At 38.0% G+C, this 288,358-nt stretch overlaps 2 protein-coding genes across 2 annotated transcripts; both read left to right on the top strand.

Moving 5' to 3' along the window:
• The first annotated feature begins 98,255 nt into the window (after nucleotides 1–98,255).
• Nucleotides 98,256–255,634, top strand: LOC140226669 (uncharacterized). The gene is made up of 15 exons (XM_072307109.1): nucleotides 98,256–98,432; nucleotides 104,032–104,117; nucleotides 120,056–120,352; nucleotides 135,830–137,399; nucleotides 141,296–141,475; nucleotides 177,585–177,752; nucleotides 205,938–206,045; nucleotides 220,646–220,693; nucleotides 225,597–225,958; nucleotides 226,560–226,677; nucleotides 239,097–239,225; nucleotides 253,557–253,715; nucleotides 254,220–254,771; nucleotides 255,039–255,194; nucleotides 255,281–255,634. The coding sequence occupies exons 1-15, from the start codon at nucleotides 98,256–98,258 to the stop codon at nucleotides 255,632–255,634; spliced, it is 4,464 nt and encodes a 1,487-aa protein (XP_072163210.1).
• On the top strand, nucleotides 122,868–126,000 carry LOC140226487 (uncharacterized). Its single transcript, XM_072306952.1, is given in 2 exon segments — nucleotides 122,868–123,192; nucleotides 123,637–126,000. Coding segments are annotated over 2 exon segments (2,619 nt in total). The 5' UTR covers nucleotides 122,868–122,937.
• Nucleotides 255,635–288,358: the final 32,724 nt, after the last annotated feature.

The following is a 288,358-nucleotide window of genomic DNA, read 5'->3' as shown; positions in this document are numbered from 1 at the left end:
TGCTTAGTGAAGAGTGACTGAAATGTCAGGTGGTCACTGATATGCGTGTGGGTATATTAGCACAATATATAAAAAATAAAAACATCATACAGTTGATATTAGTGCGCTAATTATCGCAATTCTTACTGCACAATTTAAATTGTTATTTTTCTTTGTTTTTAATGTGCTCATTCAACCATTAAATTACGTGAATTGTGTGTAAAAAACTGTTTAACACACGAATTCAATCTCAGTTGACAGCAATTAAAACGAGAAACATGTAAAATCGGCCATTTTGGTAATTTTCACCCCGTGTTCACTCAACCGTGAAATTTTTGTGCACAAGTCACATGGTACGATAAGAGGCACATAAATTATACGTTGCATGCCTTTTTATCCTGGAAAATTAAAATTTGTTCCAATATCACCAAATCAAAGTTGCAAAATTGGGCTTGTGAACTTCAAAAAATTGACCATTTTGACTTTAAGTCATGCTCACTCAAGCATGACCAAGTGATATCCGCTGAATTTCACATGAAAGGGAGCCGACAAATACAGCTACATAATCATGTATTTAGATTTCCTGAAAGTTTCCTGATTCATAAATTACAGACGTTTGTTTTAGGGGGAACTTACTTTTTGTTTAGTGCTTATAAGACGATAAACATCAGACAGATCAAGAGAAGAAATCTCAATTGACAGACGACTTTATTGACCCGAATGAGGGCATTAAAAGATATATAATTCATTTCATGAATTCGATGACTGAAACTCAACGGCAGTTACCTCAAGGAAATCTTACCACGATCAGTACTGTATATGACAAACTGACAGACATTCAATGTGAACATTGGTGGTATGCTGGCTATACAGTCCTGGATCTGATGTTCAAGACTCGTGCTGTGCCTCACGATATGAAGACATTCCATGTATTTCATGCTATTATCACGTGTAATTATATGTACCATGTAGATTTTCTTCCACCTTATCTTATCATTGCAACACGTGATTTTGCAACATTACAGTTTAAACATTTGTAAAAGATTTTAATCATGTCAAGAAATTATGTGCTCAATAATATCTTATTTGTTGTAAGTGGTGGCTGGTTCTGAAATTATTCAACGCGAGACAAATCTTGATTTTGTGTTCGATTTTTTTTTTTTTTTCTGCCGCGATCATATTGGATATGATCGCACATTGCCATCTGTGAGCTTCATTTCACGCAGACGTAGAGTTGACCTCTAAGTTTAGGGAAATTACCGGAACGTTTTACCTTATCTGTCTACATAAAAACATTGCCCCCCGGATTCTATACTGTACTATTCATTTATGATTGATAAAGTGCATTTGTTAATGTGCCAATGAATTCAAATGTACGAATAACTAACATTGACTAACCGTCAGAGAAGAGGTTATCCTTTAAAACAGCAAAGAGACAGAGTAAATGAGAATGTATATCAAAATGTAAATTCTATCGAATTTGAGTGACCTGACAAGCGGAGAATTTTTCTATTTTCTGCCTTGAGCCTTTTCTGTTCCTTCCTGCAAAGAAATATCCCCAATGGAATTGTGAGTAGTAAGCCTTGGCTTTGCTCTAGTATTTGTCAATTACATAATATGTTGTTCTCAGTGTGATGCAGGTTTGCGTGCAATCGGAAAATGAACTTAAAGTAGTGCTTTTTTAGATCGTGTAATGAGCTTTCATGGGAAATTGGTTACAATCGGTCTTTCCTAATAATTTCATATTCAATCTTTTTCAGTTTCGTGCACCTATGCAGAATATAATCTGCATTCATTTTTTTTTACATGTTAAGATGCGCAGAAATGATTCAGTTTCAAACAAAGTTAGGTGCTGACAGATCTGTAGGAGACAATGAACATGTCAAAACTCCGGCTTGAATTTGAGTATGTGTAGTCAATGTTGAGCGTAGGAGAGTGAGTTTATCATAATAGAGTTCTTCTTTCTATCTTAGATTCATTAAATGCTGCTGGGCTGATTATAAGTGAGACATTATGAAATAAGTAAATTGTTTGTGATGAGTGTAGGCTGCGTATGACGTGTCATGATGATTATCAGGATGTACTGCTATAGATAGTAAGCTTTGGACAGAAAACTTTCAGTCTTTCGTTATCGTGTACATCATGTACACACTACATGTCAACCTGGCAGCTTTTAAAGTGTATTACGTGATAGCTTTTACTGTGTATGTTTAGTCCATAGAAATGATTGATATTTTATAAAATGTATTGATTACGATGAATGGAATAATGACACCACTTATACACGTATGTTGTTTCGTCCAGCATGGCTTTCTTATGTTGAAAAGTCGTTATGTGATTAGAGTTGATAGAGAGAATTGACTTCGCAAAATCATTGTGGCTTCAATGTAAGAACAGCAATTCCTAACTCCTAGGTTTAGCTGTATTCTGGTGTCAATGCGACAAAATGTCATTTGTTAAGTAGTGATTTAGAAAGAATACAGGTAGTCATCCTGTGTCACAACAATCATTACTGCGTTACATGGATGGATGAATGGGTGGATGGATGGATGGATGGATGGATGGATAGGTGGATGGGGATAGTTGACAATTGCTCATGTATTTACTGACGAAACTTCATTTCACTGCTTACGATATTACTTACTCTGTTACTCCCTTTCTCTTGACAAGTACAGAGTGTGTGATATGTTATGCTGGAGTCATTTTACGGTAAAAGTCCATACCCTTCTATAACAGTTATATACAATGTATGATTAACTGACATGGCGGTACACCTACACTGTATTATAGTCTTGAAGAGCCACTCATAGTCATTTGAAGGAAAAGATGATACGAATTTCTATAGATAGATTTTGACATATTCCTATCTTTCTTGTGTAATATAATAATAATAATAATAATAATAATAATAATAATGTCTTATTTAACCAGGGTAGCCTCTTCAGTGTTGCCACTGCTCTACCAGAGGGCCCTGCCATTATTATTACCCCAGCGTTGCCAGGTGCCCACTTATACACCTGGGTCGAGAGGGACATTGTGGGTAAAAACATCTTGTCCAAGGACGTAAGCACTGGGCGGGATTCGAACTCGGGTCCTCCGATTGGGAGTCGAGAGTCTTATCCACTATGCCACAGCGCCCCCACAAATAAAGACTATGTAGATGTAAAAAGTGGTCTTGACAACATTGCTGTATTTGTTTCGAATCTCTCCTTGTGCCTTGTATATAGATTTTATGCAAATAGAAAACAATGTATTTTATAAGGTGAATTGTTTAACGTGAACGAAATTTACATTTTACTATTTACATTCCTTTTGTCACGAATTGCAAGTACAGAACCAGTTAGTTCTCATCGGATACGCTGTGTGTATATACCTGACGTATCTACTGTAGGCTTATTCATGTCCTCTTTTTAGCTTATATTGCTGGCGTAAATATAATTTGCTTTCGACTTGTGTCACAAAACCTCTATTTGAAGACAGGAGGGAAGTGTGGTGATATGTATGAAAATGAATAGTATAACAGTAGGTAGCTCTAATGTAGTAGAGTTTATCGTAGCTAAATGGAAACATCAAATGAAGGTATATTGTTATTTTGATTTTAGGCCAGTGTATAAATTTAGAATCTGGTAATCCGACATTTTCGTTTGTACTTATTTACCGTTATGAAGTATATTTTGTCAGTCACGAAGACTGTAGAATGGAACGTGTCGCAGGAAATAGATAATTATTCGAATCTGAAAGGCATTGTGATTTAGTAAAGACTGATGTTGATTTTATGTGATGAATGTTAGAGTAAGGCATTTTCTCTTACTCATATTCACTATGATAGTTATTTGTTTTGAGTAGATTGATTACTTTACTCATGTGCTGCAATGACGACAGAGATATGATGCTCGGGACATCAATACAGTGTCTTTTTATCAAGAGTCAAATAATGTTGAAGTTTAGATACGAGCATTATGATATGTTATAATGTTACATTATGATCTGAAATGCTTGTGTGAAATAACGGGTTTCCTGTCATTTTCTTGTAAAAATAATTATCAAGAGATGTACATAATATCAGTGTTATTGCAGCGATTTTTTGTCTGCTATTTCTTTATCTGCTATGTAACAAAGGTTTCCACTTATGTCAAACAATGCAGTTTATTAGATGAATTGTTTATGACTGCATCTGGAAACTTGTAAGCTGCAGACTTTTATGAAACTCCAAACAAAAGTGAACAAATACTGAATGATTATGACCAAAGGATTTTGACTCATAAAGTTCATGCTCGTTTTGCTTGACGTGATTCCAACTTGAAAACAAAAACAATGTGATATCAAATGATATCAGTCTACCTCGGAGAAAAGTAAACTTCAAAAATGTACCTTTATATGTAGTGACCAATCATTTAAAAGGTATAATATTTTGTACTTTATGGCACAGACCGTACTTTAAAATCTTCAAAAATGGACATATCGGTTTTTGCGAACAAACAGTTCATATATATATATATACATTTTTCAGAAGTTGTAAGAACCAAACTATTCTACTGTCATATATCACGATCGTGGAGAAATATTTGAAATACCCATTGTACATATTCATATCTGTTTTTTTTTTTCTTCCTTGATATTGCTTGCGTCAATGTTGTTTCCTTTACAGCTTGTATCACTACCCCTCTCTTTGAAGACATGAGGGAATTGTGATAGATAATGTATAAAAATGAAGTGTATATAGGCAGCACTAAAGTATTAGTGTTCATTGTAACTAAATGGAAGCATCAAAAGAAGATATATTGTTGTTTTAATTTTAGGCCAGAGTATGAATTTAACATCTGGTGATCCGACATTTTCGTTTACATAGTTATTTGTCGTTATGAAGTGAATTTTGCTAGTCAGGAAGACTGTAGAATGGAATGTGTGACAGGAATTAGATATTTAAAATCTGAAAGGCATTGTGAGTTGGAAAGACTGATGCTGATTTTAAGTGATGAAAGTTAGAGTAAGCATTTTTCTCATATGTGTGATGAAAGTTAGAGTAAGCAATTTTTTCTTACTCATATTCATTATGATAATTATTTGTTTTGAGTAGAATGATTACTTTACTCATGTGCTGCAATGGCGACAGAGATAGATGCTCAGGACATCAATATAATGTCTTCTTATCGAGAGTGAAATATTACTTTGTCTGCTATGTAACAATTGTTTCCACAACTGTTCAACAATGCAGTTCATGAAGTGAATTGTTATGACTGCAAATTGTAACTTATAAGCTACAGACTTTTGTGAAACTCCATGCAGAAGTGAGCAAATACTGAATGGTTGTGACCAAATAGATTTGACATTCTTTATTGTATACGCTAGGAAACGTATGTAAACACGTAGTTTTTTTCGGTCTCATAAGGTTCATGTTTGACATGATTCCTGAAGACACGAACAATGTGATATCAAATGATATCAGACTTCAGTGATTACATCTCAGAGAAAATTATAGTCGAAATGTACACATATTTTACCAGATGTAAGTACCGAACCATTTTTACATGTTTACATGTAGCATAATGATTATGCATTTGTATATCACATTTCAGTGAGTATATCCTAGAGAAAGGTGAACTCGAAATATTTATAGGCCTACACAGTTTTGACAAGATGTAAGTGCCGAATCATTTTTACCTGTGTTATGTAGTATTTGCATTTTGTATAAGTGTCATATTACCATGTGTAAATACCTGGGGAACCCACTGTACGCCTGTCAATATCTATTTTTGTTTTCTTGACATTGCTTGCATTAATGTAGCTTGCATTTCAACTTGTATCACCCCCTCTCGTTGAAGACACGAGGAAAGTGTGATGAAAGAGAATGCATGAAAATGAAGTTTATGACTAGAGGCATTTCTAAAGAAGAGTTCATTGATGCGTGAAAAGATAATGTTGTTCTTTTGATATAGTTGCCCAGAGAATACATGTAAAGTCTGGTTTTCCTGGTATTTCCGTTTATAATCATTTAACGTTATGAAATGGTATTTGTGATTCATTTGAAGCCTGTAGAAAGGAATGAGTAGCAAAAGAGAGATGTTCCAAATCTGAAAGGTCTTCGGATGAGGATAGAGTAATGCTGACTTTATCTGAGAAATAGGAGTATGTAATGTTTTGTGTATTTTCGTCGTGTAATTTTATCATAATAATTCTAATTATCACAATAAATTTCATGGAAAAATGACGGATAGATGTACACAATGCCATTGTGATGTTTTTTTTTAGTTTGATGTTGCCATGTAATCTTACATGCTCGGAATACCTCTTTGGGATGGTTATTACAGGCCTTGGATTTTCATGAAAATCCATGAAAGGTCAACAAATGCTAAATAATTATGACATAAGGAAGCTCACATTATTTTACGATCTGAAACATATGCAAACAAGTATATGGCTTGTTTACTCACATTAGCTTAAGGTAGATATAGTGCCTATTGCAGGGTTCGATATTAAAACAAAAATAAATCGATAAGTCATATCAATCATCAATGATTATTCGTCATTAAAAGGTGAATTTGTAACTTGTTTTCATTAGTTGTACATATTTATTGTTCATGTGTTTGACATATGTAGTTGATGCACTATTTTCCATGTTGTTAATGTTATATCTTTTTGTGTGGATAATATCTGAAATATTCACTCCATGCCCTTACTGACATTGCCTGGGATCGAATGCATAATGTGACTTAAACGTCAATGGCTTCTTCTCTCTAAGAAGGCAACTGGCGAGTGTAATAATAAGAAATGTAGGAAAACCTACTGTATGTGAAACCAAAAAAAAAAAAAAAAAAAAGAGAAATGCAGTTCTTTTGATACTTGGCTACAATTTGACATAGCCATCTCTAGAGTGATTTCAAGATACTTTAAAGGCACTTTTGTTTGTAATCAATTGACAATATAAAGCGCATTATGTTTGGTGATTTGAGAGATAAAGAATGGTATAGGTGTCAGAACAAAAACGATGCCAGCTTCAACGGTCTGTGGATTAGTAAAGACTAATACTGACTTCGCCTGGTGGAAGTCGGAGTAAGAAATAGTTTGGTTTCTTATTTTTTAGTGTGTTGGTATAGTTTGTGCAGTGTCTCCTATTGTGGGCGTGGAATTTGATTGGGTTTAGTTTATCTATAGAGATAAATTTAGAAAGTAGCTGTAAATAGAGAAGAAACAAGGCGATCTATTTTTGAGCTGGAATGTTGTGATTTTACGTCTTGTTGCACTTGAAAAGTATAGACAATATTTCACATACACACACACACACACTAAAAGTGTGCCAAAGCTTATGTGTGTGTGTATAAATACAATGATCATATTGACAGAAAGGTAGCATGTTACTGAAACACTTGGATATACACATAGAGCATAAAGTGTTTACAAGAGTTTCACAACTGTATGAATATACACAATCATGCTTATAAATGTGTACACACTGATCATAGCCTGGAAAGTTGGAAAGAGATAATACTTTCCCTTCGGAATACTGATTTTTTTCTATGTACAAAAAGGGAGAAATAATGTATTTCACTAATCTGATATCGTGACATGAAAATATGATATTCGGGAACTCATTACGAAAACTTCATCTCAGAAAGAGAAAATAGAATCTTTGATCGGGGTAGACATTTTCTTATTTTGTATGTTATGTTTAAAAAAAAAAATACCACAGTTCTAAAAGTTGCGAAGCACGGTTGTTGTGTTCTGATTAAGAGAAAAATGACACATTTCGCTGATGTGATAGTGAGTCTTAAGAAACTTGAGAAAGCAATGCGTAGATTTATCTCAGACCTAGAGGAAAAGAAACACCGCAACATTTACATTTTCAGCAATGTGAATATTCCATGAAGCTTGAGGAGCGCGTTATATGTTTATTTGTGTTTATGATAATTTATTAATATTTCAGATGCAAGCGACGTACAATAAACCTGTTTGGAATGACACAGGTGTGATACTTTTGAAGTCGTTACTTTAATTTTTTTTTTTCTGATCAGGCGTATAGGATTGTATTGAGGAGGGAATAGAAGCCATCAAACATTTATATCATGTTCAAGCATGGAATAATTCAGAAATGCGTCAGGCAAGCTGCATATATTTTGTATATTGTATTGATCTTCCATTTTTAAAGAAAAAAAACGTTCTACGGCAACTACGATGATTGTATTGAACGCATTTTGTGGACTTGAAGTCAAAAGTAAAGTTTTTTTTTTCTAGAATAGAATAGAAAGTTCCAACATTTATATATATTCAAGAATATAGCAAATCGAATTTGCAACATGCTTCTTATTAAGGACATTGATATTCCGTTTAAAAAGATGCAGACGATATATTTTAACTTCTGGGATGTATTTTAATGATTTATGATAATAAGAAAATACTTACTTAGGTTCTTTGTCTAGAGTGTAGAAGCGCTTTGAGATTATAATACGTTCGATATATGTTTGTATGTACATTAATATACCCCTATTCAAGAGTAGAGATATTTGATGTATATTATACACTATAGATGCACCTTTCACTAGGGGTTTTCCAAATTCATTTAGCTCACTGTTGTAGACACGAGTGGTGCCGTTAATCATTTTAGTATTATCTCTGTCTGATATACATGTAGAATGTTATATACTGTGAATGAATGATATGGATGTTGACTTGATAAGATATGTGTTTATAATATACTTGTCAGTCAGCTTTCTATTCTGTTGTGACGATTACGATACAGTTGATTTAATCTCATTGGTTATCTGATGGAAGGGCAGGTTGGTGTTCTTATACTTTCCTAAAGTGATGACTGTGAATTGTTTATTTAGTGCCCTATTGTTATTACATGGATAGACATAGGAACAGATAATTTGAAGCCAAGGAAAAACTGGCTGGATTCCATTTCATGAATTTCAATCACACGTGATATGACAATTGATATCAACCTGGGTTTTTTTTGTTTTTTTTTAAGGATATATCACTATGAAATTTATATGAATAGAACGCTTTGTTTACCACAATACTGTAACAGAAGAATGCTGATTTATGTTGTTATATCGATTACTGTGGTGGAGTGTATGGGTGCAGATGACAAATTCAGTGCGTTTAAAGCTCATTTATCGTTAAGATTTGATGTTGCCTAATCGCATTAGGAAGAGCATAGCTGGTATATCAAAGTTACATACAAAGAGCATAACTTGTCTTCCTTGGTTTGGATATTCACAAATTTCAGACTTGGTTCAGTTCACCTGGAATACTGCCATTAAAAATGCACTTTCATTATCGAATTTGTGTCCTGTTTATGTGAGTTTATCACTGAGTACCAGTGTGTTTATTTCTTTTTTATCAGATGTTAAACATAACTTTATGAATTCTTTACAAAGCATGTGTCAATATAAGATAGAAGTGTTTTGCTCGAGTGTAACATGACACACGACCTTTAAATTTTACTTTCCAAGAAAAGGCACATTAAATGTTAAAAAGTTCATATCAATTTCAAGAGAGTTTTCTTCATATTATATGATATTATGCGATCTCTTATTTTGTTTCTTTTTTTTTACATTATTGCCGTGAATGGTTTCGGTTTTATATGAACATTTAGTACATTGTAAAAGAATACAAAATAAACAAGTATGTTACAATAATATGTGCATATCCACGTGTGTGTTTTCTTTGACTTGCGTATGTTTGGTTCTGAATTTTCTGTTTTGCTTTGTACTTATCAATAGTAAAATCAATATGAATGTATATATATATATATATATATATATATATATATATATATATCGTCACTTGGGCGACAAGACCTCGTATCTACAAAATGTCAAATGTTCAGGAAAGCAAAAAAAAAAAAAAAAAAACATGGCGGCCAAAACACTGTGGCGAAGGGAAAAGCCTTTCCTTTGACATGCCGTGGTGGCTTCATTTTTGGAGTAAGACAGTTAGGATTTGGACAGGACATCAGTCAATGCATTATTTGACCATTAATCCAAAACAAAGTCATTTTCCCCAAAATTGCAGATACAAGGTCTTGTCACCCAACCAGCGATATATATATATATATATATATATATATATATATATATATATATAATTATATATATATATATATATATACAGATGAAGAGTTTGTTTGCAAAAACCGATAAGTCCATATTTGCCAAATGGAGATATTTGCGATTAAAGGTCAAGAAAAATAAAGAGAATAATAAGAAAAATGTTGCTTCTTCTGACCATAACTTCAAAAATATACCTTTTTATGTAGTGACCAAAATATCATTTAAAAGGTATTATTTTGTACTTTATAACAGAGATCGTACTTCAAAATCTTCAAAAATGGACTTATCGGTTTTTGCAAACAAACCCTTCATATATATATATATATATATATATATATATATGGGTGAAAACGTTGAACGATGTACAATTGGCCATTTTCGGGCTTTTCGATATTCAAACCCTTGTAAAATTGTCACCTGGGGTGTTTTTCATGGTTTTAGGTATCATTTGGTAGGGGAGGGTTGTACCTTTCAGAAAATATATACTTTGTAGTGTTCTTACTGCATTTTCTTTAAAAAATAATGCCTTGAAGCTGAAAAAATTGACAAAAATGCATATTTTGGGAAAAAATCCCAGAATCACACGTCGTAATTTTTGTTCTAATGCAATTCTACAGCTTTGTTTTTCCTTGTGAGTAAGCCCACACACTTCAACTATTTAATCAAGTACTTCTGCCATGAACGTGTGTATTATTTATCTTATCAGGAAACGTTGAATTCACTTATGTCTGAAAAAGAACGTCTCTGAATGAATTATCTTTTCCTCGACGCCAAAAATTCAGGATGACTATGAAAACATGTAAGGCCATATTTATTCAGCGTCTTATCCATACTACCATTCCATCAAAATTTGTGAGTGAGTTGTGTGAAATAATCGTGTGGTGGCTCATTAAAGAAAATTATACTGAATAACCATCAGAGATGTTCAGTTGTTTAATGGTGTCATTAATGAAAGTGGATTATGCTTGATATAAAAAGTGGTTATCAGTATGTCAGTGTGAGCCAGGCGACTATGATGATTGGCAACTTTAGTAGCATACTGTCCACAAAAATGAGTTTTGGTTGAAAGCCCGAATTGGCGAATGTCTCTGATCAAAACGAATGTCCCTGATTGAAAGTCTCTGAAGGGATATTCCCTCATCTGAAACTTTCGCACTGCATGATACTCTATTTGCGTGCTTATTTTACGCACTGACGAGCCATCCTGGAATCGAGTCAGCACAGTTCAACGACAGATATGCCCACAAATCTTGAAAATGTGAGTAATAACAAAAACTTTCCTGGTGTTTTGGCCGATTTATTAGAATTATTATTCCGTAGATTTGCCAATCAGTATCATTTGTGAAATTATGTATTTTGATCTTTGGATTAGAGGTAAATTAAAAAAGGATAGACAGTAAATATGTAAGAATCTGCACGAAAATCAAAGACCGCACGTCTCTGAGCAAAATGAAAAACGTCTCTGAAAATTACTGTTTCATGAAATAAAGACATCCACTAAACAAATTATGAGAACATTAAAGTAAATTTATGTCTGGATGGGCTCAGATATTATAATAGGAACAAGTAGAACCAAGTTAACTTGCACGGGCGTGTTGTAATATTAAGAAAAATGAAGCTTCCTGAAAGATGTTGAAAATATGTAAAAGAGTTTCAAATTTAAGATTTTCTGTTGATTGAGCGAGTGTAAACACATTGCCAGGACAGAAAGTATGTTATATGACTAGTAATAGGTCAATAGTTTATGGTTATTATGTAGTAGTCACTTTATTTTACGTATTTTTTTGTGAGAGAGGCAGAAATGTAAGAAAAAACAGGTTTAGGTCAGAGACGTTCTCTGAACAAATAGGATCTGCTCTCAAACCAATATCAATGACCCACCATGGCGAATTGGTGCCTATGTTTGTAGCACATTGGTTCTTCAATCCAAATATAATGCCAATATCTTGTAAAAATCAAACCCATTAAGTACTGATAAGCAAAGATGTTTACGTCAGAGATGTTACATTGAACGTTTTACACATTTTCAACTACTACAATAAGGAGTAGATCTTTCATTATTCCACAGTATATGGCCCTCGTATACATACACCGTTCTAGGTAATTTACGCAATCTAAAAACAATGTTGATTTTATAATTTTGATCAGAGACGTTCATTTGTGCGTATATTGTTCTTCCAGTGCATGATAAATTTATTTTAATATCATTTTAACTCTATCTTTTTTTCTTACAGCAAGATGGGAAGACCGGGTGGATTTTAAATGCTCCGAATATTAGAATTTCGTCCTGCTCAGGATCTTTAGCCACAGTCATGTTCATGGAGCCTACAAGTTCCAGACAACGGCCGTGGTACTGGCAAGACCGGACGGACATTTTGGAGGAGCCATCTGTTTACAAAATAATGACTATCCCAACCCCTGTTTCAGGTAGCAAGCGACGCAGTCGGTACCATGTACTGATTGAGGACATGGAATACCAAGTGGAGGGGAAATACAATTCAATGTTATGATGCGGACTCTGTTTTTAATGCACATCACTACTTTTGCTTTTGAGGCCGTAAAATCTGAGGCTTACACGCTAAGAAATAAATTTTCAAATTTGCACCTAATTTGTAACAATAGCAGCACACTTGTGGTGCATACTTGCACCCTTAATTAACTGCCTTTTTGAAGTTTTGCTCATTTCTGCAAACACGTTCTCGTACAGTTGATAAGAATATGCAAATGAGTGAGCTAACCATGTCATAACCTCACAATTTTCCATTGATCGTGTACAAAAAATAACGAAAACTCAATTTTTCTGTCTTTGAAATCTGAAACATGATACTATTCCTGGTTGATTACCTTCAGAATAGTAATCAGTTAGATATACCCGGATTAAAGCCTCGGGCATAATTATGTTTGAATGAAAAACTGAAAATTTCAAAAGTTTATGTGCAAACATTATATAAATGGCAAGTTGTGAGGGAATGACAAGCTCAATTTGCCATTAGCATATTCATAATGACTGTTCAAAAACTTTTTCCTGAAAAATTACCGAAACTTCAAAACGTCATAACTTCATTATTTTTTTCTTGAGCCCGTAAGATTTTATTCTTTCTTATCAGCGGCTAGCTCATATTTGGGCTGAATTTCCCCTGCAATGACTCCTTTTCTCTTAGAAGTAAGGTGAGATGTTCTAGTGGTATTATTTTTGAGGTTTGTAAGCCAAATACATGAGAAAAGGAAAAATACTAACATTTATGATGAAACAAGTAAATGTCAATATAGAATGTCCGTTTACTTAGTTTCCTCTACAACACTATACTTACGTATCGCCTTCGAGCAGAAAGAAGGATTGATAATCCCCTACCGATGTGACAGGTAAAATGTGATATTGTAATGTTATCATTGTCAACCTCTTGAAAGAGGTTTTCAGTTCATTTTTGGTCAAACGTTTGCTGTACCACACCGTTGACATTCTTTTGAGTTTGGCGTTTACAATTTATATCTGCCATAGTATGCAAAAAAGCACAGCGGAATTATTGATGCTTCTAGGATGAGTATAGCTTAATCACAGCTTTCTGAGACGGCATCATAACAGTGGCCCAGGTACGGTCCCTAATAAAAATCCGAACTGGCCGGACATACACATACAATCATATTTGAGGTATAGTCGTCAAATTAAAATAGTATTAGTAAATTCGTGTTTACCTTTGTTATAGATTTGGACTACATTTGAAAGAAAACATATACAATATTGCACTGCAAAAAGTCCGGTGTTAAATAGTGAACACCGAGCTGGTGTTAAATTTTCGGTGCTCATTTACGGTGTTAAATTAACACCCCCGGGTGTCATTTCCAAATTTTAAACTGTTTTTTTGAAGAGTTTCTTAGTAACTGCACTTCTTGTTGATTTTTAATTTAAACAAGACGATCAAGAATTTTACATTAAAATACTAGATTTTTGAAAAAATGTGAAAATAATTTTACACCAAAGTAACACCAGCTGGTGTGGTCCCTTATTGAAGCTGGACGGGTGTTAAACCATTGATATCAACACCAACAAGTATCAAATCAACACCATGTGGTGTCATTTTTAAATTAACACCAGTACAGTGTCAAAATAACACCTGGTACAGTGTCAAATTAACACCACGAAGTGTCAGGTGAACACTTTTCAACACCATCACAGTGCATTTTTAACACCTGTGGGTGTGGACCTTTATTGAAGTTTGATCGGTGTTAGATTTAACACCCGTGGTGTTAAATCTAACACTCATGTTTTTACAGTGTGATAGCATGTGGGCACACCTTCGCATACACCGGAAGGTGAAATACAAAGTAGCGGTCATCACAAACAAAAACAATTCTTGACATATGCCTCGGTAAATGATTTCTCAATGAATGTGGAATGTTGAGTTACGAGCATCTTTTGAAATAGGGAGTTTGGTGTTTAATTCTAGTGATAACTTACAGCCGAAACGTCCCTGATGAAAAAGCAAATATCTCTGATATAAACAAATAATTTAGGTAAGGTAGTCAAAATTGCAAGTATTTCATGTAATTTTTATTTGTCTGTCATTCAAAAGTGTTGTAAGATATGAATAATATAACAAGGACAGGTTTGTTGTTGATTTTTGGTGTAGAAATCGAAATTCCTCTTACAATTTGGAGGTTTGTAGTTACAATCGGTTATTATGAAAAATAATCCAAGTTGAAATTACCATTCTGAATTGTTCACAAAAGATAAACATGTGTTTAATAAAAGAATAATGTTGTTTGTTCACAAACCTCGTAATTATGGATCAAAGGACATCGTTTTTATTGTCTATGTCTGAGGAACGTCTATGAGTGAAACCTGAACGTCTCTGATCAAAACATGGCTTACTTTCAGCATCTGTAAAGGGCTTTTATGGGGATTTGACCAAACGAAATGCACTAAATTCATTATTAGTATCTAGTGAACATTAACATTTAAACAAATGAGACCCCTGCTATATGTTTTGTTCAAATGAAATAAAAGTGAAGATAAGAATATAAAAATCTCTGCTTAAATGACAAAAACTCCACTTTTACTTTAACTTCCATGTGTATTAGCTTTTGTAAACTTCACAGGAGGTAAACAATATTCTAGGAACAAATTAACACAGTCTTCAAAAGCATGAAAAAGATGAAAATATATTCATTTGAATGTTTTTCTACCCTTCATTTGAATTTTCACTAAAACAATGTTTATTTTAGTCAGGGACGTTCGCCAATATGTCACAGTTCTATCTAATCTTGAATTAAAACAACACCCTTGGAGATATCCCAGTATAATCGGGTTTCCAAGAAAGCTGATATCAATGACATTTGACTGAGATATATTTATATCAGTGAGAGACGTTTTTGAATTTTTACCCCTGATTTGCCCAATTGTACATCGTTCAACGTTCTCACCCATATATATATAGTTATATAGTTATATATGTGACCCTGCATCTCAAAACAAACAAAAAGTCGCCAGACATAAATTTTTTGTTATGACCATATTCTGAAAGAACAAACTTTAAGCTTTAAAATGATGTATAACTCAAATCAAATGGACTCTCCTAACCTATCTAAATATTGGAAAGAAAGCACAAACTCAGGAAAAGTTGGAACTGAGAAAAGAGGTTCTGAAGTACAGTGTCTATTCAAGCGCTTAATCTTTACCAAACCATGCTGACTGTGCGATGAATGGGGCAAAAAACAGGAAGTAAACCACGAGAGTAACAACAATGAAGGGATTATCAGATTAAACTAAAATTAAGCATGCCTCATTAACACATTCTGTCCATAATTAATGCCAACTTTCAAAGCAGTAGCACTATCCTTTCAAAAGTTATTAGAGTTGATAGTGAAGAGTGTGGACAAAGTTTTTCAGAAATGAAAGAGGGATTCTAAAGACACACCTAATCACACTATTCTACCAAAAATGTTCGAGATAAACTGCTAAAAAAACACACTTTCCAGCCCGTTTTATGATACCAGATTTTAGCATACTGTAAAAGAAGACCCGTTGTTTCAGAAAATATGAAAAAGTCAAGTTCGGCTAGGTTGACCCATTTCACTTATTTTCAGTCCTCACGCAAAATCAGTGTGTGCGACTTTATGTTCGTTTTGAGGTGCACGGTCACATATATAAACACACACAAATTTAATATAATCATATGATGTCTATATTGTCTAAAAAAATCGAGTGAAAATTTTCACTCTAAAAAGAGTGAATACAAAAAAGAGTGAATTTCGAGTGAAATTGGAGTGAATTTTGAGTGAAAATGCTCATTTTCACTCATTTTGGAGTGACGTCAGGGATCACTCCAAAATCTTCGAGTGATCCCTGACGTCACTCCAAAATGATTGAAAATGAGCATTTTCACTCAAAATTCACTCTTTTTATGTATTCACTTTTTTTAGAGTGAAAGTTTTCACTATATTTTTTTGTGAGAGTATGCATGATACCATACATATGTTATATATATATATATATATATATATACATAATCTATATAGACTTATATATATATATATATATATATATATATATTACATATACAAATCTTGAATTGCAATACGAATGATACTTAGCTGACTCATGTTGACAAAAGCAAAAGAAATCTCTCTGAGACTTAAACAAGAAGATCGATTATGGAAAGGAATTAAATATTATTTTCTATCTATAAATAACACCTCATTTAGCTCAAAAACCTAAGTCTTTGGTTACAAACAAATCAAACAGAAACTTATGACCTAGGAAAAGTGAGTGTTCAACCTAGATAGCTGTCAATAGGCATATGCCAAGAAATCATTTTAGGTAACATAAAATCTCGCAATAAAAAAAAAGAAGAGAGAAATAAATAAATCAATAGGACATTGAATTTTCGAATCAGAGACGAAGGGCTCTGTATTGAAATAAAAAATATGGTCCATTAAAAATGCAATAAGCCAATGTACCTCAGCCTACCCATTAACCTCTAGACCTTTTTAGCCTTATCCATAACCCTGTCCCTCAACCCCTGTGACCCAAACCTTAACCCTATCTCTAACCCTTAGACTAATCCTATATGACCCTGACCCTAACCCTAGACATCAACCCACTGCCCTTAAACTCTATAATTTAAATCTTATTTATACCCTTCGGGCCTTACCCTACCCTACCCCTCAAACCCTAATCTAACATTTTATATCCTAACCCTACCCTACCCCTCATCCCCTGGTCCTCGCCCGTAAACGTTATTCTATTAAAACCCAATCTAACAATATAACCCGTTCCATACGGGAACCTGGTTGCCTGTGTATTAAGTCTATGGGGATTTTAGAATTCAGTATCGAACTGCTGCATGATAGCTTCAAATCTATCAACAACAAAAGATATATATATATATATATATATATATATATATATATATATATATATGTAAATCATTTGATCTGTTCGGTCGTATTATATGTCGGTCCCCTACCTATAGATATTGCTTGACAATAGGAAAGTAATAGCGCTCTGACCTTGCTTTGGCTCGCCAGTTGATAATCCCTGAGTGTCAACTCAGAAGGTCGTATAATCATCTTACCCACGTCGATTCATCAGTAAACCGGCATGATTCAGCCATTTAATTATTTGGTAGTTCAACTTAGATATATGTTTAGCGAACCTGTTTTCATTAATTGGGATTTATTTTTATGCGCGCTTGCACAGTGCAACCTCTCACGCTCGTACGGCCAAGTGGATTCTGGGGCTCAACATATGGTAACTAGCGAATCATAATAAATGGAAAAAGTTCAGCAAAAAACTCTATACACTCAGCCAAAAAAAAAAAAAAAAAATCCAGTTTAAATTTGTCGTAGAAATCTTGATAACAATTATTGTGTCATTTACCATATCAAAGATTACTTGATTGGCTATCAACCTGGTAGGTTTATACGAAGCAAAATACAATGCATGAGTTAACACATTCGTTTTCTTCCTCCAAGGTACATAATAGAAAAATACAGATGTTGACATATTGAAATCAATATGCGAATGCCCTTCAAGATAACAATGACAACAAAGTTTCAACGTAATGCAATGAGAAACATGCATAAAACAGCAGGAAAAAATGCGGTATATAGTTGTGGTTAAGATAGGGGATTCAGTTTTTTTACTTTTTTTTTTGCGAGATAATTAGAAACCACTAATGAAAATTAATATGAAAGAGCATAAATATTCTTATCAAATTCATTGTTTATTATTATAAAAAGAAAATTGCCTTTGGAAAGGCTGAGACACCAAAAGAGAGAGTAAAACAAAATAACATGTGGGTCTCTTTTTATTAGGACGACATTTAAAAAAAAAAAAATCTCTGAAGTTTCTCATTATCTCACGTTGAGAAAGTTAGAAACTTGAATCCCATCTCAAGCAAAGCTATAAGCCTAGCATCCATTTAACAACAATACGATAAACAAGTTCAAGTTTGTAATACATTAAATCTATTGTCCATATTTTTCATGTAGTAAATCACACACATAAGAAAGATTGTATGTATTATATCATAATAATGTCAGTGGCAAGTGGGAACGTGCATTTTTTTTTTGATAAATCATGAAAGTTTGTTGAATTCAACCTCTTTATATTATACTGTATCGCTGTCTTGCACTGACGTCAAGAACTGTTCTAGTCTTCTCATACAGCGATTCTTCACGGAAAGTTTACAAATCAAAAGTTTTGTTTAGTATTACTCTTTTATGTTGCAAGATGTCTGGATTCACGTTGGCACTATGTAAACAGCAGTAGAGAAACCCGTACAACTAATTTGTTCGTGATATTTATTGGACAATATTGAAACAAGAAGTACAATAAATGTTTTTATTGAAAGGTAGTTATTGTCCAGTTATGGCCCCAGTCAGTGATCAAAGTGCTGAAATGCACGTCGTGGTAAGTTTCATACAGCCACGGTGATTCGCCTAGAATGCATTACTTTTCGTAACTTGACTTCTAATTTACGGAGGCAACGCATTCCTTTCTTTTTTGTTAAAAATGACAAGCTCAAGGCTCGTAAAATGATAACATGTACATGACAATACTGCCTGTAAGCGCAGAGGGCGCTCTCCGTATTAATTGTTCCATCGTGACTGTTAATGAGTCTCTATTAGGACAAAGAGAAAGAGAAGGGAAAAGAGTGGAAGATATCAGTGAATTTCCTACCTAATAACTGAGACGATAGAAAGTCATCATCAGTCTGGATGTCCATTTCTTTCCGAACAAACTCAACTCTTCTATGACACCACTTTACCAATAGATAAGTCTTTGCACGGTGCTTTATATTTCTGTCACCGAGCCATGCGACTTAAATCGAGTTTTATGTAACAGATATCGTGGGAAATGACAAAGGATCATCCTATACCATTGTGTTACTAACGGGCATTGCTGTACGTGTAACAATACCGCACTACCTTGGTATGTAGTTAATATATGAATTGTAATTCCATATTATCTAAACAAGATCGATGAATATCATTCTGTGTTTAGTAACCATTAATTTTCACCTCATAAAGTCAGTTTTCTTCAAGCAGGTGAAATGCACAGATTCCCAGCACAGAAGGGATCTACCCCCCCCCCCCTCAAAAAAAAAGTAGAAGAAGAAGGAGTGGCTTGATTTTCTTCAATTGGCATAAATTGCTTCTAAAGATTGTTGGATGTAAACTTGAACATTAACCCTATACGTAGACCGGGATTTTTTTTTTTTTTTTTTGAAGTTCTGTGGTCGGGAAAGGGTTGAACAACGCCCTCCCCCCCCCCCCCCCCGATCTCTGCCGCCGATAAAGCATCGCCATGAAAATTGGCACGTACATTTCCTCTGGCGTAATCTACGAAATCATTAAAAGAAGAAATGTATTTTTCATTTCTTTCATCTTATATCAACAAGTAATACTAATATGATTATGCGTATTATCATACAATTTGCTTTAAATAAAACAAAATAAATCCTTATTTTGGTTATAATGTTCTATGACATTCCTAACAATGTACTTGAAAAATAAATTGAATCAAAAATAATTCTTAAGAATTGCATTGTTTTATCAATTTCTGTTGTATTTCTTTGTTTTTGACGATTTATTTTTGCCATTTTTGTCAATATCAACATTGATGACAAAACCCATTTCAATCATAATCATGCTAAAATCAATTGAGTTCAGCGAATGAAAGCGAAATTACTTATCTTTTTGAATAAGGTGAGAAAACTCAATTTTCATAGACTTTGTACAGAAAAGCACGTTTTGGGCCAGTCTTAAAAGGCATCGTATAGTTTTGGTTGAGGCCTAATTTCAAATTTCTAACATTTTTTGGTGAGATAATGAGAAACCTCTTGTAAAATATGAAAGAGCATGTAATTCCACACGGAATTCAACGTTTATTTGATGAAAATTGGGTTTGAAATGGCTGAGATACCCAAAACAAAGCGATTCTAATAAGTGTGGGACCCACACATTTTTTTACAATCGCTTTGTTTTACTTTGTTTTTGGAAGTTTCAGTAATGCCAAACCAGATTTTCATCAAATAAACTTTGAATTCCTCTCCAAATGATATGCTCTGTACTAGTTCTAAGTGTTTTCTTGTTATCTCGCAAAATGTTAAAAGCCCAATCCCTTCATCTCCACCAATACTGTACCATCCCTTTAATCTGACAAGCATGTACAAAAAAAAAAAAAAAATGTGCAGCGTCATAACGGTATTCCCATTTTTTGCGAAAATGGTGTCATAAGATGTGCGAGACTTGAAAGTAAAACAATAAAAATAAATCGGAATGGTCGTAGCAGTTTAAGGGTTTTAAAAGAGTGATTAATGATTTCACACAACAAGGAGTTTGTGATGTTCCTGATGTGGAAATCAAAATTAAGAAGTCCATTACTGATGATCAATCAATGATAAGTTTAAAGACGTCAGAATGATATAGAAGTATGTATACCAGAATCGTGTCTATTATCCATGTTCCATAAACTACGAGTAGATTTAAGCTATATCATAAGCTTCCGATTGACTATCGGACAATTTTTACAAGTTCTTTCTTTTGAAATGTAATTTGAACCCTAGCATCATACTTATAAATGACCGACTTCAATATAAAGGCTTTATAGTTTCTGAATTTACCTAAAGAACTACGATTTGTATCATATTGCACGAAAAGGGGGAGAGTTTATTGTGCATGAGGGCATGAAACATCAGGTTCCCAAATTCATTTTTTCTGAGTTAAGTGAGATTACGTTAGGCCCTAAAATCAAAATATCCGTGGTGGTTAAAAACAATCTCGGTATAACCCTTGTTTAAACGATATACGTAAAGTTTTGATTAGTCGTTGCAGAAACAGGACAATGAACTATTTGTTACAGTCCAATAATAAGGAAGACAGAGAATCACAATCATTCTCTTATGTTGATTTAAATATTTCAATTTAGGTCTAACTGTTGAAAGAATGAACCAGAGCCTATAGCATTCAAAGGATATGAGCAGAAGATGCCGTCGCCTCACAACTTATATTCTCTCATTACATACTGCATATAAAGTACAGTCAATCGTGACGAATGCTAGAAATGTAATTCCCGTTCATTCCTATACAACTTTACACACTTTTGATGCCAGCAACATAAATTTCCGTTTCATTAATTTTATGGAAAGTGAAATTCGGTACATATAAATCCTTTTTTTTTTTTTTTTTTTTTTTGAGGCGATGAAGTTACCGTTCCACAAGACAAAGCGAAAATTGACATGCAGCTTCGATTCAGAATATGACAGCATTTGCACAGAAAATTGACGTCACTCCTTTTGCCACATTCAGGTCTTTGCACAGGCATAACATTTTCTTCTTCTTCTTCTTCTTCTTTTTCTTCTTCTTCTTCTTTTTCGTCTCAATAAACATCATGTTCATTCATCACATGTGATATATCGTTGTCTGGTTATCTAATACATTGAATTGGATTTAATCAAATTGAATACTAGTACTACATTGACAGTTCAAACTACAAAGTGAGATAGAAGAGACTTGGGAGACTAAAATAGATATGCAAGAGTATAGAAGATTAAAAAAGGTTGTTTAAGTAGAGGTATTTCAATCGTAGCTTATTATAAATAAACAAACGATTTGATTGTCTTAAAAATGCAGATGTATAATGGTTAAAAGCTTATAGAGTTCATTTGATTGTGGTTAGTTTGGTTTTTTTTTTCTGTCACAATTTAACCTAAAAAGAAAGAACTCGTGAAAAAAAAAAACACCAAACTTTAAAGGAAAGTTGCAAGTACAGAAACACAGAGATTCAGAGTGAACCAAAATCGACTTTGAATATAGAATACTTGCTTCCCATCCGAAATGAATTAAGTGATCACATTAGCTGGCAAGGGCCTCCAATTGTGACTGCACTGTACAATTTATGTTTTTACCACCAAAGGGACAAAACTTTTGTGGTGCCGTTTTGTTTGTTAGGGATATATAAGTGTATCAAAGCAATTCCAAATGAGTAGCTTAGTCATGAAAAATGTAGTCTTTAATTAATGCCTTCTGGGCTTTAATAATCAGCCCGCGCGTCTGAACCAAGACTATGCACAGAACGATAAAGCACGGTCTCTACGGAGCGCGCTGTCTGAACGCGGTGTATCCCTCTGTGGAGTGATAGTCTACGCTCAAGGCAGCCGCGGCCATATCCAAATGCTATTCTGCATGGTACCTCTCTTTATGTAGGAAAAAGTGTATGGAATGGGAGACGGTACCGCAAAACGGTATTTTCTTATTATTCATTGCCATTCATTTTCTCGCTAAAATACCCATGAAAATTTATGTTTACAATAAAGTGCTACATTCCACTGTGCATACTTTCATATCTTTTGCCGAGCAAGAGCTAACATTTTAAGGTTGTTTTCATACAGTTCTGGATGAGTGACTATCGTATCAATGATTATTCAAGACATAGCTTTATCAAGGCTTACACATTATTCTAATAAGATAAGTGATATTAAATTGAGTATATGAATATAAGAACGACCCAAGTCCAATTTTTGGCCAAATTTAGTTTGACATGGGAAATTGTAGCTTATGCATGGACTCATCTTGTGTATAAATGATAAATCCTAATTACCCCCGGAAGTGCCTGAAATAAATGAGTTAAATCTTATATGAATGTAAACATGAAGGACTTGGGTCGTTCTTACATTCATATTATAGCGCCCTCTCTCGTCCTTCTCTCATCTCTATAGCAGAATATCATGTATATGAATCAAAGAACGACCCAAGTCCATATGAATCAAAGAACGACCCAAGTCCATCACACAAAATGGCCTCTCCACAATTAATGTAAATGTTAATTGTCATAATAATATATGTTCTAAATTGTATATACAATGTTGCCTTCCCATCACAGTTAAATGGAATATTATTGGACAAATAAAAAAAAAAATATGAAGTTTTTTTAAGTTTACTTGAAATGGTCATCCATGGACTTGGGTCGTTCTTATATTCATATACTCAATTTTCTGTTTCAAAGAACAATGAAAATTGGAATTATGGAGTAATCACAATAAAGATGGCAGTTCAAAATGACAAGATTATACAGAGCGGGAGTATTGATGTAAATTCCATTATATATATATATATATATATATATATATATATATATATATATATATAGTTATATTACAGCGTCAAACAAGGTATTTGCAGATCTTGATACCATGCAGCAAATGACCGCGGTCGTACCCTAAGGGTTGTATACAGCAAGGGAATAGGAGGGGTTTGCCCACTCCCATTCCTAGACTTTTACCCCAAAACCAGACTTTTTTTTTTTACTTGGACATCACATTTTCAATTGATTTATCAGATATCTGGACATCGAGTAAGTCATTCAAAAATTAAAGAAATTATCCTCTCTCTTTTTTTTTTTTTTTTTGGGGGGGGGAGGGGTTGTTGATTGTGCTTCTCGCAACTTGGTTATTCTTGCATGACGCATGGAAAGAAGCAAAGTAATTTCGATTTAGCAATTCTATTTGTTTCTCGGTATCTACCTGGATTTTTTTTTTTTATACCTTGTGTCAGAGGGGATCGTTATAATAATTCTTCCCTGTTCCAGGCTTATACAACTCCACCAAAATGCAATTGCTCTGAAAATTCTGACAAATACTCTGCAACAAAGACTAATTTGCTCCGTCGACATAGCTTTATTTGCATTTGCGGACATTTGCTACTCCCCAGCAATATATCGAGGCTTGCTGACTTTCTGAAGTTGCATGGCGGTGACCAATAAAAACAAAACAGAAGTACAAAGCCGCCCCAAAACTCTCTTTTGTCGATTAACGCCCATGATTATAGTACATTTGCGTGCCTATTTTGTGTTTGCTCATTAGTTTGTTTGAATTAGAATTAATGTTCGTTTTTTGTATATCTTTTGGTATGATTATCATGACACTATCTATCCTATTTCCTGTCACTTTATCCTAAGTGTCGAAGTAAATTTGCTCTAAAGAGTGTTTCGTATATTTAGTAACATCAACTCACCCGTTTTGCAGAATTATTAGTATCAAGATTGATGTTTTGCTAGCTCTCGATGCGCTCTTAATGTTGCTGAATATGTAGATATCTCCCCATTGGCGTGTGGGTACTTGGGAGTTGTTTGTTGAGGTGTCTATGTCAAAATGATATCTAAATGACGAGTTTGTTTGCAAAAACCGATAGGTCCATATTTGCCAAATGGAGATATTTGCGATTAAAGGTCAAGAAAAATAAAGAGAATAATAAGAAAATGTGTGCTTCTTTTGACCATAACTTCAAAAGTTTACCTTAGTATGTAGTGACAAATATATCGTTCAAACGGTATTATTTTGTACTTTATAACAGAGACCGTACTTCAAAATCTTCAAAAATGGACTTATCGGTTTTTGCGAACAAACTCTTCAAATGTTGGTGATGATAGTGGCTCTGATTATTTGATTACGAATATAGTAATCACGATTTTAACAAAAGGTGACAGATACAATTTCGCCATTGATAATGTCGTTTGAAATGCCGGTGTGTGTGTTTTTTTTTTTTCACTCTTTCCCCCTAAATATTTCCCAAAGTGTTGATCGCATAGTTGAATAACAACTCTAAGAACACGAAGAATGCAACAGCTCGCGTGTGTGGAATAGGGATGCCCTCGCATTTGTTAAATGTGACAGTGGATGAATTGTTATTATCTAAAAAATAGCAAATATTTCGAGAGGGAGGTGCTCCGCTGATACTGAAAATTAAATTTTGCTCACTATAAGTTTGATATCTAGTCTGATCACCTCCAAATTTGATGTCGTTTCCCGAAACTTATTACGCATATCATACGTTGTATAAGATAATTATGTTTAATTAGTGTTAAAGTATTTTGGTTTCCATGGCAACAAATAAACACAAGCAAATTCCGTTTCACATTTTAACCCCTTTTTAGTTTCTTTTTACTTATCAGTATATGTATTCACAACATAAATTAATAACATTTTATACTTTTAAAGGAAATAATACATATTATGCTTGAAAAAGCTACAGCGTCCTCTTGTGTTTTGTCTTGATTTTTTTCTGCGGTGAGCACCATTTTCTTAAGATTTTGACCTGTGAATGCTCCGAAAAGGTTGAAATGAAGTTCAAATGTGTCTTAATATGTCTAGATAGAAATCGACAGCAAAACTAGTTGCAATTTCGCCTTAACTGCCCGACATATCTCTTAAAATTAGTTAATTTAATATTATTTAATGGAATTCTCTTTGTTTTCTTTGTATTTTGACAAATTGCTCCCCCTTTGTGGTTTCCAAGAAAAGTTTTGATGGTGCCATTTTGTAGAGTATGTCTTGATTTACACTTGTGCCACATTTCAGAGCAATTGATTAAAAATATTGAAATCATAGAGGAAGCGGATTGTGCCCTCCATGGTTTACCAAGCTTAAAAAAGGTATTTGTAGTTATGAGGGCCGACGGCTGATACTGAGACTAAGCTACTTCTCTGGAATTGCTATCATAACAAACTATCATCTACAGATACATACCATTTCAAAATGCATAAGCAGAATTTGTCCCTTTAAGTGGTACCAATATCGTAAAAATCTGGTCTTGGCCCATGGACTAAGTCGACTGGTGCGTGCAGGCGGGGTGCGCTATGCCCATCCGCTTCTCCTGGCATCCTGGTCACTGATTGGTCGGTGAGGAAACCGCCGACGCTGTGCTTGAATGAGCATTTCGGGAGTTGCTAGGGCTTGCCTTCTATTGTCCGGAGGTAAAAACTGACTTGCGTGTCCCTTGATCGCGATTGCGTCGCAAGGAAAACTTTTAGGGTGCTTTTCTCGAAACAGTGATTTCCCAGACGTCTCGACATGCTCTCTTTTAAACATCGATATCTCCGCAGCCAATTATTTTTATAAGATGTGTTATATATCAATTTAAAGCAGAAAGATTAGGAAATTATGCCATGCAATTTTCAAATAATTGACCTCCCCCGACTTTAGGATCATTTTGTTGTAGCGGGTCACATTTAGTTTTGTTAATGAATAGTGCATTACCTAGATTAAAAAAAAAAAAAATCCTGAAAAAAAAAAATAATAATAAATTTAAGGATATCCGTTGTGGAGATGCAGTCACATCCACTCTTTACTTGCAGAAAAATCTTCCTCGTGAATTCAATCAAGACATTCACTTTCGTCCTCAAGCTGTACCAAGGATGTAACTAGGATTTTTTTTTTCAATGGGGGGGGGGGGTCAAACTTGGAAATATTGAACTTTTCCGAGGGAGTTGAGCAACCAAACGGGATGGGTCTCACTCTTGGATTGGTATATTTTCTTACGTAAAATAAATAAATAAAAATCATCCTTAATAGTTCGGTTTGACACATGTATCAGCCATAAAGAAAAACCTCTGATCATCTTAGTGCCTTTAAAAGCCCTATTGGATTGTTCTTATACTTATGCGTATCTAGGGGAAACGACGCCCGGGGCAATTCCGCCCCTAATTTCTGAAAAAGTGTTCAACCCCAACTCCATCCTGGTGAGGACTTAAAAAAAATTGACTTGATATGCTTTTTCAAACACTTTAAAGGGGTCTTTTGAGGGTGATTTGGTTGTCATACATTTTGATACATTCTGGCGAGCGAGCGCAGGGAACGAGCCGAAAATTTGTGCATTTCAGCTTACAAAACATGGAATTCTTGTCATTTTTTTGTTATTTAATCTTACAATTCTAATTAAGATATAGTGACGGCCTTAAACCTGGCTATTGCAATTTTTGCATTTTTAACTCTCTATGTGCCACGTTCGCACGTCCGACTCAGTCTACGGCATGCCAGCGTCGCATATTCCGCTCAAATGCACAAGCCCGCCAAAACCGATCGATAAATAGCCAAATGCCACAGTACAAGGAAAGCGTTTCTCGCGATTCCGTTCCTCAGTTCCTCTTGTCTGAAGCTTATGCACATGTAATGGGTTGATTGACTACCAAGCAGTGTTTCATACTGGATTTGCGAGTAAATTCTAAGCTTCTGTCACTGCTTTGTGTGCAATAGTCGCACATTTACAGTAATGTAGCTACTGGGCACTTGGAAGAAAAGCAATTTTATAGATTTGCCAAAGAATTTACATCAATGCAATGCATGGTATTTTCTCTACAAGTTTGCTCGCTTCGTCTACAAAGCAACATGAATCTTTAGAAGTTATATAGATTTGAGAAACAGCATGTTTTCTCAATGCATGATTACGTTGGTGTCTCAGAATAATGTGGCACACAGGGGGTTTACACCATGTGGCACATGAAGAGTTAAAGGGTTTTGAGATGTCCAAGATGACCGCCAAAATAACTGGCAGAAATTGCAATGTGAATGTTTGGTCTTAATGGTAAAAATTTGAAAATAAATTGATGGTCGACAAATTGCCCTGCATCGAAGTAACCATCTCGACGGAAGAATTTCATGAATTTGAAAACTTTATGGTCTTACCCCATTTCAAGGGTGCTGAAGGTCTTTGGTAGTTTTGAGATATATACAAATGTTCGATATAAATGGAAATTCCTTAATATTTTCATATAAATGGTGAAATATTGTGTTCTAACGTGAAGCGGGCGATTAAACGCAGGGTGAAAAGCAATAACTCACATTCTTTCATTAAATTCAGTTGAGTGAATTCGTCAAATCAGCCAAAAATTAATGGCATCCACAATGACTGTCACGATTGTATTATAACATACTGAGATAATCCGATATGTCTCAGTGGAACTTTAGCACGTACTGGGAGAAATTATATTGACATCATAATATGAAACGCACAAACGCAATGATACGACTGAAAATTTCTTTATGCGCAATAGTAATATGTGTGGCGCTCCGACAAAATGAGTCATAAGTCGCACGGGGAGTTTTCCCGTAATGAGCCGAAAATGAAGGGGAAGCACTGTTCGGGTCGAAATTTTTTTATGACGGATTTTGATTCCTTGATGTTTTATCTATTTGTACAGAAAATTTCAGCGTGTAAAAATGAGTACAAGTGTCCCAAATCACAGTTTTTCTGAGACAATTTTTTTCGGTTACATTTTTTTCGAACGCTCGCCTTTGCGTTGCGTTTCGCACCTATTGTTCTTGCCCGATCGAGACTCCGCCTCCGTTGCTAGGGCGTATGCTAATGAAGCATTGCTCTTGACCCCATTGAAGACAAAACAAAGCATGGTGCGCGCGGCGGCGTCGGCGGCCAAGCGGCGAGGGCTTTAGAATTACGCAATAATAGTGAGCTGACCAAGGCTATCGATTACATGACCAGCGAGTTGCGTTTGATACATGCACCACATTTCATGAAGTGGTGATTGATGTGACGCACAAATCGCGCTGAAAAATTAATTCCAACGAACGATCACGCAAAATTTATGAGTACTTTATCAATGAGCTAATACATGATCACATATCGAGCTTGAAACCTCTTTATGCGTGTGTGTACTTTTACAGCGGTTATTAGCCTCATTAATGAATTCATTCGAATAATTATAACTTACATTCCCTGGTATGTGACTTGCTGTTTAAAGTTCATCTTTGGAGATGTAGTAGGGCCTAAGTTGTCAATTATTCTCGTTTTTATAAAGTCGACAATTCGTGTGATAATTAGCCAAATGTATTTAATGCGTACTATTATTTCCCTGGTTAATAAAACTTATTTCCCTATTTCTTATGATGGTTTGGGCCGCGACGGCATGGAGAGAAATCGGAAGACAAACATTATTAATGCCCAAATAGCTCATGTTCCCTTTGGAGGATATTCTGACTCTTGTCATCTGTGTATTTTTTAGAAGTAGGACCTATTTGAGAAAGTGACAGAAAGCTGTGTCGCTACTCAAAAGTGTGCTTCTTCATTGTGTTTTGTTTTTTAATCAGAATGTTTGTAATCTGTTTGTCGTGTATTGCGTGATGTAGCTGACATGTGAGAGGTCAAGTCTGCAAAGAATTTGGCTAACAGCTTTGCGAAGTAGCAGCGCTAATTGCCTATTGAATTGCGTATTCTGAGGAATTCCGAATGAAAGAACTCGGACGACACTGTTCACGCCTTGTATCCGAGTAAACCCCGCATCAACGAAGCCTTGAACAATGAAAGGTAAACTTCCTTCACGCTATCAAGGGGTGGATAATCACGCAACCAGTATTCTTTCTTCGCCATTGATAGCAGAATCAGTGACGTAATGGAGCAACAGTGTTGGAGGATCGACATTATGTCTGCTAATTTGTAAAAGAATTTTTCAGTCCCCTTTTGTGTTCAGAACCACAGTCAGGGACGCTAACTTACTTTATCTCCTACAAGCTATCGTTACTATCTTAACACGTGAATTTTATGAAAGGTTAAAAGTGATCCCGGAATCAGTTCTTCTGCGTGACACCAGGCTTTTATAATAGCATTGCAAGTTTAAATCGTTTACCTGTATAGAAAGGGCGGGAATACACACTTATCGCAATCATCCGGATTTGAGAGTGATACACTCTACTATTTTTCTTCATCTTTCCCCCGACAAAGACCATGGTAATTCAAAACAAACAAACAAGCAAACAAATCAACAAGCAGTTGCATTATATCAGTACGTACAGAATTTTTGTGTTTCATAATGTATAGGTTATCTCTTGATGTATAGTAGGCATTTGTTGTCGTTTTTACAGCGTTTCCTAATAAATGCCTTAGCGAAAACCCAACACAACTTTTATCAAGGAGGGAAGAGAACTTAGATTTAAATAACATAGTTTACAGAAATCAGACATAAGGCAACCATACACATCCGCATGGCCGATTGTAATCTCTTACTTTGACTATTAAACATGATCGCCTGCATTTACGTGCTTTTTCTAATTTCTTGAACTTTGCCTCATTTTCTCTCTTTTTTTTTAACAATTGCTCGCAACATTTAAAAATCGTAACACAGTCTGCTATCCCACAATATAATGTTCCATTTGATTCGTCACTTATTGTTGGTGGGGTGACGCCAAATGTTGGAATCTCGAGCGATGATACATGGCATTTTGTTTGTTGGTTTTCGTCTCATCGCTCAAAAGAATTTTGACTACGATTACAGAGGTATCATCTACAAGACTTAACTGATGGTTTACAGAAGTGATCATCAATTCAGTAAGGATTAGTCAAGTTATGAATTCACTTTACCCATCATGTCTAATCGAACTACGACATTGTTGGTGTAACCGCACCTTTTTATTCTCATAGTTCAAACTAATTCTTGACATAATCAAAACAAATAATTCTTTATATAATTTCTCAAACTACTCAAAAGATGGCCTAAGTCAAAACTTTCTACAAAGATGGCATACCTCAATCTTTACTGGCCTAAACAAGTTTTCTAGAGCTATCAGTTCCCCCTATGACGATGACTTCGATTGCGTTTTGAACTTGTACCGAACTACTTTCAAAACAGCTACCTTTATAGTTCGATCAATGAACCAGTCTTTTGAATTCATAACCAACATTCGTAATCGTAACCATACAGTAACATAATACTGTCAATAAAAGTTGGAAAATGTAAATGCTATAATAATAGCGCAAAATAAATCAGTAACGATTATCTTCACACATTCTTATTCCTAAGTGATGTCGCTACGAAAATGACACATGGTTTGACTACTGCTTCAAGCAAATAAAAGTAAAAAGAAATGGGATATACTTCTAATGATAGTACCACGCCGTACAATGCATTCCACTGTATTTGGTAACGTTTGGTTACGTTTCTGTGCGCTTTACGTACCAAGGCAGATTGATGCTATTAACATGCTAACACACCACGCATTCAAAATGTTTTATGAAATACACCGTTTACAAGGTAATGTTTTAGTATACGGTTTGAAACTTTGAATTTGCGAGTCCTTTATAAAGTTATAAGGGTTATTACATTATCAAGCAAAAATTAAAGTATTTAGGGATTCGGATTTGCGCAGAAGACTAACAATGCTATATATGGCGATCGTTCGCAACAGAGACAATCCGCTTCAATAGATATACAATGTAATTCTGTTGTCATAAATTGAAAGAGAAACGAAAAGAAGTCAACTTTTTAACTTCATTTAGCTTTCTCACCAATTGAACTTGATTTGATCTGCCATGCATGATATCGCTGTGTGTTCTATTAATTCTATTAAATTATTTAATTGGCGTGCTTGTTTTTTATGCAGAATATTACAGGTAAGTATAATTCATTGAAGTTCTTAATGTTTGTACATATGGCGGGTTGGTTGTTTTGTATTTTCATTGTTATAATATATCACGTGTCCATTATCTGATTCTGACCACGAAAATATGGCGACTGTTTAAATGCGGTGTATGTACTGGAAAACTAATGTCTCCTGCCAGTATAGACAAACTAATTTCTAGTCTATCCCCGCTTGAAATGGAAATGAAATAAAAAAAAAAGAACCCGAAGTTCGACTTTCAGCAGATTTCAACCGTTATGTATAGTGCCTGATACATGTAATGTAACAGACGCGAAAGCAGTCTTTGATGCTCTGCAACATTACGATCATGTGCGTAATTTGAGGGTTTTAGTACACACAAAGAACACGATCTCAAAAGACGACTATCGTTAATTAACTTCATTGACTTTTTCTACCGATGCTGTCTTTTGAACCCCCGCCTACAAAAGGTTCTCAGGTTCTATTTAGGTATTGATACTTGCGAAACGCATCCTCTTTAGTTTCCATTGACAACAACATGGGAGGAGAATGGAAGCGATCTACGTCCTCACTAAAAGACGCTTCTCATAATACGCATTGCGTGCCTTTTTTTCTTTCTACTGTTTCCTATTGTTTGTGAGTTAAAAAACTTGCGTACCGACTCATTCATGCGGCGGCAGCGGCACGGACACAAACGCACCGAAGTTTACATTCGGGCTGCCGTATTGGTCAGAATCGTTAATGATAGACCTGTCCTGCGATTGGTTAATTATCTTACACACCCAAGCTATCGCCTTATACGGTAGTGCGTGCGATGGAGCGTAAACGCCGTCGCTAAGCAGGACTGTTGTATTGTTTCGTCCCGTGAAAGAAAGAGGTTGTGAGCTTGAACATAGCCTGAACTTTGAGAGCGATTTTCTCCGTTATTTAGAAAATGGACTGACATCATAAGCGTAGTTAATATTCGTTTTTATGATCTATAGGGATGTCGAAATGAGTTGTATTACATATCAGTGTAAAGCTTAGAGTCTGTAGAATTCACATATAGGCATAACTACGATTTCATTTTTTGCGACTTTTGACTCATTCCGACGGAGCGCATCACATATGCAATAATGCTTGTGGTCGCCAATGATATGGCTCCAAAGAAGTTAATTGTTTTCGGTTAAGAGTTTTCGGTAAAGAGTTGAATTGAATTATGGCCTGCTGGTATTTGGGGTTGAAACTTGTCTTGCATTGTTATGAAACTTGACACATATTCTAATTACGTCATTAGAAGTGGTTGCATCCAGGATCACTATAGTAGATACCAATATAAGGGTAATTTCAAAAGCACTCTGCGTGATTTTATATTCATAAATACTGGATTATCAACTATTACCTTATATGTTGTCGTTTGTTCGTTCTTTATTCATATTTTTATGTTAACGGTGCGTTGCCTGTGATTTTATTTATCCCAGTATGTATGTTTTTTGTACAGTATGCATGATGTTATATGATATTGCCAAAACAAAATGAAGCATAACTATAAAAATGTCCAACTCGTGTCTTCAACAATGTCATCAAGACCACCAATATAAACCAAATAACCACTTGTTCATGGGTTAAGAGATTAAAACTGTTCATGGTTTAAGACAGGTTATGTTGGGTAATCTCAGTAAACTTCATTACACCACTACCACAATATGGTTGAAATGGGCATGTCTTGTCTACTGATTGTTAGTGTTTAAAACTTATCCATGATATGTTCAGGAAACGCTGTAATCTGTAGTCTTGCAGGGTTCACTGCTGGCACACTTGTATCATACTAGCTCCCAGATATCCGGTAGAGCTGGTTTCAAAGTTCAAACTGGGATAAAAGAACTACAATGTGCGTTCGTTTATCAGCAGAGTACAGTTTGGTATAGATTTTGCCATTGACAAAAACCTGAATTATTCAGCACAAATACTAGGGTAAACCCATCAATTGTTTTCAGTTTATCACCATTTGTTAGAAGGAAATACATGAGAATTTCCACTTTTAGAGGACATTTTGGTGCCCACCTTGAATATCTCCAAACTCTCAACGATGCAAGAGGTGCATCATCCATATCGGAATTCGGCACCGTTAAAATAGGGTAGAATCATCAATTATTCTCAGTTTTGAACCATTGAAAAGGAGATTTATGGGAACCTCCAGTTTAAATTTGCTGCCATTTTGGCGGCCATTTTGCCAGCCATCTTGAATATGTCAAAATCCTCAATGATGAAAGAGTTGCATCATCAAGATTTGGATTCACCATCCTCGAAATAAGGTCGAAGTATCAATAGTTTTCAATTTTTCACTATTGGCGGCAATTTTGGCGGCTATTTTTGAGGCCATCTTGAATATCTCAAAATCTCTATGTTATTGTCACTGTTTTGTGTGCGGAATTTATGGCTTTACAGTAATGTAGCTACTGGTTATTTCAGAGAAAAACAATCAACGATTTCTAATACAATTTTCATCAAAGCATAGCTTGGCATTTTTGGAAAAAAAAACAATCTTTACAGCAGTAACGAATATTTGAAATGCAGAATGTTTTCTCAAAGTACGACTATGTTGTTGACTCAGAATAGTGTGGCACGCAGGGGGTATCCACCCTGGTTATTAAAAAAAAATGGGAGAATACAATGTACAACATCAATTCAAAAATCACAAAATCACACATAAAGCCCGTCACATACTTGCACAATGTCATTGTGTGGTAATTCATTCAATAACAGGAGAATACTTGCACAGCATCAATCCAACAATACAATGAATACGGAAGTGACACATACCAATAATTATGCACAATGTCGGAGGAAAAACAAAAGAAAGAGCACGGAAGTATATCACACATTGCCGGCAAAAAAAAAAAAAAAAAAAAAAAAACAGTGAGACAAAGATTGTTGCATGTCCCACCAATAGAGTTGTTGTAGCCGACATATATTGAGCTAGACAATCAATATTAAAATCAGGACATGGAGTTATCTCGCTTTTAATATTATGTACTTTGAAATGTGATAGTCTCAATAGTCTCATAAATTTCCCCAATTTCAAAGAAGGGTTGAATCCATGCCAAATTCCTTGATCGATCTCAATATAGTACCAACATCTGAACATCCTGTTCTCACATCACGGACCTAGGTATTTTTTTTTTCACATTTCATATCCTGAAACCATAACACAGGGCAGTGTTTGTCGCCATGTTAAGTACTTAACAGTGATTACAACTTAGTTTAGAGAAGAGAGATAAGTGAGCATGGCTTTCAAGCATTTGAGATTATATATAAGGATACAATACCTCCTTCATTTGTGTAGTCCACCATTATCCTTGAGGTCTGATATGTGAAGAATTTATAAGAGGTTTCGTTGTGATGAACAATACTCCGGGTACTTGTAATGACATTAAGCAAAGCTCTGTATAAGTTAAGAACTAAAATGAGTGTGACAAAATTACTTTTGAGGAGGTGACATTGTGGAACAGCAAACTCTTCTTCACAAGGGAAAAAATGTAATTAGCCTTACCAAATGGAAAAATTTATCCACATAACCAAGACTTTTATGCCCGAATTCACGAAGGCGGTTAGATTCAAATCATGTTTTATGTAAACTTCTTCTGCGTAAATATGATTGACAGATTGCATACAGCTACAGATGTCCAATTACAAACACACGTCGATACACATATGTCAAAGGTACTCTTATTTCACGTTTATTTTAACTATGGTCTAAATGGTCCATATGGTCAATAAAGATATGATTATTTTCACTTTGATATGCTAAAATAAATCCATTTTAGCATAATTGTGCTTGAAATGAATTCTGTCATGAATTTTGCGAAAAAAATGATAAAACAAGAGGTCGGAAAACAAAGAAATATATAAGAAATTCTTAAAATAATAAATACATAGGAAATTCATTTTGATACCATTTTTTTTCAACGTCAATGTTAGGAATGCTACAAAGAATGCTATAAGCAAAAATTAGGATTATATGAGCTTTACTCTCTGATTTAGAGCAAAATTTATGATTTTATTCATATATTAGCACAATTAATTATTATGCTGAAAATTTTCATTTCGTTTTTTTTTTATATTTTGATATATTACGCCACTGGTAATGAATGTGCCAATTTTGATGGCGATTTTGCGATCGACAATGACATCACGGGGGGGGGGGGGAGAATCCCCCCCCCTTCCCGGCCATAGAACACCCGAAAAATCCCGACTTGGTTAGTGTTAAGCACATGATATATAGATATAACTTTGACAAATATTTCAGTTTACTACAGACCTGTATGTTGATATACAGGGGTGTTTCGTTACAGTGAGGTCAGGAATGATGAGAATTTGCATAAGATTAACTCTTTATTTGCCATGGCGGAAACCCCCTGTGTGCCACGTTATTCTGAGACACGAAGGTAGTCATGCTTTGAGAAAGAACTCTCTATATAACTTCTACAAATTTCTGGACATAATAGTGAGCAAAGTTGAAGAGGAATGTCAAGCTACCAAGAGGTACATTGCCACATTCCAACTAATACTTGTACGAGGGATTTGAAATCAACTTCACTTTGCCCTGTTGTTTCACGAATATGAATGAGGTGAGTTTGAACTGTATTCAGTTTATGTTGTATTCATTAACTGAAACTTTGGTGGTATTGTTGAGTCAAAAACTCTGAATATAGCAATTCCTGATGGCAAATCATAATGTTCATTTCGTCATTATTGCATTGCATATAACCCTCTTAGAACAGGAACATGTTAATAAAGTGGACACTTATCAGTGCATACCCAGTGTACAGATAAAAGGATTGTAATATGAATAGGTAAATTAGCCAAATCCAATGACATTGTGATAACGAGATTCCAATCCTGAGTATTTCAAGGTTTAATCAGTTTTCACTTGCATCTGAACTCCAAGGCTTGTATCACAAAATGAAAATAACAAAAAATAGGCAGGAAACAACAACAACAACAATGAAAGAATTTGGGCTTTCAATCTTTTGATAGTTTGTGACACAACACTTTAGATATAGACTTAGTATATACAAAATGTACATTATGGATAATAGTATTTGTACCACTCAAGAAACTTGTGCATGAGGTCCATCATCTTTATAATCTTGAGATATGTAAGTTGCAAGTCATACCTTGCCTGTAGGTGATCATCAGATTGCGGATTTGCAATTATCTCTGTCTGTACTTGACCCAAGGTTTTCTGGACTTGCAAAAATGTGTTCACCTGCACAGAATAGGTATTTAACAGAATAGGTATTTCTGTAGATATTAGCACACATAAATTCCACTTTTGACATGATCTACTCATAGCCCCATTTCACAGCAAGATATGATTTTTTTTTTTTGTTACATACATACAAGGAACGTTGGCCACAGCGACCTTTGTAAGGTATTGTAAGGCTGAATTGATTCTTACACACACATTTTATGCAAGTGCTTTATGAAGGTGGAGCTGTAGATGCAGTTTACAATGTGTAGAGTATGGCATGTCCGTTCTATCAATTATCATATTGCATACTAACACTGGTCTAGGTGACTCATGTCTCAGAACGTGGCACTGCGCCAGTAAAAAGTGCACTGCATCATATTTCCACTTTAAACAACCAAACACGCTTCTTCCTTTTGGCAATGAATCATCTGTTAGCTATAAAAACTGAAACTCTGTCAAATGATATCAGCACATTTTAAGCGGGTTTGTATTACAAACAGGAAACAACGACATGTCTGCTTGGCACTAAGGACTTAACCCGTCAGGAATACTCTCCGGCTGGGATAAATGTGAAATGCACGTTATAGGAAAATCAGTCCATCTTCAACTGGTTAAATGGATGGTACAGTGTTGGTGGAGATTAGAATTGGGCTTTTAAGTTTTTGCGAGATACCAAGAAAACACTTATGATATGGTAATGAGCATACCATTTTAAGATGAATTGAACGTTTATTTGATGAAAATCGGATATGGAATGACTGAAAAAACAACAACAACAACAAAACAAAGTGTTTGTTATAAAGTGTGGGTCCAACACTTTTTTGGAATCGCTCTTTCTTGGATATCTCAGCCATTTCAAAACTAATTTTCATCAAATTAGCGTTTAATTCCTCAAAGAATTACACGCTCTTTCATATTTCATAAGAGGTTTCTCATTATCTCGCCAAAAGAGGTTAGAAACCTGAATTTAGTCTCAACGAAAAACTGTATACGGCCCATTTAACAGAGACATAATACCATAATGTATGTATATGTACGAAATCACATCACAGATCCCCAAACATGGTTGAATTGGTTGATTTATCGAAGGCCTCGAAGATGGCACTGTGAATCAAGTGGATTTGGGGTTTGGGATATTTTTTTGGATGGAGTTATCACTTTGTATCTCAACTGAAGTTTGAAAGCTAGGAATTGAGTAGGAGCTCTTCAGAGTTCTTTGGATTAGTATTTCTTTCCTACCTCAGCTTAATTTTCTCAGAATTCCACCGATGAAGAATGTGGAACTGTGTGCCTTTACTTTGATACTTTGAAGAGACCCTCAACTTAGATGACCCTTTTCTCAAAAAGTGGCATTGTTTCACGTTTATTTTCGATCATCATTCATTGTAATTTGCTGATTAGGAACATGTTTGTATCATCCGTGTGTAATTTATCATCTTCAAAGCTGGGAACTTCCTCTTTCAGAATTTTGATCTTCACAAATCAATTTAACTCTTAATGTGTCACGTTCGCACGTCCGACTCAGTCGACGGCGTGCTAACTTCGCATATTCTGCTCAACAAACAAAGCCGCCAAAAGCGATCGATAAATCGCTAATCACTGCTAATCCCGCGGCACAATGAAAGCGTTTCTCGTGCTTTTGTTCCTCTCGTATACGGCTTGCATTCTATGTGGTGATTGACTATCAAGCGGTGTTTCCAACTAGATTCGCTCATACATTCTAAATTTCTGTCACGGCTTTATGTGCAAAAGTCATGTATTTACAGTAATGTATCAACTGGCCATTCAAAAGAAAAATTGAAAATAGATTCGTCATACAATTTATATCGAAACAAAGCTTGGCATTCCTCTTTAACTTTGACTACTATTATGCCCATCTTAACAGAAATTTGTAGAAGTTATACAAATTGGAAAAACAGAATAACGTGGCACACAGGGGGTTTCCACCATGGCACATAAAGAGTTAACTTTGTAGCCACTTTTTTTGTTGGTTTTGTGATGCTGGGTCACATATCATACATAGTTCAACTGTCTTTGTTTATGTGCATGTGTTAAATTAAAGAAGGAAGTCAGTACAACAAAGATGCTGCTTGCCTTCACCATACAATGCAGTTGAAGTGTTGGGTGGAGCAAACTTGAATTGATTTAGAAGTGAAACCTGAAACTTGTCTCCTTCACAACTTGTCTCTGACACACACGTATCAACACAATATATTTCGCACGGATTATGAATTACATTCCTTGTATCTGTTTCTATTTTTGACACAGGAGTGGTGTCAGTTGATTTTTATCTCCTGCGTAGATCGTGTGCATTCACAACAGGAATCTTAGCGACCATTACACATTTTGCAATCAAGTACTATGCATATCACATGATGTTCAAAACTCCAGATTTGTATAACATGCTCCAACTATTATGGGGGGGGGGGTAATATCATATGGCCACTGCTCCGCACCCCTGCATACGAGGGAGCTTTTTTCATTACTCTAGAATTGAAATGAAAATATCTCGAACACATTTTGATACTTGTCAAATATGGAGGCAAACTGAGTGGGAGGGGGATTTATTGTAAATAGGAAGAGGATATGACCCTCCCACATGACATTATGAAGCTTTGGAGCTAACCTTTGAATTGAAGTGACTGATCTGGTGAACACTTTTTGATGCAAATATCAAAAAATTGCCTTCTTCAAAAGAATACTAGAAGTGTACAGAAGGGACTCTATTGAACGGGGGAGGGCGTGGGAGGGAGTATTTCCCTCCAACACGACGGAGATTTTGTATTTTTAGATTTGACATTTAACAATCTGGTGCACACTTTGGATGGTACCCTCCCCCAAAAGACAGAATTGAAATTAAGCAATCTAGTGAATCCTTCAGGTAGCATAAAAAAAAAATCAAACCAAGAAGTCGGAAAAATAAATATCAAGGGACATTGGGAAAGCTTAAATCGTGCTGTTTGCACTTCTTGTTCTGCGTGGGAGGGGAGAACCCTCATATGCTACATGATATAGGAATTTGGGATTTTCAGAAGTGAAATTCGGCGATCTGATGCAAACATTGGGTGATAAATTTAGACAATTTTCTATCAAAAAAACCAAGCCATTTTCCCTATCTAAAGAGAAAAGTGGAAGCACCCCAAACTTTTATTTTTCATAGGGTACTACACCTCCCTGCTCCGAGAAGTCAGTATACTGCAGCACCCCCATAGCCGCAGTACCCCCAGCACCCCCGGCTCCCAGGGGCTTGGGTGGCCTCCTGACTACTCATAGCTGGGCCAAGCATGACTTAAATGTGTCTTCTAACCTTTAACATATCTTATAGTCATATTCTCAAGTTCTCATTCACTGATTATTTTTTTTTGATGAATTCAAAGCGCCAGGCAAAGCAAATCAGATATTTCAATCATGTAAACTGATAGTATTTACCTTAGCTGAAAATAAAAGACAGGTTGCCATGCAGAAACCTGACTGTAACACAAATAACTATAAGCTCTCACTTTGTAGGCCTTTGCTCTATTTATTATAACGTGGCTGAATGTGGCTTTGCTAGAGCCTTTTTTGACCAACCGAATACCTGGCAAAAATAAAGAAAAAACATATGTCCATTTGCTACTGTTTTCATTAACAAGAAGGCAACAGATATGCATGAGAACACATCTGTGGACAAAATCATTTGTCTATAAGTAAGTCAGCAACAATATTGCCTACATCCAGGCATCCAACTGTGAATCATTTTTTTTTTGCCTTGTTATTATGTTTATTTGTTGAAAAAAAAAGAGTCATTAACAGCCAATACACACAAGTACCTCAAGAAACACATAACATGGCAAAATATCTCAAGTAGTTAAGATGCCTAGGAATCATAATGTCTCGCCATATGCTAGAGCCAGTGTTCCGTTCATCATTGGTGGCCACTGTCGCTTCATCCTCATCGATCGGGATGTCCATTGTAATCAGCATCAAGGAAGTCATTCAAAGCACTGGCAACCTGTCTTTTATTTTCACCTAAGGTAAATACTATCAGTTAACATGATTTCACAATCTCTGCAAGTCCTCGCTTTTCTTGAGTCACTGTACCTTCTGTACAGACTGCATGGTGTTCAGTGCAAAGTGTCATTAGGTGATCAAAGTAGTTTGTGTGTCGTTGTTGTTGTTGTTTGAACGTTTGGAATGTATGGGATTACAGTGTGCTGCTATGAGTATACAACAAAACTGTAAGTCTGGTCCATTGTTCATGATTATGATTATAGGATACAGTACTTTAAACTTGTGAAGGCAGCATGCATTGAAAGATTTCACATTTTGATGTGTGTGTGTGTGTGTGTGTGTTTTTAGTGCATTTGTGTGTTTATGGGTGTGTTGATGTAGGCGTCTGTGCGTGTGTGGGTGTGTGTGGCAACTGTGATGTAAATTTATCCAGTTCTGTAGCATTTACCTGGATTCCACATGACTGAGATTCTCTAATAACTATATGTTATTACACATCTCAAAAGCATTTCTTCCAAAAGGCTCTAAATCCATGAGTTCTTGCAAAAAGCGCTAAATAAAAAAAAAGAATAAATAGATAAAAAGCAAAATACACAAACATAAATGGTGTGTGCAAGACTTGTTAATGTGATTGTTTTTGTATTACCTACTGTGGTAACTCTTTCACTAGGAGTAGAGCCTAATGAATAATCAAGATGAAATATGGAAAATCAAAAAAGAACAATTTACTGGAAAATAGGCGGAATGGATTTAGCGACTTTTCGAAGCAAGCTCTTTATATCTCGAGGATCTCTAACACATCTCCCAATATCACTTCCTAACTTCATTTTCAACATTTGGCTAAAACCCTAATGTTGAAACCTTAACCCTTGCTCTCAGACTATTCTCTTGCTGATGCATCACTGTCTTCCATGACAGCGCACAACTGTACAACCAGGTTGCCGTGTCGTTCGATGTAATCGCTTGGGACAACCCAAACACCAAAGGAGGGGTAATCATCACGGTCTTGAGGTCATTCGTCAAGGAGTCCTACTTCTCATAGTACCTGACATATTCCATGGACATCCAACCCTGTGAAAGATGAACAGAATTATAAGCTCACAGTTTAACACTAGTAACATATCAGGTGTGTCTACAGCCTGCAGATATATCAAGCTGTTATCAAAGTTTTACTGCCGCTCTAAGTACAAATTACCAGAGTGTACTACAAGTCTAAAGCATCTGCTCAAAGTTTATTGTTGTTAACCCGTTCCATACGGGAACCTGGTGGTTTGTGTATAAGTCTATGGAGATTTCAGATATCATTTTGGAACAGGTTAATAGAAACAACTATTGAACATCCTACCAAAAGTGCGCATCAAATCTGTAAATTGTAAGCCTGAAAATTTCGAAAATCTCCCTCGTAATCGTTTTTGAGGATATCCCCGCCCCTCGCTAGCCCCGCTCTCCTGCACATAATCTTTCAGGTTTTTCCCCTTTATGTAAACAGTTCCACGCCCCTGGGGTGATTGTATAATTTAATTCATTCACGACAATTGATAAATGCCATAGAAATAAGAATCTATCTTATACATATTCTTTATGGAGAAATGAATGTCTATATTACCATTTTGTTTATTACACCTAATTTCATTTTTGTTGGTATAATACACATCGTGTGCGTGTGCGTATCATGGGCTTGTACGCATGCTAGTATGTGATGACTACTGCCGATCTCCCCCCTCCTCGGTATGGATTTAAGGTGGTTGTGGTGTGTGTGTGTTTGTGTGCGTGTGTGTGTGTGTGAGAGAGAGAGAGAGTAAATGGAGAGGAGTGTTTGGTTTGTGATGATTTGCATCTGTTGCATCAAAACTGATTGCTTTTATTAATGTAACATGTAGCAACAATGCAACATTAACTTTGTATTATGCAGGAACAACAAAAGGATCCTAAAGTCGCTGACGGGTGAGCCGAGAAAATCGAGTTTGAAGTCAGATCATTTAAATCCGTCAAAACTTTCGGATTTCTGGTTTCGACACAATTTTGAAGTCTAATCTATATTCTGTCATCTGCATAAATGTTGAAGCTAAATCATTTTTTAAAGACAAGGAAATAGCATTTTCCCTGAAAATGATTTTCCAACTTTCAGCGGAACACACACGTTTTCAAAGTTTTGGATTTAGCGCAGCAGCTAGACTCCGCCCGTTACAGCCCCTTTTACACTTTCACGGATTGCTTCACGGATGACCACGGATCGTCATCCGTGGTGTTCCGGCATGCAAAATATCGATTTTCCTCTCAATGCCGGTGTGAATACGATCCCAACTGGGTGTCTACACGGACAAGTACGGAGGCTACACGGACAAGTACGGTGCCTACACGGACAAGTACGGTGCCTACACGGACAGACAAGGAACGAACGCGGACAACAGCAGAAACGATACGTAGCTAACACGGCCATATCAAGGAAGAGCACGGATGCAACTGGGTTCCTTTGCGGTCTTTACACGGATATTCCTAAAATGTTGACAGATGATATTTTCTTTTGCCTTTGATGCTTTATCATTCTCGGGCAACGTGCCTCCAGAGCTAAGTATAACAAGCACACCAGAAAATCTACAGCAGCCTACATTACGCCTCGGCTTGTCGAGGTCAGGCAAAACTCTTTGTTTCAAACTCTCATTTTGCGGGAACATCATCATATAAACAAAGCAAAGCAAAAGAAAACAAAAGAACACACAAATAAAAACAACCCACACTGAAGCTTTTAAGGCGTCCATTACGAACAGTATGAGAGGTTGCTGGCTGTACTGATGGGGGAAGATATGAGCAAATTTAATGGACTTCATGAGTTTGGATTGGCAAATTACACGATTTTTTTTTTTTTTTTTTCATCCCGGATGGAGCCGATGCTAATACGGACGTCCCGATGTCTTCACGGATTGCCCCGGAATGAGTACGGAGGTAAGACGGAATAGCCGGTGCCTACAAGGAAGGAATACGGAAGCAACACGGAGTAGACGGTGCCTACAAGGAAGAGTTCGTTTTGATTTTCATCCGTGATGTCCGGGATGAAAAATTAAGTAAGCTTAATTTTCTCCGCGGACATGCCGGATGATCAAGGGTAATGCCGGACGACTTCACGGAGTCAACACGGTCATGCCGGAAACAGTACGGATGATCCCAGATCGACGATCCGTGGTCATCCGTGATGCGATCCGTGAAAGTGTAAAAGGGGCTGTAGCAACGAGGGAGTGATCTCATTTTGTCAGTGCGTGTTATCCTGGTTTCTGATTGGGCGTGCGTAAACAACTGGCACTATTAGCTTGAATGAACATCGACGACGTTGCGAGGAGCGTTTTGCTACTGTGCATACAATTTACTAGTAGTAAAGAATAAAGTAGCATACCGTACGTTCTAGTGACCCCGCTCTTTTTTTTAAATCTATTTCATTATTTTATTATTATTATTATTATTATTTTGCTGACGGCGGCAAAGTTGTTCAAATAGCCAAGCGTCTATGTGCTCGTGCGTCTTCTATATTCAACCCTCGTTGGTTTCATATTGCCAACTGGGAATCCCCATCATTAATGCGCTTTGGGGACCGACTTCGTCATTGTACTTCGCGTTTGTACTTCGCCTTCGTCCTTCATCGGCATTGGCATGCTTGTCGTTGCAGCAACACTTTGTTCCCACACTCCGATAAATGCATTGTGACATGGTTTTGTGGATTCTGTTCAGCGTTTGTACTCTATAATCACTCATTCACTTTAACCAACTGGTATTATCATATCGTGTGCAAATATACACAGTCATGGATGAAAATCGCCGTTCCTCAAGTTTACCCTGATACTTGTAGTATTCACAACTGGACAGCTGCTATCTACCTTTCAAAAATAAAAGATAACTGGTAAGTAGGCAATCTACGTGTACTTGGGACATAGCATGAAAAGCAAATGTTCTTGGTACTTACAATTGTCCTTTTTTATTTATTTATTATTGTTATTGTTATCTTTTAGAAGCTATGCGGACTGAAACCAAGGGTTAGGAATTGGGGGTATCTCTGTTTTCAGTGTTAAAGGTGAACTGTTGCTGAAAAGTAATATTGTATGTTCTCATTTTGGGCATTGCATCGGAGAGGGGTTGGGCTGATTGACTCTTTCAGAGACAGGCGTTTTCTCAAAATGGCTACTCTGTGTGACGAAATTTAACTCTCCCATATGTTTTTCACCCACGCCGATGAAAATCGGCAGGGGGTTATGTAAAGGGTTCCGTATGTTTGTTTGTGTACAAGATAACAGGAGAACGAGTAAACGGATTTGCACGAAATGTTCAAGGAATGTTTGGATAATAACAGGAAAGAATCGATTAGATTTTGGTGATAATCGGTTGACCCTTGCAAATTCTGTGTGACCTTGAAGTTTTGACCCCATGGTATAGTGACCACTCCGAAAATTTCCCGTTTCTCACTTTGCGATTTTCCGCTACCATACAAAAACATGAACTCCCAAACGATCCGACTTCGCTGCTCAAATGTTCGTAAGAATTCCGAAATTTATGTTTAGGCCTATTTGAGGGACTATGTCCTTCTGGATTTATGAAAGTTCGCTCTCCGTCGTCACAAACTGGCCCGTATTTTGATGATTTTTCAAATTAACATTGATTGTTTTTTTTTTTTTTTTTTTTTTTCGTTGGAGGAGCATTTGCTCGGTCCCAGTCACACTGCACGATATGCGCGCTCAATGTCAATGCGTGTGCAAGGCCGCTGAAAATGCATCGCGCTCTACCCTGTTGGTGCAAAATTGCATCGGGGATGTTGCGGCGCTCGTTGGTGACCGAATACTGGTGCAGTAGACATTTGCATTCAACCCTTGCATTGAGCAATTACCGTAGACACTAATCATAGGGGTATAATTGCCTAGGGGGTACGTACATTTTGTTTTTGTTTTGCGCTTTTGTGGATACCATCAAAGATCGTACACTCATACGACTTTGATACCATCACACTTTCGGCTTGCTATCAGCAAAATATCCCGCAAGAAAACGGCGTATTTCTCGATTTTTAGCGCTTTTTCGGCGACCCGTCGCGTAGACATTACTCTCAAAACTGGACTTCATTCGCGCGCGCTTAGAAAAGTTTCGATTCTGCACTTTTGACGGTGGAATTGGGGGTTTTCGATGGATTTTTGGAGGAGAATAAAGGACTCTGCTGTTGTAAATGAGTATTCCCGTAAGTGAAATGATGTGATTTGCGTGTGATGTGACTGTAGAGCCAAAGATCGCACACTTAAGTGTACGATCTTTGGTAGAACTCACTGACTGGTGATAAAGGACACTTGCAATTAAGTGACCGAATTCTGGGAGATGACCCAATGCACAGTATGTTTACCCCGACTTTGTACAACCAGGCGTGGGTCTGCCGCCTTTGACGGCCCCTCTCTATTTTTTCCCCTCCACTCAGCATTACAACGCTGCAGCCTGCATGGCTGCAAATGCATTACGGTATACACGACTGTAGAGTGGCTGTTTGATAGTGAGATGTACGCTAGCTGAGAGACTGGAAATGAAGTCTAGAACGACGGGTATGCCTTCCCAAAAACACGGAACACAAACACTCCAGCAGGTCGTTATTACGGCTCCATAGTAGTATGGCATACCTACAAATTACCAAGGAAAGAAGCTTGCCTCCTTACCATATAGTTTCTTCCTATAATATTTTTTTTTGATGGCTCTAGACATGTTTCCAGAGTTGGCAACGAACATTTCAGCTTTTGTTTTTGAGGCATATGTAAAGAATGAATTGCATGAATGTAAAGGTTAAATTTTGAATAAGATTAAGCTTTCAAATGTTAATATCTGAGATCATATTTTCCTCACTTAATTGTCATCGTGATTTCAGCCAAATCGACTGTTTTTTTTTTTTTTGTAAACATGGAAGTATCAGCAATCCATTTTTTGTTGCAGCTGTTGTTGAAGCCCATTAGATTTATGTAATTGCATTTGGGGGGATTTTCCTTTAGAGATATTGTACACATAGAATGCCGTTTATTGTATGCAATCATAATGTTTATAGAGAGTTTCATTGCAAAACGACCTAATTCCACTTCAGCTAATTTTAAGTAACCGGTGGTCTTTTTTGTTGTTTCATAAATGCATCTATTCAAGAAGTTTTTTTATTATGTTTCAGAACAATCACAGTAGGTAACAAAATCAACGATTTCCGAAATGTCCTAAATTTGGTAAGATTTTTTTAAAATATTGATTATTTGTCTTATTCCAAATGTGCCCTCCTCGTTCAGCATTTGGTTAGTAGAACGCTACGTGATGATCGAATCTTGTCTTAAAGAAGTATTGCAAAACATTTGCAATTTCAAACTGTTTCAAATTTTTCGAACTCTCTAGATCTAGTATAAGCTATTTTGCTTCGCCACGTAATTATGGGGGTCATCCCACAAGACCGAAACCCACGAGTCACGCGGTCCAGGAGATCGACATCAAAAATAGGTCCATGAGTCATACAACTCATGAGTTATACGGCTCACGAGTCATACAGCCAATGAGTTCGACACTACGCACAACAGGCTCACGAGACCAAAAGAACGCAAAAGAGGCTTACGAAACCGACACTAGGCAAGGAAAGCCCACGAGACCCACACTAGGCATAAAAGGCTGTTGCGACACGGATTGTCGCCCCTACAAGGATTGTCGCCCCCGTCACGGATTGTCGTCTGGCGACAATCCGTGACGCTTGTGCAGTTCCCAGTTTTTGACTTCGATGGCGACAATTCATGATGGCAAAAACATTTGTTGCGACACGGATTGTCGCCCCGTCACGGATTGTCGCCCCGGGCTCGGGGTGGTTGCTCCGGTGTTAAGCTTTGGTGGGATGGGTATGACTGGTAAGTTATGCGTATGTGTGTGTGTGTGTGTGTGTGTGTGTGTATTGTGAGCTGCATGTTATGTGCTGTGTATGATTTGTAGGTGCGTACAATAAGTGACTTGCGTATGAGTTTCCGTATTGTTGTGTGTGTGTGTGTGTGTGTGTGTGTGTGTGTGTTTGGAGTATAATAATACAATATGTAGAAACTGTGCATGTGTGGTGGTTTATAGTGGTAGTGGTTTGTTTGTGTGTTTACGTGTGCCTGTATGCGTACGTGTGTATGTGGTATATAGTGGCGTATGTGTATATCAAAGGGTTTGTGATGGTGCGTGTTTGTGGGCGCAGTTTTGTGCCTGCATGAGTATCTGAGGAGTTTGGTGTTCGTGGGCTACGTAAGCCCTACGTATGTGTGTTGTGTGTGAGCGTTCGTGTGTCTACGTAAGGCCCCAGTCACATAATGCTCTGCGTCCGGAGTTGCGTCCAAAAAAGTCATTTTTCCTGCGGACTCTCGCGGATCCCTTGCCGTCACAATAATTAAAAAAAAAAAAAATACGGAAAAACGCAGGCAATACGGACAGATACGACCAGATGCGGACACCTGCGTTCACTTGCGGATAATCTTACGAATTGACACCTCATTTGTTTTTTTCGAACTTCCGAATAATTCTGAATACTTGCGGAGAGTTACGCATAGTTACAGATTGTTATGAATAATAATGGACAATGTGGTTTTCTCTGACGATCCCTGCTCAGTTAGTGTATTATGACAAAATGGTTATCACAAATCGGACTGTCTTATATTGTGCACTAGGGAAAAACAGACATTTTGTCACGTACAAGTTGTGAAGACTTTTCGCATTTCTTTAATTTGTTTTACAGCAATAGAGGAAAAAATGAAATTTTGAACTCAAGTTTGAATTGTTTTGTGCAACTCAGATATGAATATATTCATCATCAATGTCCAGTATACATAGCATAATTATACCACAAATAAAATATGATATAGATCGATAAGTTAAACAAGAGAGTAAGAACAAATAAATTACACTCATGGAATAGACAAACTCTGCTTTAGCTGTAATTGTGCATCGACAGTCATTACTTCCTGCGTTATGTTAAGGAGACTGATATAATAAAGTTAACCTAATGCTTGATAAGTTTCCAGATAAAAAAAAGATTAACATGTGGACTTTAGAACACCCCTCCTTTTCCAAAATATAAAACAGAAAATGTTATACACATTCCATGGAATGCAAAGCGGTTACAGGGGATGGCTGGTACCTGATCAGTGGGAATGCTGGGGGATGATTGTTCCAGTCCTTGTGGGATTCATTTAAGAGTACATTATACTAGGTGTTTCAAAAAAACATTTCCCACTTTTGATTCTTAATAATTCATAAACTATATATCCGATAACACTGTCATTAATATGAGTGATAGCTGAATAGTGTACAATTTTTTTTGAAGGTAATCTAAATATGGAAGCATACATCAGTTTCATGAAATCCATGATTACTTTCACAGTTAGGTTTCAGATTTTGCTCTATTTTCAACCCTCTGTACAAAACTTTCACTTTGCACAGGGGTCAATGGGTGTGTATGGGAGTGTGTGGTTAACACCCTGGCAATAGTCCTGAACAATGGCCAGGGTTTGAATGATTCATTATTTATTCATGAGAAATTCCACTATCACAACTAGTCTTTATTCAGCCTATGGCAGTATCTGTGTAAAGTCAAACACCTGCCGATACTGTCGTTGAGTGGCGACCGTGCTCTCCCCACTTCTGATTTAGTGACATGGTGAAGCAAAATTTGAAAATGATTGCCAGCTGGAAGGAAATGTGTTTGCGAGCACAATGCAAGCATGTGCTATTTTTTTCCATGTGCATGCATTTATTCCTTTACCATGCATGAATTCAGACTAGCCGTGCCCAGGGCAATCCACATGAATTATTGATCAAGCATTCATGTGCCTGGGAGCGCGAGACTGACGCCCAGTCAACAGGTGGTTCAGGCATGTCCATTGTTCAGGGCCATTGTCAGCACACACTCACATACATACACATCATTGGTTCCTGTGCATTTTTGTACAGAGGGTTAAAATTTGACCAAAATCTGAAAACTTACTTCAAAATCAATCTTAGATTTCACGAAACTGATTCATGCTTTCACATCCAAATTACCTTCAACAAAATTGTACACTATTCAGCTATTACTCATATCAATGACAGTTTTATCGGATGAATAGTTTTTGCACTATTAATGATCAAAAGTGGGAAATGTTTTTTGAAACACCTAGTATAACTCTTGAGTGAAAATTATTTTCTTCAGAATGGCCTTATATTCAAGTGATGTGCAGTCCAATGTTTCCAGGTTGGCATGCCTGTACATTGACGGGGCGATCGTTAAAGGTCCGTTAACTATCGCCCCGACACTGTTCAGGCATGCACATTACTTGAATATGAGACCATTCTGAAGCAAATAATTTTCACACAACAATAGATATCCAATGTACTCTTAAGTGAATCTCACAAGGATTGGGACAATCATCCCCCAGCATTCCCACTGATTCCCACTCATCAGTTACTGGTCATTCCCTTGAAGACTTTATGACATACAGTCGTTCTCATTTTATATAGTTTATCGATGCCCAACATCCTCCCCGGCCAGAAAAATAGATAATATGCTGTATCCCCATTCCCTACCCAAAATATTGACCTTTTTTCGAATAACATACATTCAGAGAGTGCAAGAAAAATAAGTTCAGCACCAAGGGTCAACAATGTCATCTGTATACGGGTGCCACCTAAAATGCCCATGTGATTTGTGGGAGAAAATCCATAACTTGACCATGCAGCCGTTCTGCCACTCCACCGCTACGACTGAAGTGCAGTATTCCTTCAGATACAATGCGCTGCAGCTTAGCAACACGGATGGTATACTAGTAGTTTACCATGAGTCTCTATTCCCATGGGAGAGGAAAATGGAAAACGCCAAAGGACGCAATTGTCCGCAGCATCCGTAAATGTCCGTAAGCGGTCGTAAGTGTTGTGATACGTTAACTTACGGTTAATTTCGGATACTTACGGTGGACGGGAATAAACGCAAATGGACGGGAGCTTATTTGCGGATGGTCTGCGTCTAAGCTGCGGATCGTTACGTTCAGTTACGGAAAGTTACGTTTAGTTACGGTTACTTGCGTAAGTCTGCACCCGTGGAGTCCCTCTGCGAAATTTTGAACATTTCAAAATTTTGCAGGCTGGGCCCCGTCATTTTGCGTTTCTTTACGGATTAGCTACGGACAGTTACGTCTACATACAACCCTGCGGATGCCTGCGTCCACTCATCCGTATCTATCCGCGGCGGACGTAACCCATCGTGAGACACTGTGTGACTGGGGCATAAGGCCCCAGTCACATAATGCTCTGCGTCCGGCGTTACATCCAAATAAGTCATTTTTTCTGCGGACACCCGCGGATCCCTTGCTTTCACCAGAGAATTTTTACAAAACATACGGGAAAATATATGCGGGCGATACGGAGAGATACGACCAAATGCGAATACTTGCATCCACTTGCGGATATTCTTACAAATTGGCACGTAATTTTGTTCTTTCAACTTGCATAACTTCCGAATAGTTCGGAACACTTGCTGAGAGTTGCGACTATTTACGGAGAGTTGCGGATATGTTCGGATAGTTACAGATTGTTATAATAGTTATGTACAATATGACGATCCCTGCCAAGTAAATGCATTATGACAGCAAATCTATCACATATTGGACTGTTTTACATTGTACACTGGGGAAAACTGAAATTGAATTTACGTACAAGTTGTGAAAAGTTTTCGCATTTCTTTAATTTGCTTTACAGTAATGAAAGATATATGAAATTTTGAACTTGGAGTTTGAATTTTATTTGTGCAGCTCAAATATGGATAAACATCATAAATGTGAAGACTACATAACATAATCATACCACGAATAGAATACAATCTAGATCAATAAGTTAAACAGAGTAAGAAAATATTACTTACAGTCATGGAATAGACAAACTGTGGTTACGCTGTCATTGTTCAGCGATGTTCATGACTTTCTGGGTTATGTTAAAGAGATTGTTATAATAAATCAATGCCTATTACATTTCCAGGAAAAAAGAATAGGATATTCGGACACCCCTTCCACACCCAAATACAATATAAAAAATTGTGATATCCATGGAGCGTAAAGTGGGTAAGACTATAGGGAAATACTAAATTCGTTCTCATTTTATATAGTTTATCGCTGCCCCACACCTTCCCGGCCAGAAAAGTGAAAAAAAAAATGCTGTCACCTCATCCCCAACCCAAAAATTGCCTTCCGAGTTTCGAAAAATATACATTCAAATAGTAAAAGGAAAAAATGTTCAGCACCAATTGTCAAGCGATGTCATGCGTATATGTTCAATTATGGGCAGGAGCGGCGCAGCCGTGGGGGCCGTGGGGGCTCGGGCCCCCACACTTTTTGTGCACCATACAAAGGAATACATAAGGTGTCATCACTTTGGGCCCCCACACTTTTTTAAACCCGGAAGTACGTAAGTGGCACTAAAATAGAAATAGATAGAGATTTTGAAGTATGGCGGCGGTAAGGTTAAGTGTTTTCTCTGAAGACCTTTTTTTTTTTATAACACCCGGAAATGGGATGGGAGAGAATGAGCTGAGGCCCTTTTTTTTTTTTTGCTTGTCAGCTGAAGAAACCCGGAAGTGGACGGGGAGAGATGATCTGAGGACCCTTTGTTTTTTTACCTTTGTTTTTTTTTTTTTTTTTTTTTTTTTTTTTCTTTTTTTTTTTTTTTTGCTTGTCAGCTGAAGAAACCCGGAAGTGGACGGGGACGGGGAAAGATGAGCTGATGACCTTTTTATGAATTTCTTTTTTTGCTTGTTAGCTCATGAAACCCGGAAAAGGGCCCCACACTTTTGAAAACGCTGCGCCGGCCCTGATGGGGGCCACCTAAAATGACCATTTGTGGGAGAAATTTCGTAACTTGACTTTGCGGTTCTGCCTCTCCACCGCTCCGAGTGTGTTGTAGCATTCCTTCAGGTAAATGCGCTGCAGCTTGGCAACACGAGTTGTGTGGCTTCCCACGCGTCTCTGTGTTCCCATGCGAGTGGAAAACAGAAAACGTCGAAGGACGTAATCGTCTACAGCATCCCCTGTACAATTCCCTGTACCTAGAGGTTCGTTGATCCAAAAATGAAATTCGGAATAACGAACCTTCGAATAAACAACCTCGGACTAAAGAGCCTTCAGAATAACGAACTTTTGCAATAACGAAATGTAACCCCCTCCCCACATACACAAACACACCAGAACCGATACCACATTCCTTCCTGATGAAACGACTTCCCAATGTTGATAAAGAAGACATAATGGACCGTATGCAGAAAAGCAGCATCCGCCTGCACGCAAGCATCACTCCGAATTCATAAGCAAATCCGCCAAACAAATTCCGCTAAGTCAAAGCTGCTGATAAAATCAATATCAACGTTTATGCCAGCAACAGCTTACTAGGTATACCTACCCACGCGGAGCTAAAAACAACATACGCAAAAAGCTGACGTAATAAACACATTCTTCCATCATACACACACACACACACACACAAACACACACACACACACAAACGGACACTAAATTATCATGTGCGCGCGCACATGCACAATTCCTTAAAACCTCACCATGACTTTTTACATGCCATGTTTGCATGGATGTAGCCATGTAAGTTATGTGTTAGTATTTCAATGACTATGTCCAGAACGATATTACCCAGCAAAATGTGCTTCGAGGGCGGGCGACAATCAGTGCCGCCAACTCCGTCAAGGATTGTCGCCCCCGAGCCGGGGGCGACAATCCGTGTAGGGGCGACAATCCGTGTCGCAACAAAGGCTCACGAGACCGACAGGGTGAACAACACCATCTACATGTCAATTACAAATATGTTCCTGTACAGGGTGTTCCATTAAGGGGAAAATTACATACTGGCGGATGCAATTTCGTCACGCTGTCTAGCGAGATATTGTAACTAATTGAACAGCACCATCTACATATCAACGACATAAGGTTTTGTATTTCTACATGTGTGGCTTTTATGGGGCAGTTCTGTCACGCTACGGGGAACGACATTGTTACCATGTTTTTCTTTGTTTTAATAAAATTGTCCTCTTCATGAGACCCCCCCCCCCCTAAAAAATCAACCAAACAAACAAACAAACAAACAAATGTATAAAAAAATAAAAGAAGAAAAGAAGGTGTATGACTTAATCTAAGATGTCATTGTGCTAATTTCAAAAAGCTTTCCTAATTTCTAGCTACACAGTAGACAGGATCTAAGTTTTTCTTTTGCCCTTTTCTTTCTCGCTGCAAAAGTTAAGTAGGCCTTATTAGATATCCCATCTGCTTGCCTAGAGTTCAATTTGTATTTTTTTTCTAATAATCTAATAATGTATAAGATTCAACGGATGTAAACGTGTTATATCGCAGCGATTCACCTCGATCTGTGGCTTTTGTTTGAAAAAAAAAAAAACATACTCTTGTCAAAACGGTACATTCTTCATGCAAAAAAATAGTTGTTTTCATTGATGTGTCTTCTTTTTTTTCGTTCGTATTTTATTTTGTCTCTCAAATCAAATGAAACAAAAAAAATGAATGATATCAATGTGACAAATTCAAACCAAACATAACCAAATGACAAAGGAGAAATGCAAAACAAAAGTGCAGTTGAATACTACATGCATAACATTTTTTTTCTTTGTAAAACATTGATAGTTACATACGATACAAATAAGGCAGTATATTTGATAAGATAAGAAAGCACGAGACCGTCAGCATAAGCATAGCTTGACTGGGCTGAGGGCATCATTTGGAAAAATAACTCAGGTTTACCTCTCACAGAAAGTACAGAGTTCTTCTTTTGTTTTTTGTTCTACATTACAATAGTATGCTTTAGGCCGAAAAGGAAGATGTGAGTGCTCTGCGAGTGCAATGTTTGATTTGTGCCATTTATAATATATAATCATTCTTAAGTATATCGATACAAAATACTAATAATTTCAAAAACGAAATCATATCAAATTATCATACTTTATTTTACTAAATATATTGAGTTGAACTTACTGAACTTACTGAAGGGCCGCATCCGTCTTGGTAGTGTACCAATGTAGTGCGGCTAGGGTGAGGAGAGCTTTTCGCCCTTAGTAACCCATTGATAATCTTAATTCTGTTTTGAAGCTGTTTATTGATGTTGCGTGGACTGCTGCTGGGGGGAGATTGTTCCAGTCTTGAATTACCCTTTGACTGAACGTATATTTCGTAGCGTCAACTCTCATGTGTTGCTTCTGGATTTTGAGTTGGTGTCCTCTTGTGCTCTAGTGTGTTGCTAGTTGGAAGATCTCTGTTGGGTTGATTCTATCAATCTTGTTGAATATTCTGTAGGTTTGGATTAAGTCTGCTCTTTTGTGTCTATCTTCTAGTGTAGTAAGGTGGAGTTTCTGGAGTCTTTCTTCGTACGGAAGGTGTCTTATGCTTGGGATGAGTTTGGTGGTTCTTCTCTGCACTCCTTCCAACAGTTTGATGTCTTTTTTTAGATGTGGTCTCCACACTTGGATACAGTAGTCAAGATGGGGCCTGATCAGTGACTTGTACAGTTGCATGATTATTTCAGAACTTCTGTATTTGAAGGAGCGTTTGACCATGCCAAGCGTTTGGTTTGCTTTCTTGGTTGCTTCTGCACATTGTTTTGCAACTTTTAAGTCATCTCTTATCCAAACCCCCAGGTCCTTTTCTTCTGTTACACTGTTCAGTGTTTTTCCATTGATTTGGTACTCTTGTTGGGGATTGTTACGACCAATATGCATTACAGAACACTTGAAGAGTTTGTTTGCAAAAACCGATAAGTCCATATTTGTCAAATGGAGATATTTGCGATTAAAGGTCAAGAAAAACAAAGAGAATAATAAGAAAAATTTTGCTTCTTTTGACCATAACTTCAAAAATATACCTTTATATGTAGTGACCAATATATCATTTAAAAGGTATTATTTTGTACTTTATGAGAGCGACCGTACTTCAAAATCTTCAAAAATGGACTTATCGGTTTTTGCAAACAAACTCTTCACTTGTCGACATTGAACATCATTTTCCATGTGTCTGACCACTCAGTAAGTTTGTCTAAGTCTTCTTGTAGCCGTTGTCTATCCTGATCTTTTGCAACTGAGTTGGAGAGCTTGGTATCGTCCGCAAACTTACTAAATGTACAGGTGGTCCCATCCTCCAAGTCATTCATGTAGACTATGAAGCACAGGGGGCCCAGGACTGAACCCTGGACGACAGAGCTGTGTACTGCACTTTCTTCTGACTTTGCTCCCTGTATGACAACTCTCTGAGATCTATTTGCTAGCCATGCTTGGATCCATGCCAGTACTTCTCCTCCAATTCCATGTGCACTTAGTTTCTCTATTAGCCTCCTGTGAGGGACTTTATCAAATGCCTTGGCTAGGTCAAGATAGATGACATCAGTTGGCAAATCGTCAGCTGCATGTTTAGTTAACATTTCCATGTGTAGAATCAAGTTAGTTGCACATGACCTTCCTTTCAGAAAACCATGCTGTGTGTCCTTGATGAGTTGGTTTTTCTCAAGGTGGTCACTAATATGGTCACGGATAATCTTTTCAATGGTTTTACATACAACAGATGTCAGGCTGATGGGGCGGTAATTTCCAGCCTCTGATCTATCTCCCTTTTTGAAAATCGGGGTTACATTTGCAGTTCTCCAGATTTCCGGGATACAACTTTCCTTCAGAGATGAATTGAATATCAGGGCAAGTGGCTTGGAGAGTTCTGTTGCTAATTCTCTCAACAATTTTGGTGCTATGTCGTCTGGACCGGCCGCTTTCGAGGAATCCAGCTCTTGCAGGTATTTTTCTACATCTTCTGGCGTCACCGTAATCTCTGTCAGCTGGAGTTTATCTTCGTACTGGAAAGCATTTTTTACAGGTGGTGGGTCGCCAGTCTCTTCTGTAAATACTGAAGTAAAGAACTTGTTGAGTTCGTCTGCTGTTTCTTTCCCTGGTGGTATGATGTCACCATTTTCATACTTCAGTGGACCAACAGTGTCTTTGACTTTCCTTTTTGATCTCATGTATGAAAAGAAACTCTTGGGGTTTTGCTTTATGTCATCGGCGATCTTTTTCTCAAAGTTGAACTTTGCTTCCCGTATTTTCTTCTTGGCTACTTTTTCACAGGACTTGTAGTACTGGTGGTCCTTCTTGCTTCCAGATACTTTGTACTTTGTCCATGCTTTCGTCTTTTTGCGGATTGCTTTCATTGCAGCTCGGGTCATCCACTTAGCTTTGGTTCGGTTTGTTTTCCTTTTCATAGGGACATACTTTTCAACTAGGTTGTTCAGTTCGTCATGTAGTTTAGTCCATGCTTGCTTGGTATTGCAGCCTGTGAATTCTTCCTCCCACTTTATACTGTTCAGTCTGTTTCTCATAGCACTATAGTCACCTTTGTTGTAGTTTCTAGTATAAGACGTTGCTTCCAGTTGTACACTACAGATCATGTTAAACTCTATAATTCTGTGGTCACTGCTGCCTAATTTGTCCATGACCTGCAGGTCTTCAATCATACTAGGCTCTGACGTCAACACTAGGTCCAATATGGAGTCTCCCCTCGTTGGTGTGGTGACATGTTGTGTCTATAGATTTTCTTGAACAATTTCGAGAAATTGCTCTCCTTCTTTCGTCGTCCGGAGCAGTTCCCAGTCGACTTCTCTGAAGTTGAAATCTCCCATCACAACTGTTTCTTGTTTTCCCGCTTTTTCAAGATCTCGGTACATTTTCGCAACATCTTCATCTGAAACAGACGGGGTTTTATACACTACACCAATCAGCAGTTTGTCTCTGGTTCTCACAGATTGGTTTTTGTCACTGTTGTTTGCACTGTCCGTCCTGGTTTGGCTAATGTCATTGTTGGTGTTCCTTGTCGTCTCTCTCTCAATGTCACATAACTCCACCCAGACAGATTCATGGAATTCAAAGTCCTGTCTTTGTATCACATCAATGCTCTCTTTAACATATAATGCAGCTCCTCCACATCTGACTGTTTTACTTTTCCTGTCTGCCCGGAAAATGTTGTAACCTGGCAGTTGTATCTCAGCATTGCTAATTTCACTGTCCAGCCAGGTTTCAACGATGCCTATCAGGTCTGGGTTTTGATTCTGTACTCTGCACTCCAATTCCTCAAACTTATTTACAATGTTTCTTGCATTAGTAAATAAACACTTCAATTTTGTCTGTCTTGGAAGCTTACATTCTCCATATTTAGGTGATAATTGGTCAGCGCTTTTTGGTGATTTTCCAAAGTTCTGGTACACAACTTCCTTTGTTCTGGTTTCGGGTACTGCCGGATGGCTTTCTGCAGTATCTCCTAAGTGGTATTCTACTTGGGACTCCAATGTTTTGTCAGCACTGTGATAACTTTCTGCCTTGACTTCATAACTGACTTTTTTATGCTTTGTTCTGAATTCAGGAGCTGTTGGGTAGCTTTCCTCAGTAACTCCTTTATGACATTCCGCTCTAGACTCCATAGTCCCGTCTGCACAGTGATGACTTTTCACCTGAGCTTCTTGACTAACTTCTTTGTGATTTTTTTTTTCCTTTTGTTGAGTTCGAATACTGTCGGGTGACTTTCCTTGATCTGGTGCTCAACTTGAAACTCTGAAGTCCTTCCTGTCTGCACGGTGATGGCTTTTCACCTCAGTTTCTCGACAAACTTCTTTATTCCTCATTCGAGGTTCAGGTATCGTGAGGTGACTTTCCTCAACAGCTCCTCTCTGGTGCTCAGCTTGAAATTCTGAAGTCTTTTCTGCACTGTGATGGTTTTTCACCTCAGTTTCTTGACAAACTTCTTTATTCCTTATTCGAGGTTCAGGTATTGTGAGGTGACTTTCCTCAATAGCTCCTCTCTGGTGCTCAGCTTGAAATTCTGAAGTCTTTTCTGCACGGTGATGGCTTTTCACCTGAGTTTTTTGACAGACTTTTTTACTTCTTGCTCTGAATTCAGATACTGTGGGGTATAATTCCTCAATATTTCCTTTTTGGTACTCATCTCTGAATTCCATGGTCTTGTCTGTATAGTGATGTCTTTTCACCTGTGCTTCTCGACTAATTTCTTCATGGTTTTTACTGAGTCCGGGTGCTGTTGGGTGGCTTTCCTCAATAGCTACTAACTGGTACTCATCTTGAGGTTCATAACATTCCTGAGTTTTGCCTGCACAGTGATGATTTTTCACCTGGGCTTTTTGGTCGGCTTCTCTTGATTTCAGATGTTTGCTGTTGGTGCTAGTTCTATTTACAGTGCACTGTTCTGAATTGGTTACAAACTGCGTCCTTCGCCTGGCGGGTTGGGAGTGGGGTTGTACATCACAATTTTCCCTCTCTCTATTTTCAAGTTTTTTTTTTCTCCTTTTTTTCTTCTTCTTTTCAGTTCATCACGTAGTTCACTATCTCTTTACCTTTGCTGGTATGTCATGTCTGGACGGATGTATACATTTCCATATGCAGGGTCACTACGTAGCCTGGATGCATTGCTGAGAATTTTCTTTTTCGCAGACTTTGTTTTCAATTGCACTTTCACAAGATTCCCTTTCTGAGTGAGTAGCTTGTCTATGGTAACAACCTCACTTGGCTCAACTTGCAACTTAGTCTGGAATAAGTCACGTACTGCCTTCTGAACTACCCTTTGTGTGCTGCTTGGTGTGGCTTCAGGCAGGTTACTAATGACTAGGTTCAACTGCCTTTTGTCCTGTTCGATAGCTTCTTTCACAATCTTGTTTAGTTCATCACTCATTACAGGGGACTCTGATCTTGCCTTGTCTAGTTTGGAGATTTGATTTTTCACTGTTCTCATCTCATTCTCTAGTTTGTCTTGCCTTCGTCTGAGGTCAATCATCTCTCCTAACATGGCTTTAGCATATTTCCTGCAGATCTTACAGTGCCATGGAATATCACTTGATCCCTGTGTGCCATACCTGGCAATGATAGCAAACAGTTCTTCTGTGAGGCCCCCACATGTTTGGTGGTAATAGGTTTTGCATATATCACACTGTACTACAGCCGAGTCATCAATCGTTTTGTCACAGATACCACATTTTTCGGCCTCAATATTGGAGTGTTTTGTGCCACTTTCACACTTTGGGTCTTGAAAATAACCACTTTGGTATTTCTGTAGACTAGTTTTCTGCTTGATAAAGGTGTACTTTAGCGGTGTACGCTTTTCAGAGCTCGTTTCACTTTCCGGTTCACTCGAACTTGCCTCATCGTTCATGTCTATGGCGTCCGCCATCTTGGGTTCCACAATGGTCACGTACAGAAAAAGTAAGTCATCAAAATATCAAAATGGGTTACATATTTCATCCTCTACCCTAGCCAAACATTGCACTACAGTCTTAAGATACACTTGGTACTTGCGGTAGCTTGATATTTTCCGTTTTCAGGCAGATGTAATCAGATCGGAAAACTGGTGTCAGGAGATCGGTCACAGTGCGTCCATCATCGCCAACAGCGCCCTCAAGATATATTTCTTTAAAGTAGCTTAAAAAGAAAACAAAGATGTTCGTGTCTTTAGGGAGTTGGGTAAAACTTGTCCATGTACCAGGTCCATGATGCCTCACTTTAAATATATGTGAGCTATAAGAAATTTTGGATTATGTAGATGAAAATCTGTTGGGGGTCTTGTAGGGTACGAATGAATGTTGGCATTATAATCGGAAAAAAAAGTTTTGAAAGGACCGTGGTAACAAATTTTGCGTGTGCTTATACATAAATACAGAAGCTAGAAACTTATGTACTTTGTATAATCATCAATTTTTAACACATTTAACTGTTTGCATACCGGGGTCGTATGCGCTAAGTACCTAGAGTGTGAACATATTCTGATAGCCTTCTTTTGCAATAAAAAAAAAATAAATTAACCTTCGTTTTATTACAATTACCCCCAAACAATATTACAATAAGCCATATGAACAGTTCAGTTTCAAAAGGTACTTCATCCATTTCAAGTTCTGAGAAAAGCCAGATTTTTGTTTTTATTATCAGATTTAGCAAGCTCAGACTGGAATGGTATTTCCCCCTATTATACTGTTAATGCTACAACATTAAAACCACTCTCTAAGAAAATCCAGGTCCATACATTTATTTTTAACTCTTTATGTGCCACGTTCTCACGTCCGACTCAGTCGACGGCGTGCCAACTTCGCATATTCTACTCAACAAACAAAGCCGCCAAATTGACTATCAAGCGGTGTTCCCAACTAGATTTTGCATGTACACTTTAAGTTTCTGTCACTACTTTATGTGCAAAAGTAATTACTTTACAGTAATGTAGCAACTGATAATTCAAAAGAAAAATTGAAAATATAATTGTTATGCATTGTATATGGAAGCAAAGTTTGGCATTCCTCTTTACCTTTGCTCACTAGTATGTCCAGCTTAACAGAAATTTGTAGAAGTTATACAGATTGGAAAAACATAATTCTCTCTCTAAGCATGACTATCTTCGTGTCTCAGAATAATGTGGCACACAGGGGGTTTCCACCATGGCACATAAAGAGTTAATGAATTAATCATTTTTATATTTTTGTGGATGTAGTACCTTTTGAAACCGAAATTTTCCATACCAGAGATATATTCAGTGTTATTTTATGACATGTTTCGCGGATTTATTTTTTCTAGCAATGGTATTGATGGGAATGGGATACGAGGTCAAGGGGGCGTACTCTCTTAGAAAAAAAGGTTCTTTTGAGCACCATTAAATGGTTCTCAGCACTGTCACAATAGCGACACCCTTTTAGGTGCTCGTGAGAACCTTTTTGAAATGGTGCTTGTCGGCACCTTTTGCAAAAGGTGCCCATTAGAACCTTTTTCCCGATGAAATGGTGCTCGTGAGTACCATTTAAAAGGTGCCCATGGGCACCTTTTTGACTAAAGATGGGTACCTTTTTGACTCTTTTCAAAAGGTGCTCACGGGAACCATTTCATTGGAAAAGGTTCTAATGGGCACCAAAGTTAAAAGGTGCTGACAGGCACCATTTAAAAAAGGTTCTCACAGGCTCCAAAAAAGGTGTCGCTATTGTGACAGTGCTGAGAACCATTTAATGGTGCTCAAAAGAACCTTTTTCTTTTTTCTTAGAATGTAGTATGTGAATTGATGTCTGTGTATTTTTGGTGTGTTTCACATGCAGTGCTGGTAAGGTGCTTCACTGGCACCATTCTTAAAGGTACATTACCTATCTGCATTGAAAATGTGCATCACAAACTCATTTGAAATGAAATGAATTCATCTGAATTTCATCTCATCAGTCAAACATACGTTCAAAACATGTATATTAGCAATACATTAGCATGTCATACATTATCATTGACACTGGAAAAAAAAAGAGCAAGGATAACACACCCATGCACACACAGTTTCACAAGCATGAATACATGTACATGACATTCACCAATATTTTTTCATGAAACATTACTCAATAATTGAAAACCATAGAAATTTGCTCTTTCACAAATTCGCAGAAATTTATTTATTCACCTTAACTTTTACAATCTAAAGGTGAGGTTTGTATTTGTCATGTTATAATCTGTCAAATATTCTTAACAAAATATTTTCATTTGTTCACTAATTCTTTTTCAACCGATGAATATTTGTCATTTGTGTACCGAGCAGTTCTTGAAACACCATCACACATCTCTGTACAGATGATATGAAATAGCAAGAGGTGCATCAGGCTTTTGAAATGCATAACAAAATTTCTAATTCTCTGTGAAATAATTCCTGCATGGATGAGATACAGTAATTGTGTCAGTCTTAAGATGGGCAGAAGTCAAGTACATTACTTAAGTAGTATGAGGAACTCTTTCCACATGTTTGCTAGTTTGTTCGGTGTTGTTGTTGTTTTTTTTTTCTTTTCTTTTAAAGCATACTTGTCCTAAAAGCAGCTACAAAGGGCAGGAAAACAATTCCATTAAACAGGACCTTTGGTATTGTCACAGAAAACATACATTATATTGCTGGTATGATACTTGGGATAGGATAAGCTTTACACTTCTTCACTTCACATTCATAACGTCGAGTACTTGAATTAACTTATCTTTGTTTGTATACGAGTGACCTTTTCTGTTGTTGTTCTGCAATTTGAAAGCACCACAGACACATCTATACAACTGCAAATACAAGAAGAGTATCAATTCAGGTTAATGACTTCTGACAATTTACAGCATGTCCTACGAAAACACACACACACACACACTCAAAAAGAAGAAAAGAACACATTGTTTATAATGTGAAGGATAATAAGAATCCCAAGGGGAAAAGAGCTAGGATACCACACCCACACAGTTTCACAAGCATGAATGAACAAAATTCCTCAACCATGATCTAAAATATGTAACATTTGGAATCAATAAAAATTTACACTTTTTTTTAAAAGCAGAGCAACAAATTCATTAGAGTAAACTATCTATGATGCAGGCCTAAAGCTGAGGTTTGAATTTGCTGTCCTATAACCTGCCTATGACAATAATATGTTGTTAGCATTTGTCATTTTGTTCACCAAATTTGCCAACAGTCTTTTAAACACCACCACCACGTACGTAGTACATTTTGTATGTCTGCAAAAGCAATATAAACTGGTGACAAGAGGTGCATCAGTGCTTTGAATTATATTACATAATCTTCAATTCTCTACACAATACGTAATTCCTGCGTGGGTATAAATGCAATAAATTTTACTAGTCTAGGTGCAAACTTTAAAAGTGTGCAGAAATCAACCACACAATGACTGGAGAAGTATAAAGAGCATTTTCCGTTTGTGCTTTTAAAGTTCAGAACTATGAATGACTCCACTTCTCAGATTGGCATCTGGTCTGATCTCATTACGTCTACCCCCCCCCCCCCATACAGTTGATTCAAAGCTGTTAAATGCAAATTATAGTGAAACATTATCACTGGTACATTGTAAGTTGCAAATGAAGAGTTTATTTGCAAAAACCGATAAGTCCATAGTTGCCAAATGGAGATATTTGCGATTAAAGGTCAAGAAAAATAAAAAGAAAAAAAAAATCTTTGCTTCTTTTGACCATAACTTTAAAAATGTACCTTTATATGTAGTGACCAATATTTAAAAGGTATTATTTTGTACTTTATGACAGAGACAGTACTTCAAAATCTTCAAAAATGGACTTATCGGTTTTTGCGAACAAACTCTTCAAATACTGTATTGGGATCATAACAAAACACATGTGACCCTCCATCACACAAACCAACAAAAAGTCGCCTGACATGAATATTTGGTTGACGGCAGATTCTGAAAGAGCAGCCATAAAATACACTATAAGTCAATGCAAACGGACTTACCTACCCTATCTACATATTTCTCAAAGGTTTTCTCTGGCAGCATCAGTGTTTTTTCTTTGACTCAGCTCATTCTTGGCTAGCGTAGGTTTCTGGTCGATGCTGTCAACGGGCTATCGGGCTAAAATTGTCATTCTGATCGATGTATTCTTTTGGTCACCCAGATCATTCTTGACTAGCCAAGGGTTCTGTTTGATGCTGTCAACGGGCTATCACGGGCTGTCATTCTGATCGATGTATCGTCTTAGCCACACAGCTCATTCTCGACTAGCCCAGGCCCGGGTTCTGGCTGATGCTGTAAATGGGCTATCCCGGGCTCTTATTCTGATCGATGAATTCTTGTGGCCGCCCAGCTCATTCTTGGCTAGTGTTAAGCCTACGGTTCTGGCCGATGTTGTCAACGGTCTGTCACAGGCTGTCTCTCTGATCAATGTAGAGTCTTCCTTTTTCCCAAACACGTACGTTCTACTTCATCACAGGCTGTCTCTCTGATCAATGTAGAGTCTTCCTTTTTCCCAAACACGTACGTTCTACTTCATCGTCCCGGCCGGAGTTTCTTGTTCCCTGGTTTCTGTGCACGTTGGTGTGTCCACTTCCCTGACATATGAATTGAAAGAAACAATAGACCTACACCGCGTTGATAAAACAAAGTCATGCTATAATTCGATAAACAGAACACGGCATTACATGACGTGACTCCTTACTTAGAACAAGCCTGAAAACATATTGAAGAGATTTTGACCTAAAAGTTAGGCCTACTGGGCTGTAGACAGACCTCTATTGGCTCTAACGTTAACAATGACAGTTATAACTACAAGTTATTGCATGTAGAATGGTTACCGGTAGTAAAATAATGTCTAGACCTTACCCCGGGGGGCTCCTTGTAATTACACAGTTATCTTTGCGTTCGGCGTTCGGGCTGTGTTTCGGAGTTAGCAGACTCTATTTTTAATAGGCATATTAAAACGTTACATATGCAGGCCTAGCCAAGTAACTTAGCCCGGCCCAGTCGCTGTGAAAACGTGACAGCCATGCTCCGGCCCCGCACGGCATCTGTTCGGGCTAGCCCATGGGCCATTGCTATGCTAGCCCGACCAGACACTGAACATACGCTGTCGCGACGTATGGTTGAGGGGTCTAGATATCGCGCACGAAAATTTGAAATGCTCTTATAATAGAAGTTATTCCATAATCGTACCTGAATTTCTCAATGAATATCACGAAAATGCAGAAAAATCACCTCCCAGAATCTCCTGATGATACGATGACGGAGTAGTGCGCTGTCGCCGTTTGTATGTCGGACTTTTTTTTATGCGTTCAATATCTCGGGGTATGTAAAGGTCGCGCAGCTGCCCTATGTATTTTCATGCGTGAAACTGTCTGCCCCTCTCTGCGGCTGTAACGTGCTTCGGCTTTCGTAGAATATTATAAACGATCGATCGAACAAATTACGAATTCTATCGGCTACGATCATACGAACGAGACAAGCGAGACGACACGTCTAGGCTACAACATCCTTAAAAAAAGATTTGAAGCTAAGGTAGGTAAATTATAAGGTAAAAAATTGGAAATTTAGTGAAAAATTTGTTCCAAAAAATTGGACATTCAGTGAAAAATTTGTTTGAAATCAAAATTTCTTACCTGCTTCCTTCTCATGCTTAGCGGTTGTCAGGTATGTTTATTCCATGGGCGTATCGGCAAATTTTGCGCTTAGTCCTACGCGTAATATCGCTTGCTATACGCAGTTACGCTATGCGCGATCATTAGGTCCCTGCGCGAGACCTAGTACCCTTACTATACCATGTACAGCGACTGGGCTGTGTATAGTTATTGCTATGCCAAATTTCTAATTGTAAAGTGTTACGCCTAACATGTTATTGTTAGATCTGGATCTACTGTACCTAGTAAACATTACACAAGATAGCAGCTTCGATCAAATTAGATCTAAAACATTAACGTAAGGATCTAGCTAACCGTGGTTAAAGGTTAATCACTGACTGAAAACGAAAACTGAGTGATGAATCTAACTTGATTTTGTACCAACGACTGTCGATCATCTAAAAATGAGATAAAACCAAATTAAAACTAAAAATCTTACCTATTCTCCTAAATTGTGATGACTGCCATGGCTAAAATGGAATTGACAGTGACACGTTTCCAGTCCACTTCAGACAAAATTAAAATGTCTAACGTTACCGGGTGCCGTTCGTTATGGGTGTGATACTGGTGATGCATAGACCTAAATGTGTGTCTAAGTCTACGTATCAGCCGTCTGCTGCTGCATGCATGGTATTGCATTGGCACTCTCCTGCCGCTGTGGTGGTGGTAGGTTTGCATAGGCGCAGACGCAGGCTGCAGCTAGCCAACAGGCAGCACAGGGCTAAATATAGCCGTGGCGCGTGCCGCGGCGGTTATATAGTCCTACAGTGCAGTACTAGTATGTGTACGTTTACGCGTACGCATATCTGATCGAGCGCTAAAATTGGATCGTGGCAGCTGTCAGTTGGCACGCAGCCAAGAGAAGTCATTAGTCTACGATAAAAACAATATGTACTTTTTATTATCACAGCAGTAGAAACACATACAATATTTTTGTACTAATACCACAGTTTTGGTGATTCTTACATCTGGTATTCGAATATACAGCAAGGCGAAAAATGAGAGTGGACCTAAAGATATTGTTTGACCTGCAAGAGTACCACAAATAACACTCGGGGACTGGGTCGCATACTAGCAAATGGTGACGAACGGAACCATTTCCATTGGGAACCATTTATAGGTGCTCATGGGAACCATTTTGCGAGAACCATCTGATGAGAACCATTTTGGAGCCGACGAGAACCATTTGAGAACCTTTTTTTCTTAGAGTGTAGGTAATTGACAACGCCCTTTTAGCAGCAAGAATAACAAACCAATGTGTACAGCTAATGCCCCACTTCTCCCTTTGCTGACCAATATTTTGAGCGAGTGATTATCATTGGTCATAAGCATTCAATCAATTTTCACATGCTTCAAATATTCTGAATCCATCCAGCATGGGAGGGAGGGGGGGGGGGTATCCATTCTGCGTAAACGATTAGATGGGGAGGGGGTCACAATATCTCACCAGGTGATTTCTCTCTTCCTTTTTTCTCCTTTTGTTTTTCTCTCGCGAACCAAATCTCATGATTTCTTTTCTTTTTCTTCTTTTTATTAATTTTTGGCTATTTTTCTCTCTGTGAATTCTCCCTTTACGTGTGTCAAGAATACTGTATTCATTATCTTTTTTTTCTTCATTTTTTTTTTCAATGGACTTCGAAGGTAAAAGGTTGAAAAGCAGCTTCTTAATTTGCTGTATTTTCTCAACGCTTTAATTAAACTCATTATATGAGTTTCATTCTTGTATGTTCTTTATCAAGTAAGATAAATCTGATAATCTAAAAGCTGATAAAATCAAGACCGTCGATGAGTAATATGACCACCTATACTAAGCACACATTTGGTATTACATTTGTGACATTGTAAAAGTAAAGGGTGTTATTTACAAAAATGAATATTAATCTAGTGTTCAAATTTTCATGCCACTACGTACATTCCAGCCTTGGTACTTTATATTATGCATGTATAGAATAGCACCACATACCCACAGATAAAGCACTGTGGTAAGGGATGTCAGAATTCCATGCCATTGTATATATTTAACAACGTAACTTTGCTCTCAGACTAGTTGTCACACACTTATTAGCTGTGAAGCCATTTATATAAGGTATAGTCCATTCCTGCAAAGTGTTTGTAGTTAATTCTGGGGACAATTTATAGCTCAAACTCACACCCTAGCATTAACGCACAATACCGGTAACTAACAGTTAATGCAGTACGTGGGAGTACACGAAAGTCGCGTTACTTCTCCAGTCTCTCCGCCGTTTCTCGTCTGCTCTTGTCTACTGCTTTTAATTCCTGATCCTTTTCTTGGGATGGTTTGTTTTGTCAATGATTTCTCCTTCATTTTCCTCCATTATGCTTGATCAAAAGGTGATGAGTTTTTCAAGATATTTATCAGGGGCCCGTTGCATAAAACTCCAACCGGATTTTTTTCCGGTTGAAATCACAAAATTCCGGTTGGAAGCTGCCAACCAGAGATTTTATGCAACAGATTTTACATTCTTAGATTAGCAACCTTAAAAAATTCAGGTTCGGCAAATCCCCACCTGAATTTTCTAAGGTTGCTAGAAAAGTTTTATGCAACGGGACCCAGATTTGCGTGGTGATATTAACAGAAAGCCAAAAAGCCGAAAGCCAACTTCTATTGTTTACAGATTAAGTGAGCAGACAATGGGAGAGGTGCAAGTCAATGCTGCTCTCTGATTGGTCAATTTCCCGATGATGTCATTGAAGTGTATGAAGTACCTTTTTGAAACTGAACTGAAATTGATGTAGTACCTTTTGAAACCGAACTGATTTTTAGATGTAGTTTTCTAACACATTCTAATTGGAAATTCAGCTTTTCGTTAGTACAGGTGTAAAAAGGTCCTAAAAATGAGTACATCTAGACCAAAAAGTTGATTTTGATGGAAAATGAATGTGGTACCTTTTGCAACTGAGCTCTTCATATGAGGGAAAATAAATGCATTGTAGAGCATATGTAATAATTATGATGACAATAAATATCGCAATTTATATAATATACCGATCTGTCTTGATATAACAGTTGTCATATTCCTTTATATGACCATGCCAGGTCAATTTACTATTCAAAATTACTCCCAAAAAAATAAGTAGGCGTTCGTCTAGTTAACAATTTTCAAACAATACAAATATTACATTCATCAGGTTGAGAATGTGAACTTTTAAAGTACATGTAATTAATTTTTGAAATATTTAATGACAATCTATTACTTTTAAACCATAAATGATTTTTCAACAATTCAATGTTTAATGTATTTACAAGGGTATGAAAACTTCTGAGAGAAAATACAATATTTTTATCATCCGCAAAAAGTGTGAAATGCAATAACGGGGCCGAATAAACAACATCATTTATATATAAAATGAATAATAACGGTCCCAAGACTGAACCTTACGAGACGCCACATTTAATTGTAAGTAGGTGAAATTCAGTAGTTCGAATTTGGACATATTGTTGCCTATTCTTCAAATAACCGACAAACCATAAACTATTGCCACGCACCCCGTAATGACAAAGTTATTTTTTTTAATCAATACATCATGATCTAGAGTATCAAAGGCTTTGCTAAGATCCATGGATATACCAATAACATGTTCTTTACATGACAAATAATCTATTACCTCTTCATAAAATTGAAATATAGCTTGATCCATTGAATGACATTTTCTAAAACCATACTGATTTGATTACTAACAAAAAAAAATCATAAAGACGGCAATGCACTATTTTTTCTAGAATTTTTTATATTGCTTGTAGGACCGACATTGGCCAATAATTTGACACAACTGATGAATCATCTTTTTTTTTTGGAAAAAAAAATGGTACTGCTTTGGCTATTTTCAAAGAAATTGGGCAGACACCCGTGGCAAACGATAAAATAAATATATAGCACAAAGGAGTAGAAATGAAATGAAATGAATAACCTTTTTCAAAGGTGTGCACTTATTCCATCGTGTCCAGTTGATGTACTACCTTCAAGAGATTGTACTATGTTAATAACTTCATGCAGGCTAATTTGCCGAAAAACAAAAAATTTACTGAGGGTTGAGGAAGAATGAAGTTTGAATAAAATTATCACAAATAATATCTTTATTCGAAGCCAATTTCAACCAACATTAACAAAATCAGTATTGAAAATATTTGCATTTTTTTCTGTGGCTCACTATTATTTTCACCCTCATTCTTGATTGTAGTAGTAGTAACTGTCTTCTTATCTAATAATTTAATAATCTGCCAAAGATGATTTTTATTTTCCTTATTATGTTCTATTTTATGCATGTAATAAAGTTTACGGGATCGCCGGATTAATAACGTTCACATATTGCAGTAACGTTTATAAGTATTACAATTTTTCAGGAGATGGCTGTTTAATGGATTTTTTTTTTTTTTTTATAAAGACGATTTCTCTTTTAAGTAGAAATCATGATACCTTTAATTATCCGAGGATTCTTTATCCTCTTACGATATTTTACTCAAACAAAATGAATATTTTCATCCTAATAATAAAGAAATTATGAATAAAATTATCGTATTCCATATTGGCGTCATTTTCTTGGTAAACGTCTAACCATTGTTCTTGTGCTAAATCAAAATTTAATTAAAAAATGGAACATTGTTTTCTTTTCTGTGCATTTGTGAGGTCACGAGGTAAAATGTGGACATAATTCATTACTTTGAAAATGGGAAGATGATCAGATATTACAGAAACATAATATACCATTGAAAAAAATTTACCAGTGAGAACATTGGAAAATTTGTTATCAATAAGAGTTTTCGTTGTACCTGTAATGCGTGTTGGTTTAGTAATGTGGGGAGATATTCTATGTGATGACAAAATATTCAATATTCTACTTGCTGAATTTGTAACAGTAGAAGACAAATCAATATTAAAATCACCCATCAAATAAACACATTTATTCTCACGAGAGATCTTTTCAAAAACATTATCAAACTTTTCTAAAGACATTTCAACTGATTTATTTGGCGGTCTACATATTACTCCAACTAATATATTTTTATAATCGTCATTTTCAATCTCTATAAAAAGACTTTCCGCTTCATCAATATGTAGGTCATCCCCTCTTCTAAATCTAAAACAGTCCAGTAATCAAATTGCTACTCCACCACCACTTATCAAAGTGTAATCATCAATAATAAAAATTGGGAGCGAATCAGAATGCAGCCAGGCTTCAGTAATACCTATAACAGAAAACATAAAAATGGGGGTACACATCAAAAGATTATTAATTTCATCGCAATTTTTATTCAAACCCCAGGAATTTATATTCATTAAACTAAAAATCTAGAAATCATATCAATATCAGACTTTTTACTGTATAATAATCAGTTTCATGCCTTACTAACTTCTGAATACTTTAAAAAATCAGGATTATTCATTAAGAACTATACAAATTGATTCAGCTGACAGGCCAAAAGCTGTGTGTGCGTTAGTGAAGGTACACAAAACCTCTGACGGTTTGAGTGCTGGGATGTGCTGGTGAGTGCATCGGTGCATAGATCGTGATACGTGCATTGAAAAAAAAAATGAAGAAGATTGTGAGAGGCTAGCCGATATGCTAGAGCGAAGAAGGTGGGATAACATAACCATGTTGAAGTGTGTTTGGAGGAGGGCTCCCGTCAGATACGGAAAATACAAAGGGGAAAAAATCTTTACACAAGATGAAATAAAAATTGTAATATATAATAATCCTCCAATAATAGAACGCAAATTTTGACTGCAAGAGAGAATGTGTACGGGGATCTAAATAAATATACCTTTCAATTACGGATGAAACGTTTCAGAACGATTTCTGTATGATGTAAAAAAAAAATATTACATTCATACATAACATCCAAAAACCAAATTAATTTAAGATTAAGGATTAAAGTATTGGACATAGTAATCCGGAACTGTACAATAATAACAATGCAATCGATCGGGCAAAAGCGTAATACAATAATGACCGTCAAAAAGAAAGGTAATCACAAATATGTACTGGATGGTATGCTCATGGTGCTAAATAGTTTGCCAGTATACCAGGTGTGTGCAGGGGGGAATCAGATGCCACGTTAGTGCAAGCAAGAGAGGGCGGCATAGCGCTGGGAGCTAGCGTCCCCAGCCTGTGACATCCACATTGCTGAGACTAAGTGTAAGCCAACATAAAAATAAAAGGGGATGAGAAATATACTATGTACATAGAATGCAGTTTGAAATACGCAGTATGTATGGACATGGGATGTAATGTCCGTACACACAAAAAAAAAATACAGGTATAAAATGGGGTAGTGCAAAGTTATACCTTACGACTTTAGTTTATAGGAACAAAAAGTGAATAAGACTGTAAGCAAAGGAAACGATTTCTAGCGGGACCCCTAGAAACCTCACACTGTCCCAGCGAGACACCCGGAATCTGTCACATAGTGGCTATGAATATAATGAAAAATATGAATATAGGATTTTGAATACAAGTGGGACAATTGTGCACTTGTCTGGAAGACTGGTTTGTTGGAGCAAGAAGAGAGAGAAGAAGAAAAGAAGAGGAGGAGGAGGAGAAAAGGAAAAGAAAACCCACATATGTAACACGGCCAGACCATACACAATAGATGTTCGCGTTGTATTTACTACAAGGCATGTCACCTATGTGGTGAATACATGAAACATCAAGAGCAATTTTGAGACCAAGAGCGTATTTTAATGTTTAAAAAACGTTTCAAGACTTCCATTAATACAAAAATAATGTACATTTATAATGATCAATGTGTTCGGAAAAAAAAAAAAAAACTTATGCATTGCACTGTTTGACAAACGGTATGCAACTTGTAAGATAACCAAGGTATTGTGGTGACAGGATAAAACGGGAAGGACAGATTGGCTATAGGCCTATCTATTTTCACAAAACTCTTTTGCTACTCTACAGATCGGAGCAAACCAGTGTGGGATAGCTAGTAATGTGTACTTAACATAATTTACTTCAGTTCAAGGGATCCAAGGAATGTTTTCACGAATAATGAACAGAAAGGGATTGACACAGAATAAGAATCATAGGCGTCATGGCAAAGGGTAATGGCATGAGATAAAAGTGTATTATCTTCACTTCACTTATAAATGCAAGGAGCAAAGGGTAATGACATGAGATAAAAGCGTATGTGCACTTCACTTGTAAATGCCACAATTCGCTTACATTGTAAGAGAATTCTTTATAGCCCAAATAGCACAGGTAGCGTGCAGAACAATGAATGCAGTTTTACAAGAAGTGAGGTTACGTTTACTGCAAAAACCAATACATCTGCCCTCATTATCGAACGGGTATTAAGTTGCTTAATAACCAAGAGGGCTAATGAATCACAAAATCAAATGGAGAAAAAAAATAGTCGGGATGGGCGTGTCTCAATCTCCGGCGTCAAGACACACAATACCCACGATTTAAGTTGGATGTACGTCACAGTGCATCAACTGCGAAGAGTGCATTTTTTTTTTTCAAAAGAATGGGGTTATGTAGACTGCAAAAACCTGTCACATCTTGGCTCATCCTCTAAAGGGGTATTAAGTTGCTTTAGTTGAAGCACAAAACTAAGAAATTCGAAATCGCTCGTTTAGAGAGAAAAAAAAAAGAAGTTGTGTGTGCGTCTCGACATGAGCCGCCAAATTTACAACAGCCTTTCAATCCATTCATCAGACTGGAGAGCCATCATTTTGACTCTATTTTCAAGGGAAAACAACGTAAGCTGTTAAAATGCAACAAACAGAGGGTCAAAAAGAAGACGATATGCAACACGCACACATACACACAAATAATTATTGGATGCATTTTCGAAAAAAAAGTAACAATCACTGTTAAATTTAAAAGGTGGCAGCTAACGATGGCTAAGATGTAACAGGCAACGTGGATGTTGCTAGAAACTTCCATATTATTTCTTGCATTTAATACCCTGGTTGTTATTTACATATTAATGGAGATTATATAATTGAGGAGTACAACTCCAGTCTATTCCATTATTTCAAGTTTCAAGTTTCTTTATTTCACCAAGCAAAGAAGATATAAAAACAAACAAACACATACAACAACATTAAAATACAATTACAAAAATATCAGTTAAACAGTGTTAAAGGAATTGCTATGGTAGGCAGCAGCCAGAAAGGAAATGTCCCTTATTTTCGGCTAACCTAAAAACATTCGTTAAATTTCTGTTACCAATGTGTTCGAAGCAAGTAAAGCATAAGAACAAGACAAGACTAAGACATGACAATCAACACACAATGACAAAAAATACCTGATGTCTCATAACATCAAGGATAAAAACTGATACTCTTAACTTAAATGAATTTGGTTGTAATTATTGCAGAGAATCTTTTTTTATAACCAGATTTGAATATATTCAAAGAGCTAGCATTGCGTATTTCAAAGGGGAGAGAATTCCACAGAATAGGACCACTGTAAAGAATAGATCGTTGATAAAAAGATGTACGAGATAAAGGTAGGTGAAAATCACTCGCGGTTCGCGTATTGTAATTATGAATTTGATTATTGTATGTGAAAAAGTTTTTGGTAATATAACATTCTTACATAAATACATAAAAATCCACACTTGGTATTTATGTATATCATTCAATTGCAATATTTTCAGGGATAAAAAGAGTGGTGGGGTATGGGCAAGATAAGAGGCATGGACAATGATTCGTATTGCACGTTTTTGAAGTAGTAATAGTCTTTGAATATGACATTCATGAGCATTACCCCAAACAATTATTCCATAATACAAATAAGGTAAAATTATAGCATTATAAATTGATTTCAAAACAGACTTCGGGAGAAAACTAAGTTTGTAAGTTTGTAAGGTTTTGAGTGTTTTGTGTGTTTTTTCTCATGCTCTTTCAAGTGGGCCAAAAAATAAGTTGTGATTCGGTACAGAAAGTTATTTTTAGAAAGTAATTTTGGCAAAATTCCTGAGGAGAGAGGGCGATTAATCTGGCAGAACTGCGTAAGTCGAGATACGAAATGAATTTTCCGATGTTAATCAGGCAGAACTGCGTAAGTCGACTTACGACAACGCTTGGACCAAGGTGTTCCTGCAACCCGCACGGACATGGTATATCTTAACACGCGCGTGCGCGACCTTGGTAGTGACGAAAGCTAGCAGTGCCTAGCTAGCTAGCTAGCATAGCTCAACACGTCGTACGGCGCGGCTACGTGTATTGTACACGACGACAGTCACGCTAAAGCAATAACCCTCGTTACTCTTGGGGGAAATTGCCACTTTCTTTCTCTTCATAGACTGGCAGGTTTCAAAACAGGTCAATATGCGGTATGCCTTACTATTAAGTTTTGCTACAATCTAGTGTTTTTTTAAGCCTAGAGCATTTCTAGATCTAACAAACGTTATATGCATCTTGTCTGACATCACGCTCCAGTCAACTTTAGGCCTACTTAGTACACACTGCTGCAGCACTTCTCCATTGTTAGTGTACGTGAAATCAATGTACTGTGCGGTAGCGTAGGTCACGCGAACAACAATATCTGTAATCCATTGACCATAGCTTCTTATTTTGTTTTTCATTGTAATAAGCGGTTAGTGGGCTTGGATCTATGGGATTGATTTCGAGAAGTTTAATGAATATCTAGGATACCGTCCATAACGATGGCATTTTCGATCCATTCCTACAGACGTCAGAAATTGACCAATACTAACACTTTTACACTGGTTACAGTTTACTTTTTAATACCGGTACCGTACCGGTACTCCCAGTAGAGTTGTGCAGTAGGGCCTAGGGGCCTATTTAGACTACTGGGGTCTACCGTTACTTTGGCTGAATCGCCGGTTCTTCTGTCTTTACTCAGTTTTCTATTTTTCTAGATTTGATTCGGCTAGACATTCTTGAAGTCTGTAATATGAAGAATCTAGAATCTACAGGTTAAACGCTAAATTATAACCATTTAGCCCTAGAAATAGATCTGAAACTTAGATTTAGATCTGTGATCTACATTGAATATTACTAGACATTATAGGCTATTAGACTTTATAGACTTACCGTTAGTCATTAGATAGGCAGGTTAGGCTTTACGTTGTTCTTAGATCTACTATAACATTAGTAATAGGCCTAGATCCCCAATAGACAGTCTAGCTGTAGATTTAGCCCCTACCTGGATATAGAGTCTAAATCTAGAGTCTAGACTAGAAAATCTAGAAACTAATTTCCATTGATCTACTAGTCTGTAATAATGACGCCCCAAAATAGACGTCTGGATGTTACATAGACCTAGACAATCGAGTAGAAAGGGTTCGAGAGTTCTCGTACGTTTTAGGCCTGCGTAGATAGTAACGGTTAGAACACTACTAGTACTACCCTAACGTAAGTACTGTAGTGACAATTAGGCCTACAGTAGGAGTCGACACAAACGAGACCTAGGATAGGGTCTATTTTTTCTAATAAAGCTGTAAATAAACTTTTAGTCAGGTCTAGCTCCTAGTATTCTTTAGTTTAAATAAAGTTTAGGCCGTCAGCCAAAAGGGTCGAGGCATACTCTTCCTTCGGGCATAGAGTAGGATAATGATGAGATCAGTAGGCCTATCGTATGCAGATTCCTACGAACCGCTCTACTAGTCTCTAGATGTCTAGTGTATCGTCAGGCCTGAATAGACTACGGTCTAGACGTTCTACAGTGTAGTACCTGTAGTCTTGATGAACAATATAGCTTAACATCTAGAACCTAGTCTAATATTATTCTTAATCCAAATGCAATGCTTTATGAGATCGACAATAACCCAAGCAGCAGCCAGGCTTTTGATGTAGCAGTACTTTTTGTGCCGCTAAATAATACTGAAACATGAACACAGACTGACAACATTTGGGGAAAGCAAGTTATTTTCCACATACAAATGAATGGATAAAATGAAATTAAATGTGAATCAATAATGATGACTTTATACACTACAAATATTTCACTAAAACAATTGCACTCGATCTAAAATATTCATTGTTTTGACACTGCATCCGCTGAATAGTAAGGGGGTGGATGGTAAAATCCGATAGACAACCCGCAGAAAATAGACCGAGATACGCAGTTCTGGTTGATAAACCACGTGTTTATCAGCCAGAACTGCGTATCTCTAGGAGATACGCAGTTCTGGCTGATAAGCACGTGGTTGACGACGAAAAGAGATACGTAGTTCTGCCTGATGAAACACGTACTTATCAGGCAGAACTGCGTATCTCCTAGAGATACGCAGTTCTGCCTGAAAAAAACCCCGCATGGCCAAAAACTTAGGCAGTTCTGGCTGATCAACCCGGGCACGTGACCAGAGATACGCAGTTCTGCCAGATTACGATCGCAAAAATTTGGCGACGATTAATCTGGCAGAACTGCGTAAGTTTTTAAAATTGGTAATTTTTACTACTTAAAAAGGTCAAATTGTCATTTTTTTTTTTTTGCTGGAAATAAATTATCTACACCAATTATGACCAAGAAAAGAGGGAAAATGCAACTCATCGTATCTCAGTTTAGAAAGGTGTAACATTGAATCTTTAAACCCGATTTCTGGCGTAACGTGTTAAAGGAGATATGCAGTTCTGCCAGATTACGGCCGTGATAGATTAAACAGTTGTGTTCTTATTGCATTTTTCCCTAAGGCATTATTTATCACATCCCATGTCTTTTTACTATTCCCAGTACTATCAGCTAACTTTTTCTCATATTTCTTTTTTTAATTGATTTTATCAAATTAGTCACTTTATTTCGATATTTCTTATAAAGGGTTTTACGATAAGCATTTGGATTCTGTTTATACAATTTATACATTTCACATTTTTTCCTTATCAATTTACGAATATCATTTGTGCACCATACATTATCATTTTTCCATCGTTTACAACAAACTGAAATCAAGGGAAATGATTCATTATATTTGTCAGTGATTAAATCAAAAAAAAAATTATCAAAACTAATATTACCATCATCTTTATCATATTCCCATGACGTCGATTCCAGTGACCGTAAAAAATATAAATATTATTTTCATTTGTATCTCTCTTCATTTGTGTTTGTTGACTTTTAAACAATGAAATCACACTTTTACAAATACAATATACCGGGAAATGATCTGATATATCAGTTAAAATAACTCCAGAGTGGATCTGACAAGAATCATTAGTAAAAATGTTGTCAAGTAATGAAGCGGAAGAGTCAGTTACACGTGTGGGATAATGAACCAAAGGTAACATAGAATTCAATGACAACAAATCCAAAAATTCGTTTACATATTGCACACACCCTATTTTAAGCAAATCAATATTAAAATCGCCCACTAGATAAAAACATTTGTTTTCCTTTTTAACAATATATAAAATATCATTCAAAGACTCACAAAATTCATTAACTGACTTATTGGGTGGTCTATACACAACACATATCAAAGTAGAAGTAGTGCAATTTGTTATTTCTATAAATATACTCTCAAAAAAATCAGTGTTAATATCAAGATCGCATCGGCGATTAAAAGAGATTTCTTTATGTACATACAAACCCAACACCTCCCCCGCGTTTAGTTTTGCGACTGTTACCAACGAACTCATAATTATTAATATTGCACAGTGATAAAGGTGAATTATCATTCAGCCATGTCTCACTAATACCAACCATTTTGATTTGCTTAGACAAGGAAGAGAGAAAGAGCGATAAAGCATCAAAATTGCGACATAAACTTTTCACATTAATATGAATACAAGACAAATATTTACTCAAATCTTCATTGAAATATTCATTTTCTACAAAATCATTGAACTCCTCCGGTGTAAAATTTGTTTGAAGTATATCATTGTTAATTTCAGATTCAGGTGGTGATAAAAATTCATTCAGAGTATTGAAATCAATATCATTGAGACATCCGAGAAATCTATGCTTACTTGACATTACATGCACACTATTGCACACAAAACACACATATGACACTGGAACATAATTACTAAGAATTTACAAAATGCAGGTACCAAAATTGATATAAAATGAAGTAAACCTGTGAATCAATACAAAATAATAAACATAAAGGGAGAACTGGATTGAGATACAATCATATACTCTACAGCTGTACTTGTTTGCTGGTCACAAATTCGTAGATGCAGGTCGTTTGACATGTGTTTAATGACAATCATTTTGTGTTTAATTTCTTCAGGTCTTCTTCACACATAATCAGTTTTGTGATGTTCTTTCACCCAGACGCACCAAGAAGGGCGATTACACGGCCATCAGATGACCACGCTGATATCACCTTGTGGGTATTGCGGGTCTGCGACAGAAGTTTTTGATTTTTCAACGTCAGATCCTCCACGATGACGATTCCGCTTCCTTTTAACTTTTTGCGATTTTCGATGATCTCTCTTTTCTTCCGGTATAAGCTGGTCAACTTGACGATGATGGGACGTGGGCGTGACTGGACCGATGAAGCCTCATTGGTCAAACGAGGAGACTGAACAGGCCGCGCAGTCTCACGCGGGCTCCCAGTACGATGAGACCGATCGATGTCCTTGGCCGGGTCCAAGGTCACTCCAAGCTTTGTCTTGATGATGTCTGCTGCTAACATGTCCGTCTTCTCTCCTCTTTTCTCTTGCAGACCAAAGATACGGATGAATGATCGCCGAGAGTATTGTTCTTGATTGTTTATGGAGTTTTCCAATTTTGTGTTGCTTTGCTCAAGTTTGATGACCTTCTGCTGCAGATTTTTCACTTCTTTGTCCTTTTTCTCCAAGTCTCTTTGCAGGTCCAACACTTTCCCTTGCAGAACTTCAACATTCTTCATGAAATCTCCAAGTTTCTTTTCAATGGCGTTCCCAACAATTAACTCAAGAAGGCCAACAAATTCCTGATTTTTTTAACAGGTCTGTCATCACCTGACTTGCTACTGCAGCTGATTGCCTGGTATTCAAGGGAATTGCCATTATACTGGATGAGGTGATTTGAACAATGGAGCAGTAATAAAGGAGTGACAAACGCTGCTCTAGGCACAAAAGGGGCTCTTGACATCCCACCAAGGCAATGAAATGTTACAGAAGAAGAGTCACGGCGAAGTACATCACAAGGTTGAATGTGTGGGACCAGCACAAAAATGGGTTTACAACTTGCAAACGCTCACCTCATTTTCAATCCAGATTTTCTCCGACTGTAGGGAGAGTCTCACGTTTTAAAATCCAACATTGCTCCAGGACAGTAGGTGGACATTCCTCACAAAGTTTGGTTATCACATAGTTGAATCAAGGAGCAGAAATATGAAGAAAGATCTCGCACACAGAGGGGCGCTCGCTCACTCACTCCCGTTTCCGTCAATTATCACACAAATGACAAGTCAAAGAGTGTCACCGTACCTTAGCATATACACACAAAATCTCGGACTCTAACCTTTTATCTTTTATAGGATTGAAATGTTCATTCATCTAGCAGTTGGCAGCAACCTGGTGGAAAAAACACCCTTGTTTTCGGGGGGGGGGGGGTGACCACCACACATGAAAAGGGATTTTATAAGAAAAAATGTGGCATATTGCCGAAAAAAATAAGATCAGTATTCAATATAAATGAATACATCCAAAATTGCAATATCATTTAGACCTCCTTAAGTCTGTAACATGTATGTACATGTATATAATGGGAAAAAAGTATCATTGATGAGTACGACACCATAGTCAGTTTGACAAGATACAAAAGGGGAATCCGAGAGAGTCGCCGTATAGGCCTACTTGAACGAATGAGAATAATTATGTTTACGTTACCCTTACAAGGGATTTGAACGTCCATTTGTCTCACGGACATTAACGCCCTATTACTATATATATATATATATATATATATATATATATATATGTGTGTGTGTGTTGCGAATTCACGTATTGGCTCCAATTTAACGAAGAATAAATCGGTAATGCAACATTTCGCCAATAAACTCTATATTGGCGAAATATTGCATTACCGGTTTATTCTTCGTTACATATTATATATATATATATATATATATATATATATATATTCAAAAGGGCATTAACTTTCATATTATACATCTTATGGATTACTCTATAGAAATTCAGAGGGGATTATTATTGATGAATACAACACAAAACCATTTTGTCGCCATAAAGAAAACAACCCCCCCCCCAAAAAAAAAAATAAATAAATAAATAAATAAACTTTTCCCCCTAAAAATTGAAACATCCGTTCATCTTGGAAACATAACACCGGGCTTATCAGAAACGTTTCTCTTTTCTTTTATATATTAAATACCAGTATTTTATATTGAGTTAATGTGCCATTGAATTCATTCCGAGACATTACAAACATGAAACAGCATCTATAGAGGTTCCACATAGAGTTCATAGGGAATTTAAACAATATTTTTTATTACATTGGCAGTAACATGTACCGCCGTCTCGTCATGGTGAATATGATGATGAATTTTGATATCGATTGAAATATAATAACACGCTGACGAAGAGTATTATACCTCACACATCAGGTATTAATATATTCTTTTCTGTCACTTACTAATTCAGGCTGTTTTGCCTTACATTAGAAACATCAATATACGGATAATTTACATGTCAGCCATAAATGAGCTGATAATCTTAGGTAACATACAGATTCACCATTATCCTTATGGTTTGTGTGAAGTGTACGAACAAACACGTTTTCAGACATCGAATTTCAATATAGTTATACTGTAGCATACATTTTGAATGAAATGAGCTTACTCTTTCCAGTCACTCCAAACTGGCTGTGGGGGTCAATTCGATTTTGCTTTACGCGTTTGAAGGTACACCTTGGTTCCATTCAGCCGGATTCTGGTTGAAAGTTGTTTCTCTTGTCGAAGTTTATAGGCGATAGTTGCCAATCGTGATCGCTCCCGTTTCATATTGGCAGGTATATCCGTGCGTATTGATACCCTGGCGAAGTTGAATGGTTGCCTGCCATTTCCAAGAGATACACTGTCGGCATAGCTCCGGGCGTAGCTGGTGGATCCCAGCTGGGTTGGACGGTCGACTCTTTCCGTGCTTTCGGGCTGCTGACCGTCTGGAGTGGAGAGGGTTTACTGGTCACTGAAGGGGCGTCTTGGGTCCGGTCGCCCTCCAGAAGGGGCGGCGGGGGCTGGTCGGGTTCGGGGATGCTCCTACGCCTGTAGCAGACGATTTCTGTCGGCCATTCCACCAAATCTGACAATTATAGACTGGGGCCAAAGAGGTTCTATGTGTAATTATATTAGAGCGCGCGCTTGCATATAGAAGCGGGGCCAATTGATCGACCCGCTGCCATTTTCAAAGAGGTCGACTACTAGAAGCCTGAACCCGGAAGTGCCCATAGTAATACACGTAAAGTACAGCTTCGAAGATGGGGTTGGGTTGGAAAAATCATTCTAATTTTAGGAAAAATCAATATTTGTCCATGTGCCTCCGGATTTTATAAGAGAGATACATTCTCAAGACAGGATACGTGTTTTGATGAAAAAAGGACTTGCTCTAATGTGTCAAATATGTGCCTTAACCTGAAGCCAAAATTGCCAAACAGGCATTCATGCATTCATACTACATCGTAAGATTGCAGAAAGGTACAGTGTATACATTCTTGTTCATTGCAATTTGTTCTAAATTTTGAAACTATTCTTATTCTTCATCCCAATTATCTCAAATTCTGAAACTCTGTCCTGAGTATATCTAATTTATAGTTGTTCAAATGTGAAAATCTGAAAATCATCCGGAGGTCTCCTTTAAGGTCGTCTATTTTGTTTTTCAGTGACTCATTTATGTTAGGTATGGTTTCCTTCTCTAGCGACTGTATTTTTTTTTTCAGCATTGAAGTCAAAGTTGTCTCAATTTTGGACACATACCTCTTTGTTTCTGCCAGGTCATGTTTCACGGTATTTATCTCCAGCAGTACCGATTCCATTTTCGTTGTCAACTTGTTGGATAGTTCAGATATCCTACCTTTCAGCTCGTTCACTATGGTACATACGCCGTAGTCAGGATTGGATGGTGGGGAGGATATCTGTTCACTAGATTCCCCGGGATCTCCAGCACCTGTGGTTGGCAGGACATTCACAGGGACTTGAGTTGGCCTCGGCGTTGCCAGGATACCGGTGGCTTGTGGGGGCTCCAGTTGAGGCGCCGGTTGAGGCGCCGGTTGCAATGAGGGCGTCCTCGTGCCCACTGTGGTAGATCCCTTTGCATTGCTGTTCTCTGGCATTTTCGACGAGACTTTGGCAGATTTGTCCGATTTTTGGGTGGAAATATGAGTTCGTAGGTTATACATTTTTGCAATATCTGACATGGCTCGCAAAATTAAATGGTATTCCGTATGGTATTGCATCCTGGGCGACAAGTAGAGGTTGTATTTCGATGTGTGTAAATGACGGAGCAAGTATAAGGCGGGAGCCCACCTAGAAACATGTTCGTACTCTACGACTTGCGCATTGTAATCTTTTACCGAGTTCTTAACGCTACTTTAATAGACAATATCATCATTTTCTTTGAATTCATGCTAAATCACCCCCCCCCCCCCCCATCGCGTTAAGCAGGTTCATGTTTACTGCAACGTTGACAAATTAGTGAATAATTTTCTTGTAGTGCACTTCATTTCATACCTGGGTATTTTTATAGTTGGTTGATCTGAATGTCCACATCATTTTTTTTTTTCTGAATAGGGGTATACCGGTATGGGCTTTCCGAAAAGGGAAACGGGAGTGTGTTGGCATTCAAGATTAATATTGAATCATCTGATGCACTTTTTCTGACTCTTTTTTTTTTTTCTTTTTTTACGAACACTCACATACGCAAACACAATTAAAGATCTTGAACCGTTCAGGGGGTGAGGGAGGGCAAATGACTGGGTTATACCCTAGCAACTCTCCTTTCTCATCTCTCATCTTCCTTATGGCATTATTTGGACACCCCATACAATTAATTGGTCTATAGGTGGGGCTGTTCATTCTGTTGGTCTCGTAAGCCTCTTTTTCCTATATGACGTCAGTCTTTTGAGCCTCTTTTGCCTAGTGTCGGTCTCGTGAGCCTTTTAAGCGTAGTGTCGGTCTCATGGGCTTGGTTTGCATAGTGTTGGTCTCGTGGGCTTGGTTTGCATAGTGTTGGTCTCGTGACCCTTTTGTGTGTATTGTCGGACTCATGAGCTGTGTAACTCGTCGGCTATTTTACTTGATGTCGAACTCACTGGCTTTATTTACTCAGTGTCGAATTTGTGAGCTGTATAACTAGTGGGCTGTGTGACTTGTGAGCTGTCTGACTCGTGGGTGTCGGTCTCGTGACGTGCACCCGGAAGATGTTACAGGGAGGATTATTGTTTGGCAAATTAATGCAGTTTTAGTGTGATATGTTACGAATTCTACAGTAAGTTTAGGGAATTATAGTCTTTGAAAGGTTCCACCATATCAGTCTCGTATGTTAAACTAGGAACAAGGAGAATCATACTGACACTGCAACCCGACGAGTATGGTCAGATTTATTTTGTGGGGAAGGCCAAGTAAAGTATGTGCGTGTGGCCAAACATTCTTTGGTATGCTCGGAACACTTCAATGATGAATTTATTGATAAATCTGTGACCAAGAAGAGGAAAGGGGTTCCCCTTATCGATTTAAGTTAAAACTATTTCTATCTAAAACAATCAATTACAGCACCAATATTTGCATGTTCCACACAACGAACTCGTTTCATTGCCAAGCCCGGTTTTGCTACTAGCGTCAGTATCTAGTAGGCCGGTAGTAAGTGCTGTGCTGCGGCACTCCTTGGTGCAGCTTCTAGCTCAACTCATGTAGTGTGCAAATAGTATGTGTGGTCATGAATAAAAACCACCGTTAATGGTGGATACTCTGATACTCGTGTTCACAACTGGACTGCTGTGTTTCGAAAGTAAAAGGTAACTGGTAAGTACACTGCAAAAAGGCCGGTGTTAAATGTGACTCTGCACCTCAAAACAAACAAAAAACCGCCAGACATGAATTTTTAGTTAAGACCATATTCTGAAAGAACAGACTTTAAGCTTTAAAATGATGTATAACTCAAATCAAATGGACTCTCCTAACTTATCTAAATATTGGAAAGAAAGCACAAACTCAGGAAAAGCGTGAACTGAGAAAAGAGGCTCTGAAGTACAGTGTCTACTAAAGCGCTTAATCTTTACCAAACCGTGCTGGCTGTGCGATGAATGGGACAAAAAACAGGAAGTAAACCACGAGAGTAACAACAATGAAGAGATTATTAGATTAAATTGAAATTAAGCATGCCTCATCAAAACATTCTGTCCATAATTAATGCCAATTTTCAAAGCAGTTGCTCTATTTTTTTCAAACGTTATTAGAGTTGAAAGTGAAGAGTGTGGACAAGTTTTTTTCAGAAATGAAAAAGGGATTCTAAAGACACACCTAATCACACTATTCTACCAAATATGTTCGAGATAAACTACTTAAAAAAACACACTTTCCTGCCCATTTTATGATACCAATTTTAGCATAATGTAAAAGAGGACCCGCTCTTTCAGAAAATATGAAAAAGTGAAGTTCGGCTAGGTTGACCCATTTCACTTATTTTCAGTCCTCACGCATAATCAGTGTGTGCGACTTTAAGTTCGTTTTGAGGTGCACGGTCACAAATATGAAACACCGAGCTAGTGTTAAATTTCCGGTGCTCATTCATGGTGTTAGATTAACACCTCCGGGTGTCATTTCAAAATTTAAAATTGTTTTTTGAATAGTTTCTTAGTTACTTCACTTCTTGTTAATTTTGAACTTCAACAAGACGATAAAGAATTTTCCGATAAAGTACTTGATTTTTGAAAAAATCTGTAAATACATTTACACCACAGTAACACCTGGTCCAGTTGGTGTGGTCCTATTGAGGCTGGACGGGTGTTATACCATTGAAATTAACACCACCAATATCAAATCAACACCGAGCGGTGTCATTATTGAATTAACTCAAGCGCAGTGTCAAAAATATCACCAGCCACAGTGTCAAATTAACACCACGAAGTGCCAGGGGAACACTTTTTAACACCGTCACAATACATTCTCTACACCTGTGGGTGTGGTCCTCTATTGAAGTTTGATCGGTGTAAGATTTAACACCTATGGTGTTAAATCTAACACCGATGTTTTTACAGTGTAGGCAACATACGTGTACTTCGGACATCGCACAGAAAGTAAAATGTTCTTGTTACTTATATATATATTTTTTTTACAGAAGCATTGCGGACTAAAACAAAGGCTTATGGTTTGGGGATATCTCTATCTTAAGGGTTGGAGGGGAACTGTTGTTGAAATGCAATTTTGTATGTTTTCACTTTGGACATTGCATGTGACGGGATAGTGTCTGTTTGTTTATGTGTTGGTGTGTGTGTGTGTGTGGGTGGGGGTGATTTGAGTCTCGGGTACTATTAAACTCGTTCCAGGTTTGTTAGGATTCAGTGCATTGATGGAAACTACCGTACTTACATTATTGAAATAATTAGATTATAATTAGAAATTCTTCCAATTTCGAGCGTTTCAGCATTGTTCTATAATCATTATCACACTTCACAAATTGTTTGTTTCTACCACTGCCACTGTCACTGCTACTACTACTTCTAATACTAAACTTTTTTTTTCTATTCTGCAGCTCCAGCTACCATACAAAATTAACATAAGAAACGTCAACTACCAACGTTCTCACGTATACGTAGGCCTATTAAAACAGGAGATTAGAATGTTAGATACAGGTAGATAGGTTGAATAAATATGAGAGCACCTTAGGACAGAGGTAAGGTTGCTGAAAGGAATAAAAATAAAATGAGGATTTAGAAGCTGTAATTGACAGAAACTCTTGAAGCGACGTTAATACTTTTGGCCAGAATTCGATCGTCAGGACAGGACGACACTAGAACGATGATATCCCCATATCTATTACTTTGTATGCATGGATCACGATGTGAAATTTCTCTTTCGTTTTGTTGCTTGAATGGTCCAAAACAAAACGTAAGATGACTTGTCACATGCCATGGGATGAAAATACAAAGAAACAAAAATAGGCTCGCATGCCCCTCTTTATTTTTTATTTTTTAACTATAACGGTATACATGGTATATGGTGACATGCAAGACAATGTAATATTTTATGTTTCTTCCATCTTGTGGTTTTGTGTAAAAGAACGTTGCAATGATCATTGTAAAGTGTGAAAACATCAATGCAAACCCAAGACTTTCAGAGACTCAGTTACCTTTATTTCTGGGAAACTTAACAATCAAGTAAAAGGTTTTCATGATTTTGGGCAATGATTATTTGTATCTTTATGGTGACAGGCAGGGAATAATTTCCTCTGCTCTTTAAATTGAGCCGATGTAGGAGTTGAAGCAGCTGATACCTGAGGCATTTGCCAATTTGAAAGCATTGATAACTTTGATGTGACATTCCATCAGCCCTGAAAGAGAAATTATGACGCATGATTACCATTGTGGAATCCAGAAAAATGTAGGCCTACATGCGGAATTTAAAAGGAATTACAAATTGCGGTTATTATTTTCTCTTTTTTTTTGTCAGTTTCGATCCGCTGATCAAAAAAGAAGAATTACTGTTTAGAAATACCAAAGTGATTAATTTATATACTGCTTATGGAATTTAAGAAGATAGTTTGACACCGTATTCTACTATATCACAGCGTATAGGCCGATATGAATGGAATGTGAAAAGTGTGCATGTTAGATAATGTTACCATCATGTATTACTTTAAACGCTCTTGGTTGAACCCGAATGGAAAGGCAACTACCTTGATCGAAGTGACGCATGCACTATCAAACCAAACCAAACTAAACCAAAACAAAACAAAACAAAAACAAAAACAAAAACAAAACAAAACCATACAGCTTGCAAAAAAAAATAATGATATTATCGTATACAGACATTGCTTCCCTTTCATAGAAACTATTAACAGAGATTCTTATCAATCTTTGACACTGTTTGATCTAAGTCTAACACTTTTGTATGTATCTCTTGCAACCCCTCGTTCTTAGCAGACTGACGCTCACTATAATTGGTATATAGAGAGAGTGTCCGGAATGTATCCTATACGTTTTGTCCTCTGAGAATATAGATTCACAGCCAAAGCGTGTGGTGAACAATACGGCCCATGACACATACTAATACATCACACGTTGTTAATTATCATTTAAAAAGCTGCTACCACCATGTGAGCAATTCCAGCAGCTAAACGAATTTACTTTGTTAGATTCGTTGTGTGAACTTTTATCGCCTCTGATAATGACATGATGGAGAAGGTTATACAGTTTACTGTAAGATGCACGCATATATTAATACTACGTATAGGTACACCTTTTTCAACAATATCGTAATGTACATTCCCCTGAGTGTCTTCAGTGAATGCAGAATGTGAATGCAGATGAGTTTATGTTTGATTAAAAAACGACAGTTCAAAACTGTTGGTTATTATAATCAACTTGATGCTATCGAAAATCCAATAGGCCTATGTATGAATGGTGGAAAGGGGTCATGAATACATAGATACAGAGTAATATTCACAAAGCATGACTAATTTATTTTCATTTTTGGCATAACAAAACAAAAGAGCGGCACCGACTCACCACCTCCGGAGAGGGGATGTAATGTGTAAAGGTCGGTTACAAAGGAATGAGTGTGTAGGAATGATCTGAAAAAAAAAAAGTGGAATATTTTTTCATATTTTGGTGGTATAATTAGTGTGACGTAACGGTATTTGTTGTCCAACAATGGTGGAACCTGAACTTAGCCAAAAGTTTGAAATTTCATTACTTTTTGCTGTATTGGTCAACCTCTCTCAAACGCTGTTGATGTCTTCTTATTTCCCAGCATTTGATGAATTTGCACAATAGTTTATTCCCATTTATAAATTTCATGCTACCATATTATTTTGATTCATGTGTCAACATAATTACCGTCTTTCGTGCTGTGTTTTCCTCAATTTCTCACACTTTTATCATAATACTATACCTCCCAGGGAAAATACAACTTCTCATGCATGTCCTGTGTAATGATGAGGATTATCAATGATTAGACAATTTGAACTCGTGATTTATTGATCTGGTAACATGCGTTATTCTGAATATTCAGACAGGGACATCTTAACCACCAGTTTTGGTTCAAGTATGTCTGGACACATTTTCATGCACACGCATTTTTAGAAAGAAATGTAAAAGAATGAAATTACATTTCCCCTCCACAGTCATTACTCAACCGTCCCTAGGTACTTCTAAAACAGAAACAAAAATGTCAGAATGAGTACAGCAGGTAGTGCACATCGTATTCACATCGTTCTTGATCATTTTTTTTTCATGAGTTTAACTGATGAAAAATTGTTATTCCCCGTTAGTTTCCGTGATTTCTCGCGTTTGCTGAAGTTATGTTCAACGACACCCACGCCATTGACGATTGATCCCAGAGAAACACACAGACTGCATAGGGATATGTACTCCCAAGGATTACTCGTTGGTTTTATTGGCCTACCCTGCCTTCATTACCCACTACTGGTTAAATCCATTGTGGTAACTTAGATACGTGTACTTGTGATCATCATACAAGACGTGTGCCTCGGACAGAGCGGATTAACGCCTTGCGGCCAGCCTGCTATGCAGTATAATTATGTACCTTTTGTCTCTGTACGGAACAATACGCGACAGCCAAATTGTCTGGATTCCAGACCCTCTGCTCGTACGCTTTCGCTCTAGAGTGACGCCTTCAACGTCGAAAACTGGACTAGCTTTAGGTTGATTTGCCTTCAGCAAAGGCTGCGAATTCGTCGCCGCGGAGTCCAGGTGGCAGAGGGTCTGGAAACCCGACTAGCAAATAGGTATATCGTGCCTATCTGAAAGCGTCGATACCACCTCTCACACTGGCTTTGGTATATAGAATATTAATAATTCTAAGAAATTCGATGGATTTTTGTTAAAACAGGATATACAATATCTTATCATTATAACTCTGCTAACTTCTAGATAGTGTAGCATACATGCTATTTTCCACTTCTATCTAATTTACAACCACATCATGTACGGTGCCATTGGATGATGGCGCAAGCAAGTATAGGCCTAACAGCATTATGTCACTCCTCACGACTTCTTTACTATATCTTTCCCTTCATCATCATCATCATCATCATCACAAACATGACCTCCTGAGGTAAATAATGACTATTGCATCTTTAACAGTGCGTAATATATACAACGCTGCGCAGCAATTCAAAAGGAACAGCAATAAGCTGAAAAAGTATAATGCTTAATGCAATAGAGATACTGCTTTAATCTAAACTATTACTGCGATGCTGCCACTTTTAAACAAACCACGGAACAACAAACACTCTAAATACCCATTCTCAAAGTAGATAATGACGGGGCTAGGTAGATATACATAGTAGATACCTTTTCTTCTCTCATCCTGTAGTGTTTGCATAATGAGGTTGCAATCTTTTACATAAATAAACATGAATATGATCACAAATATTTTTAGAGTCTTTCTTTTTTTCTTTCCGGGAAGGAGGATCGAGGGGGAAAAGGAGGCATGGTGTTTTCATTTCCGATAAATCTTCGAGTTACATCTTGGTGGTAACCGCATGGCAGTGAGGTGTTCTCCTATTACAGGTCCTGAATCAGAAAGGAGACTATCGAATGAGGCTAATGATACCTGAACAGGAATTTTCATTTTAAAAACATATTGAACTTGGAAGTAACATTAAAGTGCAGTACAATTACTGAAAAGATGTGCTGAAGTAACGCATTTAGAGTTACATTGCTTTGTGTGTGTAGAATCAAGAAACCCTATAAATGCAAAATTCACGATAACAACTTAATTGACGTTATTAGTTTGACAATAATTCCACCTAAATGCATCTGCGAAAGTAACCAGAAATATTCTTGAGATACATCATCGAGATTCATTATATCTTTAAAAAAATGAAAAAAAAATAGGCTGATAAAGGGGCGGGTCCTGGACGGATTCCTTAAAGAGGGGGCGCCTTCATGAAATTAAAGAGGAGTGCACGCCCCCCCCCCCCTCCGTTTTTTTTACGCCCGGTGCAGCCCCCCCCCCCCCCCACCCGATTGGCCACTGTGATAAATAACTGGTAAACAGATTGACAAAATGGATATAAAAGAATGTCAGATAACAATCAGAAAGATAGAGATAGGTATATAGACCAGGAGCTACGTGATCACTCCAAGTGCAGTAAAACCTCATCTCCAGGGCGGATTAAGCCAATGAAATAATGATTATGATAATGATGAAATCAAGAAATAACAGAAGCAGATAAACAATTAAAAAAACTGTACACGATTTTAGTTTAAGGAGGCATTTTGGGAGAAAAAGAATTTCATCATCTTTGACAATTTCATCACGACTTCTTGCTCTTCTTAATTTGCATACGGAAAATGCGACAAATCATGACTGTCCACTCACGCAGTATGAGCATCCGTTGCGCAAGCTATCACAGTTATGATATGTACATGTTGGCCGGGAAAGACAATGGGTAATGATCGATTAACGGTGCCCATCGCGGAAGAGTTAATCTTCTCGGGACACACAAGAAAAAAGGTTTAGGGGACTCTGGCGAGACTTCTACGTCTCAGATTTATTGTACGTGTATAGCACCTTCGCTGTATGCCGATTTGTATACGCGCAGTCTATTGGCGATCTTTAGAAACAGGGTTTGTTTTGTATTCTTTCTCCCATTTCACCCTTCCCGCGGCCCTTCGGTGGCTGTTGTTTTGGCCCCTTTCATTCACTAATTGGTTGCAGCCCTTTTGATTATTTTACCGCGGCCCTTTGGACTCTTTGGTCGCAGCTTTTTCAATCGTTTCGCTGCAGCCTCTTCGATCACTATCTCTTGGCTGCAGTCCCTATATCATAGCCCTATACATGACAAGGACTTCAGCGATCCATAAACGTCAAACAATAGACATCGGCTGGTGAGCTAAATAGAGAGTCGATTCATTTCACAAGATACCATACATGTTACAGAATATTATGACCTCCTCGAGACATGCTGTTTTAATGAAATGGTGTGTAATGTTTCACTGCATCGTGAAATAAGTGTCTATCTTATATCCATCAAATCCATTGAATGTATTACTATGTTCTTTGGTACGGTAACGGTTCGATCTTCAAGAACCGCAAAACCGGAAGTACACGTCCCAAGAGCGATCGATTAGATATCGGTAGGCCTATCCCGAGGTGATAACGCTTGATATCGGCTATATGAGTGTTTTCTAGGGGTGCAGTTGGGTTCCCATAGAATCCCGTTATGATCACCGAGCGGAGCTAATAGTTTGATAAGGTTGTAGTAAACGTCCGGAATATTTGTGAGGATCTTATCCAAAATAGTTTCATTTTCTTGTTCCTTTGTCAACAACTTTGCATAGGTTTTGTTTGCTTTCAAGTGAAAAGAGAATAAGGTGATTTATATCATCCAGTCAGTATGAAAATACCTGCGTCAGGATGATTTGCTAGAATAGTGCCTATACTTTCCACCAGGTGAGTGATGAAGGAATCACCATGTTTCCAGTTGGGGGGGGGATACACATTTGCGATGAAAATGGACGGATAGTGGAAGAAACAAGGGCTCAAATATCAGTATAGGCATCAAAATCCACAATTAACATGAATCCTGCAAATGTCTTGATTTATATATGTATATATTTTTTTATGTATTCATTATTCATCTTGTTCCTGAGCGCCCTCCTCGTCCAGCATTTGGATGGTAGAACGCTACCCGTACGTGATGATCGAATCGTGCCCTATAGCAGTATATGTATAGTGAATTGGTTCTCAAACATAATATGACTTCTTAATTGAGGGTATCGCCAATACGTAGGTGCCGTGCGCAAAGCAGCGTTTTAGATGCATTATGTTATAGCTCATGGGGCAAACTAGCCCCGGTTTTGGCTGCACATGCACTTACAACACGCTCTGTTTTTATAAAGAGGTATTTTTTTCTCTAAGATTTCTTCGCTTTCCATCATGTAACCAGCACATTGAAGCCTTGCAGTAGTGAACCATGACTCTAGTGACCGCAAATCAGTAAAGGTTAGACACTTTCAACTCTTTTAAGCTGAATTATAGCCAAGAAAAAAAGGGCTAACAACGGAAAAGCAGACAAAGAACTCCATTAAATCGTATGGGAACTGCGACTCGCGTTAGACAACCGGAAGCGAACAATGGACCGAGGAATCCCACAGTGCACCTGTGACAGAGCTATTTAGCGTGCGCTGGAGTTTTTTACGTCATTGGCGATAACGAGAATTGGAAACATAGAACTGTGTGAAGCAAGAAGAAAAAGACCTTGATTTAGTACGAATTAGGCCGATTTGCAAAGAAACGCTTCATATGGTTTCACAAAATAAATGTTATGTATTTTGATTCTATATTAATTACATTACTTCTCTAGCAAATACCCGAAATGCAATCCCATCTCTTAAATGGGTCTCGACCAAAAATAAACAAAATTTGCATTGCTAATACTCAATGTAAAAAAAAAAAAAAAAAAAAAAAAAGGTATTTGGCGTTAAAATATGATGCCCATTTAAGTAAGAAAAACACCATCTCAGGGGGCCTGTTTCATAACAAGTTGCGAGTGATCTTACGCTCCATTTATTTAGCGTAACTTGGTGAATCGAGCGTAAGTTCGAAATTGACCGTAAGTCTTGTTTCATCAAGACATTTACGTTTGATTTCAGGAAAAATTAAGTGTAACTTGCAATCAATCGCAAAGTTGTTTATCACACACAATTTGCGATTGATCGCAACTTACGCTCGATCTTATGAAACAGGCCCCAGATATTTACATTAGAAAGCTTAATCTGGATCAAAATTTAAGCTTTAGGCGCCTTGGCAGATTGCATTGTGCGGCGAACCCGCGGCGTGGCCGTTCATCGGCGCTTTGAGCGGTCTTTTGAAAAGCCGGCGATGGGCCGGGGTACTCAAGCGTGTTTTCACTTTGGCCCGCTCTACGGCGTTTCTTTCAAAACGCCGCGTGGGTCCTTTCTAATCCTTGAATGAGTAACAAACTTCAAGTTGTCAAAAGTGTGACAAACCACATTTTTAGCACAACGCCCTCTCGTGGCGGCGTTTGTGACTAGCACAATAGTGCGTTACGTTTTCAAACCTTGTAGGGAGCGCAAAGCAGATACTATCAATAGGTTGTTACCTGACTCGTGGAGCTAATTTTATCTCCCTAAGTTCACAAAATAGAGGCAGCTTCAAACGTTGAGAAAAACAGAATTTAGTCATTGTATTTTCTACGTCATCTTGCTTTGTTTTAATAAGGTATGATTTTATATGTTTTTGGAATTCTATAATTCAATTTTTGTTGGGTATGTTTTTCATCTTTATTCCTATCAACGCATGCAGTGCACACTGCCAGCGACGCTCTAAATGATATAGAAGGGGACACTTTTGTCATCTTGTGTTTGTGTGTATGTGTGCTTGTTTTCCTTTCTTTTGTCCAGTTTTGTTTTTCGGGGGGGGGGGGGGGTGTTCAATCAGTGAATTATGTAGGCCTATACAAATGCACCCGTAACCAGTTGTGAAATCATGGCATGTTGAAAACGCTACAAAACCATGGGTTGTGGGTTACATGACCATGGACGAGTACCATTATTGTCTCTCATAACAATTTATTTGAATTCTAGATATCTTTCTATCTGTTTAAGTCTTTCAGTACTTTACAAACTTGCAAACTCCAAATATCATAATGAGAATATTATTTTTATCATTCTCTTTTCAAAAGCAGATTCGATCATGAATAAATGTGCAAACAGGCAATATTATCAGATCATTTCATGTCCACTCCAATTCAACTAAAGTTCGATTTCGTCTGACGCGGCGGTTCACAATCTCAGATCGCCATCACCCAGGCATGTACGGACACGAAGTAGGTTTTTATAGTATCTGTTCAACACTTATTTCCTTTAATATGTCACTATGATTTGCAACGCGGTTACATAAATCGTAAGCAGGAGCCATAAGTTTCATATACGAAAGGGCTAAAGGTATTTGATTGCTGATATATTAAAAAAGAAATAACAGAAACAAAGTGTTAATATTCTTATTTCGTAGTGAAGAACATAATCATAATAAATAACTTATAATTAATGCAATATTGGGATTATGTGGGTACATTCTAATAATGATTATGATAGTTATCACCATCATCATTAATTAATCTATCTATCAATCAGTCGTTTAGTTCATGAGCGCAGAAACTGTGTTTAAAATAAATGTAATGCATTCATATTTCGCATTCCTCGAGTAAAACAATATTTCCATTCCATTTTCAGAATTATTCAGTTACAAAATCATTAAAATATCCTCCAAAAGTATGCATGAAGTCATAAAAGGTGAAAGTCAATTCAGTCTTCAAAGCCAAGTTGTTCATTTTATAAATAGCTATTCTTCTTCTACATTATCCTTAAGTTTGGGATCATAACATGACTGAGGAAGCGTGTTATTGTTTGTTTTTTTTCCACAACCCCTTTTTTAGAGAAGTGAGCTCAGATATGTCTTCTCGAGGTCTCTATATTCATATGCTTTGCACACTCTTCACTTTCATCTCTACTAACTTTTGAAAGGATGATGCTACTGCTTTGAAATATGGCGTTAATCATGGACAGAATGTGCTAATATTGAATGCTCAATTTCAGCTTGATCTGACACGATCTTATAATCTCTTTATTGTTTTTTTTTTTTCTCCAGGGGTTTACATCCTGTGTTTTGTCCCATTAATACCACTGCTAGCTTGGATTGATAAAGACTAAACGCTTGAATAGACCTTTTACTTCAGAGCCACTTTTCTTAGGTTACACTTTCCAGAGTGTGTGCTATCTTTCCATTATTTAGATAGGTTAGGAGAGTCTATTTCAATTGACTTATACATCATTTTAAACTTAGAATCTGCTTTTTTAGAATCTGCCCTTAAACAAAAATTCATGTCAGACGACTTTTTGTTGGTTTTGTGATGCAATTCAATTCAATTCAATTCAATTTACTTCTATATACTTCTCAATGAAGGAATGTACATAAATTATAATAAACATAGTGAATCATAATATCCGGCTTGGATGCACAGTAAATTAATGTAAACATATAAAATATAGCAGTCAATCATCGTACGTTTGGCTCTATGTATAACGCTAAAGATATATGATGGATCCTACTTAAAAGCGAGCTTGTTAAGTGTAGGTCCCAAATGCAGGGTCACAAATGAAATTTAGAGAATAAAATGATAATAGACATACAATATACGACGAAATGGGAAAAAATTCAAATAGACAAAACGACAATTTGATCACCTGTTCATTAGAAGAAATGATAATTAGCCGATCTTGGCATAAGAACAAGGGAGGATTAGACCAAACGGGCCTCAGACGAAATTGATAGTAGACAAAATTAATTTTGCCGTAGTGGTGTTAGACGAACTGTGAAGTAGACTATCTGATAGTAAACCAGGTAGCCATAAACCGATTTGGTATCCCTTGATGGTCTGAGAGATGTATGCCACGTACCCCAATGGATAAAGGCCTATCTGAGGCCCTGTTCAATGGTGGTCGCAACCTTGATGATCTGACACCACGCACACAGATTTTCCTTCTGTATCCGGGATTTGTAGTATCCCAGCAAGCACATAACGTTTTCAGAACCTTTCTTCAAGGTTTTCTGCACATCTTCATTTTAAAACATACAATTCGACCTGAAGTTAAACTCGGGTATTTGTTCGAGACATTCCCAGAAAGGAGCAATTTTAGGAGATGGCACTACAAATGTTCCACGGAAATTATTTTATTGGAAATATTTCTGACAAGAAGAATCACGAAGGGAAAGAAGTGCTCCATCCGAGCGCCGGCGGATCTGGGCCGGTTCGCGATCATCGCCAAGACCCAAGCCTAGCCGCACCGGACATGGACCAGAATGTGAAGCGGCCACTTCATATCAGCGTACGGGGAATTGTGCATGAAGAATTATGTGCGTTTCGACTTTGAACGTACTAGCACTTTCAAAGATCCTACACTACGTACATAATATGCGCGAGAGAGCGTAGCGAGCGCTCTACACATATTATAATGAAAAAGAAAGTCATCTCTCTGATAACCCAACACGTGTAGCTCCAATCTCTTATTGCAGGCTATAATTGCTGGCATTGGTGATAATTTATTTCGAATACCTTATAACAATACCCTCTAACGTCATAACATATATCCAGAAACATCATTTACTTCACTTATTTGTGTGTGCGAGCAAGCGAAAGCGAACCAGCGCCTGAAGAAACATGTTCTTTTCATGTGTCTTGAATGCATACTTATGTTATCATTTTTACCCAATAAATATCTTCACGAAAAATATAAGTTCCAGTGCAAAAACACATATATTTCTTGTTGGCATAATGTTTGTTACATGTGAACACTTTTCCTTACATTAATTACGGGATGATGACGGTGTGAAACGACAAATTACTGGCAGCAACTTCAGGATAATAATTGCATATAAATTAAATGCGAGCAAGCTAGGTGAACGACCTTGAAAAGTTTGACATTTTACAGTCACAAAACTGCCGTTTGTAGATATATAGTTTTTCGCTTTGGAAATTACCTCTGGCGCCTCCCCCCCCCCCCTTCCCCCGCCCTCCCCATCCGCCACTGGTAGTCAAGGGTGTCGGTTCATGTTCATGATTAGGGGTGATATGACCAGCGAGGGGGCGTCGAAGTGACCAAGTGGGGGAAGGGGTATGTCCAAAATCTGAACTTTAGAGCATCCCCTAATTGTTTGTGTTTGTGGGTGTGTTAATGTTTTAATTACATGTAAACGTTAGAAAATAGTTCAGGTGAAGTTATTATTGGCAATTTTAAGGCATTTTAATATGATTATACTAGTATATCAATATGTAAAGCAACACTGCAAAATCAGTGATAGCTTTGATATAACGAAGCGTGAGGTACATTGCGCAACATTGTAGCGACTCTGTCTGCCCTTCGGATGTTCTGAGTACACTGCGCATACCCTGCTTTATTCAGAATGCCAACCAGGAATCACGCTGAATCACAATCTTTTTGTCGGCGACGGGCTTTTGAACAATGTTTCACACTATATACCTCTTTAATCATATTATGGTTACAAAAAAAAAGTCTTAGAAAAATATCTAATTTCATGATTACCCTTTCATGTCGATTTCAAAAGCAGTTTAATAACCCTTGAAGAGGATCAGCTTTGCACTATACACTCAACAGTCTATGCCACGGTTGACGCTTCATGTGTTCACTAGCGACCTTTCGCATGCACGACGCGTTTAGCGTGAGTTTAGCGTGTCGTGAAAAATTACTTCTGCGCATGATCAAATCTAAGAAACGTTCCGTCCAGGAGAAAACGAGTAAGGTACTCGGTCCTGATGCTGCTGGGCAGGGGTGGGCCAGCCAGCCAGCCAGCCAGCTAATCAGCGATATTGTCCACCATGTCTCCGTCGTAACAGGAAAGCGAAACTGCTTAGATATGGGGACGGGAGTCCGAGTTCGGGGACTGAAACAGCTGATTGCTTCCGCGAATTCTCGGTCTTCCCGTTGAGTAGCAAAAAGTCCCTAATATACAAAACGGTACGCTGGTGGTGTCCGCATCACAATGCATGAACGGCTCTAGAATTTCTGAAGCTGCTCTTTTGACTACCGATGAAAAAAAAAAAAAAAATCATCGCTGTTCCGCCCGTATCCGGGCACTTACCCCCTGGGCAACTACCCTCCGGATAACTACCACCCGGATAATTACCCCCCAGGTCTATTCCCCCTTAGGGCAACAACCCCCCGGAAAACTACCCTCCTAGGGCAATCACCCTCCAGGGCCATTACCCCCTAGGACAACTACCACCCGGTCATCTACCCTCCTAGGGCAACTACCCCCCAGGGCAATTACCCTTAGGACATCTACCCCCCGGATAACTACCCTCAGGATAACTACCACCCGGATAACTACCCCCGGATAACTACCCCCCGGATAACTACCCCCCGGAAAACTACCACCCGGATTACTACCCCCCCCCCCCATAACCATAAACCCGACCCCCCCCCCGCCCCCTCCTGATACTTACCTACTGGACAACCCTCCCTCCCCGCCCCCCGAAAGAAGTAGGCCTACCACCCTTTGTAATTTTTCCATAAGTTCATAACACCATATCAGAAGATGCACCTTTCTCTTACACTGTCATCATTTACTCTTTTGGCTTATCATTTTCTACCGTTATAACACATTAGAAGATAAACATAAGAAAAGGAGAGTTGATTTCACTGCAATTCATATTTCCTTAACATTAGCGAGGGACCCTTCGATATAAAGCCATAATTTCTGATAGGATCCGGGCACGGTTTTATGAAGTCAGTCCTGACAAGCTGTCAGTTCCACACAATTACCAATCGTTGTAGGTCGATCAAAGCAGGTCCATGGTAACAAGTCGGTGACTCGAGCTTATCAATCAAGCAGAACCCATGGTTTTATTGAAATTATTAGATACTAACAAGATGTCATAACTGGCAACTTTTATCAAACGGTGCCCTAATCTGTCATAAGAGTAAGATTACAGCTTGTTTTACATACAAGTAGAATTGTGCTAGTTCTCAAATTAAATGTTCTCGACACTTTAAGGGGAAATCCAGTTCAAATATAAGTTAGTCTGATTAGAAAGAGTGAAATATTACGAGTTTAACGGTATTTCTTTTTTCTTTTACAAAACACCCCTAGTTGTTAACGAAGTATTTTGTCCTGCACCCTCTTTTTTAATAGATCTATAGAGAGTTGTAGTTGACAGAATCCTTTTTACATTATAGGGCTGCTCTGTTTTATCCCGGCAATTTCAAGAGTATTTTTTTTTTCATAAAAACTTGAATCCTTCTTGGAATAAAATGCTCTTTAATATTTCGTAAGGGGTTTCTAATTTTCTCACCCAAAAGATGTTTAAAACCTGAAGTTAGGTCTCGACCAAAACCAGACGATATGTAATGAAAAAAAAAAATGTTTTTTTTTTTCAATTCAAATAGCAAACGTTGCATGTTCGAAAATAACAATGAGAAACGTAATTTTCTGGGGGAGAGTTATTGTAAGAGGGGTGACTGTTTGGAGCCTAATTTTAATAAGGAGTAATTGTCAAGGGAGGTAATGCTCTGCGGTGATCATACCAAGGAGGTGACAATCTCTTCCCACATTCTTGATATACTAGTTGTTAATGCCCAATGATGCAGTAGGGCAATTCTGAAATGAGCGTTAACGGTATAACAGTAAAATAGTTACAAAATTGATGAAACAATGCAAAGAAAGCAAATTAAGACAGAGACGAAGAACACAAATAAAGATACAGTGCACTCCCGTTACAACGAACACGGTTATAACGAAATTTCGTTATAAGGAAGCAAAACTTCTGGTCCCAAAATTATCGCCATTAAAGTCTATGGTACAAAATTCGCTTATAACGAAGACGGTTATAACAAAATTCTCGTTATCACGAAGTATTTTCTGAGCACCACTGAAAACGAAAAATAAAGGAAATGTGCTCCGTTATAACGAAATGCGGATCGCATTCGAAAATGCGTAGCGGAACAAGCATTTTTAAGGCGTCTCTGCATGAGCGAACGCATCATTGAATGTTCACTCCGTGTATCACGCACAGTTTCCGAGGGGAACTTGCATTATTGTAACACAATAATCCAAATTCAGATAAGGTTTGTTTCATTGTTCCGAAGTCCTTTAATACAAAACACACAGATTCTGATACAACTAAATGTCCGTAATAGTTCGGAAATGAAATATTAAGCACATTTTGGCGTTATATTCCATAACAAAGGTTCGTTAATCCGATAATAAAATATGGTCCTTATTCTCATTCTTATACGGTTCGTTAATCCGAACATGATAGGAATTCAAAATGTTCGTTAATCGGAACATTACAAAAATATCGTTAATCCATGGTGGAAAAAGGAGAGTATTATACACTAACAAAACTTAAGAACTGCAATCCTTATAATCGTCTTAAGATAAATAAATCTTTGAAATAACTAACCTTTCTCATTTTTTTTTTATTAACAAAATTTCTTCGGAATAACGAACCTTATTTCATTTTCGGATGAAAAAGCCTTCGGAACAACGGACTTTCTGAATAGTGAACCTTTCTCACTTTTTGATTTATAAACCTTCAAAATGACGAACCTCATTTCATTTTCAGATCAACGAACCTTCGGAAAATGAACAATATATTATTTTGATCTAAATCATGAACTTTCGGAATAATGATTCTTCAGAAATGCGAACCTTCAGATAAACAAACCATCGGAATCCCGGGAATGGCGAAACTTTGGAATAAGGAGCCTTCGGAGTAACGTACTTTAGTAAAAACAGAACCTTTGGAATAGCGAACTGTAACCAAATCCTACACAGTCATTTTCTACACATGTGTGACAACACAAACAACTTTATGCTCTTTTTAAAATGTAATATTTAAACGAAATTAAAAAGGTATTCTCCCATCTCACATAGCTTTCCAGCGTATGATGAGGATTCAACAAATGGGTGGTTTCCTTCTTTTCCTTATACATTACATATCATATTTGTTCGGTTATAATGAAATTTCGTTAAAACGAAAAAAAAAAAAAAAAACTGCCGGTCCTGAGCATTTCGTTTTAACGGGAGTGCATTGCACATGAACACACACGAGATAAATCCCTTGTAATGAGAGAAAGAGGAAAGGTGAGTAATGAATGACAGGAATAGACTACCTTCACGGTGGACAGAGAAAAGCGAGAGGGAAGAGGAAGATGATGGGTCAAAACCAGGGCACGTGAGGCATGAGATATAAGCTCCTCAAAATAAAGAAGTGTTACATGGAGTTGTGGTAAACGATAGACGATGGTGGTTAAAAAAAATATTGCAAAAAGTATAACTCATTCTGAAGTGTAACATTTCTTCAAAATGTCTTTAATTCAATGGTAAAGGCATTCAAACTTCTTTTATACTATACTATCAAGAGAAATCCGAAATTTCGGAACAGTAAAAGAAAATACAGATTTAGCGAAAATAGTTTTGGTTAAAGGCATTGACATTTACTGGATTACCGGGTAGGATATGAAGGGACAGCTTCGTGTTTAATGAACATAGAGTCAAAATACAGAGGGAGAAATTAAGCTTGTACATAAATCGTCCTATAAATGCAAACGATACAAATCTTAAATCCTTAAGATGTTGTTTTCATAAGATGATGTCTCAGTATGGCATCTCCGTGATTCCTGGCAAATAATACAAAGAACTTCGTTTTCTGTAGTAATGATATCCTTTTTATTAAAAGTAAGAGTCGGGGGGGGGTGGGGGGCAGTGACCTGGGAGGTAGTTACCAAGGGAGTAATTGACGTGGTGCACTGTCCTGGGGGTAATTTTCCTCTTGATAGTTATCGGGGAGGGGGAGTTGTAGGCCTACTTATCCGGGGTAATCATCCATGGGGAGTTATCGGAGGGGATAGTTATCGGGTGGAAGTTATCTGGGGTCTAGTTATCGGAGGAGGGGGTAATTAACCTCGGGATAATTATCCTGGTGGTAATTATCGGGGGGGGGGGTAGTTATCCGGAGGGTTATTATCCGGGGGGGGGGGGGTAATTATCTGGGGGGTAATTATCCGGGGGTGATTATCCGGGGGGTAGTTATCCGAGGGGTAGTTATCCGGGGGGTAGTTATCCTGGGGGAAGTTACCCAGGGGGTAGTTCTCCTGGGGGTAGTTACCCAGGGGGTAGTTTTCCGGGGGGTAGTTATCCAGGGGGTAGTTTTCCGGGGGGTAATTATCCAGGGGGTAGTTATCCGCGGGGGTAGTTATCCAGGGGTAGTTATCCGAGGGATAGTTATCCAGGGGGTAGTTTTCCTTAGGGGGAATTGCCCTGGGGGGTGATTGCCCTAGGAGGGTAGTTGTCCGGGGGTAGTTGTCCTAGGGGGTAATTACCCTGGAGGGTAATTGCCCTTGAAGGGTAGTTGTCCGGGGGGGGGGGGGTAGTTGCCCTAGGGGGGAATTGTCCTGGGGGGTAATTATCCGGGTGGTAGTTATCCGGAGGGTGGTTTTCCAGGGGGTACTGTTCCTAGACCCGTTCCGCCCCTATCATCGAAATGACGACCACCAAAGCTGTCACCATGTTGAGCGAGATAGTTCACTCAAGTAAAGTCCATCAATATAAGTCTGAGTTATGGTGTAGGTTCATGGACATTGTTGCCCTTTATTGTACTGTCTGATGTAGACCGCCATGTTCGTATCCAATCAACAGTCACAGTGCATACGCGCAACATTATGTTATGACACATGATATCTTGCATATTACTTTTCCTGCACATTTGTTTCCTGAGGATAAATGTGAAAGTGTGCGTTCAAGTCCTTGTGAAACAATAGAACCAGTCATCAGTTACTTTGATAATCACAAGTAAAACATTGTTGTAAATAGGAAAGAACGTTATTCATAACTATTACTTTTGATTACTATTGTATAATTGATTTTTCTAATTATAAAAGTTCCATTTGATTCATTGCTTTAGTTTTTCTCTTTCCTTTTACGATAACAAATTTGATGTTGGAAATAAAACGAAGTTATGATCGCTTACGCAGAAATATATTTTGCTCTGCACACACCTACGCACAGAAAAAAGAAAAGGAAAAAAAACACACACACACACAAACAAAAGAGCGTAGTGAATAAAGACGATTAGCGCGTCCCGGAAATTTGACTTGTTCATTACAAGTATTTCTTTAATCTGTGTTATTGGTACTGAAATGCTGGTATAATACAAATGCCTAATCTTTAAGAATATCTCATCCCCTGAAAGTTGGAGACATTAAACCCCGCACAAATATGAAGTAAACTAGTCAATGGCAAATTAAACAGAGTAATGTCACTTGTCATTCTAGGTCATGGACTGAAAGTTCAGTTCGGCGTGTCAAGTGTAGCCTCCGGTAAGATAATGATAATTAGGCCATCCGTGAAACGGCCCAAGCCACGCTCTTAACCCGGACTAGCTGCATACCAACGTGAGACTGCCTAGAGGACGAACATCTCACCGCTCGTCATTATTGTGGACTTTACTATCTGAATCATCGCATCACAGGCAATCATGTCTGAAAGGCGTTCGTTGACACCTGAGAGGGAAGAACAGCCGGCTCCGGCTGCAAAACATCAGTTTGATGAGGAGAGGTAAGTCATAAAATGATAATTGTCAAATCGGAATAAAACACTCAGATAGGAAAGTCTGATAGTAATTTTGCAAATACTACCACGCATAACTAACAAAAAGTCTCAAGATCAGATTTTACATCAGGATTCAAAAAGAGGCAGAGGGGATCAATCTGATCATTTTTTTTTTGTCTGAAAGAGTATTTATATATTTCATAAGTCTAAAGTTTTCGATAATGAATCGCATGTCAGATTGTGCTTTATGCAGTATTTCTAGAACCGTTTCTGTAGAAAAGTGCTTCTCTGTGAGCAGGAACCTCTTGGAGGCTTCTTTTACACTCTCCACTCTCAACTCTTATAACTTTGTACAACAAAATTATTCATTTCATTTCATTTTATTGTTTCTGTATGGTACAATATCAACTCTGATCACTTTCAGAGATAAACACATGATTCATAATAATTCATGGCTGATTTTGCACATGACAGGTAGTCAAAACATTGTGACAAAGAAAGGAGACATAATGATAATAAACAAAAAAAAAAATCAAGGTACCATACAGGAGGATCCCCAGTAAGCCAAGCTTGATATTGGGGCCTCGTGCACAAATAAATACATAAACAATTTCAACCAACTATTGGCTTACTTAACTACAACAAAAAAACTATTTTTACACAACAAAACAGTTACACAATAAAACATACACGGACATGTACACAGGTGATGCTAAGAAAGAAAAAAAGAAGAAGGGGACAGCGATAATGAAAGATGGTGAGAAAGAACAGGAGAAAAGGAAAAAGAGAAATGGAAAGACTCCTCGTTCATTGTACAATAATATACTGTACAAATACAACACTATTGCTCGTGCATTCACCCTGTTGCCAGGTTGCTGGGTGAAGCAACGTACGGACCAGTTACTTACATCTGAAGGCTTTGTTTGCAAAAACCGATAAGTCCATTTTTGAAGATTTTGAAGTACGATCTCTGTCATAAAGTACAAAATAATACCTTTTGAATGATATATTGGTCACTACATATAAAGGTATATTTTTGAAGTTATGGTCAAAAGAAGCAAAAATTTTCTTATTATTCTCTTTATTTTTCTTGACCTTTAATCGCAAATATCTCCATTTGGCAAATATGGACTTATCGGTTTTTGCAAACAAACTCTTCATCTGTATATAAAAATAGAGAAACATTCCATGGCATGCCTACAACAGAAGGCAGAGTACAACATAGAATGAAGGTGCTTCAAGTAACAAATGAATTCATGTTCTGGATATGTAAATGAAGTCACTGATATTTAGCAACAAGCATAATCATGTTTAACAAATCTTTTAAAGGAACCAATCGAGCGAATTGCACGGGACTGAGATGGTTAAGAATTCCATACGTCTGGGCCGGTGTGCCGAATTGATTTTTTTAGCTAGACAAGTTCTGGGATTTATAAGATGAATATTGAAGGCATTTCTTGTAGGGTAGGAGTGGATTGTTTATTGAGTTTGAAAATAGTCATGAAATAAGAAGGTAAACACTGAATATTGTAGCGAAATGTGAAGGTAACAGTCTGTAAAAAAATTAATATCATCAATTTTCAAAATGTTGTGCTTTTTAAATATTGGGTCTGTGTGAGCTCTATAATCAGTCCCAGCACATATACGCATGGCTTTCTGTTGGAGTAAAAATATTGAATTTGTACTACTGTATGAAGTAGCCCAGACAATGTTGCAACAATTTATATAATTATGGCAAAACAAGTGAGTTTATTGTATAATATACAAAACAAAAATAGTTTGTACCGGAAGAAAAAAACCGTAATTTACGTAGAACACCAATATTGCGTGCAATGGGATTTGTATTATGTCTGACATGATCAGACCAATTTAAATATTCATTAATAACAACACCCAAAAATTGTATACATGATTTTTGTTCTATTGCAATATCATCTATGAATAACACATTATTTTCTGGATCATGAATAAAACTCGTTTTCGACAAGTTAAGAAATAGCACATTGCTCCGGAACCAAAGTGACAATTTCGGTAGTTCAGTATTTAGTTTCGAAATTTATAGTACGAGGCATGTCAGAAAAGTTCCAGGACTGGTGTCATAAAATATTTATTTCAAACCCAAACTTCAACAAAGAGGTTTCCCCTTCAAAGTTATCTATCTGGAGAATGTAACTGTAACCTCAGCTCTATGCAGCCATCGTTTTTTGTTTGTTTTAACATAACCTGTGACCGTGCACCTCAAAACGAACATAAAGTCGCACACACTGATTTTGCGTGAGGACTGAAAATAAGTGAAATGGGTCAACCTTGCCGAACTTGACTTTTTCATATTTTCTGAAAGAACGGGTCTTCTTTTACATTATGCTAAAATTTGGTATCATAAAATGGGCAGGAAAGTGTGTTTTTAGCAGTTTATCTCGAACATTTTTTGGTAGAATAGTGTGATTAGGTGTGTCTTCAGAATCCCTTTTTCATTTCTGTAAAACCTTGTCCACAGTCTTCACTTTCAACTGTAATAACTTTTGAAAGGATAGTGCTACTGCTTTGAAAGTTGGCATTAATTATGGACAGAATGTGTTAATGAGGTATGCTTAATTTCAGTTTAATCTGATAATCTCTTCATTGTTGTTACTCTGGTGATTTACTTCCTGTTTTTTGTCCCATTCATCGCACAGCCAGCACGGTTTGGTAAAGATTAAGCGCTTGAATAGACACTGTACTTCAGAGCCTCTTTTCTCAGTTCACACTTTTCCTGAGTTGGTGCTTTCTTTCCAATATTTAGATAGGTTAGGAGAGTCCATTTGATTTGAGTTATACATCATTTTAAAGCTTTAAGACTGCTCTTTCAGAATGTGGTCTTAACTGAAAATCATGTCTGGCGACTTTTTTTTTTTTGTTTTGAGGTGCAGGGTCACATATGGATGGGCCTTTTTATGTCATGATTCATATAATTCCAATAATGTGGGCATACACAACTAAGTGTGTTTTCGCAAAAATTGTTCTTAAAAGAGGTAAATGGAAAAAGGCCTGGTGGGATATTCATAAAATGATTGATTTGTGAGGGACATAGAATTAAAAAAAAAATAGATGAATGCAAATTATTGTTGTACTTGTACATAAATTGCCCTTAATCAAACAAAAACAAATCTTTAAATTTTAAGAGCTTGTTTGAGACAAGCAACATGTTTGTATGATAACGTACAGGTGAATAGCAGATAATGCGGAGAGCCTTTTTTTTTTTTCTTTTCTTGGAAAAGGGACACTCTTTCTAATAAATTCTGATGAGTGTTGCCCCAAACTAAAACTCGATAATTAAGATGAGGCAATATTAACGACGAATATAACATATGCAATTATTATTATTTTTTTTGGTGGAATATAAAATTTCAATCTATTTATAACGCCTATATTACGCGAAATTATGTTGCAAACATTATCAACGTGTGATTTTCAGGAAAGTTTGTCATCCACAATGACACCCAAAAATATGATTTGTCATCCTCTTTGTAGATGAGAATCGTCTAATACTATATTTGTACTCAAGCTATCAACAGTATTACTAAAAAGCATATATTTCGTGTTATTGTTTTTTATTGAGTGATAGCTTATTTGCTCTAACCCAGTCTGACACATTTTGTTAATCCAATATTGAGAAAATCGATATCATTATGGGCAAAAATATATATATATATATATATTGGTGTCATCTGCAAAATGAATAACAGAGAGGTCATCGGAAACGCACAAAAATCATTAATATAGATAATAAACAATAACGGACCTAAAAGACGCCCCTGTGGGACGCCACATTTAACTTCTGTGATAACGGAATTATTGTTTTTAATTGTAACAAGTTGTTTTCTATCTACTAAATAACTCATAAACCACCTCAAGGCCTTCCAATATTCCATAATGCGATAACTTATAAAGTAAAATATCATGATTGATGGTGTCGAAGGACTTGGAGAAGTCCAAGAAAATACTAACTAAATGAGAATGATTATCAATTGCATGAACGACTCTATCAACAAAATGCAAAAGAGCAAGCGTAGTGTCATGTTTCTTATGAAAACCAAACTGAGAATTCTTTAAAAAAAAACAACTTCATGTACCTTCAAAAAGTGTATCATTCTCTTGTAAATAAATTTCTCTAAAACCTTAGACAACGATGGTAATAATGACATTGGGCGATAATTACTGTCTTCAAGTTTATCGCCTTTCTAAAATATTGGGATTACTTTAGGTAATTTCATTTTATCAGGAAACACATCGTTAAGAATTGACAAATTGAATATATTTGACCGTGCATCACAAAACGAACAAAACGTCGCAACCCTTGATTTCACATGAGGATTCAAAAAAGATGAAATTGGTCAACTGATTCAATGTTGAGTTTTTCATATTTTCTGAAAAAGCTATCCTTCCTCAACATTATACTTTATTTTGGGATAATGAAAATGATGGGAAAGTGTGTTTTCAGGACTTTTTCTACAACCCTTTTTGGGAGAGAATAGATTGATCAGGTGTGTCTTAGAATATAGTCATGTATTGAAATGATTTACTCAGTCTTCCCTTTCAAGTCTAATAACTTTTGCAAGGATAAATCTATTGCTTTGAATGTTGGCAGTAATCATTGACAGAATATGTTGATAGAACATGCTCAATTTCAGCTTTATCTGATAAACCCTTCATTTTTGTTACTCCAGTGGTTTACATCCTGTAATTTGTCCCTTTCACTGCATAGCTGGCATAGCTTGGTAAAGATTAAGCGCTTAAATAGACGCTGTACTTCAGAGCCTTTTTTCAGTTCATTCTTTTCCAGAGTGTATGCTTTCTTTCTACTATTTAGATAGGTTAGGAGAGTCCATTTGAATTGAGTTGTGCATCATTTTAAAGCTTAGAGTCTGGTCTTTAAGAATCTGCCCTAACCTAAAAATTCATGTCTGGCGAATTTTTGTTGGTTTTATAATAGAGGGTCAAATACGAGCAAGTCGATCAGCAACCGAAGAAATAACACCATAAAGTATAAAATTATCTACCTCATCATAACTAGACCTTCGTTTGTTTTCAGTAAAGGAAACTAATCAATAATTTCAAATCTATTAGTTTGTGTAAGAAAAATTGAAATCAGAGTTACGCTGACCTATAATTTCAGTGAAATGAGTCTCTGTTGCACTAATATCTTGAGCATAATTTTCGCCTATTTTTGAAATATAAGAATAAAAAATACTTGCAAAATGTTTGCACATACCTCAGGTCAAGGAATAAAGGTCATTGGTCAATTTTAAGTTGAACAAAAAAATCCCCTTGTCTCTGCAGCGCGGGAAAGTATTTTCATAAAGTTATGATACACACGAATTACTAGACATTAATTCTCTGAATGTGTTTGGTCATTTGTTCAAAGGTAAGGTAAAAAATGTTGTCATTTCACTGGTTTCTCCATCCTTTAAAATGGATGAATTGCTACATTTCTAGTTACTCATAAATTCACATCATGCATAGGCCTTTTACTAACATGCAAACTGAAAACATGAATTTATCCACATGATTCCCCAATAATGTTGTGTATTCAAATGGCAAGAACTTGCTCTTTTGCAATTTTGTGTACATCTCACCCACTGCACTAAAGCCTTTTGCTCTCATTCCGCTTTCATTCAAACTAATTCCTTTGTTGTTGTTTTTCCCCAACGTAACTCATCATCACTGTCCAGGAAGTCATGTTCATTGTGTGTATACATGAATGGGCCTGGACAAGGAGTGATGAGAGAGGGCGCTATGATATGAATGTAAGAATGACCCAAGTCCTGGACTTGGGTCATTCTTACATTCATTAAAGATTTCACTTATTCATTCCAGGCACTTCTAGGGGTAATTATGGTTAATCATAATACACAAGATGAGTCCATGCATAAGCTGGAATATCCCCATGTCAAACTGAATTTGGTCAAAAATTGGACTTGGGTCATTCTCATATTCATGTATTCATGACTGCGGCTTAGCAAGACGTGTGTCTCACGAGCTCTCGAGAATTCATACTTTTCACAGAAATTACTGCCTTCTAACTTGGATAAACGTCATATTATCCTCGCGAGTGTTACTGGGACATGAGTCAGTACCACTTAAGAACTCGCAAAGGAGGCAAAAATTTTTCCTGGTCAAAATATGGATGCAGTTGGTTCCACGCCACCAGTACCAGCAGGCGCCACGCACGCTGCTTCAGGCCCCGACCATGCCCCAGCAATCCCCGCCACGCCTGACATAGCATCAAGTCCTACGAGGGAGGCATGGGAGTCCTTCGTAACGCTCTCCCGACAGATGAATGGAAAGCTTGATTACGTCATAGCAGAGCTCGCTGCATTCAAGCAGGAACTATCCGTAACCAAGCAAACTGTTGCGGAGCTTGAAAAAAGCATGGGGGACGCCTCTAGCAGAATTGATGATATGCAACGAAAGGACATTCCTGAAATTTCAAAGAAAGCGGATAAATACAAGGAGGAGCTGGAAAACAAGCTGTTGCTGTTTGAAGTTCATGAGAGGAAGTTGAACCTCCTCATCTACGGATCCCACCAAAAGCCCAACGAAAACCCGTATAACACCGCAGCTGAGGTGTTTGCGAAGCTTCTCGCTATTCCTGTGGAAACCGCTGCTAGAATTCCTCTAGTCAACGCTCATCGTCTGCCTACAAGGTCTGGAGCTGCTACCCCTGAAACCAATGTTCGCGCAGGTGCTGGGAAACGTCCGGATCCTATCATCGTCCGATTCGCGTACATGATCGACAGAGATCGCGTACTTCGCGCATACGAGCATCCAACACAGTCCACACGGGACTCAGACGGCCCACCGGGTGAGCGGGAACCCGACCACGGTAAGCGAATCTCTATCCGCACCGATCTTCCAGCCTGCATGAAACGCGAAAGGGGAAGGCTTTCATCAATCGCTTATGATCTTCGAAAGAAGCAGCACCTCTCTACACGAATCAAGATAATTGGCACCAAAATAATCCTACAAACTCGCCCAAGATCGACTGGTAATGCCCCAAGCAGCTGGACTAACTGGTCGGATTCTCGAGCGTAAGCATTTCACTCATTTGATATTTCTAAACCACTTGACTAAAAGAATGCGATATTGTTAAAGTAACTATCAGAAGCATTGATCATTATTTCCATTCTCATGTATTTATTGACCTCTACTGCATACTGTTCCACTTATATATAAACCATATCATAGTCATAGACTTGTCAGTAAATCAATGACAAATGACAAATACGAACCCAATAATTTACTGCATGTGCTTAATATTCTATTACGTATCGTTATCATAATATTATTTGAACTTCAACCCACTTAAAAGTATGGGGCAAGTGTGGGGTATATGCCTGACAACATGTCAGGATTTTTAGTGTCATTTATATTCGACTTTCAATTGGCCAAGCTCCTCGGCATTTGCTCATATTCGCTGAGCAGTGGAATTTTCCAGTGTATAGGAATTCGTGTTGAATGAATGCCGAAAAAATACCCTTGAAAATCTACGTGTTTATAATATGAATGACCCTGTACTGCATGTGTTATCTTATTATTTATCGCTATCATATTTGAACTTCAACCCATCTAAAAGTATGGGGCAAGTGTGGGATATATGCCTGACGTTAATGATATCATGTTAGTATTTTTTGTGTTATTTATATTCTGCTTCCAATTGGCCTAGCTCCTAGGCATTCTGTTCATCCTCGCTGGGTAATGGAATTTTCTAGTGTAGTGGGGATTCATATCGAATGAAGGCAAAAAAAAAAAAAATACCCGTGAAAATCAATCGTGTCTATATGAATGATCCGATACTGCATGTGTTATCCCATTACTTATCGCTATTACTGGAACTTCAACCCATTCAAAAGTCCGGGCCAAACCCGGGGCATATGCCTGACATATCATGATATCATGTTAGTATTTTTTTGTGTGTATGTGTGTCCTTTAAACTCCACTTTCAATTGGCCTAGTCCCTGGGCATTTTGCTCATCCACGCTGGGCAGTTGAATTTTTTAGTCTAGTAGGGATTCGTGTTGCATGAATGCCGTAAAAATACCCTAGAATATCAGTCCTACTTTTATATACTATACTGCATGTGTTATCGTTTATTACTTTTCGCTATCATACTGGAATTTCAACCCATCCAAAAGTCTGGAGCATGCCTGACGATAATGATATCATGTATTTTGTGTCACAAATGTTCCACTCTCAATGGGCCTAGCCCCTAGGCATCTCGCTCATCCTCGCAGGGCGATGGAATTTTCCAGCATGTCCAGTATACTATAGTAGGGATATACGTGCTGAATAAATGCCGAAAAAAAAAAAAACTCGAAAATCTATCGTGTTTCTAAGAATGACACTATACTACATGTGTTACCCTAGTAGTACTTATCTCTATCATATTGGAACTCCAACCCATTCATAAGTTTAGGGAAAGCCTGGGGTAAATGCCTTCAATCACCATGTTAGTATTTTCTGTGTCATTTATATTCTACTTTCAATCGGCCAACTAAAAAGCCCCTTGGCAATTTGCTCATCCTCGCTGGGCAGTGGAATTTTCCAGTGTAGTAGGGATTCGTGTTGAATGAAAGCCGAAAAAAAGTACCCTTGAAAATCCACCGTGTTTATAATATGAATGACCCTATACTGCATTTGTTATTCTATTACTTATCGCTGTCATATTGGATCTTCAACCCATCCAAAAGTATGGGGTAAGTGTGGGGTATATGCCTGACAATTGCCATGTCAGTACTTTTTTTGTGTGTGTGTGTCACATATTATGTTCAACTTTAAATTGGCATAGCCCTTAGACATTTTGCTCATCCTCGCTGGACAGCGGAATTTTCCAGTTTAGCACATAGGGATACGACTTGAATGAATGTCAAAAAAAAAAAAAAAAACAACCTTGAAAATCCATCGTGTTTATACGAATGACCTTATATTGCATGTGTTTTCCTATTACTGATCGCAATGTCGGAACCTCAGCCCATCCAAAAGTTCGGCGCAAACCTGGGGTATATGCCTGACAATGTCATGTTAGTATTTTTGTGTCGTTTATATTCCTATTTCAATTGGCCTAGCCCCCTGGCATTTTGCTCATCCACTCTGGGCAATTGAATTTTCCAGTGTAGAGATAAGGATTCGTATTTAATGAATAAAAAAAAATACCCTTGAAAATTCATGTGTTTGTAATATGAATGACCCTATACAGTGACTTTATGTGACCTATTAGTAACTGATCGCTATCATTATTGGAACTTCAACCCATCCCAAAGTATGGGGCAAGCGTGGGGTATATGCCTGAAGATAATGATATCATGTTAGAATTTTTGTGCCACAAGTGTTCCACTTCAATCATTGGCCTACCCCCTAGGCATCTCGCTCATCCTCGTATAGGGCAATGGAATTGTCCAGTGTAGTTGCGATACGTCTTGAATGGATGCCGAAAAAAATACCCTTGAAAATCCATCCTGTTTATATGAATGACCCGATACTGTATGTGTTATCCTATCGCTTATCGCTATCATACTGGAACTTCAACCCAGCCAAAACTATGGGCCAAGCCTGGGGTATTTGCCTAACAATACGGATGTCAAAGGGCCTTAGTAGTATTTTTGTGCCATTTATATCCTACTTTCAATTGGCCTAGCCCCTAGGCATATTACTTTTTCAGAGCGCTCTCTAATGATGCCACCTTATGCTGTAGCTTTGATCACCTTTTTTCTTCTTTCAAACACTTTAAAAATAATCGCTATTCAGGGCCTTACCTGCCACGGATCTAATCTCACAGAATAACTTTGACCAGAGACCGGTGAACCAGCCCCTCAACTTACTAAGAATCAGACTTTTCTCTTTTGTTTTGAGAATATTGTCGCTTTTCCCGTTTTGTTCTCTCGGTTCGTTGACATGGTATCTCATTAATTAATATACAATTATTGTATACAATCAAGTACAGTATACAATACTTAGGCACTTGAGTGTAATGGATTGTTTTAAATTATAATGATTCGCTAAATTTATAACTTTGCTTTTTCTATTTTTCTTTTGATGACGATAACAAATATAAACATAGTAAAAATGACAGAAAATTTTATATTCTCTTTTGATCAAGTTAACTTCGTATAGTGTTAGCAATTCATTGACACGTGATCCACAAGTTGTTTATGATGTTTATGAATGTTGAATATTTAATTTTATTTTGAATTATTTGGACGAATATGAGTATGCATGAATCTATGCTGGTGGTTTATCAAAGTAGGCCTATTCCATAATATGACTATTATGATTCAATATGTAAACCTGTATAAATTCTAGCGTGTCGGCATGTACTACTAGTATATCAGTACGTATATATGCCAGTGTTGTCAATACGAGCATATATAATTATGCCTGCACAGATGTATGTGTTAACGTGTACGGTACTTTAGTGCTTTTGCATTCTTCGCAGCTGAACACTAAGATTCAGAGCGTTATGTAACAGCAACAGTGTGAAGCTCTATGATTTGTATAAGTGTAATTTTAAGATCAGCTGTTGCCCGTGATTTTGGTCAGGGCACTTGGCTCCGTTCATGCTACCGATTTTATTCGGTGTAGTTTGATGTCATTACGGATTCCAACAGCTCTCTTTGCGACCAATTATTTTCAGAATGTTGAGCTGTCTCGGATGTAAATTAATGTATTCACCATTATTTGTTTTTAAAACATTGCTCTGGTTTCCCTTACGGGATTCTAATCATTGATTTGTTATTTTGGTGGTGAGCCAATCCCTAAGTATTTGTCGTCCCCTCGTCTCTTTGTTGGTTGCTGATATTGTTTTGTTTTTTTCGTTCGAAATACGCTCGTTACTAGCATATGATTACGTCTATGTAATTCAAAAATCATACGTCATATGGTAATTTCTGTGAAATTCCACACAAATTTATAACACATGAGGGATCTCGTGAGCCAAACTTGTTTATCAGCATGTACCCTGTTAAGTCCGACATAGTTTGGATTTTCTACATTTGTTGTTGTTATTATTTCGGAAGCCCACTGAGTCCTTCAATGTATCTTTGTCTGTTCGTTGTATGTGTTCCATGTTTGTCTTCTTCAACGTTACTGTGTTTTCTTGTCTCCCTTCTCTTTTCCGTTTTCCGTTCTACACCGCAGCGTTACTCTGCTAGTTCTGATTCTGACGCCATTCATGTTCGTCAATTATTATCGTATTCTGCCACATTCCGTCGGCTGGTCTTGCTATCTTGTGTATTGATTCATGCTATTCTAGTTATATACACAAAGCTGATTCTCATTGATACACATACACCCCATATTTCCAATGGCTGAGAACATAAATGCGCCGTTTCATTCCGTTTCAAATGATGACTTCTTTGAACTATTTAGACATATGTCAGAAACTGATACATTGAATGGGACAGATAGTGCACGAATTACCCCATATGATAGTCTTGTTGTTGATAATTTGAATTCATCCACAAATGAATTGCCTCATGATTTCAGTTCTGACTTAACTCAGAATGTTTTGTGTAATTATATCACTGTGAACCATTGTAAAGACATGTATAATAATTTTCCTAAAGATACCTTTTCTTTGTTGCATCTGAACATAAGGAGCATAAACAAACATTTTGAGGACTTTAAATTTCTGCTGGAATCTGATACAAATCAACCATTTTCAGTTATGGGATTATGTGAAACCTGGTTAACTTCTAATTCTGGAAATTCTTTTGCAATAGATGGGTATAACATGTTTTTCAATAACAGGCCAGATAATAGGAGTGGTGGAGGTGTAGCGTTGTATGTATCACGTACTTTTGAATGTACTGTTCTTGATGATATTTCTAGAATGGATAGTTTTGTCGAATCTCTTTTTCTTGAAATTTGTATTCCAGGAAATAGAAATATCGTGGTCGGCATATTGTACAGACCACCAAATTCAAGCTTCAAAGATTTTTGTATTTATCTTTCAGATTTGACACAATCCCCGGTTTTTCAAAATAAGGACTGTTTTTTACTTGGTGACTTTAATATTGATCTGTTGAAATTGGACAATGATAATATCTCAAGCGAGTTTCTTCAAACATGTTTGTCTTCTTCCTTTCTTCCGCTTATTTCAAAACCCACACGTGTTACAGAACACTCTGCTACCCTTATTGACAACTTCTTTTGTAATGTTTTACCCCTCCCAGATTCTTTTATAATTCTGTCAGATATGACTGATCATTTTCCAATTATGACTCATTTTCCTCTTAAGACAATAGCTAATATTGTCAATCCTTCTGTATTTCCTTTATTTAGTCGCAGAGTGTCGCCTGAAAAGCTTGCTAGTCTGGACGCGGCCCTGGATAATACTGACTGGTCGAGAGTTTTAGAAAGTGATGATATTAATTTGTCTTTTAACAATTTTACGGAAATTTTTAATTACCATTTGGATGAAATAATACCAAAACAAAAGAACAAATCAGATTATAAAAAGACACCCAGATTACCTTGGATCTCAAAATCAATTCTCCGTTCTATTAACAGGAAAAATCGATTATACTATAAATACAAAATAGAAAGGAATGAATCATCTAAGAATAAATATACATCCTATAAAAATACTTTAACAATGATTCTACGATCTGAAAAGAAAAGATATTATTCAAAGTTATTATTGAAATATAAGTTTGATATAAAAAGTACTTGGAAGGTTTTAAAACAGGCCATGAATATTGCAAGTAAAAATTCAGATATTGATAATATTAAGATGAATGACGAAATAATTCATGATTCTGTTCACATTGCAAATGCTTTTAATTCCTTCTTTTCAGAAATTGGTGAAACACTTGCTCAAAATATTCCTGCTACTCAGAACCATTTCACTGAATTCTTAGGTCAGTTTAATCCCAACTCTATATTTTTTACTCCTACTAATAGATATGAAATAATTGACATGGCATTTTCTTTAAAGAATAAACGAAGTTCTGGTTATGATGAGATTGATAATGTTATTTTAAAAGGTGTTATATCGTCGATCGCTGATCCTCTTGCTCATATATTTAATTTGTCAATATCCCAGGGCGTATTCCCTGAAAAAATGAAATTAGCCAAAGTAATTCCAATATTCAAAAAAGGTGATAAACTTGATACCAGTAATTATCGTCCAATTTCATTATTATCTTCGTTGTCTAAAGTTCTGGAAAAACTTATTTATAAGAGAATGACTAATTTTCTGAAACAATATAAAATATTTTCAAATTCTCAGTTTGGTTTTCGTGAGAAGCACAATACCAGTCATGCTCTCTTAAGTTTTGTTGAACGAGTGACTCGTGCAATTGATGACCACTCTCATTTGATTAGCATTTTCTTGGACTTCTCCAAGGCCTTCGATACAATTAATCATGATATATTGCTTTACAAGTTATCACATTATGGAATACGTGGGAAGGCCTTGGAGTGGTTCAAGAGTTATTTATCCAATAGAAGACAGTTTGTTACAATCAAAAATGATAACTCGGTGATCAGAGAAGTTAAATGTGGGGTTCCTCAGGGAAGTCTGTTAGGGCCATTGTTATTTATTATTTATATCAATGATTTTTGTCAAGTATCTGAAGCTCTATCTTTTATTCATTTTGCTGACGATACTAATGTATTTCTAGTTCATAGCGATATTGATGTTCTTGTACGAAAAGTTAATAGCGAGTTGAAGAATGTAACAAATTGGGTCAGAGCTAATAAGCTCTCCTTAAATGTTCAGAAAACGAAATATATGCTTTTTAGTAATACTGTTGGCACTTTAAGTACTGACATAGTTTTGGATGACACTCCTTTGGAAAGAATTTCACATTTTAAATTCCTTGGGGTTATTTTAGATGAGAAACTTTCTTGGAAATTGCATATCGATTATATGTGCAATATAATTTCACGTAATATAGGCGTTATTAATAGACTAAAATTGTGTTTACCTAAAAAATCGTTACTTATGTTATACTCTTCATTGATATTGCCTTACCTTAATTATGGAATTTTAGTCTGGGGCAACACGCACCAAAATCTGTTGGATAGAGTGTTCCTTTTGCAAAAGGAAGCTCTTCGGGTCATTTGTTATTCTCCCATACGTTCTCATACAGATGCACTGTTTGCCTCTAATAAGTTGTTAAAATTTAGAGATTTGTTTTTATTCAATTTAGGTCAATTTATGTATATGTACAACAATAACCTTCTTCCTGATGTTTTCCATTCCATGTTCCTAAAAAATCAGTCATTTCATGAATATCCAACTCGACGCTCTAACGAATATCATTTACCTCTTTTCCGTACGATTTTAGCAAAGAACACATTTGTTTATACTGGCCCGAGCTATTGGAATTCCATGCATCCTGATATTAAAAATGCCCCCTCAATATACTCATTCAAGAGGAAATTGAAAGTTTCTTTATTGCAACCTTATTCTACTGAATAGAATTAACCAGCTGTTATAACTTTTTTCTAAGAACCAACGTTTTCACATATTGATTGCCAAGTATACTTTAGCTTTTTTATACTTATTCATATAATGCTACGATATTTCTCGGATCATATGTCTATTGCCCTGCTCTTTCTCGCGTCACTTTTTCTCACTTTCTCGACACACTTCTTACCAGATCGCTGTCTCTGTAGAACGTCTGTTCTGTTCTTTTCTATTATGTTAGCTTTGCCTCATTTTGTCTTGTCTCATAGTCAACTCTCCATTGTATTGTTACTCCTACCCCAGTCTCATTTCATGTTTATTCGTTTGTATATCTGTCTGCTTTTGTTGATCTATCTTTCTAGTGGGCTTCCAGACTATTACTTTTTTCCTCAACTGATGTTTTTCCTCCGAGGGGCCCACAATCTACAAGCTTTGTCTTCTTAGTGGGTCCCTCCATTTTTCGAATTTTGCATACTGTATAATTACTTCTAATTACTTGAGTTATATGATAGTGTATAATTATTATAAGGTGGTACAATCATTGTATATACATTCTTTCATGTTATACTTTACGCACCTTAATTTCTGTTATCAAAAAAGTGATGTTCATATCTTTTTTGTCGGAAAATGAAATAAAACATTGAATTGAATTGAATTGAATTAATAAACAATACATAATGCATTTATTTCAAGGACAATAGTTTGAAGTTGTGGATTAGTTTTGAAAATGAAATACATTAATTTACTTAGTAACCAATGGGGAATTTGTACTTTTTTTGAGTATGTACCCATACAATTGTTTAAAAAAAGAAATTGCTTGATGATCAGCTTTGATAATGAAAGAATAAAGTACCTCTGTAGAGAAAAACAAAATCAATGTGATGTACCATCAATATCTGTGATTGTAAAGCCTATACAGTATGAAACATGTTATGATGTATGTGTAATGACTATCGTTGAAATTGTACGAAATAGCCATAAAGTGAAGTACCAAAAATGCATATATTTTGTTTGCTGATATTGCTGGAAAAAAAAGGGAATTGTAAAGTAATGCCGTCCAGATAATAGATATAGTACAATTTAGAAAAAAACTGATGTACGGTAACTGTGCCGGACTTCAGTTATACAGCTGCCTGATATTGTAAAAATGTACTGTTTGAAAATGTTGATAAGGAACTTTTGAAATTAAAGAAACACCGTTGTGAGCTGGTAATAGTGCGAGAATCAGCTCCCCTACCCACACAAAAAGAAGTCTTCAGAAGTAGTATAACTGGATTGATCATCATTGCAAAGTTAGAGAGCATGTAATTAATCAAAATAGTGACAACAGAGTGTATCCTGCTAATCAGTAGTCTCCCCTTCAGTACACATGATAAAATGTTTATGGTAATTGAAGGAGTATGCAGATTTGAGGCATTGATCTGAAAATATCGCGATCGATGTGAGCAAAGAGTGTACAATGTGTTTTTGTTTTCCTGATAATTTATCACAGGATCACTGTAGAAATGTCAAGTGATACAGCTTCCCTTCTGAGAGACATTGCCGAGGATATACCAAACAATGAAGCCATCGAGGCTCTTGGGAAAAAGTTGGGCTTCTCTATGAGAGAAATCCGGAACTTCATTCGAACCAAAAGCCGTTACCATAAAACTACAAACGACGGAACCTTCAGCATGCTTCGTGAATGGAGTCGCAAGGTGATGCCGTCATCAGTGCGACCATACCTGAGACAAGCTTTGATGAGAGCTAAGCTTGGTCAGATTGCTGAGAAACATCTACCATCAGGCAAGTCATCACATTATTAAACCTTTTAAAGATTAAACGAGAACAAATTATACAATTGCACCATGACTCCAAAAGGCGGTCATGGTGTTTTTCTATCATTAGAAGATCCGAAATTGTCACGATGTGACTGAGAGTGCGAGTGTGGAATGTGTGAGATTCCTTTGTTCAGGCAAGCCATCAGGTGGGAAATGGGGACAACAGGCGTAAACAGCATAGAAATTTAGAATCGGGCAAGCCAGGTGGAGAGAAGTGGTTAAGGAGAAAGGACAGTGTGGAAGAAAGAGGGAGGATCAGTGGAGTCAGGGTAGAATGGCTAATGTAGAAAGGGAGAGTTGGTAGGAGAGAATAGGTATTTAGTTAGGGGGAGATAGTTGGGATAGATAGGTTTAAAGCCAAAAGGAGGAATTAGTTGGAAAGAAAAGGGACATGTAATAAAAAGGGGAAAGCTAGTTGGAACCAGTTTAAGCACAGTAGAGGGTGGAGTTATATTAGAGGCGACAAGGAAAGTAATTTTGGAGGGAAAATCAGTTGGATCTGAACATCTGTCAGAGCAAGACATGCTCTTCTAACTCACTGCTGATAGGAGTAGAGAGGTAGCTGATCGGCCTACAACGCAGCGCTGCATTTCAGGCAGGAGAGTCATGGCACAGCAGCCCCATGCATTAGGGCAGGGTACGCGCAAGACATGCTGCAGGCACTGACAACAGCTGAAGTCTCCTCCTCACCATTGCTTGGGGGTCTGAACACCAAATCAGACGTAAGTAGTTTTGTAGCTATATTAAGTTTGTTTTTGTAATATTCTGAGTTTGTCATTATTGTTATTTTTTAATATAGAGATTCATATTATGTTCGCTGGTTCACTATAATAATATGTGGATTAAGAATGTTAGAGTAAAGGTTGTGCTATATATCAGATTAGATATGTTGTATAAGAGTGAAATAGGATTTGTTTTAGTTTGGCAAGAAGGCAGGCCAAGTCAGCAGGTGAATGTTATAGGTGGAATGTTTAAATTTAGAAGTTTGTTAAGTGATAAGTTAGAATGTAATTTTGGCTGCTGAAGGATTTAAAGGTTAGTTATAATGAGAAAGGGATATATGTTAAGAGAATACAGTTTAGCTGGTTTTTGATTGAGATAGTTTATATGAGATGATTTGTCATGTTTATATGTTAAGTGAGTTATGAGTATATACATGGCGATGGTTTATTTCTGTAGTATGTATATATAGGTCTGTTTGTCATGGTGGAAGTATACAGGAGCATTATTGGTTAAGTATAAGGAAGTATTGAACTGTGGTTCATGTTTGAGATTACCCTGTGAATATGTAATGTTATGAGAGGTGGTTATAATATCCCCTTATAGATCGACACTGACGAGCTGGGCTCGACGTCATCGCTAATACGCTCGACGGCATAGCAAATACGCTCGACGGAATCATCACTACATCGACGGAATCATCGTTATCTCGACGGAAGCATCGTTATCTCGACGCCATAGCAAATACGCTCGGCGGAATCACCGTCAGGTAACTCAACGGCATCATATTGACGGCATCACCATTAGCTCAACGGCATCTCGGTTAGCGTGAGGGCAATTCCCGCCAGCCGGACGACATCCTCGACATCGCGATTAACCAGGCAACTTCTGCATTACCGCACAGACTAGTTCACACCCCCCCCCCCATTCCCGTCAGACAGTATACATTGAAACCACACGTGCGCACAGTACAGTATTGAACCACAGGTATTTCATTCAACCCGGGTCTAGGATGTGTTTACATGAGGAAAGGATTTATTAGCATATTATATTATCTCATAGGATTGCTCCTGAACGTTTCTTTAATTTCTTTGGTGTAAATACGAACGCAATTGTAATAGGTTTTTTTGGGGAAAGTATTGTAAAAATATATATGAAGAGTTTGTTTGCAAAAACCGATAAGTCCATATTTGTCAAATGGAGATATTTGCGATTAAAGGTCAAGAAAAATAAAGGGAATAATAAGAAAAATTTTGCTTCTTTTGACCATAACTTCAAAAATATACCTTTATATGTAGTGACCAATATATCATTTAAAAGGTATTATTTTGTACTTTATGACAGAGACCGTACTTCAAAATCTTCAAAAATGGACTTATCGGTTTTTGCAAACAAACTCTTCATATATTTTTTTGAAGTCTTGTTGGAAAAATAAATAGCATAAGAGCTGCATTTTTTGTTCAGTAAACTCACGAAGTGTTGAAGTGTATTGATTACAGTGTATCTCATAGCAGAACCAGACTTATCGTCAGTCGTAGATAAATACAGATCTTAGAGCTGACATAAATGGCGACCACGAAGGGACATTTTTTCTTTCATTGATAGGTTAGGTTAGATTGAGAAACTGTTAATTATATGGATTTGGTATGTGTTCCATTGTCTTATGTTGACCAAGTTTTGCATGTTTTCACCAAGAAATAGTTACAGGGTGCACGGAGACTTCGACTGCTGCAGTGCCATTTCCAGTTTTGATAGCAGCACCGTTGCCAGTACTCCTGTGCCTGCCTGATACCGCTGTGCTGCGTTGGGTGAGTTTATTGCTGGGGTTAACATAATGGATAGGGACAGGTTTATAGAACAGGGTAAAGAGTTTGGACTTAGTGGGATGGAATTAAAGGAATATGTAGACACGTGTGTGCGAGAAGCGAGAGATGAGAGAGCGGCAGCTAGAGCTGCAGAGGCGGCTTTGAAGCAATCAGAAACTGATTTGATAGCCAAACAAATTCAACTCGAGGAACTTAGGAAAGAGATAGGAACGTCCAGCAGTGCGACTCGGGTCACACACCGGCCAAGTGTTCCTCCTCTTCCAGTGTTCCAAGATGGAAAGGACGACATAGACGCGTATCTTTGTAGGTTTGAAAGACACGCTACCAGTGTAGGATGGGAGCAGTCAGATTGGGGGATAGCTATATCAGCCCTGTTGACAGGTAAAGCTCTGAGTATTGTGTCTCGACTTACGGCATCAGAATCTATGCAGTATGAGGCTATCAAGAAGGCGTTACTCAAGGGATACGACCTCACTGAAGAAGGGTACAGGTTGAAATTTAGGAATGCAAAGATACATCATGGGGAAACGCACAGTCAATTTGCCGATAGAATCGAGAAATATTTGGATCGATGGGTTGAACTTAGCCCATATAGTGATGATGCTGTGGGATTAAAGAATCTCTTTCTGCAGGAACAGATTCTAGAGACATGCAGTAAAGATTTACTGATGTTTCTACGAGAGCGGGGACCGCAAAAGCTTCCAGAGTTGTTGTGTCTGGCGGAACAGTACCGGGAGGCGCATGCAGACCCGAGACTCAGACGCATGAAAGAGAAACGTCCAAATGGAGCCCAGCCGTCGGATAGTAGCAGTCCAAAAGGAGATGCACCTGTGAAAGGCAAAGCACCCAGCGAGGGAAATGCTGCACCAGGGAAGGTGTGCTTCAACTGTGGGAAAGCCGGACATTTCTCCAGGGACTGCACAGCAAGACGAGTGCGGCTAGAGAAGGCTGCATCCCTCGAAGACTCACCGAGGGGAGACCCACCTAAGGAGGCAGGTGGGGAGTCACCGTCAACTAGAAAGGGGAGTTCGTCAACTCACCATGACCAAGGTGCGATGTGTATTGTGGTACATAGGTCGCCGGTTGTTGAGCGAAATCTCACCAAAGACGGAAGCGAAGTGAAATTGGCCTGTGGAGGTACACTACCTGTGCTCTCTGCGGTCGCGTGTGGTACCCGTGAAGGGAGGATGCCAGTCTGCAAGGGCAGGGTCAATGGCAAGCGAGTGGACGTGCTGCGAGACACGGGATGTTCGACTGTGGTAGTGAGACAGGGCCTTGTGAAAGATGAGTAACTCACCTCAGAGGAGAGGACGTGTGTTCTTATTGACGGGACTGTCAAGAGCTTCCAAGTAGCCCGCGTAGAGCTTGACACACCCTACTTCAGAGGACAGGTGGAGGCACTATGCATGACCAGGCCTGTGTATGATGTCATCCTCGGAAACATACCGGGTGTGAAGGAGCCAACCCATCCCGACCAATCGTGGACACCTCCAGAGCTACAGGCACATGCAGTGGAGACAAGAGGGCAGAAGGAGCGAGCACGGAGAACTCAGCCACCACTTATCGTACCCAAACCAGTGGAGGATGTGGTAAGTGTCTACGAACTTATCAAGGCGCAGGCTGACGATACTTCATTAGCCCCCATGAAGAGATTAGCAGAAACGGGAGAGGTCAAGGTGAGACGCCACGGTAGTTCTTCGCGTCTACTGTATAAGAAGGGAGTGCTCTATCGAGAGTATGTCGAGGCAACGCCAGGGTCTGACACTGTGCTGCAAGTAGTTGTACCGGGTAAGCTTCGTGATAGAGTTTTGAAACTGGCTCATGAGTCGATTCTAGGAGGTCACTTAGGGGCAAAAAAAACAAGTGAGAAGATTCAGACTCATTTCTTCTGGCCAGGGATGCACGCAGACGTAGTGCGCTACTGTAGGTCGTGTGAGGTATGTCAGCGGACAACACCAAAAGGGAAGGTCACAAAAGTACCACTCGGATCTACACCACTGATTGATGAACCATTTCGGCGTGTGGCTATGGATCTGGTAGGACCAATCGAGCCAGCAACTAGTCATGGACATCGTTTCATTCTGACAGTTGTCGACTACGCAACTAGATACCCAGAGGCCATACCATTGCGGCGGATTGACACTCAAACCATTGCAGAAGCACTGATGGGTATCTACTCAAGAGTGGGGATACCAAGAGAAGTGCTGACTGACAGGGGTAGCCAATTTACCTCGGAGATGATGAAGGAGATCTCGCGACTCCTGTCTATTCGCCAGTTTACGACGACACCCTACCACCCTGCCTGTAACGGGTTAGTTGAACGTTTTAATGGCACACTCAAGTCAATGCTCCGCAAGATGTGTGAGGAGAGACCGAAAGATTGGGACAGGTACCTCAATCCCCTTCTGTTTGCGTATAGAGAGGCATTGCAAGAGAGTACGGGATTCTCTCCCTTCGAGCTCCTCTATGGACGGGTAGTTAGAGGTCCACTGACCATTCTCAAGGAACTATGGACAAGTGATGTTGAGGAGCCAGAAACGAAGACGACCTACCAATATGTGCTAGACCTAAAAGACCGACTAGAGGCAACTTGCAACCTAGCTCAGCAGAACCTATCGAGAGCAGCAGAGAAGTATCGGAGACAGTACAACAAGAAAGCCAAGGCCAGGAAGTTTGAAATTGACGGCGAAGTACTGCTCCTCCTTCCCACTGATGGCAACAAATTGCTCATGCAGTGGAAAGGGCCTTTCAAAGTGGTTGGAAAGGTAGGTCAGATGGACTACAAGATTGATGTAGGGGGCAAGGTAAAGACCTTCCATGCAAACCTCCTGAAGCAGTTCTTCAGACGGCAGGAACGTGCAGGAGTCCTAGACATTGCCCGCACGCCAGTAGTTGATGACAGCATGGATGAGAAGGAAGATGAGGAGGAGGACAGAGTCACCTCGGTACCAAACGGCGAGCTGTTACACCTCCCACCACTCACCTCATCAGAGACGGTCCGAGACGTACAGATGGGACCAGAGCTGGATGACGATCAACTTCAATTTCTTTATCACTGCAGTCAAAGATAATGAAAATGTCGGTGCAGGCTATCGGACTCGATTATCAGATTCATGAATTATTCTGTATATAGGTAAGATGTTGTATATATTTCAGGTATTACAAGTTGGTGAGCAAATTGTCACACCGTTGTCATTCTCACTGAGTAATAGCTCATGAGTGATGATTTAGTAGCTGTATGATATGCTGTCTAGATGTGTGTTTGTTGAGAAGTGTTCAGAAGTGTCATATCACCGAAAAGTTATTAGAAAATTAGATATGACTAATTTCTTGAAGTAGGGGGTGATATGTCACGATGTGACTGAGAGTGCGAGTGTGAAATGTGTGAGATTCCTTTGTTCAGGCAAGCCATCAGGTGGGAAATGGGGACAGCAGGCGTAAACAGCATAGAAATTTAGAATCGGGCAAGCCAGGTGGAGAGAAGTGGTTAGGGAGAAAGGACAGTGTGGAAGAAAGAGGGAGGCTCAGTGGAGTCAGGGTATAATGGCTAATGTAGAAAGGGAGAGTTGGTAGGAGAGAATAGGTACTTAGTTAGGGGGAGATAGTTGGGATAGATAGGTTTAAAGCCAAAAGGAGGAATTAGTTGGAAAGAAAAGGGACATGTAATAAAAAGGGGAAAGCTAGTTGGAACCAGCTTAAGCACAATAGAGGGTGGAGTTATATTAGAGGCGACAAGGAAAGTAATTTTGGAGGGAAAATCAGTTGGATCTGAACATCTGTCAGAGCAAGACATGCTCTTCTAACTCACTGGTGATAGGAGTAGAGAGGTAGCTGATCGGCCTACAACGCAGCGCTGCATTTCAGGCAGGAGAGTCATGGCACAGCAGCCCCACGCATTAGGGCAGGGTACGCGCAAGACATGCTGCAGGCACTGACAACAGCTGAAGTCTTCTCCTCACCATTGCTTGAGGGTCTGAACACCAAATCAGACGTAAGTAGTTTTGTAGCTGTATTAAGTTTGTTTTTGTAATATTCTGAGTTTGTCATTATTGTTATTTTTTTTTTATATAGAGATTCATATTATGTTCGCTGGTTCACTATAATAATATGTGGATTAAGAATGTTAGAGTAAAGATTGTGCTATATATCAGATTGGATATGTTGTATAAGAGTGAAATAGGATTTGTTTTAGTTTGGCAAGAAGGCAGGCCAAGTCAGCAGGTGAATGTTATAGGTGGAATGTTTAAATTTACAGCGATATTTGTGGATACATTATATTTTGTTTTTCTATGGTTGTATCAGGAAAATACAATCCAGGTTTTGTTGTTCATAACTAAAGTGAATGAAGTTAGAAGTTTGTTAAGTGATAAGTTAGAATGTAATTTTGGTTGCTGAAGGATTTAAAGGTTAGTTATAATGAGAAAGGGATATATGTTAAGAGAATACAGTTTAGCTGGTTTTTGATTGAGATAGTTTATATGAGATGATCTGTCATGTTTATATGTTAAGTGAGTTATGAGTATATACATGGCGATGGTTTATTTCTGTAGTATGTATATATAGGTCTGTTTGTCATGGTGGAAGTATACAGGAGCATTATTGGTTAAGTATAAGGAAGTATTGAACTGTGGTTCATGTTTGAGATTACCCTGTGAATATGTAATATTATGAGAGGTGGTTATAATATCCCCTTATAGATCGACACTGACGAGCTGGGCTCGACGTCATCGCTAATACGCTCGACGGCATAGCAAATACGCTCGACGGAATCATCACTACATCGACGGAATCATCGTTATCTCGACGGAAGCATCGTTATCTCGACGCCATAGCAAATACGCTCGGCGGAATCACCGTCAGGTAACTCAACGGCATCATATTGACGGCATCACCATTAGCTCAACGGCATCTCGGTTAGCGTGAGGGCAATTCCCGCCAGCCGGACGACATCCTCGACATCGCGATCATCCAGACAACTTCTGCATTACCGCACAGACTAGTTCACACCCCCCCCCCCATTCCCGTCAGACAGTATACATTGAAACCACACGTGCGCACAGTACAGTATTGAACCACAGGTATTTCATTCAACCCGGGTCTAGGATGTGTTTACATGCGGAAAGGATTTATTAGCATATTATATTATCTCATAGGATTGCTCCTGAACGTTTCTTTAATTTCTTTGGTGTAAATACGAACGCAATTGTAATAGGGTTTTTTTTTGGGAAAGTATTGTAAAAATATATATATATTTTTTGAAGTCTTGTTGGAAAAATAAATAGCATAAGAGCTGCATTTTTTGTTCAGTAAACTCACGAAGTGTTGAAGTGTATTGATTACAGTGTATCTCATAGCAGAACCAGACTTATCGTCAGTCGTAGATAAATACAGATCTTAGAGCTGACAGTAATCATGATTGTGTTTTAATTTAGCTTGTGGGATAGCATATTCTCATTTAACTTTAAAACATAGGCACTTGATGCGATACGTCATAGTAGAGTTTGAAGAGTAACATTAAATTTCGCAACTGATGCAAACTTTGTCATCTTGTTACTTTTTAGGTTAACATAAACGCTAAACAACAAGCAATTAATAAAGTCCCCTTAATACAAATCTCAGAAATTCCTGAATCAGGAAACCTTTGAGGAAATGTAAATATAAAGGGCCACGTAGCTGTATTTCACAGCTACTTTTCACGTGAAATTGAGTGCATGGTTATGAGAAACCAACAATGAGTTGGTTACTTACCAGTGAAACATTGTCCTTTATTGATTGATTTGGTTTTATTTGATTGATTTATTGTTTCTGCATGGCTCATTACAACAATAATTTGTACAATGTAAATGTGACACATCATTATTCTAACGAGGTACAAAGCTAAGAATATATTGTTACGATTGTAAACTGCTGTGCTCTCTTTGCTTTCAGAACTGCTGCCATAGCGAAATTGCTGCGCTCTCCTCTCTCTTTTAACTGCTGCTTAAGCCCCAGTCACACAATGCTGTGCGTCCGGCGTTACGTCCAAAAAAAGTCATTTTTTCCGCGGACCCCCGCGGATCCTTTGCCGTCACAAGAAATTTGTACAAAACATGCGGGCAAAAAATGCGGGCGATACGGACAGATACGACCAGATGCGAATACTTGCGTCCACTTGCGGATATTCTTACTTATTGGCACATAATAGTTCTGAACACTTGCGGAGAGTTGCGCATTTTTTCGGATAGTTACGGATAGTTACAGATTGTTATGAATAATTATGGACAATTTGGTTTTCTCTTACGATCCCTGCTAAGTCAGTGTATTATGACAGCAAGGTTATCACATTTTGGACTGTCTTACATTGTACACTGGGGAAAACTGAAATTGAATTACGTACAAGTTGTGAAAAAATCGTAATCCTTTAATTTACTTTACAATAATAAAAGATATATGAAATTTTGAACTTGAAGTTTGAATTTTGTTTGTGCAACTCAAATATGAATAAATGTCATAAATGTAAAGGATGTATTTTGTGTGAGGACTGAAAATAGGTGAAATGGGTCAACCGAGCCGATCTTGACTTGGCTACCCTGGGTAAATAAGGCGTTATCATTATCATTATTATGATTATTGTAATTATTATTATTATTATTATTATTATTATTATTATCATTATTATTATTATCATTATTATTATTATTATTATCATCATTATTATTATTAATTTCAGTTTAATCTGATAATCCCCTCATTGTTGTTACTCCGGTGGTTTCCATCCTGTTTTTTGTCCCATTCATCGCACAACCAGCACGGCTTGATAAAGATTAAGCGCTTGAATAGACACTGTACTTCAGAGCCTCTTTTCTCAGTTTACACTTTGAGTGTGTGCATTCTTTCCAATATTTAGATAGGTTAGGAGAGTCCATTTGATTTGAGTAATACATCGTTTTAAAGCTTAAAGTCTGCTCTTTCAGAACATGCTCCGACTAAAATTTCATGTGTGGCGACTTTTTGTGTGTTTTGTGGTGCAGGGTCACATATAACATCACTATACCACAAATAAAATACAATATAGATCGAAAAGTTAAACATTAGAGTAAGAAAATATTACTTGCAGTCATGGAATAGACAAACTGTGGTTACGCTGTCGTTGTTCAGCGATATTCATGACTTACTGGGTTATGTTAAGGAGATATTTATGATAAAGCAATGCTTATTAAATTTACAGAAAAAAAAAGACATCAAAACCTTTAAACACCCCTCCCACACCCAAGTACAATATCAAGTCATCTCTTGAAGTAATGTATTTTCTGTTTGAATTTCTTGTATGCATGTCATTTTGTAATGCGCAGTAGAGTATATTATTATAGTAGCTGCGCAATATAGATGTCCTTTATTATTATTATTAGTAGTAGTAGTTGTAGTAGTAGTAGTGGTAGTAGTAGTAGTAGTAGTGGTAGTAGTAGTATTAGTATTATTATTATTAGTATTATTATTATTATAAAAAAATAGAAATACCAAATTCGTTCTCATTTTATATAGTTGCCCTTGTCCCACACCTTCCCCGGCCAGAAAAGTTAATAAAATGCTGTCACCCCACCCCCTACGCAAAATATTGCTTTTTTCGAAAAATATACATTCGAAGAGTACAAGAAAAAAAGTTCAGCACCAAGAGTCAACCGATGTCATGAGTATACATGTTATATGGGTGCCACTTAAAATGACCATTAATTGTGGGAGAAATGTCATAATTTGTCCATGCGGTTCTGCCTCTCCACTGCTCCGACTGTATTGTAGCATTCCTTCAGGCAAATGCGCTGCAGCTTGGCAACACGAGTTGTGTGGCTTCCCACGAGTCTCTGTGTTCCAATGCGAGTGGAAAACGGAAAACGCCGAAGGACGTAATCTTCCGCAGCATCCGTAACTGTCGCAAATATCCGTAAACGGACAAAAGTGTTGATATACGTTAACTTGCGATTACTTTCGGATACTTACGGTGGACGTAAACGAACGCAAACGGACGGGAGGTAAAAATATTTGCGGATGGTCTGCGTCCAGGCTACGGATAGTTACGTTCAGTTACGGATGATTACGTTTGGTTACGGTTACTTGTGTAAGTCTGCATCCGTAGAATCTCTCTGCGAAATTTTGAACATTTCAAACTTTCGCAGGTTTGGCGCCGTCATGTTACGTTTCTTTACAAATGAGTTACGGACAGTTACGTCTACATACGTCCCTGCGGATGCCTGCGTCCACGCTGCGTCCCCCTGCGTTCACTCATCCGTATCTATCCGCGGCGGACGTAACCCATCACAAAGCACTGTGTGACTGGGGCATCACGACCTTGCGTCTCTGTCCTTTCTTCCGGCCTTGCTTTTGACCTTGCGTCTCCATCCTTTCTTCCGTCCTCACTCCGTCCTTGCATTCCGATGATATCTCCTTATACTGCTCCGTCTGCACTTCTATCTCTAAGCTATCCCTGCTGTCCAAGCAAGCTCTGGAATGAAAAACGTGTTTTGCGGCCTTGAATTGTTTATTGTGGTTTCACTCTCGGCCTTCCGGCGTGGTCCGGCAGCGTGCGACCTTCGTCATACGTCGCTCAAGTCGTTGCTGTAATGTGCGACCCTGAGTTAGTATTACCAAGGACACCCGATCAGCCACACAAACTAGACTTGAATTAGCCGCTGACCTTATCAAGGTAAACCCACCGTTATGAATACTGCTGTTATCACTAAATCATGTTCATTAAAGGAGAGCACAGGGTCTGCGAGTCTAAGGTAGAGATTGCGATTTGGAATTCAGCCAAGAGAGTCTGTTTTGAATTGTAACATTGCGAGTTGAGATTCTGATTTGTGGCACTGCGAGATTGGATTTCGACAATAAACTCGTTGTCATGTCCGGAAGAGATTGTGTCCTTTCTACTTTATACTCTCTGTAATTCTCTCAACTGACTGTTCGACTGAACTGCATGCTGTGTGTGTGTGCCATGCTTTGCAGTTCATCTAGACACAAACTGATAACGAATGTTCCGGGTTAATTCCCTGCATTCACATCAGAAACAAAGGAATTATTCCCCGACTTTCGTTACAATATACTCGTAACGCAACAAAAAACAATATGAGTGAAACAAGAACCATTCAGTATCTAGCTGCTTGAAGCCTTGAAAGATCGAACAAAGAAAAAGTGATTATCAGGGAAACCAAATGATGCAAAGGAAAAGACAAAAAAAAAATCGGCCGTAATCTGGCAGAACTGCGTATCTCCTTTAACCCATAATGCCAGAAATCGGGTTTAAAGATTCAATGTTACACCTTTCTAAACTGGGATACGATGAGTTGCATTTTTCTTCTTTTCTTGGTAACAATTGGCCTAGATAATTTATTTCCAGCAAAAAAAAAAATGACAATTTGATCTTTTTAAGGAGTAATAATTACCATTTAACAGAAAACTTACGCAGTTCTGCCAGATTAATCGTCGCCAAATTTTTGCGATCGTAATCTGGCAGAACTGCGTATCTCTGCTCACGTGCCCGGGTTGATCAGCCAGAACTGCGTAAGTCTTTGGCCATGGGGGGGGGGGGGTTTCAGGCAGAACTACGTATCTCTTTTCGTCGTTAACCACGTGCTTATCAGCCAGAACTACGTATCTCAGTCTATTTTCTGCGGATTGTCTATCGGATTTTACCATCCATCCCCCTTACTATTCAGCGGATGCAGTGTCAAAACAATGAATATTTTAGATCGAGTAATTTTTTTTTGAAATATTTGTTCACATTGTATAAAGTCATCATTATTTACTCACATTCAATTTCATTTTATCCTTTCATTCGTATGCGGAAAATAACTTGCTTTCCCCAAAATATTGCCCGTCTGTGTTCATGTTTTAGTCTTATTTAGCGGCACGAGAAGTACCGCTACATCAAAAGCCTGGCTGCTTCTTGGATCATTGTCGATCTCATGAAGCATTGCATTTGGATTAAGAAAAATATCAGACTAGATGTTAAGCTGTATGCTCATCAAGACTACAGGTACTACATTGTAGACCGTCTAGACTAAGGTTAAGTCTATTCAAGCCTAACGATACACTAGACATCTAGAGACTAGTAGAGCGGTAAAGGGATCTGCATACGATAGGCCTACTGGTCTCATCATTCCTATTCTATGCCCAAAGTAAGAGTATGCCTAGACCCTTTTGGCTGAAGGCCTAAACTCTATTTAAACTAAAGAATACTAAGAGCTAGACCTGACGAAAAGTTTATTTACAGCTTTATTAGAAATATAAAATAGACCCTAGGTCTCGTTTGTGCCGACTGTACTAGCCACCCTTACAGTACTACAGTACTACTACTAGGGTAGTAGTGTTCTACTCTCTACGCAGGCCTAAAACATACTAGGGCCTACTACTAGAACTCTCGAACTCTTTCTACTCGATCGCCTAGGTATAGACTCTATGTAACATCCAGACATCCATTTTGGGGCGTCATTAACAGACTAATATCAATGAAAATTAGTTTCTAGTCTAGACTCAAGATCTATATCCAAGTAGGGGCTAAATCTAGAGCTAGAGTGTCTATTGGGATCTAGTACTTTGTAGTAGCAGTACTAATGTTATAGTAGATCTAAGAACAACGTAAAGCCTAATCTGCCTATCTAATGGCTAACGTTTAGTCTATAAAATCTAGGAAACCTATACAAAAGGGGCCTAGCCTATAGTGTCTAGTAGATCACACTCACAGATCTAGACCTTAGTTTCAGATCTATTTCTAGGGCTAAATGGTTATAATTTAGCTTTTAACCTGTAGATTCTAGATTCTTCATATTACAGCCTTAAAGAATGTCTATGCCGAATCAAATCTAAAAAAACTAGAAAACTGACTAAAGACAGAATAACCGGCGATTCGGCCCAAGTTAAGTAACGGTAGTAATGTACAACTCTACCGCGTACCGGGAGTACCGGTACGGTACCGGTATCAAAAAGTAAACTAAAAGTGTTAGTATTGGCCGATTTCTGACGTCTTTAGGATTGAATCGAAAATGCCATCGTTATGGACAGTATCCTAGATATTCATTAAACTTTTCTAGATCAATCCCATAGATCCAAGCCAACTAAACGCTTATTACAATGAAAAACAAAGTGAGAAGCTATGGATTACAGATATTGTTGTTCGCGTGACCTGCCGCACAGTACATTGATTTCACGTACAAACTTGTACATTAACAATGGACAAGTGCTGCAGCACTAAAGTAGACCCTAGGCCTAAAGTTGACTGGAGAGTTTTGTCAGACAAGATGCAAACTATAACGTTTGTTATATCTAGAAATTCTCTAGGCTTAAATATCCCTAGATTGTAGCAAAACTTAATAGTAAGGCATACCGCATATTGACCAGTTTTGAAGCCTGCCAGTCTATGAAGGGAAAGAAAGTGGCAATTTCCCCCAAGAGTTGAGGGTCATTGCTTTTGGATCCATTGCTTTAGCGTGACTGTCGTCGTACGTGTAATGTGTACGTACTACCTAGCTCTGTGTCTAGCTAGCTGAGCTTGCTAGAAAACAACGCGCAGCGCGTTCGTCACTATCAAGGCCGCGCACGCGCGTGTTAAGATATACCATGTCCGTGCGGGATCAGGAACACCTTGGTCCAAGCGTTGTCGTAAGTCGACTTACGCAGTTCTGCCTGATTAACATCGGAAAATTCATTTCGTATCTCGCCTTACGCAGTTCTGCCAGATTAATCGCCCTCTCTCCTCAGGAATTTTGCCAAAATTACTTTCTAAAAACAACTTTCTGTACCGAATCACAACTTATTTTTTTGGCCCACTTGAAAGAGCATGCGAAAAAACACACAAAACACTCAAAACCTGAAAATCGACCAAAATCGACTTCGGGAGTTCTGCCAGATTAGGGCCGAAATAGTAGAAGACAAAGAAAAAAAAAAAGAGTATGAAACGTATAGTGCGCTTGATTTCAAGAAAAAATCAAGCGTAACTTTTTGTATATTGAGCGTAACTTTGCGACTGATAGAAATCAAGCGTCAGTTCAAGAACTAAAATCAAGAGAGGATCTCGTGTAATGAAACACTTATAGAATAGTGCTCTAGTATGCGGATATGCAAATTTTATCTTTTTGATTGTCGAACTATTTATTGCAACGGTAACACCATTTTAAATGGAAACCATGTACACCACTGGATCGATTCTAAAGGGATCGTATAGTATTGGTTGAGACCTAATTTCAGGTTTCTGACATTTTTTTTTTTTTTGGGGGGGGGGGAGGGGGTTAGATAATGGGAAACCTCATATGAAATGTGAAAGAGGATGTAATTCCATGAGGAATTCAACGTTTATTTGATTAAAATGGCTTTGAAATGGCTGAGATATCCAAAAAAGACCGATTCCAATAAAGTGTGGGACCCACATTTTATTACGATCGCTTTGTTTTACTTTTTTTTCCTAATGTTTCAGTCATTCCAAACCCGATTTTCATCACATAAACTTTGAATTTCTCTTAAAACCGTATGTTTTTTACCATTCCATAAGTGTTTTCATGGTATCTCGCAAAATGTTAAAAGCCCAATTCTCATATACCGTCCCTTAAAACATTTGGGTTGAAATTTGGCACATATGCCCAACCGGATTTTAAAATGAGCAAAACCTTTCTGTCGTTGATATACGACAAATACTGTCATGGTGACAGTATTTTTTTTTTTCAATAAAAACATAAACAATACTTCGGGTGAACTTACTACTTCAGTTTTAGGTGGAGTTTTTAATCGCATTCGGTGATAGTTCTATAGATTTAATATAAAATGATTTAGCTCTCATTTGTGTACCTCAAACAAGTGATGATGTCAATTATGAAAATGCATTTCTAAATCAGTTGACATTAATTAATTTAATATATATTTCTAAACAGCATTAGGCAGTGTTTCAGAGGGAAAACCGAAAGACCTTACAAAGGACGAAGTTCTGCAAGTAAAGAAAGAGCTGCGAAGGTTTTATCAGTCCAAGTACAGCAACGCACGCATTTCTCCTCATCTCGGATCGTCGATGAGCCTAGATGACATACATCCAAATCTTGCGATGTTCTCTGAAGGTATGGCAGGTAACAAAACAAACATGAACTACGATGATTTCATCGAACACTTGGAGGACATTTGCGCGAATAGAGAATCAAACAATCGCATTGCACTATTCGGAGAAGCTGGCATTGGCAAGACAACTTTTCTTGCTAAGTTAACGCTGGACTGGGCTTCGGGAAGGTGTTTAGAGGCTATTGATCTCCTTTTCCTAATTCCTTTTAGGGAAATCGAGGAAAACACATTGTTTGGAGATAATATCATGGGCAAGATATCTAATGAAGTGAAATTTGATGCGACAAGAGTAGAAAAGCACATTCGAAAGAACCCAAGAAAAGTGCTGATTCTGTTTGATGGTCTTGACGAGTACGGAAAGGATATCAGCGACAAACTTTCAAATAATGATACAATTGCTGTGATCAGAGGCGAGAGATTCAAAACTTCCCCAGTTGTTGTCACCACTAGACCATGGAGAGCTAAGGAAATAACATCCAACAAGGAAGTAGAAAAGCGGTATAGATTTGTTGAAGTTGGGGGCTTCAATGAGAAGGATGTGATTTCTTGCATTTCAAAATTCTTCCCCAACAACAAGGAGGCCAGAGACGGTCTCATCGGGTTGATGACAAACGAAGACAGTCTCGTAGCACAGAATATGAAACCTTACCCCATTTACTGCAGCATGCTCTGTTACATCTGGCAAGATAAAAGTAGCCGCTCGGTGATTCAAGGACTGGAAACATTCGCTCAACTCTTCGAAGAATTGATTCACCATCTAAAGGTTCAGTATGCCGGAAAGGAAAAAATCAAGAAGAAACAGGCAGAAAAGTTGAAGCAAGGCGAAGACTGTTTACAGCAGTTCAGCAAAGATGCGCTGTATTGCCTTCTTAAGAACAATCTTGTGTTTAGAAAAGATGACCTTGAGACAAGTGAAGATGCTCTGAAAACCGTATGTGAAGTCGGAGTGCTCACAAGAGAGAAGTGGTTTGTTTGCAGAAGAGAAAACAACAGGAGAAGGACGGAGACTGTAGTCGAATACCGAATTCCCCACAAGTTATTCATGGAGTTTCTGGCAGGGTCGCATCTGGCATTGCTGTACGAAAGCAACAGGGAAGAGTTTAACCGAATAAAAAGCGAGGTGATAGCGGACTACAGATCGTTTGAATACCTATTGTACTTTACCGTGGCACAGAATAAGGAAGTGGGAAAGGCTGTCATTGGTTCCTTGTGCCCGATGTATGGTGGATGTCTTACCCAATACCATTTCCTTGATTTCCTTGTTAACGTTGCATTTGAATGCCACAAAAAGGAAGTGCTCGAGCCTATCATTCCTCTCCTCGAACAGATGTCGTCACTACAGATTACTAGGGGACACACAGGTCGTGGATGGATCTTCGTATACAAGACATGTCGCCACTTTGTAAGTACACTTCTCCTTTCGTATAGATCACTGCATTATTTTTTTAATCAACATCACTGACGCCCCCCCCCCCCAAAAAAAAAAAAAAAAAAATCCTTGCTGCATGTGACTATCTCTGTGCAACTAAAAGATTTGTTTCTCAGAAGAATCGTGCCTGTGTGAAAGTATTGTAAAACTCTTTTTTTGAAGGGCAATGTTCTTCACGTCGGGTAGCGTGGACTTTTGTAGGCGAGTGTTACTGTATGAGAACAGTAAACACAGTGATTAATGTGAAGTCGACACAGAGGAAAATCCAGTACAGCCAGGATTATTTGATTTGTCGTATGAAGAAGTACACAGTAGGAGAACAGTAGATATGATAACTACAGTGATGATTTGATACAAGCACTTTAGCCTTAGGTAATACCTCTTCATTTTTTTGATAACAAATTTTATTGTTACACGATAATCTTATATTGTACATTTCCAGGAAGGGACCGCCTTAGGTAGCTGTGTGCCTAGGTGAATTTGGATATCATCAGGATATTCATAGTTGTGGCATTCAAACGGTCATACCTACAGTAATGTTTATATAAAATGCACAACTTTTTAAACCCTGACGCCCTCTTTTACATGCGTTACCTCCAGTCATGACATTTTCTAGTCATATTTGTATGTCAGATGGTTCCATAATTCACATTTTATCATACGTAAACAATTACTGCACATAAATATGTATATACATATATATATATATATATATATATATATATATATATATATGTATATACATATATATATATATATATATGTATTTATATATATATGTATTTTTTATTATTATTGTCATTAGTATTTTATAAATGTCGTTGTTATTATTATTATTATCATTATTATTATTATTCATGTTATCTATTCGACCACGTAAAGAATATAAGATACATAATCATAAACTTACAAACATGAAACAATAACCAGAATAAACATTTCAAAGGAATACATTGTAATGTACACGTTACACAAAATTGAAATCGAATAAATGGAGACAACACAAGGTCAGGGCACACACAAGTAAAGACATTTACTATGTGACCATACATCACAAAACCAACAAAAAATCGCACCCCCTTGATTTTACGTGAGGACGCCAAAAAAAAAAGAAAAAAAAGAAAAAAAAGTGAAATGGATCAACCGAGTCAATTTTGAGTTTTTTTTTTTTATTTTCTGAAAGAGCTATCCTTCTTTGACATTATTCTTCAGTTTCGTATTATAACATGAATGGGAAAGTGTGTTGTCGGTAGCTTTTCTACAACCCTTCTTTAGGGGAGAGTAGAAGGATCATGCATGTCCTAGAGGTCCCTTTTCATTTTTTGAAATCCTTTACACACTCTGCACTTTCAAGTCTAATAACGTTTGAAAGGATAGTGTTTCTACTTTTAAAGTTTGCATTGATCATGGACAGAATTTGTAATTAATAGCACATGCTCAATTTCAGCTTAATCTTATTACCCCGTTATTGTTGTTACCCCGGTGGTTTACATCCTGTGTTTTTCCCTTTAATCGCACAGCTAGCAGCTTGGAAAAGATTAAGCGCTTGTATAGACCCTGTACTTCAGAGTATCTATTCTCAGTTAACACCTTGTTTAGAGTGTGTGCTTTCTTTCCAGTATTTAGGTAGGTTAGGGGAGTCCATTTGAATTAAATTAAACATCATTTTACATCTTAGAGTCTGCTCTTCCAGAATCTGCTTTTAACTAACTAGAAATGTCGCTATGGCGTCTGGTATACCTCTGCCATAATGCATGATTCTCGCAAAAGGATTATGGTACAATGTCTTCACAATGTGTGATGACAGTTTCACATTACTAGCAAAATATTGAAATGACAGGTTTGTCAGATTAAATGTCTTGAACGTTCTCTTTCCTTGAAATTAGGTTTGCTATAATTGTCTAAGAGTGCAGATACATGTTTGTGGGGAATCGAGAATTTTTACTTGACTTTTTACCGCCGCTTCATGTTTGTGCACTTAGTAATTTTCAAGGTAAGATGAAAAAGAGTAGTTACAGTATAAAATACAATTTTTGTTTTGCATTTTAGCCTGGTCTTTAACTCTATACCTTTGACCTTTAACCTCCTGGCATGAAATTTCCCTGAAAATCTCCATTAGGTAATACGTGTATATATTAAGTTTTGAAAATAATCCTGCAAGCACTGCATAAACTAGCATATGAGAGAAATAGTGAAATTTTGAGGAGTTGACCTTGATCTTTGACCCCTGACTATTAACCCATGATCCTAAATTCCTTAGATAATCCCTGCCAGTCAGTACATGCGTATGTACCAAGTTCCATGAAGATAAATGGAACCATTTGCGAGAAAAGTAAAATTGTAAGATTTCACTTGACCTTTGACCATTTGACCTTGGACCTTATGACATGAAACTCTCCGTGGAGAATCTCTACGCAGTAGTACATGTCTACACTAAGTTCCAAGAAAATACCTGCGGGTATTGCATAGATATGGGGGAAATTGTAACATTTTTAGCATTTGAACTTGACGGTTTGACCTTTAACCACTTGCCAATTTCACTAAACAAAAAACAGTGTACTAATTGCCCAATCATACATCATCCCTGGACCAAGTTTGATGAAAGTTGGTTCATCCAGTTTTGAGTTATCACGTACAGAGATAAATTGTAGGATTCGAAATTGATCTTTGACGTTTGACCTCTGTCCGATTTTACTTAAAACAAAGCTAATCAAGTAATTGTCCCATCATAGATCATCCTCGGACAAAACTTGGTGAGATTTGCTCGATCAAGTCTTGGGTTATCGCGTAAACGGATACAATTTCATGATTTGACCTTGACTTTTGACCGTTGACCTTCGGCCAATTTTATCCCAAAACCTAATCAAGTATTTGCCCTATCATACTTTATACTTGGACCAAGTGTGGTAAAATTCCAGTCAATATTACTCAAATTATCGCGTAAACGATTGCGGACGGACAACCCGAAAACATAATGTCTCCGGCACCACTTCGCGGCGGAGGCATAAAAATCCATGCATGGCGACATTTGTTGGTTTTGTGGTGCAGGGTAATAAATATGTATGTGTATATGTATATATATATATATATATATATATATATACATATATATATATATATATAATATATATATGACCGTGCACCTCAAAACGAACATAAAGTCGCACACACTGATTTTGCGTGAGGACTGAAAATAAGTGAAATGGGTCAACCTAGCCGAACTTGACTTTTTCATATTTTCTGAAAGAGCAGGTCTTCTTTTACATTATGCTAAAATTCGGTACCATAAAACGGGCAGGAAAGTGTGTTTTTTAGCAGTTTATCTGGAACATTTTTGGTAGAATAGTGTGATTAGGTGTGTCTTAAGAATCCCTTTTTCATTTCTGAAAAACCTTGTCCACACTCTTAACTTTCAACTCTAATAGCTTTTGAAAGGATAGTGCTACTGCTTTGAAAGTTGGCATTAATTATGGACAGAATGTGTTAATGAGGCATGCTTAATTTCAGTTTAATCTGATAATCCCTTCATTGTTGTTACTCTGGTGGGTTACTTCTTTTTTTTTTTTGTCCCATTCATCGCACAGCCAGCACGGTTTTGTAAAGATTAACCGCTTGAATAGACACTGCACTTCAGAGACTCTTTTCTCAGTTCACGCTTTTCCTGAGTTTGTGCTTACTTTCCAATATTTAGATAGGTTAGGAGAGTCCATTTGATTTGAGTTATACATCATTTTAAAGCTTAAAGTCTGCTCTTTCAGAATAAAGTCTTAACTAAAAAATCATGTCTGGCGACTTTTTGTTTGTTTTGAGGTGCATTGTCACATATGCACGTTTACTTAGCGCAGTCTACTTTTTTACTTCAATTAAAGGCATCAAATCATTCAGATGACTCTGGTGAAACGAGCATGGATGAAAGTGTCCAATCTGTCTCTCTAGCTGCTGGTCGAGGCATTAACTTCCCCTCCAACCTCACATCACTGGAAATGGAAAATGCCATGCTGGATGATGACTTCTTCACAGCAATGTTTTTCTTTGCCCCACAATCACAGGTTAGATATTTTTTCCATAATGAATATCTTACTTGATTTATCATTCATTTCTTCTCTTGCCCATGTCAGAGTCAATCCTGTGTTATGTCAATACTTGGTAAATTTGAGTGTGTTGCATGTGAAATACGTATAAAATGATAATGTAATAATTGTTTCCGTAAAAGCGATATAAATGCTATTGATCGAGGGTAAAAGGAGAATGCAATTGAACTTACAATCCCTGCGGTACACAGAATTGATTTCAAAGGGAGGTTTTGAAACTGGATGATATCGACTAGGACCCTGTGAGGAAGCGGAACTACAAGACCCTGGGAGGGGGGATTCTTTTTAATTGTATCACTGACTGCGTCAACCCGCACCAAAGCAACCACTCACTTTACGCAGTGATCCGGAAATCCGGAAGGTGTCTTTGACCATTGCCAACTTTTCTTAATGTTCATTGTCAACCCTAGAACTCTCACTTCACTGATCTTGAAATAGACCTGATATTCAACAACAAAAGCAGACGGCAGCCTACTTATAGTTGCGACATGCCAAACCTTATACCCATAGACTTGAATCTGAGTCACCTGACCGAACTTGTGAAGAAGGGCATAATATCCTTGGTGTAATTGGTAATCTAATGTTGTTATATGTCAAGATCAATCATACTACACAGCTAATCGGCAGGGAAGGGTTCAATGACATACGCTCCGCCGACATTTGCTCCGCCGACATTTGCTTCGAAAATGCGACATTATCCGACAATTGCTCTGCCCAAAGTTGATCCGAAAATACATTGATGTAATGATTTTCACTCTTTATGAATCTTGTGTGAAACTATTGATCTGGTACTGACATGTTAATGTTACTTAGAAATCATTTTGCACAATTATTGTTGTCTTAATTAATCAATGCTGCGAAAGAGATGACATTGGAATACATTCGATTTATTAGGCCTAACCATCTCTTCATTCAAATATTTCATTTGATGTAGAAACCGAAAAGCAGTGGTAAACATTGCTACTTGTTCAAATAGGCCCTAATCATAAGGCCAAGGGCACGACACTGCACGCTGGTGTTAAGATTATAATTGGCAAAATTGTGTATCTTGGTTCCATGTCGGGTTCACACTTTTCTTGCAATTGGAGGGGGAGGAGTGGTTAGGTGGGATAAAATGACCAGAGAGCTGGGTGTGACATGGTTTGTCGAGTTAGCCAACAACAGAAAGCTACGAAAGTCTATAGTTCTCACTATATAGCTACAGTCAGGCCTATAACTATTACAAAAATAATAAGATATGTAATTTCTACATTTTATACACAGTGGCTCTAGACATCTTCATTTTCTTATAGTATTTTTTATTAATCCTCTATCTAGATTTGTCACAATCTGTTGATATACTAAGAATGCTTTGGAAGCTTGTCACATGTTCAGCATAACTAATTAGACTCTGAAGTAGAATCTGTACCAAAACAATCTCGACGCATGAGACAGCGCTAGCGCTGCCACACGGCACCTTCCCTATACAGTCTAAAATGGCTTGTGCCGAAAGGGTGGGTTGGGTGGTGGCGCGTCGCGTTAATGGGAACACCGCCCTTCGTCCAAAGTCCCCCCCCCCCGGTTTTGCCGAAAGGGTGCGTTGGGAGCGTTGGGGCGCGCCGCGTTGACTGGAACCCCACCCTTCGTCCAAACCCCCCCCCCCCCCCCGTTTTGCCTAAAGGGTGCGTTGGTACTATTTCTCATGTAATATTAAAAGACGAATTTTGAATTTATATTTAACCTTCAAACAACCATTTCAAAGAGGCTATCGTCCGGATCGGTTTACACTCTATTACCACTTGGTCTACAGCCAGTTGGTCTAATATACTGTTTAATATCAGTTGGTCTAATAACCAGTTGGTCTAGTCATCATTTCGTCCAATTACTGTTTGGTCTAATTGCTATTTGGTTTAATTACTATTTGGTCTACAGTCAATTCGTCTAACAATAGCCATTTGGTCTATTTTTGGTCTATTATAAGTTGGTCTAATTCCATTTCGTCTAATCATCAAATGGTCTAAAATAAAACCAAATTTGTCCAATATAAATTTGGTGTACACATCACTAAAAAGCCCCCCCCCCCAAAAAAAAAAAAATAGCCCAGTTGATTGGACCAAATGGTACCTGATTAGACCAGGAGGCTGGCTATTAGACCAAATGACGATAGGATCAATGGTTTAATTATTAGACTAAATGGGTGCAGACTAGATGATGATAGACAGAGGCTAGACCAACTGGGCAATCGATCAAAATTAATAATGTGTACATCAAATTTATATTGGACAAATTTGGTTTTTTATTAGACCTTTTGATGATTAGACGAAATGGAATTAGACCAACTCATAATAGACCAAATCGGTATTTGATGATATAAATTGATGTTAGACCAAAAATAGACCAAATGGCTATTATTAGACGAATTGACTGTAGACCAAATAGTAATTAAACCAAATAACAATTAGACAAAACAGTAATTGGACGAAATGATGACTAGACCAACTGGTTATTAGACCAACTGATATTAAACAGTCTATTAGACCAACTGGCTGTAGACCAAGTGGTAATAGAGTGTAAACCGATCCGGACGATAGCCTCTTTGAAATGGTTGTTTGAAGGTTAAATATAAATTCAAAACTCGTCTTTTAATATTACATGAGAAAAAGTGCCAACGCACCCTTACGGCAAAACCGGGGGGGGGGGGGCTTTGGACGAAGGGTGGGGTTCCAGTCAACGCGGCGCGACCCAACGCTCCCAACGCACCCTTTCGGCAAAACCGGGGGGGGGGGCTTCGGACGAAGGGGGGTGTTCCCATTAACGCGACGCGCCACCACCCAACCTACCCTTTCGGCACAAGCCGTCTAAAATATGTGTTGCTTGAAAGTTTGCATGGTGAAGTTGACGAGGGAGAAAGGTTTGCGGTGACACCATGTGTGTGTAGCCTTCAACCGGATCGTTGCTTTGCAGAAGAAGAACCTAGAAAGAGGAGAATTGGAGAGGGATGCGACGTATGGGGGTTGTAAGAAGGGCGAAAAATGAAGAGTGGGGGGCAGTAATGGGCTGGAAATTGAAGTTGCACTATAGGGGAGACGGTAGAGAAAGGAACAGAGAGAGTGGTAAGAAAGAAATGAGTGAGAATCAATCAGACACTGTTCAGTATGGTCCACAAAATCATTGCGTATGTCTGAACGCAGCAACCAAGATGTAACTTCCTTTAGTGTCTAATTGATTCCAACTACGTAGTACAGAAGAAGGTTAAAAATCATTTTAAATGAAGAGTTTGTTCGCAAAAACCCACAAACGAACAAAAAGTCGCACACAGTGATTTGTGTGAGGGCTGAAAAAATACAGTGAAATGGGTCAACCTAACCAATCTTGAGTTTTTCGTATTTTCTGAAAGAGCAAGACTTCTTCTACATCATGCTAAAATTTGGGATCATAACACAGAGAAGGAAAATGTGTTTGTTTAGCAGTTTTATCTCGAACATTTTTTGGTAGAAAAATTTGATTGTGTCTATAGAGTCCCCTTTTCATTTCTTAAAAACCTTGTACACTCTCTTCACTTTCAACTCTAATAACTTTAGATAGGATTTTTTTTTTTCTGAAAGAGCAAGTCTTTTTCTATATTATATTAAAGTTTGGGATCATAAAACAAACAGGAACTTGTGTTTTCAGCAGTTTTTCTCGAACATTTTTTTTTTTTTTTGGTGGAATAGTGTGATTAGTTGTTTCTCAAAGAACCATCTTCCCATTTCTCAAAAACCCTGTCCATACACTTCAGTTTCAACTCCACTAACTTTTGGGAGAATGATGCTACAGCATTGAACATCGGCATTGATCATCTACAGAATGTGCTAATGAAGCATGCTTAATTTCAGCTTAATGTGATAATCTCTTCATTGTTGTTGCTCCGGTGAACAACATCCTGTTTTTTGTTCAATTCATACCACAGCTAGCATAGCTTGGTAAAGATTAAGCGCTTGAATACGCCCTGTACTTCAGAGCCCGTTTTCTCAGTTCACACTTTCCAGAGTGTGTCCTTTCTTTCCAATATTTAGATAAGTTAGAAGACTCCATTTGAATTGAGTTATGCATCATTGTAAAGCTTAGAGTCTGCTCTTTCAGAATCTACTCTTAACTAAAAATCCATGTCTGGCGACTTTTTGTTTGTTTTGTGGTGCAGGGTCACATATATATTTTTATATATACATACATAACGATAGTTGACTTTATCTTAAAGGAAACCCAAACTCAAAGAGCAATGCGGATTGAAAGAAAGCAGCAACATTAGTAGAACATTATCATATCACTAAAAGTTCGAGGAAAATCAGACAATCGATGCAAAAGTTGTATAACACACACACACACACACACACACAAATATATAAGTATATATATATATATATATATATATATATATATATATATATTATATATATATTAAGGCGTTGGCGTTCCATGCCAAAGACCCGGGTTCGATTCCCGGCGGAGACCAATTTTTCAACTCTTGCGCTTTTTCCAAAAAGGAGGAACAGTAAGAGGAATAACGATGTCAAAGCTACGCACCGATTTCTCCTCCCTTTCTCATATCTCACATATATATATATTTATTTATTCATTAAGGTTTGTTGTTAGAATTGCTTGATGAGAAGACAACTAGCAGTTATGACGTATGTGTGGACAACAATATACAAAAAAAATGTAAAGGGAATTCCATCAAAATTCATTTTTCATGAACATTACACATTCCATCACCTTGATACTGACAGAAGAAGGGTAGCAGTTATTCCCCCTGCTTTCTGAAAGCGGATAGGCAAGTGCTCTTTCATTTTGCTAGAAAAAGTGAATTTTGTGGAATTCCCTGTATATTTCCATTATGTTGTTGTCCACACATGATATGTCATAACGGTTTATTACCGCTTGGTCTATTCCCACTTGGTCTAATCACTAGTTGGGCTAACACCATTCGGGCTAAACCCATTTGGTCCACTTCTCACTTGGTCTACTTGCCACATGGTCTCATAAACAGTTGGTCTAATGACCACTAGGGCTAATCGTCACTTTGTCTAATTCCCATTTAGTCTAATTGCCAGTTGGTCTAATGTATTTTTTGCCACTAGGTCTAATTGCACTTGGTCTAATATCAGTTCGTCTAATGTTCAGTTGGTCTAACACCAGTTGGTCTATTGCCAGTTGGTCTTTTCCCACTTTGTCTAATAACCAGTTGGTCTAATAACCACTTGGGCTAATTCTCACTTGGTCTAATTTACACTTTGTCTATTTTCATTTAGTCTAATAGCCACTTGGTCTAATTGCCAGTTCGTCTAATCACCATTTGGTCTAATTCCCACTTTGGCTAATGACCAGTTGGTTTAATGACCAGCTGGGCTACCACAGACTATAGGCTACTGAGTCTAGGTGTCGATTTATATCGTAATGTTGGCTCAAAAACAGATTTAAATCTTAAGCTCAATATTGCGTAAATAGGTGGAATGGTTAATTGTCTTTTTTCTTGAAAGGGTCCGGGTGAAAGCCCACAATTTAAATTCGTGTACTTATTAATTGGGCTTGAATTATTTACTTTTATTCATTCATTTTTTTGAATATTTAGTAGAAGGCCCCATAGCAACGGCGTAAATCTGTACTGAGGAGTGGAGAGATGACCGGAGGTAGTCATCATCACCACAATTACAAGCCCATAACCGGACCGGCGCAGCCTTGGTTGGGGGGGGGGGGGGTTGAGAGAAGCTTGGTGCGGAGCGACCGAGCTGCTGCGGGAGAGATTGTGGGAGGGGGGTCTCCCCCCTCCCCGCCCCCTCCCACACGAGGAAGATTTTGTATTTCCAGACCTGAAATTCAGCGATTTGGTGCACACTTTTGGTGAAATTTTGGATTTTTGTTCTTTAAAAAAAATAAGTAAGAAAATGAAATATCAATATATCATTGAATGACTAAATCGTGGTATTTCAGCTCTTGCTCCGCCTGTGCGACATTACTGTGAATGCCTACTAATCAGTGGGGCCTATCACCGGCGTAGCAAGGATTTGATCTTAGGGGGAGCGGTTAGATACGAGGGAGCGAAGCAAGCGAGGGGGTGTGGGAGGGGGGATTCCCCCTCCGACGATGAGAACTTTTTTGCATTTTGATGTTGTAAATGGTGCAATTTGATGCATTGTTTGCGTGTTTTATCGATTTGAAACAGTCCCACATGTTTAAGGTAGCAGCGCATTTTGATGTAGGTTATTATTGAACAATTTTGCTTATAAAATTGTATCATTTGAATAAACTTCTTGCATAATTGCATTAGCAAAAGAAATAAAATTAAGTTTTATTTCTTTTTATTTCATCCTTTACAAGAGCAACTCATAAATCTTGGACCGTGTAACTCTATCCCCAACGTCGCTCAACATGTCCACCATGCCTGTCCACGCACATCTGTGCTCTACCCCTCATGGCTCCTACTAGGAAAACTCTTTGCTCTGTTGTTAGCTGCATGGTCAGGCACGCAAGTGAAAGCTTGTGCTTAAAACCGTATTCATTCTCATTGAGAAATTTGGTGAAAGAATTGCTAATGAGCCCTCCCTTTGTTAACAAACATTGCAGCATCCTTTCAAATCTTGATGACCATTTATACTGTGCAACTTGATTTTGACGTTCAAATTTTAAACTCTCTTTGCTCGTCAATGCATACACTTTATGTGTCATATTAAAAGAGGAAGATATAAACTTTATGATAATATATATTATACGACATGAATTGTTCTATTTTACTGGGAAAATAACTGACAATTCCGGTTTCCTTTTTATTGGGACGCACTGTATATTTACGCCTGTGGTTCCGTCGAAAACAATTTATAAAGCGCAATTACATACCATTTTGTAGGCTCTGAAATACAAGTTTTATAGACAGATTTTTGAAAAAGTCACTGGTGTGGGAGGGGATACGCCCCTCCCGCACCCTCCTCCCGCTCAACTCTGCAAAGATGAGTTGTGTATCAGGTTGCTGTAAGATGGCTGTAAGATAAAAACACACGTGTGTGTGTATCATATATAAGGGTTGTTAACACTTCCTTTTTAAAATCTATGGTTATGTTTCTTATTTAGACCAAGTGGCATTAGACTAAGTGACGATTAGCCCAAGTGGTTATTAGACTAAGTGGTAATTAGACCAAATGACAATTAGACGAAATGGAAATTGGACTAAGTGATATTTAGACCAAGTGGTAATAGCCCAAATGGTTGTAGCCCAAATGAATATTAGACCAAGTGGCATGTAGACATAGTGAATATTAGACCATGTGGAAATTAGACGAAGTGGAAATTAGACGAAGTGGCAATTAGCCGAAATGGAAATTAGACCAAGTGGTGTTAGACTAACTGAGAATTAGACTAAGTGATATTAGCTGAACTGGTCATTAGACGAACTGGATAATAGACCAAGTGGAAATTAGACGAAATGGTAAATAGACGAAGTGGTTGTAGCCCAATTGGGTTTAGCCCGAATGGTGTTAGCCCACCTGGTGATTAGACCAAGTGGTAATAGCCCAACCGATAATTTACCCGTCATAACTTCTAGTAGTCTCTTCATCCAGCGGTTTCAACAGCAAAATTGTCCAAATTCATAAGTTTTGCATTAATTTTCCGATTTCCTCAAACTTTTACTGATGTGTTCTACTAACGTTGCTGCTTTCACTCCACAATGTTCTTTGGGTTTGGGTTCCCTTTAATGCTTACGCCGACATGTCCCAGCTTCAGATTCTGCATGTTTGACATGGTATGAGGTGAGAATGGAGATCTTTGCCTTTGGCCGAGGCGTGGATCCTTAGTGTGACTTAATACTGCAACTATATGCAAAGTCGTACCAGGTTTTAAACTCATGAAAAAAAGAAAGAATATAGAGCATCGGGAATAAAGAGTTTCAGGGACGAACAAATTACTATAGGGCTTTCTATAGCTCGATCGGTAGATCACCGGTCTAGCAATGCGGATGTCTCGGGTTCGAATCATTCCAGTGATCCTCCGCATTAATTAATTATCCCCAAGTTGAATTATCCTTCGGGTTTACAACAGGTTTGAGTGTGTGCATGTGTGTCACACACAAACACACTGCTATAGCGTCTGACCGTTCGAGCATTGAGAATTTAAGGTTTCTGGGATGAACACTGAACAAGTGCTTTCCATAGCACAGTCGGTAGAGCACCGGGCTAGCAATCAGGAGGTATCAGGTTCGAATCCCGATGGAATCGTTTTATCTTTTCTCATTTTTTTCCACGAAAAAACAAAAAAAACATAAGGGCGAAAAAATTGAACATACATGAGGTGACATTGTCTCACAATTGTGCTATCTAGGTCTTCAAACAACTTTTTACTATATCTTAAAAAAAAACAACAACCTCGTAAACAACGGAACATTATCATTTATGATCTGCATTACCCAGAGTGGTACTAATTGCAGTGTTTGGCACCTGTAACAGCCAATGGGGTTATCTTTGTTTAAATGGGACTTTTTTTTTTTTTTTTTGGGGGGGGGGCATTTGGAAATCGTGTATTTGAATGTAGAGGTAATATCTAATATCATCATTACTTTATACAAGTACGTTACGCGTAAAGCGGCAGTGAATTAGCAATGACACACATGTATTAGCAGTGTAAATAACATTTTGAAACTTTATACAGAATGATTGTGAGGCTTTATATGCCAGCTTCGCATATTCAATATATTTCAGTAGCGGTTATCATGGAAATCATTGTCTTGTGTATCATGTTCAATTCAATTCAATTCAATTCGTTTATTCATCTCAATCATCATAAAACAAATACATTGTGAGATCAACATAGCAAACAAAAAAGAAGTATTGATGAGGAGAACGGGGACTACAAAAAGCGATTGCTTGAAAAGGCGTAAACCTCTCCATTTTACATCTGTATGTAATAACAACTCTCGGTTTCTATTAGAACGACTAAAACCTTTTTTCTTTTTTTTTTGGGTCAGACAGCCCCATTATTCCATTCATTTTCCGTTTTATTGAAATCGGTCATGATGAATCTCTCTTCTTTGATCCAATATACGAAATTACACTGGAAAATAACGAGTACAGAATACAATACCCTTGCTTCCGTTGCTGATGCCTTAAGGGCAAGAAAGAAATCGTCCGCAATGCCGACTTCCTGTAGCTCTAGAGTCATAAGGTTTGGCATGGTGCAGATACTCTTGGCGTAGGCCTCTGATGCATTTGCTGAGATGGCGGTTCCTCCAGAGTGTATTATTGACTCCAGCTATGTAGCACAGTAAGAAATTGACAAATGCTACCAAGTTTGAATCCCGATGGAATCTCATTTCCATAGCTCATTTTTCCAAGAAAGAGTTAAAGGTGAAAATATCGAACGTACATGGGGTGGGATTGTCTCACAAGTCTTGTATTCAGGTCTTCTAACAAATATTTACTATTCATGTTACAAATCATTCGTAAACAACAAAACACTATCATTTATAATCTGCATTACCCAGAGGAGCACTAGTTGGAGCGGTTTGCACCTGCAACATCCAATGGGGTTATTCTGGTTTTAGTGGGATGGCACCTTGGGTATTTGAAGATCGTCTATTTGAATTTAGAATTAAAGGTCTTGTTTACCTTTGGGAGCGGTGATTTAAAGAATGTTCAATGTATCACTTTTGATGCACCGCGTAGGGCACTGGTATCACAAAATATCCTCCCATACAAAATTTATGCAACAAGGCCTAAAATATAAGGAGATAAAGAACTGGTTTATCTCAGATACTCTTGGCATAGGCCTCTGCTGCATTAGCCGAGATGTCTGGTCTTCCAAGGTGTAGTATTGACTCTAGCTACGTACTATAATAAGAGGATGAGAAATAATGGCAAATCTATTTGGGGAGACGTACACACACATACACACACACACAAACACACACACACACACACACACACACACAGAATATTCACACAAACTCCCCAATTACATAATAATTTATGCGATGAGGAATCTGTTCGCTTAGCATACAAAATTTGATCGAATTTTAATACAGTGATATAACAGTAATCTTGGCCAAAATGTTGCGGCTTCATGTGATGGCTAATTAATTAGAGTTTTTGATCAAATGCTTATTTCGAAGGAATATATTTTCAGGATTATAGAAGCATGCTACATGAAGTGTAATAGAACACACGAAGTATTTATTGGTACAATTTCTTCCTTCCGGGGAAAAGATGCTGGTGCAAAAAAAAAACAAACTAAACCAACAAACAAAAATATAAAAACACAACGGAAAATGAAAACTTCAAATCCTGACATGTCAACGTTTCATATTATACAGATAATGGTAAAGTATAACTAGAGCACTCGCAATCGAGCACATGTATCCCCCGAACCCGTCCCATACGCCATCTGCCAGAATGTTGTATAATATGGCAACTGTCGCAGGATACAATAAAATCAGACGAGAAATGAGGCTAGTATTATATAGCACATACAAGGAATATGACATGTCATCCTTTAAAAGTTTGAACAATGAGAGCGCTGGCAATGAAAACTTTTGTTACCTAGAATAACTCCCCATAAACCTCCATTGCAAGTTTGAATAAATTCCGACAAGAAATGTGACATGGCCGTCACCACAAACTGAATGACCACCCATACATCTCCTTAGCAAGTCTGAATAAAATCCATTAAGTAACAATCAAGTTATTGCATAAATAAGCACTTCTGCAAATTTTGACATGATCAGGGTGACCTTTCACCATGTAAAAGGTGGAACAGTGCATGAGGGCAGCATTACCAGTAGGTATAGGTGTACAGACTTGACTTTGATACATTTATATACCAAATTCTTTGAAAAAAAAATCGGTCGAGAAACAAGGCCAGCGTCGTAAACACGTGACTTTAATAGCAAAAAATCCCAATACAGTGTATTGAAAATTTTCTCTATGTAATGAACATGTCGCAATAATATAAGCAGTAAACACTTAAATAGATTAGCAGTTTTCTCTTTTCCGCTGTTTTGATTAATTATCTTAATTATCTTATTTCTTTTTAATGACAAAGTGTGCATTGTTTTTTTTTTTATAATATTCGTGGCTTTTTTAATACTCTGTTCGGTGAACCATGATTCAATGAATGAAAGTCAAATTGACAACATGTATGGCCTGAAATATTTTTTTTCTTTGGTGGAAGTAAGAATAAAACTGTTGAATCTACAGCAACATTGTGCCAAACACGACATATTTCTTCAAAGGCTTGGACTGTATTTGAAAATATTGTGGGATATAAAATAAGTATTTTGGACTCGTCAAGAAAGATTTGAGGTGACACCATGTGTATGTAGTCTTTAACCGGATCGTGGCTTGGCAGAAGAAGAGCCTAGAAAGAGGAGAATTAAAGAGGAAATCGATATATGGGGGTTGTAAGGAGGGCAAAAACTGGAGAGTTGGGGACAGTAATTAGCTGGAAGTTGAAGTTGCACTAGGGGAGAATTCATAGAACGCATCAACGACCGCAACACTCCACCTTGCACGCCAACAGCCGACGCTCAGCCTGCCTCAACCGACCACTTCCATCTAGGTCCGCATTCTCCATATATAGCCCGCATCTTCTCAGGTCACGCTTTACTTCTGACGAAGGACAGTCAACCTAACCGAAACGTCAACTTCCTCGGTTCTCCTAGTTATTCTTATAACTAGATATGTTGCTCTAGCTTCACTACCACCATTTACTCATAATTTCAATTATTTTTTCCTCTCTCTCTCTCCCACACTATTATCTGTTTCTACGCTACTTATCACTTATTCTCTTTTCTTTTCTTTTCTATTCTTTTCTTCTTCTTTTTATTTCTTGCTTTATAATATCCAACGGTCCTTTGTAGGACCACCGTATTAATTTAGAGTTTTCTTCACAGGTTACTTCTCTTGCCTTCTCCCCTCAGGACTACATTTTACCTTTTCAATATCTCATTTTGTCTATCTCTAACAGGGAACCCTTCAGGACTTCATTCTCATTGATTTTCCTCTCTACATTTTTCTGTCCTCTGCAGCATTTTTTCCAGGATCCATCCAAGCCCCCTCTCCTTTACTTTCTTGATTTTCACCTTTTTTCCTCTTCTCTTTTTTTTTTCTCCCCTCTCTCTCTCTCCCTTCTCTCAACACAGTCCCATCTCTCCTCAACTTATCTTTTCTTCGCGGGATTATTCATCCTTTCTCCATTGATTCCGCATGCCATAGTCCACATTGTTCGCCGACTTCGTTCTTCTCTTGGTTTTATGAATCTTCACTTCTTTCTCCTATCTCCATGATTCTCAAACATTCAACTCCTCCCGCTTCCTCTTCCCTTCTATTTCATCTTTCCCCTTTTAACGATGTCCGAACATAAAGAGGCACCTTATAGGGTTCGGGATGGATGTAGGGTGCAAATCCGAACCCTAAAGGGAGCCAAGTCTTAAGGGTTCGAATTTGGAACCATTCCATAGTCTTTCCCGAAAGCTGACATGTGGGTGTTGAATGGCGTTTGCTTAAAATGCCACATTTTATTTGGATATTATCGTATATTTTTATTTGAAAATATAACTACACGTTGTTAAAGAGTAACAGTGTCAGTAATAATGTACTAAAAAATTACTACTGAGTACTTGAATTAAACATTTGGGTTTTTTTTTCTTCTCGCACCGGGATCAAGAATATCATTTCAATGACGTTATCATAGAGTACATGTATTATGCGTGCACGCGTGGACCGTTGAGCACTTGGTCAATGGCAAAGCTAAAATCGCATGCGCACGCCACGCCGTTGGTCGCGCGGTATACGTACGTACGTGCATACTACTGACGTTCCTCGTTTGAAATGGATAGACGACCGTGAGGTTGGGATGATGAATTAATCTTTTTGATGAGCCAAACGTTGTGAGTAGATAATTGCACTGTAATTCCGTTGAAAATATTTCACAGTAATCGATGATGATATGTGTGAATTATGCTAATCGAATGCTGAGTGGTGAAAACTTATGCGAAAGAGTTGCATCGAGGTACATGTGTACTAACATGTCAGAAGTGCGATCATACATACAGTAAAGCATAGCGAATAAGTCAATGAAAGTGTACGGTAATACGGAAAGCCTCAACCAAGGTACTAACTACGACCAACAGCCCCATACGCATAGCGTAATTACGCTATGCGTATGGGGCTGCTGGACGCAGTTACCAAGGTACGTACGTAAATAGGCAACCGGATATAGTCGCATCATTTTCGTTGATGGAAATTATTACGTTTGAGCCGAGTTGAGGCTCAGTTGGATATTGGTTTCTGTGAAGTTGACACGAAGAACGATGTAGGCATGTATGATGTGCCTAATGAAGAAAAATAGCGTTCCTGGTTCATTTAGGAGAATTTAAGACATGTATGAAGATTGAAGTCAGAAAATTTAGGTTGGCCTTGACTCCTTGTTGTCTATCAATGAAAATAGAATGTGTGTTATAAATTAGCAATGCCATAGTCACAGAGCATAAGCAACGATACACGATATGTGAATTTAGATAATATCTACTGGAGAAGTTGCATGTGCTAGACATGACATAAAATAAGTCACACAAACAAGGTATGTAAACGGTAAATCACTTCAGAAGTACAACTACTTGATCCCATACTTTAGCAGGTAGATATTCCAATATTGATTGTATGTTGAATTTTGTTTTATTCAATTACAGGTTGAACCTTGCTGATCCATGCTGATGCATGGTGTTAGCTTGGTCTCATACTGGGCCAAAGGGACCTGTGTTTGATTGATTATTTATCATCGAGTTCACTATGCATCAAGTTCAATAATGGTCTTCAGAATGAGTGATGCAGGTCAACCTCGAGAGACTGGTGAGCCATATAGGATGCCAGAGCTGGAGATGGAAGATGTTCAGGATGTCAATCCTGGTTCCTCGTTGAGTCAGTGTGGAAGCCATGCCAGTTCTTCTGAGAGTGATGGCCAGAAGGGCATACTATATGGCAGCTGAGGCAGCTGCTATAGAAACGCATCAAAAACTAGAGCTCGAGGAGTTTCGACTTATGCAGCGTAAGATGAGATTAGCTATGAAGACCAAGCTGCAGGTTGCTGAAACAGAGGAGCAGATATACCTTGACTACGAGAACAAGATGTTGGGAGTCGGCTTTCCTGTGAAAGCAGAGGATGAAACCTTGCTGTACCCAACTGAATGCGCCAACCAACCAGTACACACGAGTACACCGATTTCCCTGACTAGAGAAGTAGCAAAAACGTTATTTTCAAATTTTCTTTGACTTTTAGCAGATATAGTCCAAAAGTCAATAAGATCATCAGCATCATGTAGTGTCCCTGAACCAGGTTTGATGAAAGCCCATCAATTTTTCCGTAGATACATCCGCACAGACCGGGAGACAGACAGGCAACCTGAAAACATATGCCTCCGGCACCATTCAGGGCGGAGGCATAATAATGAGACTCCTATGTCATAGGCAATGCCATGTATGTTTAAACCATATAAAATTTGAGACGGGTCACATTGAATCCCCCCCCCCCCCCCCATTAGAATTGCTAAACACCACGGCTCTAGAAACATCTTTCCATTTTAATCCAGAAAGTAATCACCTCCCTGTTTTTAGCCGAGGGTGAGCATGAAGCCACTCCATGAAATGAAGATTAGCATTTTTTTTTTTTTTTTGCAAAATATATGTGAAAATGTCTAATTTCATAGATAACGATAACTATTTATTCTGTCTTCTAAACTGTTGTCAGGTTATTCCCTTTCTTAGAATGCACTGGCCTTGAATATTTACAAGAATACTCTAAAGAAATGAAGAGTTTGTTTGCAAAAACCGATAAGTCCATATTTGTCAAATGGAGATATTTGCCATTAAAGGTCAAGAGAAATAAAGAGAATAATAAGGAAATGTTTGCTTCTTTTGACCATAACTTCAAAAATGTACCTTTATATGTAGTGACCAATATATCATTTAAAAGGTAACATTTTGTACTTTATGACAGAGACCGTACTTCAAAATCTTCAAAAATGGACTTATCGGTTTTTGCAAACAAACTCTTCAAATATATAATATAAAAATACAAGACAACGAACTTGCAAATTACAAATTTAAACACAACCTAAAGAGAACTTGACTTCTATTCACTTTTATCTTTTTTTTTCTTTTTTTTTGGGGGGGGTGGATTATGGATGAAAATATGAATCTGCTAATGGATATGAAATACTCAAATTATGCTTTCCATTATATTTCACACTAGATGGGGTTAGTTTGTATTGTTCATATATTAGATATTTCTTCGCCATCGATAGCCTCAGTGCTTCGACAACACATGCACACTTTGAATTGATTGTTTAAGTAGGGAACAAAAAAAAAAAAATAAGTCGCCTGCTGTTTTTTTTTTGTAGTAGACAGCCACACAATGTATGTAAATTTTGGGCAATCTCTGGCAATGCAATGTCATAAGTGGAGTAGCTTTGTGACACTTGACAAAAGCATGATTTTCTCACAAACCCTTTATGTATTGATGTAAAGGATTGAAAAATAGAGTTTGTTACAAAACCTGAGAAAACTCAACATATCATATCTACTTTTTTTTTTGCATACAAACGAACACTGGACTTCACTCTTTAAGAAGGCAGAAACTATTATCATTGCCCTTACATACGTCAGTGACTTGTTGAGGAAATGTGCATGTTTTTCCTAAAAGAGAAGAAAAATATGAAATTCTCTTTAGGTTTTCCTTGAATTGTTCTACGCATGTGACTTCATAAACTCTTCTCACTCTGCTGCGACTGCACAAATGATTTAAAGGACAAGTCCACCTTCATATACATAAGGATTGAGAGAATGCAGCAATATTAGTAGAACACATCAGTGAAAGTTTGAGGAAAATTGGACAATCCGTTCAAAAGTTACGAATATTTTAAGTATCTGCGCAGTCACTCCTGGAAGAGAAGACTACTACAGTGTATGAAATCACATGCGTACAACTATATAAGGAAAATAAAAAGAGAATTTCACAAAACTTTACTTTTTTAATAAAGTGCACATTTCTTCGACTTGCTACTGACGTATGTTAAGGGTAATATTATTCCCCCTGCCTTCTGAAAGAGAGAAGTCGAGTGTTCTTTTGTTACAGGAGAAAAATGGAAATATGTTGAATTTTCTTTATTCTTTCTTTATATCGTTGTACTCATGTGACATCACAAGCTATAGTAGTCTTTTCATCCAGCCGTGACTGAGCGGAAACTTCAAAAATTCATAACTTTTTAACGGATTGTCCGATTTTGCTCAAACTCTCACTGATGTGTTCTACTAATATTGCTGCATTCACTCAACCCACATGTCTATGAAGGTGAACTTGTCCTTTAAAGATTATTAACTTTTGAACTGAATGTCCGCTTTTCACTTTTTTTACTGATGTGTTCTGATAGTATAAGCCAGTTCGGGGTACCAGTTTGAGCATGTGCGGAAAAAGGTTATTTGTACCGAGAGACAGGTTGGTTTTTTAATTTCGCTGAGATAAGCATCTGTAATGCTAGGATTATTCATGGAATCCTTATAAATGGTGCCTGCCCGTACATCCACTTGACAGCAAGCCTGGTATTTGGCAATGTTAACACACACAAAAAGTTTGTTAACATATTCAAAACAGCACTTAATAAAATAGATGATTCCCTAGGTGTTGATTGACGAACCATACTGGCCACTTCATCTACACTGGTTAGGTTCATTCTTTGTTTGAATATGAGTTCCATAAATGGCTATGGTGGGCAAGCTGCTGCATTATGTCACTTTGAATTGAGTGAAGTGCCTAACCAACTGAGAAAAATGAAAGGTCAGTTGTACCTATGTGCACATGAGCTATCTCCGGACTGGCTTATTGCTGTGCATTCACTCAGTCCACATGTAGGTCTACGCTCTAAAAAAATCGAGTGAAAATGTTCACTCTAAAAAGAGTGAATACAAAAAATAGTGAATTTCGAGTGAAATTAGAGTGAATTTTGAGTGAAAATGCCCATTTTCACTCATTTTGGAGTGACGTCAGGGATCACTCGAAGATTTTGGAGTGATCCCTGACGTCACTCCAAAATGAGTGAAAAGGGTATTTTTTAAATAAAAAGAATTAGTGTTTTTTGTCAATGTGGTAACTTTCTTTAAAAGAAGAAAAAGTAATCATTTGATGGAAAGAACGAAATGTTTTTTTCTTTTTTAATGTACTGACCAAATTTCATACATTTTTGATTTACATTGCCCTTTTTATGGCAAAATATGCATCTCGTATTAGAATTTGTAGAAATACAATGTATATTTGATGTTCACTTTAAAGTAAACCATGAAAAAGAAAATCGCTGTTAGCTTGTCCCTCTTCCATGAGACATATATTAAAATGTTAATAATTTATATGTAAGTATGCACTGTATTCATCATGTTTATGTTCTATTTGTTGTTGAATTGAAGTCTCTGACTTCGTTTTTCGAAAGATTGTGGATTTAATTGACTGAGAAACTGTGTGTAAATCTATGCATGCTATTTTGCGTCATGTCTGGAGTGTTACCTTAGGTAATTGTTTGTGAAGTCAGTAAAGGCATCCAGTAGACCTTAGGTAATGGTTTGTGAAGTCAGTGAAGGCATCCAGTATATAATTATTTTGGATTTAAAAAAAAAAGGTTATAATTTTCACCATATGGGGTGCAGAAATGTAACCCTATATGGAGACGTGTGCAAATTGTATTGCATCCTATATTGCGGTGACTTTATCACCCCATAGGGTGCAAAATTACAACAATAACAATATGAACCATAATGGGTGCAGGTATGAGGTGCAGAAAGGGAACCCTGTATAGTGGTCCATATTTACACGTTATAGGGTGTTGAATATAGGGTGCTAAATAAGAACCCCCCAAAATAGAACCCTAAATGGAGCCGCTGGTGTTACAACGATATGAACCAGAAAGGGAGCAAATTTGCACCTGAATTTTTGTTCACCGTATGGGGTGCAGAAAGGAAACCCAATGGAGGGGTGCAAATATGCACCAGATATGGTGTTGAATATAGGGTGCTAAATAAGCACCCCCCCCCCAAAAAAAAAAAAAAAAATAGAACCCTAAATGGAGCCGCTGGTGTTACAACGATATGAACCCTATTGGGTGCAGAAAGGGAACCCAATGGAGGGGTGCAAATATGCACCATATATGGTGTTAAATATAGGGTGCTAAATAAGCACCCCCAAAAATAGAACCCTAAATGGAGCCGCTGGTGTTACAACGATATGTACCCTCTAGGGTGCAAATTAGAACCGTAATTTCTCTGTGTGCTGATTATCAACATGATGCACATGAAGTCGCTCCGTGAATCTTTCCTATTGCACCAAAATTGATGTAGGGGGTCTTTGTATTACGCCATATTCTACATCCGTTTTATAAAAGCATTTTAATTTATAATTATCCTCCTAGGACGCTGTATACATGGAATGAATAAGTGACTTCCTAGAGGATCTGAGTGAGGGGATCTGGTAGTATTTGACTTCACCACAAAAGACGTCAATAATTCCATACAACTGTTTGTCTTTCGTATAATATCCTAATCATTTTCACGATCCTAATATGTTACATAGCTGGAATTGATACACACTCACACTGAAGGACTAGGATAGAGCACCATTTCATGAAAGTTGTCAGCCCTTACAAGTTATCGGTCTCAGACAATCACCAGAGTAATTCTTATTATTATTATTCATGGTTTATTGAAATAGAGACTCGCAGCAATTTAGATTGCTGAATTGGTCACAATTTAACATGAAAGACATGATGCATACATATACATATAACAAAACTGTACGGCAGATATAAACATGAAATTGCAATTCTTTTTACATACACGGTAAAAAAAAAAAAACAGTCAGTGACTACAGCTTCTCAGCCAATCAAAACCAATGATTTTAATGAAGTTGTCACATACTGACAACTTGTCAACGTTGCCGATTTTTTGAAATTGTGCGCTGGTATTTCGCCTTTCTGCACCACGGGCTTGCGCCAAGAGTATCTGTACCATACCAAACAGTACAATTCTGGTTCAAGAGGATGTCAGAATGGCAGACGATATCTTTCTAGCCCTTGCCGCATCATCACCGGGAGCTATAGGGTATCTTGACCTAAAGCCTTTAAGATGATTGCCGATAGTCACCACTCTTCAGGGGATGATCCATTCATTCCGTAAAGGGGGCGCCTTTACAAAGTTAAAGGGGGCGCACGCCCCTCCCCCCCCCCTCATTTTCCCTTTTAATTCTTTTGTTTTGATACCAAAAAAAAAAAAAAAAAAAGCACGCGCCCGGTGCACCCAGCCTAGATCCACCACTGCTCTGGGATAAATCGCTTAGATATGTACGATTCCCTCTCTCAATTCAAGAATGTATGTATTATGATATTCCACTCGTATCCTAGAAAGATGCAAAGATGGGGTGAAATCAATTTTCAAAATGTGTTTGTGATTTCTGGTTTATGTGGAAAAGACTTCTCGTCATCTAGTGGAAATAAAAAGATGTATCTCATATATATTCGTCTTGTTGCAACCCTGCTACGATTCTACACAGCTCCAGTCATTACAACACTATGGAGGATCTGTCATGTCGGCCGATGCATTACAGGCCTTTGTCAAGAGCATCTGTGCAATGCCGCATTTCAGGACTCTTAAGACGGCGTATATCGGACCCCACGAGTTTCGTGCTGATTCTTCTCGTTCGGAAGAAGGAAGAGCAGGGGTATGTTCATTGTCTTTCCTACATTGAGTTTTCTCATTTCACACGATAATGTAAAGACTAAAGTAAAAAAAAAAGAGTTGCAGTGCCTTTTCTAGACGGAAATAAAAAGCAGAGATTATGTCGTGGAATATCAAAGTAGTAAAGTAGTACCTTTCTTGAAAGTATCATGCACCCTCCCCCCCCCCCCCCAAAAAAAAAAAAACAGACACACACACACACACTTATATATATATATATATATATATATATATATATATATATAATATGTAGGTGAGAATTTTGAACGATGTATAATTGCCAATTTTCGCACCTTACGACATTCTTTCCCTTACAACACGCCAGGATGATCTAAGAAACCAGATTCTTTCATGTCACCTCAGAGCCTGGTAAATTTCCTTTCAGGAAATGTATGGTTTGGTTGGCTTTTGACCGATATTTTTCATTTTGACAAGGACTTAATAATACGGTAAAAACGCTATTTTCACAATAATTGTTGTTTTTTCAAACTTATGATGTGCCTTCCTTATGGTACGTGGCATCTAATATCTGACCATGTTCTAAATCTGACATAATAAATCATGGGTATGTACCACAAAATTATAAGAACTTTATGAGCACGTATACAATTACAGAGAACAATTGAAATATCAAAGCCCTACACAGACGAACGTCCGTGATGATTTTATTTGTATCGCTGCTGCAAATTCTACTTTGTTGTCCCAACTGTAATATATACGACAATTTTGTGTTCCACCTAATGAACATATCCTGCAAAAATTGGACGTCTGCTGGCTGTACATGGGACGTAACATTCTTTTATGCAAAATTATACTCTGTTTTCGTCACGGACGTGCTTCCGCTATTTACTAATAAAGATCGTAGCCCATTAAACGCTACTGGCGATATTGTTCTGAGTCCAAATCAACGAAGATCTAGCCACACGATAATATGTTTGTTTTGAGTTTCTGTCCATCCCTTGTCAAATGGGAACCGAAATTACATTTTTAGACGAACCTCCGAGAAAAAAAGAACGTCCGTGATTGTCAACACGTTATCGAGTGGGACACCATCTTGCTTTGATGGCGAAGGTACATTTTACCTTTGGCAATTTAGCCGAGGAGCTGCATGTCATGTTTGGAGCGGACTGGGGCTCGTCCGCAGATTTTGGACCATGCAATTCATCGAAAACCAAGCAAATAATATTTTCTCTAAAAATTCATCTCCTAATCCCCCTCTGAGAAATATGTTGTAAGATTGTCAACTTTCTTATAATTTGCATTGACAATACTTTTTTTTTTAATTTTTGAAAGAGTTAGAAAGGCTAGGTACTCTCTGCCGATTAGTTACCCGTCCTGGAACATGACCCTATCAGTAAAACGAACGTCCGTGACAATGCCAGCGAACGTCCGTGACGTATGCAATCCGACCTATAGGGAAAACCTGTCCCGAAAATGTCGTGAATTCTTTAAAACTTTTGGCTCCAATAGCGATAAATAAAGTTTTACAAAGTAAACAATGAGTTTAGAGCAGTAATTTCAGAATTTTTAAGGCGTTATGTGATCATGATGAACAAAAAGTTGAAAATTTACTCACAATTTTACGCTTGTTTTCCCTCTAATAAAACAAAAACAGCTTCACACTGAAAACCAAGTTATAGGAAAACGGAATTTTGAGTAATCTGTAATTTATGTGCGTTTACATTTCTTTCAAATGATGTTTTGGAGACAATTTGCACTGTTACAGGTTCTGAAAGTTTCGCTCACGGACGTTCGGTCCAAGAAAGGAAATTTCTGATAATTACAAATATATCACTGTGCATTAAGTTAATGTTACTTGAAAATATTACCAAATCACTGAGTCGCTCATACCCATAAGTGAATAACGTTCAGCACTCAATTTACCTGTAATAACAAAAGGGAAACGTTTTGGTCACGGATGTTCGTTGGTAGAATAAGTCTATGGATTACATAGAAGGAAAAAGAGGAACAGTGCCACTTTTTAGTGACAGATGCTGCAAGTGTTTATCTTTTGAGTAGGTAGCTGCCATCTCAAAAAGAACACATCCAGTTTTGGTCTCCATCACGGACGTTCGCTGTAATTGTCATGATATTTAATGCCTACATGGGCGTAAATCCCGGGGGGATGGGGGGGATATATCCCCCCTCCCTTGAAATGGAGGAGGGGGGATGGCCTGTCCAATCATCCCCCCCCCCCGTTGAATTTTGAAAAAAAAAAATGGAGGAAGCAGAAATGCGATAATATGTATCAATTTTAACATATTGCAGGACGTTTGTACGCCGGCCTTCAGACAGGTAACAGAGCTGAACAGTATTATATCTTGTAAGAAAATGTATACGTAATTTTCTCAAGCGCTCGCTCGCTTCGCTCGTTCACCAAGAAAGTAACGTCGACATACACTGTAAGGTATGGCTCAGACGTTGACAACGTCAAATAGTATAGGCCTACATGTAAACATGCTATGACGCGAGTAACTGGGGACCATCTACAAAATATGTAAAAAAAACAAACAAACAAACAAACAATAACAAAAACTATATCGCCATAATTGAACCCCCTCCATTTCCTGAATCATTCATGAGAAACGACAGTGAGTGATGACAATTCCCGAGATGAGGACAAATCTCGAACTTTCTTAATGGAAAATTGTCCAAATACCGCCAGAACTATACACCAGATCGTTGAATTGCAATCATAAACATGCAAAAGCTTCGCTATAATGGATCACTTTCGATAGACTTTGTACACTTTTGAGATTGACGTATTCTCTAATTTATCAAAGAGTGTGCAGCAGATCTTTCACCTAACAAAAGCTCCCTCATGATATGCAGAGGCGTCGATGGGGGAGGGGGATGGTTCCCCCATAAAAGTGGGACAAACAAGAGCGAAAAATATAGTTACAAACGGCATTTTGGGGAGTGTAAAATGTCAAAATTTTGAAGCTCGCTCGCTTCGCTCGCTCGCATTTAATCATAATGCCATTCTCCTGATGTTGCTGTCAGTAATTGCCAGCAGTTTTCGCCCGGTGCGCCCCCCTTAATTTCCAAAGCGAAAAAATACAGCCACAATGGACAGTTTTTGAGATTGTAAAATGTCAAAATTTTCAAACTCGCTCGCTTCGCTCTCTCGCATTTAATCGTTATGCCATTCTCCTGATGATGCATGCTGCCAGTAATTGCCAGCAGTTGTGCCCGGTGCGCCCCCTTAATCTCCAAAGCGAAAAAATACAGCCAAAAACGGCAGTTTTACGACTGTAAAATGTCAAAATTGTCAAGCTCATTCGCTTCGCTCGCTCGCATATGATTTTTATGCTATTCTCCTGATGTTGCTGCCAGTAATTGCCAGCAGTTGTGCCCGGTGCGCCCCCCTTAATTTCCAAAGCGAAAAACTACAGCCACAATGGACAGTTTTACGACTGTAAAATGTCAAAATTGTCAAGCTCACTCGCTTCGCTCGCTCGCATATGATTTTTATGCCATTCTCCTGATGTTGCTGCCAGTAATTGCCAGCAGTTGCACCCGGTGCGCCTCCCTTAATTTCCAAAGCGAATAAATACAGCCACAAACAACAGTTTTTAGACTGTCAAATGTCAAGTTTTTTTTTAAGCTCGCTCGCTCGCATTTAATCGCAATGCCATTCTCCTGATGTTGCTGCCAGTGATTGACAGCAATTGCGCCCCGGTGCGCCCCCCCCCCCCTTAATTTCCAAAGCGAAGAAGTATAGCTACAAACGGCAGTTTTTAGACTGTAAAACGTCAAAAATTTCAAGCCCGCTCGCTCCGCTCCCTCGCATTTAATCGCTATGCCATTCTCCTGATGTTGCTGCCAGTGTTTGACAGCAGTTGCGCCCGGTGCGCCCTCACCCCTCCCTTAATTTCCAAAGCGAAGAATATAGTTGCAAACGGCAGTTTTTGGACTGTAAAATGTCAAAATTTTCAATACAAAAAGATTTCACCGTTGGAGGGATAAACCCCAGTACGATACCCTCTCCCCCCCCCCCCGCTTGCTTCGCTCCCTCACATAACCTCTCCCCCTAAGATCAAATCCTGTCTACGCCGGTGATAGGCCCCACTATTTATTAGGCATTCAAAGTGATGTCGCACAGGCGGAGCAAGAGCTGAAATAGGCCTACCACAATTAAGTCATTCAATAACATATTGTGAATATTTCATTTTCTGATTGTTTTTTTAAAGAAAAACAAAACAAACATTTCACCAAAAGTGTGCACGGGGGGGGGGGGGCATTTCATGAAGCATTTTGACCGACAAAGTTGTCGGACAAATTTGCTCTTAGCCAATCAGACGCAAAGATTTCGATAGCTTGTAACAGTTTGTCAGAAAAATATCCGACCAAAACGCTTCATGAAATGCCCCCAGAGCGCTGAATTTCAGGTCTGAAAAAGCAAAATCTTCCTCGTGTGGGAGAGGGATACCCCCCCCCCCCCCAACACACACCCTTCCCCCGTTCGGTCGCTCCGCTCCTTCTCAAAGATATTTCAAAAACAAACAATGTCTTCATACAGGTCTGATTTTCCGCCGAAAGTCATCTGACAAGCCCCCCCCCCCAAAAAAAAAACAAAACAAAACAAAACAAAACAAAAAAAACAACAACAACAACAAATACAAAAAGTGCATAAAAAAGTCTTCATATTTTTGCTGCCTCTTTCCTCCCACTTTATATTTCATGCAAAAGAGTGGGACTTCCGATCATTGTAAAGTGTGTGTGTGTGTGTGTGTAGGGGGGGGGAGGCTTGGGGGCACCAAGCTTCTCCCCCCCCCCCCCCCCCAAAAAAAAAAAAAAAAAAAAAAAAATTACGCCGGTCCGGTTATGGGCTTGCAATCGTGGTGATGGTGACTATCGCCGATCATCCCCAAACTCCTCAGGACGGATTTTCGCCGTTGCTAAATACATTCTTATTTTTTCTTTTCAGGACGATTTTTCGCTCATTCCCTAAGTAGCCTGAACATGCTGCAACCAAATAGAAAAAAAAAATCAAATCAAAACAAAACAAATCCGAAAAGTGCTACGCAGTCACATTCAGGATGTATTGAAACAAAAAGGATGAAATGACGGAAGAAGTCTGTAATAGGCATGTGTTGAAGAAGAAACGGAAAAGTTTCAAAAGGACGTGGAAGCAATTGAATGAAAATGAAAAGAAACAGAGAAGGGATCGAGCTCCAATACACAGAATAAAAGAATTGCCAGTGCATTCTCGTTATACAGAATTCCCCTGGAGATTTTTCTTTTTTTTTATTCATCGAAATGTCACAAACGAACAAAATAATGCAGTATATAATTACTGTCTGATGAAAACACGCAAATCCTCCGCTTATCATGACATGATGTTTTTTATACTCATCAATGGAAAGCAATGTTAATTTGTAATTTTGTCCCAGATGTTTTTTTTTTTCATTTTACAATTAAGAGACAGAGAGATCGTCAAGTTGTTTGTGCTTTTGTGCTTACTTTGAAAACACATGTTAAAAAAAGTAATGATTTAGAATACGTTTAAGGTTGCACTTTGATACGTTCGCTCTTCCAAAGATTCGTTACTCCGAATGTCCAAAGGTTTGTTATTCCGAAAATGGAAAAAAAAATGTTCGTAATCAATTCAGGAGGTTTCTTATTAAAATGTTCTTATTCCGAAAGTTTGTTAATTCGAAAATTAAATATCAAGGTTCAATATTTTTAGGTCCGTTCTTCTGAAAGTCGAATGGGCCTGATTCGTTTAGGTAAAAACGGTTATCATGAGGTTTTGAAATCTGGAGGCTTTGGTTAATTTGTTTCTCCACATTTGGATGAACGGACCTGATTTTGCATGTTCCAATTCAAAAATCTTTCGATTAAACTTCGGAGATTCCTATCATTTACCGAATAAAAAATCGTCATGATTATACGAACTTTTTAAATTTCGGATTGACAAACTGTATGAATAACGAGCCTCCGAAATGACGCGCTACAAAATGTTTGTTATAACAAACCATATTGTATGATATCGAAGTCACAAATATCCATCCAAGTTATACGGACTTATTGTGTCTTGTTACGACGAAACTTTGTAGTATCGAACCTAATATCATTTCCGACTAATATGATAACACAAATTTTCCTCGATAACAGTGTGTAACACAAGGAGCAAACGCAGAGGGATTTCCTTATTAACGTATTCGTTTGCCCTCCCCAGCTAAACTTCGTATTTCTATAACGGAGCACATTTCTTTTGTTTTTCTATGTCAATTCTTTGTCATATTTAGCTGTGACCTTGTTTGTTATAAGCAAATTTTGCATTGTAGACTTTAGATAACAAATTTAGGACCTGAATCTTTACTTCGTGATAACAAAATTTTGATAAATATATTCGTTCTCAAGGATGGACTAAGTCACTGAGATTACGCGTACGTTTGTACGTTCATTTACGAGAGATGGAAAAATAGTTTTCTTTGATTTCTCGGCATGAGAAGATAAGCAAGCTCTTATAATTGAGAATTGGTAATATCTATTCAAGATTTTGCAGAGGAGTTTGTTCTCGACATGAAATCGCTGTTTGTTGTAAATAGAATACGTTTCCAACTCAAGAGAACTGCATTGTTCAATATTTTGTTTGTTCCGAACGTCCGTGAGCTATATGCGAATCTCCGTGATGAAAACTATGCTACGTTTGTTAGGTTTAGAGACTGCCTAGATCAGATACATTTAAAAAGGTATGTTATTATTTGGGAGTAAGGATTAAAGTATGGGATAGTGAAAAAAAGAGTTACTGAGAGTTTCTGTTAAATGGGCGTAAAGTGAAGAAAGTGTTTAGCGGAAGAGCAATATTTCAACAGAAATGACGAATTTGGTTAAATCAACAGTTGTCTACAATTACGTACAGGTTAAGGTTATAAGCTTACTATTCTGCCAACACATACACATGTCCCTCAGATTATTTCGTCACGATTTTGAACTGAATCAGATCGTTGCAAACTATGTTAAATGGTATTCAAATGTATGCAGTACTATTCCCCACGGACTTTCGCTGCTCTGGACATGGTAAACTTCCGCGGTGAATAAAAACTTGTTCCTCTGGGCAAATGCTAGTATAATTGGGTTCATATTAAAGCTTGAATTATACTCTTTCAGGTAAGATAAATGATTTGGGGAATTTCCTAAATTTTAAATTTTTCGATCAAACATCGTTCAAAATTCTGACCCGTATATATTTATACATGTAAATATGTTTATCTCTTCTCACCGAATTATGATTGTCTTGAGGGTAACCTGACCCCCCCCCCCCCCGAAAAAAAAAATGGTGGCAGGATGATTTCTTTTATAAAAGTATTCATTATTTACAAACCAATCGAGGCTGTATCAGGGGTGATAAAACAATCGACTTTTCAAAACCGTCATACACATAATAACATTCCCATTTACCTTATCGGGAACGTTTGATTTTCAAGAAAAGAATGTGTGTTGCTATTTTTTCCCATATTCGTACTTTACCCATTCATTGTTTCTCCTGTGATGCTATACAGGTAGCAATAACTACCACAGAGGGATCTGCCGATTGGGGCACTGCATCAAATGCCTTCGCTGAGATGACCAGTACTATGCCAAACCTTACGATGTTGGAGCTTCATAATGTCAGCATGACGGATGAATTCTTTTTCGCCCTTGCAGCATCAGCATCTAGAGCAAGAGTATCTCATACTGAATTTGTTTTATTTCTTTCTTTTTTTTTCTCAAATGGAATGTCACATACAAGGCCAGGGAGTAGCAAGGAGTTCTCTTATCTCTCTCAAAAAAAAAAGTACAGAAGTACAATAATTTACCCTTTCATCGTTTCAAGTACAACGAATTTCAAAGGTATTTGTAAATGAATAAGAAAACAAATTGAGTCACACCGACGAAGAAAAAAAGAAAATAAATCCACTTTAGATACAACATAAAAGTATTAACTATCGGAGGCTTGTTCACTTTACAGTTAAAAGGTCAATACGTCTCCTGACAGACAGTTTTTATGCCTCCGCCACGAAGTGTCGCCGAAGGCAATATGCGTTTTACAGGTTGTCCTTCTATCCAAACGTCCGTCTGTCCTTTAGTCCGTACGTCGTCCAACCGTCCGTTCTTCTGTCCTTAATCAATTTTGCGGACAGCGTACCTTTAGGGTTAACCGTTTACGTTATTCCAAATGAAATTAATTTGATATCACATATATGAAGAGTTTGTTCGCAAAAAAAAAAACAAAAAAAAACATGATAAGTCCATATTTGCCAAATGGAGATATTTGCGATTAAAAGTCAAGAAAAATAAAGAGAATAATAAGAAAATTGTCGCTTCTTTTGGCCATAACTTCAAAAATGTACCTCCATATGTAGTGACCAATATATAATTAAAAGATATTATTTTGTACTTTATGACAGAAACTGTACTTCAAAATCCTCAAAAATGGACTTATCGGTTTTTACAAACAAACTCTTCATATATTTGAGTGAATAAAGGTATGCCTGTCAACTTTTGAATGTACACGTTCAAGGTTTGAGCTCAAGGTCAAATTTCAAACGTTCCACAAAATTCCTACTTTTCTTCAATGCCTGAAAGTATTTTGTAAAATTAATGTATGCAAGTGTTACCAGGTAAGATTCACAGTGGAATGGAAAGTTTTGAGCCATGAAGTAAAAGTTCAACGGTCAAATGTCACATGAAAATGCTAAAATTGCAAGTTTTTCTCAATGTCTTGGATATGACTTATGATATCTTCTTGAAACTCTGTATATGCTTGTGCTACCTTACAATTCAGTCTGGAAATATTTGGGCAATGGGGTCAAAGGTGGAATAATAATGTCTGAATGTTATCATTTCCCCCGTATTTTTAAGATAATTCAAAGTATTGTCATGTAAATTACACACTTCGGAGAAGTGTTTATTTGAAGAAAGATGTGCTTTCCTAGGGTCAAAGGCCACGGGCTTTGTAGAGTGAAATTGCTTAAATTCCCGAATACCTGCCCTCCGAGATTTTTCCATTTCCTGTTGATTCGGTTTTTACAACATTATTGGCACTCTATACTTTTCATGTGGATTTTGCCAACGGATTGGAATCCATCGTTTTTCTGAGCCTGACTAGCAGAAAGATGCTCATCAGGATGCTGGACAAGCCATGTCGTAGACTGTGAATCATACACATAGTCCCGTTGCATTCAACTGCGTGTGTATATTTTGCGGTGGATCTGCTCTGTGTTATGGTTACGGACAGTCGCGGACAATTTTGACAAAGATGTAAGTTCAACACCACCTCACACTTTGTCTAAACTGGGAAGAGACCGACTCAGGTGATAGTCAGCGAGTCCCTCAATATTATCTTGGCACCTACACAAAAGAGTATGATTTAGTCTGTCAGAACTTTTCTGGAACATATTACTCATGTGATCTATCATGCAATGAAATTGAACTGACCTAGCACTCTTTTTCTTGGAAACCTGAACATACATGATGTCATATCATCAACGTCTTTCTACTTGACATTTTGCCTGTGTCATCTCGATTACATATTCAATTCCCATTTTGATAAGTACTTCAGGATTTCTATTTCATTCAAAATGGCTGGCCCCAACACCAGAGCCAAAACCAATGTAGACACCGCAATCCATCAAGCTGCCCAGAATTATCTGCAAAGTGACGCATTTTTGAAGGCCGTGGAGGTAGCAATTGAGAGGGGGATTAACAAACAATTAAGCAGGTTGTTTGAGCGGATTGAGAAACTGGAGGAAAGCACTGCCGAGTCAAAGGAACGATTGGAGCAGAACACCGGCTCATTGATGGACTTGAAAGTCCAAATCCGAGAGAGAACAAACCAAATTGATCGGCTGAATAGCGTTATAGAAAAGCAAGCAGTGTCTCTCAACAACCTCAAACTTGAAATGAATAAAACCCAACAATATTCGCGTAGGAACTGTTTAAAAATCTAGGATGTTCCCGAAAACAAAGGAGAGAACACAGATCACGTCGTCTGTCGCCTCGCAAGTGAGCGATTAGGTGTTCCCCTGTCAGAAGAGGACCTGGACAGATCCCACCGTGTCGCAAACAGGGTGGGGCAGAACTCCTCGTCGAACGCTGATGGCGCAAATTCCAAGAAGAAGAAGCCACGAGCAATAATAGTAAAATTTTGCTCCTACCGCAAGCGGTCCCCAGTCCTGTGTGCAAGGGGAAAGCTGAAAGGCAGCGGCATAGCGATCGATGAAGCTTTGACGGCCTCTAATCAAGACCTGCTATGGACTGCCAAACGTCATGAACAAGTAAAAAAGGCCTGGACCTCTGATGGTCACGTGACTGTGCTGCTGGCTGGTACAAGCGGAGAAGACATCCAACGGGTCATTCGAAACAAAGATGAACTAAAATCTCTAAACTGATTAAACATGTGATATGATATCTTCCGTTATATTTACTCTTTTTTTGCGTCATTACAATTAATTTGATTTTTTTATTGTCTTTATTGTATCCATGAATTCAAATTGGATTTTCTTTCACAATTTCGACTTTTTTTGGTCAAAATTCTATTTGCAAACGTCTTACTGTCCTGTATTTTGCATTATTTTTTACAGTTCCTCTATACATTTGAGGGCTCCTTTTTCTTATTCTGTGGCCCAATTGTTCTTAGTTAGCTAATACCTTAGCAGGGTAATTAATACAGTTTGGTAAAGTATTTTTCTTTTTTTTTATTTGCTCGTATGATACAGAGTGATTTTCAATTTCCATTTTCAGATGTAACAAATATTGAACTTGGCAATTTATTTTCAGGTACCCTAAATGTGTTAGATAAAACCACCGGAGTTAAAGACAACATATTGCATAGTAAATTAAATGAAGATTTTTCTTTAGACGACCGTATTGAAAACCTTGATCCTGATGACAACTTCCTTAGTTTTGACAAGTCAAACAAATACTGGCTCCCAAATGAATTTAACCAAAATATCAACTTCGACCATGCTGCTTTAAGTTTACTCCATTTCAACTCACGTAGTCTCTTCAAAAATTACAATGCTATTCGTGATTTCATTGGTCAATTAGACACAAGGTTTTCAGTTTACGGTTTTAGTGAGACTTGGATTCACGATAGAACACCAATTACTGTGTTTCTTCTTGATAATTATACATTTTCAAGAATGACAGAATAAAGAGTAGGGGAGGGGGAGTTGCTATGCGTATTCCCATATTGTTAGATGTGATCTCAACTTAGGCCAAGATTTGTGTGATTCACTTTTTATTGAAATTAACGTCACAAGTCAAAAAAAAAAACATTATTGTAGCCGTTATCTATCGTGATACGAAATCTAATATTAATGAATTCAACACACAGTTTAATGAATGTCTCGAGAGATTGACCAAAGAAAACAAAGAAGTTTATGTCATGGGGGATTTTAATTCAAATTTATTGAATTGTTCGTCCTTAGATCATGTAAATGAATTTGTGAACACTGTGTATAATAATTGTTTTCGTCCTTTAATTGATAAGCCTACAAGAATCACTAAATTTTCTTCAACTTTAATTGATAATATTTTAGCAAATGTATGCACAAAAGATATTACCTCAGGTATATTTTATAGTGATATCACAGATCACTTACCAATATTTTCATTAACTTATAATATTTTCATGAGTGAACATGGTGAAAAAAAAAGTTTGTACCCAATAGAAAACATCTCAATCCCAGAAACATTGCTTCTTTGAATAAGGAACTAGCAAAAATTGACTGAAATATTATTTTTTACATCATATGACATATTTTTCGTAAAGTTTAAGCAATCTTTTGATAATATCTGTAAAGTTGAAGTATCCGTTAATAAAAAGAAAAAAAAAATATTCCCTGGAAACCATGGATCACCAGGGCCGGTATTCCATAAACTAGATAAGCATGCTTAAGTCAGAAAATCTAAGCAATTTTGCTTTTTTTTTCTGGCTAAGATAAAATTCTAAGCTTAAGTTCGTATTCCATAAAAATTGGCTAAGAATTTGTCTTAGCATTTTGCTAAGAATTTTGCTAAGAATTTTGTCTTAGCTAAGACAGATTTCGGCTTGCTGGCTAAGCATATTTTCTTAAAAATGTGCCGTCGGTATTCCATAACGACATTTGTCTAAAAAAAATTACCCTAAATTTAAGACAGCTATTGAGCTGTCTTAACTTGGGTTCCAGTAAGAACAAATTATGGGTGTAGCATAACAATGTAGAAAAGATGGCGGCTTTAGCTCATGATTTTTCATCTTTTTGCTAAATAAAGAAGTTCATCAGTAATCAGTAATGTGAATGAAATGAGTTCAGGGTTTGACGAAGCGTCTCGTGTGCGTCTCGTGGAAACTTGCACAGTAACAATACGGTAGAAACTCGGTGGGCCATGGGCCACGGGGAAATCGGGGGGGGGGGGGATGTGTTGCGCGTATATGCGTGCCCTCGACCTCCTTCTCAGCGCGCATTAGCGGCAGAGTGGAGCGCGCAGCTAGAGGAACGCACATAGCCGCCCGGATATAAAGTCTACGTTTATGCCACAACCCCCTACAGTACGTAGACGTATACATGCCTTTATACACGTGCGGCGATCACAGTTTGTATAGATATCGACTCACAAAGCGTCCTCTCCGGCTCTACCGGATCGGTGAGTACGGAATACTAAAGTTACTATACACTAAAGTTAATCTTACGAGCGACTGGTGATCAGTTCTGATGTGTTGTACACTTATCAGAATTTCCTTAATTCAGCACAAGAACTACGTTAGGGTGTAAACATAAGTATGGTAGGTGTGCAACACACCGACCTGGTCCATATCGACCGACCGCGCACTATGGAATTGCGCGTACAGAAAGAAAATGTACGCATGGGTCTACGCGCAACGGTGTTCGATTTTCCACTGGGCTACGCTACAGAGTAAAATGTGGCGAAAACAACTAAGTATTCTTTCTAAATTATCGAAATTTAGCAAAATCGAATAAGGTTTATCGTGTAACTACATAATAGGCCTACCTTTGCTGACTCGTTGTTAGATGTAGAGTATCCTTCCGTAATAAATTTGACGATTTTGACCGCAAAATTGTCACCGCCGCTTGTACGATCGTGCACACACGTTACACATACACATGACATAAACATTTTGTCGCCCGCTACGACCGTACGAGTTGATGCAGAAACGAGAAATGAATGTGAAAAAACAAACCGACTCATCTAATTTATTTCAAATACGATGAAAAATTTCCTAATGAAAATCTAGTCAAATTCATCAAACAGTCCTTCAAAAGTAATATCGAAGGATTCAAAATATATTCAATTATATTTTGGATCAAAAATTTGTCTTCCATTGATTGGTTAAAAGAGCTTCACGTGATTATAGGTATTTTGAACTATTTTAGAGTGTTGGTGTGTTTGACACTCCATGAAGTACTATTTGCAAAATGACGTCACTTTTATGACGACATTTTGCAAATAGTATATACTATTTGCAAAATGATGTCACAATCACCCTTCTTTACAATCAAGTGTACGTGGTCCGTCCACGTCCGGTCCCGAATTCTAGTGTTCAGGTTTGCAGCGGCCATACGAGCGCTTGCATACATGCAGCGGGCAACTCTGGCGGTGCCACGGCTGCTACGCTTTTCAATTTCCGGTCTCTCGCACTGTTGCGTATTGCAGCGCTGCGCTGCCGCCGCAGTGCGGCTAAGCCTAACTGCGACCAACTCGAACACGCAGTGTTGCAGTGTAACTGTGTACACGGAGCGTCCCGGGGTTAGGCGAAGCCTATAATGATTTTCACTTTTTATTCAAATTTTTGATCCAAAATATAAAACAAATATACTTTGCCTAGTTTCGAGTTTCTTGTTAAAACTATGGGCCTCGGTGACTCCAAACTCTCAAGGCCAAGTATATTTGTATAATATTATTTGGGAGAAAATGACGGGTAGAAAAAAACAGCGGCCTGTCGAAAAAACGCATTTAAGTGCCCTTTATACGTATTGTCAGGGTGGTCGGTTGAAATGAGCAGGGCAACTGAGTGCGGAAAAAATGACACCCCACGCGTTCGAAGCCGCCATCTAAGAGCGCGTACCTCAGATCGCATTTTCAGTGCGCGCTTGTGAATCCGGAGTATTTTCTCCACACGTGAGTAAAATTTCAGGCAAATTGTGAGATTTTTCACGTTTCTATTGATAGAAAAACGTTAGGTGGCCGGTATTATGAACACCCAACCATACTCGCTTTGATTTTGATTCTCGTGATTTCATGATGTTTCTTTTTTCACTTGGTGTCGTACTTGAAATGTGGTGTGATGTGATTGCGGTGTGAGTCTCACTAAAAATGCCGTAACTTTGGCCGAAAAGATCCAAAACAACACGTAAATGTTAGGTCTAGGTTGCCTACTACTAAATAAGTAGGCCGTTTACTGACATTCTAGACACTGTGAGACCTATGGCCAGTTGCATAAAACTCCAACCGGATTTTTTTCCGGTTGAAATCACAAAATTCCGGTTGGAAGCTCCCAACCAGAGTTTTTATGCAACGGATTTTACATTCTTAGATTAGCAACCTTAAAAAATTCAGGTTGGGCAAATCCCAACCAGAATTTTCTAAGGTTGCTTAAAAAGTTTTATGCAACGGGACCCTAGAGTAATATGAAGACGTTGCTCCTATAAAAAAAAAAGCCTCTGAAAAAGTGTGCATTAGGCCTACATATTTTTCCATAGGTGGCTAGGGTAGTTGCGATTGTTGCTTAAACACGTAAAATACATAGACTTTCACGGCGGGGCAGCTGTTCGCGAACAGTGATGACATGAATATCTTAGTTATGACATCATCAGAATTTAAGATTTTTGCTTAGCCAAATCGCCCGACTTAAGAAAAATGCCTTACAGTTTATGGAATACCGTTAGGGCAATTTTCTTAGCTAAGCAAAAATCTAAGACAAATTGCTTAAACTTAAGCAATTTGTCTTAGAAGTTAATGGAATACCGGCCCAGATTTCTACTTAAATGCATTAATAAAAAGAACAGACTTTATAAAGTATTTTGTTCCAAACGCGACAAATCGCCCGAATTGAAACTTAAGAAATACCGTAATGAATTAATTGCAATTTTGCGAGCCGCTCGAAAACAATATTGCGGTGATTTACTTCAGATGAATAAGAATAATCTAGTTACAGTTTGGTCAATAATTAATTGTCTCATTGGCAAGAAAAATAAAGATGCTTTCCCTTCTGTTTTTATAAAGAATAATGAAAAAAATAATAATGACCCGCACATTATAAATGAATTCAATGAATATTTTTCAAATATTGCATCAATTGCTCTTGAAAATGAATAACACTTCCATGGTTCACTTTTCTTCTTATCTTAAACATTCTTGTGAAACAACTTGGTACTTTGCTCCAAGTATATTGAATCTTAAAAGTATTAATATTGTAAGTTTCAAGAACAGTAACAGCACAGGATTCGATGAACTAAGTACTTCCCTTCTAAAAAAGGTAATTTATTCAGTTGTTTCTCCCCCTGACAATTATGAAATGGTAGCCCTCCAAAGTTAGATTACCTTTATTTTGATACGCACTGTACAATTTCAACCAGTTTATCATTTTACTTCATTTAAAAATTATGTTCACTTCGTCATGTACATGTACATGCATTCTATTTACCATTTATTTGTTTTTATGATGATTGAGATGAATAAACGAATTGCATTGAATTTAGATAGCTATCCGAGTGAAATCTGGTTCAAGGAATGTATAAATATACATTTTTGGAGGTTTGCCACCAAACTTCTTTAAATCATGTCATTTCAATTTCTTGCCAATCATACAAAACTGTCGTCTCACACTTTCAAGATCTATGTCAGGCCTATGGGAGACCAATGCAATGTGGCGGAGGCATACTAGTCGCCAAAGAGTCATATCTACTTCTACTTTTTGTTTGATTAAAAGTCACCTTTTCGAAGGTATAACAGGGTCTTTGTGCTATGAAAAAAAAAATATGGTGCTTTAGAGCGTGTCTCCACAACCTCGTCTAACGTTGTTGTACCCTTTAATGTCGACAATATAGATAATTCATGAATAATATCTGGAAATGTCTGCGTTTACACTAAAATTGATATAGAGCGCATTCGTACTTCACAATGCTCCAAGCCTATTTACTTTATATGTTCTCCTGCGACACTGCATTCTTGGAACGGACACGTGACTTACTAGAGAATCTTGTTGTATTTCACTTGATGAAAAGAGTAAATTGTTCCCATTCAGCTCTGTATTCTTCCCACAAAATGTCATGTCAATTCTCACCCTTCTATGCTATGCTACGTAGCTTGAATCAATACGTCACATTGGAGGGCCAGGAATTTCGGCTTCTGCATCAGAGGCCTATGCCAAAAGTATCTGCACCATGCCAAACCTTAAGAACCTGCGACTGAATAATGTCGCCATGGCAGACACGTTTTTTGCCACCCTCGCCGCATCAGCATCAGGAGCAAGGGTATTGTATAATATTTAATACGTTTTTTCTCCAATGTAATACATGTATCGCGGAGCCAAGGACAGAGTTCTCCCCCTATCTGATTTTGGTGTTGTTTTTCCCCATCTGAGAAAATAGCTTGGTACTTCACTTTATCTGCACCAGCTGGTCTTCCTGAGGTCCAGTTCAATGTGAAATGGGATCACTTCATCGGACTATGCACACTTCTCTTTTCCATGCATGAATGGAGTGGGATATTGTAGGTGTTTAAGTTGTGACTTACACACAGATTTCCATATTATGTCCTATTTATACGAGGGACAAACTATTTTGCCTGTTACAAGAGGGGACGGTATGAGCGCACCAACACTCAACATTGCTCATTTAGACTCGGGAAACATTCCCGCGTCCTTTTGATGTGGAGGCGGACTCGCTGTCACAGACCAAGTTAAATTACCACCAATTCCATAGTGGACGCTATAATCCATGATAAAGTTTACGGTACAAAAATGTTACCAACTTCAATTCACTGAAATTTAGTCATTACATATTGAGGTTTTGCCTGTTACAATAAGGCAATGATTTGATCCCAGAGAGAGAAAAAAATATTACAAAGGTTTATTGTTTGGTCTAACGCGTCTAACCTTATTTATGCTTGAAAACGGATATGTGACATACTTTATTATGAGTTATATGCCGCCACATGACCACCTGAACTGCCATTGCAAAGTCCATATCGCTTCTGTATGTCAGTGACAGCACAATCACAGGGTTGTCACGTAAGATGTCCACCTAATGTTGAATGCGCTGTTTCATATCCTCCAAATCTCGTGGAAGGCTCGGGAACTCTTTTTTTTTTCTGTAAATGGTCCCACCAGAAATCACATGGGCCGAGGTCTGGAGGCCTAAGCTCCGTTTTATCAAGCAACGGTTTATCCTTGATCGTGAAATCAATGATAACTCTGATCCACTTATAATCGATTATTTAACTTCAACCAACTATATTTTCCTTTTTACGAAGAGTGTTATAATTGATTGGAACTTATATAATCGATCGCCGTAACTTATAATTGGTTTAATCAAAATAACAACTGATGTCACAGCCTAGTTTCCCGCACGGCACGGGCTGCTATATACGATATATATATATATATATATATATATATATATATATATATATATGTATATATATATATATATATATATATATATATGAAGAGTTTGTTTGCAAAAACCGATAAGTCCATTTTTGAAGATTTTGAAGTACGGTCTTTGTCATAAAGTACAAAATAATACCTTTTAAATGATATATTGGTCACTACATATAAAGGTACATTTTTGAAGTTATGGTCAAAACAAGCAACAATTTTCTTATTATTCTCTTTATTTTGCTTGACCTTTAATCGCAAATATCTCCATTTGGCAAATATGGACTTATCGGTTTTTACAAACAAACTCTTCATATATATATATATATATATATATATATATATATATATATATATATAAAGGACGGGGGCTATAAACTCTAACGGTTTTTTTATGTGTTATATGTGTGTGTTCAGCGAGCTACGATTCGGAGTCGGAAATATACAAGCTAGTGGCATGCATCAAGCATATCACAAAGTCACCCGCTCTCACAAATCAGCACCACGTATTCTCTTTACAAGACCATAGCCCATACATCCACCAACATGAGCAAAACGAATTTTTTGCCCCTCCCCACGTGCCCCCTGAAAGGAAAAAAAAAAAGTTATCGATTATTTTAAGACCGAAATGAACTCTGAAGGCGATTTTCTTGTCTAAAAATTGTCATTTTTACAACTGAAAAAAAAAAGCACTCGCTCGCCCTGCTCGTACTTAGTAAAATGAATAGTTTTCATAAGTTATATATGATCATAGTCCTTCGCAGTCAATTTTTACTATGATTAATTCCCTTTATTCTTATTCTAAAGCTCGAAACCCAACTTGTATGCTCTTTTTTTACAAAAGTCCCTACCGTGGAGGGAGATATCCCATTCCTACGTCCTCCCCCATATCACACTGTCACACTAATGTGCCCCCATCCAGATCCCCCCCCCCAAAAAAAAAAAAAGAGTAATAAATGAATAGATAATTAAAAGCATTCCGGCGCGCTTGCAGACCATAATTAGGGGATAGAAATGAAATAGGAGTTGAACCGATGAACGTTTGTGCCAAGATTCCAGCTGTAGACTGAAAAAATAAAACCTTACACTTTAAATCACAGCAATCTTTACTCTGTAAATTGCCTTGCAATTGAGAGTTTACCCAGAAAGATATACTTGTAGTTGATTAGGATCAACGATAACAGTTTTGATTGATTTTGCAAAGTTGTGATTGGTTTTGCAATGTTATAGTTGTTTCGGGAGGAAGGTATATTTGATTTTAATGATAGGTCCTTGAGAAAACGGACTTATAATGATTGAGATGTTATCATTGAGTTATGGACTTATGATTGATTTGGGAGAGTTATCATTGATTTCCGGGACTTGTAGTCAATTACAAGTTTTGATAAAACCACGTGAAAACGGGGCCCTTGAAGGCCACCCCACTGTTGTATTTATGGCGAAAACCCTATCTCCAAACAATTTAGTCAACCGATTCCTGACTGCGTGAAATCTGTAAGCTGGTGCCCTATCTTGTACCCAATTTTGACGCTGTTCAAAATGCATTTAAACCTGGGGCACCACATGCTCATTCATTATCTACAGGTATTTGCTGGGTCGTTGTCGTTCAGCTGAAAGAAGAACGGTCCAAGAACAATGTCATTGCTACAAATTTTTCTCAGAAGTGTAGAAATGGATTCTGCCATTAACTTTTATAAAGCACAGTAGGCCTGACTCAGTCATGTCAGTAATGCATCTATGAATGGGTCGTAAATGTGTAGAGTATTCATCAAAATACTGAACATTTATTTTCAGTTATACACTCCAATGATTTGGTACAAGAAGGTTTTGTTTTATGTTTAGGTTTATTTTAATGCTAAGATGGGTCAACCCATTCTCCTGATGTGCTCTGTGCCAAAGTCAAAGAGTGTCACAATTTTTTTTCATTGAATTTTTATGATCGTATTACTCTGAGGTGCATTGATGATTTGAACAAATAAGTTTGCTCAAATCACCCTTAAAGAGCACAGGCAAAAGGTCTTGTTCACATGTTTGTTTGTTTGTTTTTTCTCTTTTGCAATCATACATCTAATTGCTTCCGCAAATCAAACTTGTTTTGAATTTTTGTTTTCTTGCGTACACTGTACACTTCCATTACTATCAATTGCGACATTGTTAAAAAAAAAAAAAAAAAAAACGACCACTCTGCTTGTTTAAAGAATTCAAAAAATACTGATGGTGTGAATACTCGTATTACCTATGAAAAACAATAATGTCACTTCCCCACAAACGTCCCATTTGACAAGATTATCATTCTTCCCTGCTGGTGAACTGTCACTTCTTAGTTACAACTATTCTCTTAAGAAAAAGTGGGTGATCTGAAGTTGTTTTAAATATAACGGGGAATTCTGTTTTACATAAATTTTGTGAAGGATTTTGTGAAAAGCTTTATGAGAGTCTTGCACGACTGCACGACATTGTCACCTTATGTAATTCAGAGTGGTATTTTGCTCTCATAAGCCGGGTTCACACGTACACCAATTAGCGGGATACAAATCTCGAGATTTGCATCGCGATCGTCATCCCGAGTTTTTTGCACGTGTGGACAGAAAAAATCCCGAAAATTAGCGGGATAAGCATCGCGATGCTAATCCCAAGAAATCTTGCGCTGGTTCATCAATTAGCGGGATAATTGGCCCCGCGCTGGTACGTGTAAACGGTCGGGATTAGAATCTCGAGTTTTTATATCCCATCATGCAATGTGCACATCACAACAGCGAGGGCTCTGCGAAGAGGTTCTTCACCTCTTTGGAGCACAACAACAACACTGACGCGTAAAAGACAACGGACAAAGGTAAGTGCGCGCAGGCAGTGATAGAGAAGGGCGCTGTGTGACCCAGTTTGCAGGCTTTGCTGTTATCTCTATCGGCAATTAGCGGGATAATTCGGTACGTGTGGACGCTCGCCAAATTAGCGGGAGTACCGATCGCGATCGCTATCCCGCTAATTTGGTACGTGTGGACGCTCGCAAAAAACTCGGGATGTGCATCGCGATCGTCATCCCGCTATTTTGTACGTGTGAACCCGGCTATAGTGTATCATCACATCCAATCATCCTTAATACGACGGTGTATAGCTGTTGTAATCAGTTAATGACATTTCATCTCGACTACTGCGACCAAGGCCTGCTCCAAAATACCCGGAAAAGACAAAATGACAAGTTGCTGATAAAGTAGATGATAGAACTGTTCTAGAAAATGGACAAAGGACAGTATCATTACGTTTTTCATATTTTCACCACGTAGAAACTGATGACGATGAGGAAATCAAGGCCTTAAAAGCTAATACATCGTCATCACTGTATACACTCTTATATTGATTCATTGCGAATGTATATGCCAGCTCGAAATTCAATTATCAAATACTAATGTTTGCCACATTAGGACCCTTTTTCCTCAGAATTGTATATGTTACTAGTAATATTGGATTTCTTCCCAATAATGTCGCATGGCCTACGTCAAGACTAACTCTCCTGAAAGATATGTGACTCCTACTATTCTAGAATGATTGTTGTAAGGTATATCGGTTTAATGTGTGGAAATCATTTTCACTTTGTTTATGTGACATGTATGCGTATTGGATCTAGAGCAGTATGCAAAACAAAAACAAAAAACAAAAAAAAAATCAAAATCACATTAATTTGTATTCTTCCAAGACTGCTTCAACTTGTTGTAATCATGCTACTACGATTCTGCACAGCTTCAGTCATTACACCACTATGGAGGATCTGTCATGTCGGCCGATGCACTACAGGCCTACGTCAAGAGCATCTGTTCAATGCCATGTTTGCAGACTCTTGTGAGGACATATATCGGACCCAACGTATTTCAGGCTGATTATTCTTCATCAAGGGCAGGACGACCATGGGTATTTTCATTAGTTTTGTTTTGTTTTGTTTTGTTTTGTTTTGTTTGTTTATTGTTTTTTTTTTTTGTATCTTTAGATATGTTACGTACGATGTGTTTCGTAAGATACATAGTAGAAAATATAATTAATCATGATAATGAAATACTATCTTTTTTTCTGATATCAAGAATGATCACCAACAATCAAATACGATGAATGAATGAATGAATGAATACATTATCAAATGCAATAATAGCAATCATTGTACATGTTTATAGTCGTATCAGTTACATAAAAAACGTGGATAATAGGAACCAGAAAATAGCATGAATGCTATGCAGTTATAGAATATAATTATTTCTTAGTTTATTACCGTCCAGTAATGTGTTACGATTACCAATTATCAATAATTGTAGTATCAAAGAAAGGAAAAAATATCTGATTAAATGAACAGTTAGTGACGTAATGAATCTACTGACAATAATCTGTAATCCATGTATATCAAAAACATAAACAATGTCTATATATAGCGAAAAAATAGTATTTACATTTAAAAAAAGTAAAATATAGGCTAACAAAATGTTAAGGGTACATTAACTTTCTAACAAAAGTTCTACGACAGCTTTTCGAAAACTTGACCTTGATGGTTTCTTCCTAATTTTGATTGGAAGGTCATTCCAAAGAATTGTACCTAGGTAAGATAAACACTCTTTTCCCAAGCTCGTCTTTACATTTGGTATATAAAGATTCTCATCTTCGTTTTTCCTTGTACTATATCCATGTTCAATTAATGAACAATATTCTGACAGCGAATGTGGCAAATTCTCATTAATCAAGTCATACATCAAACTACAGATAGATAATCTATGCAGTTGATAAACATCAAGTATCTTAATATCCCTGATGAAGCGGGGAAAGTTTAAAGGACCGTGTTCACCTCAGTGTAGAAAATACCCTTTGAGATTATTTGAACAGAGGGAAAGTAATGAATTTCTTGGTTTATGCATATATTATGAATAAACATTTGAATTGGGGCGTTCATGTGCAATACATCTCTTCTAAAGTGTGTAGCAATGTAGGCATACTTCTTATAAGCTTAAGTACAATGTCCCTAAAAATATGTAACCTATGCTGTATAACTCCTTGATATCATCTTACATCTAATATTGCAACATTGTTGGGAAACTTCTAAATCCATCATGACAGCATATTACTTTACAAAAGATAGCATTAACTCGTGCTACCAGGACTATTCAGATCCTTTATTCCCAGAGGTAGAAATACTCAAGGGAGATGACTTCGATATATAGGTTTTCCCGGTCAATATCATACTTTTGTCATTCCAGTTCATTAATGTGCATTCAAATTCACATAGCGCACGCACGCAAAAATATTCGGACATTCGAATTCAGTATCCGAGCGATCACTTTCATTAATGGGCGTTCTATTTCGTTTTCGTCAAATCAAATTCGTGATTGGGTATTCAATTTCCAAATGCGAGCACCGACTTTCCTACTTGTGCATTCGAATTCATGTGATAGTCATGTGATTGTCCCGATGAGCTTGTTTGGAGCGTTCAATTTCATTATTAGGCGATCAAGTCTCTAAAATTGAATAAATTTTTTAAGAAAGGAAAAATGGCAAACATAATCAAGGACGGCCTGCATAAAGTGTAATTATGATCGTTTACAGGTTCTACATTGTTCTCTGTTCATGTATTCTTTGCTTTTTCATCTCAATAAATTTAGAATTGTAAGGTCCAATCAGCAGACTGAGTGCATCCAAACAACAACGACAATCTAATCAAATTTCTTGGTTATGCTGAATGCTGACAACGCCCTAACACCAAGTACATCATGACAATTCATCAATACAAAGACAAACTGACACACATTGATCTCACAGAGTCCCGCAAAAGTAAACCAATAAGATAGCAATAAACAACAAACAAGACCTATAAAACGTTCATTTATTAGTTTCAATATAGTGGAAATTGTTTGTTTGTTTGTTTTTTCCTCAAAAGTGTCAACCAACCCTCCGTGTTATGCTCGTCTGTAGGCCGGCGTATTAAAAAAAAAAGTTACACTTTTGAAAAAAAAAAATGCCTGAATTACATTTCAAAATATTTGGAAGATTTGTCCATAAATTATTTATGGATGGAATCATTTAAAACACGACAGAAAATCGCCAGATAATTCCTAAATTAGCATGCAAAACATATCAAAGACTGTGCGCAAAAGAGCAATTTGTTTGAATGAGAACACTTATTTGGACTGCTGGCTGAATTTTTCATCTTCTTTCAATTCGGCGCAAGCTATTTTTCACACTCTGGACAAAGAGCGTCAGTGTTCAGGCAAGCGTGAAAAAAAATATGTTTTGTTGATTACAATTGATAGATGAGACCATTGGGTATCCATGAATATGTAAAAATCTTCCAAATATTTTGAAATGTAATTTAGATTTTTTTTTTCAAAAGTGTAACGTGTTTTTTTGTTATACTCCCTTTAGAGTGTCTAATGTTTGTTTGTTTGTTTCATTTTCCGCCAAAGAAGACGGCTGGATATGAACCCATATTCAGCTGCAATAGGTGGTCTTCCATAATATATGTGGTCCAGTTGGATGTAAGCCTTAAGCACCCTGCAAAATGAAGTGGGGTCCTTAACGTGCATGAGTTGTGACTCTCTCACACATGGGACCTCCATTTTATGTGTAATCCGAATGACATGTGCCTGTACATTCCTTTTCGCTAAGCGCGAGTGCAAAATTTTCAATGAACAGGTGGACCTCTACTGCCAAATAAATAATCATCATAAATTCCAATATACTAAAATAACAAATGACAAACACATGCATACACGGCCCCAAACTATCAAAATTCGGGATTTCTTTTATATATTGAATGCAGTTATTTGGAACATGGTTACTATTTACGAATTTGAATGACCGACGAGATTCCGTCGCCAGCTTGACATGAATATGAATACTAATTAAAGAAATGCGTGCTACTCCCTTAAATCTTCATGCTTCGATACTGAATTCCAATGTTCCGATAGTGAATTTTGATGTTCCGGTAGTAAATTTAAATGTTCCGACAGTGAATTCGAATGACCGCATTTTGCTTCGAGGATACGATATTTGCTCCACAAACATTTTCTTCGAAGATGCGACATAAGTATACTCCGCCGCCAAGTGCTCTGACGACACTACTGACGATTGAATTATCAAGTACATTTGTGGCCATGCATCTTACAACCAACAAAAATCGCCAAACATGGATTTTTAGTTACGGGCAGAATCTAAAATCGGAGACTATAAGCTTTAAAATGATGTATTACTCAATTCAAATGGGCTCCCCTAACCAATCTAGATATTGAAAATAAAGTATATACTCTGGAAAAGTGTGAAATGAGAAAAGAGGCTCTGAAGTGCAGGGTCTATTCAAGTGTTTAATATTTACCTAGCCGTGCTAGCTGTGTGATGAAAGGGGGAAAACACATGGTGTAAACTACAGGAGCAACAGCAATGGAGGGAATATCAGATTAAGTTGAAATCGAACATGCTTCATAAACACATTCCGTTCATGATTAATGCCAACTTTAGTAGCAGCATTATCCGTTTAAAAGTAATTAGACTTAAAACTGAAGAGTGTATAAAGGATTTCAGGAAATAAAAAAGGGGCCTCTATGACATACCTGATCATTCTACTCTCCTCCCAGAAAGGGTTTTAGAAAAACTGTTGAGAACGCACTTTTCCGTCTATGTTATGATATCAAAATAAAGAAAAATATAGAAGAAGGATAGCTCTTTCAGAAAATATTAAAAACTCAACATTGACTCTGTTGACCCATTTCACGGAGGTAGCAGGATCTCGCGGCTCAACTGACAAGAAATGATGATAATATTGATGATTATAACGATAATAATAATAATAATAATAATAAAAGTAACAATAATAAAATAATGATAACAGCAATGAACACAAGATAGAAATAAGAATAGCTTTCAATCTAAAAACAATTGTATTGATTATGATGACATTCTCCATATATTTGCTGCTATAGAAAGTGTTTGGGCAGAAAATGATACGTTTGACCTCCCACCCCCTTTTTTTTCCTCTTTTCTTTTCAACTCTTGGTCGATCTTAACACTTGTGCCTTGCCTTTGCACTAATAATTACTTGAAGCAGTATGTATATTCTTTACAACATTTTCGGATTCTATAACCAATGGAACGTATGAATGAAGTGATGCTTACTAAATCGACAGTATTCCCATTTCATCGCTTTCGAAGCATTGATTGAAAACGAAACAATACTTGTGCAACATGATTTTTGAACAACAGTTAGATTTGCCAGAATAATCTAGTTTCACACCAAATTATTAATCACATAATATCAAGGCGTTTGAAATTCCTTTGATATTTCAATCTTCGGCAAAATCATCGAAGCAGGCCAACTTGCCACGGTAGCAAATGCCGTATCTTCTAAGAAAATGTCGGCGGGCCATGGTCGACGGAGTATTAGTCGTATTTTCGGTGAAACTTTTGGCGGGACAATAGTCAGCGGAGCAATAATTGTCGGGAAGGGTAAACGTGAAATGTTCTTAACACGGGTGAAAATACATTCAAGAGATCTTCATGTGAAATTTCAAAATACTTTCACGACCCTAGTATGATATTGTTCAAATGTGCATGTGAAAGTGAGATGAGTTGATTATAGCACCGTCCTGTTTCCTATTGATTTGCAGGAAAACAATAATAAAACTGATAATAATATATCAATTTCTAAAGCGCAAACCTGTAGACATATATGTGACCCGCTACAGCAAAAAGGTCCTAAAGTCGCGCCCGGTCGAAGCCGTGAAAATCGAGTTTGAAGTCAGAGCATCATAATTGGTCAAAACTTACGATTTTCTGATTTTGACATATTTTTGGAGTCCGACATGTCTTCTATCATCTGTCAAAATTTTGAAGCAAAATGATGAAAGGAAAGACCAAAAATCATTTGTGACCCGCTACAACAAAATCATCCTAAAGTCGGGCGAGGTCGATTATTTGAAAATTGCATGACAAAATTTCCTAATCTTTCTGCTTTAAATTGATATATAACTCATGTTATGAAAATAATCGGCTGCGGAGATATCGATGTTTAAAAGAGAGCATGTCGAGACGTCTGGGAAATCACTGTTTCGAAAAAAAGCGCCCTGAAAGTTTTCCTTGCGACGCAATCGTGATCAAGGGACACGCAAGTTAGTTTAAACCTACGGACAATAGAAGGTAAACCCTAGCAACCCCCGAAATGCTCATTCAAGCACAGCGTTGGCCGTCTCCTCACCGACCAATCAGTGACCAGGATGCCAGGAGAAGCGGCTGGGCATAGCGCACCCTGCCCGCACGCTCCAGTCGACTTGGCAGTGTGCGAGCTTCACGCTTCGGTTAGCGGCAAGCAGCAAACTGACCAATGAGATCACTCCGGTCGTTGTTAGGGGCGGAGGCTATCTTTGGCGCTCAATCCAAATTTTCGAACCAGTTTCTGCTTCATTGAAACGCCAAAAAACATGGCCCAGAAAAACGCTATTTTTGGGCCTTCCTTTCATCATTTTGCTTCAAAATCTCGACAGATGATAGAAGACATGTCAGACTCCAATAATATGTCAAAGTCAGAAAATCGTAAGTTTTGACCAATTATGATGCTCTGACTTCAAACTCGATTTTCACGGCTTCGACCGTGCGCGACTTTAGGACCTTTTTGTTGCAGCGGGTCACATTTTGTTGTAGCGGGTCACATATATATATATATATATACATATATATATGGGTGAGAATTTTGAACGATGTACAATTGCCAATTTTCGTACCTTCTGACATTCTTTCCCTTAGAACACGCCAGGATGATCTAAGAAACCAGATTTTTTCATGTCATCTCAAAGATTGGTAAATTTCCTTTCAGGAAATATATGGTTTGGTTGCCTTTTGTCTCATATTTTTCATTTCACAAGGACTTAAAGCGTAAAAATACGGTAAAAACGCTATTTTCACAATAATTTTTGTTTTTCAAACTAATGATGTGCATTTTTAATGGTACGTGGCATCTAATATCTGACCATATTCTGGATCTTACATATCATGGGTATGTACCACAAAATTATAAGAACTTTATGAGCACGTACAAAATTACAGAGAACAATTAAAATATCAAAGTCCTAAACAGACGAACGTCCGTGATGCTTTTGTTTCTATCGCTGCTGCAAATTCTACTTTGTTGTCCCATACTGTAACGTATACGAAAATTTTGTGTTCCACCTAATGAACATATCCTGCAAAAATTGTACGTCTGCTGGCTGTACATGGGACGTAATATTCTTTTATGCAAAATTATACTCAGTTTTCGTCACGGACGTGCTTCCGCTATTTTCTAATAAAGATCGTAGCCCATGAAACGTTATCGGCGATATTGTTCTGAGTCGTAATCAACTAAGATCTGGCAACACGATGATATGTTTGTTTTGAGTTTCTGTCCATCCTTTGTCAAATAGGAACCGAAATTGTGTTTTTAGACGAACCTCCAAGAAAAAAAGAACGTCCGTGATGATTAAAACGTTTTCGAGTGGGACACCATCTTGCTTTGATGGCGAAGGTGCATTTTACCTTTGGCTCTCTTGCCGAGGAGCTGCATTCCATTTTTGGAGCGGACTGAGGTTCGTCCGCAGTTTTTGGACTATGCAATTCACCAAAAACCAAGCAAATAATTGATATTTTCTCTGATAATTCACCTCCTGATCCCCCTCTGAGCAATATATATGTTGTAAGGATGTCAAATTTCTTATAATTTGCATTGACAATACCTTTTCAAATTTTTGAAAGAGTTAGGAAGGTTAGGTACTCTCTGCCGATTAGTTATCCGTCCTGGAACATGACCCTAGTAGTAGAACGAACGTCCGTGATAATTCGAGAGAACGTCCGTGACGTATGCAATCCCTCCAGTAGGGATAACTTGTCCCGAAAGTGTCCTGTATTCTTTAAAACTTTTGGCTCGAATAGCGACAAATAAAGTTTTACAAAGTAAATAATGAGTTTAAAGCAGTAGTTTCAGAATTTTTAAGGCGTTATGTGATCATGATGAACAAACAATTGAAAATTTACTCACAATTTTACGCTTGTTTTCCCTCTAATTATACAAAAACAGCTAAACACTTAAAACAAAGTTATGGGAAAATGGAATTTTGCGTTATCTGTAATTTCTGTGCGTTTAAATTTCTTTCTAATGAGGTTCTGGAGACAATTTGTACTGTTACAGGTTCTGAAAGTTTCGCTCACGGACGTTCTGTCCGAGAAAGGAAATTTCTGACAATTACAAATATATCACTGCACATAAGATTAATGTCAGTTGAAAATATTACCAAATCACCGAGCCGCTCATACCTGAAAATGAACAGCGTTCAGCACTCAATTTACCTGTAATAACGAACGGAAAACGTTTTTTTCACGGATGTTCGTTAGTTAAATAAGCCAATGGATTACATATGTAGGAGAAAGAGGATCAGTGCCACTTTTTAGTGACAGGTGCTCTAAGTGTTTATCTTTTGAGTATGGTAGCTGCCGTCTCAAACAGAACACATCCAGTTTTGGTCTCCATAACGGACGTTCGCTGTAATTGTCATGATATTAAATGCCTCAATTCATTCTTATTTTTCTCTTCATGACGATTTTTCTCTCATTCCCTCAATAGCCTGAACATGCTGCGACCAAACAGAAAACAAAAACAAAACAAAACAAACCAAAACATATCCGAAAAGTGCTACGCAATCACATTCAGGATAATGACGGAAGAAGTCTGTAATGAGCATGTGTTGAATAACAATGAATAAGAAACGGAAAAGTTTCAAAAGGACGTGGAAGCAGTTGAATGAAAATGACTGAGAACCAGAGAAGGGATCGAGCTCCAACAAACAGAGAAAAGAATTGCCAGTGCACTCCCGTTATACCAAATTCCTCTGGAGAAGTTTTTGTTTGTTTGTTTATGTTTTTTATTCATTGAAATGCCGTCACAAGCGAGCAAAATTCATGCAGTATACAATTATTGTCTGATGAAAACACACAAATCATCCGCTTATCATCACATGGTGTTGTTTTATACTCATCAATGAAAAGCAATATTCATTTGTAATTTTTTCCAAGATTTCTTTTTTCATTTTACATTTAAGAGACAGAGAGATCGTCAGTTTGTTTGTGCTTTTGTGCTTACTTTGAAAACACATGCTAAAAAAGTAATGATTAAGAATAGGTTTAAGGTTGCACTTTGATACGTTCCAAAGATTCGTTACTCCGATGTCCAAGGGTTTGTTATTCCAAAATATAAAAAAATGTAGTTAATTCAGGAGGTTTGTTGTTAGAAATGTTCTTCGAAAAATAGATATTAAGGATCATTGTTTTTAGGTCCGTTCTTCTAAAAGCGGAATGCGTCTGATATTCGTTTAGGTGAAAACGGTTATTATGAGGTTTTGAAATTGGAGGATTTTAGTTGTTAACTTGTTTCTCCACATTTGGATAAGGGAACATAAGTTTTCATGTTCCAATTAAGAAGCCTTTCGGTTAACCTTCGGAGATTCCCATCATTTACCGAATAAAAAAGCGTCATAATTATACGATTTCTATCAATTTTCGGGTTGACAAACAGTTACTGTATGAATAACGAGCCTCCGAAATGACGCGCTACAAAAGGTTTGTTATAACAAACCATATTGTATAATATCGAAGTCACAAACATCCATCCAAGATATATGGACTTATTGTGTCTTGTTATGACGAATCTTCGCAGTATCGAACCTATTATCATTTCTGACTAATATAATAACACAAATTTTTCTCGGTAACAGTGTGTAACACAAGAAGCAAACACAGAGGGATTTCTTCCTAACGTATTCGTTTGCCCTCCCCAGCTAAACTTCGTATTTCTATAACGGAGCACATTTCTGTTGTTTTTTCTATATTAATTCTTTGTCATAATTTTAGCTGTGACCATGTTCGTTATATAAAACGCAAACTTTGCATTGTAGACTTTATTGAAGTTTAGGACCTGAATATTTACTTCATGATGGCAAAATTTTGATGAATATATTCGTTCTCAAGGATGGACTACGTCACTGAGATTACACATACGTTTGTACGTTCATTTACAAGAGATGGAAAATTGTTTTCTTTCATTCCTCAGTATGAGAAGATAAACAAGCTTATATAATTGAGAATGGGTAATATCTATTCAGGATTTTGCAGAGGAGCTTGTTCTCGACATGAAATTGCTGTTTGTTGTGAGTAAAATGCGTTTCCAACTCAAGAGAACTGCATTGTTCAATATCTTGTTTGTTCCGAACGTCCGTGAGCTACATGCGAACATCCGTGATGAAAACTATGCTATGTTTGTTGGGTTATAGAGACTGCCCAGATGAGATACATCTTAAAAAGGTATATTATTATTTGGGAGTGAGGATTAAAGTATAGGATAGTGAAATAAGAGGTGAAAATATTGAGTTTCTGTAAAATGCGCGTAAAGTGGAGAAAGTGTTTAGCGGAAGAGCAATATTTTTACAGAAATGACGAATTTAGTTAAATCATCAGTTGTCTACCATTACGTACAGGTTAAGAGTACAAGCTTAATATTCTGCAATCACGTACACATGTCCCTTAAGATATTTCGTTAGGATATTGAACTGAATCAGATCTTTGGAAACTATGTTAAATGGTATTCAAATGTATGTGCAGTACTATTCCTTACGGACGTTCGCTGCTCTGGACATGGTAAACTTCAGCGGTGAATAAAAACTTGTTCCTCTGGGAAAATCCTAGTATAATTGGGTTCATATTAAAGCTTGAGTTATACTCTTTCAGGTAAGATGAATGATTTGGAGAATTTCCTACTTTTTGAATTTTGCCTTGTTTTGGCTCAATTGTACATCGTTCAAAATTCTGACCCATACATGAAGAGTTTGTTTGCAAAAACCGAAAAGTCCATATTTACTAAATGGAGATAATTGCGATTAAAGGTCAAGAAAATTAAAGAGAATGATAAGAAAAATTTTGCTTCTTTTGACCATAACTTCAAAAATGTACCTTTATATATAGTGACCAATATATCATTGAAAAGGTATTATTTTGCACTTTATGACAGAAACCGTACTTCAAACTCTTCGAAAATGGACTTATCGGTTTTTGCGAACAAACTCTTCATATATGTGACCGTGCACCTCAAAACGAACATAAAGTCGCACACACTGATTTTGCGTGAGGACTGAAAATAAGTGAAATGGGTCAACCTAGCCGAACTTTACTTTTTCATATTTTCTGAAAGAGCGGGTCTTCTTCTACATTATGCTAAAATTTGGCATCATAAAACGGGCAGGAAAGTGTGTTTTTTAGCAGTTTATCTCGAACATTTTTGGTAGAATAGTGTGATTATGTGTGTCTTTCGAATCCCCTTTTCATTTCTGAAAAACCTTGTACACACTCTTCACTTTCAACTCTAATAACTTTTGAAAGGATAGGGCTACTGCTTTGAAAGTTGACGTTGATTATGGACAGAATGTGTGAATGAGGCATGCTTAATTTCAGTTTAATCTAATAATCCCTTCATTGCTGTTACTCTGGTGGTTTACTTCCTGTTTTTTGTCCCATTCACCGCACAGCCAGCACGGTTTGGTAAGGATTAAGCGCTTGAATAGACATTTTACTTCAGAGCCTCTTTTCTCAGTTCACACTTTTCCTGAGTTTGTGCTTTCTTTCCAATATTTAGATAGGTTAGGAGAGTCCATTTGATTTGAGTTATACATCATTTCAAAGCTTAAAATCTGCTCCTTCAGAATATAGTCTAAACTAAAAATTCATGTATGGCGACTTTTTGTTTGTTTTGAGGTGCAGGGTCATATATATATATATATATATATATATATATATATATATTTCTGCGCTGCAAAAGCTTCTGATGTATTTAATGGTAGTAAATATATAGTTTAATGAAAAGATGTGTTTTGAGTCGTGATTTCAAGACTGCTAAAATACTATCACAGTCACTTCCTGCCAATATTCCATCAAGTTTAAGCCCTTATTTTATAACGTTGATTTAATTTTATCATGATATAATGTTGAGCACTTAATTGTCCTTTATGTAGTCTTATCCTATATATTTCTGAAGAACGAAATCTGTGAAAATATGTTTACAGACATTTTTGAGACTTATGACGGATATTGTCACATGTTTAAGTCTTTCCCATTTTCTCATTCGTCGTCCTACGAACTAATCCTAAACAATTAACAGCGTTACAATGTATCAGTGAAAGGAAATTAGTAGAGTGCAAGAGTGAGTAAGCCATTTCCGTTAAATGATAATTATTAGGGTGAGAGGCACTTCTGAAACGAAGTCACTGGACAATATTTTGTCACTTCTGACATTAAGGTTTCTTTTGCTTTACCTTATTTTCAGGTTTTCAGAAGTTAACACAGACAATTAATGGGCCCACAATATTTTCAATCACCATCAGACATGTCTACCTCTTCTCATCGTGACTGGTGTGTTCTGGGGAATAGCTTGGGAAAGGATGCGACCGTATAACAAGAAAACCAAAAATAGCGTTTTCTTACTTAAAAATAACTTATTATTTTCTATGTAAATGAGAATACTTCAAGGATAGAAATGGATTTTCCATTTGAAAGCTGTCATTCCCATATGAAATTAAAAATGCATCTATTGTGGTTTGCATAGAAAACATGACATAAAATGTTGCCATGTCATCCCATATTCGCACGTTACCTTTTCATTATTTCTCCTATAATGCTGCACAGGTATCGATAACTACCACGGAGGGATCTGCCGATTGGGGCACTGCATCAAATGCCTTCGCTGAGATGATCTGTACTATGCCAAACCTTAGGATGTTGGAGCTCCATAATGTCAGCATGACAGATGATTTCTTTTTCGCCCTTGGCGCATCAGCATCTGGAGCAAGGGTATCCTATAGTATTTTTTTTTTTCTCTCTCTAATGCAATATCGCAGACAGGACCATCAAAGGATTTTTTTCTTTCTTTTCTAATCTCAAAACACAAGTGAAAATACAGTGTATACAAAAAAAAAGGTAGTCCAACTTTGAGTGCCTACTAATTCATAATTGGCAGCTATGGAGAGCATAATGTTGTTTGTTTGGAGAGACAAACTCTTCCTCTTTCCATTGGTACCTAATAATGTTGACAAATGTCATGTATGACTGAGCACGTGAACTTTAAAGACAACAATGACAAATTGCACCGTTTTTTTTTCCAAGTTTGTGTGTTACTGATAAGAAACAATGCATGCATCACAGCATGGATGAGATCTGTCAACGGAAGTGGCCGAACAGGCAAGCCTGTACGAATGCAGGTTTGTGTTTAGGGCTTGTGTTTAGGAGTTATGATGAATAACTTTGAATATGGCCACCGGTCCTATAACATAGTCACGCCCACGGAGGTCAACCCAGACAGTCCACTTTCTCTGTTCATATTCAACACACAGCTTTCAGCGACAAACCATGTCTTGACTATGAAGAGAGAAAAGTTGGTAATGGTTTAGCCATTATGGGAAGGACCAAGTTATCAACAACATGGCCATGTTGAAGGTTATGAAGCATAAAAGGTCAGAAGAAGCCCTAAGCAATAATCTGTAGTCGTGGAGGCGGGCCTAATGATTTGGCCACTTTTATTGACAGACCACATAATTGCAGTAGGGCATGCATTCTTCCTTCACAATAACAAGCAAACTTGGAAAAAATTAAACAAAATTTGACGTTCCTGTATATAAAATTCATGTGCTCAGTCATGCATGATGTATGTCAGCATGATTAGATATCATTGGAAAGAGGAAGAGTTTTTCTTTCCTTACAACTAACATAAAGCTCTCCATAGCTGACAATTATACAAAAGCAGCCCTCCAAATTTGGATTACCTTTTTTTTTATATACGCACTGTAGAAGAATTGATCATGTTGTTCATAGACAAAAATTCAACTTTAGTCACGCCAAACACAAAACGACACCGTCGTTTTGTGAAAACGTCCATTTAGATTAAGGCGAAACATTTTACTTCATGATCAGGGATGCTTGTTGCTTTTTTGATTTGGGGACGGACATTCTTTTTCATCGCATTTCCCGCATCTGTAGCAATTTCTTCGCTCTTAAACAAAAAAAAAAGCTAATTATGCTTTTGTTATGTTTGAGATCACTACAATGTGTTGTGTAATGCTTTTGTAACCTCGCATGTTAACATCACAGAATATGCTCTAGTTGGTAATCTTTGCACTTTACATGAAAGATTGGTAAAGCGTAGCATGACATGTTCTTAAAGGTACAGTTTACCTTTCGGACTAGTGATTTCAAAATTTTCAAGATATCACATTTGATATATATGTGTAGGTCTATTGTATCACAAAACATCCTGCCACATAAACTTTTTGCAATAAAGCCTAGAATAGTGAGTGTTTTTCTTAATAAACCGTAACTGTAGATGGTTTAACCCGGAAACATTTGTATTGTAACTATTGTTAACATTTTGTGTATTTAACAACACTTAGCATCGATTATACGAACTCGAATTTTTTTTACAGTGGCTGTTTCTATCCCTAACTTACATTTTAGAACTATTTTGAAGGACTCATGTTGGATTTTTGTTTCATCTGCAAATGGTAAATTATGCCTTTAACATACTTACCTGTACATATATATATATATATATATATATATATATATATATATGACCACAAAACAAACAAAAAGTCGCCAGACATGGATTTTTAGTTAAGGGTAGATTCTGAAAGAGCAGACTCTATAAAGCTTTAAAATGATAATTAGCTCAATTGAAATGGACTCTCCTAACCTATTTAAATATTGGAAAGAAAGCACGCACTCTGGAAAAGTGCGAACCGAGAAAAGAGCCTCTGAAGTACAGGGTCTATCCGTTTATTCAAGCGGTTAATCTTTACCAAACCGTGCTAGCTGTGCGATGAATGGGACAGAAAAAAACTAGATATATCGCTACGGCGACTGATATGCATCCGCCATAATGCATGGTTCTCCTAATAGGTTTATAGTACAATGTCTTGACAATGTGTGATGACAGTTTCAAACAATTTGCAAAATATTAAAATGACAGGTTTGACACAAATGTGCTGAATGTTCACTTTCCTAGAACTAGGTTCAATTGGATGAATGATTAAAATGTCAGAGTGCAGGTATTTGGGGAACTGATGATTTTTACTTGACTTTTGACCCTTTTATAAGTTTATGCATTGAGTAATTTTTCAAGGTATTGAGAAAAAGTATAATTTCAGTATCAAATGGGAAAATAGCATTATCTAAACCTGGCCTTTGACCTTTGACCTCACGGTTCCAAAGAGAATCACTGTTAGGTTGAACATGCATAAATATGTAAGTTTCATGATGATACCTTGAGTTACTTTTGAGATATGGAGGAAAAAATGCAATTCAGCACTTGACCTTTGACCTTTGACCTTTTGGCAAGAAACTTCCCACAGAATATATATTGGGTAATACATGTATACATCAAGTTAAAAAAAAAACCTTCATTCATCGCATAAATATAAGGAAAGTAGTGATATTTTGAGGAGTTGACCTAGACCTTTGACCCCCCCCCCCCCGACCTTTGACCCATGACCCCCAACTTCCCTAGATAATCACTGCCCATCGGTACAAGCATATATACTAAGTTCCATGAAGGTACCTTGAACCATTTGCGAGATATGGAGAAAAACATGAAATTTCATTTTTTTCACAAAATAACCTGTGACCTTTGACCTTTGACCCTGTAACCCTAAAATCCACACAAAATATTATCCCCCAAGGATATACTCTCATACCAAGTTTGATGTAAAACCACCACACGGTTCTTGAGATATCGACAAAAACAAAACGGAGCGGACGGACGTACGGACGTACGGACGGACGGACGGACGGACGACCCGAAAACATAATGCCTCCGGCCACTTCGTTGCGGAGGCATAAAAAAACAAGACGTAAACCACTGGGGCAACAAAAATGACGGGATTGTTAGATTAAGTTGAAATTGAGCATGTTCTATTAACACATTCTGTCCATGATTAATGCCAACTTTCGAAGCAGTAGCAATGTCCCTTCAAAAGTATCAGACTTGAAAGTGAAGAGTGTGCAAAGGGTTATCAAGAAAGGAAAAGGGGCCTCTATTACCTGATCTCACTACCCCACAAAAAGAGTTGTAGAAAAACTGCTGAAATGCACTTTCCCATTCGTTTTATAATCCCAAACTTAAGAATAATGTAGAAAAAAGGCTAAAATTCTTTTTGAAAACATGAAAAACTCAATATTGACTTAGTTGACCCGTTTCACCTTTTTTTGAGTCCTCACGTAAAATCAAGGGGTGCGACTTTTTGTTCGTTTTGTGATGCACGGTCACATATGACACTGTATACCAGGAACGGATCTGGCATTTGTTTTGTGTGTGTGTGTGTGTGTTGTTTTATTGTTGTTGTTTTTTTCACGTTAAAAGTGAGACTCATTCCAACGCATTCCCGCTTTCTTCCTATATATACATTTTTTTTTTTTTGTCAATTATCATCCTCATATACTATGCTATATAGCTTGAATCAATACGTCACACTGGTGGACCTTCTATCTCGGTTTCTGCATCACGGGCCTACGCCAAGAGTATTTGCATCATGCCAGACCTTCGTTCTCTAGAGGTAGTTAATGTCAGCATGGCAGAAGACTTTTTTGACTCCATCGCCGCATCAGCAGTGGAAGCAAAGGTATCACACAATATCACACAATATGTAATTGTGAACAAAAGAGCATAGTTTCCTCCATGTGGTTTCCATAGTACACGGACAACAGTGTATGATGCAGTTTTCCGTAAATAGATAAAAAACAAAAATGTAACATAAAATGAAAATTGCATTGAAATGAAGGCATGACATGCTGAGATATGACATGTTCTAATATTACCTGGTATTTGTTCTCGCGCTAGCCATGTCAGCTGCTTTGCGATAAACATAAGAAGCCGTAGTCAATGATTCGTGTTTCCAATAAACTTTTATATTTAAAGGCTTATTTATTACTTTTTGTTCGACACAAATGACTGTCACGATTTTAATATTTGAAGTGAGTCGAAGATTCGAGCATTACTGCTTTTCAAAATCAATGAATTATCTGCTACGCGGTTTAAAAAAAAAATCATAAATTTCAGCGAAAATCGTGTCGGACAAGTTCAGCCAGACGTATGTATATTAACACAGGTAGTCATGAGCTTCAGAGATAATGCATCCTGGAAAGTGTAATTAACTGTAAGTTCTGAAAATTTTAGAACGCAGGCTTCATTATATTACAATTCACAACCTTAATATGATGTGGCATATTATATTCAGATTCCTGATATCGCTAGCAGCTAAATTTAGATATTTTTTTTTCTAATTAGTTGATTCGAGTTCTTGACTAGTGTCATATCAAGAATCGAGATGTTCACACAAAAGAAAAAGCCAAAGGTTATATAAAAAAGAAAGCATTCTTTAGGGGAAGTTATCCAGGGGTAGTCATCCTGGAGATGGTTATCCGTGGGGTAGTTGTCCTAAAGGGGGAATCGCCCAAATGGGGTGATTGCCCTAGGAGGGTAGTTGTCTGGCGGGTAGTTGTCCTAGAGGATAATTGCCCTGGAGGGTAATTATCCCTGTGGTAGTTATCCGGAGGATGGTTTTCCAGGGGGTAGTGTTCCTAGACCCATTATATACATACACATACATGGTTATGTATATTCATTTTCTGTCCAATGTATGATTAATTTTGGAAATTGTTACGTTACAGATGTATTCACTTTGTGAAAACACAGATATTAGATAAATGAAATGAAATGAAATATTTTATCTTTTAGTGTTTTAATGTTTAAAACGATTTTGGACAGCTCTGATTATAAAACATTTACAAATCCGAATTGTATATTTTCAGTGGTTTTCATCCTATGATGTATGAAATGTTTTCGTAAAAAAGATCGTTCGTGAACGTTTACATGACAAAAACAAAAAGAAATTAGACCTATTGAACAATGTTATCTTTTATTGGGGGAGGGGTGAGAAGAATGAGTTCTTACTTCCCCTGATTCGAGAGTCTTTCAATAGATTTCTTGAATGATATTTAAACCTCGGATTGTGCATTTTTCTATCGTCTTTCATTGCTCCAAAGCTCTTACCATTACAACACTGTGGACATGAACATCTAGCCAAACGTGCAGAATCTTCAGCTACATTCTCCCATATAACTGGCATGTTGCATAGGTATATTAGCCATTGCAGCTTATCGCTTAATCTCTATGGCTTATTGTTAGATGTACTTTTTTGCGGACTATTGTAGCGGTTTTCTATATCTATGTATCATATTGTCTGGCACTCTGGCTGTTGTAAATTACGCTGTCTGGCGGCCACAGTATTTTGTCAACAACCACGCGAGCTTTCTTTGTGCGCCGACACATGACAGGTGCGCACTACATTCTTCGCTTTTGTCATCGTGCCGAGGTACGCGTATTTCACATTCCAACAGTAGTCGGATTTTCATAAACACACCTCTTGTTTTGCTGTCACGGAAACAAGCTACCAATTAGTGACGAGCTGCACATCTTCATCAGCCAATTACCACTCTCAAAGCTCCTGTCCGTGACATGTTTTCTCCGACTTCGCTGTTTCATTTTCCACGCTTCCTCACTTCACGATTAGCTTTCATCCCGAGAGCACGTCCTAATCGTTGGAGTCACTCACGTCCGCATATCACCTTTACTTACGGATTATTCTCAATTCGGAATATCACACTTTCCCGGATTTTATATTTCGCGACTTTCGCTACATTTTATACCGCGATTCGCCCTTTCTTCATACTCTACACTCCAACCTGGGGATTTTTACATCGCTACATTCTACGCGATCAGCGCTTCGTTACATCGCTTCATTCAACGCGATCTACCTGCGCTCTACATTGCACTGCATCGGTCCTGCTAGCGTACTGTTCGTGGTGTGCAGGCTCTACCAGGGACTTCGCAGTTTCATCTATCCAGCCCCCCAGCGGTGGACTCTACCCTCGCTTGTGCTAGCCGCGGCACCCGGAGGATATTCCACGCTGCTGCTGGATATTTTGTACATAATACTTCTATGGGACACTGTCGTCTTCGGACACCCTAAGTGCATTCGGAGTTAGTCCATATTATTTCGGGAAGTGCAATACATCCTACAAGGACACTGTTCACCTCTACTGGTGCCCTGGTGCTTTCTACACTACTCTAAGTGTCATACGGTCGTCTACCCTTCCTGTTGGTGGTACCCCCAGTCCTGTCGTCCTGTTCGCCATTCGGTGAGTTGTTAGGTATTACATCATAGGCCCGTACCAATAATACCTACATTGGTGACCCCGACGTGATTGTTTAGGGCCAATTTCACGTCCCATCCTACATCCTTCACCGTTCATCCTTCATCCTTCGCTACTACAATGACTACAACCAGCCCTCCGGCAGATGTCATAGCGAACCTCACGGCGCAGGTCCTTCTGCTAACTAAGCAGGTGTGCGAACTGGCCACACGTCTGGAGCAGGACGAGCGATGGTCTCAGCGAGCACCACCCCGTTCGCAACGGAAACACCGTCCGCGTCAGCAACTGCATCCAGCTGGCCAGCAGAAACTAGCGGCGACGAGCCCGTCTTCTGGCAGTGGTACGGCCAGTCGCTTATTCTACATCCGCGACCGACAGCAAGGCACACGTTTTTTAGTCGATACTGGAGCCGAAGTCAGCGTTCTTCCTCCTTCAGTGGCTGATAAGATGAATTCTTCGTCTACATTCCACCTACAGGCGGTGAACAAGTCTTCTATCACCACTTATGGAGAGCGCTCGCTCACGCTCGATTTTGGTCTCCGTCGCACCTTTCGGTGGATTTTCATCATTGCTGATGTGCCTACACCCATCATCGGGGCAGATTTCTTGCGACATTTTGGTTTGTTAGTGGATGTCAAACACCACAAGCTCATTGACTCCACTACACACCTTTTTGTCAACGGTGTCTGCGCCCACAACTCTCCCTCCATCGTGAGTCCGATGTTCTCTCGGCCGGACGATCATAGGTACGATACTATCGTCCAACAGTATCCTATCACTCGCCCTACCTATGATCAGAAGGCCGTGAAACATTCGGTAACTCATCACATAGTTACCCGTGGACCACCCGTGGCAGCCCGACCACGTCGCTTGGCAGCAGACCGCCTCACCATCGCCAAGGCAGAGTTTGAACACATGTTAGAGCTGGGTATCATCCGTCCCTCCAGTAGTAACTGGTCATCTCCACTACACATGGTGCCCAAGAAGACCCCGGGAGACTGGCGACCGTGCGGGGATTATCGCGCCCTCAACGCTAGGACGATACCCGACCAGTACCCAATTCCTCATCTGCACGACTTTACTGCCCAACTCCAAGGCAAGTCCATCTTCACTAAGATAGACTTGGTTCGTGCATACCACCAAATCCCAGTTCACCCAGACGACGTCCCAAAGACTGCCATCACCACACCATTTGGGATGTTTGAGTTCACTCGTATGCCGTTCGGTCTTCGGAATGCGGCCCAGTCCTTCCAACGTTTCATCGATGAGGTTACACGAGGCCTGCCTTTCGTCTTTGCTTACATCGACGACCTAATCATCGCCAGTGAGTCCCCTGAGGAACACGAGCGTCACCTCCATGCCCTGTTCGCACGGCTAACCGAATACAGTGTGGTCATCAACCCAGCCAAGTGCGTATTCGGTGCGAACGAGCTGGATTTCCTCGGTCACCACGTCGACCAGCACGGCATTAGTCCACTACCCGAGAAGGTGAAAGTCATCCACGATTTTCCTCGTCCTTCGTCCATCAAGCAGCTTCGACGCTTCCTTGGGCTCGTCAATTTTTATCGACGATTCATTCCCAGTGCTGCCGCAATGCTCACACCCCTCACGAATGCATTGCGTGATCACCCCAAACGCAGCAGCAAGCCCATCCCATGGACACCGGAGTGTGAGACTTCATTCACTCGTGTGAAAGCAGCTCTTGCCAGCGCTACCATGTTAACACATCCTTCATCTGGTCTACCTACCAGCCTTATGGTAGACGCTTCAGACACGGCTGTAGGTGGCGTTTTGCAGCAGTTTTCTCACGGTGAGTGGTACCCCATCGCCTTCTTTTCTCAGAAACTCAAGCCAGCTGAGACACGTTACAGCGCTTTTGGTCGTGAGCTACTAGCAGCCTACTTAGCGGTGCGGCATTTCCGTTATCTGCTAGAAGGACGTCCTTTCATCCTTTTCACAGACCACAAGCCTCTTACCTACGCTTTCCAGGCCAAGCCAGATCGCCATTCCCCCCGTGAAGTACGTCACTTGGACTACATCTCACAGTTCACTACTGACATACGCCATGTTAGTGGTCACAGCAACACTGTAGCCGACGCACTTTCACGGATACACATCGATGCACTCCATACATCCTCCGTCGTCAATCTACGGCAGCTCGCCGACGACCAGGAAGACGACGACGAGTGGACGACAACTCACCAGTCACCATCCCTTTCATTCAGGCACCTCCCCCTGCCTGATGGTGCTGGTGAGATTTGGTGCGACGTTTCTACTGGAGTTCAACGTCCTTATGTTCCCATGTCACACAGAAGGACAGTTTTTCATACACTGCACGACATCTCCCACCCTGGAATTCGTGCTACTCAGAAGCTCGTTTCATCACGCTTCGTATGGCCTAACATGCATCGAGATGTACGCCAGTGGGCCAGGTCATGTGTGGCTTGTCAGAAAGCCAAAGTACATCGCCACGTAAAGGCTCCACTGGGCACTTACACCACCCCAGATGCTCGATTTCAACATGTCCACATTGACATCGTCGGACCCCTCCCTCCATCGAGTGGATATCAGTACCTCTTGACATGTGTAGACCGGTACAGTAGGTGGGCTGATGCTATACCAATACGTGACATCACAGCAGAGACCGTCGCCAAAGCCTTCATACACCACTGGGTAGCCAGGCACGGTGTTCCATCTACTGTCACCACAGACCGAGGTCGCCAGTTTGAGTCATCACTCTTCAACGAGCTCACTAACACACTGGGCACGACTCACATTCACACCACTGCATACCACCCAGCTGCTAACGGCCTTGTCGAGCGTTTTCATCGACAGCTCAAATCATCGCTGAAAGCCCACGACCTCAGCGACAAGTGGTATGAACTTCTCCCCATCGTTCTGCTTGGTATTCGGTCTACCATAAAGGAGGATATTGGATGTACACCAGCTGAGATGCTATATGGCACGACTCTAGTCCTACCTGGTCAGATGGTCACCCCAGCCACCACTACCACCCTAGTTGATCCTGCCAACTATGTACTTCGTTTACGTGAGTACATGTCTACTTTACATCCAGCCCACTCACGCAAACAGAACACCACATCTCACATCCCTACACATCTCCACAACTCCACGCATGTTTTTGTCAGACGGGACGGTGTACATCGACCTCTACAGACACCATACACTGGCCCATACAAAGTGCTGCGTCGATCTCCCAAGCACTTCACACTGGAGGTCAACGGAAAGAGGGAGACTGTCACAATCGACCGCCTAAAGGCCGCCTTCTTAGAAGCCGCACCGGTCCGGCAGCCTACACCTGTCCCCGCCAGAACTCCGGCGACCACACCGAGCGCCCCGCTCACTACACCACGGCAGCAGCAGCAGCGGCAGCAGCAGCCTACGCCAACACAGCCAGCACAGCCGCAGCAGCCGACACGGACGACCCGCACCGGTAGGCATGTACGCTGGCCAGCACGTTACGTTCAATACATGTATTTTGATACCTGAAATTTTCAACCTCTACTTTGTTTACCTTTCATTCATATCGATCGCTTGTTTTTAGTCTTCACTTCATTGACTTTTCTACTAGCGATCTGGAAGGGGGCTAAATGTAGCGGTTTTCTATATCTATGTATCATATTGTCTGGCACTCTGGCTGTTGTAAATTACGCTGTCTGGCGGCCACAGTATTTTGTCAACAACCACGCGAGCTTTCTTTGTGCGCCGACACATGACAGGTGCGCACTACATTCTTCGCTTTTGTCATCGTGCCGAGGTACGCGTATTTCACATTCCAACAGTAGTCGGATTTTCATAAACACACCTCTTGTTTTGCTGTCACGGAAACAAGCTACCAATTAGTGACGAGCTGCACATCTTCATCAGCCAATTACCACTCTCAAAGCTCCTGTCCGTGACATGTTTTCTCCGACTTCGCTGTTTCATTTTCCACGCTTCCTCACTTCACGATTAGCTTTCATCCCGAGAGCACGTCCTAATCGTTGGAGTCACTCACGTCCGCATATCACCTTTACTTACGGATTATTCTCAATTCGGAATATCACACTTTCCCGGATTTTATATTTCGCGACTTTCGCTACATTTTATACCGCGATTCGCCCTTTCTTCATACTCTACACTCCAACCTGGGGATTTTTACATCGCTACATTCTACGCGATCAGCGCTTCGTTACATCGCTTCATTCAACGCGATCTACCTGCGCTCTACATTGCACTGCATCGGTCCTGCTAGCGTACTGTTCGTGGTGTGCAGGCTCTACCAGGGACTTCGCAGTTTCATCTATCCAGCCCCCCAGCGGTGGACTCTACCCTCGCTTGTGCTAGCCGCGGCACCCGGAGGATATTCCACGCTGCTGCTGGATATTTTGTACATAATACTTCTATGGGACACTGTCGTCTTCGGACACCCTACGTGCATTCGGAGTTAGTCCATATTATTTCGGGAAGTGCAATACATCCTACAAGGACACTGTTCACCTCTACTGGTGCCCTGGTGCTTTCTACACTACTCTAAGTGTCATACGGTCGTCTACCCTTCCTGTTGGTGGTACCCCCAGTCCTGTCGTCCTGTTCGCCATTCGGTGAGTTGTTAGGTATTACATCATAGGCCCGTACCAATAATACCTACACTATCAATAAAGACTACCGACTTACTTAAAGATTGTCTACTCTTGATTCTACTGTCACGGACTTTCAGTCTGTACCACGATGTACAACAAATATCTGATTTACGATTGCTATATAGGTGGAGAGAATGGAACTTTGCGAAGCTTCAATGTCAGCAAGTATTCTCTACTCTATTTCGCGTCTACCCTGTCTGAAATCCCTCAGTGTACAACGTGTTAAGAATCAGGTAAGATTGGAGATACATGTATTTCAAGAGAAAATTCAGTTGTGTTTTCGAGAATTGTCAAGAGTACCGGTCAGACCTATGACCGTAACTGGCTTGGTTATTTTGTACAGGAAGTGCAAGGCTTAGGAATAATATTCACCTCCCGAATATTTCACCAAAAGGCTATTCTAAATTCTGCTAAAGAAAATGGTTTAGTGTTTTTTAAAATGTTCGCAAGGGAGAGATATAGAGAGAGGAATAAAAATGACGTTTTTCAACATCCATTCACAATAAGTGAAAGACTGGTGGAATTGTGACGTGCATCTTAAATCGTTTGGAAAATGCAATAACGCCAGTGTTATTGATTGGTTCACGCAATGCGTTGCCCAAGATGTTTCACTTTCAGCACTGGGATCCTATACCCTTGAAAATGAACAAAATGCCCCCATATAATATAAAATTATAATACAATTATATGACCGTGCATCACAAAACGAACAAATGGTCGCACACACTGATTTTGTGTGAGGAGTGGAAATAGATGAAATGGGTCAACCTAGCCGATCTTGACTTTTTCATATTTTCTGAAAGAGCAAGTGTTATTCTACATTATACTAAAATTTGGGATCATGGCCAGGAAAGTGTGTTTCTTAGCAGTTTATCTCGAACATTTTTTTTTTTTTGTAGAATATAGTGTGATAAGGTGTGTCGATAGAGTCCAATTTTCATTTCTTAAAAACCTTGTACACACTCTTCACTTTCAACTCTAATAACTTGTGGAAGTGTGATGCTACTGCTTTTAAAGTTGGAATTATTTATGGACAGAATGTGTTAATAAAGCATGCTCAATTTTAGTTTAATCTAATAATCCCTTCATTTTTGTTTCTCCGGCGGTTTACATTCTGTTTTTTTTTTTTTGTTTTTTTTTTTTTTTGGTCCCATTCATCGCACAGCAGCCACGGCTTGATGAAGATTAAGCGTTTGAATAGACACTGTACTTCAGAGCCTCTTTTCTCAGTTCACACTTTTCCTGATTGTGTGCTTTCTTTCGAATATTTAGATAGGTTAGGAGAGTCCATTTGATTTGCGCCAGTATGTATTGGTTGTATACAGCGTGCGAGTTCATTTTTCTTTTGTGACGCTTTTTATAGCCTTTATTCAGACCAATCAAATGAAATTTTTACACTTTAATGACACAAAATATGACTATGATACACTGTTTAACGGACAACAAAAGGTTGTGTACAAAATATAGATAAAACATACATAAATTGTACACATTTGACATGTTTCAGTCACCAGTCTGAATAAAGAGTTTATCTAAAACAAATACAAACTAGAGAGGGGCCGTCAAAGGCGGCAGACCCACGCCTTAAGTACAAAGTCGGGGTAAACATAATGTGCATTCGGTCAGCTACCAGAATTCGGTCACTTAATTGCCAGTGTGCTTTATCACCAGCCAGTGAGTTGTACCAAAGATCGTACACTTCAGTGTACGATCTTTGGTTCTACAGTCACATCACACGCAAATCACATCATTTCACATACGGTAACACTCATTCACAACAGAAAAGTCCTTTAGTCTCCTCCCAAAATCCATCGAAAATCCCAAATTCCACCGTCAAGTGCAGAATCTGAACTTTTCAAGCGCGCGCGAATTAAGTCCAGTTTTAAGAGAATTGTCTACGCGACGGGTCGCCGAAAAACGCTAAAAATCGAGAAATACGCCGTTTTCTGATATTTTGATTATAGCAAGCCGAGAGTGTGATGATATCAAAGGTCGTATGAGTGTACGATCTTTGATGGTATCCACAAAAGCGCAAAAGAAAAACAACATTTACGTACCCCCTAGGCAATTACCCCTATGATTAGTGTCTACGGGAATTGATTCAATGCATGGGTTGAATGCAAATGTCTACTGCACCAGTATGCGGTCACCAACGAGCGCCGCAACGTCCCCGATGCAATTTTGCACCAACAGTGTAGAGCGCGATGCATTTTCAGCGGCCTTGCACACGCATTGACATTGAGCGCGCATATCGTGCAGTGTGACTGCGACCGAGCAAATGCTCCTCCAACGAAAAAAATAATCAATGTTAATTTGAAAAATCATCAAGATACGGGCCAGTTTGTGACGACGGAGAACGAACTTTCATAAATCTAGAAGGACATAGTCCCTCAAACAGGCCTAAACGTAAATTTCGGAATTCTTACGAACATTTGAGCAGCGAAGTCGGATCGTTTGGGAGTTTATGTTTTCGTATGGTAGCGGAAAATCGCAAAGTGAGAAACGGGAAATTTTCGGAGTAGTCACTATACCATAGGGTTAAAACTTCAAGGTCACACAGAATTTGCAAGGGTCAACCGATTGTCACCAAAATCTAATCGATTCTTTCCTGCCATTATCCAAACATCCCCTGAATATTTCGTGCAAATCCGTTTACCCGTTCTCTTGTTATCTTGTACACAAACAAACAAACAAACAAACAAACAAACAAACAAAAACAACAAACAAACAAACATACGGAACCCTTTACATAACCCCCTGCCGATTTTCATCGGCGTGGGTAAAAAACGTGAGAGGTGATGGACTTACAAAATCTTTAAAATATATTCTATTCACCAATCATGGACATCATAATGACTGATTTTTCTCTGGGTCTTATGCAAGTGGAGATTCATAGCCAGATAATATTTGATTAAGTTTTAATGATATAAGAATCAGAGAAAATAAACAAGTGGAGCGGGCAAAGCTGAAAACACAGGATATTCAATTCATTCTAGATAAATTAACTGAGGTAAATACTAAAGATATATCTTAACAAAATGCAATAGTTAAACGCGGTATTTCATGAAGTATAATTTTCATGATTTTGTGATTGTGAATTATGTGAATTGTCGCCCTCTCGTGCCTAGTGTTGGCCAGGGTTCTTTGCCATCATGGCCGAATATTTAAGCCACCGACTTCCCTCTCATCTCTGTTTGAGATCGTGGTTTATTCTTCCTAATGGCGTCGAGTTACACATCATTTTAAAGCTTAGAGTCTGTTTTTTTCAGAATATGCTCTTAACTAAAATTTCATGTCTGGCGACTTTCTGTTCGCTTTGTGATGCAGGGTCATACAAATTCAACGTTGAGGACGTCAATATCCTGTATAGCGAAATATTACGAGACGAGGGTCTGGAAGCCAGACTAGGTCAATGTTTGCATAGAAACTGTGTTAAGGCTGTGTGGCGGCTATGCGGAGAACTCAAATTAGTTCCTTAAATATGTTTATGATGTTTATATATATATATATATATATATATATATATATATATTTCTGGATTGCTTAATCAAATCAAGAATCACATGTACGGTCATTAAGTTTTTCATTAAATGAACACTTATATTTAGGCATAACACTCGCTAGTAGTTTATAGGCCTAGTACTTCAGTTGCTTAGCAAAAGCAAGCCAGATCCTGAAACTGTATTATTGCTTCTATCAGCAGTGCCGGTTCCTGAGGGGGCGCTTTATTTGTTTTTAAGACAAAAGAAATAAGAAAAAAATCGATTAAACTCGGAAGTAGAACCAGAAATATTGTTTGCCCCCCCCCCCCCACACACACACAACCACACAAATTTACATTTAGCAATGTGAACACGCATTCCTCGGTGTTCGAGTTCGGTGACCTCTACATTTAGTGGGGGCGCAAGGGATTTTTGGTTTAAATTTTTCCAAAAGCACCAAAGTCTGGCACACATGTAGCCCAAACCATACTATTTCGATTTTTGATGGGCGCCAAGAAGGGCGCCCTCTGGGGCGGCCATATTGGCAAAATCTAATATGGCCGCCATATAGGTTTAAAGGTCACCTGCATTTGAAAACATAAAAGGGTTACAATCATTTAAAAGGTCAGGTTAACAGGTTTTCTGGGTCAAGGAATTCGAATCTGAAGTTGTTTTTGTGGTTTGAAGTCAATTTTTTCTTATAAGGTCACCTTAAGGTCATATCGGGGTCAAGCCATTGTGTTCATAACAGTTTATTGAAAAAAATGGCTTGCCCATGGTCAATATTCCAGGAATGTCAGCCTGAGTAATAGAATTGCAGTTGTCGACGGCTGAAAAAAGGCGTATTTCTTGTGAAGGGCGCCCTCGAGGGCCGCATATTTGCAAAATCCAATATGGCTGCCACCTACGTTTAAGAGCCAGTATAACAATTAAAAAACTTTAAAGTGTTACAATAATTCGAAAAGTCAGCTCTAGCGGTTTTATGGGTCAAGGAATTCGATTCTGAAATTATTTTTATGGTCTGATGTCAACTTTTCCCTATAGGGTCTCCCTAAAGGTCATTTGGAGTCAAACCATTATATTCACAATAGGTGATTTAGAAAATGGCTTGCCTATAGTCAATATAGAAGGAATGCCAGCCCTGCTAATAGAAGTGCAGTTGTTGAGGTCTGTGAGAGAGGGAGAGGTGGGCTTTGTCACGAGTAACATCAATATGAATTATCTGCTTTTGTGTTAAGATTTCAAACACTAGGTATACACTCATGAATTATAATAAGAACCCCTTTCTGAGAGTAATTAGGTTTAAGGGATCTTACTCAGATCCTTATTTCACAATTAAATTTGAAGACTTGGTAACCCTTCAATTTCATTTTTAATGATTACTTACGGTATTTTTTTTCTGCATCATTTCAATTATGGCCTGTTATAATAATGGCTACACAAGCTTTGAAGTAAGGTTCTGTCCAAAGCTATGGAATATTGTAGTTCATGCCACAATCATTCCAATAATTATTTTTACATTACAGGCTCTAAGAAGAAATGTCCTCACCGACTAGTCATATTTGCGGAATTCAATATATTTGCATTTGCTTTAATGACAACCAAAAGAGCTAGTTAGAATTAAGGGTAATGCCCTTTGAAATTCCTATTGCTACCTCATATATTAATAGTTTAGCAATAAGGGGAGGGGGCTACTCTCTATATTACCAGCGTTCTTGACGTTGCCACTAAAAAGAGAAGTGTTTTTATTTCTCTGTTGCAGTTCAGGGATCCTCAATCACAATAGATATTCATAATTCAGATTTAAATTCAGTGGAATAATATTATGAAGATCACTCCTAATCTGGATGAAAAAAAAAAGAAAAACAAATTCTGTCGTGTTTAAGAGATTTTTAGTACATCAGGTAGGCATCAATTTGCTATTTTCGAACTTGTGTAAGAAAGTTCGACTCCAAAGTCCTTACAGGAAATGTTATGTGCCTCCACAGCTAAATATGCCGTTCAGAGAACATGAAGGTCCTGGTGACGCCATGTAGGGAACAAGCATATTTCACAGGTGCCACCGTGACACCATTAACAGGGCACAGATTAGATATGCTATAGTACAACTTCATGACACCCTCTAGGGTCTATTGAGATTCTATCCAAAGTGCTTGGACGCAAATTGGTATGATATCACAAGACTTTATAAGTTGGTATCTCGTTGGTCTGAAGACTATAGGTTGCAACTCTACTCTCCGCAACATCTCTGCGACGCATCTGGAGACGAGCCCAATCTCCAGGAATTGCCGGAGAATCGAACATTTTCGATTTTTTGCAGAGACTATTTTCGTCTTCCAGCTTGTCTCCGAGACGTCTACGACAAGTCTCTGAGAAGTCTCCATCACTGTGGCCATGTCGTGGGGACTAAATTTGTCTGCAACATCTTAGAGATGTCCCCGCATATTGTGGAGGCCGTAATAACGCAATGGCGACGAGATGGAGAAGTCGCCGAGAAAAGACGTCTCTGATAAGTCCCTGCGACTGCAAAAGCCGTGCCAACATCCCCGTGACTTCCAAGCAAATAAGTTGTCCCTTTGTTTGAAGACGTCTTGGACATCGCCCTGGAAATCGGTTTAGTTGTGATAGCGAAAATAATTTCTTCGAGACGCTGGCATTGCGACAATGTCTCCTCCCGTCAGATAGGCCCTCAATTCCCTCTCCCCACCCCCACTTTAAGTTTGCAGCAATATCAAACTACTGACCCTGGCTCATCTGACAACTGCTCTACATTGTGCATTTTCACATTCATTCATTTATTCATTCATTTCATTTCATTTTTTTTTTCATTTCCATGTTTTCCACCTCCCTATGCATGACTTGAAACAGCTGTGGTGCAGAAGAATGAAATTTGGTACTGAAGCATTGTGGAGAGTGGCTGATAGTACTAGAAATTGCCATGTACGTGTGCCATCTTTCCTCCAACTCCACTCCCTGAAGTCAGGGATCACATCATGACCCATGCTGTCATGATTCCAGTAGAAATTCACTTGCAGCAGCACTCATCTTCGAAATGTTGATACAGCGCCTCTTGAGCAGATAGGGTGGTTTCTGATGATCTGCTCCCACGTTATGACGAGATGATGCCTACCCTCGTTGACGCTGGCTGCCCCATAACCCTTGTTGCTCATCAGTCCTTGCTGTTCATGAGCACGATTACTAAAGTAGCTAATGTGTCAGGGAGCTCTGGTTTCCTGACCCATACTTCTTAGGCATTTTACATTCCACATTAAAGCAAGTGTCAGTGCCTGGCGTAGTGCTGTGGAAGAGAGGTATGCTGTACAGGAAAGACCACGACCTACCGGTAACTCCCTCAGATCAAAGGGATTAAAAAAGCACACTACCGAAAATGTGATGTTATGCTCATCCGTGCGATTGAATACTGTTTTCAGAAAGTGCTTTCAGAAAACATTATGTCATCTTTGTAAGGATATCTTTGCGTAGATCGCATCTACGATGTTGGAAAGCTGAAGGGTTGTGAGATCTCAATTCCTGTTGGATATTTCCGTCTCGAATCAGGTGCTCAGGATGAGTTGTCCGTCCAATTTATTCTTGGATATCTGTGCGCTGATAAATAAGGGCAGTTCTTTATTTTTCAATCGTAATTTTCAGGAAGACGCTACGCTCTTCCAATCATAACTTGAGATTTGAGTGGTGCCATCACCATCTCTTGTCAGAGGACTGCACAGTGTTGCTGCACAAAAATGTTAAGATTATTTTCTTCAGGATCAGTATTCCATACAACATCAATAAGTGTTCAGTCTCCCTAGTCATTTGCGCTTTCAGTAAAGAAACGGTTCCGTTTGATAAAAAAAGATAAGAAAAAAAAAGATAAGAAAAAACCTTCAGCTGAATTGTCTTCACCTACTCTGATAAGATACTGCCATTAAAGGACTTTAATGATCGAATTTAGTTAACTGCCCTTCGAATACTGGTCTGACCTGGATTGAGGAGCTCCATTCCCTGGGAGCTTCGGCCATTGCTTCTTCCACTGAAGAAGCAGACACTGTCTTGTCAAGGGAGTCTGTCTTGTCAATTTCAGCTGGAGGAGAATCATATCGCTTGCCAGCTGGAAACTTATGTAATTGACCATGAAAGGTGACGAGGTGGCTCAGTCGGTAGTGTATGGCTTGCGGTCTAAAGACTTGTGTTCCGGCGCAGGTTCGAATCCCACTTATCTCAAGTCTAGTTGAGCAATGGTGTGTGTAGTAGAGGCACAACACTTTGCACCTCATCACTTGGATATAAAAAGTGGAAGTCCCTTGTGTGTAAGAATCACAAACCCAGACAGATGAAAAGATCCCGAATCGGCATTCCGTTATCGGAAAATTCAAGGTGCATAAATCGGTAAAGTGGTCCACCCCAAGTACATACAACTGACCAGCTAGTTGTATACGGGCTATCCAGCTATCTCGTCAGAAGGAAAAAAGAAGACAAAATAAGATTAGGCGTGTTATTACCCTCTTTGCCATTGCACCCTGATTCGGTACCTTGGAATAGGATGGCGGCCGTTTTTAAGCATGTAATATATATATATATATATATATATATATATATATATATACAGTGTATATTAAAACAAAGAAAGGAAAAACTGACCAGAAACAATTGATAAATAGTGAAAACTTTGAGCAAGAAAATGAGAAAAGAAAACGAAACCAATGGAAGCCCGTTTTCTGTGCTCAAAGATTTCAATATACATATATATATATATGTATATATATATATATATATATCTTAAATATAGTTTTTTTTCATTTATTTGTCGTAATCATTATTGATATGTAGGGGGATGGAACCGCTCTTGGCCCTAATTGACCATTGAAGGAGTATGGAAGAGGTGACAAATGGACAAATAGGGGTACCAGTGAATTGAGAATGCTCACAGACATCATTTCGAAAAATGCACAAAATGCCTGATTTGACCCTTATTTGACCTTGAAAGTGACCTTGAGAGGTGATAGTGACCTTGAATTGCAGAAATGATATTTAGAATCACATTCTCTAACCCCGTAAAATCTTCCACATGGGATTCATAACATTAATCAAACTTTTCAATTTGTAACTGCAGTTGACCTTTAACCCGGATGGCGGCCATATTGGATTTCACCAATATGGCGGCCCCAAAGCTTTTTAGTCTTGGCGCCCATCAAAAATCGAAAGAGTATGGTACAAGGGACCTATGAGCCAAATTTAGCGCTTTTGAAAAAATCTGAACCAAACCGCCCATTTTGAGCTCTTAGGCCCCCAACTAATTATAACTCAGTATGGCTTACATGGATAATGAACACAAGAGGGCGACACAAAAGGCCGATACGGACACACACACACACACATGCACACACATACACACACACACACACACACACACACACACACAAAGAAAAAATAATAATTACGAGAGCCTAGCCTACCAACAACCACTGACAACCGTGCCGCCAGTCCGGAGCGGCGGTGAATCGCGCTATCACATGTATCATGTGATAATAATTATTGGGCGTACATGAACCGTACTAGTACTTGGATGCTTATACCTTTCACGGCTAGAATTACGGCAAGCATATGGGTCAGAATTTTGAACGATGTACAATTGAGCAAATGCAACGCAAAATCTGAAAAGTAGGAAATTCTCCAAATCATTTATCTTACCTGAAAGAGTATGATTCAAGCTTTAATATGAACCCAATAATACCAGGATTTTTTTTTTTTAGTTTTTAGTTTTTATTCACCGCGGAAGTTTACCATGTCCAGAGCAGCGAACGTCCGTGAGGAATAGTACTGCACATACATTGGAATACCATTTAACATAGCTTGCAACGATCTAATTCAGTTCAAAATCGTAACGAAATATTTTAACCCTATAAAGCCCAAGCTATTTTGACCCTTCCCAGGCCCAAGGGGGGCACATTGTGCCCCCCCCCCCCTCCTATATAACTTTGTTATTGTTTGATGTTTCATCGTCATATTTGGCACATGGGTAGAGCAACTCATACTCTACATGGCCGCATACTTGAATTTTTCAAGGTCACCCATAGAGAGCGCTATTTACCAAAATATAAAGAAATACATAGAAAATTTGCTAAAAACATGATTTTCTGTATAATTTCTTTATCCCCAGTATATATGTCTTATCATAAACCAATATTTTTCATATTTGCCACAAATGATATGCAAGTCAAAGCTCACTATTTGTTATGGTTGAAATTTCTCAAGGTCACCACATGGGGCGCTATTCATAACAAGATAAAGAAATACATTATGAGACCTGTGATGTATTGTTTGGGATAGGTACATGCATAGTTATCATATGTCATATTCCCATAAAATTTGAATTTGAAGTTTGCAGATTCATAATGTGATAAACAAATGTTATAAGAGGTGAAACTTAGATGAAGAAATCAAAATGACACAAAATAGAACAGCAATCTTTGGAAAATACTGTTATTTTCAAGTATGTCTATTATATCTATTGATTTATGCCATTGTCACAGAAAAACAAAGGAAATAATAGGAAAAACATTTCAGGGCCATAATTACTTCACATTTTGCTTCTTCAGCAAATTTCAGCCAAGAAACGCCCATTTTATTCATAAAAATATTGTTAATTGGAATTGGAACAGAAAAATACGCAAAATCTGACTGACATGGATGTCGGTTTATGGTTGCCATGGCAACCAGAAATATCAAATATAGCTAACTTATATATCAAACTGTTCGGAATAAGAGTTTAGGAAAAGTCACCAAATTTGGTTATTAAAGATTGGATTAAGGGCGAAGGAGCGGCGAATGAAAATCTGGTAGGGGGGCACAGTGTGCCCCCCCCCCCCCTTGGGCTTTATAGGGTTAAGGGACATGTGTATGTGTTGGGAGAATATTAAGCTTGTACTCTTAACCTGTACGTTATGGTAGACAACTGCTGATTTAACCAAATTCGTCATTCCTGTTGAAATACTACTCTTCCGCTAAACACTTTCTCCAATCTATGCGCATTTTACAAAAACTCAATATTTCGACTTCTTATTCCACTATCCCATACTTTAATCCTTACTCCCAAATAATAGGATACTTTTTTAAAGATATATCTGATGTAGGCAGTCTCTTTAACCCAACAGATATAGCATAGTTTTCATCACGGAGGTTCGCATATAGCTCACTGGCGTTCGGAACAAACAAGATATTAAACAATGCAGTTTTCTTGAGTTGAAAACGCATTCTATTCACAACAAACAGCGATTTCATGTCGAGAACAAACTCCTCTGCAAAATCCTAAATAATTATTCCCAGTTGTCCATTATAAAAGCTTGTTTATCTTTCCATACTGAGGAATCAAAGAAAACACCTTTTCCATCTCTCGTAAATGAACTTACAAGTATAAATATATTTATCAAAATTTCGTAATCACGAAGTAAAGATCCAGGTCCTAAATGTGTTATCTCAAGTCTACAATGCAAAATTTGCTTATAACGAACATGGTCACAGCTAAATATGACAAAGAATTGACATAGAAAAACAAAGGAAATGTGCTCCGTTATCGAAATACGAAGTTTAGCTGGGGAGGGCAAACGAATACGTTTTAATGTGTATAGGAAGAAATCCCTCTGCGTTTGCTCCTAAGTGTGACACACTGTTACCGAGGAGAATTTGTGTTATTATGTTAATCAGAAATTATATAAGGTTCGATACTCATAACAAGACACATTAAGCCTGTAAAACTTGGGTGGATGTTTGCGACATCGATATAGTATACAATGTGGTTCGTTACAACAAACATTTTGTAGCGGGTCATTTCGGAGGCTCGCTATTCATACGGCTTGTCAATCCGAAAATTGATTAAGGTTCGTATAATCATGAAGGTTTTTAGTCGGTAAATGGTAGGAATCTCCGAAGGTTTGTTAATGGGAAAATGAAAAATCAGGTTCGTTTATCCAGATGTGGAGAAACAAATTTACAACGTAATACTCCCGATTTCAAAACATCATAATAATCGTTTTCAACTAAACTAAAATCAGGCCCACTCCACTTTCAGAAGAACGGAACTAAAGAATAGTGAACATTAATATTTCATTTTCGAAATAACAAACCTTTGGACATTCGGAGTAACGAATCCTTGGAAGAGCGAGCGTATCAAAGTGCGACCTTAAACCTATTACTAAATCATCACTTTTTTTAACATGTGTTTTCAAAGTAAGCACAAAAGCACAAAGAACTTAACGATCTCTCTGTCTGTTAAATGTAAAATGTAAATGTAAAAAAAAAAAAAAAAAAAACATCTGGGGCAGAATTGCAAATTAACATTGCTTTTCATTGATGAGTATAAACGGAGGATTTGTGTGTTTTCATCAGACAATAATTGTATACTGCATTATTTTTGTTCGCTTATGACGACATTTCGATGAATAAAAAAAAAAAAAGATCCTCCAGAAGAATTCGGTAGAACGGGACTGCACTGGCAATTCTTTTCTCTGTGTGTTGGAGCTCGATCCCTTTTATGTTTCTTCTCATTTTCATTCAACTGCTTCCACGTCCTTTTACGTTTCTTCTTGACACGTGCCCATTACAGACTTCTTCCGTCATTTCATCCTTTTCGTTTCAATATATTCTGAATGTGACTACGGAGCATTTTTCGGATTTGTTTTGTTTTGTTGTGTTTGTTTGTTTGTTTGTTTGTTTGTTTTTTTTTTGGGGGGGGGTTCTGTTTGGTCGGAGTATGTTAAGGCTACTTGGAAAGTGAGAGAAAAATCGTTGTGAAGAGAAAAATAAGAATATATTAAGGCATAACATATCACGACAATTACAGCGAACGTCCGTTATACGGAGACCAAAAATGGATGTGTTCTGTTTGAGATGGCAGCTACCTTTCTCAAAAGAGATACACGGGGAGTATATGTCACTAGAAAATGGCACTGTTCCTCTATCTCCTATTATACAACACCTATTTAGAATGTAGCTATCCGATTGGTCGATTGCCCATCACGGGACATTTAGGGAAACGTTCTATTGCACGCTCTGGCTGTCTCAGCCGTGCAATTTTGGTTCGACCAAAATGTTCTATTGCACGCGCTCTGATGTCACAATAAACAAACATGTGCCGCGCTCACTCAACAATTACAAGCGCGCTTATAAGCGCGCTTACAAGCGCGTACTTTTGTCACTCATTTTTGTAAACAACTTCGTTTCGCATGTACGTAAGGAGTACGTACGTACACATGTAGTGTTATACAGTGACTGCGACCGTGAGGCTACTCATTCGTCTTTCACGGAAAATGGTTGCCTTTCTGTGCTAAATTCAAGAATCTGTGAGTACCAAATCTGTTGACGTTCGAGGTGTTGTATAAAACAAATAGTGTATGGTCTTTACTCGTGCAATGGAACCAGATTTCGCACTCGGTGAAAGATGAGGCGCACTATTCAACTCGGCTTCGCCTCGTTGAATAGAGCGCCTCTATCTTTCACCTCGTGCGAAATCTTGTACCATTGCACTCGTGACCATTCACTATTTGTATACTATGTAATCCATGGACTTGTTCTCCCAACGAACATCCGTGAGCAAAACGTTTTCCTTTTGTTATTACAGGAAAATTGAATGCTGAAGTTATTCACTTTTGATTATGAGAGTCTCGGTGATTTGGTAATATTTTCAAATAGCATTAACTTAATGTACAGTGACAAATTTGGAATTATCGGAAATTTCCTTTCTCCGACCGAACGTCCGTGAGCGAAACTTTCAGAACCTATAACAGTGCAAATCGTCTCCAAAACCTCATCACAAAGAAATTTTAATGCACAGAAATTACATATTACGCAAAATTCTTTTTTCCTATAACTTGGTTTTCAGTGTTTAGCTGTTTTTATATAATTAGAAGGAAAACAAGCGTTAAATTGCGAGTAAATTTTCAACTGTGTGTTCATCATGATCACATAACGCCCTAAAAATTCTTAGACTACTGCTCTAAGCTCATTGTTTACTTTGTAAAACTTCATTTGTCGCCATTGGAGCTACAAGTTTTAAAGAATAAAGGACACTTTCGAGACAGGTTATCCCTATCGGTCGGGTTGCATACGTCACGGACGTTCGCTGAAATTGTCACGGACGTTCGTTCTATTACTAGGGTCATGTACAATTTTTGCAGGATATGTACGTAAGGTGGAACACCAAATTTTAGACATTACAGTTGGGACAACAATGTAGAATTTGCAGCAGCAATAGAAATAAAAGCATCACGGACGTTCGTCTATTTAGGGCTTTGATATTCCAATTGTTCTCTGTAATTTTATACGTGCTCATAAAGTTCTTAGGATTTTGTGGTACATACCCATGATATGTCAGATCAAGAACACGGTCACATATTAGATGCCACGTACCATAAAAAAGGCACATCATTGGTTTGAAAAACAAAAATTATTGTGAAAATAGCGTTTTTACCGGTTTTCCACGCTTTAAGTCCTTGTCAAATTCAAAATTTCAGTCAAAAGTCAACCAAACCATACATTTCCTGAATAGAAATTTATCAGGCTTTGAGATAATATGAAAGAATCTGGTTTCTTAGACCGTCCTGGTGTGTTTCTAAGGGAAAGAGTGTCATAAAGTGCAAAAATTGACAATTGTACATCCTTCAAAATTCTCACCCATTTTACACCCATGAACAATTAGGCACAATATAAAGATACACATATGTGGCTGATAAACTTCCAATAATCAATTAAATGTACTCGGACGGGGAGAGTTTCTTCATTCAAAGAGCGCACCATGGTGGCCAAACATCTTCGTGAGTTATTCATGAACAGTTATATATTTCATTAATTTATTTCACATTTTTAAAAAGGGTGGCCCAAGTAAGCAGTCAAGGGTGGCTGGTTTTCAGCGGGGCCCTTACTAAACACAGCACATAATACAGTGCAGAATCACAGTTACAACCAAAATATTACATTCAATAAATAAATAAATACAATCAAATTTAAACTCAATTTACACTGCATTTTATTTTGAATTGTGCGTATTTAAACCAGACATATACTTCGGTTTTACAAAACTGCGCTAGCAGAATACACAATTAAACGTTAAGTTCAGCGAAACCATGAATGAGTTTAAATTTGGTGTAAAAATCTGTCTATACAGTAGAATACGGGCTGCAGTTTCGCCTGTTCAATTTATGAATGTTACAACATTGCTTATGCTGTTATGATAAGTGATTTTTTTTCTAGATCTCATTCAACGTATGTTTGAATAATGCTCTTTAAGTATTATTATTTCAACTTTATCTATTTTCAACTGAGATTCATGTTCGATGTTTTTGCTTTTATCTTTATTTCAGCTTCCTACGTCACATCGAGGAAACAACAGGGAAGAATCGGAGAATAAGGTGGTTTGTTTGTTTGGGAATGGGGAATTTGATGCTTTTTCAGACTAACTTTGTACTTCTGTATGCCGTATCAAAAATCAGGAAAAACAAGATGAGTTCACGTGACACTTTATGGCAAATGATGTGACTAAGGTTTCATCAGTGAGGGAGAAAGAAAATAGTTGCTATGCTATCCTTTGAGATCTCTGGCCTTAATTATACGCTACAGTGTGTAATGCTACGTTTACACGACAAGATTCCTGGCCACCACAGCAGCCCCGTTCTCCCGAAACATAGTGCTCCATGGGCAGGTAGGATATTCTCTTTGTTGTTTTATTTTTTCCCTCCGTATTCCAGTCGTGCTCGTTTAAGTTCTCGCTCCGGCGAAGATATCGGACGCCGTTTCCAAAGCGTCTGGACACGCTTGACTGCACTTTATTCCCATCGCGTCCTACCACCGTCTCAAAGTTTGGTTACTGTTTATACGTGCTGTCACGCTTTGTTACGTCTGCTGTCTGTTTTATTGCGCCCTCCTATTTTTCTCATGAGCAATGTGACTGTCGTGGCAATTTTATTGACAGTTTAAAAATTGTATACTACGTTTGCACTTTGTTTCCGGCGGCTGCGGGAATTACGTTTCATGATACCGTGGACAAAACATGATGGACATGAGACAACGAGGGGTGCTGGATGGCAATGACAGGCCGTGATTGCCGTGGTTGCTGTGTCAGATTTTTAAACTGTCAAAAAATGCCACTGCAGTTTGGCGCTGATGAGAAACCTAGTAGACCGTAGTAAAACAGGGTGAACGCAACACAACATGACAGCACGTGATATGCTGTAACGAAACATGGAGGCGATCCGTAGTGCGACGAGACGGGAAATATGTGTGGTCTAGCCTGACCAGATGCCGTGAGAAACATGTTTCATAACTGCATATTCACCAGATCATGTAGTGGAACGAACAATATTCAAGTATATAGGGAAAAAGAAACGAATATAGCATCTGCCCACGTCGCAGTACGTTTCGGGCAAACGGATCACCCGTGGTAAGCGGAACATGAGTCCATGGCAATCTCGGCATATTACGCTTGCACATCTCGTTCCCTCGCTTTGCCTCACATCCATCCGTTTTGTCTACGATGACCTGAAACGTGATTGCCGTGGCCAATGGAAACATTGTACACACGTAGCATTATCATGGACCTGTAGATAAATTATAAAATAGAAGCATGATGAGATATTTTACTAGTCACATACCACCCATTGAAAGTGCTACTCAACAGAGTATTTGCAGCATTCAATTTGCGCTAAACTTATGCGTGAATATATTTTGATACTGGAAGGACCACATTATTTCTTGTTTATATGATTTGTGCGTTACTTTATCCAGTCAAAGCACTGAAAACTAGCGTTCGAAAAGAGTATCAACAGAAAAATAATTGCGCGGATCAAGATCTCTTTCCTCCATATGATTTCAAACATAAATGCCCTTTTTCATTATCTTCATATCTTGTTTTCTTTCTTTTTTTCTCCAATCAAAAGATATGGTTGTATATACTTTTGTATTCTTGTTTTAGTGCCAATCATTTTGTAATTCCATCACTGAGAAAGTGGAAATATGAAATAAACTTGAACTCGAATTTGAACTTATTAAGGAAAGTGAGCGAACGAAGAAAGTCGGATTAATGTGCCCCAATTAGCATTGATAAAGAGCGATAACTTCTGCGACTTATTGTGTAAATTATTGTAACTGTGTATAAATTATGTTATTCGCTTGTTATCGCATAAAAAAAAAAATTAAGAAGTGTGAACAAAGTTTATCAATTATTCTTTATCTAGCTTCAGGTGTAGACAAAATGTACAAAGTAGTAGACATCGATATATTTCCTATGTATATTCGTCCTGTCCCCAAATTGTAATTACAGGGGATATTTGTAGTGCCCTTTACCGCTAGGTGAGTGCTCAAAGGGCGTGTGAAATCTTTCACGCAGCATAAAAGAGAGAAAAGTGTAGACTAAAGAAAGAAAGAATGAATTAAGTCATTTTAAACTAATCACATGCTATATGAAATAGGCGTGATTTCAGTGCTATGTTAAAACAAAAGGAAAACAAATCAGCACAAGGTATGGTACGAATGTGTAAAGGGAGCTCGTTCCAGAGAGAGGATCCGCGTGAATAAAAAACCTGCCCTCCCCCATGGGTTTTGTTTTTTTAACAATAATTAGGCCAATATTACAAGAATGGAGTGATCTTGATGGAGTATGCTTTTGTAATAGAGATATGACTGTGGGGTGGATCTATTAAAAAATGATATACCAGAAGTAACAGCTCAAGATGCTTAGTAAAGCATTTGACACTATTGATCATGACATTTTAGTTGAAAAATTACATAATCATGGCGTGAGAGGGATAACTTTGTCATGGTTCAGAAGTTATCTAAGTCATCGAAAACAATATGTTGCATTCAAATCCCGTTGCTCATCTTATTCTAACGTGTCATGTGGTGTCCCTCAGGGATCTATCCTCGGGCCCCTACTTGTTTTGATTTACATTAATGATATTATCTATTCCTCTCCTCGTTTAAACTTCATGTTATTTGCAGACGACACCAACGTTTTTTATTCCCACAAGGACATTGTAACACTAGATGATACATTACATATGGAATTAAGCAACATCTCGAAATGGTTTAGAAGTAACAAGCTTTCATTGAATATTGATAAGACATGTTTTATAAACTTTCATACGCTTCAATCCCAACCCACCCTTCCTCAAAGTATTTTTATTGATGATAATTATAAACATTGCTGAAAAACATTCAACCAAGTTCCTAGGAGTGACCCTAGACAGCAATCTAACTTGGAATACTCATGTTCAGAATATTTCAACATCAATATCTAAAGCAACTGGTGTTTTAAGGAGAACGAAATATTTTATTAACGATCAAATTTTAATAATGTTATATAACACGTTATTTTTACTATATGTAATGTACTGTAATATTGTATGTGGCAACTGTAGCAAAAATAAATTGAGCACAATTTTTCTTTTCCAGAAAAAAGGCTCTTCGTATATGCACACATTCAAATTTCTTGGCTCATACTGATCCCGTATTCTATCGCCTAAAAACTCTAAAGGCCAATGATATACATTTATACCTAACTGCCATATTTATGTATAAACACACTCGAAATTTATTACCATTTTTTTCATAATGCCAAAGTAACCAATGACCATATTCACCAATACCCTACCAGTCGTTCCCATGGTTTTCATTTAAGTAATCCAAAGCTTTTACTTGCCCAAAAGTCGATCAGACATCACGGTCCGGATACATGGAACGCTCTTCCTGAGGAGTTGAAACAATGTGCCTCCTTGTTTTCATGCAAAGCAAACTTAAAGAAGCACATTGTATTACAGTATACTTCAGATACGAACTAAAAACAAATAATTTACGACTTATGTTGGTCTCCCGATAGCAACATCGCATATCGTTCACTCTTCCAGCAAACCAATTCAATCATTCTAAATTCTAGCCTATCTGCCCTTGTGCATTTTCAAGCACTTGCACGCACATTCACCACCATCACACGTCAGAGTTTATTTCCCCCTGCTATCTTCACAGCAGAATTTGTATTGTTACGAAGTACGTCCCTACCTTTTCCTCGGGCCGGCCATGTTTTTTCAAGCAATGCTTACAATGGCGGCCCTCTGCATAATCGCTTCTTAACTACATTAAGCTTGTTATTGTAATCCCTGCTGCATAGACATGCATACTGTATTTTATATCATTAATTTCTTATTATATCGCAATTGTATATGCAAGTCAAACGACTCTGTTTTAAATTTACGTTGTATATTTCCCACATGTTTTTTTTTTTATTATTATGTAACTTATGTATATTGATTTGCAGAAAATAAAGTACTTATCAAACAAACAAACAAACAAAGTGAATGCGATACAGAACGTGCAACTATAATAGTGGAGTGACTTTAGTACAGGAGTTATAAGTGTAATTTGATATAAGAGTGATAATTTTGGCAGCAGAGTTTTGGACCGTTTGCAGTTGTAACAGTTGCCTGTGGGTCGAATCAAAGGGAATTGTGTTACCAAAATGTAAGCAAGATGAGACAAAAGCATAGATATTTTTTTTTTTTTATAAGGATGATCCATTTTTGTTTGTCAATGTGAATTAATGGATTTCTGTGACATAAAGATATATTTAGGGCCTCTGACTGCTAATATACATCAAGTATTTCAGTATCTTTCAAGTAAAAAAAGAGGGTTTTTGGCTGTATCTATGGTACGAGAAGAAACTACGAACGTATCACTGTTTTATGTTCACGTTCCTGTTTTATCATATGTTTGGTTGTCAGACACGAACAACCGCGATCGAAGCCAGAGGGCGGAAAGATTGGCAATTAAAGTGCGGTTTTATCAACGTCATTGGACGTACTAGCCTACTTTACGTGCACTTTTGTATATATTCATATATGCATTAGTTCGACATTAGGTGTGGCCCGGACGAAGCCCGGGATGACTCAAATTGATGTCAGGCCACTACATTCCAAAAAGGGCTATATTGTGGTAGCCTGATCTTGAAACTATTAATCAAAGAGGAAAGTTTCCTCTTATTTAGACCAACCAAATTTGAAGTGTAAAGACTTTATTGGCCATACCGGGCCACTATGCAGAGAAAATAGTTAGTGTCGAGCCCAAATATACTGTACCGATACTATTTGGGTTTTTTTATTCATGTTTCCACGGAGGTGGCAAGATTTGTGACTACAATGTAATAAAGTAAATAGATGTGTTAAATAAGTTCTTATCTCGTATGATGGCCTATACATAAATACATGACTGGTACTACAGTGAATTTAAGCATTTTTTCCATCTTTTTTTTTTTCGATCTTTCCACAGGGTAGTTTTGTGAAGAGTACCATGGACCATCTTGGTGTAGACACCGAATCCCTTCCACTTCTCTGGCATTTAGATGTGACCTCCTTGTTCCCCGACGTAAATAAGGTCTCTGTCCACGGGAATATTGACCAACCTTTCTCTTTCCTAGACTTGGACAAGGTTTGGCCACTCTATTCTCACGATGTTGAGCTTAACCTACAGGGCTACATGCAACAAATCGTTTGGGACTTCAAATTACGTCATTGCTTACTTGCTCCACCTACAGTTATCAGACTGTCTGTAACAGATGTGTCACTGTGCAATGAGGAAGCCATGGAGTTGATCAAATCTGCAAGCTCCTACCCTCATCTCAAGAATGTGTTGTGAGTTCATATTGAAGCCCATCAGTGTATCATTACTTTCATGTTCTACAAAAGTCTAGTGTTAGCAAACCTTTTCGATTTGTATGCACTTTCAACCTTATAATTGTGAACTTTCATCAATGAATAGCATTTTTCATGGAAGATTTTTACGGCACCTGCATGTCTATTCGTCGAATTTTTCAAAGATCGCAAATACATTATCACAGTTAGTCACTTGATTTCGGGTAAAGTATGTCCTAGGAATTGAGTACATCCATGGCAATTTCTTTGCGTACACGTCGTTATGAGGAATTAAAAATCCCATATGAATTTTTAGCATCTCTTCTTATGTGGAAGTATAGAAACTACCTGGAAATTATTACTGTCCTTACTTCATCTAGAACTAAATTGGTCAAAGGATGCAGGCTTTTATTTTTGTGGAAAGAGAACTGAATCTGCAACGGAACAAAGTTGCATATAAGTGAATTAAAAGACAGAGAGATTGAGTATTCATATTTTATGAATAATGTGGTAATAAGTCACTTTAGCATACTAGAATACTGTTTGAGTTGAAAATCAGAGTATTCAAATGGCTCATGTATATATTGCTTCCTTCATCCAGGCTGATCAGATGTGGTACGTCAGAGGGGCTTGACCCGTTTTGCGCAGAAATCAATGCAGTAGGGAGACTTCTTGTTACTGTTCGACATGGGGAACCTAGCATCCGTCAGAGTTACACGGTAACATGACAAATTCACTTCCGTGTGGCCAGTATCAATTATCTTTTTCCCCCTTAATCATCGTAAAATTACCAACTTTGATATACAATGTACATGATGGTCGACTGCCTTGGCGTTCTCTGCTCTTGATGTGAATGTACATGTGTATGATTGACTTTAGGCCTTTATGTGGTTACGAACCTGATTACTTGTCAGCAATAAACAACACAAATCATGGACTGATTAAGTCTTAACTGTTAAGATGGGCCAACAACAAATCTTGAGAATGGAATATTTGAAGAGTTTGTTTGCAAAAACAGATAGTCCATTTTTGAAGATTTTGAAGTACGGTCTCTGTCATAAAGTACAAAATAATATCTTTTGAATGATATATTGGTCACTACATATAAAGGTACATTTTTGAAGTTATGGTCAAACGAAGCAAAACTTTTCTCATTATTCTCTTTATTTTTCTTGACCTATAATCGCAAATATCTCCATTTGGCTAATATGGACTTATCGGTTTTTGCAAACAAACTCTTCATTTGTTATGTGTATTTACACAATATGTTCCTGTGGGAAGCAATGATAGACCATGACCATTGTAAAATATCTGGTCATAAAAAATGACAGTAATTCAGACGTGAGAACGCGTACAATGGGTGTCAATTCTTGCAATGGCTGCTACACCGTACAAGGGTGCTGTTCTCCTTTGTTGCAATTATATTGCAACGACAAGAACAGTCGGAGACGATATCTAACAAAATCTGACACAGGCTGTCTGGGTTAAATGTTCAGTTCGGTTCAGTTCGATTGTATTTCTGCATTTTTTTTTCAAGGAAATCATAATGACGAAACATGCATTTGACAATAGTATAGAAAAAAACAATATTACATTCATTGTATAATAATCACAATCTTTAAAGTATACACATAACAATGAGATCAAAGGAGTCAGCGATACACTTCTTTCCGAATAAAGAGGAAGAAAAAAATGCAGGAGCCTACCGTCTTTCAGCAAATGCTTGATGGTGATGGCAACCTCAGAATCTCAAAAGGAAATAAGAAACATGGAAGTACATAATACCAATATACAAAATGGGCAATTTTCCATTCAAAGGTTTTGTGCTTACTTTGTGGCGTCGACAAGGGGACGCCTGCGGGGAAAAAAGAAAGGAATGTGATCATAAATCAAAGCTCTCTTTGCCATAACACGTTTTGGCTGTATAATTTCAGATGGCTTTCTAAAATTTTGCTGGATACATTTTATCTTAGGAATGAGCCTTGATCATTATCATTAATGCAAAACATGCAATCTCTTTATGTGGGAAGGGACTTCAAAATAGAAATTGTACCATTTTAGGAAGACCATATACATATGCGTGTGTGTGTGTGTGTGTGTGTGTGTGTCGATCAACTCAAAGCCTTAACAAAAAAGCCAATGATAAATGTTCACTTCTCTACATAATTTAAAAGAATAAGCTCTGAGGGTTAAAACCATATTCAAATACACTCTAAGAAAAAGATTTCAATTTTCCCTTTTACTAGTGTCACAGTGGGAAAACATTACGGGTGCAACTTCGCACCTTTCAGAACAGAATTGTGACACTGGTCTGGAAAGTACTGAGTTACTCCCGTAAAGGTACTCCCAATGTGACACTGGTAAAGGTGCAATGTGGAGCCTATTTTTCTTACAGTATAGGGCCTATCAATTGTAAAAATTGGACCATCTTAAAAAAAAAAAAATACAGTTACCTTCTTACCAAGATCTCGTAAGTAAAAAATGCATATTCCATAAATTGTTCAGAAGCTTGGTCATGAGCTCTTCCGTCAAAGGAATGCCTGTTCTTCGGTGTTGTTATTATTTTATTTTTGAAATTGGAAGGTGACAATTTTTGACCAAATTCTAATTCACCTATATGCCAATGTTACATTCCGAAGTTTCACCCTCTCCATGCTTTTGATTTATCTTTGTAATGTTACAAAATGTTAATGGTGTTATGATATCATGGAAATTGACAATAAAGAGCGGTAATATGTAGGTGGGATTTTTTAGGTTTCTGGTCACTCCAAACATTAGGAAATGTATTATGTGGTGTTTTTACAAACCATCTTATAATCAATGCCTCCTCAAGTAGTGAACACTTCGGATAAACGGGTTGAATTGGAAGTAAGTAATGATCGCCATGTGGAATGCAGTTCTTGACTGAATTCTTCCTGATTGGATTTATTTAATAAAAACAAGACCATAATAAGACAAATGTGAAGTACAAATCCGTTGTTCTGCAGGCGTGTTTTATTATCCTCACAATTATTATTAGGGCATTTTCTCACTTTGTTTCTAGTTCGCCGAATATGAACCAACCGATCAAACCGAGGTTTCTGGTCTTGCTCGTGATTCGGTAATCAACAGAGCTGCGAAGAAAAATGAGCTGCCAACTTACCAAGAGACACATGCGGCTGTCCAAGTGAAATGCAACACACCTGGGCAAATATCTTGTAAGAGAACTCAAATTACTACATGAGGACCTGAATATAATAACAGTCAAATTCCAATGTTTGGCCAAATTGATTAATATATTGCATGGCGTATACATAAACATAAACACGGGTCATTATTGATTAATTTTTATTTCCCTGGGAAATGCCTTAAGTGAACACACTAGTGCAATCAAGTTTGAAAGGAGAATTGGCCCAAGTCCTCATGGGTGTTTCGTAATGTTGTTTGTAAGTGCCCGAATCATTCGTAAGTGTCCCGAGTTGCAAGTAAGTGCCCCAGTTTTTCGTAAATTCGTTCGGAAAGTTGTGCGTCAATAATTAGACAGAGGACCAAAAAATTGAAGAAAACTGTAATCTAACATTCATATTCTTCTTTGATAATGAGCTAATATTCTGGTAATAGTTTTTTGCTGAATAGAAAATTAAAATAGCAATGTTGTTATTACAATGCTTAATTTGATAAGCGGAGGTTTTGAATTAAACAAAATATGATGAATTTGTTAAAAGCTCTTTTTATGCAGCATATGGAATCTCTCTAAACTAAAAGACACATATTACAGTACTTTAATTGTGAGACTACCAACTTACTATATAGTAACAATAATATTTGTTGAGGAAGAAAATTTCTCAGTTTGTTCATGAAACAAATATTTTTTTTTTTCGGTGCCTTTTTAAAAACAATGTTTATCGTGACTTTTCCATTTCATTTCTTCATCAAGAAAAATTCCCAGTTTACCTCACATGTTCTATCTTCATTTCATTGACACGTAAGTTTCTTTCAACATCAACTGATTTACTGTTGCCACATTTCATAAAACGTGATTTTCAAGACATTTAAAATCAATTCATTTCCTAAAAATAAATCATTCACTTTGACTGATTTATTATTCATCAGACATTCAGCTTGATCAATATCTCTATAGGCTTCGAAAACATGTTGGTATCATCAGCAAACATCAAATATATTCGAGAAAGGAGGAAAAAAAACATATACTCAACCGATGCAAGATGGCAACAGTTGATTTTGTTTTTGCTGTTTTGGGTTTGTTTTGTTTCTTTTTTTTAGGGGGGGGTGAGGCTACAAGTGGAAAGCTGGATAGATGAACAGGCATTCAATAATTACACATTTCCCGACCAAAATTAAAAAAAAAATCAGAAAAAAGAAACGGATAATAAAAAATGCCATATAGCCTCCAAAATGCAGGACTGAGGGAAGAAAATAAAAATGTTTTGTTTACTATGATATACATTTATGCCCTATATGCGCACATGTTTATTGGTCTTCTTTTGTTTTTTTACGTGTTAATTGATTTATAGATGACATTTTAAGCCAAAGAGGAATGCATTTGAACCAAAAGCTTGCAATCTGATCCGCAACGTATATTTAAAGGTTCGTTAGAATATTGCAAAAAAACAAATATTTGTATCAAGTATTTCTTTTGTTTTCTTTTGAAATAATCCAACAAACAAGTGAATCCAACAACGTCCTCTGTGAACATCAACGAAGCTTCAATTTCAGTCCTCTCATCTGTTTTCTCGACTTTGTAAGTATATGTTGCGAGTTCACTTTAATACAAAAGTCTCAGATGATTGTATTATCCGTGTTAAGTGCAAAGCAAGAGGAGCTTGTACATTCTCTTCGCCAAAGGGTATCGGATTAAAATCGTGCTATTGAAGTCGCCGTTAAACCAGAACCTCAAGCAATGGCCTGGTATATTTCCAAATGAATTTTAAGAGTAATAGCAAAGTAAAGTGGTGGATGAGCGATCTAAAGTTATTTTTCCATGCACATGATTACAGGTAAAAGTGCATGTATGCATCAACTGCGCGATACCCTTAACTGTCTTCTCGCGAAGCGTAAACGCTGTGCATTTGGTAGGAAATTATTGCTAAGTGACGTAGTATCTCATGTACTATACGCGCATTTTACAAGGGTGGTGCCTGTGCGCTTTAATAGCAAATATCACCATGACCGCGGGATATGAAATAATTATATATATATGAAGAGTTTGTTCGCAAAAACCGATAAGTCCATTTTTGAAGATTTTGAAATACGGTCTCTGTCGTAAAGTACAAAATAATACCTTTTAAACGATATATTGGTCACTACATATAAAGATATATTTTTGAAGTTATGGTCAAAAGATAAAAAAAAAAATCTTATTATTCTCTGTATTTTTCTTGACCTTTAAACGCAAATATCGCACCTTTATGACACTCTTTCCCTTAGAACACACCAGGATAATCTAAGAAACCAGTTTATTTCATTTCATCTCAAAGCCCGGTAAATATCCTTTCAGGAAATGTATGGGTTGCCTTACTTTTGACTGATATTTTGCATTTAACAAGGACATGAATCGTAAAAATACAGTAAAATGCTATTTTCACACTTTTTTTTTTCAAACCAATGATGTGACTTGTTAAGATACGTGGCATCTGTTATCTGACCGTGTTCTGGATCTGACATATTACTGGTATGTACGACAAAATCATAAGAACTCTATGAGCACGTATAAAATTACGGAGAACGATTGAAATATCAAAGTCCTAAACAAACGAACGTCCGTGGTGTTTTATCTCTATCGCTGCTGCAAATTCTACTTTGTTGTCCCAACTTAACTGTAATGTAGACGAAAATTTGGTGTTCCACCTATTGAACATATCCTGCAAAAAATTGTACTACCCTCTGCTGGCTGGACATGGGACGTAAACTTTTTTATGCAAAATTATACTCAGTTTTCGTCACGGACGTGCATCCGCTATTTACTGATAAAGATCGTAGCCCATCAACTAAGGTCTAGCCACACCATAATATGTATGTTTTGAGTTTCTGTCCATTCCTTGTGAAATGCGAACCGAAATTACGTTTTTAGACGAAACTCCGAAAAAAAAGAACGTCCGTGATGATTAAAACGCTATTGAGTGGGGCACCATCTTGCTTTGATGGGGCAGGTACATTTTACCTCTGGCTCTCCAGCCGAGGAGCTGCATGACATGTTTGAAGCGGACTGGGGCTCGTCTGCAGTTCTTGGACCATACGATTCACCGAAAACCAAGCAAACAGTGAATATTTTCTCTGAAAATCCACCTTCTACTCCCTCTCTGAGCATGTTGAAAGGGTGTCAAAATTCTAATAATTTGCATTGAAAATACCTTTTCAAAATTCTGAAAGAGTTAGGAAGGCTACGTACTCTCTGTTGATTAGTCATCCGTCCTGGAACATGACCCTATTGTTGGAACAAACGTCCGTGACAATTTCAGCGAACGTCCGTGACGTAACAGTCCAACCGATAGGGATAACTTGTCTCAAAAGTGTTCTTTATTCTTTAAAACGTTCAACTCAAATAACAAACAGTAAAGTTTTACCAAATGAACAATGCGTTTAGAGCAGTAGCTTCAGAATTTTAAACGCGATATGTGATCAAGATGAACAAACAGCTCTAAATGTACTTGTAATATTACTGTTGTATTCCATGTAATTATATAAATACAGCCAAACACTGAAAACCAAGTGATAGGAAACTAAAATTTTGTGTAATCTGTCATTTCTGTGCACTTAAATTTCTTTCTGGTGAGGTTTTGAAGACAATTTGCAATTTTGTTGGTTCTTGAAAGTTTCGCTCACGGACGTTCGGTCCGAAAAAGGAAATTTGTGATAATTACAATTATCTCATTGTCCGATTAGTTGATGTTACTTGAAAATATTAACTCACCGAGTCTCTCATACCTAAAAGTGAATGATTTTCAGCATTCAATTTACCTGTAATAACAAAAGGAAAATGTTTTGCCCACAGATTTTCGTTGGTAGAATAAGTCCATAAATTACATAGTAGGAGATAGAGGAACAGTGCCACTTTGTAGTGACAGATGCTCCCCGTGTATTTATTTTGAGTATGGTAGCTGCCATCTCAAACAGAACACATCCATTTTGGTCTCCATCACGAACGTTCACTGTAATTGTCATATATTATATGCCTTTATGCATTCTTATTTTTTTCTTCACAACGATTTTCTCACATACCCTAAGTAGCCGGAACATGCTGTGACCAAAAAGAAAACAAAAACAAAGACAAAAACAAATCCGAAAAGTGTTACGCAGTTACATTCGGAATACATGTATATTGAAAAGGAGAGGATGATGACTCTATGTTCACAGGTGAGCGCGAGACGGACCCCCCCCCCCCCCGTGTCTTTTTTAAATTTCCCTACTCTTCACCTTCTTGTCTTATTTCGACTATTTGACCGTTTTAGGTGTCCGAGAGTGCGGACAGTCTGCGGTTGAAGTATGATATGCGCGAGAAGTGTATTACTATAAGAATAACGTTATCATTCTGCAGTAGAGTTGTTGTTTTTTGTTGTTGTTGTTGTTGGCGGTGGTTTTTCTTTTTTTGGTTTTAGGCTTCCTTCTTTAACATTTTGTTTTTCTTTGAAGAACAATGTGATATAACTGCTCTCACTTAATCAACTTAAAATGGCACACTGTTCTTTTTTTTTTCTTTTTTTTTTTTTGCACCTGATACTTAGGAAAACCCAGGATCCGGTATCTCAGGACAAGCATGATAACCTCCTGCCACCGGCAGGTGTTAAACATGGTGATTATCTGCATAAACTGGATCATTTATGTGTAAAGACTACTCATCAGCACTCTGTGATTATAGTCTTTTTTTTTTTCTTTTCTTTTCTTTTTTTGTCCAGAGCGCCAAGAATCAGGAATGTGTTCATGCAAAATGAACATTAAGTAGACAGTGGTCTACAGACCATTTGGCAGTTAAGATTTGAACATTTGCAGACAAACGTCTTCACAGACCTTGAAAATGAATTTATAAACAGTTTGTTTTTTTTTAATAGATAGGTATGCTAGGAAACTATGTGTAATGAATATCCCTTTTTAATCCATCCGCATACTTAATTGTACCAGTGAATGCATATGTTTTTCAACCAAATAAGCAGAAAACCCCCTTGCTTTACTGGGAATGTAAATTGCCACTTCTTCATGTATGTTTTCCTCTACTCTTCTACAAGATTACTCCATTTTTGGTAAAGTTGTGATTGCAGAGGTCATTGTATGCTTCGCATGCCTATTCTAAATTGAATGAGATTGTTGCCCACAGGATAGATAATTATTTCATTATTTCATTTCACAATAATCATTGTCATAGGCGCTACATGATATTAACGGATCCTATTTTGACTAACTAATACAGAGAAAGATAAGTCATCTGCGCCTGTCTATCATGAGTACGCTGATTCAACCCAGAAGGATCTGGAGCAGTTTGGCATACAAATTGCAGTGGAGAGGGATGTCCACCATCGATTTTCCGTCACACCGCTCCTAGAAATTCCAGATGACTTCGTTCTAGGGGATGACGAAGTGGTGATATCTACTGGTCTGAAGTTTTCTTCTTCTGACGGACAACCTAAGAAACCAGTGAAAATCACCATTCCACATTGTGGCTTTTTCACTGACCGTAGTAGCGTCTCGACAGTTCTTTATCATCGCAATGATGGTATGTTAAAATGCTTACTGTCATGTTGTGTGTAATGTCATGATTTCTGGGTTTCGATATCAATGCGAACATTACCCCAAAGAACGTCATGCCTATTCGAGTACCTTTGGAAATGGTTCTTATTTTTTCGAAAAAAAAAGACAAAAAGAAAATCACTATCGACACGAAAAGATCACATAAAATCATCATGGTGACTTAACACTACTGCAAAATCGACGAAAATCACATCTAGCATAATGGGATTTAAAGGAAAAGTCCACATTCATAAACATGTCGATTGAGTCAATACAACAATATCAATAGAACACAGTGAGGAAAATGGGATAATCCGTTGAAAAGTTATAAGTTTTTTTTTTTTTTTTAAGTTTCTGCTCTGCTCATTCACTCCTGCATGACAAGACCTACTATAGCTTGTGTTGTCACATGTGTAGAACAATGTAAAGAAGTTTTAAAGAAATTTAGCATATTTTCACTTTTCTCGCTTGATAAGAAACACTTAACTTGCCTCCTTTAGAAGGCAGGGGGAATAATATTAAAGTTAACATAAGTCACTAACAAGTCAAGGAAATAGGCACTTTCTTTGAAAAATAAAATTTCGTGAAACTCTCGTTATATTTGTTTTATATTGTTCTACGCATGTGGCATGATACGCTGCAGAACCCTTCTCATCCAGCCGTGACTGAGCAGAAACTTCAAAAGTTCATAACTTTTGAACCGACTGTCCGATTTGCCCCAATCTCTCATTTATGTTTTCTACTAATATTACTGCATGCACTCAATACTCATGTACTTGTCCCAGAGGCATCTTGGCCAACTTGTATTAAACTGTGTAACCAACCCTTGGATTTCCTCAGGTAAGATGCAAGATGCACAATTCCAACTTACTGATGCAAAGGCAAATAAGACACTTGATATATCCTTTTTTGTAAAAGGGATCGGTGCAACACATTTCACTAATAATCCATTGTCAAGAGAAGCTATTGGTTGCAAAATCATAACTTACCTGCAAGTCAACAAATGTATTCATTTTTCTCAATTTGTTCACACAAATTGAATTTTGAATACGAAGGTGGTCCCTATGATCACGTTAGTGGTGTTGGAGATGGAGCTAGAGAAAAATCATCCTTTTTAGATACGGGGGAAACGCCAAAAATAGTCGAAGTCAAAGGATAACTTTCAAGCTTTAATACTTGATTTGAAATGCGAGAGTGAAAATCGTCGTATGTTTTCTATGGTCTATAACACTAGTGTTTACTTCGCAAATATGGACTTCGATTAGTGTAAAAGATAGAACATCAGATACTATTACGTGAAAGTCAGTCAAATCAAACAACTGTTTGGCCTGCTTTTTTTTTTTTAGTTTATTTTTGTTGGGCAACCTAACTTCGCGAAGTTAGAAAATAAAAGGAAGTTACAACGCCAATGTACAAGGGCCATACAAATGCATGCAGAGTATCATCAGTGACAATTGAATGCACGGTAATAGGGTAAATGATTATCTTCCATTGTCAAAAGGTCCAAACAAAGTAATCGCGACCCCCCCCCCCCCCCCGGGAAAACAAGCCCTATATACACCCATGCACTTCACAGGTTGACGCAGCGACATTGTCACAGGAACATGAAGGTCATGAAATCATTCTTATTTAATAAAAGAATGTTTGTTAGTGCACTGTAAAAGTCTAATGGTCAAAATCCTTTGAATCGAGGCCATGCACAGTTGCAACATCTCAACGCCCTACCTTCAAGGTCCTCGGGGTTCTGGCCGTTTTGATCAAAACACCATCTTTGCTTTGGTATCTCAACACCGAGGCCCTAAACTTGAACCGTCGAAGCCTTGCCTTCGCCAAATCAAGACCCGTTCTTTGACATTCTATTAAAGGCCGAGACCTTGGCCTGTCCAGGTGGTAAGTGGCATAAGTCAAACATTCGATCCTAGTTTGTCCATATTTGGCTCAGGATTTTGCCCCGTATTTCTCTTCATTGACTTATTGATAGTAAGATCAAGGCTCGACCTGGTGCAGTCCTGTGTCCCACAAGACCGTGACTCCATTGCCAAAGTCCAGTCCTTATGATATATTAATATATCGAATATCTGGAGATTAAATCCGTTTGTAACAAAACGCAAAATAACTCGAATGATCAGTGTTTTGTTGCAAAAATCGATATTTGCAATCCTCATTTGTTCACATAAGCCGATTTACGTAGATTTCTGAAAATTAAACATTCTATACTTAAGAAACGAGCAGTTAAATCTGATCTTTACATTATTCGCAACATACAGCAACGAAAAATTGTGATTAATGAGAATTGGAAGAAAATGAACTTATTTAATTTTATTTTATTTTTATTTTTTTTTTTTTGGGGGGGGGGTTGTGATCAAAGTCGTCATATATATATATACATATATATATATATATATATATATATATATATATATATATATATTCTTGCGGTCGGCTACACGTCACTCCCGGTTGACTGGAGTGAAAACAAACAGCTTGCACGAGCTAAGCCTGCATAATGCTATGCGCATACTGCATGCTGTGCATGTGCGACGCGTTGTTTTATGTGCAACTCTACGCAGACATGGGGACTGTTTTTCATTATTCATTTTGTCATTTGTGCCATCATTCATGAGATACATGCATCATGTCTTGCCAGCAATATTCTAAAAATCTGGATCCTGTCGATCGATCGGTCGGATCCCGGTACCGTATTTTGCCAAGTTGAAGGCAGCCGGACTGGACCTCAGCTGTGCCCGTATGAAATCGCGGCAGGACTTTGGATCAACGACCCGAAAATGGCCAGATGTGCAGTAGAACCTCATTGAGTAGGCCCTACCCCGATATCTACGTTTACTTAGTACCTCATAGAAACTTCAGGTAGGTCTATAGGCCTAACGTTAGTACTGTAGTAGGCTTAGGGTAGGGCCTAATTTAGGGTAGGCCTAGGGCCTAATCCTGCTGCCCGCACAGCTACAGTAGTACAGCTTGTGCTAGCGCTATGCTCGCGGGGCGCCCCGGCAGAAAACACGTACAGCGTTACCCCTCCAGGCTCACGCGACTATGAGACTATGGTTTCTTTTCACTCCACCGCTATCCATGACCCCGTGACGCGCAAAATACCCGGATGTCCGACCATGAGAATATATATACATACGGTTGGCTCCATCAAAAATTGAAATTACAAATGTTTCAGGCGGAGTCGTGTGGTATTATAACCTAAAAGAAAAAAATCAGTCAATGTTATACATGTTCAACGAAGATCAGATTACGGTATAGACATGAGTGTATGCTTCTTGCCGCTGAGGTGTCATAATGCTGTGGTATGTAAATATGGCATGCTAATGGCAATGTTTGGAGCGCTCGAAACCGTAAATTATGCTCATGGATATAATATGTTTGGTGCCTCGCAGCCCAGACTTTAATCTAGTATAAGGCTTAGACATTGCCTTCCTAAAAAGTGTCATATTTTGGCTATCAAATGTCCAGGTGTTGGCCAAGCAAAAGCAACATATATTTCAGTCTCGTTATTTCATCTTATCCCGTTATGACCCAGGTAAAGATCTCTCATCGGACAGGCTTTGTCCCTCCACCCCCCCCCCCATAGTCACGACCCTTCAAACCCCTGCCTGTTTATCGTCCAATCATCAAGCAACATACGTAATGAGTTTACAAATTACAAACCTACGGGGCATGTCACAATGTACAAAGACTTGCACCTCTCATAGCGACATAAGAACTAAACAGATTTTTTTTTTTTTTTTTGCACAGCCATTCTTCCGTAAGAATGGCATTGCAAAAATGCTAAGTAGTGTGAAATGTTCTGTGAAAAGAAATCAGTTTGAGTTCGTCTTTAGCAAGTATCATAGAAAGTGTGAAATTATGAGATAATTTTCTCTGTATGTCCTTTTTCAGATTCGGAAAAATTTTCTCGGGCCCCCTCAACATTTGGCTCTGTAACTTTGAATGAAGCAAGTTTAGAATGGACTGTTAACCATTTTAGTGAAGCTTTTGTCACTGTAATGGGTGTTTCCTACAAGCGGATCCTCTGCACACCTTACAAACCACAGCATGCAACAGCAAAACAGAAGCAAGAAGTACCACTTATTGTCCATAATGACATCGAAGGTTTGGCTCAGGTATGTGTTTTCATGAAAAGAAACTTTTTTTTTTCCATTTTAACAAAGTTATTTAAAGTAAAATGATTTGGTTGTGATGGGAATAATTATTATTCCCATTACAACCAGCATGAGCTTGTTAGCTGATACAATAAGGATAAGAAAAGAATAAATTTATTTTTCACAAATGTCTAACACCCAACCCATATATGGAAGCAGTTCAAATGACTTCTTCGTTTTACTGAAAATATGTATTTGTAATATTTGTAGCCATTAAATGGGATTTATGTGCATAAATGATTCTTGTTTTGCAGAAACGTGAAAATGAGATGTCCAGACTTGGCTTCATTAAAGCGCGGGCTGGTGAGCAGTTTCTTGTAAATCCCAAGGGCGGCAGCGTCACGGTTACCCAGTCGATAGATGAGAAGGTGATCAAAAAGGAAGTGAGTATTCCATCCTTCACAGTCTAGCGAATTTAGGTTTACATCTTTACTTACATTGCACTTAGATAAATGAATGATAGGCCAGGCTGTTAAAATACTTTGCTCATGGGCGTCAACGGGGGGGGGGGGGGGGTGCGTTTGGTGCGGACGCACCCCCCTTCAGAGCAAAAAAAAAATAATAATAATAAAAATCACTACTTCAGTTTGCGAGCACTCTCAACGCCGGACGCTGAATAATTATTCTTGTTTGTTTCTTTGTTTGTTTGTTGTTGTTAATTTTTTTTTTACTTTTTTTTTGCATCAGGGACAACAAATTCGTGGGCAAAAACAATTACCATCCTGAGCTCTGTCAGCATTGATATACATATCTACGAGTATTCTACAGTGTTACTATTTATCGACCGTACTGTACATCCGTACGGTACGGAGCACGTATGCGTTTGCATGTACGTGTGCTACTTACAAGTATGTAGGGTTATGTACAGCACGTTACTTCTGACCAGTCCATATTGATAATGCGAGCCCAAATACGAGCCTTAGCCTCATTTGAAAAAAACAAATGGAGGGGTAAGTATATGCCCGAGGCAAGAAGATGTTCTTGCTTTTTTGCCAGAAAAATAAGTTTACCCCAATAAAACATTGGAAGGGCAAGCATATTATAATTTTGCCCCCCCCCCCCATAATTGATAATTCGTGAGATGAGAAGATTTTCTTGCTTTTTGACAGAAAAAACGTTGCCTTCATAAAATGTACGAGGGGTAAGCGTTGAATATCTGCCCCACCCCAAATAATTATAATTCCCGAGATGAAAAGATGTCTTGCTTTTTTGTTAGAAATCTGTCCAATTATTTCACCCAAAGTGTGCACCAGATGACAGGTTGCTGAATTTCCATTCTAAAAAAGCAAAGTGTCTCTCGTGTGGTCTCGTGTGGGAGGGGGTTACCTCTTCTCACACCTCCCCCCCCCCCCCCTTCGGTCTATTTTCCATGGACTTAATGCACCTATAGATTTACAGATTTGTTTCATCAAAAGTGTGCACCAAATCTGTCACTTTACCCCTTTAAAAATTCGAGTGTAAACATTCACTTTTGAAGTAGTGAATACAAAAAAAAAGTGAATCTAAATTGAAATTGGAGTGAATTTTGAGTGAAAATGTTCATTTTGACTCTAAAAAGAGTGAAAAAAGTGCAAAAGTTCCGTCATGAAGGAGGGGATATCATCTCCTTTCGATTAACAATTAACCCAATCCCAATGGCGTAGCCAAGGGGGGGGGGGAATGAGGCAGTCGCCCCCCCCCCCACCCCCCACAAGATTTTGACTGGGGATTTGGAAGGCGGAAAAAATATAATAGAATATGATGGGAGAGGTAACTTACCACCCTCCGATTGCCTTGTCCCTTCTTAGGACTTAGTACACTATGGGAAATGTCAATTTCCGGATTTTCCACAAAAAAGTGTGTTTCAGATCGCTTTATTTCAATACTAAAAACTCAAAAGCTCCGTTGAGCGGGAGGGAGTATCCCCCTCCCACATCCTCCCCTAAGCTCTACCTCACTATACTTTGTACATACACAGAGTTGCTGCACACTCGGAATAAGAGCCATTAACCGGGGGAAAATAAAAAAATAAAAAAAATGGGAGGGGTCTGCAAAAATTTACAGCACAGTTGTATTACACCAAAGCTTTGCACCATAACCAGATCGCTGAATTTCAGGTCTGAAAAATACAAAATCATCTTCGTTTGGGAGTAGAAATGCCCCTTATTTACACCCTCGTGTGCATGTTTTTTTTTTTCTGTTTGATTAATTTGCAGACAGCGTTCATAACATTCAGTGTAAGAATTAATACAAGAATTAATTGTTTAACAATGATTTACAACAAAATGTACTGCTACCTTAGTGGGACGTTTCAAGTCGATAAAACACGCGAAAACATGCATCAAATTGCACCACTTACAACATCAAAATGCAAAAAGGTTCTCACCGTGGGAGGGGATTGTCCCCCTCCCACACCCGTAACCCTCGCTCGCTCCACTTGCTCGGGCTAGGTCGCGTTCATGATATTCAGTGTAGATATTAAAACGGGAAGTTTATTTAGATGATACTATTTTATAGGCAAATTGTTCATTAACAATTTTCATCAAAATGTACTGCTACTTTAAAAAAGTGGAGCTGTTTCAAGTCGATAAAACAAGTAAAAACATGCGTCAAATTGCACCATTTACAACATAAAAATGAAAACAAAATTCTCACCGTGCTAGGGGGACGATCCCCTCCCACACCCTTCCCCCTCTTGCTTGCTCCACTTACATGGGCTCGGTCACGTTTATGACATCAGTGTAAAAATTAATACAAGAAGTTTATTTAAATGACATCATTTTATAGGCACATTGTTCAATAATAATCGACATCAAAATATAATGTTTCCTTAAACAAGTGGGTATGTTTCAAGTCGATAAAACACGCAAAAACCTGCATCAAATTGCACCTTTTACAACATCAAAATGAAAAGAAGACAATAGTTCTCACCGTGGGAGCCGGGGACAACCCCCTCCCACACCCTCCCCCTCGCTCCCTCCGCTCGCTCTTGCTTCGTCGCGTTCATGATATTCAGTGTAAATATTTAAACAGGAAGTTTATCTGAATGATACTATTTTATAGGCAAGTTGTTCAATAATAATCTACATCAAAATACACTGCTACCTTAAACAAGTGGGACTGTTTCAAGTCGATAAAACAATCAAAAACATGCATCAAATTGCACCATTTACAACACCAAAATGCAAAAAAAAAAAAAAAAAAAAAATCTCACCGTGGGAGGACAACCCCCTCCGGCCTCCTCCCCCCTCCCCCTTGTTCGCTCCGTTCGCTCGGGCTCGGTCGCTTCGCTCCCTCGCATACTAAAGGCCCCCGCCCCCCCCCCAAAAAAATATATAAATATATATATATATATATATATATATATATATATATATAATAATAATAATAATAATAATAATGAAATCCTAGCTTCGCCGGTGCCTTTTCCCTGCTTGGTTTCCCTAAAATGCCCTTAAAGTGTAGGAATTGATAGCTTCCTGATGATCCAAATGTCTGTCAAAGAAAATCTTGCTACATTTAGTGTCAAAACGCCACCCCTCCCCCCTTGAAAAAAAAAAAAGCTGGTGTCGCCCAATAATAATCTACATCAAAATACACTGCTACCTTAAACAAGTGGGACTGTTTCAGGTCGATAAAACAAGCAAAAACATGCATCAAATTGCACCATTTACAACATCAAAATGCAAAAAAAAAAAATCTCACCGTGGGAGGACAACCCCTCCGGCACCCTCCCCCCTCCCCCTTGCTCGCTCCGTTCTCTCGGGCTCGGTCGCTTCGCTCCCTCGCATACTAAAAGCCCCCCCCCCCAAAAAAAAAAAAATAAATAAATAAAATAAAATAATAATAATAATAAATAAATAAATAAATAAATAAATAAATAAATAAATAAATAATAATAATAATAATAATAATGAAATCCTAGCTTCGCCGGTGCCTTTTCCCTACTTGGTTTCCCTAAAATGCCCTTAAAGTCTAGGAATGCATAGCTTCCTGATGATCCAAATGTCTGTCAAAGAAAATTTTGCTACATTTAGTGTCAAAACGCAACCCCTCCCCCCTTGAAAAAAGCTGGTGTCGCCCCTGTTTGCTAGATAGATTGTGACCCTGCATCACAGAAACAAACCGAAAAGTCGCCAGACATTAATTTTTAGTTAAGGGCAGATTCTGAAAGAGCTGGCTCTAAGCTTTAAAATGATGTTTAACTCAATGCAAATGGACTCCCCTAACCTATATTGATACTGGTTTGTTTTGTGATACACAGTCACAAATGTGTCCAACGGAGAGCAACATCTTCGTCTCTGTACTCTGCGTTATTTGTTTGTCCCACAGCAAATATATGTTTGTCATGTTCTCCCGTAGATGGAAGTTTTGTGCATGAATAAAAGCTGGAAAGAGCTCATCCGGGTAATGACGCCCGTAGATCTAAAAACTTCTTGCACTAGGCATACATTTCAACTCTAACTTGACTTTGTGAAGCCCCCATAATCGCAGATCAATTCATACCCTTTGATGTCTGTTGGACCTTACCCATGGTCTTAAAAAAAAAAAAAAAATCTTTTAACATAAATGACATGGGGGTATCAGTAATAAAGACTCAGAAACATTTTGGTGCTGTTTTTTGACTGTCAAAAAAAAAAAAAAAAACTCCCTATCAAACGTTATATTTTAGCGGCCTGATTCCTGGCCCGATGATTCGTTCATGTACGCGCAATTATTAAGTTATTCATGTACTTGAATACATGTTTTTGTCTATCAAATATATAAAGAAAATCTTGAAAAAAAAAAAACGTTGAACTATACGTCACTATAGGTCACTTTGATATATAAGCAATTGAAAGTACCTTTTAATGGGTTTCTAACCTAACATGAAGTACGCAGAAGTGTTGGCAATTGTTTCTCTGCTGCTATGTATTCAATAAATACACACACAGATAATCGACGCCATCAACTTTGCCGGTCTGAATAACCAACAATTAGACTTCTACACTGAAGCTCATGAAGCGTCTGCCATAGAAATTAGATATGAAGTGGGGCAAGACAACAAAAAAAACATCGGCTTCCTTATGAAGTACATGGGTAAGTACCAACATTTCCTAATGTCGATGCCAAAATCAATCTATCGCATCAAACGTACATTAATTCCTTTCCTTTAATGAAATAAATTGTCTCTCATTTTCTTAGCAGAAAGTCTTCAACTTAATTTTCCCCTTGTAACCTAAACAGGTAAGTTCCCCCTAGAAAAAAAAAATAGTGATAAATCTTTCGAAACATCTAGCGGCAGTTTTCAATAAACATTGGTAACCATACTTTTTTAACGGAATTTCAGAATGCTCAATCAGAAATTCCGGTTCCCTCTAGGAAATTGTTGTTCTAATTTACATTAAAAAGTGACTGACAAATAATCATAGGCTGCTATTTCAAAGACACATTTTATTAGTTTTGAATGGGAAAAAATACTCAGTGTATGACTTTTACTGATAAGAAAAGTAATAGAAAGGGTCCCACAGTTTATATATGCGTCATGATGATAATATCGTTCTTATATTATAACAATTACGAGTTCTCTGTCAAATGTTGTCATTATCATCGATAATAAATTATCTTGGCATACACATATTGATTCAGTTTGTGGTGCTAAATGTATCGATTTAATTTCTATAAATTATGACATTTTCCACGCAATATTTTACTTATGACTTATTACGCTATCAAGTCAACTTCAATACAGTAACACTGCATGGGCAAATTCATCAAATTAATCTATGATCAGACATTTTTGTCTGCAAGGGTTTGCTGTACCCAGGTATATGCAACATTTGCCATAGCCTGTAGCTTGTCATTACAATGTATTTTCATACTCATTGGTGCCTCTCTGTACTACTCCCTTTGAGGAATATTTCATTTCAATGTTGTCATGGGAACTATTATCATGTTTTCGTTGTTTTTTGTGTGTTTGTGTTTGTGATGTAATGTATTTTTGTAAGGCAGCTCACCACAAGCTTTGCTTTTTTGAGGTTCTGCCTTCCTGTACAATAATTTCATGCATGTGATTTCCTACGTGAAAAAAAGATGGAAAATAAATGTTATACAAAACTTGAACTTGAAACTTGAAGGGAAAGCTGTAAGAATAGTATGTCACGCCAATGATCTTGCCTCCACAAAATTTCTTTTTGGAAATAGTATGTCTTCGACATTTTTTAATTGAATGATTATAATATTTGTGTATTTATGCACTTATGTTTTAAAAATTGCATTCCCCTAAGTCTTTCTTTCTTGTTTCTGTAGAACAGTGCTATCCATTCGTACTGTTTAAGAAATCCTCTAAATCATCATTAACTTCTTAATAAATTGAAATGTTGGTTTGTATTTTGGTTTATAAATAGGAACACAAATTTTGAATAACTTACCTCACTTAATTCAAATGAATCCACCTATAAAAAGCTTAATCTACGTATTCGGGTATAACTTTGCACGTGTGTGTGTGTGTGTTTATGTCTTTATTGAATTTCTCTTAATGTGTGTTTTTGGCTAGTTTGGCTTTAATTTTTATGTATTCGACTTAATTTGACTTTTATTATAAATGTTTTTGTAATGGCGGCATCTGCTCATAAAGATTTGTTTTTCTTGCCCTACATTCTATTACATTTGTATTGTCAAATCGAATTTATCCAACTGTACCTTTGTATGATTTTTTTTTATCTGTTTGAATGACATAAACGCGAAATAAATGAGATAAAGTAAATCACAACATACATCCTGAACAAATTGACTGAAAGATTTTACATATGTAAGCTTGAACTACTGGAATCTGCGGGTTTTTGAGAGGGGCATGACATTCATTACGTACAGTTTAGTGCTCAAAATCAAAATATTGACATACTGAGTATAATCACTATTAAGTGTAATATCAAGCAAAATCATTTTGTAATACACTCTTAAAAATAGTTGGGCAAAGAAAAAAATGTCCAACTTTCAACCAACACTGGGCAACATACTGTCCACACAACGATTGGTTAAAATCTACCCAATTGATGTTGGGTAATGAGTTTGCTATGTGGTTGGGAAAATTAAATTTCCCATCAGCTGCTGAACAATCAGACTTTACCCAACTTTGCAATTTTCCAACCGTTGGTTATATTTTGCGTTGGGTAATCAGTTGCCCAACCAATTTTACCCAATAAGATATTGCCCGAATTCAATTTGTCGAACTATTTAATAAGTTGAATTCTGGTTAATCAAACATTTTGTGACGAATTATTTGATGTATGGGCGTTTACCAGAACATGTGTATGCCAAGACACTGTTCATATCTAACCTACCATAATCCTACAGCTAGTCGTACAGTCTATACCTACAAGTACATCTAGGCTTAGCCTACATCCTAGACCTAGTTAGTAGCAGGGATATTTCATTCACATTGATAGGGCCATTTAGTTGTAATGTTTAAAGACATGGTTACCGTGTAGATTACACTTTTATTATAAAAAAATATGAAAATACCTCATCAAAAGTACAAGTTGAAATTGTGAATACAAGTATCACGGCAATAATATTCAATGAATTTCTAATAAATTTTATACATTTCAGAGTTTATTGAAAGCATAAAAAACATGAAATTTAACAATATTTAGTCTTTTCCACGAAGAGAAATTGAATAGCTTGTGAATATTCATGAGCAAAACAAAAACCAGTAGAAACCAATACAAATCAACTGGTATCAAAATTTCAATGTCTTAGTTACTGGGTTTTAATCTGGAATGAAGTGGTAAGCAAGTCCAGCCAGGTATACGGGTTTCAAATTTTGTCATCTAACTATTTGCGCACAAAACGACAAACACACGCACGTACACACACACACACACACACACACACAAACACATACAAAACACAAACTAGCAATATTGTAGGAATATCCTGTAGTTTGCTCCCACAGGCAGATACTCCCTCAATGTTGATTTTTAACCCCTCCGGTGTTGACCGAAGAAAGGGAAACGTAAGAAAATTATCTCAATATATATATATATATATATTTAACAATATCGTGTCTGTTTGCATGTGTGTGTGTGTATGCGTGTTGTCCCCCTCCCATTCTTAAAACGGAGAACACCCTAAAGTAATTCTTGGTCCCCCCCCCTAAAAACTCGTAAGGTTCGGCCATCCTTCCATACGTATGCATGTACCACACACACACACACACACACACACACACACACACACACACACACCGTCACATACATACGCACATACACGCGTACACCACAGACTTTTTTACTTATCCATGAAAATTTACCAACTTAGAAAGGAACGTAACAAAATTACCCAAGTACTGGTAAGAAATACCCAGGCTTAATGTGCAAAACAATGTTTGTACATTAGATAAGGCGAATTTCTACTCAAGTATCAGTTGCCCAACAGAAATACCCAACACGCAAAGGGAATGCGTCGTTTCTATTAATACACAACAGCGGGTCAAAAAGTACCCAACTCTCCATTTCCAATTCCGTTGGTAAATTTTCACCCAGTATTTAAGTAAAAATAATTGCCTTATGTTGGTTTAATCACCTTAAAGCTCAATTGGGCGAAAATTGCTCAGAATATTTTTTTTTTTTAACAACCAACAATTTCCGAACTAAATTTACCTTATAGTTTAAGAGTGTATAATAGCAACTGTAATTAGCTATGTAAAAATCCTTGAGACGCGTGATATCAAGGGAAAATGAAGACGCTACATCTCTTCATAGTTATATAGATCATGAAGTTCAAGGGCGTAAAAATGATTCGTGATTCAATATCCACTTCGTTTGGCTTGCTGCAAAACGTTGAAAAAAAAAAAAAGAAGTCTAAGAAATTGGGCAGGATTTTAAAGCAGAGATTCAACTCAATCAATTTCACTATCAGCGTAGAGACAAAAAAAAAAGTTCCTACTGCAGATGTTATCGAAATATAAAATACTGTATCAATAACTGAAACAAGCCTTCTGGACTAGACACCAGAAAGCATAAAGACTGTAGTAAATACATTACCGAGTCTTGTACGCTTGTACGGTGTACTACTTTCCTTTGGTGCTCCTTACCAGTAATCAACCAAGCTCGATTTTATTTTTTCTTTACCAGTAATCATAATCTTTTCCTCCAAACTGATGCACATAACTGCAATATCTTCTCTTTTAAGCTGAAATTTATGAATATCAAACATAAGGTTAGATATTACCAGAGCACGGTATGTACATAAGTCAGTTCAAATTTCATTTTCATATTTCATATTTCCATTTTCTCAATATGACATTACAAAATTATTGACAACAAAACAAGAGTACAAAATATATACAATCATGTCTTTTGATTGTAGAAGAAAAAAAAAGAAAATACACTTGACACAAATGTACATGGTCACATCGTATGAAAATGTCACTAGTAAATATAAGAAATATGATGGGGCCTACATAAAAGCTTTAAAGCTTGTAAAACTGTAGGTTCCCGAGTTCATAGGCATATAATTTTACACGGAGAACGGATATGTTTGTCTTGACCAACTAAAATTACATCGGTACAAAAAAATAGATGAGTAATAAACTAATGAACCACATAGATATCGCACAAACCAGACTGCATACAAATCTCGTAGTGTTTGAATAACAAAAATGCTATATTATTAAAAGATGTATCGGTACCATGAAATCACTTAAATAACTTGGTGCTGCGGACAAGGACAAAAGACTGGGAGCATAAAAAGTTTGCTAAAGGCTTGGTAGTGTGTATCCACTAAGTAATAACTGTTTTAATTTGCGTTTGAAGGTGAATAAAGATAAGGAAGAAGTGATATCTAGAGGGAGATCATTCCAATATCTGGGTCCAGTAAATATAATTGTCTTCTTTGCAAAAATAGTGCGAGTACGGGGAAGGTGATAGGCGTCACTCTGGCGAGTGGGATAACAGTGGATAGAACGATTCCTTTTGAACATGTGGATAAAAACAGATGGTAATTCATTAGTTGTTAGTTTATACATGAAAATTCCGAGATTATAATAAAATAAGTCTGAAATTTTCAGAATTCTGTTTTGATGGAAAAGACAATTGGTATGGGCAAAATATCCGGCGTGGTTTATGATTCTTATTGCACGCTTTTGAATACGGAGAAGGGAATCTAGTAATGAGTGAATTGCATTTCCCCACGCCAAAATTCCATAATTGAAGTGTGGAGATACTAAACAAGAATATATACTCTGCAAAATATGAACAGGAAAGAAATGTTTGAGCTTATTCAAAACCCCAATATTTCTAGACAAAATTTTACTTACAAAATTAACATGAGTTTTCCAGGATAATTCTTGGTCAATCCAAAGCCCTAAAAACTTTGTATTATTAACCTGCTTTAAACATAAATCATTTATTTGGATATCATATGGAACAACATTCAAAGAATTACTAAATACCATATGATGAGTTTTTTCTATGTTCAAGGATGATTTGTTTGCATAAATCCAGGATTGCACAGACCTGAGTTCAGCATTCATCATATTTATTAATGCATTAGGGTCTCGATGTGAAAAAAACAAGCTTGTGTCATCGGCGAAACAAATGAATGACAAAATTTGCGATGATTTTGGAAGATCGTTTATGTATACGATAAATAAAAGTGGGCCCAAGAGGGAACCCTGCGGGACTCCACATGAAATAGGCTTTAATTGCGAATCATGGCTATTGATATTAACAAATTGCTTTCTTTCTGTTAAATAACTCTTAAACCATTCTAAGGGGGTACCGCGGATTCCATAGTGACACAATTTATAAAACAAAATTTCATGATCTATCGTATCGAAAGCTTTAGAAAAATCAAGAAAAACTCCAATTGTGTGTTCAAAACTATCTATAGCATGAGCTACCTTGTCTATAAAAGTAAGTAAAGCATGGGTTGTGTTGTAATGTTTTCTAAAACCAAACTGAGAATCCGACAGAATGTTATGATTTGTGAGAAATTTTAATAATCTTGTGTAAACTACCCTTTCGAGAATTTTAGAGATTGAAGTCAACAAAGAAATTGGTCGGTAATTATTCACCAAATCTTTCTGTCCCTTCTTAAAGATAGGTGCAACTTTTGCGACCTTCATCTTATTGGGGACTTTGCCATTAAATAAGGATTGATTGAAAATATATGTAAGAGGAGTAATGATTTCGTTTAAAACATTTTTTAAAAGAAAATTTGTAATTCCATCATATCCTGAACTTTTTTTATCGTTCAAATTCTTAATAATATCTACAATTTCTTCTTCAGCAATAGGTTCAAAAAATATTGATTGAGAATTCCTATTACCTAAGTATCTATAGAATTCAGTTGATGATTTCGGGATTTTACTGGCAAGATGTGGACCAAGAATTGCAAAATAATCATTCAAAGATTCCGCCATATTGACCGGGTCGTTAATCTGGCGGCCGTCCACTGAAATATATTTAGGAGGATCAGTATTGTTTTTTATGTTTCAGCGCCTCATTAATCACCTTCCACGTACTCTTCACATCAGATTTATATTTAACAAACTGTCGGGAAAAATAATTTCGCTTGGCTATACGTATTATGGATGTCAATGTATTCCGATAACGAACATATCTTAATTTGTTTAAAGGGGACGGATCTTTACGATACTTATGAAAAAATTTATTCTTACGGTTAATGGACCTGAGAAGAGATTTTGTAACCCATGGTTGTCGTGGTACTTTTTTTTATAATTAGAGTGGTGAGGTCTTCGAAGAGGAACACAAGAATCATAATCAGCAATCAAAATATTCATAAAATTTTCAAAGGCTAAATCAATGTCGCTTTGACTGTATACGGTGGACCAATCCTCTGAACTTAATTTCTCCCTAAGTTTATTAAGGTTGGATTCAGACATTACACGAATACCTGGGTTGTGGGTGTGAGAAACATTAGCAGTCATAAAACTGGACACAAGGGCGTAAATTGGGAAATGATCAGTGACGTCAGAAACTATTATGCCAGATGTAATGTCAGAAAACGAATCATTTACAAAAATGTTGTCAATAAGAGTAGATACATCATCAGTTATTTGAGTCGGTTTCCTTATAAGGGGGGTAAATGATTTCGACAACATAAGATTAAGAAAATCTGCGCATAAGGGATTATCACTGTAATTAAGTAGATTGAGATTAAAATCACCCATGACAAAACATGTCTTACTGTCAAAATAAGTGTTCGAGATAAGGCCGCAGAATAACTCTAAAAATTCAGCAGGGTTTGAGCTTGGGGGTCGATAAATCTCCCCAATTATAATATTACCTTTGTTTGGAGTTTTGACCTCGATAAATGCGCTCTCAAATGTATCTGACATCACGCTGTATTTTTCTAAGAAGACACAGTCTAAATTCTGTGACACAAAAAATCCGACTCCACCACCTTTCTTCCATGTTCTATTATTTGTTATGAGTTTAAAACCGTCTATAGTAAGCAGCGAAGAGGGTGATGTCTCCTTCAACCAAGTTTCACTGAGCCCGATAATATTATATTTGGATTTTAATACACTCACAAAAGAAAGAAATTGATCAAAGTTTTTATTTAAGCTTCTGATATTAAAATGTGAAATAAACAGTTGATTTGCGTCGGTATGAGTGAGTGAAGTAAGCTCATCCTCTGTGTGGTAGTGAGTGAATACATTTTGGACTGCTGTATCGCTACAGTCAAAATCCAGTCTTAATTCAGGAGTTTGCATATCTAAGAAAGTGGCGATGTCGAAATCCTCACCCTCTTCGCTGTCTACTGAAATTACTGGTGTCATATCAGCAAATGACTGAGGATAAAGGGTGGCAACTGATGCGGCATTCGAGTTTACAGTAGTACTTGAATTCATCATTGTGACTGATACAAGGCAGGTGAATATGAAGACAGGCTGTAAACAGGAAATAACTGCTTAAGAACACATCTGCTGCTTGGTTTTTATAGGGAGACAGTTAGTGTATAATAGAGCATTGAGCTTAAATAGATATGGGGAAATGTATAATCAAACACAAGACATATTAATTTCATGTCAGTAGATGCGATTGATGAACAGGAAGCCCCCCCCCCCCCTCCTCCCCCATATGGTTTCACTTTCAAGTTAAAGGAGTACGTCCTGTGCTCCTGCCTTGCTTGAGGCTACTGTCAGTTCGATGGATGGTGTGATTACGGTTAAAAGAAGTCATCATGTCTTTTAAGAGCAAAAAAAAAAGCAACAACAAACAAACAAAAACAAAAACCAGACAGACAAAACATAACAAAACAAAAGACAAATGGGGTATTGATAGCCAAATCATCTTAGTATATATAGTGGAATGTCACAGTTCATAGGTGAAGTTCCTTCAAACTTTGAAAAGTAATACGCAGTTTTAATGAGGATGAAATTGTTATGATTTTGTTGTCTAACGGAGTACTGGCTGCATCACATATGCTCGTAGTTAATTTGTGTAGGCAATCGAGACCATTTATATATTTCTGTGATTCCATCAATCGAGAGATTAATCAATCCATTTTTGTCGAGGCCACCGGAGGTAAGGGGACACTAAAAGATCGCCTGTGCCGTCTGCCCGTCCGTCGTCCGTCCGTCGTCTGTCCGTCGTGCTTCCGTAACGCTACAAAAGTTTGAATAACTGTCTACTGAGGACTTCAATTTCAATCAAACTTGGAGGGAAGAGTGGCTATACAATCTTACACATTTGACCGAACCTAAATGTCACCTCAGGGTCAAAGGTTACAGGCAGGGGCCAATGAACTTTATGGAACAAAGTTTTTTTTTTATGGCGCGTTTCGATTATGGCTCATAACTTTTGGTGTATACCCGTTTGTGACCAAACTGGGATGGCAGATGTTCCAAGGGACACCACAAGGTCAAAGGTCACAGACAGGGATCAACGAACTTTCAGGGCCCGATGATAAGTTTTACGGCGCGTTTTGATTATGGCTCAAAATACTTTTGCGTCTGTGCATCTGCATTGAGGTAGATCTATGTAGGTTTGAATTAAACTTTTTTTAGAGCTCTACGTTAGAGATCTACCTACTGCAGAGTTCTACAGTAAGCAGTTCGGTCATCCCAAAGTCCTTGCTTCCTATACCTACGCAACTTCGTTGCTGTCGCTCTCGGTGTCATTTGTTACTGCCATCACTCAATTCACCCTCGACATCAAAGTCTTTCCGTACAATATAAGGGAACAATTGGACATTTTAATGGCTCAGCTGAGAAAGCCGATGCGAAGAAAGACAGGCCAGATATTTCATGTGCTCGCCTGGAATATACATGCTTTATGAATGACAGCCTCAATCAAACGCAGCGGACGACTATAATTAACTCCCCCAAAACCCACGAAATGTTTTGAATTTTCAACTGTCATCGAGGCAGTCCGAATCGGGCGTTCTCATTTTCAGCAAAATTTTACCTTCTCATGTGTCCGCTATACATTGACCAAAATCGCTCAAACTTTCAATATTAATGCTGCTCCCATGAGTGCTGGGGGGGGGGGGGATTTGGGTCATGTCCGGCTGTCCTAAAGTTAGAGTTCTTGTGAGTCATGTTCCGGCAGGGATGAAGATCCCCCAAACGGCTGGAGAACAGAACAACTGAAGGGCACGGCGGGCTGATTCTTGGTGACTGTCTAGTGCTCAATGGGAAATCAGTGCAGTGGGGCCCCTTAGGCGGTTGGCTGGCATACTTGTCACCTTCCGGCAGCTCCTGCATCCTGTCTCGCCTCCAGCCGTCTCGACTTCGTCTTGCCACTGGACCCGGCGTCTCAGGACAAGAGAGTGAGGCTGATCCCTGCTCAAGTCTCCTTCACTTTAATCAAAGTTCAGCGCAAGTCATGACATCGCCAACCTTCAAGTCCTGTGGCGATAGGGGAGCGGTGAAGCAGCAGGTGCGGATACACTGGGAGCTGTATTCGTAAACCTGCACACAGGCCGCTTAGGATATGTGGTCGCTCTTCACTGGACCGAGGCAGCAGTGGAGTTCGGCAGCCTTCTGAGCGACCGAGCAGCCCTCTTCAGAATCGCTCTGCTCGCCTTCTCAGCAAGAGGACGGGGCTAGAAAAGGTGCCCTATTAAAGCATAGCCTGCCTCATCTCACCCTGGCCAGCACACCGCGGCTGGCGGGGATCCCCCCTTAGCGGACGAAACACAAGAAAACAAATAGAAAACAAAAGCACTCACCCTAGCATCATGGAATGTGAGAACTCTACTTGATGACACCAAAGCACACAGGCCAGAGAGACGTACTGCACTGGTCGCCAGAGAACTAGCTCGCTACAATGTTGACATAGCTGCTCTTAGCGAAACACGGTTAGCAGAAAAAGAGTGGGCGTAGCAGTGAAGAGAGGAGAGAGGCTGGTGTTGGACTTGCTATCAAATCCATCCACTTGCAGAAACTGGCAAACACCCCTGTGGGACTCAATGACCGTCTGATGTCAATGCATCTCCCACTTGGAAAGAAGAGAAGTGCAACCATCATTAGTGCCTACGCTCCGACCATGACAAACCCTGATGAGGTCAAGGACAAATTTTATGAGGAACTTGATTCTCTCATCGCTTCTACAAAGTCTGAGAAGCTCATCATCCTTGGTGATCTCAATGCTCGAGTAGAGGCCGACCATCATGCCTGGCACAATGTACTAGGAAAACATGGCATTGGAAACTGTAACAGCTACGGGCACCTTCTCCTCAGATTTTGCTCTTCTCATGACCTAGTAATCACCAACACCATGTTTCGTCTACCGACTCGGAACAAGACTTCATGGATGCACCCTCGCTCGAAGCATTGTCATCTTATCGACTATATGATCGTCAGGGCAAGGGACAGGCAGGATGTTAGAGTGACTGAGGCCATGTGTGGTGCTGACTGCTGGACGGATCACCGCCTGATCATCTCAAAGATGAACCTCCTAATCCAGCCCAAGAGAAGGCCACAGGGCCAGAAAGTAAAAAAAGAAACTGTTTGTCAACAAACTCAGAGACCTCAAGAAGCTGCAAGACTTCCAAGAACACATGCATAACCACTAGCAGACCTTCACCTAAAGCAGTCTAGCATCGAGGATCAGTGGGCAACCTTTAGGGATGCTGCTCACTCTGTCGCCCTTGAATGCCTTGGCCCAGCCACTAGGAACCATCAAAACTGGTTTGATGAAAACGACACAGAAATTCAGGAGCTCTTTGATACAAAACACAACCTTCTACGCGTACATCAGAATGATCCCTCCAGCATGGCAAAGAAGGCTGCATTCACCAACGCCCGCAGCAAGATCCAAGCAAAACTACGCCACATAAAAGACTCCTGGCTTAGTGCCAAGGCCGATGAGATCCAAAGCTTTGCCGACAGATACGACATGAAGAACTCCTATGATGCCCTGAAAGATGGGCTGAACACTTCAACAGAACATTAAATCGACCAGCCCAGATCAACAACGAAGCCATCGATCGCCTCCCCCAGGTGCCCATAAATCACAAGCTTGATGTGCCCCCTTCAGAGAAGGAAGTCGACATAGCCATCACGCAGCTGTCTTGCGGGAGAGCCCCAGGCTCTGATTCCATTCCTGCAGAAGTGTACAAAAAGGATGGCCCAATCACCCTCATTAAGCTCACCAAGCTATACCAATCCATGTGGAACAAAGAACAATTACCAAAAGAGTTTAGAGATGCTACAGTTGTCCACATCTACAAACGGAAAGGAAATCGCCAGGCTTGTGACAACCATCGAGGCATCTCCCTCCTGTCTATAGCAGGCAATATCCTGGCCCGAGTCCTCCTCAATCGCTTACTGGAACATCTGGAGTCACATCCCTGAAAGTCAATGCGGCTTCCATGCAGGTCGAGGGACCACTGACATGATATTTGCTGCCCGCCAGCTTCAGGAGAAGTGCATTGAGCAGTATCGTGACCTATACATAACCTTTGTTGATCTGACTAAGGCCTTCGACACGGTTAGTCGTGAGGGACTCTGGAAAATCATGGGAAAGTTTGGCTGCTCACACAAGTTTATCACAATTGTCCGCCAGTTTCACGATGGGATGACTGCCAAAGTACTAGACAATGGTGAACCCTCCAAGGCCTTTCCAGTGACAAATGGAGTCAAGCAGGGTTGTGTCCTGGCTCCGACGCTATTCAGCATGATGTTCTCGGCAATGCTCTCAAATGCCTTCAAAGACTGCGAACTTGGCATCAACATTAGGTACAGGTCGGATGGAAAGCTCTTTAATCTTAGGCGCTTGAAGGCCATCACGAAGGTGAAGGATACCATCATCAGAGACTTCTTGTTTGCCGACGACTGTGCACTCAATGCCAATGGTGAGCACGAGATGCAGCTGCAGATGGACAGATTTTCCTCTGCCTGTGACAACTTCGGCTTTACCATCAGCACCGAGAAGACTGAGGTGATGTTCCAACCAGCACCAGGGAACCAGTACCACAAACCACAGATTCAGGTGAATGGACAGGCTCTCCAGGCAGCAAAGACCATCACCTATCTGGGCAGCACCCTCTCCAATTGTGTCACAATTGATGATGAGCTCAACAACAGGATCTCTAAAGCCAGCAGTGCTTTCGGGAGACTCAGGAAAAATGTTTGGGAGAGGAGAGGGATCAGCCTTCCAACAAAGCTGAAAGTCTACTGCGCAGTTGTCCTCACCACGCTTCTCTATGGCTGCGAAACTTGGACCGTGTACCGGAGACATGAGAGGCAAATCAACCACTTCCATATGCGATGCCTCCGCAACCTCCTTCGCATACGCTGGGAGGACAAAGTTCCGGACACAGAGGTACTGAAGCGGGCAGGCATCCCTAGCATCATCACCAAGATCCGCAAGGCCTAGGTGAGATGGGCAGGTCACGTCTCCCGCATGTCTGACGACCGCATCCCGAAAAAGCTCTTCTATGGAGAACTCGCTGATGGGAAGCGCAAGGTGGGAGGACAGAAGAAGCGCTTCAAAGACAACCTGAAGCTCTATCTAAAAGACTTCTCCATCGACACCGAGTCCTGAGAGACACTTGCTGCAAATCGCCCTTCCTGGCGCCAGGCTATTGCTGTAGGGGCCTGCAGAGCAGAGGAGCAGCGTGTCAAGCAGGCAGAGCACAAACACCAGATGCGAAAAGCTAGAGCAGCCAATATCAACAGTTTAGCCCCTACCCACCTCTGCCCTACCTGCGGGAGAGGCTTTCTTGCCCAGATTGGCCTCATCAGTCATCTCCGGAACCATCAAGCTAACTGATGTCATTGGTCATCCTCGAAAATGAGGGACGAACGAACGAGTTACGATCAGAGTACAGGTGATGTGAGCGCCACAAAGATGTGGGTACGTGGGACTGTGCCCTGTCTTCCCGTGTGGGAACGACTATGAAATTTAGCGCCTGGAACGAAGGTAGAAATTGCACCTCTTTCGATTATTTCCAGACATATCCAGACACATGACTTCTCGAATATGATATTTTAGAGTTCCGTAAAGAAATAATACTTAGTAACATACTTGTAAGTTTTTGTTGTTCACGAAGTTAAACTTTGAAATTTTAGCTACGATTTTAGCTACAATTTTTAGAACGTGTTCATTCAAGAGGAAAGCGAGGTCTCGTCAAAATGAAAACAGCAAGTTAATTGCACCCGTCCGCTGCGACTGCAATGTCCCGCTGCACTCGTAAAGGGTTTTTAGCCTTTCGTGACGTCATAATTCAATTCTCGAAAAGACGGCTGTTCCGGGGCGAAAATCGGTGAAGTGAATTGATCAGTTTTAAGCAGCAATTTCTCAATTGCGCGAATATCTTTTAATAAGTCATGATGACAGTCTTATTCAGGAGATACGTGTATTTCCGTCCGCTTTGATACCTTTTCTTTTTTCATATGATTCTCCTAATTTGAATCTCTCGTTCATTGTAATCTAACAGAATTCCAGTGCGCGCATTCTTTCGTCTGGCACGTGGGAACTGACATACAATATCGTCGCTTCTATTTATTGTCTTATTTCTCCCCATTATTCTTTGCTGGCATTGAACATTTACATTAAACTTTACGAAGGTTGCTAGCAAAGAGCGTAGAAGGGCGTCGCGTGCGCTTCTATACTCTTTGGTTGCTAACATGTCGTTCTTTTTGTTGTGAGGTATATGTAATCTTTATTTCCATTATTCATGGGAGGGGAAAAAAGGTGTATGCGAGGGAGACATAAAATAAGACGAAGACCAAACACGTATGCTCAGCGTTCACAGCAAGCTGTCTTTTACACCAGCATCGGTAGGCCCTAATTATCACCACCATTACTCAGGATCATTTTGTCCTATTCCTATTAACATTTAGAAACACAACCACCATCATCACTCAAGATAGACACCTGAGCAAACAAATCACGAAGTAACAACAACCTCCGAGACGACAACACAAACACTACAAGAGAAAACACAAAGCACACCGAAGTGCCTAGGATCGAACATACTGCAACAAAGCGGTGAAATCGCCGTTACGAAAATGTATGTACAGTGCAATACAGTTGAACAAATTACTTTTAAATACGTGATATAATGTGATATTAATCGAAAGAAACGTGCCAAATTAGAGGTGTGAGAAACGACGAAAATAAGTACGCCCTGGCAGACGTTCGCAGCAACAAACGCCACGCGAAAATAAATAGGCCTACAGTGGAAACTCGGTATTGACCGATTCGATTTCGAGGTCCTGTTCACCTACTGCCGCTAGGGGCGCTATAACGATCGCCATAGCTGGGGGCAACTAGCTTCCAGCGAGCCAGTAGCTACTCAGCGAGTTGCACTGGCAGCTCAGCAGCCTAGCGTACCCTTCGCGCATAGTTAGCCGGGCGCGGCCGCTGCGCTGGCGGCCACGGCGCTAATATTGTGATTGTTTACTCATTGGGCAAAAGTCATTCAGCGGCTTGTAATGCCTTTCTTTTGGACAAATCGAGTGATACAGGCATATTGATCTACAATGAAAGCTTCAAACGAAGAATCAGGAAAACATATTGTGCTGTTGTTAGGTGCATAAATAACAGAAAAATGGAAATGGAAGATGCATGACAGTGTGTGAAATTCAGACACCACTGACGCATGATGAATATACAATTAGAGACAATTAGGTGAAATAAAACGGTCTAAAAAATGCACAGATTTCGAAACAAACTTAGGCCTATGCCTACTAGATCCTGTATTCAATTAGGCTATCACTGCATATTCGTAAAATACGTTGTTCATTTTAGAAGACAAGTTCAGATCAAAGATTTTGATAATTCACTGATTTTTTTTAATGCTTGGTGCACTACTTACAAAAGTTAAAATACTCTTCCTTGCTGTACTATATTATCATGACAAACATTTTACAGCCTACACTACAGGCAAATAAATGTTTCAAGATGCCTTAAATTCGTATATTGTTTTCACTTCTTCAATGTTGAGCATTGCATTGACAACATTCAATTTTGGCCTGGAACATTTTCAATTTTGGCCTGGAACTCTGAATTTGAATTTTAATATAGTGATACCAGTACTTATAAATATTAAACCATGGGTGGTGGCAAACGTCCGATTCGTACTCATATTGAAGATAATATGGAGCTCTTGCTATAGGTGCATTTTACGGAGTGAAACCATGGGTCAAAGTATCTAGATATAACTGCTAGTCAGTATGATGCTTAGTTTAATTTGAAAATTACTTTTGTAGATTATAATATTAGGCGTTCGCGCGATGTTATGCAAGGTTACTTAGACCGAAAACAGAAGTTTTGGTTGTTGACATCAGGCGACCTAGATTAAATTTATACGGCTTAGAAACGCCTAGATTTGTATTCCATTTGGTTTACTTAGTTAGGCTTGCTTGCATGAAGTTAGCGACAACCGAAAATGATATAGGATGTAGGGTTCTAGAAGTCAATAGGTCTAGATATAGTCTGGCCTCTTGCCTAGAATTCTAGGCAAGATCTAACGCTAGACAGATTCTACCCCGCTGGCCCGAGTAAAGGCAAAAGCCTAAAAAGGTTTAAGTTAACTTATAAGCTGCAATTTATAGCGCCATATCTACCTCAAGATTCTGATTAATTATATCAGTTAACTTCTCCACAGTCTAAGGCTATACTCGCAAGACATCTGCCTGCGCCTAGCCGTAGTTCTCCCCAGCGGTTTTCATTCTCTTACACAAATGTGGCGAATATACGGGGCTTACACGCAAGTACCCAAGTCATCGCCATAGAAATAGAGTCTACAAACACTTACGGATCGTACCGATATTTACCTTGAAATTCAAATTTTGGCTACAGCCGTATGTCATCTACCCATTAACTCATAGTCGGTATAAGTTGTTTAATTTCATTCTTTTTTTTTTTATTAGCTAGAGAAAAAGAAAATGTAGACTCTAGCTGTCACAAAGCCAGATGCGTCGATCGCTACCAGCGCCAGAGATAGCTAGCTGGTCGGCTGGCGCCGGGTGGTAAAAGCACTGGCTGCCGCTGGCACCCTTGCCACCCTAGTCTAGCGGGCGGCGTATTTTTAGCCTAAATCAGTGATTGGCAGTCAATAGAGGGCGCGACGATGTGGAAGTCAAGTTGGCTAAAAATCCGTCTAGTAAGAAACCTCCGAATAGAGGCGTGGAACCGGGTGTGGCAAGACAGTTGTCAGTCGTCAGCTCTCGAAGTTTTATTGGCTGAGCATCGGATGTCAATCAAAACACGTCGCAGAGCCCGAAGAAATGCTAGTCTACTCTCCTAGGTATACTACAGATAATCTTTCAATAAAAATACAGTTTGCCTGTCTCTTTCAGCTTTCTACAGTATTTTTTCACTCTTCTCCATTTTTTTAAGGTGTATTACATCTTACCTTACTTCAAATAGAAAAGAATTATGATAATCAGTGCAACTGACTTCAGTTGTAAATCTATGAGGGTTTTACACGTGGAAACTACACCCAAATTACTGCCGAGTGCAAACCTTCAATTATTGGAATAAAGTCTACTTGATATTTACTTTAATTGTACGTTTCGGAAATGTATTTGACATCACTACTCTCCTTTGTTATTTTTAACCTTGAGTTATCATATATTTTTGTATTAAACCTTGTATAATACTTGTTTAACATGAATAAAGCTGCCGTCAAGACATCAATATCTATATCGGAGCACCGTAGACTTTAGACAGGCATTTTCTGTCGAGTTCACGCGTGATCACACTGTCACGGAAGAACTCGTCCGCGGTACATGGGCGTCCAAGGAGAAAACAAAGAGGAGCTGCGACACAAAAAGATTCCTGCAAAGCCAAAGGCACAGGTGGAATATGGTGCATTCTTTGCAATTATGAACTTACGAGATGCCATCTATGTGGTCCTGGCAACAAGTAAGGAGAAACCGACTCAATCTGCTTCACATTTCTTTACAAATGCAAATGATGACATCTTTCTGACCATTTCGAATGCATGCCAATGCAGCAAATTAAGCTAACCAATGTGGTTGATGCATATACACACACACGCAAAGGAAGAAAAAGAAAGCACTTTACGAAACTGAAGCATAACACGAACGATATGTGACCATGGCCAAAGCGCCGGAAAAGACAAGTGATGGTAATTTTTGATCCAATTTCACGGTTGTCAAATCAAACATCCACGAATAATTTTTATACATGCTTATATAGTTGGTAGTTCATGGTAATTCCTATACCTTATTTTCCTGGTTTTCATAGTCTCAGAAAGTGCTTCGAGGGACGTTATACATTGGTTGAAAAGTTAAAGTATTATTTCCAGGTGTACAGCAGGTCAACGTGGTATCACAAAGTATAGACATTAGGTAAATGTTTGGAAATGCGCGAGCGCCAGCGGTATTCTTTTATATTTTTGTTGAAAGTGTGACATATGACTAGGAAGTATAGGCGTAAATGGGTAAAGCATACTCTTTAAATATGGATGCACCTCGAGTGAGCATGAGGACATCTGAATTGAAATTTTCAAAATTGTTGCTCTGAATGCAGTGACGAACGATTTCAGATAGAAACTTTGCTTGCATGTGGAGATTCACCATTCTCACTCCGTAGAAGACGTTAAACACGATGCCGCTTTTACGCTTCGTGAAAGACCCTCTTATCTCTTTTATCAACACACTAGCTGTTATAGTTTTCTTATCAAGCTTTATCCACCATGATTTTTTGCATCTATTCAACCAAATATCTGTATAAATAACTTGCGTTAGTGGTCAGCGCACGAAAGCCAGAATTCTTATTGCTTTGATATACGTTTGCCTGAAAAAAGACACTTTTCACAATGTCCAATTCAGCTGACAAAGAAAGTGACTTTGTTCGAATAGCGAAACATGGAAATGCGATCCTCTCTAAAGCTATAGATTCTGTCCAGCGACACATACATCACCAGTCATGATGGAATTGCCTCAATAGAGTAATAACTTATCGAGTAATAGATATGAAGTGAAACCTTGCATTCTATATGTGTGCAAATAGACCGACAACTTATCTCAACGACTACTCTAAAACATGCTGTCATAAAACGCCGAGAGTCGTTTAATGACTATGGAGAAGTAGCATCAACGATTTATATTATGATCATGGTGAAAATGACTTAAGTCTATGAGAATCATTATAACATATCAATTTGGGAGATGAATATATTTGTAATTTATGGATAAATGATGGAAATTTGTGACAGAGGCGCTGAAATGCTTTCTGTATTGCCCTTCTTTTGAGAAAATAAGGTTGCCTGTGACAAGTGCTTTTACCACCATAACGTGCAAGGCGAACGGGTCAGTATAATAATAACAGGACTACAGTCTAATTATCCATACAACAAATATTTCATCTCAAGTGGCCATGATATAGTCGAGATAGCATTTATATTAGAAAGCAAAGGGGATCAAAGTTATGTTGGCTTTGAGAAAAGCAATAAGGTTGTTCAATCTTGCTATTTTTGCTCATATTTTCTAAAGTGGAAATTTATGCCAATAGGCCTACATTTTCAAATAGGCCTATATTGTGTAAAACATGTTCACTCACGTGAACTAAATTCGGTTTGCAGTTCAGTCATACTACACATAACAGTGTGATTAGTTAGTTTTAATTCTACCAGTGGGTTGCAGTTTGCTCCAGTGCGCTGGCCTTGAGTATTGAAGTGCATTGTGATCATAATTCATAATAATGTTGCTTATATTCCCTTCAAAAACAAGAAGACCAATTAAACACGGTTTTTATTAAGATGCGAGCGAACCTTGACGATAAAAGCATATGATTTGAAAGGAGTCCTAAACACTATAGAAAATGTTATCGAAATGCTGTGTATCCAAGACAAAGAGATTGATGTTGTGCACAAGACGAAATACTTATTAGTAGCAGTAAGAAAATAGTTAACGAGGCGATGCAGATTAGTAAAGGCATTGTTTACCATTGGGAGTAGTGATTTAAAAATGTTCGAATTATCATGTCAATTTTGATGCGTTGTATAAAAAAGCCGCAACCAATAAAGCCTTTCTCAATAAACTATAACTTAACACGGTTTAGTCTAGCTAAGTTTTTTATCATAACTATTGTACCCAATTTGTATATTCAACAATACATAGTACTTAATTTTTACATTTGTCGTTTCTATCCTTAATTCAAATTTTAGGGCTATTTTGAAGCACTTAAGCTGGGTTTTTGTTTCATCTGCACATGGTAAGTAATGCCTTTAATTCAGTAAAGTTTCTTGAACTTGATCTACTCCCGTATCTAGTCATCATCACTGTCACTATTCCCTTCTTGTGCATCAGCATACTCGTTCATAGGCCAAACATCTGAGCCATCTTCAGACATGAGATCATCAAGTTCAATGTACTCTGTTGATAAAGGCTCAGTTTCACTTCTTCGAAGAGAAGTGTAATGAAGTGTCCATTTATACTTCGCTATATCAGCACATGAAAAGTGATACCTCCTGAGAAATTCATTCTTGGTCATATGTACATTGCATTCAATGATAATTTTGTCTATGGTGGCCTGGGGCAAGTATGAGGATTTGTCGTCAGTGCTCATAACTTGGCATTTGTCACCATTGAGCCTCATTCCCCAGTCGGATGCCCATTTTTTTTTTCTCAGTTGAAGTAAATCTTGTAACTTGAGATAATCGCGCTGGGACTTGACTTTTTTTTTAATTGGTAGTTATCTACCCAAAGGCGTAATGAGTCGGGACTTGAGGGTATTTGGTAGGTCGTTTATTCAGCACAAACATAGTAACCGCCTGAGAACTGTTCGGTAACGTATCGAAAGCTTTGGAGACATCCAAAAAGATGGTGTCAGTCTGGATCTTTTTGCCATGGGTAAGAAAAAGATCATACATTGTTGTGAGGAGCTGGGCAATTGTTCAATCACTATTCTAAAACCATAATTAAAGGGCGACGGGATGTTGTGATTCTCCAAATGTTGCAAGAATGCTTACATATCATCTGCTCATGTTTTTAACACATCACGGATGTCAGGGAGACAGGTCTGTAATTTCCTGGTTGATGTGTATCTCCTTTCCTCGACACTGGTGTGACATGAGCAGACCTCCAGTTAGATAACAAGTTGCCTGTATCTACTGACAACTGAAGAGAAAGATATTCCCCAGCACTGGAGCCAGCTCCTTTGCACATTCTTTTTGCACTGTGTTAGGTAATGGGTCGGGACCTGTGGCTTCGAAACCTCTATTCTCCCGAACAGGGTTTCCACACCGTTGACTGTGTAGCGGTGCGCTGTTCATGGAGGGTAGAGTAACTATGTCTGGTATCAGATAAGACACTCTCGTGAAGAAGGACTTGAACTCTTTAAGTAACATCTGAGCCTTAGTTTTGCTGTCATGAATTCGGTCTTCCTATTTGTTTGAATGGGGATGCTGGTTCTGTCCTGACGTTTCAATGAAATATGTCTCCAAAAGGGTTGAGGATGTTTTATTTACCTCTGTATGGTGCATTTGAGCCCTCAAATGCAAGCACATGTCTCTCGGAGAAACCTTCTTGATGTAACAAATTGAGACGGATGTAATTCTTGAAAAAGTGGTATTTAACGATTTAATTTGTTATTTAGGCATATTGTTGACTGAATCGATTTCGTCATCGTGGCTATCTTTTCTCTTCACTCTTTATTGACAACCTCAGCATGTATTTGAACCGTCTAATCCGATTAAAGCACCTATCTCTTTGAGAAAACGTCTTGATTAAGCATTGTAAGAAGTATGCAGCACTCAGCAAAGTGGTACGAAGAGTTGACGTATAACTTCAGCAGATTGTGGGCCTAATAGATTTTGTCAACGTTGATGTTTTTTTTTTTCGTCACCATGTATTTTATTTACAACTGACTGATGAATTTGAGAACTCAAATGTAAAGTACATGTCTCTGGGAGAAAACTTTCTGCTAAAGCACACTAAGGAGCATGCTACTTTAAGCAAAGTGGTATAACGATTTGATTTATCATTTAAGCATATTGTTGCCTCAATCGATTTCGTCACCTCTGCTGCTTATTTTCGTCACCCTTTACTTGCACCTCATCATGTAGTATAGCCTCTAATCCACAACACACGTCTCTTGGAGAAAACGTCTTGATATAGCGTATTGGAAACCAGGCACCTCTCAGCAGAGTGATACAACGGTTTGATATGCATTACCCAACCTCATTGATTCATTGATAAACACTGCAATTTCGTCACCGTTGCTGCGTTTTTCGTAACCTTTTATGTACAACTGTCCTATGCCCTTGAGTCGTCTTATCTAAAGCACATGTCACTTTGAGAATAATTCTTGACACGCTCACTGAGATCCATGCACCTCTAAATACTGTGATATAATAATTCGATGCATGTAAGCATATCGTTTGCTGAATCGATTTCTTCAAGGTAGTTGCCTCTTTCGTCACCCTTTATATACAACTTTCTCATGTTTTGGATCTCTCGAATGCAAAGCATAATATATATCTCTGGGAGAAAACTTCTTGTAGCACATTGAGAAGCATGTAGCTCTCCAAAAAGTTACATAGTGATTTGATGCTTAGTTTTTGCATAATGTTGGCTGAATCAATTCCGTCACCGTGCCGCCTTTTTGGCCATCCTTTATTTACAACTATCTCATGCGTGTCCTTCAAATCCAAAGCATTTGTAATTTGGAGAAAACTTTTATACATAACGATTTAGTGGATCATTTAAGCGTATTGTGGGCTGAATCGATTTTGTCACTGTTGCCTCTCATTTTCGTCACCCTATATGTACAACTGTCTCATGTATTTAAAGGACAAGTTCATCTTCATAGACATGTGGGTTAAGTGAATGCAGCAATATTAGCACAGCACATTAGTGATAATTTGAGGAAAACCGGACAATCCGTTCAAAAGTTATGAATTTTTGAAGTTATTGCTCAGTCATGGCTGGGTGACAAGACTACTATGGCTTGTGATGTCACATGTGTACAACAATACAAAAAAGTATGAAGAAAATCAAACATATTTCCACTTTTCTCGCATAACAAAAGAACAATCGACTTCTCTATTTCAGAGGCGAGGGGGATAGTGTTACTCATATAACATACGTCAGTAACAAGTCCAGAAAATATGCACTTTATTCAAGAAGCGAAGTTTTATGAAATTCTCTTATTATTTTCGTCATAATTATGGTTCTATGCATATGACATCATAGTCTCCTCATGTAGCAGTAATTGTGCAGATAATTTAAAAATCCATAACTTTTAAACGGATTGTCAAGTTTTCCTCAAATTTTCACTGTTGTGTTCTACAAATATTGTTGCATTCACTGATTCCTCATGTCTATGAAGGTGAACTTGTCCTTTAAATACATGAAACAGTTGTACATAGACCTATAGGGTGACGAAAATGAGAGGCAACAGTGACAAAATTGCAGTGTTTATCAATGAATCAATGAGGTTGGGTAATACATCAAATCGTTGTATCATTTTGCTGAGAGGTGCCTGGTTTCCAATACGCTATATCAAGACGTTTTCTCCAAGAGACATGTGCTGTGGATTAGAGGCTATACTACATGATGAGGTCCAAGTAAAGCGAGACGAAAATAAGCAGCAGAGGTAACAAAATCGACTGAGGCAACAATATGCTTAAATAATATTATGCATAAATATAAATGCATTCACTCAATCCACATGTCTAGTAAGGTGAACTTGTCCTTGAAGAACTCGAATGCAAAGCATATATCTCTGCGACAAAAACGTTTTGAAATAGTTCATTGAGAATCATGTCTGTCTAAACGACTTGGTGTAACGATTTGATGTAATATTTTAGCATATTGTTGGTTTAATCCATTTCGTCACCGCTGTTGCCCTTTTTCGTCACCCGTTATTCACTTCGTCATCATGTATTTGAGCCTATAATCTAGAACACTTGTCTCTTGGAAAAAAACATTGATTTAGAGCATTTGGAAGCCTGCAACTCTCAGCAAAGTGATATTACGAGTTGATGCATTACCTACACTTCGGGGCTTGATTAAATTTCCTCACCGTTACTGCCTTTTTTCGTCATCCTGTCTGGTTTTGGATGTAGTACGGTGCAGGACCGTGCGTTATAAGGCACCGGGTGAGAGAGGGCACGTTGGGAGCGTTGGTAGTCAAAGTGAAGAAGACTTGCTCCATCTTTGCTTTGAAAACCTCCTATACTGTTAACGACTTCAGCTGGAAGTTAATTCCAAACCAGGATCGGTTTCACAAAAGAAAAAAAGAGTGAAACTCGGTCGGTATACTGATGTGTTACAGTGCCTTACTGTGTAACATTTAGTTTGATTTATAACGTAATTTTCGACATTTTTTTCTTGCGTTACATTCTTTATATTTCTTTGCTGTAATAGTTCGCTTGGGTCTTACTTTAGTGAAAACAGTTTCAGAATGTAGGGCTGGGACCAATCCCTCTACCACTTTGAAGAATGATTTTAATCTCCGGACCTGGCATCCCAAGGTAAGAGTTGGCAAGTTCAGTTTCTCCCTCATGCACGTTGTACAGTCTGGATCGCGGAAAATGTAGTCACTGCATATGAACCGTACAGCTCTTCGTTGTGGGGTTTTCCCCTGTCTGTCAACTCTTTGATGTACTTGAGCCATATATTCCAAAACACTTTTCTCTTTGATATAACGTCTTGATATCGCACGTTGAGAAGTATACAAGTCTCAGTAAAGCGGCATAACGAGTTGATGTACAAGTAATAAAGAATATTGTTGGCTGATTCGATTCCGTCACTGCTGCTGCCTGTTTTCGTCACTCGTTATTTACAACTATCTGATGCGTTTGAGCCCTCTAATCCAAGCCCACATGCCTTGAATAAAATGTCTTCATAAAACACAATAAGAAGCACACAGCTCTCAGTAAAGTGATATGACGAGTTGATTTATTACTTGAGCAAAATGTGGGCTGATTCGATTCCGTCACCGCTGTTGCCTGTTTCCGTCACCATTTATCTACAAATGACTGATGCATTTGATCCCTCTAATCCAAAGGATACATCTCTTGGATATAACATCTCGACAAAGCACATTGAGAAGCATGCATATCTCAATAAAGTGATACGACGAGTTGACTTATTGCTTGAGCAAAATGTGGGCTGATTCGATTTCGTCACTGTTGCTGCCTGTTTTTGTCACTATTTATTTACAACTGTCTTATACATTTAAGCCCTCTAATCCAAAGCATACGTCTCTTGGATAAAACGTATTGATTTAGCAAACTGAGAACCATGCAACTCCCAAGCAAGTGGCGTGACGAGCTGATATATCACGTAACCACATTTTGATCTCATTTGATTTCGTCATAGTTGGTGAATTTTTCGTCAACCTTTACGTACTACTTTCTGATGCATTTCAGTTGTCTAATCCAAAGCTCATGCCACTTGAAAAAAATATTGATAAAGTACATTGTGATATACAACTGTAAAAAAAAATGGTATAACAATTTGATGAATTAGCTAATCATATCCAGGACTAAATCGATTTCGTCGCCGTTGTCGCCTTTTTCGTAACCCTTCGTGTACAACGGCATCATGTATTCAAGACCTCGAATGTAAAGAGCATGTCTCTGGGAGAAAATGTCTTGATGTAGCACATTGAGAAGAATGGAACACTAAGTAATTTGGTATAACAATTTGAAGCATCATTTAGACACATTGTTTGCTTCCGTCACCCTGATTGCCTTTTTCGTCACCCTTTATTTACAACCTCATCATGTATTTTCGACCCCTCTAATATAAATACGTCTCTTTTATAAATTTCTTGATATAGCACATTGAGAAGCATGCAGCCCTGTAATCCAAAGTACATTCGTCTTGGATAAAAACGCCTTGATAAAGCATGATACGAACCATTCGGCTTTCTGTAGAAAGGTATAAAGAGGAGTAGTACTACAGTAAATTTTGGTCCAAATCGATGTCGTCACCGTTGCTGTCTGTTTTCGTCACTCTTTATTTTCATCTTCCTGATACAATTGAGCCCTCTAATCTAAAGCACATACCTCTTGGAGAAAACGTCTTGCTGTAGCACAATGAGAACCATGCAACTCTCAGCAAAGTGGTATGACGAGTTGATATATTACCTAACCACATTTCGGATTAGTTAAATTTTCTCACAGTTGCTGCCTTTATCTTCGTCCTTTATGTACAACTTTCTGATGCATTTAAGCCCCCATATCAAAAGCTCATTGGGATACATGCAACTCTGAACAAAATGAACAATTCGACGTATTAGCTAATCATATCGTGGACTGAATCGATCTAGACACCATTGCTGCCTTATTTCACCACCCTTCATGTACAATTAGTTTCATGTACATGTACTTGAGCCCTAGAATGCAAAGCACACGTCACTGGGGGAAAACTTCTTGATGCACTGCAAAGCACACTGAGAAGCATGCAACTCCGATCATAGTCGTAAAACGATGTGATGTATTATTCAAGCGTATTGTTGCCTGAATCGATTTCGTCAGCGTTCTCCTTTTCTTCGCCCTTTATTTACAACCTCCTCATGTATATTAGCCCTCTAATCGAAATCAAATGTATCCTGAAAAAAAAAGAATATTTTTGATATAGTACATTGAGAGGCATGTAACCCTTAGCAAATTGGTATGATACTGTATTACCATAGCACATTGTAGGTTGATTCGATTTTGTCACCGTTGCTGCGTTTTTTCGTCACCCTTTCTGTATATTTGTCTGATGCATTTCAGCCCTCTAATTCAAAGCTCATGCCACTTGGAGAGATATTCTTGATACAGCACATTGAGAAGCATACAATTCTAATCAAAGTTGCAGAATGATTTGATGTCTTCGCTAAGCATATTGTTGGCTGAATCGATTTTGTCACGCTGCTGCCACATTTCGTCATCCTGTATTTACAACGTCTTTAAGTATTTGAGCCTCTAATCCAAAGGGCACGTCTCTTGGATGAAATGTCTTGATTTGGCTCGTTGAGAAGCATGCAACTCTCAGCAATGTTGAATTACGAGTTGATGGATTATTTAAGAATATTGTGGCTGAATCGATTTCGTTACCGTTGCCGCCTTCTTTCGTCACCCCTTATTTACAACTGTCTGAGGTATTTGACCCCTGCAATCCAAAGCAAGTGTGTCTTGGACAAAACGTCTTGATAAACCACATTCAGAAGCGTGCTACTCTAAGCAAAGTGGAAAATAAGTTGAGGTATTAGCTAAGCACATTGTGGGCTGATTTAATTTCGTCACCGTTGCTGCCTTTTTCTGTCATCCTTCGTTTACAACTGCATGTCTGATGCATTTGAGTTATGGGAGTGGGAAGGGGCTGATCTATGATTTGGGCCGTATTTCAAAGGGGATTATCAGCACAATTATATACGAGTGCTTTATTTTTGACCTTTTTAGTTTGTGTATGTTTGTCATTATAATTGTCTTTGTGTGTGTCAATGCGTGTGTGTGCAAGTGTGTAGGCATGAATACGTGTGCGTGTTTTAATTCAATTTTTACTGCATAATATTCAACCTTTTTATCATTGCTGTCACCTCAAAGTATTTTGTAACTAAAAGAAGAATATTTCGTTTTCGGAATAACGAACCTGATTCTATTATCAGATTAACGATCCTTGGGCGATGAATCCCAGAAAGGACATGAAGGAATATAATCATTTCTGAAATCTTGTCAGAAAATACGAGTGTAATTCATTTCTGACAGGTCGAATCAAGTGAATGTTATTTTAACAACCACAATGGTACAAGACTATTCAGCAGAGCCACACTTGTCACTTCTAGCGATTTGGACATGGACACAACTCTTGCATGTTGTGCCTCAGTTGCGTAATACGTCTTGTGTGTGTGTGTGTCTTGGTGTGTGTGTGCGTGCGTGTTTGTATGTGTATTTTGCCACAGTTGTTCGCTTGTTGATGATACTCAATTTAGCCATACATATGCATACAGAATGGCCACAAAGATGTCCTCATATGCATTTGTAATGAAATGTGAATCAGATTGAATTGGTTTATCATTACTTGTTGCCAGGACCACATCGATGGCATCTCGCAATTTCGTGATTGCATAGAATGCACCATATTTCCCCTGGGCTTTTGGCTTTGCATGAATCTTTTTGTGTCGCAGCTCCTCTTTGTTTCCTCCTTGGACGCCCATATACCGCGGACGAGTTCTTCCGTGACAGTGTAATCACGCGTGAACACGACAGAAAATGCCTGTCTAAAGTCTACGGTGTTCCGATATAGGGGTTGATGTATTGACGGCAGCTTTATTCCTGTTAAGCAAATATCATTCAAAGTTTAATACAGAAATATATGGTAACTCAAGGTTAAAAATAACAAAGGGGAGTGGTGATATCATATACATTTCCGAAACGTACAATTGAAGTAGATATCAAGTAGACTTTACTCCAATAATTGAAGGTTTGCATTCGGCAGTAATTTGGGAGTAGTTTCCACGTGTAAAACCCTCATAGATTTACAACTGAAGTCAGTCGCACTGATTATCATAATTCTTTTCTATTTGAAGTAAGGTAAGATGTAATACACCTTAAAAAGAATGGAGAAGAGTGAAAAAATACTGTAGTAAGCTGAAAGAGACAGGCAAACTGTATTTTTATTGAAAGATTATCTGTAGTATATCTAGGAGAGTAGACTAGCATTTCTTCGGGCTCTGCGACGTGTTTTGATTGACATCCGATGCTCAGCCAATAAAACTTCGAGAGTTGACGACTGACAAATGTCTTGCCACACCCGGTTCCACGCCTCTATTCGGAGGTTTCTTACTAGACGGATTTTTAGCCAACTTGACTTCCACATCGTCGCGCCCTCTATTGACTGCCAATCACTGATTTAGGCTAAAAATACGTCGCCCGCTAGACTAGTAGTCCAAGTAAAAGAATACCATGTTAGTTTCAGGCCAGCCAGACTTTGTAGATGCGACTGAGAATTATCTATAAAAAATGAACTAAGATTATCATAAAACAGCTTTTCCAAAGAAGCTATAGTTACTCCCAAGCTCTCTCCACAAAATAGAGGGAACGAGGCATTGCTGCTGCATGTCAACGCACACCATCTTTTTTATTTAGCGGTAAAGGTCTTGTACCGTCAAATTAAAAAAGACGAAGTGCGTTGACATGGAACAACTATGCCCACAGTGACACACAGTAAACAAACACTAAGGATTACCATACAATTGGCTATCAGTGTTATTCATGCAGAGCATTCTGAGTTTCAACATATTTCATAGGCAAACCTTCCATAGCTGATAGAAATCTCTGCAACTCATTATGTTACAGTGTGATTAGAAAAAACATCAATCATGCATCCACATTCTCACCTAGGAGCGTATAGCATATTAGTTCTTATGTTGATTTCATGGGTCTGGATATTAATAGAAGTTGACAACAAATATTTCTGTTATATTCTATTCATTTATGATGTGTATTGTTTGCTCAAAAGTTGACTCAGTATACTTCTTCAGTAACATGAAAAGGGAGATTTCGGAAAGATCTTCGTGAAATGGATGTCTATGCACTAGATTTATGCTGCCAATAGAGAGTTCCTCCAACTCGAGTCGGTATGCATTACATTACAATAATGTGTCCAGTTTTGTTATCACTTGTCACCAGAGTCTCATGAGTCCGCACAGCTGGCGTTGACAGATACATTGTCAATTCCAAACTTAATAGGAAGATTTAAACTAAATCTACTCACTATCTCGTTTATGCCCCAAAGAAACTTTTCAACACATTGAACAGTGTTTCTATATACAGCATGAGTAGTAGCAGTGTCGTTCAACACTGCACCATTTGCAAAGTAATTCATATGGGCATATGGTTTCTCTTTGCATTATGCCCCAAAGTGGGCTGTGGCGTATCAATGAACCTCATACATTACAGCAGGTGAATCTTTATTTTCTTATATCACTGTCCAAGTTGGACTGTTGGGCTCTGTCCCTGAAAACCCTTTGTAGTCTCTTGCCTCTCTCAATTTCAGTATAAGCATTATTGAATGGCAGTTATAATGATAATTCATTTGCCAATGATTATTGCATTGGAACCTAGGTAATTATGGTTGAGATTTTTTAAGTTGCGATTGGTTTAGAATCAATCACAAATTACACTCAATTCAGCCCCAAAGTTACGAATGATTTTAATCGTAACTCTTTATAAGATGAATATGCAATCAGTCAGAAAGTTGCGATTGATATGGACATTTTCAATACGATTGATTCGAATCGATCGTAAGTCTTTATAAGACTAGGCCCGGAGAACGACTAGTGGTACAGGTGCAGCAGAGAGTTGCAGCACATAACACAGATTATATACCTCATTTCTAGAATCCTCTCATCTGATTGGTTAAAAGGGGAGTCATGAAAATAGCTGTGCCCTGTTTTTGAGTTACTGTGACCGGGGCCCGGGCAGCGTTTTTTTTAAAGACGGCACAGATTGGGGCATGGCACGTGTTAAACCTATGGGAAAAACGTTGGGTTATGGTTTTTGGTTATGGTTAGGGTTAGGGTTGGGGTTAGGGTTAGGGTTAGGGTTAGGGTTTGATGGTTAGGGTTAGGATTAGGATTAGGGTTAGGTTTAGGGATAGGGTCCCCGATAGATTTTTATTTTCCCCAATCTGCGCCGTCTTAAAAAAACACGCGCCCGGGCACAGTTAGTAAATAGGTTTGGAGATAGTCGCGACCCCGTACACATAGATCGCTCATAATGTACGCACTAATGATACGACCGCGGCGCATTCGATGCGCGTGCTGTAAAAGAGACTAGCGGACTGGTTTGGAGACAGTCGAACCCCGCGTACACTGTACACATAGCTGATCACTCATGTACGCACCAATGATACGACCGCCGCGCTGTCGATCAGCATTGATTACGAGTGCTGTAAAAGAGACTACACCTATAGAATCTATATTTTCGGTATCTATATTTCGGAATCTATATTTTCGGTATATAAAACAAATAATGACTGCTTGATATTCGGGGTACTGTTAAAATTATGTAGGCCCTCGGTGATGTGAAAACCATAACCATGCCCTCAGCTTCGCTTCGGGCATAGTAACGGTTTTCACATCACCTTGGGCCCATAATTTTAACTGTGCCCCTCATAGCAGTCATTATTTGTATATTATTTGTCCTCGGTTTGATAGAATAGTTGTTTGTCGTGTGTAGCTGACAGTCGGGAAGTCAAGTCTGCAAAGAATTAGCCTCAGGAGCTTTGCGAAATAGCAGCTCTGATTGCCTATATAAATGTGTTCCCGTAATGAAAGAACAACGCTATTCATGACGTGCGTCTGCATTAACCAAGCACGCATCACCAATCCTTAAACAATGAAAGGTGAGCTTCCTACCATCAACGGCCAGTTATCAAGTAACCATCAATCTTGCTTCGTCATTGATTGCAGGTGTCAGTGAATTTAGGCGTTATTACCATTTGTGAATGAAACAAAAACCCAGCTTTAGTGCTTTGAAATAGTTCTAAAAAGTGACTTAGAGAAAGCAACAACCAGTGTGAAAAAGTTATTCAATATAATCAACGTTAAGTATTGATAAATATACGAAATATGAACAGTAGCTATAATAAAATTGTTTCTAGATTAAACCGTCTACATTTATGGTTTAATGCATGGGAAAATAGTAATAGCACCTTATAATCTAGGTCTTACTGCAAAATTTCTATATGGTAGGATGTTTTGTCGTACAACTGACCTACACATAGCTTATGCATGAAATGTGAAAATTCAAACATTTTGTAAATCACTGATCCCAATGGTAAACAGTATCTACAAGCGGTGACATAATGGAACTTGATATTGGTGAATTTACGTTATGTCTGCACTTTGTAAAATAATTGTTCAGTCTCCTTTTGTGCTCAAGCATCTATGTGTTGCAAATGCATGTTGACTTGCGCTGACTCATGATACCCGTATCATCACTTGTGTGGCAAAACGGATACCTCAAATACGTTCCGTATATTTTGTAATAATATTTCTACTTTATTTTCAGATTACTTGGATACATCCACAAAAAAGGGATTCTGCTTGTGACCTCATCTGTCAATAATTGCTAAAGTATTTATACAATTAACGAAATACATTGGAATGAACCTTCCCTTCGACTGAGCATATAGACAGCGGCTACAGACACGAGCATTGATATTTTTATTTTTCCACAAGCTCTTTGCATAATTCATGCTAATCAGAAATCAATTAGATAAGGAAAAGTTTTAGGAAAGGAATATAAATCATTAAATTAGGTCATAATATCTGCATGGCATGGATTCTGATAGTTTTAAGAGATTTCGCTTTTTGACAGTACCAATTCGCATGATTTATGCATTATCTGGATAATTTTAGCACAAGTTGATTGTTACATGAACACAACGATTGAGATTATTTGACCAATTTTTCCATCACTTCCTGTCCTGAACTTTTGTTCAAAGTAAGATTTTCACTTTTTACCTTCTAAACTTTGGTATATTTATATCTTCAATCTCTCCTTATTATCCGGAATATTCCCCACCCCACTCAAGATCGCAAAAGTTATTCCCGTGTACACAAACAAAAAGATGATTCTTAATGTATTACTATTTACCGACCCATTTCTTTGTTACCTAGTATTTCTAAAATATTGGAAAGAATTATATGCAATAGATTAGAAAATTTCCTGACCAAACACAATATTCTGCATTCTGATCAATATGGATTCAGGAAATCACATTCAACTGACTTGGCACTAGCTCAATTATATGATAGAGTATCAAATGCTTTAGCTGACCAAGAGTATGTTGTAGGTGTTTTCATGGACTTGAGCAAAGCATTTGATACTCTTGACCGTTCCATTTTATTGTCAAAGTTACATTACTACGGTATAAGAGGAACTGCTCTCAAGCTGTTCGCAAGTTGTTTATGCGATAGAAAGCAATATACATGTTTTGATTTCTGTAATTCTGAAACAGTGTTGATTGAATGTGGTGTGCCGCAAGGGTCAATATTAGGGCCATTGTTATTTTCATTGTATATCAATGATTTACCAAATGATTCGAATATATTACAATACATAATTTTTGCTGATGATCCAAATGTATTTCTCTCTAACTCAGATTTTCGGTGTCTTATTAGATCATTAAATGTTGAATTATTCAAGTTGTCTCAGTGGTTTAAAAGTGATGCTTTATCTTTGAATCTACATAAAACGAATTATATTCATTTCAAACATTCGAGGAAAAATATTGATAGTGATTTCAAATGTCATTTGGAAATAGATGGTATTTCTCTTGAGAAGAAATCATCTACTAAGTTCCTTGGGATTATGATTAATGAAAATCTGAGTTGGAAAGACCATGTGAAATATATTACATCTCCCATTGCTCGAAATGTTGGATATTATGCAAACTGAAACATTATTTGCCTCTGGATATCTTAATCATGCTTTATAACACACTGGTCTTACCGTACGTTTCTTATTGTAACATCATATTGGCAAATTCGATGTATGCCAATGATACCATACTCAAATCGCAAAAGAAAGCTATTCGTAAATGTGCAAATGCAGGTTATTATGATCACACAGATCCCTTTTTTCTCTTTTAAGACTTTAAAGGTAAAATATATTCATATTTTGCAAAACGTATCATGTCTATTTGCGCGTGAAATGTGAATACGTCACTGTAATCTATAATCATGTACACCTGTATGTATTTATTGTGAGTTTGATCTGGCAAGCATGGTATAGGAAGGTTTCTCTCACCCTCACTTTCTTGCTCGTTCTGTCTCTCCTATTATCCCCCTTACCCACGAGTATCATGTTGGACCCCCCTTCTTTTATTGCATTAACGTATATTGTATCATTGGTTGCCAAAGGGTCAAGCTTATAGCTTATCATTGGCGACCGTTCTGTATGGTAATTCATAACACATGTATTGTAATTTTGTCTCAAATTTATTTGCAATCAAACTGTTGAAATTGTTGAAACTAGCTAATTGAGTTTCATATTTGTATATCGTTATGTTTGATTATGTTGAAAAAATGTAAATGATGCCATACGGAGAATGAATACATCAAATCAAATCAAATCAAATCAAATCAAAATTAATGTTTTCATTTTACTTATTTGAATAACTTTGTAAATTTTGTAGTAATGATCACACATCTTCCAATTGTTCACATTCTTTTCTCTTTGTGTTTCAAAGAATGTTTCTACCGGGTTGCATATCTGTCTGGGATGAGATATCTTATGGATTTTTTATTTATACAAAGTAATTTGCAAAGATTATGCAAATAAGGGGTTATCTGCATAGATATAAATTGTCACTTTGGATGAAAAATATCCAATCGTCCCAAGGAACATGTGTGCAAAATAAGACATTTGTTTACTGTCAAATGCAAAGATCAACCATTTTCATTTTCGCCCTTAGCAAGCCTAGTATAATATAAATTCGTGAATGTGCCCATTTCTCCTTTTCTTCCACAGAAAAGCGTGTCCTTGCGGCAGGAACTGCATGCGGTGGCAGCCCACCAAAGCGTATGTATTCATTAGTAATATTGAAAAACATCGGTGTGATTTTATATCTGTATGTGTTAACTTACAGCAAAAAGAAATGAAAATTTGCATGAATCAAGGGATATTTATTGAGGTACGGGTCGAAATTTGAAAATTTGTAAAGGATTGTAAATTGCAGTGCTGTTTCACTTTTTCGCCCAAAAAAAAAAAAACTACACAATCGTACTCGATCTAAATCTTAGACTTTGTTATGGTCACAATCCCCCCGCCCCCACCAAAAAAAAAAAAAAAAATGCTGCTTGGCGGATGGCGGCGAACTCCAGGCCAACTTACCCCCCCCCCCCGGTGATTTTAGGGCCTGCCTGGGTCATATCCGTTTTGTTTTGTTGTTGTTGTTGTTTTTTCCGCGGAGTTAACATTTCGCGCAGTCCCCACTTTTCACTTTACGCTAATCATTAGTTTAGCGGCCGTCGAGCGATGTAAGTAATGATGCCTGAATGGTGGCGGCTGGGAATTCAGCCACACACTTGTTGGCGAGTATGATACAGACCGGCATCTGCCAAGCCATATTTGTAATATATTTTGTTAATAACTCAGAGGAGTGACTTGTCGATTTACGGCCTGTTCGAGCGCCACTGGAATTTAGGATTGGTCCAACATTTTTTTTTTTTTTTTTTTGAGAGAGAGAGAGAGAGGTCGAGTGGGCTGTGAAGTCCCAGCAAAGCTGGAGCGTGTGGACAATTTAACAACACCAGATATGTTTCCATTTGAAATGAAGATAGAAAGAATTCCTGAAGACTTATTTAGAAGAGAAAATTATATTACTAATAAATTACAAATATTTGTCTATAAGAAATCGTAAATGTTATTATTTTTCCTTCTTTTTTTCACAGAAAAACGTGGTTGTACCGAAGAACCTTCACGTGATGATATCCCATCAACGAGTATGTACTAATTAGAAACAATGCAAAACTTCGAGATTTCAAATCTGTCTGTGTAAAGTAACAAAAAAAAAAGAACAAGAGAGGCTGTTTGATTGGGAATACACCCTCGTAACTGTAGGAGATTTTTTTCATTTTTAGATTTGAAGTTCAGAGATCTGGTGCCCCCATTTTTTTTTATATTCGATATTTGTTTTTATCACTAAAGAAAGTGAACATATATATATATATATATATATATATATATATATATATATATATATATAATAGTCATGGAAATGGGCGGGGGAGTGCTGGGGTGCGTGTTAGGAAGGGGATACCGCCATTCACACTGCTAAGCTTTTGTATTTTTAGACCTGAAATTCAGATGTAGGGTGCCCACTTTTGTGAAATTTTCTATTTTTGTTTTCATCAATAAAAGAGTAAAAATATGTGTTTAGGGAAATGTACACCTTTCAATATACATACTACTTTTTTGATAGAAACAAACATCGAATATCTCATCAAAAGTGTGCACCATATCTCTCAATATCAGGTCTGAAAAAAAAAACACACAATATCAGTGGAAACAAAGGCTCCAACTATGGAAAGGAGACAACCTGGCTTCCAGAGAGAAGACGACTTGAAATACTAACACGGATGTCAGTATATGGGACCAGCACAGAAATTTCCTTCAATCATTGACACTTGCCCCGAGTTTTAATCTAGAATAGCTCCAAATGGGAAAGAATTAGAGATCCAACATAGTCTCTGTCTGATTGGGTGTTATTCAATTCATTGATTAGGGCAGATAGTTGAGCTCAATAAAAAAAAAAAAAAAATATATATATATATATATATATATATTTATAAAATATAGGACTTCAATGAAGGCTGCCATCTGTATAATATTCTATAATCTCCTTCATTTTCCTCCGTTGCTTGATCAAGCTGTTATGGGCTTTTTCAAGTAATATAATATTTGTCAGATTTGCGTGGTAATTTTCACAGATAGCAAAAATCCATCATTTGTTGTTTAAAGATTAGATCGGTAGACAATGAAATACTGAAGCAGGGTAATCCTGCTACCTGATTGGTCACTTTCCTATAATGACATTCGATGGATGTGTTACCGTTTGGAACTACGACGGCTGGAGTACTTTTTTTAAAAGTGAATTGACTTTCACATGCATTTTTTTTTTATCTTTCTAGTTGGAAATTCATCTCTTTTTCTTTTGTTTTCTTTTTTTTGTATCAGTGTAAAGAGGTCTTAAAATAAGTACGATAAGACCAAAACGTGACTTTTGATGGGAAATGAATGTAGTATCTTTTGCGACTGAGCTCATCATAGACTGGATCCTCGAGAGTCCTTTCCTTAATGTACAGCACTAATGTGGTATTGCTTCATAACCAAAATTCCGCGTAATATTTAAATAAACATAACTAATTCGTTTGACCTTGACCATCTTTATTGAATTCCATAGTTCGTTTTTTCCCCCAAATCATATTAACCTCATTATTACCAAGGGCCTACGTGTCTGACGCCGTTCATATTTTCTCCACCGAGCATTCTCCCCTGCATATTTCCCCTGACTATGAATATCTTTTACTTTCTTTATTGATATAAACAAAAATCGAATATTTCACTAAATGGATGAACCAGATCTCTGAATTTCCCGTCTGAAAATTCAAAAATCTCCCTGGTGTGTAACAGGTTAGGTCTACCCCCCCCCCCCCCATCCCACCCCGCATCCTCCCTCTGCACATTTTTCTGAGTCCTGAATATTTGTTAATATTTTTTAATCTTTTGATAGAAATACTACATCAAATATCTCACAAAAAGTGTGCACCATATCTCTGAATTTCAGATCTTAATATACAAAATCTCTCTCGTGTGGGAGGGACACCCCCCCCCCCCCACATCGTTATCCACATTTCCCAAAATACGAATATTTCTTTTTATTTAAAGAAACAAAAATCGAATGCAGTGCACTCCCTTTACAACGAACACGGTTATAACGAAATTTCGTTATTACGAAGTAAAACTTCTGGTCCCAAAATTATCGCCATTAAAGTCTATGGTACAAAATTCGCTTATAACGAATACGGTTATAGCGAAATTTTCGTTATAACGACTCATTTCCGAGCACCACTGACAAAGAAAAACAAAACAAATGCGCTTCGTTGTAACGAAATGCGGATCGCTTTCGAAAATACGTAGCGGAATAAGCATTTATAGCGTCTCTGCATGGGCTAACGCTTCACGTCACTGTGTGTTTGCTCCGTGTGTCACGCACAGATTCTGAGGGGACTTACGTTATTGTACAACAATCTGAAACCAAAATCAAATAAGGTTCGTTTTATTGTTCCGTAAGTTCTTTATTACAAAACACACAGTTTCTGATATACCTAAATTTAATGTCCGTTAGTTCGGAAATGAAATAGGGTTACGTTATTACGAACATTTTGGCGTTATACCAAAGGGTCGTTATTAATAAGGTTCGTGTATAATCCCACAACAAAATATGGTTCTTATTACGACGGTTCGTCAGTCCGAAAATGATAAGAATTCCAAACGTTCATTAATCGGAACATTAAAGGGTATGTACAGTTCTGGTCGAGGTGAGGATTTGGCTTTTAACGTTTTGCCAGATGATTATTCAGAAACCACTCTATGAGATGTCAAAGAGCATGCAGTTCTAAGGGGAATCAAAAGTTTATTCAATGAAAATCGGTTTTAAAATGGCTGAGATATCCAAAAACAAGGTGAAACAAAGAGATCCTAATAAGGTTGTGGCATGTCGCCTTTTATTATTAGCACTTTTTGGATATCTCAGCCATTTGAAAACCAATTTTCATCAAATAAACGTTGAATCCTTCTTCAAAAATTACATGCTTTTTCATATTTCATACGAGGCTTTTCATTATCTCACTTAGGAATGTTAAAAACATGAATCCCCACCTCAACCAGTACTGTACAGCCCCTTTAAAAAAAGTTTCGTTAATCTAAAAGTGAAAAAGGCGAGACCACTAACAAAACTAAGGAATAATAAACCTTATAATCGTCGATAACCCAACCTTTGAAATAGGCCTAACTATAACTTTCTCATTTTATTTTTTTTATTTATTTTTTTTTTTGGAATAAACCTTCTTCGGAATAGCGAACCTTATTTCATTTTCGGATTAAAAAAACTTCGGAACAAGAAATCTTTACATAGTACACTTTTCTCATTTTCTTTTTTTTTTATTTACAAACCATCGGAATGGCGAACCTCATTTTATTTTCCGATCAACGAACCTTCGGAAAACAAACAATAGATTTATATCTAGATTACTAGTGAGTATGAACTTTCGGAATAACGAATCTTCGGAAGAGCGAAACTTCAAATGAACAAACCTTCGGAATCCCGGGAAAGACGAAATTTCGGAATAAGAAGCCTTGGGAGTAAAGAACTTTAGTAAGAAACGAACCTTTGAAATAGCGAACTTGAACCGAATCTAAACCGTCATTTCCATACATGTGTAATATACATTGTAGGTATTCCCGGTCAATTTCATACTTTTGTCAGTCAAGTTCCTATTCCGAGCATTCGATTTCACGATTTCCACGCTCGCAGCACTGAATCAGCAATCAAATTCAAAATCCGGTCATTCGAATTCACTATCTGAGCATTCAAATTCACCATCGGAGCATTCAAATTCACTATCGGAACATTCAAATTCACTATCGGAGCATTCGAATTTAAGAGAGGAGCACGCATTTCATCAATGAGCATTCAAATTCATGTCAAGCTGGCGACGGAATCTCGTCGGTCATTCAAATTCGTGAATAGGCAACCATGTTCCAAATAACTGCATTCAATTCAAAAGAAGTCCTGAATTTAGTTATTTTGGGGCCGTGTATGCATGTGTTTCTCATTTGGCCTTGAATATATTGGGATTTATGATGATTATTTATTTTGCAGTAGAGGTCCACCTGTTAATTGACAAATTTGAACACGCGCTTAGCAAATAGGAATATACCGGCACATGTCCCTCGGATTGGACATAAAATGGAAGTCCCACGTGTAAGAGAGTCACAACTCATGCACGTAAAATATCCCATTCATTTATTCATCGCAAAGACCAAAACATCTAACAGGACCCCATATGGAAGACCAGCTTTTGCAGCTGAATATGGGTTATCCAGCCATCTTCTTTGATAGAAAATGAAACAAACACATACAAATTAGGCACTGTATAGGCCTACAGACGAGCATAATACGGAGGGTTGGTTGACACTTTCGAGGAAAAAAAAAACCCGCAATAATTTCGACTATATTGAAACTGTTGTTTGTTGTGTATTGCTGTCTTATTGTTTTACTTTTGCGGGACTATGTGAGATCATTGTGTGTCAGTTTGTCTTAAATTGATGAATTGTCAATATGTGGTTGGTGTTGGGGGGTTGTCATCATGCAGTATCATCAAGAAATATGATTACTAGTCGTTGTTTTGTTTGGATGCACTGCTGATTGGACATTGCAATTTGAAATTCATTGAGATGAAAAACAAAGAATACGTGAACAGAGAACAATGTAGAACATGTAAATAATCCTAATTACACTATATGAAAATCATTGGTTGTGTTGGCCTCCAAGTCTCCTCCATTTTCCTCGTTAAATTGATTGCACGAGGTAGGAACTTGATCGCCTAAAAATGAATTTGAACGCTCCAAACAAGCTCATTGGGACTATCACGTGACTATCGCATGAATTTGAATGCACGAGTAGGAAAGTCGGTGCTCGCATTTTAAAATGGAATGCCCAATTGTGAATTTGATTCCACGAAAACGAAATAGAACGCTCATAAATAAAAATTAATCGCTCGGATTTTGAATTTGAATGCCCGAATCTTTTCGCGTGCGTGCGCTGCGTGAATTTGAATGCACATGAATGAATTTGAGTGACAAAATAGGAAAACCTATAATACAAACAACTTTATGCTCTCTTTTAAATGTAATATTCAACAAAATTAAAATGGTACCATCCCATTTCACAAAGCTGTCCAGTGTATGCGTGTGTTGTATTTGTTCGGTTATAGCAAAATTTCGTTATAACGAAAGAAAACTGCCGGTCCCGAGCATTTCGTTATAACGGGAGTGCACTGTATTTCACCAAATGTGTATACTAGACTTCTCAATAACATGTCCGAAGATTCAAAATCTCCTTTGTTTGGAAGGGGGATACCCCTCCCACACCCTTCCCCGCTCTGTCGCTCAGCCCCCATGTAAATATCTTTCAAATCCAGTTTATGTCTGCAAGTTCAGTTTAAAAAAAAAAAAAAATACAGATAGACAATCAATGAAATCAAACATATACATATACAAACCAAAAATTATTTCGGGAAAGTACATAATCATAGTTAAAATGTGTGTGTTGGAGATTGACAATTAAATTAGATGGTTGAAGAAATCAGCAGTATAGGCCATTGGCCTTTCGAGGCTGATCCCATGAGCAATATTGAAGCTGTATATCATTATTCACTCTATCAGAAATCGAGTCACATTAAAAAAAAGAACTGGATTTGTAATGAATAAGGACAATAAAGAACATCCAAAAGAAAGGGACCCAGACATACCAAACACAACCAAAGGGGAGTGGGACGAATGGGCAAGAATTATGATTAAATGTCGTTAAAAAAAAAACAATCTGTGCGTACAGTACTCAATAAAAAGTCTGTATAAATGCAAGCAAAGTTACATGACATAACAATACTGAGCACCAGTGAATATACTGTACAATCGTGAATCTTAAACTGATTCTATGCCAAGCAATACAAATTGCAAAGCCTTAAAAACGATAAAAACAACTGAGCCCCTTGCAACGCGACACCTCCAATGTTTTCCGCCCCCCCCCCCCCCCTCATAAAAAAGAATCGATTAAAGAAAAATTCCGACAGTGTTTAGAATTAAGAAATTATTTGTGTATATATATATATATATATATATATATATATATATATATAAACCAACATAAATATTCATATTACCATTTAATTTATTTCACTTCATTTCATGTTTGTACGTACTCATCGCGTCGGGCTTGTACTCAAGCTTCCAAATTTTCGATACGAATTTACGCCCGTGTCTGGGAGTAATTAGCCGCGTGGCAGTATGTCCTGGGAGAATAGCCGGGTTGTAGGTATCCGGGTAGTAGTTGTCCTAGGGGGCATTGCCCTGGAGTGTAATTGTCCTAGAAAGGGTACATGTAGTTGTCTGGGTGGTATCTATCAGTATTCTTGGGGGTAGTTATCCCAGGGGTAGTTATTCGTCGGGTAGTTAACTGGGGGTAATTGCCCTGGTGGGTAATTGCCATTGGTAGGAAATACGGAGGGGGGGGGGGTGAATTGTCCATGGGGATAATTGTCCTAGGAGGGTTGTTGTCCGAGGGTAATCGCCTTAGGGGAGTGGTCCTTGGGGGGGGGGGGGTACTATCATGTACCCCCGCACGCTGTTAGTAGCAGGTTTGTTAGTGTTTAAGGCTTTGTTTACCATTTGCAGATGAAACAAAACCTGGCTTTATAGCTTGAAAATAGTTCTAAAATGTGAGTTAGGGATAGAAAGAACCAGTATAAAAAAAGTTAATCAGTATAATCAATGTTAAGTATTGTTAACTTCACAAAATGTGAACAATAGTTAAAAATAAAACTGTTCCTAGACTAAACCATCTACAGTTATGGTTAAGTGAGAAAAATAGTGATATCTCTTTACACTCTTATTTCTGCGACGTCAAAAATAACTCGGAAAGTGTGAAATGTGACTCGGAAATGGCGCCAGCTGGGAGTCAACTCCTTCCGAGTGAAAGCTACTGGGACTTCCGAGTCAAATGATTTCACTCGGATTCCGAGTCACTTTCCGAGTCATTTCTGTGGCGTCAAATTAACTCGGAAAGTGTCAAATTTGACTCGGAAATGGGGTCAGTTAGGTACAATCTATTCCAGCAAAATGACACGGATTTCCGAATCAAAAGAGCACAATTTCACTCTGATACGGTGTCGTTTCCCGCATTGTAAGTAACCCATTTTGGTGTAGTAATGACTCGGATTTGGTGTGCACGTTTCTAGAGGAATGCAGAATGGAGGAATACATAGGAGTTTTCATTGGTGAGTACCCACCTCATTCACAACACTCATATAAATAATTGCCTGAAACATAGTCTAAACAGTCAGTCTTATTTAGGGCAAAATGAACTTTCGACACGGACACATTGACTGGTAATGGCGTAGCCGTAGGCGGCCGTACGGTAGCTCGAATTAGCAATCAAGATCGTATGTGTATTTTATGCATGTACCGTGGACATGTAGCTAGGTAGGTTCATATCTATATTGTAGATTGGTTCTAACGTATAGGGCTACATACAAAAGGTACGAGCTACCGTACGACCGCCTACGGCTACGCCATTACCAGTCAATGTGTCCGTGTCGAAAGTTCATTTTGCCCTAAATAAAACTGACTGCTTAGACCATGTTTCAGGCAATTATTTATATGAGTGTTGTGAATGAGGTGGGTACTCACCGATGAAAACTCCTACGTATTCCTCCATTCCGCATTCCTCTAGAAAAGTGCACACAAAATTGTCCATCTTGAAGAAAAAAAGTTGCAAGACATCTCGCTGCCGCGGCGGATGGTCGAGAATGGCGCTTTTTTTTTTTTCGCGGGGTACTACGTCACATAGGACACATGACAAGTTTTGTCCAATTGTAGCGCGCGTATGTCATGTACACCGCGCTGGGTATTTCTGATGTGACTCTGCGCAGGTGTAAAACGTCCGATAACCAAAATGATAACTCGGATTTGAGTCAGAAGTACACGGTTGGTGTTAAATTTACACGGATCGGAGTGAAAAAAAAATTATTTTTGACTCGGATTCAGAGTTGAAATTTTGACTCGGCAGAAATAAGAGTGTATATCTTAGGCTTTATTGCAAAATTGTTATATGATAGGACATTGTAGGATGTTTTGAGATACAACTGACCTACACACATGCATCAAATGTGATAACTCGAACATAATTAAAATCACTGCTCCCAATGGTAAACAATGCCTTTAAGAAATCGTTTAAGGACGAGTTTACCTTCATAGACAATTGGGTTGAGTGAATGCAGCAATATTAGAAGAACACATCAGTGAGAGTTTGAGGAATATCGGGCAATCCTTTCAAAAGTTGGAAATTTTTGAAGTTTCTGCTCAGTCACGGTTGGATGAGAAGAGTACTAAAGGTTGTGATGTCACATGTGTACAACGATATAAAGAAAGAATACAGAAATTTCAACATATTTGCATTTTTCTCACATAAAAAAGAACACTTGACTTTCCTCTTTCAGAAGGCAGAGGAGAATAATATTACCCTTAACATACGTCAGTAACAAGAAATGTGCACCTAATTTAAAAAGTAAAGTTTTTGTGAAATTCTCTTTTTATTTTTCTTGTATTGTTGTACGCATGTGATATCACATATTGTAGTAGTCTTCTCATCCGGCAGTAACTGCGCAGATACTTTACAAATTCATAACTTTTGAACAGATTGTCCGATTTTCCCCAAACTTTCACTGATGTGTTCTACTAATATTTAACTCAATCCTTTCCTTTAAATCAACCATTAACAACATTGGGGTAAATGAATACACAGAAAGCGCTATTGGAGCGTTGTTAATAGACACGCGCACTGTTATGGCTCTGTTAGTGGATTTGAGCCATAGAGTTAGGTAAAATCTTTGATTAGTAATGTATTATAGATTGATGCATCTTGCTTGCAGCACTACACAGTGCAGTGTTGTCTTCGTGAGTGACGTGTATTCATATCTTAACACACTTCGATATCATCCGGTCATTGTCGCCTTGTACATGCTCCTACATTGTCAGCTTAACATAGGCATCCATTCAAAATGAAACTCAGTTCAAGAAAACTAAACACTCAACACATTTGTGACAAATATGTCATTTTATTTCATTTCCAGTTATACGAAACTGTCATCTTACATTGTCAAGATGTACTCTAGACCTATTGGGAGAGCCATGCATTGTGGTGGGGGCGTACAAGTCGCCATAGCGACATTTCTAGTTTTTTAGTTAGTGAATTCGAATAACATTACGCATCGCGATCGGATCTGTTAGTGCGCTGTAATAGTGCTAACAACCAAGGGCGCCGGAAGCGGGTGGGGGGGGGGGGGTGTCAGGGCGCACTTGCCTCGTACGTTACTATCATGGTCCTTCGCACTATTTTTTTCACCTAGTTCAATTTCCGATAAATTTGTTTTTAAATGCTCTAGAAACACGACTTTTGTACTCTGTGTTTTTCAGAAAGTCCAAACCGTTGGAGGGGGGTTTCCCCCTCCAACACCCTCCCCCTGCTCGGTCGCTTCGCTCCCTCGCCAAGGATCTCACACCGTCACATATAAATGTACCCCCGTATGTTATAGTCCTTCGCACTAACTTTTTTCACCATGTTTAATTTCCTAGAATTTGTTTTTTAAATCCTCTATAAACGCGACTTTTCTATTCTGTTTTTACTAAAAGTCCCTTACCGTGGGTATCCTCCTCCCACACCCTCTCCCCGCTCGGTCGCTTCTCTTCCTTGCCGAGGATCTTGCACATTAATGTACCCCCGTATATCATAATCATAGTATTTCGC

The sequence above is a fragment of the Diadema setosum genome, chromosome 3 (assembly GCF_964275005.1).
Source record: "Diadema setosum chromosome 3, eeDiaSeto1, whole genome shotgun sequence".
Taxonomy (NCBI): domain Eukaryota; kingdom Metazoa; phylum Echinodermata; class Echinoidea; order Diadematoida; family Diadematidae; genus Diadema; species Diadema setosum.
The sequence above is the reverse complement of the archived record's forward strand: the minus strand, read 5'-3'. Positions and strand labels throughout refer to the sequence as shown.

What these genes read in the sequence shown, in the direction of transcription:
- LOC140226669 (XM_072307109.1), top strand. Translation starts at nt 98,256, where the DNA reads ATGATCAAATCTAAGAAACGTTCCGTCCAGGAGAAAACGAGTAAGGTA. An exon ending in CATCAGTTTGATGAGGAGAG is followed by an intron (nt 104,118 to 120,055) that starts GTAAGTCATAAA and finishes AATTTATCACAG; the next exon opens with GATCACTGTAGAAATGTCAA. An exon ending in GGGAAGAATCGGAGAATAAG is followed by an intron (nt 220,694 to 225,596) that starts GTGGTTTGTTTG and finishes ATCTTTCCACAG; the next exon opens with GGTAGTTTTGTGAAGAGTAC.